This window comes from Dreissena polymorpha, chromosome 4, assembly GCF_020536995.1.
Source record: "Dreissena polymorpha isolate Duluth1 chromosome 4, UMN_Dpol_1.0, whole genome shotgun sequence".
Classification (NCBI taxonomy): Eukaryota; Metazoa; Mollusca; class Bivalvia; order Myida; family Dreissenidae; genus Dreissena; species Dreissena polymorpha.
Window position 1 is genome coordinate 79333308 of NC_068358.1, and position 288358 is coordinate 79621665.

At 35.6% G+C, this 288358-nt stretch overlaps 4 protein-coding genes and 1 non-coding gene across 16 annotated transcripts; 1 reads left to right on the forward strand and 4 right to left on the reverse strand.

Annotated features, from left to right (window-relative positions):
* Window positions 1-47671: 47671 nt before the first annotated feature.
* On the reverse strand, window positions 47672-65827 carry LOC127878978 (zinc finger MYND domain-containing protein 15-like). 3 transcript variants are annotated; one of them, XM_052425556.1, is made up of 10 exons: window positions 65672-65770; window positions 63472-63829; window positions 59487-59562; window positions 58511-58677; window positions 56727-56852; window positions 54076-54276; window positions 52459-52550; window positions 52022-52193; window positions 51501-51559; window positions 47672-48899 (listed from the first exon to the last, which is right to left on the reverse strand). In XM_052425556.1, the coding sequence occupies exons 2-10, from the start codon at window positions 63509-63511 to the stop codon at window positions 48699-48701; spliced, it is 1134 nt and encodes a 377-aa protein (XP_052281516.1). In that variant the 5' UTR covers window positions 63512-63829; window positions 65672-65770; the 3' UTR covers window positions 47672-48698. The 3 variants fall into 3 exon arrangements, with proteins under 3 accessions (XP_052281516.1, XP_052281517.1, XP_052281518.1); XM_052425557.1 differs by having other exon boundaries at window positions 54076-54272; window positions 56723-56852; XM_052425558.1 differs by lacking the exon at window positions 63472-63829 and having other exon boundaries at window positions 65672-65827.
* Window positions 65828-74502: 8675 nt separating this feature from the next.
* On the reverse strand, window positions 74503-94871 carry LOC127876712 (heat shock factor 2-binding protein-like). 2 transcript variants are annotated; one of them, XM_052422128.1, is made up of 9 exons: window positions 94702-94871; window positions 83834-83975; window positions 82481-82584; window positions 80896-81045; window positions 79870-80002; window positions 78544-78667; window positions 77298-77401; window positions 76626-76726; window positions 74503-75743 (listed from the first exon to the last, which is right to left on the reverse strand). In XM_052422128.1, exons 1-9 carry the CDS (start codon window positions 94717-94719, stop codon window positions 75636-75638), a joined length of 984 nt encoding a protein of 327 aa, XP_052278088.1. In that variant the 5' UTR covers window positions 94720-94871; the 3' UTR covers window positions 74503-75635. The 2 variants fall into 2 exon arrangements, with proteins under 2 accessions (XP_052278088.1, XP_052278087.1); XM_052422127.1 differs by lacking the exon at window positions 94702-94871 and adding an exon at window positions 86116-86247.
* Window positions 86234-184968, forward strand: LOC127876711 (S phase cyclin A-associated protein in the endoplasmic reticulum-like). Of its 7 annotated transcripts, XR_008048041.1 has the most exons (30): window positions 86234-86550; window positions 99493-99601; window positions 99856-100076; window positions 100623-100726; window positions 101742-101876; window positions 102755-102930; window positions 104076-104947; window positions 110294-110464; window positions 112058-112130; window positions 113856-113985; window positions 114150-114261; window positions 116635-116775; window positions 118290-118391; window positions 120374-120570; window positions 122953-123034; window positions 126025-126183; window positions 127564-127665; window positions 128468-128598; window positions 129111-129176; window positions 130271-130397; window positions 131241-131353; window positions 131938-132061; window positions 132462-132694; window positions 147174-147320; window positions 157444-157681; window positions 159560-159709; window positions 164034-164225; window positions 180211-180271; window positions 180827-183265; window positions 183588-184968. XR_008048041.1 is itself a non-coding variant. In XM_052422120.1 (29 exons), exons 1-29 carry the CDS (start codon window positions 86407-86409, stop codon window positions 180931-180933), a joined length of 4719 nt encoding a protein of 1572 aa, XP_052278080.1. In that variant the 5' UTR covers window positions 86234-86406; the 3' UTR covers window positions 180934-184968. The 7 variants fall into 7 exon arrangements, 6 of the variants coding, with proteins under 6 accessions (XP_052278080.1, XP_052278082.1, XP_052278086.1 ...); XM_052422120.1 differs by having other exon boundaries at window positions 180827-184968; XM_052422122.1 differs by having other exon boundaries at window positions 113856-113973; window positions 180827-184968.
* On the reverse strand, window positions 172102-172183 carry Trnaf-aaa (transfer RNA phenylalanine (anticodon AAA)). Its single transcript has one exon. It is a non-coding gene; the product is annotated as a tRNA-Phe (tRNA).
* A 48141-nt stretch (window positions 184969-233109) lies between the features above and the next one.
* LOC127879590 (insulin gene enhancer protein isl-1-like) lies at window positions 233110-286914 on the reverse strand. Of its 3 annotated transcripts, none has more exons than XM_052426542.1 (6): window positions 286723-286914; window positions 259386-259575; window positions 257105-257463; window positions 251451-251722; window positions 237053-237235; window positions 233110-234932 (listed from the first exon to the last, which is right to left on the reverse strand). In XM_052426542.1, the coding sequence occupies exons 1-6, from the start codon at window positions 286742-286744 to the stop codon at window positions 234750-234752; spliced, it is 1209 nt and encodes a 402-aa protein (XP_052282502.1). In that variant the 5' UTR covers window positions 286745-286914; the 3' UTR covers window positions 233110-234749. The 3 variants fall into 3 exon arrangements, 2 of the variants coding, with proteins under 2 accessions (XP_052282502.1, XP_052282501.1); XM_052426541.1 differs by lacking the exon at window positions 286723-286914 and adding an exon at window positions 263913-264132; XR_008049164.1 differs by lacking the exon at window positions 286723-286914 and adding an exon at window positions 263913-264132 and having other exon boundaries at window positions 234790-234932; window positions 236926-237235.
* Window positions 286915-288358: the final 1444 nt, after the last annotated feature.

Here is a 288358-nt window from a genome sequence, read left to right on the forward strand (position 1 = left end):
TTTTTACCTAGACATTTTTAGGTATATACATTAATGTCAAGTTATATTGTTTTTTAATCTGTTTTCTTTTAGAAATAAGTATTACAAATGTTTTGCTTTTCAGATACTTGACTAGGCTGTCAAGAACACAATAACAAACGAAAGATGTTTTTCTTTGCTTAAATATCCTGTGATAATTCAACTGAGCTTATCCTGTTGTATGTAAATCAAAGAGATTTAACAGATCTAATTTCAGAGTTATTTACAAATTGTGTGCATTTAAGACTGCAAGAGACGCTTCAGCGTATGTGAAAAATCTACACGCGCGCCACCTTCCGCAACAACCCTATTCCTCACTGTCTGTGCCTGACCAAAATCGTGGGGAAATGTCTGTTCTATGAAATACAACGTTCAAGTGTTAATTTTTTACCTATACATTTTTATGTTTATACATTAATTTCAAGTTATTTTGTTTTTCTATCTGTTTTCTTTTAGACATAAGTGTTACAAATATATTGTCATCTGTCATCTGAACTGTTACAAATTGGTGTTGTCTGTGTTAAAATGTTCATATTGTACACAAATTCGTGCCTCTAGAAATAGATATCGAAATTATTCAAGACTAATTTTGATATATATATATATATATATATATATATATATATATATATATATATATATATATATATATATATATATATATATTTCAGACAAGGAAAACTGACGTTATTATTGGAAATATTGGAGGTCACTATAGATAAAATGTTGGTTATATATTATGCGTTGAAGTATGTCGAATGTCCAATACGTTAACAAATTAAGTTTATTTCTTCGTAATGTGTAATTGTCCAATCTATAATAATCAGCCTCCTGACATCCACCATTTATATCCAACGGGCAGCCAATTTTCTCTCATTGTGAAATGACAAATACGATTTGATCTTTTTGACCTAGTCCATGTCTGTTTTCGCGTTTTGATGAAACACAAATAACAATAAGTTAGTAATACTAGAGAACTCGTATATGGTATTTGCTAAAACAGCGTACTACTTTATATGTCATATATAAAATTGACAGAAAACATTGACATACATTTTGCTTTGATTTTTTTTTATAAAAAATGTATTTGCATAGATGAATAACTAAACGTGTTAATTTTTGATATCATACAAGAACACACATGATAAATTATTTTCCACTATCTCGTTAAAAAGTCAGACGTGTTTGTTACAAATTATTGGCATCATCATTCTGTTGTTTACATAAGTGAAATATTTCGATGAAATGGTGTTGTTTATTTTCATGCATTTATATGAAGTTCACGCGGGTCGATAATTTTGACATTTAAACACCTTATGCTGTCATTATATATTTGAAATCTGTGTCAGAGAATTCGGTGTTTGGCTCGACCAAAAATAATTGTGTTTTCACTAACCACATAATTGTTATTAAAGATCATATTGATACTATATCATGAAAATATTAAAATTTGTTCATTAATATTAAATAAAACTAATGGCATGTGTTAAATTAAAACTGTTCTATTTTACATGCTATGGTTCCAGCCTTTTATTGCAGAATAAATGGAACATGAGGATTGTTACTTTTGATGTGTGATATCAGACTCGATAAAGTCATATGCCAACGTTAATTAAATTAGATATATATTATTTTATATAATTTATTATAAAAAAGAAAAAACTCTGCTGCTCCAGCAGTATTACATTCTTATTATACACAAGTTCGTGGTCCTTCATTTATGGCAAGTGATCAGTTGCTAAAACAGTTCGGCACAATACGAAACAACATACACACATAGTAGACTAAATCTGCGGTCACCGCCTTAGAATGGTCAATGAAAATCACTTGGGGTTTAAACCGGTTTAAGAGCGCTAAACATCTCACTTTGCCCACGATTTTCATGAGACATATAAGTGTAAATAAAATTTAACACCATAGCATTGCACTCAAATTACACAATAATAAAAGTAAAAGTCAAGTTAAAGCATAAGAACCCAAAATACGTATGAGAATGAATCTTCAATGCATTTTTTTAATAAATGGTCAAACATGCTTTTTGAGCGATGCCAATATTCTGTTATGTTCTATCTTAAGTAATAGTGATTGGATAAATAATTTCTCTTGAAAAATGTTAAGATAATCCTCTCCTAGCGTTTACAATTATACCAAAATTAATCTAACTTAAGTATACTTTGTAAATTTATAGAAATTACAAGGTTTTATCGACAAAACATAATGATAAACTGATAAACAGACGGGGATAAACACATATTCCCGTTCATGCAACATCGGTAGGTGACTTACATTATTGTGAACCGACAATTAACAAAACACGCAAGTATCGGGGGAAGACATATAACTCGTAATAATGTCAAATCTGCAATCGGTGTATTGTAGTTAAAAAACACCTTTAATGTTGACTTAACTCACAATTGACATATATTATTATGTCATTTGATATAATTCCGAAATAAAAAAAACTGTTATTTTGCATAAATTGTCCATAATAAGACAGCTTGATTTCGCTGCTAGGTACGCAGCTTTTAAAGCATTGCGTGGTCATAACCATTCCAGCTAAGCCGTCGGCTTGATGTATAAACAAAAACATGCGATCGTGAAACAAATATAAGTAGTCCGATATTCATTACTTGCCAAAGGTCTAAGAACATCGACAATTCTGACAATCAAGTATAGATCGAGCACATCTTAATATTTCTTTAAGAACAATGAGATATGAAATAAAAACACACAGCACACAACAAAACGCATTATCCCAAAACAGCAACAATTGCCAAGTATGATTGTGTTTGGCATAACTGATGTCGTTTTGAGATAAAGCATGTTCCTAGAGGTTGCATTTACGAGCCACTGTTCATTCAAACTTGGAATGTCCGGTAATGTGAGTGCACGTTAAATATAAAATTATGCGATTGACTGCACGTGCATTATCTTAACATGTTTGTTATTATTGCGAAAATCATAGTTGATATATGTGTGCATAAGTTATAAATCATATGCAATTAACATCTTTAAAGTATATCCTAGAAAACGAACTTAATATCTAGATAATACAATACTAAAGAAGACCAAAGTTAAAAAGGAAAACATGTTGTAAATGAATTATTATCGAAATAAGTAATGGCTTTCTAATCATTTACAACTATAATAATTGCATTATAAGAACATGCATTAAGTTAATAATGCAACCTATTTATGTAAGCTAATATATTTAGCAAACGCGTTATGCTTTCTGATACAGTTTGAAACGGATTCCTTGCTTAAGTAAATAGTTGCCTCTGTAATTAAGAAACGATTTTAGATAAAAAAAATACGTTTTTACATTCAAAATACCCCCCCCCCCATACTAATAAACTCGAGACTCGAGAGCGTTTATATAAGCCTATGGCTTTCGATGCAAGCGAGCTAAAATAAATAGGTTTAAACTAAACTAATAAACGATTTTAGCAACGCATATTAAAGAAATAAAAACAACAGGTTTTCTTTACCACATGAAACAGGTTTATATCTCAGCGTATAATGGAATGATTCTTGAAGGCTTATTAAAGAATTACATGTACCCTATTATGCAGATGAAATTGAACACCAAGCAATCCCGTGCCTTATTGTAAAGTCATAATTTCATATTATTTATTCATATTTACTTCCGTGATTTAGATAGCAAATAACGCACTTTATGTAAAGCGAGTATATGAGTGACTTATTATTTTTTTGGTAGATACAATGATTGCTGATTTTTGTGTTTAGGATAAGAGCAGGCTCGTACTTTAGAGACATGGTATTGTCTTTAAGACGTGTAAATATTTTCAGTTTGATGCAATCTGAGACAGTTACAAAAATATACGAACGCGCTGTATTTGTTACAAGGTTCCCTCCTTTCTTTCTTAACTACATTACGCACAACAAGTTATATCAATAATCGCACTGATGCAGCATATTATTCATAATAAATGAAATTGCATTCATGTCTGCATAGAAAACATCTTCACACGTAACGAAAATGAAACTTAACATGCGCTCATTGACGGTTGGAGATAATATAATATCGATTTGCGAATTACGATGAGGGGTTATTTTAACAGGTGCTCGAAAGAATATCTTCTTTAAAAAAAAAATCTTATTGCTTCGCTTTGGATAGGCTATTTCATTATGCCAACTTTGTAAAGCATTGCAAATTAAACACAGTTATCATCATGGACGAATACAATCATGTCAACGGAAATGATACCGCTGTTATGACCATACATTTCAATTCTTTTGAAGCAGATTGCAATCAACTAACATTCGAAGATCAAACACACGGATTTCTAAATAAAATTTATAGCGGTAAATAGTCTTCAAAGCAAAAGCACTTTTTGTTGCAGATACCGTTTATTGTAATTCGATTTTGCTATGTGGCTCTGTTGAACAATACAAATTGTACAGAACGTCATTTAATGCAATAGTATAACCGGTTCTTATCATTATCATTTATAGCGTTCATCAAACGGTCTTTTTTCTCCTCCGGAATACCAGGTACGGGTTTCAATTCAACGAAGTTTGTACGCAATTCCGTATTAGTCCCCTACCGGTTTCACCGGAGGGGACTTTTGGTTTTGTCCCCGTCCGTCCGTCACACTTTTCTGGATCCTGCGATAACTTTAAAAGTTCTTAATATTTTTTCATGAAACTTGGAACATGGATAGATGGCAATATGGACATTATGCTCGTCATTTCATTTCGTTCCTACGTCAAAAATTATGGTTGCTATGGCAACAAATAGACTAGAAATACTGCTGAAAATGGTGGTTTTTCTGGATCCTGCGATAACTTTTAAAGTTCTAAATATTCTTTCATGAAACTTGAAACATGGATAGATGGCAATATGGACATTATGCACGTCATTTCATTTTGTTCCGACGTAAAAATTTCTGGTTGCTATGCAACAAATAGACAAGTCATACTGCTGAAAATGGTGGTTTTCTGATTCCTGCGATAACTTTTAAAGTTCTTAATATTTTTTCATGTAACTTTAAACATGGCAAGATGGCAATATGGACATTATGCACGTCATTTTATTTTGTTCCGACGTCACAAATTCCGGTTGCTATGGCAACAAATAGACTAGAAATACTGCTGAAAATGGGGGTTTTCTGGATCCTGCAATAACTCTTAAAGTTCTTAATATTTTTTCATGAAACTTGAAACATGGATAGATGGCAAAATGAACATTATGCACGTCATTTCATTTTGTTCCTTAATAAAAAAATTGGTTGCTATGGCAACAAATATATATTTAAAAAATCTGGAATTTCTGACAATGGTAGAGCCGGTAGGGTCCTTATATTGATTGACAATAGTCTTGTTTACTCTTGGTTTCTATTTACAAAGTGCAGGGTCCCGTGACTTTGTAGGGTTCTCCCTTTTTACTGTAATGGATTTAAACACGACGGTTGGTGGTGCTTTATTTCAAATAACTGTTTAAAACAAGTTTTCTTAAGAATTTCAACTAGTGCATAAAAGACTGATTTTTATGCACCTTATGACAATGTGAAATACTTCAGAATTACTTTATTTAATAAGCCTGTGTTCATGTTGAATATTCGATTTGTTCTACGATTTGTACACGAAACGGGAAATTTTGTCACCGATTTCACACGTTTTCAAGGATTAAGTCTTATACATTAAGACAGCAACACAAACTGCAAGAAAAACATGTCTTTTATTCACTTAAGATGTTTGCAAATGTATTGCAAAAAAAAAGTTCTAAACGATGAGATTACATTATGTCCAGCCCGTGTGTAAACCCCTGAAAACCCCGTTGATTCTGTACCCTGATTTGAGGAACAGCAATTCCAGTTACAACGATTTTAAGTAATGCGAGACATAATAATGTCCTCTGAATTCAAATACTTCTTACAAAAAGTAGTTCAGTGCCTAAAGTTAAATAGACAAATGCACACGAGTAAGTTGTGCAAATTAGAATAGCTGACTCGGATTGTGATGGTGTGCAATCCTTAAGCATATGGTGCACCATAAGTAGATGGTTTGAATCGGAAAATAAGATGCATTGATTTCAAAACAATAAATATAAAATGGATTTATCTTGCTCTGTTTGTTAGTTTTACAATTCCGGTCGACATAATTTAGCAGAAATACCGGATAAAGAACAGACGAAAACATGTTTTTAAATATATCGTACAGGGAATATCACTTCACAAAATTAATACTTTTGTCGTCTCCATGCAATAGCGATATCGTTTTGTATTTATAGCTGCTAACATGAAATGTCTATTAAGGTTTTGTATAACATTGAAATATCGTCGTTACAAAGATGATTTACGCTAAACAAAACAACTTCATTTCATTTCAAAATTCGTTCTTGATCATTTAATATTCTACAATGAAATTGTTGCCATTTGCAAATATGTTAAAATATACGCAATTATAATCTGAATTTAGACGCACTGATTATTTGTTGAAAGCTTCGGAATTGCAATCTGAAAGCTATCGACCTCGTCTGCAGTAAAATAAACTAAGTCAACTGTTAATGTGTCGCACAATTCCAACGTTTTTTGAGGTTCCCAGGTTCAGACCAATGAAATTACCTTGACAGAGATTTTGCAAAACGGGTAGCATTACAAACAACTCTACAGCGAATACTGTTTCCTCTTGGTGTTGAATACTAGGGGATAACACAAAGCATCTCTTCATCTGAAATAATTATAAACACCTCCACATGAGTATACAATGTATTTGTTTACTATTTTTCAACGAAAAAACATGTTCAATTCAAGTATTGTTCACATTAAAAAATGCTTATATTCAAATTGTTGTAATTTTGTTTTTTATCGATTAAAATGATGCAAATGTGGCCAAATTTCTTGCTTAAGGATAGCTTTGACTTTATAATGTCCCAGCTCTTAGGCCTCGCATTACATAAGTACTCCCTTTGTTGTGGCTGATGCAATATAATAGTAATTTAATGGAATATTTTCCCCGAAATATATTAAAGCTCTTGCAGTGTAATGAATCACATCTTTTATTAACATAATTTTTGCAATCAAGACTTGGCTTTTTCGTACATTGTATTGAGGCCTCAAATTAGATCTGTAACGATTCACTCATCATTCGATTCGATTCGATTTCGATACCAAATGGTCCGATTCGATTATTTTCGATTCGATTCAAATTAAACTATTTGCAGCTTATTTTGCAAACTATTTCATGTTTGGTTTGTCCAGGGCATTAATTAATTTGCTTGGTATTTGTTATTAACTGATAAAGTTATTATGTTGTACATTTAAAGTGTTAAATTTTAAAAACGCACATTGTTTTATAAGTAACACATTTATTGAACAAAACTTCCTGTTGAGTTATTCTTAAATAACATAAAATGCACACTGTATCACATGTGTTTAACAGAAAAACAAAAAACAAAACATGTAAGTATATAAACAACTTCCAGTTGACTTCTTAACAGAATGCACACAGTTAATTAAACAAACCAACTGACTGATTTCAACTTACATCAACGAAGCACGTTTTGCAAGTTGCCTTTGCATTAGAACCTTCGCGAAACCCAAAATGTTCCCATACTTTTGATTTTAATTATGACGTTGCGTCTTTTAGCGTGGTTTAAGAAGCCATTTTACCGGCTGATGTAATGCTCAGCATTGTTTTCAATAATTCATTGGATGCCATATTGGCTACTGGCAAGTCACAAGACGAATTACAAATGACAAGAAAGATAGACGACAGATTTGGAAAGTAAGTTTTAAATTGCGGATCAATCGGGATTGCACTGAATCGAATCGAAATTGGCCGTATTGGTATCGAAATCGAATCGGCGGCGTTGAACCGGTTTTTCGATGCATCGAACCGAATCGTTACAGCTCTACCATAAATACATTGCATAACCATAAATGTACAATAGATGTCCACACCTAAAGTAACGTGAAATGGTGCGATAAAAATTCTAATATCTACACGGAGTTCGAGGACAAAAATAAGCAATGTGTATTTTATAAAGATTTGTCTTATAAAAGAACGGTTAACTTATTGCTGAAGTGTGTGTTGTGAATAGCAAGCTTATCTTTTAAAGTCGTTTGCTCGTTTTAAAGACATGGTACTTTTTTCGGTATAAACAATCTGAGATAAACCGATTTACCTGAATGTGCTTTATTTCTTAAAATTGTATCTACGTTCTAAAAAAATGTAGACAAATTACATTATATATCCAAATATATTACACATATACAGTACGTTATTAAAGTCGATGATGATGCATAATGTTTTTCATGGAATACAACTGTAAACTTTACAGAAAGCAAAACTAATGTGCATGCGTCGACGATCTCAGATAACAGAATGCAGAGAATGCAAATTACGATAGCGAATAATATTAAGCAGCTGGCGATCGAATGGCTTATTCTAAATAAATGACCTGTTGCTTCTTTCTAAAAGGCTTCTGGATTATGCAATATTAAAATACAAGATACCTTAAATAAAGAAGTGTGCTATTGAGATGATTTCAAATCTTTTTGAGTTTTATTAATTAAACTAAATTTTAAAAATTGTGAAAAAATAGAATTCTTTACTTTAAGTAACGCATGTTAAGTACACAAATGTGTATTAACATACTATAAGGGATGTTGATAGACTTTTAAACGTAATCAGCATTATAAACGTGAATAAATCATTGCAAACTAATAAACGGACCAGGGAACTGTTGTACCATATTGATTGTGAGTTTCTATGACGTTCTATATTTTATGTTTCAGTGGTAATCAATAAGATGTTCTGCAAATATTTAGGCACAATACCATAGGTAACTAAAAATACCACTCACAATTATATATGTTTATGCAACGTGGGAATAGGTAACGACTAAGGTCATCCAACAAACACAAAAGGAGCAGTAGTTTGTTACTCGAACATACATGTTTACTTATTGACTTAACAACGTAGGCGTTACTAGTGTACCACACGTAGTATGATATCAAAACCAAACTATCGCTTTAACTAATAGCGACTGTACGACAAAACTTTTCTAATATGTTTACATTAGATATCATCACACGAACATGCAGCGATAAGAAACAATACATGTAACCAAAGTAAGACGTTTTGCCGTTACCTTTCAAGTGTTGATATTTGACTTTAAAGTTTATTCTCTTAGTGCATCGAAGTATGCCAATATCAGGAACGTTTAAAACACAATGTGTATTTACCTTGTAACACTTGACAGGAGTTCGTTTAATCAAATGCAATATAATTAGTCCTTTATAACTTAAATACTAGTAACACGTATTAAAAAATGCGTTTCTTCTAACAATTTACTAAATGAAATGCATTTTAAGCGAGTGTGTAATAACACCCGTTAATAAGCAAACTAGCGGTTGGCATTAAACCACCCACGACGAAATCAACCGATTCCTTTACTATTCAGAGTGTGATAAGTAACTGAAAAGATTGGGGAATGAGACGATTATCTTAACGAAAAAACTAGCGCTGACTCGATACATACTTACACTACGATTCTCTCGAAAATTAACAAACGAAACACGTTCCTACTTAAAACGTACGGAATTTTAAATTAAATATTTACAGGCAATAGTCGGCGAGGCAGACACTGTATATTTAAGTAGGATTTAATTATGTGAACGATATAGCTTTCCTGAACTTCATTAACACGCTTGTAGTTGAGCCCTTTATATACTCGGTTTAGGTCGCCGCAATTTATATCGGTCAGAACCGAGCAAGTTTCAGCAGACAGCTAATTTGCGCTGCTTCCACAACTCTCGCTACAGTTTTCATAGAACCAATTTTATTGTAAATGTTTTCGACTTGCTTGGGTAGGTACATATCATTGTTGGCAGGTATGCTGACTACTAGTATTAAGTATTCAAGCTATGTCATGTCATTAAACTCGAAACAATATTTACAAAACTATGTTTTCAGTACCGACGATTTTACGGACAAATGTATGCAATCATCATGATGGAATTCGAAATACTGATTTCAACCATATACTTCAAGTTTAAATGCATTAAAATCGATCGGTGTAGATAGTTTGGTAGGGTTCGAAAATAGAAATTGAGTAAATCTTAATGGATTTGTTATGTTCGGCTTTGTTCAATGTAATACTACTACTCTATGAAATAAAAATATCCGATATAGAACGGACGAAAACGTGCTTTTTAAACATAGAGTTGTGGGAATATCATTTTAAACAATTGACATTAGTTAACATGAAATAACTATTAAGGTTTCGTATGACATTTAAATGTAATCGCTACAGAAATCATTCGCTCTAGACAAAATAACTCGTTTTCATATGATAATGCCGAAAATACTAAATGATGACACTGTATATGAACATAGAATATGGAACACAACATAAAAAGTAATTCATTACCGCTCCTGTTGCGTTTCTCATGAATTAAAGACATAACCATAACATGCTCGGAATCTTCAACAACATTAAGCCTTGCTTGCCAGTGGCTGGGGAATTCAAATCATCAGTTTAAATTCGAATTGGCCTGACAGCCAAACAAGCTGTTATAAGCATAACCTTATACATATTATGTTTCCGATGTAGAAAACATAAAACAGTTTTCTCGTGGGCACTCCGTATTACTTATGTTACTTACGTACTCTCAATTTATTGCATACCGCGGAAATGTACACATTTATGTCAGTTACAATTATCTGTAACAAGGTATACTACGTGCATAAATACTAACATATATTAGGTTTGAAGGATATGATAACTTGCGACCTTCTGCAGTTTACGCCATATCCACATAATGTTTGACTTATTACAAAAGACAATGTTATAAAATAACCTGCTTCCAATTACTAAAAATCTAAATCTGAAAATGTGAATGAAGTTAAATTTGTATCTCTGTAACCCAGCCAGAAAATTCCCCTACCGCCCTGGGGATCGAACCCGGGACCTCCCGGTTCCAAATCAGGCAGACACTCTACCGCGTCGCTATAAAAGCTAGCTCATATAGCAAGGCAGTATAAGTTCTCCTTATACCGAACCTTGCTACATACACCCCCTCTAATTATGAAATTCTTCCACGAATTTCCTATTGCCATGACATCTGTGGGACGTCTGACACACCTGGTGGGTTTTTTACGTTGGGCGCCAATGTAATCCAGCTAGAAAATTCCCCGACCGCCATGGGGATCGAACCCGGGACCTCCCGGTTCCAAATCAGGCAGACACTCTACCGCGTCGCTATAAAAGCTAGCTCATATAGCAAGGCAGTATAAGTTCTCCTTATACCGAACCTTGCTACATCTCATGAATAGTTATATATCAGGTAAATATCTATGTAACCAACAAAATCATCATTAAAATTTTTATATTGCTCGACATCTGTTTCAATAGCAGGACAAATGTGTCAATTCAAAATATAATACATTACCTACAATAAGAGACTCTTATTTACAATACAACATTAAATATAGAAGTATGGTTAAAATTGGAGCCACTTCTTGGAACGCCTTAATCAGTGCTTGCTTAAAGTTGATGGTCAGTCTTACCTCACACAATCACACAAAACGAAACGTATTTACTTGAATAAAGCCAAGTTGACTTCAAATGTGTTACTCGTGTGAAAATTGTTTAATACCGGTTTACAAGGTTATTTACCCGATAACGCAAATGTAATGGTCCGTTGCACTCAGGCATACACCTGACCAATCTCCACGCAGAGTTGTCGTTCCTTGCCCTTACATACAACTCTGCGAAATGCTCAGCTTGCCATTTTGCCTATAAAATAGGTAAAACCGAACAAACGCATTCAATGTATGTTTGATTGGGTATTTAAGATCGCATGCATTAAATTAAGAAATATGACTTTTAAATGATCGAGAAATCGTGCAAAAACCTGCGAGTTTTAATGCAACTCTTTGGAACTATTTTATTACCCATTTACGCAGATGGAATTATTCCACGCACTTCGCAAATGTAAACAATTGAACATAATTTTTATTGAGTGACGTAAGGAATTGCTTCGACGTGTGTATGTATGTTGGTTTCTTAACATAAAAAACTATCAATTTTATAATCATGAATTAAGACTGATATAAGATATCATGGTATGAGATGGTTTTCTTTAATGCAGTATATGCAATGTAACCGTCGTGAAAGAGATTGTTTAGTATACTGTAACCTCAATGATGAACGCTTAAAATAATCATGACATGAATGAGACGCTTTCATAACAATAGTCCGTTCTGAGCCCAACACAGAGGTGAATGTAATGTAACCGTCGTGCAAGGGATTGACACCTGACATGTATTATGATGTTAATCTGGTTGTAAAACCCCATGATCAAAGTGTCATAAGATATCGAAAACAGGACCAAAATTTGGTAAAATGGCGCTGTAAAATATACTGTCCAAAAACTTAGAGACATTAATTATGGACGAAAACTCGTGTGTCCGAAAATTAAGAGTCACGAAAAATAATTATTTACTTAGAGTGTCCGAAAACATAGAGTAATAACGGTAGTCCCATATTAGCCTCAGTAGTCCGCCTAAACTCGATTTTCGTTAAACAAGCACTTTCTTTAAACGACACGTTCTAGCGGTAAGTGGCACCACTTATTAACCTGTGGTGACTGCACAGGCTGATTTATGACGATATTATATGCGCACGTATAAAACATGGATTTCCAATAGCGCGTCTCAATTTGGTGATCTGTATGTATTGTTATATATCTGAGAAGCAACTGATCACATGTATAACATATTGAAAACATGCATTGGATAATAGTTCAAAGATATACAAAAAGTGTACCTGTCTTATCCAAATATGAAGTTCGAAAAGAAAATACACATCACACTATCATTTCGGCCATCATTAAAATAACTTGGCCACTCTATTAACTGTCAGTTATTTAAACCCAGGTCGTTAAAGCTACTCTGCATAGGCACACAGCCCGATGCCATTGAATCCACGAATATACTTGCACAATGGCAAATACAAAATTTCTTCTTTTAATTATTAATGTTTATATATTCTTAGCTCACATGTTAACGGCAATCCATATTATAGAGAGACATGTATGGGTTTCTTTTTGCATTATAGGGAGACATGTTTGGGTTTCTTCTTGCGGAGAAATTTTGTATAATGATATTTTTTATATGGCATACATTCGGTGTAGAAGACTGTACTTATAAGCATCTTAAGACTTTAGAAGTAACGGCTTAAAGACATGTCGTAGACTAATTGGGCTGAACATATGGCACGTTCATAGTGATCACGGATCCAAACATTTGAGGAAAACAAACAACTTTCGATCAATTATATTTAATTGTTTTTCAAAATACTGGAAAAGCATTTCCGTTAACATGTACAAAGGCAGAAATCGTATGACAAATGAATACGCGATGAACAATATAAAAGCAAGCCGTAGACAGGTATAATATTGGGTTAATAATAGACAAATACAATATTTAAGTTTTAGTATTTTACGCATTCATTTTTATGTATATATATTAATGTAAAGTTATATTGTTTTGTCCGTTTGTTTTCTTTTAGAAATAAGTAATTCAAAGAGATTTAACAGATCTAATGTCAGAGTTATTTAAAAATTGTGTGCATTTCAGACTGCAAGAGGTGCTTCGGCAAAATGAAAAGGGTAAAATCTGAAAACCTCGCCTGAAGTCTTCTGTCCTCAATGCTCTGATGGCTGTCAGTATAGAAGGACCAGATATTGAGGCAGTGGATTCCGGAAGAATGCTGTATGCCTTGCATCAGGAGATGCCACGACGAACAGTTGTATAACTTAACATGGTATATATGTATACTTGTGGTAAAATACGTAGCTTTATTTTTGTGTTGTTAATTTTCAGTTATTGTTTGCGTTCTGTTTGCGTGCCTACTGTTATTTTGCTTGTTATTAAATATTAGAATATCTTACTTTAATGAAATTGACGAAATATAAATAAATAACTTAAGTAAATGTTGTCTTTTAATAGCTTCAAAAGTGTGTAGATTTTGATAAAGAATATTTATATATATATATATGTGTCTTTACATATAATGTGTAAAGATAATATATATATATTATCATATAATCCACCTGAATATACATGTATATGTATATATATATATAACAATCTACACGCGCGCCCCCTTCCGCAACAACCCCCTTCCGCACTGTCTTGCCGCTGTGCCTGACAAAAATACTTGGGAAATGCCTGTACTAGACAAATACAACGTTCACGTTTAGTTTTTTACCTATACATTTTATGTTTATACATTAATTTCAAGTAATATTGTTTTTCCCTCTGTTTTCTTTTAGAAATACGTGTTACAAATGTATTGTCATTTAGACACTCAAAATAAGATTTTCAGTGAAAAATCATGTAAACTTTTTTTTACTTGTCCAATTTAAATGTGCCAATCACTAAATGATATACGGGGACTTGATAAACCGCTACTAAACAATATAATAATATGATATGATACTTTATTAAGGAATGACAAACATGTTCATTGTGTTAAGTGTTTCACAACTTTATACAAATGTTAAATTTCCTGTATCAAAATCTCCAAATCATAACTTAATACCTTTGCAAAATGTACTAAACTGCAACTTTTGTTTTATTAAATGTTTTCCGGTGGTTTATAGAGAAATATCAGTGAATAAAAACTGATAATCTCACTGTTTCAAACAGTGAAAATTATGAGTGAAAATTATCTATAATTTTCACTGTTTTTACTGTGAAATGACGTCATTTTTTTACGAAATGACGTCATTATCTAAGTGAAATTATTTAGTAAAACTCTTTAACAATGTATATAAATTATGAAAAAGCATAAAATAAAAAGAAAATGTGTTAGATTCGGTGTAATATCGATTTTAATTCACTCATGATCATAGAAAATAAATATATTATTATTTTCTATGACCACTCGTGAATAAAAATCGATAATCCACCAAATCCAACAAATATCCTCTATGTATTTGTTTGTTTGTCAGAATAGTTTCACGACATTTGTGTGTCCATAGTGGAACCGTTTTCTATTAACGATTATTTCGAGGAAATAGCTTATCACGTCATACAAGAGAGGACAGCCATTGATTTCCATAGGTTACGTGATTTCATCAGACATCTGAACTGTTACAAATTAGTGCTGTCTGTATTAAAATGTTCATATTGTACACAAATACGTGCCTCTAGAAATAGATATCGATAATATTTAAGATGAATTGTTATATATATATATATATATATATATATATATATATATATATATATATATATATATATATATATATATATATTTCAGAAAAGGAAAACTGACGTTGTTATTGGAAATCAGCCTCCTGACATCCAACATTTATATCCAACGGGCAGCCAATTTTCTCTCATTGTGAAATGACAAATACGATTTGATCTTTTTGACCTAGTCCTTGTCTGTTTTCGCATTTTGATGAAACACAAATAACAATAAGTTAGTAATGATAAAGAACTCGTGTAACAAAATTGACAGAAACTATTGACAGAAATTTTGCTTTCAAATATTTTTAAAAAACAAATTGCATAGATGAATAACTAAAAGTGTTATTTTTATATCATACAAGAACACACATTATTAATTATTTTCCACTATCTCCATAATAATTCAGAAGTGTTTGTTACAAAATATTGCCCTCATCATTCTGGTGTTCACATGAGTCAAATATTTCAATGAAATGGTGATGTTTATTTCATGTACATATAAGAAGTACACGCGCGTCGATAATATTGACATTTAAACACATAATGCAGTCATTACATATTTGAAATCTGTGTCAGAGAATTCGATGTGGTTGGCTCGACCAAAAATGATTGTGTTTTCACTGACCAGTGATCACATACTGTATATTATAGATAATGTTGATACCATATCGTGTAAATATTTAAATTTTTACATTAATATTAGTACAACTGTTATATATATATATATATATATATATATATATATATATATATATATATATTTTTATTTTATTTTTTTTTCAGAAAAGGAAAACTGACGTTGTTATTGGAAATCAGCCTCCTGACATCCAACATTTATATCCAACGGGCAGCCAATTTTCTCTCATTGTGAAATGACAAATACGATTTGATCTTTTTGACCTAGTCCTTGTCTGTTTTCGCATTTTGATGAAACACAAATAACAATAAGTTAGTAATGATAAAGAACTCGTGTAACAAAATTGACAGAAATTATTGACAGAAATTTTGCTTTCAAATATTTTTAAAAAACAAATTGCATAGATGAATAACTAAAAGTGTTATTTTTATATCATACAAGAACACACATTATTAATTATTGTCCACTATCTCCATAATAATTCAGAAGTGTTTGTTACAAAATATTGCCCTCATCATTCTGGTGTTCACATGAGTCAAATATTTCAATGAAATGGTGATGTTTATTTCATGTACATATAAGAAGTACACGCGCGTCGATAATATTGACATTTAAACACATAATGCAGTCATTACATATTTGAAATCTGTGTCAGAGAATTCGATGTGGTTGGCTCGACCAAAAATGATTGTGTTTTCACTGACCAGTGATCACATACTGTATGTTATAGATAATGTTGATACCATATCGTGTAAATATTTAAATTTTTACATTAATATTAGTACATTAATACTAATGGCAGGTTTTTAATTAAAACAGTTTTATTTTACCTGCTATGATTCCAGTTTTCAATAGCAGAATAAATGGAACATGTGGTTGGTTACTTTTGGTGTGTGATATCAGACTAGATAAAGTCATATGCCAACGTTAATCAAACTAGACTTTAATATAATTTAATATAAAAAAGGGAAACTCCAGCTGCTCCATCAGTAATGCATTCTTATTATTTACAAGTTCGTGGTCCTTCATTTATGGCAAGTGACCAGTGGCCATAACAGTTCGGCACAATACGAAACAACATACATACATAGTAGAATTAATCTGGGGTCACCGCCTTGGAACGGTCAATGAAAAGCACTTGGGATTTAAACCGGTTTAAGAGCGCGCAACCTCTCACTTGGTCCTTCAATATTCATGATACATATAAGTGTAAATAAAAAATAACCTCATAGCATTGCAACTCAAATTAAACAATGATAAAAGGACACGTCAAGTTAAAGCATAAGAACCCAAATACGTATGAGAATGAATCTTCATTGCATTTTTAATAAATTTTATAAATAATTTTTTATAAATAATTGTTAATAACATGTTTTTTGAATGATGCCAATATTTAGTTATGTTCTATCTTTAGTACTAGAGATTGGATAAATAATCTCTTTTGAAAAAAATGTCGAGGGTAATTCCTCTCCTAGCGTTTATAGTTATACCAAATTCATCTAAGTATACTAAGTAAATTGCAGGATTTAATCGAAAAAAACATAAAGATAAACTGATAAACAGACGGGGATAAACATATATTTCCTTCCATACAACATCGGTATGTGGCTTAAATGATTGTGAACCGACCATTAACAAAACACGCAAGTATAAGAGGAAGAAATATAACTCGTAGTAATGTCAAATCTGTAATCGGTAAATTGTAGCTACAAAACACTGTAAATGTTGACTTAACTCACATTTGACATATCTTATTATATCATTTGATGTAATTCCGACATAAAATACTCTTATTTTGCATAAATTGTACATAATAAGACAGCTTTATTTCGCTGCTAGGTACGCAGCTTTTAAAGCATTGCGTGGCCACAATTATTCCAGCTAAGCCATCGGCTTGAAGGATAAACAAAAACATGCGATCGTGAAACAAATATATAGAAGTCCGAGACTCATTACTTGACAAAAGATCAAAGAATATCGTCAATTCTGACAATCAAGTAAAGATCGCGTACATCTTAATATTTCTTGAGCACAATTAGATATTAAATAAAGCACACAGCACACAACAAAACGAATTATCCCAAAAGAGCAACAATTGCCAAGTATGATTGTGTTTGGCATAACGGATGTCGTTTTGAGATAAAGCATGTTCCTAGAGGTAACATCTACCAGCCACTGTTCATTCAAACTTGGAATGTCCGATAATGTGAGTGCACGTTAAATATTAAAGTATGCAATTTACTGTATGTGCATTATTCTTACATATTTGTTAGTATTGCGATAATCATAGTTGATATATGTGTGCATAAGCTATAAAAAATAAAAAATTAACATGTTTGAAGTATCTATATCCTAGAAAACGTACTTAATATCTAGATAATAAAATACTAAAGAAGACCAATGTTAAAAGAGGACAATGTTGTAAATACATTATCATCGAAATAAGTAACGCCTTTCTACTCGTTTATAACTATAATAATTGCATTATAAGAACATGCAATACGTTGATAATGCAACCTATTTATGTAAGCTCAGATATGTAGCAAACGCCTTATGCTTTCTGATACAGTTTAAAACGGATTCATTGCTAAAGTAAATAGCTGTAATTAAGAAAAGAGTTTAAAGAAAAAAATACGTTTGCACATTCAAAATACCCCTCCATACTATTAAACGATTTTAGCAACGCATATTACAGCAATAAAAACAACATGTTTTATTTACCAAATGAAACAGGTTTATATCTCAGTGTATAATGGAATGATTCTTGAAGGCTTATTAAAGAATTACATGTACCTTATTATGCAGATGAAATGGAACACCGAGCAATACCGTGCTTCATTGTAAAGTCATAATAACATATTATGTATTTATATTTACTACCGTGATTTAGATAACAAATAACACAATTTATGTAAAGCGAGTATATGAGTGACTTTTTTTACCAGATAAAACGATGAGAAATTAAAAATAAATATAAATTTTCAGACGAAATAGTACCAAACAATTAACCAAATAAATGTATTATTAAATTGCCAAAATAAAAATCGTATGTGCAGAAGAAAACTCCTTCTTGTACCGAAGACATGTAGGGAAATCCCGATCTGTAGTTGCAGTTTTGTTCATAAGACACATAGATATAATTGGGGCTGTATAATAAATAGGAAGAAACGGGCTTTATCTATGGAGCGCCTCGTCTGTCTCCTGTCAATATAAATGTATCGTCTGTTTCATTGAAATGATGTGGGTTTATCGACCTTAACTTGCTCGTTATTAATTTGACTGAAATAAACAATGTTGGATTGATGTTACCATATAAGCAATGCTCATTAATTGTATTTGTCATTCCTTGGTCATTTTTATACGTAGTTTTAAAATTGCGATGATAAAATGTCGACATTTAATGCTTTTATACTAACTTTAAATGTATCTTAGAGATTACTAATAAATCAATGATTACATATTATTGAAGCACGATTTGTCTTGTAGTACAAACGGTTATCATTTGTATGTTTGTGTTCATTCAAACTCTTCTTGTTTTCTTGGGTTAAATTATCTTTCTCATTTCATTATATTTTTCAATTTACGGGCATATGTAGACGTAACACTCCGCAACGTTTATGTAAAAGTATTTTACGACAATCCAGTACAGTTTCGGTGTCAACATCAAGATCGAAGTCTCGTGTACTTTATTTGATTTGTGTTAATTGTATAAATACCATAATGATGTATGAAAATCGGGGACTGAAATTTAAGAATTACTTCATAGTCAGACATCAAAAAAACGAAAACACGTTAATTGTTATGATTTGAGCATGGTCATGAACTGGTGTATTAATTGAAAATAGCACACTTCTAATCATCATTCGGTAAACAAGCGTTTTTATCTGCTATCGACTAAATGTATTGATCTTAGATAAAAAAGGTTATACGATTCGAAACCACTATCATATCAATGGAAGAAATGACACGCTTTCGCATACCGAATTGTATCGTATAGGGTATACATAACTATCTTTTAAGATGACATCGGCTAATGATGTTAAGTCTATGAACGCCGATACCAGCAAGCATTGGACAATTACTGATGAATATTGTCGATAAGAACAGCGTTGCTTAGAAAAAAAGTTTGAGATATAAACCAGCAATAAATTGTCAATTGGGCTATTACAAACGTTGATTGATTATAACCTCACCCATCCTTAACCCTGGTGCCGATCCTCAATTTTATTTTAATTGCAGTTTTAGATTTTGTTCATGTGTTTACATTATATTTATAATATTTGAATTAATATGTAACAAAACATAGGTTGCAAAGTGATAAGTTAGTTGTCTGTAATATGTAACAAAACATAGGTTGCAAAGTGATTGGATAGTTGTCTGTAATCTAACATATTTAATTATTTGAGAATTTATTTATGCAAATGAAACAGATGTTGTCGAAAAGAGTATTGCCAACCTTTTTTCTTTTTGAATGTGTTTCTGGCAAAAAACAACTTTTGTTTTGGCATAATATCAAAGTTGTTTTCCTATCACTTCACGGAATTTCGGCACATTTCACATTTATCAAAATGGCATATTTTAAGTGAGAAGTAAGAGGCTTTTACACATCATTTATACTAAATTATTCAGATAACGTTAAACAATCCAACACCATTTCATAAACAGACAGACATGCAACAAAAAAACAAATCCTTATTTGATTTTTAAATCGTCTTCGACAAAATATTATTTTAACATACAAATACACGAAAGCTATGCTGCAGTATAAACGTTGTCTTGAAATGAAGATCCCATTCATCTTAATAGTACATATGTACATTTGACCTATGAACTTAACCATGAATCATCCAATAACAAATTGAATAAAGCCATAATACCGCCAACTGCCGCGTATGGTTTTATCTCGTACATCGGAAGCCCTCTTCAGGTAGTGCCTGTCACAAGGCATATCATTTTGTGAGACATCACACTGCCAGAAAGACGCCTTACAGTATGCATGCCAGTACCAGCTTCATTAATTTGTGATTTGGTGAAGGCTCGTCTCAGGGAATTTTCTGTGAACATATGTATTTTGAAATCCTTACATCTGTTTCTTTAGAAAAGCGTTGTTGTATTTTTAACACGGCCATTAAGTGAAATGTTCTTCTTTGCCTAGCACGCATGTTTGATTTATCTGATTTGTTGTAGGGGTTTCCCAATTAATGTTCCATAATCATTAGTTTAAAGGCGAATCAGCTGTTTCTTAGAAGATGCGAAGTGATTGTTCGTATAGTAGAATATTATGAGACTTTGTACGCCACGATGGGGGTCATGTTTTGAGGAATCAATATTATTTGATGATGAGAGTTAAACGGACCTGTTCTCCAGGGTCTATGTTTTCAAGCGAATCAAAATTATTTAATAAAGTTTCAATATTTAAAATACTTCTCATGGATTATTATCCCAAGAATGGTTCATTTAAAGCCAGTGAGGCACATATGATCTTGACAGTAAAAGACTTTAGATGACAGCGGAAGTTTACTAAAGAGAAAAGCCCTATTTTGTTAGGCTAACCTAGGTTATTATTTGTGAAAATTCATTTCAAAATCAGATTATGCATTGGAAAATAAAACGAACCACAATTTTATACTTAACCAAATGATCTACTCGGGACTGTGCAATTTAACTTTTTTAGTTAGTTCTTCTTTCGCCATTCTATATAACACTTACATATGTACTATTTATTGTAAAATACTTGTTATAGGGGCTGTAGATTTATATAGTAGTAACAAGGCGGTTGCACAACTTGTACTCGTTTGTATGTTTATAATTGGTATGTATGCAGTGTCTTACATAAGCAGTCGGCTATTATTCTAAACTAAGACTATCGTATCAAAACCATATTTGCTCTCCTCATAATACTTTTTTCTTTTTTAAGCAAACGACCACTTTGTTTGCTTTCTGAAGTAGATGATAGACTTTGATTTTAACATAAACTGATTGCAGTACGTTGTCTATCTATGGGGAATTAAATACGTCCTGAATTATTAATATTGCGTTTAAACTTCACAAGAATACCTGGCTAAACCGCCGTTTGTGATATTCTAAGTAAACATTATTTTTAAGGAAGTTTACCTACAATTATCCCTGTACTTACTCTCGGGACGATTGTAAACATTCTTTGCATAAATCCGAATTGTAAATTATATGTTAACCTGTCCTAAATAATTCATGAAACATGTCATGTAATTAAATAAAGGTTCCATAAAAAATGCATATGCTTCATTCTTAAAGTGGCCTTTTCACAGATTTTGGCATGTGTTGAAGTTTGTCATTTAATGCCTTATATTGATAAATGTAAACATTGGGTCTAAACAGCTCCAGTGAAATAAAAACAAGAATAACATTTTTTTAAAGAAAAAAGGAAACCCTTAACTGGGCTCAAACCACTGACCCCTGGAGTCCTGGACAAAAAGTCTTATCTGGCTCGTCGGAGGATCTTATCGGTGAGCCAAATTCCTCCGACTTATCAGATAACCATTTTCCATCCTCGTCACCAACCTATTATTCTCTATCTTTTTGGTCGCACTTTTTTCAAAATATGATTTCCATAAATAGTTTACCTACACGTATGTTATACATCGAATGAGAATCAGTGAACATGTCAAACTAAAATTACTATACTGAGGAATTAACAAAAGCGTTAAATGAAAACTAATATATTATTTAAATTCAGGACAAAATTAAATAATCTAAATATTGTCTATTATATTCAAACGATGTCAATGCTAGTGAAACAAAACGATCTAAATCATTCTTTTAGCACAAAAACTACATGTACTGTATTCGAAATAATGTTATTTAGATGGCAAGATAAAGTATGCTAAAATGTTTAACGTATCAGACCATCATTATGAAAATATGAGAGCTGACGTCGAGACACAATTACTTAGATTGTCATATTTATTGATGTGGGATCTCGGGAAAAGCAATCTATGTGAATACAGTTGGTGGTTTGAATATGCAATTTGATTTCACTGTTACATATGGAGCTTTGATTTTTATGGCGTGGCGTAAATCGTTTGCTGTTATATCGTGATATAAGATGTCTTTAAACCCAGAGAAACATGCACAAAACAAAAATAGTCCTATACTGATTTCAACATTGTCTATGAAAACGAAAACTTTTCATTATATGAACATAAAAACCCAAGCGCACAATATCAAGCTTACCACATATATGCACGGCCCTCATAACAGTGTATATGTGGTTCCAAAGGACAGAAAAAGTACGGAACAAACTGTTTAATTATAAATAAGAGCAACTGTGACGTGCTATTCCTTTTGGTATAAATATAAACTATTTGGAAATGTATACTATGTATGTATATGCCAGTGGCGCGGGTTTAACAAAAATAATCATGTATTAGTTGTTTATACTCAAAATTGTTTTTTATATATTGTTGTATAATACATTCTGCTAAAAATAATGTCTCTAGTACTGTTGTTCTTTAGTCAATACGTTCAATATTGAAAGGTGTTCACATGCGTAAACGGCATTAAAGCGTCACTCAGGAACCTGCTATTTTTAGACGAAAACATTTTCTGCTGGTGTGACATACGTGTTTTCGCTACGCTGGTTTGACGTACTGTGGTGACCTCTCCAATACAATTACTGCAGTTGATTCTAAATTCTCTTCAAAAATAACTGTATGTGATTTTCTTTTCTCTTTTCAAAGAATTATTCATCAGAATTATAATATTCACTATAATTAAACGTATCAATGGATTTACCAAATGAACATATTTAGAATAGATCCATCAGCAATCAATAATCAAATATCACGAACAACTTGTTGAAGAGTCTCAATGTATTCTGCTGCTTTGCGCGACTTCATAGAGGGAGGTCATATAATTTTATCAATACCAATGAGATCATATTTGACAAAAGAAATTATAGTAAAAGCCTTATGATCATTTTCTAAATATACCTCCTACAAAATCTTGAGACTTCCGCAAACGCCATGATCAAATTTCGAGACTGCTTACACACAATAGAATGATACGAAACACCGGTTTCCATGTGAAAACTTCATACAACGGCTTATTGTTTATGTGGCATTTCAATAAACATTTAAGCGTTTCAAGCCCTAGTTGTCGCAGTGTTAAATGATAACACATAAAGTCAGCATGCATGTCCTGCAACAATAGTAAAGGCTTTACAGCGTACTTTCAGTCTCATCGTAGGTTCTCATCTAAATACTACTCTAGAACAAAAGTGAAATGTACTATAAAATACAGCTATCAACAAATCGAATTATGCCAAAATAATAGCAACTGTCTTGTATGATTTTAGCTGGTTCACCGGACTCAAACTTCAGACGACAGTGTCTGTCACAAAACATTATATCTAATTATCTATCGAGCAGAAATACGATTTTCAGATACAAGTCTACCTACATGTCATCCAACATAGGAATCCCTAAAAGTGTTGAAGGTCATCGTCCACCTACCGCTTTGTCGCAGGCGACAGTTATTTTTCAAACAGTTTTATCGTTTGCGTTTTGATTATAGAACTATGGCACTTTAAACATATGGTAATTTTGAAACACCAAAAATGTATTAATGGATAATGTTTTATTGAAGCCAAGTATTTCCTCCCCATAACAATATCTTTGAATACAACAACAAAACATAAGTAAAGCAGATAAATAAGCCGAAGTAACCTTCTGGGAACGGTCATTACAGGGCATTAGTGATTTAAACCAGTTACAGCGCTTGCCCTAACTCACCGAGGCTAGAGATTATCAATTTGATGAGAAAGTACACAATTCAGTACAAACCAATTACACAACAACAAGTGCATACAATACGTTTATTTTAATTAATTGTAATTAAGTATTCAAATGCAAGTATTCCAATATATTAGACTGGCATGACAAGTCTAATTGATTATAAGGTATTCAATATTATTTGAATTGCTGCCTGTTATCATGAATACATTTTATGACAATATGATTTATTGAGCGGGGGAACAGTTTATCAATTTGCTTTCAACAAAATTAATTTTCTATAATAGATGTTTTCAAATGCGTGTTTTGTGCATCGGTAAAACACATTGCAGTAATAATACAGATTATATTATCATTTACTCCCTTGACGTCTTTGTTTCATTGACATACGCCACGAAACCTTTTAATCAAAACAAGAACAATAAAGATCTCAATTACATGTTTAGCGCATGTTGTTTCATTTTCTTTCTTTATCATCTTTATTGACATTACTGAATCAAGTTTTTCTAAATTTCACACAGAAATGTTTTTAAGACCAAGTGATACAAATATAAAAAAAAGCTTAAATCTTTAACTTATAATTATATGATAAAAATGACAGAGCCGCCATCAAGACAGGATTGCCTTCATTGTCATAAATAATGCATTAATTGAGATCACAAGAAATTGAAATATCGTAATGCTATCTCATTCTTACATGCCAGGTGAGGTGAACGGACTTTAGCACTTTATTGAAAGTGATTTATAATATGAGAATTTGAATATTTTTGCGATGAAATGTTTAGACCAAATAATGCTTAAATGATTACAACCATGTTAAGTAATATCATACTGGGAAAACGTAGGAAGAGGAAAATGAAGAGATCAATATTTCATAATTGAAACTTGAACAGCATACCTTAACAAATAGCATTTTACACAAAACATTTCAAATGATATTTTATTTATATTTATATTTTCTGAAAAAGAAATATGCAAACATTTTATTAACGTAAATTATGCTGAAAAAATGGTGTTTTAATATCATTAAGTCGTATTCTTTTTTTTCTTAATTGCAAATTTATTACTTTTAAAAATAAAAAAATAGTTTATATCCTATTTCAAATATTTTTATCACTCAATGTGTTGCGTTTTTTTCCAGTGTCGGTGAACAACGACCATTCTAGCAAAAAGACATTTTACATATGTGTCCAGACATGTAACAAATCCTTTGTTACTGTGATAAATCATCAACTCTATGTCAAGGCCTGTTGTCAAATAGTGATACTTTGGTGGTTTCTATGTGCAAATGTAAGCTTTATCAAAATGTTTTATTGAACGATGACAAATAAGAGAGATAAAAAGAGGAAAGAAAGAAACAGTAGTGAAAATGAACCAAATAACCGGAAAGTATATAAACAAAGAGGCCCGTCTGGGGAATCTGCGGCAAAGTAAAGAATGGGAACTTTTGTCACGACTTTTTCAGTAGTTGTGAAAGAAAACATAGTCAAGTATTGTAAACTATTTCTTTAACAAATGGTTGATATTGTCACCACTTTTTCAATAGTTATAAAATGAGACATAATAAGTCATGTATTGTCAAATATTTCTTTAGTAAAATTTATATTACAATTAAAAAGATATTGATGGTGACAGATAAAATGTGACGTGTTCAAAAATGCTCATGTTGCTTGTAAACTCTGTACGGTGTGGAGTGGGATGCCCTCAGCCCACACGCATCTGTTCATGAGGAAACTAAACTGTTTTGAACGGGAAAAAAACAGAACGGCGTCTCAAGCTTGCACAGATCATCGTAAAAAAAGTACAGCAATTTTAAATGTACATGAGTCGACATACCTATACAATTTGTATAAATTTTGAAAACTATTAGAATTGTGTGATAATTATATTTGCAAAATAAGACTCTTAATTTGTTAGATTAAGTTAAGTGAATGTTTAAATCTGTTATTGATTGAGAAAAAAGGTATGCTGTTAGAAAGTATATGTATACACTTTCAATTCTGGGACATAATTTATTCTCTCATAACGCAATATACTTTCGGGTAAAAGTGTAAATGCTTAATACAGAAATTAGCTAGACGTATCAATATAGATATGTTTGTATAATTCAACAAAGACACTCATCTTTAATTTCAGTAAGTGCGCACAATTTACATGTTCTTTTATTTCTCGGAATGTGTTTGTGCTTGCCAGTTCCTATAAATAGAACATGAATAGACATATCCATTTGTGCTATTATTCTTCTTAATTTCGGATTTAAAATGTTGTTTTAATATATGGATCTTTCAAAATAAGGTTTCAATTCCTTTTAAAGAAATAGTGATAAAGAGTCATTGACATTAGTTCGCCATTTTGAAATTTAAAAAAAAAAGTGTAATCTATCCCGAAACATTAAAATAAAGCTGTAAACAAAGACACATTCTGGATATAACCACACGTCATTAAAATCTGCTGTTTGCAAACGTTTCCGAAAGTTTGATGCCAATGACTTGAAATGAGGATTATCTCGTGCTTCTTTATATTGTCTTCGAATTATATCGCGCAAAATACAGTTTAGGTGAACAATTTTAGAAATATTTTACTACTCGTAAATATCGACTTATATACATTGGATATCTACTATTTGACATTCAAAGCGTTTGAATGTAAAGTATCTTTTACATTTATTAGCCATCAACTTAATGTGCGCTAGATTCGTTCAAAATGTTCAGTTTAAGTAAATCCCCACACCTCGAAACAACAGGGGCATCAAACAGATTAAACATTATTTTAAACAGGTACATTCAACAATTTCGTAATATTAAATAAAGCGTATATCGCATTAGGCGCTTTTGCTAATAATGTATTTGTGGCTTGAATAAATAATAAAATAATAGCATGCGTTGAAGTACACACAAAACACATATTATTTTAAAGAACAGTTAATCATAATGAACAGGAAATAAACATATTTCTTGAACGTATTTCGTGAGAATGCCACGTGGATGAGGTTAAAACATTGTCATCACACAATGTTATATGTATAGTTTTACCATTCTAGTAATAATTGCATAATTCTGACCTTATTTTTTCTTTGTAAAAAATGTATTATTATTTTACACTACACATATGACATTTTCTCTTATTTTAAAGCATTTTAACTAAACATGGCTACCTTTCTTAATACAGTTTAGTTTGAACTATTAAGTAGTTTAATAAACTTGAACATATTTGGCCGTATTCTATAATAGTTTGAATTATTGCATTCCTAACATCATTATAATATATAGACATTTAAGAAAAAAGTGAAATTCATCCTCGATGTCATTTATGTTGCATAATATACATTTGCGATGATATCTTTCATTGTTCTTGTGTCTGCCCGTTTCTATAGCTAATTTGTGAGAAGACAAACGTTATTTAGCAATAATGTTCCTATGTTTTGTTTTATTTTCAACAATATCAAGATACGATGATCTTTCAAATACTGGTTTTAGTTCCTTATATAGGATCATTGAGCTACAGGACGTCCCACTGACATTCCTGTTAGTGATTTAATGATCTCGTAATCAGTTTTTAAATAATGATATTGACCGTTATTTTCCACAACGCGTTATACTCTAACAAATTGTTTATGGGCGATTCTAATTTCTCAGCGGATTTTGGGATAAATACTGCGTTCTCGGAAAATAAGAGAAAATAAATTGATAATTTATTAATAGTAATGAACGCATTTATATCAGCTTGCAAGTGAAACTCAATGTTATTTAAGAATAATGGAAACATTATTGGCTAACTTTTCTCTCCCTGTGATAAACCGATGTCGGATATAAAGAATGCGGAATAACTGTGTATATGTTTGACACCCAATTAAATCTGATTATACACATTTCGAAAAAACGGACAATCATTTTCCATCGATACCAGAATGAATGAGCTTTAGCCAGAGATGCATGCGAACCGTTTATCCATATGCTTTTAAATAACCGACAAAACGGCAACATATGTGTTTTTTAGTATTGATATAAAAATTTCTGTCAATGATTGAAGCACAAATAATTCGTAGATGTTACTATAACCCGGCTTAACACCGAAAAGTGCGTTATTTAAAATTTCATTAGCAGTAGCCCAATTTTGTAAACGTTCGTTGAGTATACTTATGAATAACTTAGCAAAACAACTCGATAAATTTGGGTAATAAACGGATTGCCTTTTTTATAAAGTGGAATAATCAGACCCGTTGACCAGCTATGAGTGAATATGACGATCTTGAGAATATGATTAAATCATTCCAATTCATGACCTTTTACATGGACACTTTCTGTAAAATGTTCGTATACAAGTTTTTTCTCAAAGGCTTACTTTCTTTCTAATCGTTTCGTAGCCATGACAATGGTACCCGTTGTTATATATCCATTGAGCTCCTGGTAAGATCTTCCAGTGTTATGCTTACTGTTGACAAAAGGCATTGTAAACACATGCTTAGGGATATACGGCAAGTTCGATGTTAAATGCTTCTCACTCCATGGGTAATTTACATGTATTTTAACAACTATAACAAATGTCACTCTTCACTAAACGAAAAGTAGTTAATTCACATAAATAAAGCAGTTGAGCAGATTCATAACGTGACTTTTAAGTTTTGTACATGAGGCTCCAATATATATATGATATATGATCAGATAAATTTATCATCACAGACTGTGTAAATTCTCCATGAAAAATTGACAAATATTAATGGTTCTTGTACTCAGCCCACCTGTAAATATATAACATCATTGTCTACAATTTAAACACAGATCTATATACGCATCCCCCTCTTCAAAAATTAAGATTCTTGAAATAAAGATATCATTCGCAGTGCAATAAAAGTCACGATAAAGTTTTAACCGAATTATTTAAAATGGTGTCATTGTTGTGCACATATTTAAATTCCATTTTATCATGTTATCATCTTTCATATAAATAACAAAACCTTCGCTACTTCTCACTAATTTCGTATAATTCAAACAGTATGCCGTTATTTAAAAATAGTTATTTTTCTAAACAGTGAAAAAGTCTCTCTATATTTCCATGTTTGATTTCGCTATTTAACAATGAAAAAAAGTTTAAGGGGAACAAGTCTAATGCGAATATTTATAGTACGAATAACGAACACTAAAGTAATTTTGATACCGCACTATCATATTCAGTATTATATGAAGTAAGGTGTAGGAAGTTGTTTATACATGCGAGTTGTAATTTTCTTGAGCTTTATTTCATAGTTACATATGAGGATTTTATTGCATCAAAAGGATATGAACGTCCCCGGTAAGAATTTGATAAAAAGATTTTACTGCACGCAAAAATACACGACGAAACAAAGTATTCTGAGATTTATCTGTACAATGCCTTCGAAAACGAATGCGCATGTATATATATCCCAGACAGAAGATAAAGCCCTTAAGACATACTAGTATGTGAACGGCTTGAGGTTAAATGAGGTTTCTTAACTCTTCAGCATGTGTAATGTACTACTATTTAATATTTTTATATTAATCCTGCCTGCGTTTTAAGAATTGCCATGCGTCGTATAATACTCGACGTACCTAACAATGGTTACAAGATTTCCTGGAGTTTAATAATTACTACTTTGAACAGGCTATATTTTCTTGTTGTTTGATATTATTTCAATATGGCTTTTGTTTATATACTTGCACCGAGAACCTAATCGTATTTAACAAAATCGAATATATAGATTCCAACTGTACTTTGTATCCATATGTGTTTATATTTGCAATATGTAAATTAAACTGTCTAAGAACAAACGACCCGTTAGTTCAAATACATTGATCCACATGTTCAAATGACATTAAGCTGCCGATCGAGCTTCTGCTTCTTGTCAAACAAACCTTAACTAACAACAATGCCTTTGTCAAGTCCATGAACTCATTCAGTTAAATAGTGTATGAAATGACACATTGCGAATTATTGTATCAATAAAGACAAGTTATACAAGTTGTTGGCTTAAAATACGTTACCAAGCTTTCTAACAATAGGTAAGTATTTGATCATCTACCTCAATATATTACTACTACTGAGACATGCACATCAATGCACCAGCATTATATATGAGTCGTTTAAATATTATGCATAATAATTCCAAACTGGTTCTACCTGTCGATTTAGCAAATAATTATACTTTCTACTTAACGATGTATGGTTTAAGTGTCCAAACTTTTAATAGATAAATTTTGTAAGTTGCTAACGTTTGCTGAATTTTGCAAATTTTACGTTTGCTTACGTTCGCCAGTGTGTAAAGTGAATTTGTATTAAACAAGACATGCCAAAGGTTCCTTCCTTGAACGACCATTACTCCGAAGGCTATTACGTAAATTGAATGTGCATTAAATGGGAAAGTGCCAAAAGTATGCTCTTTCCTTGACAGAACTGTGCTTCGTGCAATAAAGTTAACTGATATTCGATGCTACCACTGCATCGCGTGACTTAAAGCGTCCAAGTTAAATTGAACAGTGAGGCGACATAACTTGATACGAAATTTAAAAAATGTCTCCCAATGATTCCGATGGCAAATAATTACCAATGTATCGATATATTAAAACTGCATTAATTAATATACACCATTAGCGTACAGTCTATTCGTACATCTGAGAAATACTTTCGAAAAAAAAAGATAAATGAATTTTAACATACAGATCACACCATATGCAATTGAGCCAAAATAACAACCACCGTCTTTCATGAATTTATCTGGATCAACGGGTGCCAACTTCCGACAGTTTCTGTCACAAAGAATCATATCTATCAAGCAAAAAATTAGATTTTAAAATCAAGTCGACGTGCATGTGAACCAATAAAAGTGTCACTTAAAGTGATGAAGGTAATAATCCACCGACCGCTTTGACACATTCGATGTGAGGTTTGGCACTTATTTCTAAATATGCGTAAATTGTTGTGCATTTCTTTTAGCTGGATGACATTTAAGAAATATATGAATAATGGAAAGGTTCTTTAATGGCTGTTTCACCAGTGATGCTTGTTTTGTACATCGGTGAAAAATATTGCAGTAATATTAAAATTTCTTATAAAACTTTCTCCCTATATATACTTTCATTGACATTCGCCGCAATTTTTAAACAATATAAAAATGACAGACATATGTCAAATACTTTTGCACGGGATGTTACATGTATTTCTTGAACATCTTCATTCACGAAACTAAACCCAGTAAGTCCATATTTTGCATAATATTATTTTGATCACGTGATAAAAAAAGAATAAGCTTGAACGCTGAACGTATAATTTCATCATTATGCAAGTGGCACAGCCTCCATCGAGAAACAATTACTTTCATTGTTATATTTATTGATGTGATTGAGATCACAAGAAAGGCAATATTTACCAATGTTCTTTAAAAAGTTGGAATATGCCAGTGTCGTTTCATACTTGTGTGCAATCTTGGGTAAAAGAACTTTGCAAACGCTATTGAAGGTGAATACTAATACATTTCCATCTATTTTTTTGTATTACAAAATGCTACAGTGATTAAAACCATGTAGGTTAAATAATCCTGGAATGCACAAGAAAAACAATAATTTACATAGAAGTATATATGTTTGTAACACAAAATAGAATGCATTCCTGTCTCAATCTATGGTATATTACACAGACGATTTTCACAAGCATGTTTAAACAATGCTTTAACTGAATTAATTGACTTGAGTAAAATGCAGTAAATGTGTTAGAAAGTACACTATGAAAACTTTCCAACAAAATGCGTCAGTCAAAGTCCCTACACTACGACAAATTAGATCAGTAGAGCAAGTGGTAATACATTTATCGTAAGTATTAACATGACCTATAATGTCACAATTATAGTGTGTGATTGTTACATGTATCTTCTAAATAAAAACAATATCACAATTTATTTTATTTCAAATAATCCGTTTATCAAATGTGCCAATGCATTGTAATTTTACCACTTTATTTCCATGTTTTTAAATATCGATGGACACTGACTAGCCGGCAAATAACATTAAACCTTGACCATCTTAAGCCTTTAACATATGAAGAACGGAAGAATGTGCACTCCATACACAAATTTAATTAGACTTTTAAGATCTGAGTACAGTCATGCAGACAATATTCTGTTACCACTGTGTATCAATTGCACTTCAATGCCATTCATTTTTTTTTACATTGACTGAGCGTAGAACATCTTGAAGAGTTGGTCTCACATTTCCTGTACTTGTGGAATATGTTAATACATTTCTACAATTCATGTGTCTCATAGGGTCAATAACATTTAGCTAAATTAAATCAATACCTCTTGTAAAGTAAATAATGAGCGCTTTACAAGGACCAAGATGAAGATTTCACTTTTTGAAATGTTTTAATTAGAACAAAATTGCATTTAACTGCATTCAGATGGCCCTCTGATGAATGCGCACGGGATTCTTAAAGGGCTTATAGCTCTGTCACACATGTGAATCACATGTAATTTACGTGTAATTTACAGTCAGTGAATATATCAAACTCACATTGCGATAATTAGGCATTTTAAAAAACTTAAAAAGAAACCAAATGTAGTATAAAACTTTCTGAAAATAGTAACTGTTTAAACCATTATCTTTAGCTCAATTACTACACATACTTTATTCACAATAATACTATCTAGATCACTAAATATTGTATGCGCAAATGATAAACGTATAAGACAATAATAATGAAAATCAGAGAGCTGACATCGAGACACAATTACATTCATAATAGCATTTATAGTCAAATGTATTGCTGTTATTGAAATTTCGAGAATTACAAAATCAGTTGGTGATTGGGAAATGTCAGTATATTTCACTATTACATATGAGACTTGTATTTCGAATGGCGTGGGGTTTACAGTTAATATGCATTTCCTAATATAAGATTCCATTAAAACCATAGAAACAGACCTAAAATTTAAAAAAACTTCTATTAATATGAATGCCCAGTATTGCATATGACAACGATTACTAAATTTTCCATACTGTCAATGGCAATGATTACTTCTTATTATGTGAATGTTGTCTTTAAAAACGACAACTTCACATTATACGAATGCGCTCAAATTTGTCAATCACAATGATCATTTCTCAGTATATGAGGATTAAATATTATCAGTCACAATGATTACTCCTAATTACATGAATCACGTTTTTATTGCATCGCATGGATATGCATATAACTGGTAAAAGCGTCTTATCAGATGCTATAAAACGCACAAAATGCGAAGAATCAATTAAGTCAGAGATTGATTCCAAGATTGTCTTTGACAAAGAATAATGCTCAATATGTAAATGCATGAAAACAATATAATAAAGGGCATGCAATTTGCATGTTAATATCCCAAACGACTGAAGTTTAAGCACTGAACAGGCTTCGTCGGATTAGTATTTGATATTTGTATAGCCTGAATGACTGCATTTGTTACATGTACCGAATTGTAGTTAATTATCGACTCAATAGGTGTTTTTCACATGTGTTTTAATTTGCAATGTGTTATAAAACTGCTTTAGAACAGACTGTTGGTTCTAATTTTTGATCCACATGTTCAAAGAACATTTAGCTGCCGATCCAGATTCTGCTACTTATGAGACGAGTATCACCTTTAATGATGTGAATGTCTTGTTTGACAATTAATGAACTGGTTCAATAAAATGTTGTATGAAATGACAAGTGAAATATAATATTAATAATGACAAGTAATAAAATAAACACATAGGAAGACAGATATTCAGAAATATTATCAGGAAATACAATTTTGTTATGCTGACGTAGTATATTATTCAAGGCAAGTGACCGATGTCTATATGACAAGCTGGCTAGAACACCTGAGAATTGTATCATCAACCTCAGATTTTATACAACTGATAAGTGCGCATTATTTGAAACTCATTTAAAAGCCCACTATGTTGCTACGTGCAGATTGACCACATAATTAGACAATACTTGCAAATATCACGCATTCTAAGAACAGTATTGGATACTTTCTCCTTCAAAGATCTGTTTTCAGCTGTGCAAATTTTATATGAGATCAATTCTGCCAGTACTGCTGACGTTTGCTCACGTTGGCTTAATTTTGCTGACGTTTGTCATTTTGTTCAATCAATAATTATTAAATGAGACATAACAAAGGTATATTCCTTCATTGAACGATCAACTACTTTACGTAAATTGAATTTGCACTTAATGGAAATGTACCAAATGCATGTTTTTTCCTCGAAAGATCTGAACTACAAAAGATTAAGCTCACAGATATGCCATGCTCTTAGTGCATCACGAGGCTTTCAGCTTTCAGGTTCAAATTAACAATACGCCATCATAATTACATTAAACCAGAAGGCAACATGCATGCAACAAATAAAAGCGTGTCTTCGAATGATTTAGACGTCCTCTAAGACGACAGACAATTACCAATATATCAAAATATGAAAACTACATTAAAGGATATACAGCCTTAGCGTTCATACAGTCTCAGCATAGATTCTGCACATCAACATGTTACTTACGTACAAAGGAAAAAGAAGAACAACATACAGCTCTCAACAAATCGAATAAAACCAAAATAAGAGCAACTGTCTTGCGTGATTCTATCTGGATCAACGGATGCCAACTTTCTACAGTTTATGTAATAAAGCATCATGTCTATTATGCAGAAATTAGATTTTCATATGAAGTGCACGTGATGAAGTCCAACATTATATGTCCCTTTAAATGATGTATGTAATATTCCACCCACCGCTTTGACACACGGGCGAGGCGAGGATTTTTACAAGATAAATATAATTATGTGTCAACTTTTGTGTATATCTTCCAGCGTGATGGCATTTTACAAATATGGGAATAATTAAATACCAGAAACTTCGTCAGGAGTCAGAGAAAGTCATGTTAACGGATCCAACTGACCCATACAGTGCCTAGAATACTACAAAACAACATTAATCATTAAACAAATGAATCAATTTTACACAACACATATATTACGCATCAAGAATAACATTTAATACATTTATTTTAATCCCTTGTACTTTATTATTCAGATGTTAGAAGCCCTTATATTTGACTGGCATTTCGAATCTGATTGAATATAATGTATTTTATAAAATCGGAACTTCTCCCTGATATAATGAATACATTTTATTACACAACTATTGATTTAGCAAAGTAACGGTTTACACAACAGCTCATTCGCTTTTAAAGATAAATTTTCTATAATGGCTGTTTAACCAGTGATGTGTGTTTGTACATCGGTGAAAAATGTTGCAGTTAACGTACAGTTTCAAATATAATGGTGTCCCTATTTACTTTTTTTAACATTCGCCACATAACTTTTTAACAATATCAAAACGAAAACAAGATATATATATTAGTAAAACATTTTTCCATATGATGTTACATTACCTTTCTTGAACAAATGTATTAAGCATACTGAATCCATTACGTCCATATTTTGCACTACTATATTATTTAGATCGCGTGATTAAATAGAAATAAGCTTAAACGCTTATTGTATAAAACCATCATTATGCAAATGGTACAGCCGCAATTGAGACACAATTGCCTGCATTGTCATACTAGTATTTATTGAAGTGATTGAGATAATAAGAAAAAGCAATATTTACCAATTATATTAAGAGCGTTGGAATATAGCACTGTCATTTAACACTTGTATGCAAAGTTTGGTAAACGGCCTTCAAGAAAGTTAATGCAGGTCTATTGTTATAGATTCTAATATAATGTTGTTACATGTTTTCGAATGACGCGGTAAAATATTACAAATATAGAATATGATGGAGAAAATGTTTTAAATAGTAAAATGTGAAAACAGGCCAACCAAATGTATTAGTCTAGTTCTCTTAAAAACAAATTAGAGCAAATTGGCGATAGCGTACGTTTACTACGTATTAACATGGCCTATAACGTAAGTGCAATTTTCCATTTATTTCCATTTTAATACAGACAATCAAATTATGATTTGATTGGGTCATTGTTAAAGTAATATAATTTCACAATTTCTTTTATTCCGAATTCAAATATTAAGTAAGGACGTTTTCAATGAGAGTTGGTCAAATTCCTGTTTTTAACCAAATTTGCAAATGCAGTGTATTTTAACCACTCCATTTCCCTGTTTCCCAATGTCAGTGGAAACTTACTACCCTGCAAATAAAATCAAACTTTGATTTATCATATAAAGCATATGAACTATGTAGACTGGAAGATGTTGTTCTGGCAAGGCAGAATCATAACAAGTACATTAGATGTGACAAGACATTACGAAGCTGTGTCTAGTCACTAAACCACTCCTTTGTTGTCGTTTTGCATTTCTTCAATGACATTTAACCTTCAGACATGTTGCCAACTGAGCGTTTAGCATCTTGACGAGATGGTCTTATATTTATTGTACTAGCGGAAGATGTGTATTACATTTCTACAATATATTTTTCTCCTGGGGTCAATAACCTCTTGGTCGAAATACATAAATGAATATCTCATGTGAAAGCACTTATAAGCACTTAACAAATTATTGAGCTAAGATGAAGATTTAACTTGTGTCGACTGTTTTTTCGAAATGACAGAACTGCAGTTCACGACATACGGATGGCGCTGTGATAAACGCGCATGTAATACATCCCATTGAAATATGTGAATATATCAAAGCGAATACACTAACGGTCTCAATAATATGTTTAATTCAACAACTGCATGTTCTTCATTCATTACAGTATTATTTAGATCACTAGATAGTGTATGCTCAAATACTAAACGTATAAGACTAACATTATGAAAATCAGAGAGCTAACATCGATTACATTCATAATTACATTTATGGTCAAATGTATTGCTGCTGTTGAGATCTCGGGAAAGGCAATTTATACAAAATCAGTTGATGGTTGGAATATGTCAGTAAATTTCACTGTTAAATATGACACTTGTATCGAGTGGCGAAATGTTTACCGTACACGTGCATACCGTGATATCAGATGCCATTACACCCAATGGAAACAGGCACAAACAAATAAAAAAAGTACGATATTGATTTAAGAAATTATCCAAGAAAGACAATATTGCCCAGTGTGTTAATGTTCAATATGTTCTATGACAACGATAACTTCTTATTATAAGACTGTTCAATATTTTCTATCACGACGGTTATATCTCCTGATATGAATGCTCAAAAGTATCTTAGACAACGATTATTTCTCCATATATTGTTGAATATTGTCTATGGCAATAAGTACTTCGCATTATTTGAATGTCCATATTTTCTATGGCATCAATTGCATCTAGCTGTTTGAATATTTAATGTTGTTTATGGCAATGATAGTCTTTAATGATATTAATGTTCAATATATTCTACGACAACAATTGCATAAAAGTATACATGTAAATGCGTGGGGTTAACAAACATAATAAATTAAAAACAAATAAAATTAAAATAAGAATTGTGTATTATGCATTCTTGTGTACAATATATGTCGCTTGAAATAATTTCTCCCATATTAATGTTTCTTAAGTGTCATTAGTCCAATATTGACACAGCTTGTTCAGATTTGTTCGTCTTTCCTTATCAAGTTACTTTTTGTCATTATCTATCCATAGTAAGTTGCGGATTGAAGCAAACACATCTTTCTGCAGGTCAACTCTGTATAAATGTATTTGATATGTGTTGTTTTTTTATAAATTACATCCGAACACATCATTGTATTCACACAAATATTGGATAAACAGATTTAAGTTTGCATATTCAAACAACATTAAAGTGTAAATCGAGATAATGAACCCCTCGTGTTGTCATTTTCTCGGTTTAACTAATTCTGACAAAAACATCCTCTTCTCATGTGACTTACTAGTGAACTCTCCTGGTGTGACATACTTGTGATCTTTCCTGGTGTGACATACTTGTGACCTCTCATACAGTGGCATACTTGTGCCCTACTCCTGGTGTGACATACTTGTGACCTCTTCTTATGTGACATACTTGTGACCTCTCCTTATGTGTCATACTTGTGACCTCTCCTAGTGCGATATACGTGTGACCTCTCCTTATGTGTTACATAGTTGTGACCTCTCCTGATGTGACATACTTGTGACCTCTCATAGTGTGACATATTTGTAACCTCTCCTGGTGCGACATACGTGTGACCTCTCCTGGTGTGACATACTTGTGACCTCACCTGGTGTGACATACTTGTGACCTCTTCTAGTGTGACATACTTGTGATCTCTCCTGATGTGACACACTTGTGATCTCTCCTAGTATGACATACTTGTCATCTCTCCTATTGCGACATACGTGTGACCTCTCCTTATGTGTAACATAGTTGTGACCTCTCCTGGTGTGACATAATTGTGACCACTCCTGGTGTGACATACTTGTGACCTCTCCTGATGTGACATACGTGTGACCTCGCCTGGTGCGACATACTTGTGACCTCTCCTGGTGTGACATACTTGTGACCTCTCCTTGTTCGACATACGTGTGACCTCTCCTGGTGTGTCATACGATTGACCTCTCTGTGTGGAACATAATTATTACCTCTCCTTTTGAGACATACTTGTAACTTCTCCTAGTGTGACACACTTGTGGCATCTTCTTGTTAGACATACTTGTTACGTAGTTAACAGACCAATTATATGTGTGTATGTTTTCCGTATGCTTACATTTGCAATTTGTAAATTAGAATGATTAGAAACACAAACTGATTGTTCACAGATATTCTGCTTCTTGTCAGACCAGTATAACCTTAAATTACGTAAAAGCCTATGTAAGTTTGTTGACTCGTTCAATGAAATATTGTACGAAATGACAAATAGTTTAAGATAATATAACTAAAGTCAAGTATTACAATGTAGGATGAATTAATCTTCGTAGATATTCTCAGGAAAGAATTCTTGTTAATCTAAGTGGCCGATGGCTATATGGCAAGATGGCGAACATTTCATGGGTATTGAATCATAAAGCTCAAGTTAGAGAATAATGATACATGCATATTAATGCACACGGTTGTATATTGTACCACTTGTTGAAGAATCACGCCTAGTAATGCTCATACTGGTGATAGGTGCCGATCGAGCAAATTATTATTCAATACTTATCACATGCAACGTAAACTGAAATATATGGAGTTTTAATATTTCCACAATTCTAAATGAGATCAATTAGGCTGACCTTTATCACTATGTAAATTATATGTGTGCAAACTTACGTTATATTGTTTAACGATCTGTTCTCCATATTTCACGTAGCCATAATGTAAATTCAATGTGCATTGAATGGAAACAAGCAAAATATATGTTCCTTCATTAACGATCTCTACTTCAAAAACAATATTTCATTCAAGTTAAAATGAAAAGTAAGAATTTATAACAAGATAAAGACACTTGGTAACATTCAAGCATCAAACAAATTGTTCTGCAATTATTTTGATATTGTCTTAGACAACAGGCAGTTACCAATTAATCAATATATGAGAATTAGACTAACGATTATACTGCCTTATCGTCATGACAGTCTCAGCGTTGATTCCGTCCATCTAAATCACAGGAGGGAAGCCCATAGTATTATTATTTATTATATTTTATTATATATTTGTTTATTTATTTATTTTTTTATTTATTTATTTTTTTATTTATTTATTTATTTATACATATATATATATATATATATATATATATATATATATATATATATATATATATATATATATATTTATTTATTTATTTATTTATTTATTTATTTATTTATTTATATATATATTTATATATATATATATATATTATAAATGCTATAATTCCATAAATATATAACATAATAATACTATGGGCTTCCCTCCTGTGATCTAAATATTACTGAATAACACACAACAAATGAACGAACACATACACGTCACAACAAATCATATAAAGTTAAAATAACAGCAAATTGTATCCAGACCGTGTCTTTCACAAAACATCATATCTCTCAAGCACAAATGATAATATTTCCATATACAAATCTACTTACATGTGTATCAACATAAGCATCGCTTAATTTAATGAAAGTAAAAATACACCTACCGCTTTTATACAAGCGAAGTTTTTACTCTTATTTCTCACAATTGTAAACCTTTTGTGTAATGCTACTATGGTGATGGCAATTCATAAATATTGGAATAATGTAACCACATAAACTGTGTTACGTAAGAATTTTTTGTTTTAACATATTATTTGTTGTTTATAAAAATTAATCAATTGCAATTACATTACCAGTCAGTTTCACCACTTGTAATTAAATATTCAAATGAAGGTAATCAAATATTTTTTACTGGCATTACGAATGAGATTCAATATCATTGGAATTGCTGCCTGTTTGACTTCATGATTACTTTTTGTAACAGTACAATAACTTTAGCAGAGTAACAGTTTACAGAACAGTTTATTAATTTGCGTACAGAGATAAATTCTCAACAATGATAATGACTCTTTACCGGGGATAAATGTTTTGTATATAGGTGCATAATATTGCTTTTATGATACAGTTTATAATATTAGTTTGCACCTAGATGTCTTTTTATTGACATTCGCCACAAAACGTTTAACGGCATCAAAAGGGGAAAATAAAGATCTCAATTACTTTTTGCACACGACGTTTAATTGTTTTTTGGAACATCTGTATTGACCTAACTGTACTCAGTTTGTCCATATTGAGCACAATAATAGTATTTAGATCGCATGATAAAATATAAATACGATTAAACGCGTAACGCATGACGCCATCATTATGCAAATGGCAGAGCCGCTGCCGAGACACGATTGCCTTTATTGTCATAGGTATTGAAGAGATTCCTCGCTTGGGAGTTTTAATACGGCACCGTCATTTCATACATATACGTATATTGGAGGTGAAATGTAATACATTGTTTTCTTTGACTTTTTTCGATGATTTTGTTTTTAAATATTGTAGAATTATAACAAACTTTTGAATTCATTTTATATGGGACTGGAAAAGAACATATAAACCGATAAGTATATAACGATTGTAACACTTACTTTGTAGTGCATGCCTTTCTCAGTATATGACATGTAACATAAACCTTTTTAATTCATCTTTTTTTAAAACAATTTAATCATGGTATTAATTTGCTTGAGTAAGATGGAGGACATATGTAAAAAGAAAAAGAAACTGACCTCTTAATTCATAAGTCAAATGCCCTTACAGTATGATAAATAAGAGAAAAGTCGTAATAGAGAACAAATAATTATGACTTTTATTTTCTATTTGTATCCATTCTATAACAGCCAAACAAATGATAACTGTTTTGTTTCATTGTAAAATGATAAATTAATATAAACTCACGTTTTTTATTTCAAAAAATCAGTTTGGATTGTTTCTTTAGGATTATGTCCCATTCCTGCCTTTTTGCAAATTTTTCTTAGTCGCTGTATGTTATCAACCTAATACCCTGTTTTTCCCATGTCGATCGACAGTAACCAGTCTGTAAATAACATAAACAGTGAGTTTGGACTTCAAGTCCATATTATTTCAATTGTTATGGATGGTATTAGCCTATCGTTAAACATTTTGAAGAGGTGGTCTAATATTTCCGGTACTTGTGGAGGATCGGTTTTACATTTCTACAAAATATCTGTCTTCTGGGATCAATAACCTCCTTGTGAAAGCACTTAACAAGTTCTTGAGCTATAAGACGAAGATCTCATGTTTCTCAACTGTTTATCAAGCAGATAAGTATTGCATTTCTATACCACTGAAGACCAACTCTCTGGAAACAAATGCGCGCAGTATTTCTGAAAGGGTTGATTGCTGTCTCAGACAAGTGTTTGATTTCCATGCCCACCGCTGTTGCGCGACTGTATTCAAAGATCTTATTTATGCCATTTCAGAGTTTTCCTATATATTCCTAGATACAATGAGTACAATGTAAAGCTAGAAACATATACACACGACCCTGATAACTGCATATATGAAAACGAGAAGAAGCACTAAACAAGCTATTTACGCAAACATAACGGCGATTGTATCGTAGAATTATTTGTAGAACACACATCCATTGTAACTCTTCAAAACTGTTCGAACGTATACACCCATATGCGAGTGACGAGAGTTTAACGAAACTAATCATATAATTGTTTTTCTGCAGGTTTAGAGTTGTGTGTTATGTATTTTATTTATAATACATGATGCTGGAAATAATTTGTTTCGCATTAAGGTTTCTTGAGCTCTATTATTCCAAATGTTTGGATTTTATAATATTTCAGTGTTGAGTTACTTTGAGTCACAATCTTTTCCGGTCATGTGACGTTTTGTCAATAAATTCTTCAGATTCGTTTTGTATTTCTGTATTTGATATACTTATTTTCCAATTAAAACTGTAATCATATCATGGTTTGCACACACAATTTCAGTTAATATATGTCGTTTCACATGTTCAAATGGTATGCAACTGTCAATCCAGATGTGTTTAAAACAAAACTCCTGGTTTAGCGTTCTTGACTGAATGTGTCTGAACTCGTTATTACAACAACATATTGAACAAATAACAAATATTGTCTGATCCTTTCTTAAAAAACAGCAATTTTTCGCATCCGTTGTTAATGACAATATAGGAAACCAGACATACAACTATTTGATCATTTGGAACACAATACACCTTACTGCTAAATACTATTTATGCGTGCTCATTCATGTAAATTGAACGACCCGTTTTAATATTAACATATTGCATCAACTATGTCTTAAATTAGCTATGAGTTCCTAACTAACAAATAACAAGAGCTTTGTCACAGACAAGACAGCAGTCCCCTACTAGTATAAAGTGTTCATAGTAAGAATATGATCTCCATAAGCTTTATTAACCTAGCGCGACTATTACTTATTTATAAAAGATGCAGAATTTATTTTTTAATTATTTTTGTTTACACACATGTATGTTACCATTCCAACCAAACAAAAACGTGAAATAACGCGCATATTCCTCATATAGCCATGTATTCACCTTTTGTTTATCAACCTAGCCTATGTACTTTTGGTTTTCGCAGGATCAAGATTTTTGGGCGGATTAACGGATAGACAAATAAAATCTGATATCAGGTGCACATGTCACGTATTGTCCTCTTTCCACAAACCGAGTTTCATCAACATAACTGAAGCAGAGCGTGAGGGGGGTGCAGCATGCGAATATGTGAGGTTTGACGGTGAGTTTAGTTTGAACTGTCTTCCAAAATAGCGTCGTTTTTTTGCTAAAGAGTAACTTATATTTTCAATCGGTAAGCCTGTTTATATTATATTTCTTAACAATAAATTCTCCCTTTCGGCTTTACGTGGTTGAGCTTCCTTCGTTTTTGTTTTTTTTTTGTTTTAAGATCGTTGATTCAGATGGTCGGGATGTTTTTCATACAGCATTATTATAATCGCTACAGTAAGTAACATGATTAAGAAAACACTAATATTGCACCAACCACATAACATTATTTAAAACCATAATACACATATACACTTTATTAAAGATTGGTAGGTATTTCATGTCAAACCCATTAATAAAGAGAAAAGCTGTTCACTTACAATGGTATAATTCAGGATAAAACGTAGAATACATATATTAAGTTAGCCGATCCTATTATACGGCATACTGATAAAATGGAGATATGTCACAAGGATACCTTTTCCTTGAAATTCTGTTATCAGACAGCTCGAATTAACTGTGACATATGACGCTTTTATTGCATCGCGTGGATATGACTGTTACCGGTAAGAGCGTCATACCAGATGCCATTAAACGAACAACAGCAATGAAACAAAGTAGTCCGAGATTGATGTCAACATCGTCTTAGCAAACAAACAATGCTCCTTACAGGCATGCATAAAAAGCAGCACTGTAAGATGTAACGTGCACGCTATGTGTAAGTAAATATCCCACCTGACAGAAGTTGAAGCACTTAACGAGCTTCGTCGAATTGTTATTTGATATTCTATAATGGCCTGTATTGATGTAATTGTTCCGTGTACCGAATCATTGTTATACAACCGATTCTATGGGTGTACGTTGCTTCCATGTGTTTTCATTTGCAAGTTGACAATTTAAAATGTTTCAGAACAAACGACCCGTTGGTTCACAGATATTGATCCACATGTTCAAATAACATTAAGCTGCCGATCCAGATAGTCTGCTTCTTGTTTGACGAATATACGGTAACCTTAAGTGACATTAATGCCTCTGTCAGGTTTGTGAACTCGTTCAATAAAACATTGGATGAAATGACAAATCATGATAAATTATATCAATAAAGATATAGTTAATACAATATTGGTATATGAAGACCTAAACTTCAGAGATATTATCAGGAAAGACATTCTTTTAAATACCCCGTAGTCTTTAAATTAAAGAAAGTGACCAAATGCTAAATTGCTAACAATACGTAAGTATTGGATCATCAACCTAGAGTTAACTACTACTGAACCATGCACATTAATGCACAAGCACGTATACTGCAAGACGCGTGGGAGTATTGCGCCTAATAATCAAAGTGGTGCTTAGTGCCCATTGATTACTTAATTGGACAATGCATGTACTTGCCAAATATCACGTAAAATGATGGGGTATAGTAAACCTTCCGTTCAAAAGACATGGGATTTTTTAACTACCCACAGTCTTAAGTTAGATCAATAAAGCTGACCTTTGAAATTACGTAAATTGAATGTAAAATAAATAGACACATGCCAAAAAGTCAACGATATGCACTCATAACCGATTATACAAATTGAATGCGCATAGAATGAAACATGCGAAAGTTTGTTCCTTTATGAACGATCTGTAGTCCGAAACCTAGAGTTCAATGATATGGTATGCTTTTACTGCATCGCGTGGCTCAAAACAGTCAAGTTCAACTGAACAGTAAGCGGTCATATAAAGCACGGAGCGTATATTGACGTGAAAAAAGTCAAAATGTAAGCAACAACAACAAAATGCCTTGAAATGATTTCGACATCGTTGTAGACGACAGGCAATATGAAATCTATCTTAAAGCATTATGAAAACTTGTACAGCATTCTTGTTAATATAGTCTAATTGTGCATTTGGTTCATATAAATATTACTGAAAACCGAAGGATGAATGAAGTAAACCATACAGCTCACATAAAAGCAGATTAGGCCAAATGATACCAACCGACTTGAATGGTTTATGTTGTTTAACAGATGCCAACTTTCAGAGAGTGTCTGTCAGAAATAATCATATATATCAAGCAGTAATCAGATACACGTCTGCGTACATATAGACCAACATAAGCCTCACTAACAGTGTTGAAGGAAATACTTCACCTGCATCTTTTACACAGGCGAAGTTTTGACAAATATTTTCAACATTTTTCACGTTTTGTGCATTGCTTCTAGACTGACGGCACTTTAATATAAAAATATTGCAACTACAGGAACTTTTTCATGAGGAAAATACTACCTAGTTGAAATGTGCTCGTTTTTATTTAAGTAAAGTGATCAATTGCTTATACACTACCTAAAACAACTACAACACAGCATAAATCAAAAATCAAATTAACCAGCCGGTGTAACCTTCTTGGAACGGTCTAGGGAAGGTTTAACCCAGTTAATTACCAGCAAGTATCGCCTAGATCGAAAAGTGCGCAATTCACTACAATAAATTGCACAACAAGCATTACATAAAATACATCCATCATAATTCGTCCCTCGTAACTATTTAAAGGGGTTTTGTACATACATTTTTATATAATGATTTTGTACATTTTGGGTTTGTATGTACAAAAGTGACACGTTAATAAACTATTATGTCTGTCTGTCTAATCCATTGTTATTAATTACTCAAATGTTAGTATTTCACTCGTTTTGACTCGCATTACAAATATGATTGCACATAAGGTATTTAAAATCATTTTATAAAAACATAGTCTATCAGTACGATTTCCTCTGCTTGTTCCGAGTTGCACTTTATAAAACATTTTATCAATTCGCTTACAATGATCAATTTTCTATCACGGCATACTAGAGATGCGCGTTTTGTACATTGGTCAAAAATGTTCCGGTTAAAGAACAGTTTCTTATATAATTTTGACCCAATATGTCATTTCCTTGAGAAAACGTTTTAACGATATCAAATCGTGAAATATAAAGATCTCAATTTCATGTGTGTGCAGGATGACACAATGTTACATTTCCTTTCCTGAAAATCTTTATTGGCCTAACTGAACCCAGTCTGTCCATATTTCGGCGAGCAAAATTATTAAGTTCGCGTGATAAAATAAGCAAAGCGCTGAAGGCACTGTAGGTGTTCGCTGTTGTATAAGTTTGGACGCAACTCACTTTTAAAAATTATGTTATACATTTTTATATTGCAAGTTTTAAATGAACACAACCCATTCAAATTTATAAAGAGTGTGTCTTAAAGCACAGGTCCAGATGTGTTTTTTTAAATCATTAATAAAAAATATAATTTAAGCTTCATTTTGGGAAAACAGGGCTTAATGCATATCAATTAATTGTCATCCCAGTACCAGAGACTCTCTTTAAACGAAAAAAATAAAATCAGAAATGTCGTCCTTGATTATCTTGTGCGCATTTCACAGGCTAATCAGTGTGCACAGGCTAATCTTATTTGACATGTATTAAGCCCCGTTTTCCCTGAAAGCAGCCAATATACACAGATTTCAATGATAAACACTAGACTGGCCAATGTCGTCTTACAAGCTGTTAAACACTATTAGTCATATACATCCACTGCAGTGTACCAGTGGTGAACCATAAACAGGCAGATGTGGTGGTTATCTTTCCTAGCAGACGCTCCTAGCATTTGTCGTCTGCATTATTTTACTGCAACCGGCAGTGGTTGTTTTTCCATAGCGTAGTTAAGCAGTTAAGCGCATACTGATTTGCAAACTCTGTAACATTAGTGTAACAAAAATTGCTTAACTCTTAACGAACAATGCCATTTGTATACAAATGGCAGAGCCTCCACTCAGACACAATGGTCTTCATTGTCATATTTATTGAAGTGATTGAGATCACAAGAACGGCAATATTAACAAATCATCAAATGGAAGTTGAAATATGACACTGGCATTTCATACTTACATCCAATTTTAGGTAAACGGCCCCAAGACAGTAATTGAAAATGAATTGTAATTTGAGTATTCTCAACGTTTATGCGATGAAACAAATATCCTGTCTGACATTCTATAAAAACCAGTACAATAATCGTTTCTGGAAAAGGCAAACATTGTACTAATGCACTGGAGTTGGCCTTGAGAAATGGTATTAAAAGTAAAATATGAACACTGGCAAACAATATTCATAACTTAAACTTAAACTCCATAACAATACGATAAGTTAGACTAAAGTAGCGACATGGTGCATATTAACATGACCTATTACGTCACTTGTTTTCCTACCTACAGCCCCAAAAATGATGATTTGATTGGTTGATTGTAAAACTATAAATTAATAAAATCTCACTATTACAATTTTAAATTATCAGTTTTTGTTTGTTTTCTATTAGATTTTGTGAATGCCTGCATTTTGAAACATTTACCCATGCAGTGTATTTCATCACTCTATTCTCCTGTTTTCCACTGTCGATGGACACTGCTCACCTTGTTCATAACATCAAACCTTGAGTAAACATCTTGAGCCTATGAACTATCTTGACTGGCAAATGTTGTTATCCGAATCCAGAAACAGAACATGTTCATGTATATGTATCAAGACGTTTTACATCTGTTTCCAGTCATGAAGCCACTCCTTTGTTGTAGTGGTATATATGTATGTCATCTGGACTTTGAAACCATTCAATGTCAAGCAATAGTTATGTCAACTGAGCGTTCAATATCCACATGAGTTGGTCTAATATTTTCTGATCTTGTGCAAGATGTGAACTACATTTCAACCATTTATTAGTTTTCGATGCTCAATAATCTCCTGGCATAACTAAAACAATATCTCTTCTGAAAGCACTTAACAAGTGATTGAGCTAAGAATCTAAGATGAGGATTTCATGTTTGTCAACTGTTTTTCAGGCAGAACAGTATTGCATTTCGATACCACGGAAGACAGGTGGCACTCTGATAAATGCGCAAAGGACTTCTGAAAGGGTTGATAGCTGGCTCAGACATGTGTTTGAATCCCATGCCTTCTGCTGCTGAGCGACTGTCCTCATATGTCTTGTGACCGTACTCAGTAAAATACGTTGGAATGTTGGCTGACTGCAAAAAATATACTACATTTAAATTATACATTTTTAGAATATGGTTCACTGCGTTATATATAATTCAGTTTAATAATGCGTTTTCATGGGTAATTTTAAAGTTGAGTTACGCAGTCTTTTCGTTATGTTTCGCATCATTATTGAAAGGGACAGTCAACCAGATTGACGAAAAAGAAAAGTTCTCAAATACCATCATTAAATGCTTTATATTGATAAATTTAAACATTGGATCTAAAAATCTCCAGTAAAAATAACGAATAAATTTAAACTAGAGCTTTGTCACTGAGGTGACGAATACCCCCACCACCGCATTGACACAGAATATTTTGCATGTTGTCTTCACAAAAAACAGCGGACACCATGCTCAATGTTTTAAAACGCACTAAGTGACCCTGTGACCTAGTTTTTGACCAGCAATGACCCATTTTAGAACTTGGCCTAGCCATCACCTAGATACAACTTCTGACCAAGTTTGGTGAAGCTCGGATGAAACCTACTTGAAATAGAGAGCAGACACCATGCTCAATGTTTCAAAAGCACTAAGTGACCCCGTGACCTAGTTTTTGATCCGGCATGACCCATATTCGAACTTGACATAGCCATCATCTAGATACAACTTCTGACCAAGTTTGGTGAAGCTCGGATGAAAACTACTTAAATTAGAGAGCGGACACCATGCTCAATGTTTAAAACGCACTTAGTGACCCCGTGACCTAGTTTTTGATCCGGTATGACCCATATTCAAACTTGACCTAGACATCATCTAGAAACAACATCTGACCAAGTTTGGTGAAGATCGGATGAAAACAACTTGAATTAGAGAGCGGACACTGAATACGGACCGACCAACTGACCGACAGACCGACAGACAAGCTCACTCCTATATACCCCCCTAAACTTTGTTTTGTGGGGGTATAAAAATGTAATCCTCAACAGGGCTCGAACCACTGACCCCTGGAGTCCTGGATTAAAAAGTCTCCCATATAGACCACTCCTAAATTACGAACAAAATGTCCCCTTCTGCGCCGCTTTGAAATATTTTTTTGACCTTTGACTTTGAAGGATGACCTTGACCTTGACCTTTCACCACTCAAAATGTGCAGCTCCATGAGATACACATGCATGCCGAATATGAAGTTGCTATCTTCAATATTGCAAAAGTTATGGCAAAATGTTAAAGATTTTCATTTTTTTCTCAAATTCAAGGGGAGATAATTCTGTACTAATATTGCTCATTTTCAATATGGTTTGACTCATCATTCAGATAAAGACACTGTGCAAGTTGGGAAATGATTGGATGAAAACTGTGGACTTTATTTAAGAATTGAATAGCATTTTTCTGCATTACATCAGTGTATGAACTGTCGGGAAAATTACGCCTAATTTGCATAAACGCCGACGGCGTTTATGCATAAGTTAGGTGTATTTTTCCCGAAAGTTCATACACCGATGAAATGCAGAAAAATGCTATTCAATTCTTATAATTACAACACAAAATGATCTTAAAGCTGAAATTCTGTCGTGGTAAGGGTCATAAAAGTCGTTTTTAATCTAGCATATGAATCTATTTTCAGTTTTGGTTTCATCTCCATCAATGGGTATATCGTTGAAGTTCGCGCAAAAATATAACGTCATTTCGCTATTGACCAATAAAAACAACGCCATTAAGTTTTGCGCAAAACATAACGTCATTTTGGCAACTTTTTTATGACCAGAAAGTAGGCCATGAATATTCATGTTGAAATTTGCATACGAAGTGGGTTCATCGAAAAATGAAAAACCGGTCATGTGATCAAATTATCCAATCAGAATGCAGCATTCATATGAAAGTGACAGAAGTTGTAATTATTGCGTAAACAAGCCTTATTTCACAATTTTCTCAAATTCAAGGGGAGATAATTCTGGACTTTTTACTCTGATGGAACCCATTTTCAATAGGGTTAGAGTCCTCATTAATATAAAGACAATGAACAAGTTTGAAAAGAATCGGATGAAAACTGTGGACTTTATCGTGTAAACAAGAAAAAGTCTTACGCACGCACGGATGACAGAAACCACGCCATGACATAAGCTCTTCAGGCCTTCGGCCAGTAGAGCTAAAAATGTACCTGTTAGACATATTCAGTAAAATTTTATTACCGAATATACTGAAAATATGAAAACTTAACAACATTTTTCAATTAATGTAATATACCAGTCTTTATATTTTAATCAATATTAACTAAAAATTGTAAACAAAATACGGTATTTTAGATTTTTTCTTTATTTCGTGATATATAGCAATCTGGTTGACCATCCTTTTAACAACGATATTGCTTTTCATTAAATAAAATATCAAAATAATCTGAACACCTTGGTGATGATTATCAAAATAATTAAGGTTTGTACAGAGCTTAAAATGATCAAGAAATGTTCCTCACTTAAAGTAAAGAATATATTCCGATAACTCCAAGAACCTTTGAATATCAACTTAATTAATGATACAGTATGCTTAGATAACACCATTTGAACAAGAATGTATTTATGTTCAAAGAACAAGGGCTTCAAAACACATGTTGATATAAAAAATCATAAAATATCTTCAAGAAGGGTTGCCTACCTGCAACTTGTCTAGTGTTTTCTTCCACGTCTTGAATACATACAGGCCAACATGAAAAGCTGTTGAGCAAATAATATATTTTCACTGTTAGCTCAAATATGTTTATCATAAAAATGATAACATCTGCATGGATTTAAAATCAAGTAAAGAAACGGACCAGCAATATATACAATATATAGTCAGCATAATAATATTGCATTGTTTCATTGTCATAAATTAAATGAAGGTTTAAAATGTCTACAATACGTAAATAAAATTTGCATCTTAGCATATAAACAAGCTAGGCAATAAATGGTTATGTGTTTACATATAGATCAGTATTTCACTATAATTATTTTTATTTTTACTTAAAAGGATGTATCAATTGTTCAATATGGTCTTTTATTCAAGTAAAAAGGGCTAGAAACATACAATTCGGCTGCAGCTGCTTGTCCTATGTCTATCAATGTTTTTTGAATTTTTTATACAACCAAATCCGGCTAATTTGGTAGCTCTTTTAAATTAGTATAAAATGGTCATACCAATAGCAACAGTAGTTTTCCTGTCATGGGAGACAACCTTGTGGTAAAGTCCACGCACCACCTTGATGGATAGCCTCCCTTGCTTATACACCAACCCATCCCGACACCAAGGCACTTCTGCCCCATACATGTGGATGTCAAACTCACACATGGGAAGCAAAGCTGACAGCTCCTTTAAGCAAAAAACATATATATACTTTAGTGGGAAAATACACACATATGTACATGGACTTTTTTACAGTATTGTACAATAAATACAAGTAAAATTTAATTTTAATTAAATGCAACATGACAATTGTTTTAATCAAAACAAATAGTGTGATAGTACAATTTGCATGTATGTATTGCAGGTACTTCATTTAACACCAAAAATGTATAAGCTTGAAAAAAAATATTTAGGGTTTAAGAGACATAATGTAGGTAAGAAATATCATTACCCTGAACAAAGGCAATAGCTCAGTCTCCAAAGATACACCAATAATGTCCACAACAATGAGCTTCCTTTCTGTAATACTTCCTAGCTCAGGATCTACAAAGCAAGGACACAAATAGAAAGGCTTTAACTGTTCTGCAACCAGGAGTTACCTGTAAAACATGAACATTCTAATCAATTTTTTACTTTGGTGTACTCTGGATCTGAACTTATATTTGAATAATTTATATCTACACATATGTTGTTGTAATTGTTTTTTTATATTGACAGGACACCGACAGATGACAAAATCAAAATAAATAAACATGCTAGATCTCTTTATAATTTGTCAATGGTATTTCTCATTCATTAAATAATAAAACTGCATGCATAGACCTTATAAGAATTTTGAAAAACAAAAGGGCCATGATGGCCCTGAATCGCTCACCTGACTAATCAAATACAATCCCAACCCAGATTTCATCAAGATAAACATTCTGACCAAATTTAATAAAGATTAGATTAAAACTGTGACCTCTATTGTCTACACAAGGTTTTTCTATTATTTGACCTAGTGACCTAGTTTTTGACCCAGGTGACCCAAATACAATCCCAACCCAGATTTCATCAAGATAAACATTCTGATCAAATTTTATAAGGATTGGATGAAAACTGTGACCTCTATTGTCTACACAAGGTTTTTCTATTATTTGACCTTGTGACCTAGTTTTTGACCCCAGATTACCCAAATACAATCCCAACCCAGATTTCATCAAGATAAACATTCTGACCAAATTTCATAAAGATTGGATGAAAACTGCGACCTCTATTGTCTACACAAGGTTTTTCTATTATTTGACCTAGTTTTTGACCTAGTGACCTAGTTTTTGACCCAAGATGACCCAAATACAATCCCAACCCAGATTTTATCAAGATAAACATTCTGACCAAATTTCATAAAGATTGGATGAAAACTGTGACCTCTACTGTCTACACAAGATTTTTCCAATATTTGACCTAGTTTTTGACCTAGTGACCTAGTTTTTGACCCCAGATGACCCTAATACAATCCCAACCCAGATTTCATCAAGATGAACATTCTGACCAAATTTCATAAAGATTGGATGAAAACTGTGACCTCTACTGTCTACACAAGGTTTTTCTATTATTTGACCTAGTTTTTGACCTAGTGACCTAGTTTTTGACCCCAGATGACCCAAATACAGTCCCAACCCAGATTTCATCAAGATAAACATTCTGACCAAATTTCATAAAGATTGGATGAAAACTGCGACCTCTATTGTCTACACAAGGTTTTTCTATTATTTGACCTTTTATGTGACCTAGTTTTTGACCTAGTGACCTAGTTTTTGACCCCAGATGACCCAAATACAATCCCAACACAGATTTCATCAAGATAAACATTCTGACTAAATTTCATAAAGATTGGATGAAAACTGTGCCCTCTACTGTCTACACAAACAAATTGTTGACGGACGCACACACGCACACACAATGGACGCCGGACATCACACGGTCACATAAGCTCACCATGTCACTTCGTGACGGTAGAGCTAAAAAAAGTAACTGTTAACTCAAACGCAGTCTTCAAATCATAGGCAATATAAACCTAAGCACATACAGTCTATATGCACCCTGTGCTGTATGATGTGAAACACAGTGAGTGGCCAGTGAAGTAGAATGGCAATGGGGGAGTCGAGCTGAAATCCTCGCAGGCTGTAATAGTCTGCCCAGGATGATGGGGTGCCCGCTGTCTGTGTGATAGGATCATCAAGGGTAGTGGACTCAACCGGTAACACTATGCAGTCTTCATTGAAACTTCCTGATAAATGGTAAACGGACTTGTGACTAAATTGTATAAATTATAGTCATTATAATTATTATTCATATTACATGGCATTTCTAAGCACAGATTTAAAACTGTTAGCTATTCGTTGAAATCAAAGTCTCAGTGTTGCATAACTAACAAGTCTAAGATCTCAAATTTTGTCTGAGTCTTAAAAACGCACCAAAAATATGTGAAACATTCAACCCTAAATGACTTATTCTTACAACCAAACTGTATTCATAAAGAAAAAGATGAACAAGGGCTGTTTGTAAAACATGCATGCCCCCCATATGGGCTGTCAGTTGTAGTGGCAGCCATTGTGTGAATAAGTTTTTTGTCACTGTGACCTTGACCTTTGAACTTATGTAAGTTATCATCTGGAAACCATTGTACTATTTCGAATCACTGTGACCTTGACCTTTGACCTAGTGACCTGAAAATCAATAGGGGTAATCTGCCAGCCATGATCAAGGAGGGAGTGAGAGGGGGGTATAATGTGGGGTGTGGTAATTTATTAGATGTTTTAAAAAAAAAATTGGGGGGGGGGGGGGCGGGGTTGTAGGGGGGAGTGAGAGGGGGGTATAATGTTGGGTGTGGTAATTTATTAGATGTTAAAAAAAGAAAAAAAAAAATTAGGGGGGGGGGGGGGGCAAGGGGGAAAGAGTAGGGGGGGGGGGGGGTGAGAGGGGGGTATAATGTGGGGTGTGGTAATTAATTAGATTTTTTTTTTTAACATTTTTTTTTTGGGGGGGTGGGGGGGGTAGGGGGGTGGGGGGTGAGAGGGGGATATAATGTGGGGTGTGGTAATTTATAAGATGTTTAAAAAAATATTATTTTTTGTTTGGGGGGGGGTGGGGGGTAGGGGGGGGTGGAGGTGAGAGGGGGTATAATGTGAGGTGTGGTAATTTATTAGATGTTTAAAAAAATGGGTGGGGTGGGGTTGGGGGGGGAGGGGGGGAATGAGAGGGGGGGTTAAAATGTGGTGTGTGGTAATTTATTAGATGTTTAAAAAAAAAAAATTGGGGGGGGATGGGGGATGGGGGGGTAGGGGGGTGGGGGGGTGGGGGGGTGGGGGGGTGAGAGGGGGGTATAATGTGGGGTGTGGTAATTTATAAGATGTTTAAAAAAATTGGGGGTTAGGGGGTAGGGGGGGCAGGGTGTGAGAGGGGGTAATAAGGTGGGGTGTGGCATTTATTAGATGTTTAAAAAATTGGGGGTGGGGGTGGGGGGGGGGTAGGGGGGGGTATGGGGGAGTGAGAGGGGGGTATAATGTGGGGTGGGGTAATTTATTAGATGTTTAAAAAAAATTGGGGGGGTGGGGGTGGGGGGGGGAAAGGGGGTGGGGGGATGAGAGGGGGTATAATGTGGGGTGTGGTAATTTATAAGATGTTTAAAAAAAAATATTTTTTTTTTGGGGGGGGGGGTAGGGGGGGTGAGAGGGGGGTAATAATGTGGGGTGTGGTAATTTATTAGATGTTTTAAAAAAAATGGGGTGGATGGGGGGTAGGGGGGGGTAGGGGGGAGTGAGAGGGTGGTATAATGCTGGGTGGGGTTATTTATTATATGTCTAAAAAAAAATTGGGGGGTAGGGGGGTGGGGGGGGTAAGGGGGGTGAGGGGGGTAAGGGGGGTGGGGGTGCGACAGGGGGTTTAATGTGGGGTGTGGTAATTTATTAGATGATGTTTAAAAAAAAATGGGGGGTGAGGTTGGGGGGGGGGAAGGGATTCTGGTAAGGGGCGTGGGGTATTGTTTGGGTGGAATCCATTGTGGTATTCAGGTAAGTGTTGTTTTGTCAAAGTAATAATAAAATGTGATCATAAAAAATAACAAATGATCTCACACTGACATTATAAATATCCTCTTTTCATTAAAAATGAAATTTAAACTTTGCATTTGTTTCCCATGTATATAAGAAAGATATAATAGTGTATTACCTCCCCTGTCCTGCTTATATTTGTATTAATCAACAAAATTAAACATAACACAATATTTAATATACAAAATATACAAAAAATCTCATATTCTGATAAATTCTTTACTGATCCACTTTATTTTACTCAAAGGAATATGTTTCATTGGACTGATAATTATAGATTTAGGATTACAGACCAGTTGCTTCAGTTATATTGTTCAGAGTTCGCCCTGTTGGCTGCATATGCATTCTTGAGTTATCATCCAAAAACCATTTTACTATTTCGGGTCACCGTGACCTTGACCGTTGACCTAGTGACCTCAAAATCAATAGGGGTCATCTGTGAGTCATGATCAATGTACCTATGAAATTTTTATGATCCTAGGCCCAAGCGTTCTTGAGTTATCATCCGACAACCACCTGGTGGACGGACCGACCGACAGACCGACATACCGACATGAGCAAAGCAATATACCCCCTCTTCTTCGAAGGGGGGCATAATAAGAAATTAACCCAGTACAATATCACTTACCTACTCGTTTAGCTGCTGTGTAGGGGTCCTGCATGATGCCCATTCTTTCTACAACCCAGGCCCCCTGGTTGAGAAGTCCTTGCTTTTGAAGGAACGGGTCCACAAGGAAATCAGACTTAGTGGTCTCTGTTTAAAAATACACTTCGTGAAAATTGTGTACACTAAACATTTTCGATGCAGAAGAAAATAACATCAAATCACCATAAAGAAATACATACCAAATAAATTAATAATACTTAGAGGATAATACACGTCTGAGCCGGGCCAGGCAGTGATAACTGGCCTGCAGGTAGCATAACAACCCGAGGGCTTTAGCCCGAGGGCCGTTTGCGACCTGGGGCCGATTATCACTGCCCGGCCCGGCTCAGCCGTGTATTAACGTCTATAATGTATATCTTACTTTTATACTAATTTATAGATGGGCCAAGGTTTTGAGTCATAAAATCATACTATTTTGGTCCTTCACTAAAATTTATGAAGAACCAGCTTTCCGTACTTATATTTTCTTTGAATTGATTACGCAATTTATGACGTATCTCATGTGACGTAATTTAAATGACGAAACTAGCTAGACGCTATGGATTTAAGGACAACAACAAATCGGACTTGGAGTGTTTTTATTTAACAGTTAAATATTTTTTAAGCATTGAACGATGAGTGTGTGTGTTTACGATGGATTATTATAATATTATGAATGTGAATAACAGTGTTGGGATATAAAACTGGAATGAAACTGGTGTGACAGCATTTTCGATTTCGTTAAAATGTCGAATAAAGCGATGTTTTGTTGAATAATTGATGGATTAAATTTAAGAAAAGTGTAAGTGAATTGTTCTTTAACTGTTTGAATGAATTCGATGTTGAGTCGTTCCTTTGTCAGTCGATCAAAGAATGTCTATCCACAAAGAATTGCCTGCTTACATCCAGTGCTTTAAAATGGAAGAGATGGATTGCGATGAAGAAATGTGTTCAGAATTTTAACTCGTCATGGAAGCAAATTAAACTTTACGAAAATAAACATGGTTATTACACAACTTCGGTGAGTAGAACAATAACCTAGATGTTTTACTTTTTATGGCTAAGATTGGGTGTGAACGCCTTTTTTTATTCCAATTGAACATCACGCGCACACATTCTGAGGGCCGAATATAAATAATCGGCCCTAGGGCCGAATATTTATAAGGACCCCGCAATGGTGATAATGGCATGAACAACTGTACAAATTTGTTACTATATATATTAAGGTATATAGTATACTTATTTTAAATCATTTGGTTCCAATATACATTATATCTTCAAAACGTTACAGACCTCATGCAGAAATAATACCATGATATGTTATTTGAAAAACTGCATGATGAAATTAAAGTCCAGACTAGCTGCTTTATGCATGAATTTGATCTTTGATCTTTCTATACCATTTTGACCTACAAGTTAGGGACAAGGATCTTTCATGCAATACCGGTATGCCGTCTCCATATTGTGAACTTTTCTTTTGAGTTATTTGAAAATTACAAAATAAAAGATACACTCCAGACAAACTCTGATGGAAGATTTCTGAAGCAAACAACCACCCTAACCCTAACTATTGTGACCACCATATTGGATTCAACAAAAAAACATGGACTGATTCTACAGGAATCTGGGTCCTTATCATCCAAGAAAGCAATTTCATTAGGACACTGTCACATTTAGATATATTTAAACAGGTTTTTACTTCTATACAATTCGTTGTTTTCACTTATCCTTCAATTATTTGATATTATAAATCCGATAATGATTACCATTTGCAAAACTAAATGGCAGGTTTGCTAGCTCTCCCTCTAGACCCATGTATGTCTGCAGTCTATGACACAACAGACAATGACTGTGGGCCGCGAGATCTCCCACCCGAATCCAGTCTTCATCACGGCAGGCTCCACTACAGTAATACACAGCGTGGCATGATCCACTGCAATCAGAGAGGGTTACATTCAGAAAACCAATTGCCACACAGAAATTAGAGACATCACATTACTGATTAGTCATGAAATTCATTACAAGTTTGAATGTTGTACATATTTTCAATTTGAAGTGTAGTCATTATTCGCTTGACAAGTTTGTGTCTACATGAAGACCAAGAAGAAAAGGCATCCATGGTGAATACAGTAAACAGATTTCTACTTTGTATCAGGGGGTGTAAAAACATGTTGCTTATAAAGATTGCACGAACAACAAAGTTTGAGTATGTTGTTTTTTAAACAAACAAGACCTTTTCTGGTGAATTTAAAGAGACTTGCATACAGATTGTTGATTTCAGACCTAAAAGAAGACTGTGCACCAGGGAGAAAAATACCACTAATCACATAGACTCATTCTAAAAACACATATTTGTTTATGAATAATTACGATAATTTGCGATAATCATAAAGCTTAATTATTATTACAAGCAAACAATTGAATAATTTGGAGTGTTTCTCTTGTTTGCATTATGGATCCCATGTTATATACAAAGTATAAAATGCTACCTATATTACAACTCTCTTGATATAAGTAGAGAGCTTAATGCCATAGTCTTTAAATCCAAAGGCTAATGATTCAAGCCCTGGTTAAGGGAATTTTCGGTCTTTTCATTTCTTTCTAAAATGCTAATCTTGTTATAACGATGGCCCTCTTTTCTGCTTTTTTAATTTATCAACATAAAACATTTAATGAAAAGCTTCAAAAAGGTACATAATCTTTGAACAAGTCCCTTTAAATCAAACCAAATGTAATTTTTACCATTTATTGCCCTCCACGTCTGCACACTGGGAACCACACACACTGCAACACCTTGATGTCATATGGCTGGCCACATCTGTAAGACAAAAATACAGTAAACTATTAAGTTGGATAAATAATTATGTCTTTCTAAGAAACAGAAATCTGTAGATACCCTAAAAAATCTGCATTTTCCATGTAATTTAACCAGTTTTCATCAACATCATCTAAATCATATTTAGATGACAGATAATATAGACAAAATGTATCAAACTACACTAAACATTTAGGCAGTTTACCAATAAAAGATAGAATCAAGAGTCTATCGAGATTCAACAAAAAATATCTTAATTTATGTTATGGATGCAAACACGATGGGAGCTTAATCATTAAAATATTAATTGAACATAAATAAAAAATTATGCACCTGCACAGGCATTTAGTTTTGATCAGCAATATTCAATGCTTAACATGCATATTTTGCACTTGAAAGTAATGCACAAATCCTGAGCGCTGCTTAGATAATTTGGATAAAGGGCTTGTTAGACAATATAACAATGCATGTAAGAAATGTGTCCATAGCCTATGCATGACTCGGCCTTTCACTTTATGCCTTAAAATTAGTTTCTTAAAAGTTATGTCTGAAACTAGGTGTCTATTGTCTTAGTATGATGTGAGGTGATGAGACTTGTGATACATGTGATCAGTCCCGGCCGGCAAAGGCTGCATGATTATAGGACCTCCTGGCTGGCAATAAATTTTAATTTTAGGAAGGACTGTTAGTGTGATGTGAGGTGATGAGACTTGTGATACATGCGCCACTCAGTCTCCTTATGGTAATAATTTCTGAGAACTTATTTTAATTGCATGATGAGTGACAAAGTTATGGCCTGCACAAGCTGTTTTATGTCCAAACTTGACTTTTGACCTGGTAGCATTATATTCATTGACCTCTAAGGTTTCATGTCACAGGGTGAGAAAATTGTGCGGCCAGTCCAGGACTCAAACCCGTGACACCTCGCTAACAGGGCGAATGCTCTCCCGACTGAGCTAACTGGGCCGCCACAGAACTTCTCCCCTAGGGTGGCCTAGTTCAGACGGTGACATACAACACCACTTGAATATGTATTCCTCCTCAAATACTTGGATTCAGGTTGATATATAATTAACCATGGGCCTCAGTAGGAGTATAACCAGCTAATGTCACTGCAACCTGTGGGTGGCAAATGTCACAGGGTCGGAAAATTGCGCGACCAGTCCAGGACTGGCACCCAGGACACCTCGCTAACAGGGCGAGTGCTCTCCTGACTGAGCTAACCTGACCGCCACACAACTTCTCCCCTAACATGACCAACTTTAGACCATGACATACAGCACCACTTGAATATGTTTGTTCTCGAACACATGGATCCGGGGTGATATATAGTTAACCATGTGCCTCTGTAGGAGTATACCCAGGTAATTTCACGGTCCCATGTTGGGCGCCAAATGTCACAGGGTGAGAAAATTATGTGGCAGGTCCGGGACTTGAACCCAAGACACCTCGCAAGTTTTATATCGGTACATGATGTTAACACAGCACACAAATAATTGTTGAATTTGGGGGTGGGCTATATAAATTAACATATTTTAACATTCTGAGTATCTTGGTGTTTTCCATTGCAAAATATATACATTTTCTGGAACAATTGACATGTTAGAAACCCATTTTTATGATATATAATAATTATTCTGCAAGCTAACAATTTCATGTTAGTTGTTTTAATTTGTTTAAAAAAAAACATGTTTATGATACTTTTGTGTTTACTATTATGACATAAAGCAACAAATGTGGCTCATATAACTGATTAGAAATGCACCTGCATTCCAGACAAAGAGATTACATGAAAATAGCTTTTGTTAGTAGCAATTTATATTTATAAGACGCGCAAAGAATTTATAGATACTTTTTAGAGGAGCTAAATTCTTTTAAGCGTCTTATCGGGGAAAAGTCAATTTTGTGGTGGACACCAGAAAGTTTTCATTTTCACCAATTTGCGTGAAATTGAAAAATAACATTACAAACCCATAAAGTTTTAGTTCAGAAGTCCATTTTTATTTTAAATATCGTCGAATTTAAGTTAGAACGGCAGAAATTATTCAGTTAAACTTCTGCTTAAATGGCAACACTATCACTGACATCTTGCCATATTATGAAACAGATTTAAATATCAACCAATAGGAAGAAGGCATTATGGTGGAACGTGTACGCGTAATTTTATTTAACATGACCTTAAAACCCGACTTTGACCTAGTAGTAGATCTAGTACGCTCATCTTTGTCGATTTAATAAGCATATGTTCAAAACAGATATAGTGCAGTTTCTATTCACTCTTCTTAGTTTTAGCAACTTAATGTGCATGTCTTTTTCACACCTCCGTCTGTGTTGTTATATGTACTTATTCTACGTTACATAGGATGGTACATGTATACTGTATGATCTGTATAACTATTATTTATGTACCGTATACAAAACAAAATATGTTATTAATTTCAGATTTTGCAAATTTGTAATTGTCACTTTAGAAAAAAAATCAAGAATGCTCAATTAAACCAGAAAAGTGTAATAACATCGCTTTACTATATAACTCTCTGCGCTCACAACAGACGAACACAAACTGTATTTTCCGCGGTTTATTCTTCACATTTAAACCAGATGGCTTTACATCGAGGCGTGTTATCGATATATATATTCACAGCGAGCGAATTGAGAGATATTGAAAATTTGAATAGTGGTTGGATTTAAATCGCTCAGGCGTGCAAAATTCAAAGTGTCGTTACATAATTTTTACGGAACATTATCGAGAAATGAATTATCTACACAGGTATGTAAATATTATTGCAATCCGTTGATACTAAATGTCTGATATTGGGGCTTGAATGTTGCGCACAAATTCCTTGCGCAGCAATATAGGCAAAGAAGGAAAACATTCCACCATTGTTTTAATCGTTCCCCTGTTGTATGCTCCAAATATTGCCAATATAAAAAGTAGCTTAGCTGTGAAACCCAGCTCATTGGTTTTTCTTAGGAAGTCTATGACAACCTAGAACAAGGTCAACAAACTGATATTATAGTCATGGACTTCAGCAAAGCCTTTGACAAAGTCGACCATCACAAACTCCTCATGAAACTTCATAGACTAGGGATACACCCCGAGACCATTTGTTGGATAAGGTCATTCCTATACGGTCGCACCCAGCAGGTTGCCGTCGAGGGCCATAACTCTGACAACCTTCCAGTCCTATCTGGCGTCCCCCAAGGCTCGGTCCTCGGACCTTGCCTGTTTCTCTCATACATTAATGACCTCCCTGACAGTGTTAAGAGCAAGGTTAGGCTTTTCGCAGATGATACTATTGTTTATTTCACAGTTAAAGATGCACAAACCCTCCAAAATGATCTCTTAAATCTTGAAAACTAGGAAACCAATTGGTCAATGGAATTCAACCCAGACAAATGTGAAATCCTTAGAATCAGCCGCAAAAAAACATCCTTCCTTATTCCCTACAAACTCCATGGTATAGAACTAAAAGCCACAGAGACTGCAAAATACTTAGGTGTCACCATAAGTAAAGACCTGTCTTGGACCAATCACATAAACAACATAACATCAAAGGTCAGTAATTCACTAGATTTATTAAAAGAAATATCAAAACTTCAAATAAAAAGGTTAAAGAGATTGCCTACAAAACGTATGTTAGGCCCCAGTTAGAATACTGTTCAACTGTTTGGCATCCTTGGCAAAAATATCTCATCTACAAAATTGAACAAGTCCAAAGATCAGCTGCCAGGTATGTTTGTAATGACTTCAACTATACCAGTAGTGTTACCCAAACGCTAAATGATCTCAAATGGCAATCCCTAGAACAGCGTCGTAACATCAGTAATGTCACCCTATTATACAAAATCCAAAATAATCTTGCGTGGGTTGACCATCACCACCTGACACCCACCAGAAACCTGAACTACCTGGTACCATACTCAAGCACACAGTATCACTCGAATTCATTTTTCCCACGTAGTATTCGTCTGTGGAATGGCCTGCCTGTGTCCTTACAAGCTAGTCCCAGTTTAGACATCTTTACTGGGCAGCTGCATCCTTTCCACCAGTTCTAGTCTATTGTGTTTTTAACTTTTTATCTTAGTCTTGTAGCTGCTTTTATCTTTTTATCTGTACCTAGTAAATTGCACTTAAAATATCTTTAACAGCTATTTTCTGACAACGCGCCTGCTTCTGATAATCGTTCAATGATTGTATGGCAGTACCATGTAGATGTAGATGTTAATATTTGAGAGTGTCAACAAGTTGGACTACAACTTCAGCGACCTGGTGTCAGTAGAGCAAAGTCTCCTAATTTCGACATGTCCATTATTTCAACATGCTTTGACATTTTTTATCTAATTCAGCCTAGTGCGGTGCGTTCTAGTCAATTTGAGTTCATTTTTGATGATGTCATATATTACTGCCATCATCAAAATAGTTCATCCATAAAAATTTGCATTTGTTTTTTCCGTAAACCAAGGTTGAATAACACAGATTGTTTTGTGTTTTTACGCGAATTCGGCCCTTATACAAAGCTGTCAGACACGCAGCAACGAACAGTAAGTCTCTTTTCGTTTTCTTGCGGGAATACGTTATAATTTGTATTGAGAACGGAAAAACAAACATGGAAGATCACATTGTTAAACAGTTCATACTAAGCTGTGAGCTTTTTGACGGCAAATGCAGGGGTGTCGAAGTTAGGATAACAAAAAATCGTTTGGACCGTAAATTCGACATAGCGAATAATATAATTAAATAACTATTACGCATTGCCTTATGTAATCTTTTCATTATATATAGAAATATGGGTGTCGGTCAGCTCGTACCTAAGTCAACTCACACGGTAGTCAACTCGCACGTTTTATATAGATCAACATCATTACTGGGTAATTTAATATAACATGAACATACCAGCTCTAGTTTTTCTTGAATTCCCTGAGCTTTTAGGAGTATATACGTACAGCGACCTGGAGGGTAAATAGCTGGAAGTTGGATTATTGCCACTAATACCAGCTCCATCCTTAATATATGAATTTTGCAACCCTGTTGCAAGCCAGATTTAGCAAAACGTGCGTTTGTTCTTTTCATCAAACTCCATCCAGTCAAATGGTTTAACCAAGTCGTCTGAAAAACACGCGACTTCGGTGTTTCATTTGCTTTAATTGTTTGTTTGTTTTCTGATTTTTTAGACTCATTTTCATCTATTACTAATTTCCGTTTCGTCGAAAGTGGAATGCCAAAACCGGCAAGCATACGTTGCACATTCTTAACACGAATGCTTGGTTGTACAAGTTTAATATTTTTGTCAAATTCATATCTACAAGTTAAAAACGGGTTACAATGTTCTTTATTGAAACAATGGAGCTGGCCGACTAACTGTTACAACAATTAACAACTTTTGGCCAAACCGGGTCTCAACTTCTTTGCCGACATTCACACGTTATTGTTATCAAAACATCGTGACAATAAACAAGCACTTACTCCAATTAAGCGCCGTCCGCACCGTGAACAGCGAACGTGTTAACGCCAATCGGATTGAAAAGGAAGCGGAGTTAAGACTTATCGAGACGTGTGCAAAACGCATTGAGTCTTCAGGAAGCAGTGTTGATTGAAGCATTTTAATCATCAGATTACGTCACGGGTTGCTATTTTTGGCGTATGACCATTTTTAGGAAGTACAGTGGACATCATGGGGTTTTGTTATCTGTGGGCATAATATACGGCCGTACGCCACTAAGCGCAAGCCAAAAGAATAATATTAATTACGATTTTTAAATGTTGTGGTAATTTTCTGTTCCATTGAAAGAATAAAAGTTTTGTTTACTTTTTTTTTTAAACTAGGGGTGTCGAAATAAGGGGCACCATGTCGAAATAACGATCTCATACTTCGTTAACATAGTAAGAACGATACGTATCAAGCATCCTTACCGCACAGTATACAATTAAAAAGCACAGGATGCAATAAGTTAAGTTAGTGGTATGTCGAAGTAAGGAGGATACCGATCAAATAAATTGGTATACACATTTTAACCTTAAACTGTCGAAATTAGGGTACTTTGCTCTAGATGAGAGTTTAATTATTGCAAATACATAATAAGTTAATAATTTTAGTCAAAATTGTCTTACTTTCTTTATTTTAAACGGTACTGTAATGACAGATTGTCTATTTCATGTTTTAATATCTACAAATCACATAATGACAAAAATCATTTAAGCTTATTTCTCCCAAAAGAAATCAGCGAACTTTTCACTAAGGGAAGTAACTTATAATCATCAAATAAGAAAGATTAGGTTGCACTAATATATTTGGATAAAATATATTTTCGAAAGATTGCTACAGGTACAGTCAGTTCACCGAAGCATATTACATAACAAGTGTTTCTTGTTAAGCTACAAATGAATTTTTGAAAACATCGTAAATTAATTTAAAAATAGAGCAAACAGGTGGTTTGGTGGTAATAATGCACCATAAACATAATATTTAACAGTAACCTTATCGTTTAAAAACATGACACAACATCTACAGTACTGACTTATTCAAAGTTAAATTCATAACTTTTTTATTGATTTCATTTAATGTATAAATATTCACTATGTGTCGAAAGAACATGCGGCCATAAGACCCAGTGTCGACAGACTTGGAGGCAAGATATTAAGTCCATATGCCACATCAGAAACCTAGATCATTCCATAAAAATGAATTGTACATGGTACATACCATTTATGTGTATGTTATTTTTGTAGTTTTACAGATGGAAATGGGAAATGTTTAATTATCCATTCTTTTTCAGATCGATGAACAGGACCTAAACGATGCACTCAATGAACCGTTCTACAGGGTGACGGTCACGGTAAAGGACCGGAGACAAGTGCGTGATACTAGCGACGGACGCGCAGCTGGAGCTGCTTGCGAAGACAAACCGCTGTATATGGAAGGAACTCTCAAAGTAGTTTACTCGCCGATAACACAACTGTGTTCAATTCATTTCTTCGTGAAGTACGAAGATGTTATAAAACAGCTGCCACGTACTATGCTTCCAACTCAAGACTGGGAGGAAACGAAGGGATTAAAAAAACGGTAAATACAAAGTTTAGTTTACAGATTTCTTATCACCTTACATTATATTTACTTTATCATATATTTTATAACTTATACTAGTATCATAATGCTTTATTTTACTTCTTACTGTTATTATAATTATCTCTTTAGGTGTTGCAGAAAGTGGACTCGCTTCTTAGCGAAACCAAAGTTACAACGTTCGCGGTCGCCTTTGATGCCGGTCTCTGGAAGGCCGCGCGAGAAGTCTGTACGGATCCTGCAATCAAGGGCTGTGCCTTCCACTTCGGCCAGGCATTGTGGCGAAAGTGCCAGGAAATAGGTTACAGGACAGACTACGAGAGTAGAGATCGAGTGTACAAGATGCTGTGGAAGGCATTCGCGCTCCCTCTTCTGCCACCAGCCGACATCCGTCCCTCGTTTGAAAAAAATCAGAGGGAAAGGCCAACGCGACCAATAAGCCCCTTCTTCGCTTATGTCGAAAAACGTGGATGAGCAACAGCTTATGAGTGGTATACGAACGATCAGCTCGAACAAACAATGACGTTGAGGGGTGGCACAACAGCTTAACCGCAGGGCGAAAAATGGTTTTCGGTCCTTCTACTCACCCTGCTATTCGAGGAAGCGAACGAGGTGCCGATGGAGTGTCAGTTCATAAAAGAAAAAGTTAAGGCGCCACCAGAGTAAACAACCCGGTGCCATTCAATGGCGTTTGTGGGCGGCTTGGGACTGTTTGGAGAAGTAAGAGAGAGAGAGAGAGAGATATGTACGAGTGAGTTGTTAAATGAGTGTTGTAGATTGTATGGACCTGTTTGAACGGTTGAGTATAAAGATATATGCCTGTTTGTTTTTTGGCTTGTACGTGTATATAAAAAATGTTTGTTCTTGTACATTCGTTTGTAACTGGATCACTCGAAAATGTTATAAATATAGTTTGAAAGATATTTGTTATATCGTTGTGTTGTTTATTGGTACGTAATAATCTTTGTTCTTGTGCACTCGCTTGTCCACATCTCTTGAAATTGTTAAAAAATAATAATGGAATTTACAAATGTATCAATATTTGTGGCATTAAACGATTAAGAATATAACAATTGCTGTTTATTGCAACGTCATTTTTATATAAAATATTTTATCACAATCTTAGATCTAAATGAACATGAAATACTTATTGATTAAGACATGATCAATATGGTCTTCAAATGTATGATCATTAATGTCATTACAACAACTTTATTTTATTTAATTTATTAATACAATATTGAAGGAAGTGAAACACGAAATGAATATTAATACAGACATGGTCCGCAAATCTGAGCCGTATGGTGCGCAAATCTGGGCCGTATAATTCCGCGAATCTGGGCCGTATATGGTCCACAAATTTGGGCCGTATGGTCCGCAAACCAAGGCCGTATATTCCGCGAATCTGGACCGTATAGTCCGCGAATCTGGGCCGTATAGTCCGCGATTCTGGACCGTATAGTCTGCGAATCTGGGCCGTATAGTCCGCAAATCTTGGCCGTATGGTCCAAAGTCTGGGCCGTATAGTCCGCGAATCTTGGTTGTATAGTCCACGAATCTGGGCCGTATGGTCCGCAAATCTGGGTCGTAAAGTACGCAAATCTGGGCCGTAATCTCCACAAATCTGGGCCGTATAGTCCGCAAATCTGGGCTGTATGGTCTGCGAATCCGGACCGTATAGTCCGCGAATCTGGGCCGTATCATCCGCGAATCTGGGCCGTATGGTCCGCAAATCTGGGCCGTATAGCCCGCGATTCTGGGCCGAATTTGCCACGAATCTGGGCCATATGGTCCGCGAATTTGGGCCGTATAATCCGCGAATCTGGGCCGGACAGTCCGCGATCTGGGCCGTATGGTCCGCAAATCTGGGCCGTATAGTCCGCAAATCTCGGCCGTCTGGTCCGCAAATCTTTGCCTTAAAGTCCGCGAATCTGGGCCGTATGGCCCGCGAATCTGGGCCGTATGGCCCGCAAATCTGGGCCGTATAGTCCGCGAATCTGGACCGTATAGTCCGCGATTCTGGGCCGTATTATCCGCGAATCTGGGCCGCATAATCCGCGAATCTGGGCCGCATAATCCGCGAATCTGGGCCGTATGGTCCGCGAATCTGGGCCGTATAGTCCGCGAATCTCGACCGTATCATCCGCGAATCTGGGCCGTATTGCGCGAATCTGGGCCGTAAAGTCCGCGAATCTGGACCGTATAGTCCGCGAATCTAAGACGTATAGTCCGCGAATCTGGGCCGAATGGTCTGGGCTGTATGGTCCCTTATTCATTTATATCTAGCAGAAAAAAGACCATTTGTCTCATACAAAGCCTAGCATTTTTAAACAGTTACTTCATCAATAATATGAATTATTATTTAATTATTGAAACTTAAGGGAAGTTTTACCGGGGATGGGCACAGAGAATCCCAGCTGAGCCCAAAGCGTACATATTGTATAAATGCGTGTCTTACGTTGGAAATAAAATTAAACAAAATAATTAAAAAAATTGGTGACCACCCCTAGACCCTAGACTCAGAATTGCTTATACATAACATAATCCTAAATAGAGGGTGCTAGTGTGTGTGTGAGAAGGGGTTTGGGAGGAGAGACCGCATGCAGACAATCAATTTGGTGCCCCTAATCGTTTAAAAGGCGCATTTACTGAAGAGTTTTGGGGCACATGGGCCTTACTGGTCCGCATTGTCGTTATCGCTTTAAGAACATTGTCACTTTAATGACAATTGTTTTCTTATCAAAAACGAATGTATGACAAGCTTTATTGCATACATAATACGACTACTGTTAAAAAATCGGTTTGTTTATGGGAACTCATCCAGCAAAATAGGTAGCATAATAGTTTGCAATGCGTTTCATCGATCAATCCGTAATATATGTAAGGCTTACACAATTGATCATACACTATTTTAAAAGACATGCACACTTTTTAATATACTATTTTTCCTTGTGATTATACTGACTTAAAGATATACCAAGCATAGATGTTTAATAATATATTTCTTAATACGAATATGTCGGTATTTGAGCTTGAACGAGTCCCTTTTGAACTCGACGGAATTATCTTTTTTATCAGGCTTGCGGCGATATATCTGAGAAGTCAGATGCATTTTACATCCGCACGGCATTTGTGTATGTGCGTGTGAATTTTTAAGTTCATGAGTTCCTGTCGCGGCTTAGATTACCTTATTTCTGGACCCAGAGTGTCCCTTCACTCCTGGACAAATTTTGAATTATTGCTTCAATTGTTTTTTGTAATGAAAGATATTCTTCATTTTACGGTGGTCTTTGCATGTTGTTTATTTTCTTGGAGGGGAGGGGGCTACCCGGAGGAAACCCTACCTGTCCGATATGGTGACCATTAAACAAACCCAGATGCTTACGGAACGTGAATTTAACCATGTTTGTCTAGGTGAAAGCACACGTACCAACCACTTCCCGAACTGCGAGCGTTTCTTGTAATTTAAAAAAAAAAATATGCATGGTTTTCTATTACATTTGCTATTTATAGTATTGCAGTATTGTATTATCGCGCAAGCGTATTGTCTGTCGCCGGTTCAGGAAAAGCAGACAGGGCATGCATTTTTTGTCACCAATTGCATTACTTTGTTTACATATACGATATAATTATACCCCCATTTACCATTGGTAATGCGGGCTATTTAGGAGTCACTTTGTCGATCGGTCGGTCTGTCCCGAAATTTCATCCGATTTTCACCAAACTTGGTCACAAGTTGTATCTAGATGATGGTCAAGTTTGAATCTGGGTCATGCCGGGTCAAAAACTAGGTCACGGGGTCACTTTGTGTGTTTTAAACCGAAAGTTTGTCCGGGCCATAACATTTGTTCACCATCATTTGACGGTGTGTCGCGCGAAAGAATCACGTCGATATCTCCAAGGTCACACTTTAAGTTCAAAGGTAAAAAATGGCCATAAATGAGCTTGTACCGGCCATAACTAAGTCGTTCATTGCGAGATTTTAAAATCATTTGGCACATTTGTTCACCATCATTGGAAAGTGTGTCGCGCGAAAGAATTACGTCGATTTCTCGAAGGTCAAGGTCACACTTTGAGTTCAAAGGTCAAAAATGGCCATAAATGATCTTGTCCGGGCCATAACTATGTCATTCATTGTGAGATTTTAAAATCGTTTGGTACATTTGTTAACCATCATTGGACGGTGTGTCGCGCGAAAGAATTATGTCTTCAAGTTTAAGGTCACACTGTGAGTTCAAGTCAAAAATGGCCATAAATGATCTTGTCCGGGCCATAACTATGCCATTCATCAGGGTTGCCACCAACCTGATGAAATAAAATTCCCTGACTTTTCACTGACTTTTCCCTGACCAAATTTTGGTTTACACTGACTAATTTCGCGACATATTCGGCCTCCTCCTTCCCATACAGCCGACCAAATCTACCCATTTAATGTTTATTTAATTCTTTAACATAAAATATTTAACAAATAACAAAGCAGTACTACTTGTACACTAAACTATGCATGATGCAAGGCTATATAGTAGAACCAAAGATAAAAAAGTTATGCGTGTACAACCACCACATAATATGATTATGTCTCAAAATCTATACACAAAACATACTTCTATAGGTAGATACATGTAATAAATACATAAATAAGCAAAGTTAGTATAGCTCTTTCATGATGTCATCTCTAATGATCCTGCAAAGCATAAATATAGAATTAATCAGCTCTGGTGGCAAGGGTTGCAAAGCCTTTCAGCCTTCAAGGATACAAACAAGTAATCACAGATAAAACAAGAAACCGTCGGAGACGGGTGATGCTCCCCAAAGGTTTTTTTGTCACAATATTGCACTAAATATTCAGATAAAAGGAAACGTCTTGAAGGCACAGTATTTGGGGGGACAATATTTTTTTATATAAATTTTCAAAGGGCCATAAATCTGTGAAAAATCATCCGACCAGGACCCGCTGGTAATATGCACATCTCCTCTTGGTAGTGAAGCTCCCATAAAGTTTCATTGAATTCCGGCCATTAGTTGCTAAGAAATTGCCCGGACAAGAATTGCACTATATGTACAGTAATGGAACATTTCAAACGGCCATAACTCTGTGAAAAATCATCCGACCAGAACCCACTGATAATATGCACATCTCCTCTTGGTAGTGAAGCTTCCCATAAAGTTTCATTGAATTCCGGTCATTAGTTGCTGAGAAAAAGCCCGGACAAAAATTGTGCACAGACGGACACACGGACGGACGGACAGACAGACGAAGCGGCGACTATATTCTCCCCCAAATTTTTTTGGGGGAGCATAAAAATAGATAAGTTTACATTTTTGAACATGCTTTTCACATGTTAATGTTTTATGTACATATAAATAGTCAAAACATTTCAAATAAAAAATATACTGTTGAATCTACTTAAACAAATGATACTTGATGACTACCATAGCCACTAAATAAATTATGCATCGACCCAAAATTTTATTTTTCCCTGACTTTTCAGAAATTGCATTTTTCACTGACAATTTATAAAAATTCCCTGACTTTTCACTGACCTTGTAAAAAAATCAGATTTCCCTGACCTTTCAAGTTGAGTGGCAACCCTGTTCATTGTGAAATTTAAAAATTACTTTTGTTCACAATCATTGGACAATGTGTCATGCGAAAGAATTACATCGATATCTCAAACGTCAAGGTCACACTTAGAGTTCAAAAGTGAAAAATTGCCATTAATGAGCTTGCCCGGGCCATAACTGTCATTCATTGTGAGATTTTAAAATGACTCTGTACATTAATTTTTTTCACAGTCATTGGATGGCGTGTCATGCGAAATAATTCACGAGTTCAAAATGGCCATAAATGATAATGGCATAATCATCATTAAAAATCGCCATAAATTAGATTCTCTGGTTTTGTGAAGACCGCATGCAAAATATTCCGTGTCAATGCGGAACGTGGGGGTATTCGTCACGTCTGTGACAAAGCTCTAGTTGTTTTTGATATTACAATATGAATCGTTGAAAAATAAAATAAATTACAGTTGCCTTTGAAATATTTTTTTTTAATTGTGATATAAATCGGAGAATGTACATGTATAATAAACTGCGATTTTCTGCACTGTTTTTCTTCAGCTAAAGATAATGTGTCCATATGTGTATTTGTATTAAGTTTTTATATCTTTTGGTCAAATTCAATCTGTTTCTCAACGTATCTGGTCATTGTTTAATGACATATTGCTTGCAAACACGATATAAGTTATTCAAAGAATACCCCCGGTAAGTCGTTGCTGTAGTTGTCTTTACCTAGTAAGTACTTAAAAATTCACGAAAGCTGTGTATAGCGTTTTATCCCATTTTCACCGCGACATTGACGGTATAACACCTTATGGCATATACTAGCCTGTCTCCAACACTGTGGAATATACCTGTCGCGTGCACGGACTACTTTTTAAATTATTCAACCACTGAATGATTTTTCGAAAGAAACCTCTAGAGTCGAAATATTTGGCTTAAAAATTATAAATACAACCTACAACCTTTAGATCTAGTCGTGGGGCATAATTTTTCGCCATCCGTAAAATGAATCAGCTGATTGATTGCGTAATAAAATGACATACTTATTGCGTCATTTGTGTGATGTCATCTTTAGGTGTACACGAAACAAGTATGCGAAATAAAATATTGAAGACTCGCATTTTTTTCGTGTTTATGTATCGATTCGTGGATGTAATTGATGAAAGTGCATATTCTATGGACTACTTACCTCGGATGGAACCGGTGAGACGAAGGATTTAGATCTACATGTAGATCTAGCTTATTCGTGTAATTGATTTTCAGAATAAGCGTGCCTATTTTGATGTGAGTTTGTTTTGCTTTCGGAAGTAAGTAAAAGTAAGGGTATTTTCTTTGATTAATAAACTTTGTCTTTGTGATTTTATCAAAGAAAGTCTATTCAGTAAGAATAACCCATTTGCAACAAGTGTTTCAAAGCTTAATATTTTTTTTACGGATCAGCTTGTTTTTGGATCGCAAACTAAAGGATGTGAAGGCTAGATCAAGACGCCATCAAAATCTGCAGCGTGCATGAACAAATAAGGCGAGTAGTTTTTTATATGTTTAGAACGACTCTGTGTGTAAATCTACATGAACATGTATGTTGGCATCAACATCATTTTGTCAGGAGCAATCGCCGCCATATTTGATTTTGATCATTTTCTTTCGAAAATAAAATGAATAAAATCCTCCTTTCGCGATCGTAATGTATTAAATTGTGCATGCTGTGTAAAATTGAATCGAGGCATATGGTCATGTTTTTTCTCGTTGTGCAGTTGTTGTGTGAATTTTTTAAAGACTATTTTGCGTACCAGAACAAATACATTGTATATCACGCATGGTTGCATTCGTTAGATTTTAAGCACTTTTAAGAATGAATTAAAATTATTGTTAAGGTTATTAGATCTATTTATTTTAAATGTCACGTTGAAAAAAATGGGATAAATAGAATACTAGGTTAGCGTTGAATACAGAAAAGTTTATGTTGCTCGGCTCGAACACCGAAAGCGCTCGCCAAGGCTCGCGCTCCTGGCGTTCTAAGCCTCGCAACATAAACTCTGTATTCAACGCTAACCTAGTATTCTCTATGTTCAGTGGTTGCATGTATTGATGAATTAATGAATGCATGAATGAATGAATGAGTGAACGAACCAACAAACAAACGAAAGTAACAGACATGAAGCTTGTCATAAAATCAATCTATCAAAGTTCAATAAGTGACAATAAAATAAATAGCTGAACACAGTTAAATTACAAAATTTGTTTTGTGTAAAACATTAAGAAGAGTGCCAACATGAATATTCAATGCTTATGAAGAAAACTTACTCGGAAGACATACTTTTATATTTTTAACACAATTTATTAACATTTAAACAAATTATTTTCACCTCAAAGTGCGACATCCTGGCTTTAAAATGACACCACCAACATTAACTTATTTATGAAAAACCAATACAAATTTAAATATTCAGATTTTTAAAGCAACTATAAAAACCCACCAAAAACTGCATATGAAATGAATATAGATATGCCAGAAGTTAATATCATACAGAGAATCTCTAATAGCATAGGCCATTGCGCACTACTTGCTGTTATTTTTATACGTAATGGGTTTTGAAAACAAAAACATTTTGACAATAACAACCAAAAAAACAAACATTTGAATGTGACACATATGCTTATTAACGTATTTCTCCAGTTTCTGCCATCAGAAGCAATAGTTTGGCATAATTTGAATTAGAAAAAGAGATACAAAACGGCTCTAGATCGCTCACTTTGTGATGGGGTGTGGCCCGTTTAAATCCAATGGCATGATTTGAAAAATATTTTTATACAATAATCGGATATTACACACCAAATATAAATTCTATTTAAAATATTAATCTCCAGACACGCAGGCATGGCTTTTTTTGACCACCATGGCATGATAAGAAGAAACTTAGTAGACGAGCAGTAGATGATGTTAAATGCCAAATATAACATCCCTTGGCCATTTTGTTTCAGAAAAAAAATCACAATACATTTATAACAATCATGTAACCCTGTGGCGTAGCCAGTTTTGATCTCAAGGGTATTATTTGAACATACTTTTCAGAGGAAAGATACTATGTTACATACCAATTATAAAAAATCTGAGTGTTGCGGATTCAGATGAGAAGATTTTATAAGAATTTTTTTTCAAAATCAATTTTAGCTGTGCTGAACTATATTCTGAATAGAAGAACAGTATGAACAGCTCTGAAAGCAGTCACCCAAGGATCATTAATGTAAAGTTTTGTGAACATCAGCCTAATGATTTAGGAGATGTTGTTTACAGGCCATGTACAACAAACGAAAGACAAAAGGTGATGCCACAAGCTGACCCCAAGCAAGTTGTGCACAGTTGAGCTAAAAAGACAAGCTATAACTTGAAATCAAAATGGTTTGAAGCCATAACATGATAAGGCATAAGTTATATGCTGAAGGATAATTTCAATCCTCAGTACATATTCTGCTGATATCAGACAGCAGCTCGAGGGCTAGTTCCCGAATGTCAGAGTAACTGTCCTTGGAAAGTGTCTCTAGGGCAGACACTGGGAGCTGTAAATCAATGATTCAACAGTACAGAATAATACTTGATAAGGTTTGCTTCGTTGTAGCCAATATATCTTGCATGTCTGCATTTAAAGATATTCATACATGAATGCATGGCCTAAATATTTACATTTCATTGAATTTAAGTAAAACATGGTATTTTTGCACATCAAAATCCCAATTTCCCCAATTTTATGCAGATTAGGTATTACGATTTGAAATCAATCGAAATTGTATATTGCATAATTATTAAAATAATCATCATAATCATAATTGCAATAAAAGTTAAAATAAAAATTATAATAATTATGATATCCAACCAAACATTCTACATACAAAATAAATATTTGCATTGATTTCTGAAATATAATTGACATATAATTTACGATCATTCTGCAATGGTATCTAATAATATACGCTTGCATCATCCAATCAGATAACTTGAAATCCTTGGACAGACAACCTCAGACAAACTGAAAGGCATATCAAGCTATGATCACCCACTTCTTAACTGTTTACCACTTAGATATGTATTGTGATGCATATGAAGTCCCTTAGAAAGTAAAATGTAGTAAAAGACCTTTCTTTCTAGATTCAAGTTTTAAACGCTTCATTTGCAACCCTTAGATACGGATGAGCAGCAAAAAACATAAAACCTGAACAGACTGCAATTTACTAGCAGGCTGTTCTGGTTTTATGCTGGTTGCAAAAGCTGTTTTCACTTTGCTTCTGGGTGGGAAAGGGTTAATTAATTATATGAAGGCCTTGTCAATATGTCACATATGTGGTCTAATGATGTCAATCAATTCATAACAGTGTTAACATCATATATTTAAGAGGTAGCTTTGTCATGACTTCCAAATATCAATAAAAGCAAAGACTACCCACCACTTCCCGTAACTCCCTGACAAGTGCCGGGTTCTTGTTTTCCCACACCAGGGACTGCACCAGTCGTAGACTGTTGAGACGCAGCTCTGAATTGGACTCCTCTATAAGTGTGACATACATAGCTGAATGAACACGTTTTACATAAAAACATACTTGGAGCCTCATTCTAGGAAAACTAGGCTTTATGCATATGCTTAAAAGGTCATAAGAGATTAGCTTGTGCAGGCTGCACAGGTTAATCAGGGACGAAACTTTCTGCGTTTATGGCATTTTTTGTTAAAAAGAAGTCTCTTCTTCAAAAAATCTAGTTCAGGTGGAAACTGTTGTCCCTGATTAGCACAGGCTAATCTGGGATGACTCTTAATGCACATGGATCAAGCCCAGTTATCCCACGACTGGATTAATTGAGTGATCATTCAATAATTATAGCCTCAAATCATCAAACTATGTTTTATCTTGTACATTTGTAAGATGCATCAAATAAATATAAAAACATTTATTTTGTTTGATGTTGTTTTTGTTTATATATATATATATCATTCCCTTGAAATCAAATTTCAAGAACATACACTTTCGTATTGGGAAAAACATGCAAAATGCGTCATTTGTAATTGATGTAACTTAATATTGCCAGATATGTAAGATTGATTGGCAAAAACAGAACCAGACAACCTTGGAGTAGCCAAGCACAGAGTGAGACCAGTCCAGACTTTCCCTCGAGCAATGCTGCCCCTTTCTGGTTGATGCTCACATTATATAGGCACATCAGCACAAAACTGAAAAAGGAACTATCTGTCAAAAAATGTGTTGAGTCATGCAAAAATGGGTCTTATGCCATATGCGGTAAGGGTATTGGTAGATCAGTCTGCCTAATCAATCACTCTAGTCAGGAGCTACCCTGTCTGCTAATGAGACCAAGAACACTTGGTTGACTTTATGTAGGCGAAAAACAGCAAATATTGAAAAAAAAGGAACTTCTAAGCCAGTATCAAAGCTTCTTGTCCAATGCTCTTAATAATGCTACATTGAGCGAGTCAGTTTAACAACACTGTTTCTTCATAACTTCATAAGCAGTTTTAAAACAGTTCATAAGAAAGACAAGGAAGATATAAGTACATATAGGTTCACATCAATAACTAGTAAAAAAGGACATTTTGCATTTTATTTTATACTTGTCAACATTATAATAGATAGAAACAAGAATATTGACAACCATTTCTATAATTTATATGTTTATGTCAAAGCTTGCACCTCACGATTATAACATACTTCAGTTTGACAAAATCGTCACCTAATGAAACCTTCTGCTTGTTTCAACCAGTTGTAACATCAATTTCTTTTTCATGCCATCTAATAATGAACTGATTTTACCAAGGAGATAAATGCTGATGGTTTGAAACTTCTTTGGAAATACCCCCCATCAACTCACAGACACATACCACATACAATTTCCTCTTCTCTTGAACACTAAAATATCTGCAGATTTTCACCTGTTCATAGCAGACAGCATAGCTACAGACCAGACAGCGTGATTGCCCAAGCTGGCTGGAGCTATTCTAACTGCAATTCGGATAAGACCAATTTTGCCAGGATCTGGTTCAAATGACAAAATAAAACAAAACAATATTTGTTACTGAGGTGAAAAAACCCAAAAAACTCTTATATCCTTACTTATGAACTTGTAACAAAACAATGGCATCCAGTTTAAAGAAAGATAATGTTTAGTTATTAATTATCAGTTTATTTTCGTTTTCCTACTGAAAAATCCATAGAGACATCCCTGCATAAGTTTAATGTACAAAGGCATTGAAACATAATATACCTCGATCAGTCAATACGTTTTTAAATAAACCAATCTAACCCTACTGATAGCAACACAGGTTTTCCAAAAAATCTGAATAAGTAACAGTTTGTATACTTTTTCAATTGTGCACTTTTTCTGCAAGGTGCCTCTGTCAGGACGGTGATGAAGGTGTCGAGGACCTGGCGTCCCATGGTATTGGTGCACAGGACATCCCTACCATACGCTGAAGCTGCGATATCTGAAAGGGTTGACGTCAAAGTACTTTCTATGAGACACAATATCTAGTTTTTTTGTAATTTTTTTAATTGAACTTAGAATTGTTTATCTGTATATTCCATGTTTGGCTAAGAGTGAAAGTACTTTCTACAAGACATAATATCTAATTATTTTTGTAAGTTTTCAAATTTAAGTGTTTTACTAAGAATTGTTTACCTGTAAAAATTTTTTTCGGGTATGTGAATTCAACAATGAAGTTTTTTTAACAGACAAGCAGCACAAATTATGCAGATTGTAACTCAACCACATTTTTTTTAGGAATTTAAATGTGAAATATGTTAAAGAGTTGTGTACGTACTTTGTTTAGTTGTTTTAGTGTATTAACATTTTGATATAAGTTGCTCACATTTGTTCTATCAATACTTTTTTCATAGAGGACATTCTGCAATTGGTTGCTTACAATAACTAAGGGACCACATTTTATAACAATCGTGCCATGGGCACAAAAATATGCTGTCTCTTTGCTGGAGAAAGTTTTTCTCCGGATAGTGTCAAGTACTTATTTCCTAAATTTGACGTTTATCCTTGAAATGTAACCTAGACCTTGACATTTGGAAACTGCCTTTTGTCTGCAAAAATGCCTCTTCATGCAAAACGCTCTTTTACGGGTATTGAAAATACCAAAATTAGTCTTTTGATTTTGAACCTTGACTTAAGTACAAGAAACTTACTTCTTGGGCCAAAATCTCTGTCTTATAATGATGGTTTCTTGATGCAAGTTATATACAAATCTATTTATGGTGATGAAAATATCTAAATTTAAACTTTGGCCTTGAGTTCTGACCTTGACCTTAGACCTTGGGACTTGATTTTTAAGCTGGACACTTTGTCTCATCATGCTAATATTGGCAAGTTCTAGAAAATCTGTCCTGGTTTTGCTCTGGAAAAATATTTCCTGCCACCCATCAACTGAGGCATGCCCAATCTTGTGTTCCATAATGCTGCTTTTTTTTTAAATGAGAGTATAATAATGTTTCTCTCCAGGTGGTGCAGATTAAGTTGTACAATAATAATAAATATGCATATTTTCGGACAGTCTAATGGTCCACAATAATGGAAACATGAGTTTGTTGGCCTCTACTAGTTGATACTGCTGCCTTTCTTTTAATTTAATAACTAAATTTTGACAGACTAAAGATCTATAAGAAACATGCGAGTGTTAACTTGTGATGGTGCCAGTTAGAGCCAGGATGAACTGCGCCTCCTCGGTGCTGTCCTTGGGCCAGTCAGCGCGATACGCCGCCACGTAGCTACCCAGGGTGCTGGATACTAGCGATAGGAACTCATCGACCTTTGTCTAAACAACATAATGACACCTTATAAGAAATATAGTTAAAAAAGTAATGATTACTTATGTTTTTAATGACATGACATGTGTCCATACAGTATAGATGCCTGTCATTTCTATTTTTTACACTTAAAACTCCGCTAACCAGTATGTTCACAATATTGTTTTGCATACCGTTGATACTTACCTCTTTATGTGGTGGTATTGGTGGCAAAGAACAGCTGATAAAAAGGCAAATATTGACTTTGACCAAGACCTAGTTATTTAAAAATTCATTAATATATTGTAATGTTATGGCTGAGACAGGAATTTTCAATCTGTTTTATGGTCAATTTTGAAGTGACCTTGACCTTTAAGGTAGGGACATGTTACACGCAACATGTCATCTTATATGGTAAACACTTATGGCCGTTAATAATTAAAAAAAAATCTATTAATAAATGGCAAACTATATGCTCAGGAAGGAAACTTCACACAGACGGACAGACGGATGTGCATGCCTATAATATTTTATATTTTGTGAAAAAGAACTTAAAAAAGACAATTTAAAGGTAAAGTGAAGAGAAGACTGATTATCTAAAAAAAATCAGAGTATAATCTCACTCCTGGAGGCATGAGCCCTTCAGGGGAATTTTTATGCACAATAACTTATGAGTGGGTAATTTAAGATTTTTTATTTACCTACATAAGGGAAAATCTAGTTATTTTTAATAGATACTTTATTGAAATAAATGGAAACAATATTACAGGGCATTTAAACAATTGATTAACTAAAATAAACATACATTCTTACATTCTCGTTCTTTTCTTCTGTTAGTGGGGACTTTGTTATTCATATTTGAGAAAAATATATCCCTATGTCGGGTGGAAAATTGCTGAAAACATGTTGTTAAAGTACCAACCCCTGCCAGTATGGCCTGAATGCAGTCATCTCGTTTGGAGACTCTCCACAGCAGCGTGCAACAAGAGCTCCCTAGACTGGCACAGTAGTCGGACTGGCGGCTCAGCTGCTCACCCAACTGCTGCACCTCACAGCGCAGACGGAGGCTCTCCTGAACCAGTGAATAACAATATCAAAGTAAGGATTTAGTTCCAATTTTCTGCTTGATTGCATCAAAAGCTTCAGGCTAATGAAGAAACTCTCAAGTCTGTGTCCAATTTAGAACAAGTACTATGCATCTTACCAGAAGATCTTGAGAAATCTCTCATATATATTTATGAATAGTTGTGGCTGAGTTGGGAGATCCTCAGGCAAAGTGAGAACTGAGAAACAACCTATGAAAAGTACAAATAAAGCATATATTTCATTTTTACTGCATTCATTCTACATGATAAAGTTTCATGCAATGTGAATTTGTGTCACCGATTTCAGATGTATGCAAGGATTTATTCTTATACCTTAAGCTATCTGCAAAAACTGCAAGAAAAACTGTCTTTTATGCAATATAGATTTTTGCGAACATATTTCAATACAGTGTGTTTTTTTACAAATAGGGGAATGGTGGCAGGGCCTGTCCAAAGGGGAAAAACGCGTCGTTTTTTAGGAAAAGGGGAAAATAAAAAATTCACTCTTTTATTAGTTATGATATTTATTATATGAATACACATGTATGTATGAATGTAATATTCACAGCTGAATGTCTCTGTCCTTTTTCTTAAATATATATCAATGATTTTTCAACATTAGTTTCAGACAGTTCAGCCTTCATGCACAGTCTCAGTTTTCCTAGCCATTTTGAGTCTAATTGGGATTTTTTAAACGATAAAATGGCAAATTTGAGCATTTGTTATCAATAAAATGGACCAAATTGGAATGTTTTTATCAACAAATATTGACACAATATAGATACATCAGGTCTTTTCCTGGCCATTTTGGGAAAAATGCAATTCATATGAAAAGTCCACAGATGTGGGAAAAACTAATTTAATATAACTCTTTATAATAATTCAAAATCATATTATTTTTTTAAATACTTTGTTAGTTGTTTATGAAATTAATTTGAGATATATTTTTTATCATTAGAGAGTTCTTTGTAATAAAAAAAATAATTTTTTTTTTGGTTCAAACTTCTAGAGGGGATTTTTTTCTACAAAATTGGGGAAAAATATATACTCTTTTTTTAGGGGAATGGGGCCAAATATTGGCCCCGAAACTGCCATAAAAAAAACACAACAATAACTTAAGATATTTGCAAAAATAAAGTTCTTAACGATGTGATTAAACTCTGTCCAGTCTGTGTGTAAATCCCTGAAAACCCCGTTGATTCTGCACCCTGTACTAAGTACCATTTGCCATTTATTGCCCTTCTTAAATCAGAAGAGAAAGAATGGCCATAGACAAGATTTCATTACCAATCTCCACAAAAGTTCTGTGGCCAGGCCAGGAATTCTACCTTCTTTATTATCTGGCACTCAACTAACTGACGTAGCCGGCTGAACCAATTAAATATGAGTATTGTTTGCTATCTATGATAATTGAAAGGGCACCTGTTTCTCAGCCTGTGTGTCGGCCACTGCTGTCTCATATTTGTTTTTCCACTGGTCCTTCTCTGAGGTAAGCTTACTTATTTGCTCCAGAAGATGGTCATTTTCTGGAAAAAAAGAAATTGTTTTCTAAATTCACCTACAGTTTAACCATTTGTGCATCAGTGTTATTTAAGCACACGTAAAAAACAAAATGCACAAAACAAATTGATAAAAAGTCAGAGGATCGATTAACATTAGGAAGGCTTCAAGTGATTTCAGTAGCTACTGCCTTTGGCACAAACTGACACTTCAGGATTCACATATGCACAAAAGGATAAACTTTCAATCAGCATTACCAAACGTCAAAGGTCGCCGTGGAATATTAAATATGGTTTCCACCTAGCGACTGGGTGGTCATGGGTTCTATACCCATAAGGGGAGTGTTCTCTAGATCTCCTCCAAAGACACCATTTACTGATTCTAGGCCCAGGCAACGGACTAGAGAGCGTTTCAATAAGCCTCTGGCTTTACATGCAATCAAGCATGTTTTAAACTAAACATTAACAAGATTCTGTTTTCAACCCAGTTTTTCATAGCAAAACTCTGAAGTGTAAACGATTAAGAATTTCTTGATTCAGGAAGTAATATGATTTTATATGTCAATATGCATCAAGTCAAAAAAGCAATAACCACTTAGAAATGTGCGATATATGTTTTCAGTTAATGCTGATTATTAACAAGTGTGTCAATCAGCACTACTTTGGTAAGCCAGAAAACAAAAGAAGGCGGGGAAACACTGTACAGCAATGAATACTTATGCAAGACTTCGATATAAACACTGCTGATAAGTTGTGAAAAGCGTTATAGGTTCTAAAATTGTTTTTTGAAATAGACATAAATTTGAAATAGAAAATTCAAATAATCATTTTAACAAAAATAGTTCAATAAAGGAGGAAAATATTTGGACCATAAAAGATGGAAATAGGGATAATGCAACTTTACCATATATCAACTATTATATTTGGAATGAAACTGCAATTGGTGCATAAAATGTTTCACTTTTGTTTAACCTTAGGCTTAGTGGGTTCTGGCAAAGTCTGGCATAATTCAAGTCTTTAAAAGAGGCTTAAATAATCACAGGTTCGATCCCCTACTCAACCCTTACCTACTAACTCATCTTTCTCATATGTTTAACCAAGGGGCATTATACAAGGCACTTTACATCAAGCACTAAAAGATTCAGGGTCATCCCAGGAACAGGGCGTCTCCTATATATTGCACTTTCCCACATAACCCAACTAACATACCTCCTGGGGCTGAAGGCTATATGGGAATTTCCTGATGCACTTAAGAAAAGAAAAATGTACTACACACCATCCCGTAGCCCACTCAGCCTAGTTTGGTAGTCTGCTATGCGCTTGCTCAGGACAAGTGGCAAGGTCTGTTTGAGCTGTGTAACCTCTGTAGCAAGCTGGGCAAGGTCATTTTTACTCACCAAAACTTGACTGGAAAACACCTGCAGTAGTGATTGAAATTACTGTTAAACAAATTATTAACGGTAACAATTATTATTATGAACAGTTAATTCTACTGAGCACAAAATCTTCTAATAGATTAGTTTTATAAATGATAGGTTTTAATCAAATTGAGAGCTTCTTTTATAAAGGGCTAACTCTTGCAAATCCGGGATGGAAATTAGTGGTTTCCTGTAGCCCGTGGCAAGTAGATTTGGGCCTGGGCAACTCAATTACGAATTTGGTAGTCCGGCCGGGTAACTTGTTTTTTTTAAAGCTTAAAACAATTCAGTGCAATAAAAATTGAATAACAATTGACCACCATGGATCAATACTAGTTAAATAACATTCATTATATAGGAATAGGAAATGATTCACTTCAGGCTCATAATAATACCTGTACATCATGCATTGAACATGTGTAATGTCAGCAATTTTATTTAATATTCTATTATTTTATTAAAAGAATGTATAATATACACATGTACATATTTCTGGGCTCATTATTCTTTACTGTAAACGTATAGAAATTCGTTGGTATGAAATTTCGTGGTTTAATAAAAAACAACTAATTCGTTGACACGTAATTTCGTGGATATCATTTTTTGGGGGAAGACTGACCGTCATAATAAATTAACTTTTATTAAAACAACAAGAGTAATAACGAAGCATAATCTGCTAATCTGTGTTGACAGCAAGACTTGAGGTTAATGTGCACTGAAGCATGAAAGTGTTGCCGATAATTGTCAATAAGAGCGATAAAGCGGCGCACTTGTTTGTCCCCGCTCGCTAATTGCCATCAATGTTGTTTTGACAATATTTGCAATTCTCAGCGCAATCGATCACCTAGTAGTAACAATTGAGTAATAAGGTCCCCAAAATAACGTGTGAAAACCGTTGTCTCTTTTAATTTTAATTGGCACTAATTGACATATGTGATACATCTGCAAACTTTTAATTTGACGTCACGTAAAAGAGAACAATCGTTGATGTACAGTTTAAATACCGTGCTTGATTTAAAAAGTATTATTACCCAAACACAAGAAAACAACATATGGTATTAACTAGCAAAGCTCAATCAAACAATGTCTCTTTCAAAATGGTTGAAAACGGGAACAGTTCAGACACGTACTCCTATGTGCGGGCAATCAATAGTAAGAAGTTAGTTTCAATCACTGCAAATTTTGCCTTATAAAATGTTGAAAATATAAAGAGTTGATTAATATTCCCGTAGGAATTTAATTGACTTATTATAGATATTCGGTAACGGTCTGCAGTCTATGGTATTAGATTCTTGAATTTCCAATATTAAGCATACAGTACACCTGCATAACTCTGCACACGTAAACTCAACACACGTAAAACTAATTAACGTTATATAGCAAATTTAACAAGGGCTGTTTGTAAAACACGCATGCCCTACAAATGGGCTGTCAGTTTTAGTTGTGTGAATATGTTAGAGTATGTAACCTTGACTTTTGACCTAGTGACCTGAAAATCAATAGGGGTTATCTGCCAGTGATGATTAATGTACTTTTGAAGTTTCATGATCCTAGGCCTAATTGTTCTTGAGTAATCATCCGGAAACCATTTTACTGTTTCGAGTAACTGTGACTTTGACCTAGTGACCTGAAAATCAATAGGGGTCATCTGCCTGTCATGATCAATGCACCTATGAAGTTTCATGATCCTAGGCCTAAGCTTTCTTTAGTAATCATCCAGAAACCATTTTTCGGTTTCGAGTCACTGTTACCTTGACCTTTGACCTAAAAATATATTGGGGTCATCTGCCAGTCATGATCAATGTACCTATGAAGTTTCATGATCTAAGGCCTATGCGTTCTTACTTATCATCGGAAACTATTTTACTATTTTGAGTCACTGCGACCTTGACCTTTGACCCAGTGACCTGAAAATCAAAAGGGGTCATCTGCCAGTCATGATCAATGTACCTTTGAAGTATCATGATCATAGGCCTAAGGCAGATCTACGTCTATGCCTAAGGGTTCTTTAGTATCCTCCGGAAACCATTTGGTGGGCGGACCGACCGACGGACTGACGTGCAAAGCAATATACCCCCTCTTCTTCGAAGGGGGGGGGGGGCATACAAGGCAGTAACGATTAAAAGCATCATTTTATTACACCCGAAATTCGCTTTTCGTTCATGTTCAATTATAAAATGAATAAACGCCAAATTCAGATAATCCCGCCACTGCTTTCTCTTGTAAGGGAGCTAACTCCGATCGATATGAAATATTTTTGTCTCTGAGGACCTAAGCGGCCAAACATCCGGTTCTACCGCGCTTAAACACTTATATTCATCCAAATTTTTGGAATTTTGCGATATTTAAAGAACTCAAAACACTTGCTTATTCAGGTGTCTGCATTATCGCTTGATTGTCTAATCAAACTACACAGACAAGTCGACCGAAGATGAGCGATGCTCGTCGAAAGCGTCACACGGGATCTGCGAAAACGCGTTCTGAAGGCAATGCCAATGGCACCTATCGATCGCAGACCGGTCCCACAGTAAATAACGCTCATCGGGGACGAAATAACAACGCACACAGTAGCAATGTAAGTATTCTATCTTTAACGATCAAAGAAGCAGAGAATTGAACGTTGGTTTTGTTTTCTTTTGTTGGTTACAGCCTTATGAAACCATGACAGTAGACATGTACTGACCTGCCGTTACGCATGACTGGAGACAGATCAAAATAAAACCATGTGTAATTCATTTGCACCATTCTGATGACTTTTATGACATCATTTTGATAATTCTTGATGACAGTTTTTTTGTATGAAGTACATTTTATAATTATCTTTTCGTTCTTTTAGGCAAAACTAGAATCAGACAAATTTATCAAATTGTTGCAGGGTTTTTTTTTAACTAGGAAAGTGACGCCGATATTCGGCGTCTTCCCCTCACAGAATTTTTCCCCTCAAAATACAATTTCCCCACCAAAAATATAATTTTTCACCAAAATATAATATTTTCTCTCAAAGAAATGTTTATTTTTCCTTTGGGCATTCGACAATTATCCAATTTGCACCTTGGACAACGATTTCGCTCGATTAAGACTCCAGACAAACACAAAAAATCTGTGAATCCCAGTTATTCTAAATATAGCTCTTAAATTACGTCATGTAAACTGGACAACTAATCGTAATAATCATGTGACTATTTTACTGGGTACCGGTCTTGCGCGAGAAAGGTGTTTCGTCAATTAAATACCGGAAACCAGTCAAATTTTCATCCGGGCTATATGCAAGCCAAGATATAAACGTGAAAACAGAAAAAAATGTCTCACAATTGGCGTTCTTACACAAACAAAATAAAACATTCGGACTCGGAAGATACTGAACGCATCGAGGCATTTTTTAAGAAAGAATCATCGAAAACCGTTATAACCCAGCAGGATTCTGAGGTAATCAACATCGAACATTGTGAAAGTGAAAGTAGACAATCGGCAGCTGCCGCTCCTTTGACCTTTCCCTTCCAATACTGTAGCAGATCAAGCTCGTCAACCCATTCATCATGAAATTGAAATCACAAAATTGACATCGTCCCCCGGCCCCAGTACAGAAATATAGTTGAAAACATTTCCCATTATTAGATCTAAACCTGCAACTTTATTAAGGACTTTGACTTTAATACGTGTTAAATGTGTTTAAGAACAAAAAGGACAGAGACAAGCCTCTTTTGATGAGTTATAGACATTGAAATGAACAGTTTTTATTTTTTCCCCTAATATGTCTCTTTCGCACTCTTTTTTCCCCTTTCACCCAGCGTCCAGCGTCTTCCCCTTTCTCTAAAAAAAACCCCTGTGTTGTCATGACTTCTTCTTTCAATACAGCAATCCTTCTATACTCAAACCCGGTTAACTTGCGGGTTGGGGCGAGTTGCAGTATTTCATTAGCACCCTCTGGAATTTGTTTATAAACAAACCTTCATGACCTACTTGTCAAATCTTACAGAAAACATCTCTTACTACAGATTGGGATCGATTTTTGGTAATTAAATGTTGTAAAACTCAGACTTTAAAAATATTTTAACTTTTATAGTTCAGTTAATTGTCGTTACAAAAAAATACGGCATTGCCTGAAAATAGCTGTGCTATTTATTTTATTTGATGTCTTAAATTCCATATATTTAAATTGTTATAATACTTTATTGATTGTTACTTTGAAGGCTATGTCAGAGCTTTGATAATTCATGCTTAATTTAAAATTGGTGCTGTTTAACCTATTTACCTCAAATCTACCTGGAGAAAAAATAAACAACAATGGCGAACAGTGGTGTTGGATTTGTTTCTATGGCAGTTAATAAATTATATTGAAGGATTTTCGCCATAAAAAGGAAGTTGTCCAATAAAGTTAAGTTAAATATGACTGTTTTTTTTTCCTTCTATGTGACCCGCCGAAAGTCGGCTCTTTCCCCTCCGTTTTTTGTTCCCCCTTTAGCTGGTAAATTTTCCCCTAGCAGTGTTTTTTATTTATGGCCATTTCGGGGCCGATATTCGGCCCTATTCCCCTCAATAAAGAGTATATATTTTTCCCCCATTTTGTAAAAAAAATCCCCTCCAGAAGTAAAAAAAATAATCATGACAAATATATCTCAAATTTATTTCATAAATAACTAACAAAGTATATAACTATAATTTATATGATTTTTAATTATTATAAAGTGTTTATATTAAATTAGATTAGTTTTTTCCAAATCAGTGTAATTTTCACATGAATTGCATTTGTCTCCCAATATGGCCAGGAAAAGGCCTGATGTATCTATATTGTGTCAATATTTGTTGATAAAAACATTCCAATTTGGTCCATTTTATTGATAAAAAATGCTCAAATTTGCCATTTAATCGATTTAAAAAAAATCAATTCGACTCAAAATGGCTAAGAAAACTGAGACTGTGCATTAAAGCTGAACTGTCTGAAACTAATGTTGAAAAAATCATTGATATATATTTCAGAAAAAGGACAGAGACATTCTGCTGTGAATATTATATTCATACAAACATGTGTATTCAAATAATAAATATCATTACAAATAAAAGAGTGAATTTTTAATTTTCCCCTTTTCCTAAAAAACAACGCTTTTTTTCCCCTTCAGATGGGCCCCGCCACCATTCCCCTATAAGTAAAAAAAACACTGCCTAGATTTCATTTCCCACCCCCCCCCCCCCAAAAAAAAAAAAATATATTTTTTTTTTTTAAACCTTTAAATATATAAGTTAACCTGATCCAGTGTAGAAAATAGAAAAATATTGCATAATTAAATTTTCTGTTTGCTTGAATTTGTTTTAAAAACAGTAAAATATGCTTAATTGATTATTTAAGACTTGCCTTATTTTCCCCCAAAATCTGGCGTTTTGTGTTGTCTTTTCCCCCAAAATCCAGCATTTCGCGCTATTTTTTTCCCCTCAAAAAAGGCCAGGCCCTTTCCCCAAAATCAGATAAAAACTCCTGTAAAACATTTATCTGCTATATGAAGATCGTTTCAAGACGCAAGCGAATATTCCTCAAGACCGCGAGTTTTCACCAAACTTGGTCAGATGTTGTATCAAGATGATGTCTAGGTCAAGTTCGAATATGGGCATGCCGGGTCAAAAACTAGGTCAGGGGGTCATTTAGTACGTTTTAAACATTGAGCATGGTGTCCGCTCTCTAATTCAAGTAGTTTTCTTCCGAGCTTCACCAAACTTAGTCAAAAGTTAATATCTAGATGATATCTAGGCCAAGTTCGAACATGGGTCATGGCAGGTCAAAAACTAGGTCACTGGGTCACTTAGTGCATTTTAAACATTGAGCATGGTGTCCGCTCTCTAATTCAAGTAGTTTTCATCCCATCTTCACCAAACTTGGTCAGAAGTTTGTATCTAGATGATGTCTAGGTCAAGTTAGAATATGGGTCGTGCCGTGTCCAAAAGTAGGTCACAGGGCAGTGTTCTTTTTCATTCAAAATCGGGTCCGGTAACCGGAACCATTCCCAATGGCAAAAAGCATATATTTTTCCCAAAAAGGAGCTAAAAATTCCCATTGGATGGTTTCGAGAATCTTTTTTTTTTTTAATCCCAATATTTTGTTCATCTCCATCCATATAAGACCAACCTTAGTAAATATAATACTGGACACACTTGTATCCTCAATTTTTAAGCATATCTTAGCAAAACAACAACAACACTAATTTCCCAATTTTACTCAAAATGCCGCGAATTTTCTCAATCCAAAGGGACCTGGCCCCATTCCCAAAATGGTGAAAAATAACACTGCAGGGTCACTTAGTGCGTTTTAAACATTCAGCATGTTGTCCGCTCTCTAATTCAAGTAGTTTTTATCCGATCTTCACCAAACTTGGTCAGAAGTTTTATCTAGATGATCTTAAGGCCAAGTTCGAACATGGGCCATGAATGTATTTCACATTGTCAAAAGCCAGTGATGTTTTTCCTTCTTTATAAAGTACCTGTAACAGGTACATTCCAATTGAAGAACAACTACAAAATTCCCAATTGCAGTTTTAAAAATTCCCAAAAGGAAGGAATCCAAAAGTGCATTATCTGCAAGTTAACAATTAAAATTTGCACTGACACTGAACACTTCAAGCCAAAATGAATGTAAATCAATATTTGAGTTGATTTGTGCTATTGATACCAAGTATTAAATTAAAAAGACCTATACTTTCCAACGCGACACGAAATTTCCCAATTTCAGGTTGTTTTTTTTTCAAGAAGTTGATAGGAAAATAAAATTTAAAAAAAAAATCAAAATAATAAGGTAGTGTGTTTTTGCTTGGCGTAAACAATTAAGTATGATTTTTTGGCAGAGGATGAATAGTCGATGAATGTATTGTGTAAATATTGTTATTAGTTATTGGCTAGATTCATAAAAAATGGAAACAGAATTTACCTCTTTAGTATGCATGCAGAGCACAAAAAGTGTTTATATATTAACACATTGAAACTAATGAGTTTAAAAACATATTTGCATTCTAGCTTCAATAAAGTAAATATGGAGTTGTCATGGTGACAATCAAATTTATTATAAATAATAAAATAAATGTTAAAACAAAGTTACTTAAGCGGAAATTAATGATTTAACAATCATCAGTTGATTAACTTATATTATAGACTTTGTTGAACCAATGCTTCACCAAATCCTTTTATTACTGTTTGTGTCAACAAACCTCTCAACATGTTAGTGTTCAGTTTGTATAAATGTTGCAACTATTGAAAAGAAAACTGAGTTGTTTTTTGCCCCACACTTCAGTCTCAATCCAACATTGATGTTCCACCCATAAGAAAGTTACGGTATGAACAAATTGCGCTGTCAACCAGACTTTGGTATTAATAACTTGCAATGTATTTGAAGTTTGTTATAGTGATCAAAATAAAACTAGATTGCAATAGTACTTAATATAATCCATCTGCACTTAATTTTTACATTTTTATTCATATCCATTTTTATCCATATCCCATTTTTAGCTCTGCTGTTTTGGGAGAAAACCCGAGGTATTGTCATAGCCAGCTTGCCGTCGGATGTCCGCGTCGTGCTAAAACCTTTACATTGGCTCATAAATCAAAGTGCTTCCACCTACAACTTTGAAACTTCATATGTAGATGCACCTTGATGAGTTCTACACGCCACACCCATTTGAGGTAACAAAGTCAAAGGTCAAGGTCACTGTGACCTCTAAAAGAAAACAACCTGATAAGCTTTCATTCATTCAAAACTGCACCCGTTATGCGGTGCTCTTGTTATCCTTCTCTGTAGCACAGTCCTCATCATCAGTCGCTGAACATCACTTGCATCATTAACAACAACAACAAAAAAGCAACATTGCCACCATTATGTGTGTTATCACCATCAACATTAACAATAAATTAACCAAACTACCATCACAGCCATTGTCCCCTTGGTCTTTGTCAGCAAAATTTTATAATAATAATCATCTTAACGTTGTCATACTATTATCATGTTATCCCCATTATCATATTATAATACATATTCTACCACAGTCGCACATGCATGCACATTAGAATGAGAAGGGAGCTTACCGTGGGTTATTACACCGATATACAATGGTTGTTTAAAGTGACGTCACTTTGATTGTTCGCCCACTGTTTATAATTGAAGACGATGTCATTTATTTGATTTTTATGCCCCCCTTCGAAGAAGAGGGGGTATATTGTTTTGCACATGTCAGTCCCTCCGTTGGTCCGTCCACCAGATGGTTTCAGAATGATAACTCAAGAACACTTAGGCCTAGGATCATGAAACTTCATATGTACATAGATCATGACTGGCAGATGACCCTATTGATTTTCAGGTCACTAGGTCAAAGGTCAAGGTCACAGTGACTCGAAATAGTAAAATGGTTTCCGGATGATAACTCAAGAATGCTTACGCCTAGGATCATGAAACTTCATAGGTACATTGATCATGACTGGCAGATGACCCCTATTAATTTTCAGGTCACATTGATCATGACTGGCAGATGACCCCTATTGACTTTCAGGTCACTAGATCAAAGGTCAAGGTCACAGTGACAAAAAACGTATTCACACAATGGCTGCCACTACAACTGACAGCCCATATGGGGGGCATGCATGTTTTACAAACATCCCTTGTCATTGTTGTGGTGACGTCACGTTTTCGCGGAAAAGTGGAGGATGTTCGGTTAATATAATTCTCATTTATAACCTTTGAATCGCGGAAAACGTATTAATGAAATCATGTTAGTATACAAATAATTGATGTGTAAGCGTTGATTATTGTGGTAATAACCAACGGTTCATTGTTCTGACGCTTGTTACCAAACCACTCAGGCTACGCCCTCGTGGTTTAATGACTTCGCATCGGAACTCCAAACCGTTGGTTATTACCACAATAACCAATGCTTACACGTCGATTATTTCTTAAATAAATGAACATCATCATTATAAGAGTATAAATATCATATTTCAAAGTAAAAATTTAGAAAGCATGCATGAATATCCCTATATTTCAATGCAAAATTGGAATTGACCAATCATTGCAATATTTTATTCAGCGTGAAGGTAAACGATTTTTTCCCCATTGGAAAAATGGGAAAAATTTGCGCAAAAAACCCTGATATTGGTAAATTTCGTGTCGCGATGTCTTCATATTGGGAATTTGGCGTTGTCAAGTTGTCAATATTATATTTACTTTGATTCAAGCCACAGAGCTACATAGGGAAACTGACTTAATGTTGCATTTTATTTAAAAAAAATGTGGAAACATTCAATTGGGATTTTTTATACAACAATATGAAAATTGGTTGTGTTTTCCTAATTGTAAAAGTGCAGTTTTGCGGTACTTTATAAAGAAGAAAAATTGGTAAAGGTGTATATTTTTAAAATTTGAATAAACAATTAAGACAGAGATTTAATTGCTGGTTTCATTCTTTCTTTTCAGGCTTAGGTGTATTTATCCAATGTGAAAAGAAAGTCTTTTATTTTGTGGATACCTGTAAAATTGTCAATGCTTTCCTCCTAGTCAAACTGTTTATAAACAATGGCTTTATACCAGTGAGTTGACTTTTACAACTTCCATGCTTTTCATGAAAAGTTCTAATCATCATAAGATAATCATGTTTTTTTAAGGGCCATCTTGGACGCATTTTGTTAAGCATTTGAATGTTGAAATATATTATTTATTAAACATGATGGGTAGTAAAATTCCTGTGCTAAGTCCTACCAACTACACAATGTCAGTTTGTGTAGTAACAATAATTATATTATTTTTGATGTCATTATCTATGATTTCTCAATTTGTTATACCTACATTTTTCTTAACATTTTAATTCATGTTGAGGTTTAGTGGGAAACCTGAGAAATAAAATTGTTATGTTCAAAGCAATAACATAACTTAAATGCAAACATCATGCTTGTGATTTACAGTGACTTAATACTTCGGAAACACAGAGACAAACTCATACAATAAATTGTTTTTGTTTTTTTTTCCCTAAAATATGCGTTTTCATTTAGATAGTTCAGTTTCTGTGGTTGATTTTTGTGGTTGGAAAATAAAGTTGCTGATAAAAATTACTTCAATTTTTTTGTGCTTAGATGTAACATTTAAACCATTTAATGTTGTGTACATCATTTGGTAAACACTAGAATTTAATCCTGTCTTCTCTTGTCTATGTACCTACATGCTTGGTTTATACTAGTTCAGTGTTTGCCTATTTGATGTTGAAGAAGAGTTGTATATCTATACATGTATTGCCAAAGGTGGACTTCATGTTTACGCAGTGTTGGATGTTCGTTTTAAAAAGTGAAGTTAACTGGTTGCATTACTGGTAAATTATTATATACTTTATTAAATACAATGCATATATTTCTTACTTATTTAGATGAGTAATTAGAATAGTCTATGTATTAATTTCTTACTAACTTCAATATTCAGTAGAATAGGCTATGCATTTACTTGTTATTTACATCAATAATTCAGTATAATAGTCTATGCATTTATTTCTTATTTACCTGTTTGAGTCATTAGAATACTAAGTCTTATTCTATTGTTAAACTGACCAATGTTTGAAATCTTCATTGACATTCAAGGTAAGATACCTAGCTTATATGCTAATATAGATGCTCAGAAAACAGTAAAAATATACATGGGCGTTTCTGTGGTAAAACTTGCTGATTTCAAAGATTATGATTGTGCTTGCTTTTTGGTAATGGAAAAAAAACAACTTACTGAATGTAACTCCTTCATAAAACACTTTCCAAAGAGTTGCAGGTGAATGGAAATCCGTAATCATTACTCAACTATCAAATGTAAATAACCTGTGAATTGGGTTGTTAACATTATCCATATCCCAGTTATGTGTTTGTTAAGTCACTTGAGATTCTGTTTACACTGTTATTTTTTCAGCAAATGATATGTTTAAATTCCCCGAGTCATAACTGATAACCACATAGTGCACCGTGTTTACATTAGAGATAAGCAGCCTTTAAACAATGAATCTTGCTGGGGTGTGTATTCACATGGATAATAGAAATTAGAATAAATCTCTCAGGTGCTTAGGTTAGTTGCTTTCAGGCAGGGAATGTGTACCTACATGTAAAGTAGTATAAACACATGTCAGTCTATCTTATGTGTGTGTACACTGTTGTGTATATGTGTGCTTTCTTAAGCTTTCACTTCATTCAAAACATAACTGTGCAGTTTGACCTATGTTTTCATGTCATTGAATTTGGATATGGTGGATTCATGGTATTTAGGTTATTATTTTCTATTGGATGTTCTTTAACTTCTGGATATTATTTGTAAAGAGGTATAAAGTAAAGTGCAGTGTTTTATCTATTGTTTCAATGTTTAATTTTGACTTCAGGTTATCAATGATTATTATGTATTGAATATGATACGCTTCATAGGAGAAGTCGTTCAGATATGCTCACTGTAAGGTTATGTTTCCTTATGATTTGATCAATTATTTTTCGTTATAGAAGTAAATCCAATGACATTATGTTCTGAGAAAATGCTTTCAATATTTATAGTGGTCTATATATACTGGTATTTTAAGAAAATGTATATCAGGGTATTCAAGTGTTTAACTGAAAGCAACTTGCAGTATGACAGCATTTGCAATGTCTTACGTGTTTATTTTTAAGACGATTATACAGTGTATTTGTAAATTGTAAAATATTGGACTCAATATTAAATATTGCACTGATATGTTTCATGTCATTTTCACTCTGAATGGTTTTGTTAAAAGACAAACACAGGTAATTGATTATAACCCTGCTGTCCTTGAGAAAGCTATATGAACCTATAAAAAGTGGTTTGAAAGTTTACCTGAAGTAATCTTCACAGGTTGGATAGGGAATATGACTGGAAAATACATTATGTGCAAGCAGGCACACTCTGTACTTGTGGAGCACTTAGTTCATACATCGGGAATATATATTGCTGTTTTCTTCCACAGATAAAAGAACTATTTTGAGTGACTTCTTTTGATAGTTGTTACAATATACATACAATGTAACCTTCAAGTCACCAAATTATAGTGGGGATGATAATTAATGATAATTTGTGTGAATATTTTTATGCCAATAGCATCTTGTTGCAGGAGGCACATGGTTATGGTCCCATGTGTCTGTTTATCTCTGTATGTTATTTGTTACTGTCCAGGTAAACAAGATTTTACCATTTTGCCTTACACACCTTACACAAAGTCACACAAACTCTTCTTCTGACAACTCTCTGTGTTCTGTATTGACCCATTATGAACAAACAGCACTTTGACCTTAACATTATTTAGACTTCAAAATTATTCAAATGGACTTCGGAATGTTAGGCTTTTTAATGGTTATCTAGATAATGCACCAAAACATTTAGCTTAACGTCTTTGTTTCTTAGACAGATTTTGTTTATCACCATCACCTATTCTCCAATATTACCTCACCTTGTTTTCAGCTTGCCCTTGACCTAATTAGATTTTCATACAGCAGCAGTTTATCTTTCTTCATCAATATATTTACACTGTTTGAGTCCCAGTCTGCCCATTGTACCCAACCTCTTACCCTTGACCTGATCACAGTGTTTTTTTTCACAAATAGGGGAATGGTGGCGGGGCCCGTCCAAAGGGGAAAAACGCGTCGTTTTTTAGAAAAAGGGGAAAATAATAAAGAAATCACTCTTTTATATGTTATGATATTTATTATATGAATACACATGTTTATATGAATGTAATATTCACAGCTGAATTTCTCTGTCCTTTTTCTTAAATATATATCAATGATTTTTTCAACAGTAGTTTCAGACATTTCAGCCTTCATGCACAGTCTCAGTTTTCCTAGCCATATTGAGTCTAATCGGGATTTTTTATGTCCCCCACTATAGTGGGGGACATATTGTTTTTGCCCTGTCTGTTGGTCTGTTGGTTGGTCTGTTGGTTGGTTGGTTGGTTGGTTGGTTTGCGCCAACTTTAACATTTGCAATAACTTTTGCAATATTGAAGATAGCAACTTGATATTTGGCATTCAGATGTATCTCGTGGAGCTGCACATTTTGAGTGGTGAAAGGTCAAGGTCAAGGTCATCCTTCAAGGTCAAAGGTCAAATATATGGGTCAAAATCGCTCATTTAATGTACACTTTTGCAGTATTTCAATATTCAAGATAGCAACTTGATATTTGGCATTCATGTGTATCTCATGGAGCTGCACATTTTGAGTGGTGAAAGGTTAAGGTCAAGGTCATACTTCAAGGTCAGATGTCAAATATATGTGGCCAAAATCGCTCATTTTATGAGTACTTTTGCAATATTGAAGATAGCAACTTGATATTTGGCATGCGTGTGTATCTCATGGAGCTGCACATTTTGAGTGGTGAAAGGTCAAGGTCATCCTTCAAGGTCAGAGGTCAAATATATGTGTCCCAAATCGCTTATTTTATGAATACTTTTGCAATATTGAAGATAGCAACTTGATATTTGGCATGCATGTGTATCTCATGGAGCTGCACATTTGGAGTGGTGAAAGGTCAAGGTCATCCTTCAAGGTCAAATATATGGGTCAAAATTGCTCATGTAATGTCACTTCTGCAATATTGAAGCTAGCAATTTATATTTGAAATGCATGTGTATCTCATGGAGCTGCACATTTTGAGTGGTGAAGGGTCAAGGTCAAGGTCATCCTTCAAGGTCAAACATCATATAGGGGTCAAGGTCATCCTTCAAGGTCAAACATCATATAGGGGGACATTGTGTTTCACAAACACATCTTGTTGATAGATAAAATGGCAAATTTGAGCATTTTTTTTCAATAAAATGGACCAAAGTGGAATGTTTTTATCAACAAATATTGACACAATATAGATACACCAGGCCTTTTCCTGACCATTTTGGGAAAAAAAGGCAATTTATATGAAAAGTCCAGTTTTGGGAAAAAATAATTTAACATAACTCTTTATAATAATTCAAAAACATATTAATTTGTTATATACTTTGTTAGTTGCTTATGAAATAAATTTGAGATATATTAATCATTGGAGAGTTCTTTCTAAAAAAAAAAAAAATTTTTTTTTTTTTTAAACTTCTGGAGGGGATTTTTTCTTCAAAATAGGGGAAAAATATATACTCTTTTTTTGAGGGGAATGGGGCCGAATATCGGCCCCGAAATTGCCATAAAAAAACACTGGATCAGTACGTTGAACAGTTGAGATGGGCTGACCAGTACAAAGTTTGAGCCACTCACTTGGTGTCTGTGTGTATATGAAATACTTTAAAGTCTATAACCAAACACATGCTTGATTGTTTTCTTTATATTGGTCATTGTATAAGTTAGATGCACATGCTACATCTGTATATAACTTTTGGTTAAGTTAGATGCATATGCTACACGGATTAGGGACACATGTTAACAAGAGTTTGCAATGTGTCTGATTGTCAATGAACTGTGTGATAAATAAGCACAATTGAATTTTTATTCCCCTGGTAGGGTTGCATATAGCAGTTGAACTGTCCGTCAGTCAGTATGTGTGTATGTCAGTCTGTCCGTCCGTCCGAAAAAAAACTTTAACGTTGGCCATAACTTTTGCATTATTGAAGATAGAAACTTGATATTTGGCATGCATGTGTATCTCATGAAGCTTCACATTTTGAGTGTTGGAAGTTCAAGGTCAAGGTAATCCTTCAAGGTCAAAGGTCAACAAAAAAGAAAAATTTCAAAGCGGCATTCTCATGAAGCTGCACATTTTGAGTGTTGGAAGTTCAAGGTCAAGGTCATCCTTTACGGTCAAAGGTCAAAAAAATAATATTTCAAAGCAGCGCAATAGGAGGCATTGTGTTTCTGACGACCACATCTCTTGTTTATACAGACTTCATATTTATGAATGAAGATAAACTTTAAAATAGAAGCTTGTAAAACTTTAAAATAGAAGTATACAAGCAGGTATATCCTGTCACTGCTTAACTGTATTGAAGATTTATGCTTAAATCACAATTTCATAAGTTTTCACCGGAGCTTTCTGATTCATGTTTTAAGATATGGATGAAATAGAGGATATTTGTTGGACTTGGTGGATTATCGAATTTAATACACGAGTGATCATAGAAAATAATATTTTTACGAGTCAAAATATATATTTTCTATGATCACGAGTGAATAAAAATCGATATTCCACCGAATCCAACAAATTTTCTTTTTATTTTATGCTTTATTTTCACAGTTTATATACATTGTTAAAGAGTTTAACTATAGAATTTCGCTGGGATAATGACGTCATTTCGTCCAAAAAAATGACGTAATTTCACAGTAAAAACAGTTTGAAACAGTGAAATTATCAGTTTTAATTCACTGATATTTCTCTATAAACAACCAGAAAGCATAAAATAAATAATGTTTAACCAACAGTTTTTAAATTCTTATGTTCAAGTGAAGTGAATATTTTGTATGAATCTAATAAAAAGTGTTATTTACCTCTACTGATTTATTTCCATAATCACAACATAACTAAAGTAACTGTTCCTTATTGTGTTGTTTCAGACAAGAATGAATACTTCAGACCGGGTGAAGAAGATAGTACAGGAGGAGGGTCGCACTGCACGCAATCTTGTGATCTACCATGTACCTGTACAGGAGAATAGTCAGCCAGGTAGGGAGCTAATACTGGCAGCAATAGTAGCTACTTTAAGGGACTTGTTCAAAGATTAGCAAAATGACATTAATTGTAGATAATAGTAATGTAACTCATGCATACTATTATGATTTATACAATATAAGTTCTTTGTAATAAAAATATTACAGGTTGGGCTATATATGTATCATTGATGCTTGACTGCTGAAGAACTGCTGAAGCAGAAAACAATTACCTGAACGTCTTTGGATGATAAATTACTTTTTTTCTAGATCGCTCGAGGTATCGACAAATGCGCAAGCCAATCAGCAAGGAGCAGGCTGACCTGAAGACCAATCAAAAAGCAGACTTGCTGAAGTCCCCGAAATCTGACAGTGGTAAGAAGCCAGACCTTCGAGCACGCTACTGGAAGTTCCTGTTTGATAATCTCCAGCGCTCGGTGGATGCCATCTACGAGACATGCGAACAGGATGAGAGTGCACTGGAATGCAAGGTGTTTGTCGTGATAGTTATATGATATTAAGCCACTCTCCCTAGAGTAAGCGCAGGCTATGTTATCTATCTTATGTCAATCATTTTATTTGTTTAATAGTTTTGTCTGTCCAATAATTTGTTTTTGGTCAGCATCAAATTTCATTAACAATATGATTGTAGACAAATATTTAGGCCAAGTTTGATAATCACTTTAATTTCCTGGCCCTGTTGAATGTTTTGTGAGCCTTGAACTACCAAATTGGCCTTTTTAGCATTCCAACAGTTTTCTATAAACATTCCTAACAGCTCCCGTAACAGTTAATTTTGGTTGACTGGTACTAGGGTTTCTTTCAAGTTTCAAGCGGTTAATGTTTAATTTATGTTACTCCTAAAAATTTCAGTCATTTTCTTTCAACTTCAAATAGTTTTTGATGAATAACTCACAGTATTCACACATTTTAAATTTCTGAATTAAGAAAAGTTAGTAGATATTGTTTTAAGAAATTTGGCCCAATGAATGCATTAAACAAGGACCAGTATGACTTGATCTGATGATTCAATCCAGGAGGTCATTATGATGCTACAACAGAGCACGAAGGATTTCCAGTCGCTGATCGAGCGCATGCATGTACAGAAGGTGTATGAAGAGGCTGCTAACCAGGGAGATAGGTAACTTGCCCTCACTGTTGATGGCAATGCATCATTATCATCATCATTTCTGTGATTATCCATATAATGATCATCATCATAATCTTAATTATATAATTATTATTATCATCATCTAGATTTTCAACATCATTATAACCATTATTTTATGTTGCTGTATCACAAATGGTAGAATATTTTAACAGTCTGTTTGCATTCCTTGAAATAAAATGATTAAGTCATTTTAATAGAATTATTATAAACTGCATTACATTGAAAAAAGTATTAACATATTTTTACGAATATATCAAAAATATTTGTCCATTCTCTTAAAAATAAGCACCATTCTTTGATGCTTCTTACCTTGAAGGACTAGTGATGGCAAAGCCTAATATGCCCTTATACAATCTTTACTCGCCCTTACAAAAATATTATGTAAGGAAATCAAAATATGTTTCGTTGGTTTTAGTACATAAATTCAATTTTTTTTTTTTTTCATATTTATTTTAAAGTCATGTTATCTGTAAATGTTCATCAATATCATTCAGTACAAGATACAGAATATTTTAACAAGAAAGTGTATGCATTTATATTTTTAAGAAACTAATGAGTTTTTATCATTCTTTACCTTTACAATGAATAGGAAATGCCTGTTTGAAAACATGAGTAAATGATTATTGTTCTAAAGCAGTTGTGTCAGCAGATAGCTGTAAGTAGATGCTCCTGGTTGGCTTGGAATGAGCACCTTTTTATTTCTGCATGTTACGTCTTTTTTTCTTCCTTTTTTTTTCTTTAAAAAAAATGATCTAAGTTTGAACAATGATATACATTTTTATTTTTTTTAATGGCATTTTACCATTTTACACATGGAAAATGCACCTGCACATTCAGACAAGCATTAGATGAATCAAGCTTGCCATGGTGAGCAGGCCAGAGGAATTTTACATCACTGAGACATGATGCTGGTAAATTGAGTAACATTCATAATATTAATGCATCCTGGTCCTAATACTGCCTATTTCTGAATGTTGTGTTTCAGGCCTACGTCTATAGCATGGGAGGTGAGGAAGATGTCCCCTGGCAAGTCACCCAGCGGTCTGGCTCACAGGACCTCACCCAGTCCTGCACAAAGGGTCCTCAACTTTTCATTCCCGGAACAAAACAAAACACTTGGGTATGTTGTTGTTTTCTTATTTGTCAAATCTGTTCAATAAAAAAATTGTTGAATTGTTCAATAGCAAAAAAAAACAGAAGGCTATTTGTTTTAATAAATTTCATCTTACAATTACTATTTTTAGATTCCACTTCCATATTCTATGACAGAGATGAGCATACCAAAATGGTTCCTTTGTTTATCTCTTCAAACACCATTTTCCTAAGTGGCATATTCGTTTAAATAAAACCGCGCTTAACACATGTTGCATAAGACTCTACAGGCCAATCTGTTACAACTTTTAATGAATATGCATTAAGCTACAATTTCCAAGGGTAAAGCTTATCTTTTTCAAGATGGTTGGAAACAAATAATAGACTATGAAAATTTAACTTGATCCATTAAAAAAATGGCAAGGGGACAGGGCACTGCACTTTATATGGCTCTAGCAAAACTTGTTAACTCTCTGGATGTAACATTTAAGTCCAATCTTCATTACACTATCTCAGAACATTTGTTTTGCTGGTATGTCGACCCAGTGCAATAATGGTGCCTGTCTGTTGAAAAACATGCCTGCCAGGTGGATAGGGGGCCTTATGCACACTGTATGGAAGTCGCATTCTTAGTCAAATTCTTATGAGACTTAATGGGGGCATTTGATCAAGTTATATTTCCAATTCATAAAATGGTTCGGGTAGTATATGAAGCAGATGCACATCTCCTCTGTTCCTGTGATTGCTGTTTAACTTAATTTACCTACTTTACTTTTAACTTTAATTTTTAGTACTGCTCAATTGAGTTCCAGGTTTTATTGTTCATTCAGGTGTAGATGAATAATTAATAAGCTTATTGTAAGTATTATTTAAAACATTTTTTTTAAACAAGAAATATATCACCAGGTCCATGCCAGCAGGCAACAGCTGGGCAGATAGGGTCAAAGGGACAGTATGCATCTCCCCAATCACTTCCCCTGCTGGCAGTGAGCCAACTCCTGGCAAGGGAGACCACCCAGTCCTGCCTGAGCCACCAGTTCTTTCCCCTGTACCATCTTCACTGACTGAGTCAGAAAACATAGGTTTGTATTCAATTTTAGCGGATATATTAAACTAGGTCTGATGGGATTTGGGGTGTAGATATAGTAAAATCCTCTCATTATTCTTAATATCATATATTAGCTTGTACTTAAATGCCATAGTCCTTTGTGACTGTGAAGAGGGGGTATATTGTTTTGCACATGTCGGTCGGTCAGATGGTCGGTCGGTCCGTCCACCAAATGGTTTCCGGATGATAACTCAAGAATGCTTAGGCCTAGGATCATCAAACTTCATAGGTCGATTTATCATGACACGCAGATGACCCCTATTGATTTTCAGGTCACTAGGTCAAAGGTCAAGGTCACAGTGACTCGAAACAGTAAAATGGTTTCCGGATGATAACTCAAGAACGCTTATGCTTAGGATCATGAAACTTAAAAGGAACATTGATCATGACTGGCAGTGGATTCCTATTGATTTTCAGGCCACTAGGTCAAAGGTCAAGGTCACAGTGACTTGAAACAGTAAAATGGTTTCCAGATGATAACTCAAGAACGCTTAGGCCTAGGATCATGAAACTTCATAGGTACATTGACCATGACTTTCAGATGACCCCTATTGATTTTAAGGTCACTAGGTCAAAGTCACAGTGACAAAAGACGGATTCACACAATGGCTGCCACTACAACTGACAGCCCATTTGGTGGGCATGCGTGTTTTACAAACAGCCCTTGTTAAATTATATTGGCTTGGTTTTGGAATAATGTTAATGTCAAAGATATAAATGGAAAGAAAATTTATCATTATGAAGATGATATTGCTGGAAAACATTGTAAGGTGATAATGTTACATGAGTGGTATGGATGAAGAAATACTATCTGTATACAATGTATAGTTCTTTAAGTCTGTAATGAACTTATTTATTCGTAGTTATCATCTTTATGCAATTTGATTTTTACGATTCTTTATAAATTGACTCTGAATTGTGTCTGATATAAATAATTTACAAAAAATGGCAAAACGTTTTTACAGCGGCAAAATTTACTGGAATCAACTTTTTTGCACCAGCGGTAACCCTGCCATTTAACAATAGAAATTTGATACGCGTCATATCAATACAGTTTGTCTTGTATTCTTCGGATCATTCCTAGTATCTGTTGATAATAGTAACTAGTATTGTTAATAGACTCAGCAGAGGAATCTGATGGCTGGGAGACAGTACAGCGAGGTGGTAAGACCAAGCCCTATGGTTCACCTTCACAGCGATCCCTGGAAAACCTTGTTACAATAGGGGTCAAAACTGAGCACCACAAACTCACTCGCTCTGTGTCAGATCCTGATGCAGGGCTGTTCCAGAAACGCCTTCAAAAGTCTGGCACACCTACAGACAAAAATGGTCGGATTGTTTCCTCTAAAGATGTAAATGAACTGAAAGATTCCCAATCAGTAACTAAAGCTGTGTCATTGTCCAATGGAGATATTAGTATATCTGTGCCTAGCACTGATAAAGATAAAAACGGTATAGCTCCAGATGTGAGTCAGTCAGATCTCCTCAAGGAAGTTACTTCAAGTATTACACCAGTGAAATATGACTCTAAAAAATCTACCTCTGTGATATCGTCCCCTGATCTCAATAAGAAATCCACAACCAGTGCCAGAAAGTCTGGTAGTGATTTTTCCATTATAGAAAGCACTAAAAAGTCTGCTTCAAACGCAGACAAATCAGCGAGTACTTTAAAGGTAAAGCCTGTCTCAAACCAGAAAGTGACCCCAAAGAAAACTGAACCGGCAAAATCTGTAAAGAAATCTAGCAGACGATCACCAGTGCCCAGAGACACAAAATCACCACCCAACAAGTCTCCAGTAGATGTGGCAAAAGAGGCGGCAAAGGATGAAAGTAAGATAGAAGAATTCGGAAACGAAACAGAAACTGAAAACAATTCCATGAAAGCTGATGATGTGTGTGCGTTGATCCGAGAAAAATTCCGAGCGTCGATGGAGGATATACAGGAGAATGTGGGCAGTGATGATGAATCTCGGGAGAGGAGGCTGGATGATGTAAGTTGTATTTCTCCTCTGTGCAAATTTTTTGTTTGAAAACATCACCATTCCCAAAGAGATTTGCCTACCAATTTTCAGGATTTGAATTCAAGAGACTACAAAATATTGCAACATTATATACACAAAATTTAGAATATATTGACTTTTTTGTTAATGTATATTTATGATAACAAAAGATTTTCAGGGGGTTTGCTGTCAAACACTATTGTCACCAAATGCAATTCAACAATAAATTCTATTCATGTATATTGAGAGAAATAGTAAGCAACCAACATTTTGCATTATGTCGCCAACCATTATTCTCTCCTGTACAGATGTGTACAGATTAAACTTAACATGTGTGTTTCTCTGGAAATGAAACAGGCAATGACAGTTATAAAGAGGCCATTTTCCAGTGGGTACCAGATAATGTCAACCCTTGTAAAGAATGTTGGTTTTTATTTCATTAACTAATTTACATCCTTTTTTGGCAGTTTTTTGGGACAGTCAGAGCCCTCTCTTGCCGCCAGGGGAAGCCACCCACATCCCTCATGAGGGGGAATTTTTGCGCAGATTACCTATTATGGGGATTTTTTTTTACTGTCTCATTACTTCATTTTTAGCTTGACTATTATATATTTGGTTAAGTTTTGTCTTATTGTCCATTTTCCTCCTGAAGTATCATAGCCATTGCTTTCAGACTTGGAAAACTCGCTAACTATTGTAAGGGTGCTGTACAGGGCAAGTTGCACAACTCAGGTTGGCTTTTTAACGGAATTATGGCCCTTTTTATGCTCCTCCAAAAAAATTGGGGGGAGCATATAGTCGCCGCTTTGTCTGTCCGTCCGTGTGTCCGTCCGTGCACAATTTTTGTCCGGGCTATTTCTCAGCAATTAATGACCGGAATGCAATGAAACTTTATGGGAAGCTTCACTACGAAGAGGAGATGTGCATATTATCAGCCGGTTCTGGTCAGATGATTTTTTTTCACAGAGTTATGGCCCTTTTGAAATTTTCCATGAACGGTACATATAGTGCAATTCTTGCTCGGGCTATTTCTCAGCAACTAATGACCGGAATTCAATGAAACTTTATGTGGAGCTTCACTACCCAAGGGAGATGTGCATATTATTAGCGGGTTCTGGTCGGATGATTTTTCACAGAGTTGTGACCCTTTGAAATTTTCTATAAAATTCTTGTCCCCCCAACTACTGTGCCCTCAAGACGTTTCCTTTTGATCTGAATATATAGTGCAATGTTGTGACAAAAAAAACTTTGGGGAGCATCACCCGTCTCCGACGGTTTCTTGTTTGTCTTAGTAGCTTTGAATATTTTGTTAAATTTTGTGTTTACATGGATCCACTTTACTTCTAAAGTATCAAGGCTATGGCTTTCAAACTTCAAACTTCAAATACTTTCTTACTATCATGATGGTACTGTACCTTGCAAGTTTAATTTGACCTTGACCTTTGAATGACCTTGGCTCTCAAGGTCAAATTAATAAATTTTGCTTACATTGCCATAACTCCTTTAATTATGATCACATTTGATTCATACTTTGACAAAAGAACACTTACCTGACATACCACAATGCACTCCACCCAAAAATAGCTGGAAGCCAGGGGGCCGCAGGGCCCCCGGTGGGTCCAGGGCAAAGCCCTTGTCAGGGATTCAGGGGGCATTTTTCCCCTGAAGGATACCAAATTGGTCAGAAGATAGGAAGCTATCCTGAAATACAAGACCAACCGATTTACGATCAATAACATGAATCTTTTTACCCAACTAAAGGCCAGTAGTGGGCGCAGACGCGATTTTTCTCATTATATTTAAAAACAAATATATATTTGTTTCGGTGAAAACGTTTTTTTACATTTGTTACATAAATTTTTTTATTAAATACAGTTTTGGCAACAGATGGCAAATCCCTTGGTTAGAGGAACTGCGTGTTCCGATCTTGGTAGAGGCAAAAGTGTTGATCAATTTTTCAATGTCCACTACATTTTCCCGGTGGATGTGGAGCACTGCAAGCGCTGTAAGGCGATCCTCGCCCATGGTAGAGAGAATGTACGTCTTAATACGCTTCATGGAGCTGAAGGACGGCTCGCAAGATGCTGATGTTGCAGGCATAGCAAGTAATTCTGTGAGTATCAGCTGAACACGCGGGTAAGCGCTTCCACAAGCATTCAATGCATCAAGCAGGGTTTTGGGCTGTTTGTCTGCATCCATTAGACTCCATCGGACCTTCCATCGATTGACCTCTTGGTCCAGCTGTTGACGCTCACACTGGAGGTCAGCTGCATAGCATTCGTACACGGCTGATATGTCTTTATCTGTGACAGACTGTACCATCGATGGAATGAGTGTCTGAGCCGCGAAAATAAAAATGTAAGATGACAAAACATATTAGACAAACGTTCAAATCTTAACTTAAATCTAATAAATTCTTCCTGTGGGTGTTCTTAAGTTAAATAAACTAGAACAAAGCAATTAAAAAGTTGCGCTTTAATTATAAAAAAAAACAACATTACCAAATAAGTGCAATTGTCTGCCGAACCAAACTTTAATAGCTCTTTCAGTGTACGTTAAACTTAACATGTAGAGAACTTTCTGTACGAAAATACAGTAGTCTGGATAAGTATTAACAATTGCCAGTCCTCATTCTTCAGTATTTGGTCACTTATTTCCTGCACGAGGTGATCTAGGAATTGGTAGAACAGGGATATGCGCCAATATGGCCTAGAATCGGAGGCAGGATGGTTGTCCCTGTGCTGTTCTTTGCTAGTTCTGCAAGGCGTTGATGGCATCACCTTTATTTTAACAAAAATTTCACATTTATACAACTTTTGAAGAAAGATAGCTAGCTGCTGTGAAGTAGTGTTATCGTATACGATTGTTATATAATGATACTGTACTACATAAAATTGTGTTTAAATATTTTTTGACGTAATTACGAAACACACAAACAAATGTAGAGATAATCATGTAAGTGGTTACTTCGTTGCTACACTGTGCAAATCTTCAATTTTTGGTCTTAAATATTTATCTCCTGTATGTTTAAAGATAAATTATCACTATGTAGGCGAGTAAATGGGACATATTTATCATACACACTTTTAAAACAATTGTAGCTAATCAACACTCTTATATGCGTTTAATTGTCATTACATCTGTATGTTCTGCTATTAAAAACTAATTTCCACGGAAGCTGCCAGGTCTACAGCCTCATTGTACAGGGCGTCCCAGACGGCTGGGTCTGCTCCCTCGTTCTTGAGCACCTGAAACACGACCTTGGTCTTGCGTACGGCCTCCAACAAATCCATGCTTTTCTGAAATAAAAAATACTTCTTTGTTATAACTAGGGATGCAAGAGGTTACAAAAATCAGTTACCGGTTAACCTTTTGCCATAACCGGTTATTAACCGGTTAACCGAAACGCATTAGGTAGTTTCAATGTTAGAGTACATAAAAATGTCATACTGCTCGAACCGCTCTATAGAAACGAAAGTAATTTCTAATTTGAGATCGCTTGCGTCATTATTTTATTTTTGATTGGGCCGCTTATATTACGTTCGCGTCATATCGCTCACACAATTGCTAAGTCAATATTTCTGGCATTGTCGTGAACACATGCTTCAACACGTCCCTTCAGACCAAACTCATCCACACAGTCCTTAAGGCGAATAGCAAGGTTTTCGCCGATGTGTCGCTCTGGCATGGCGCGGATCATAAGTATGCGCGACTCCATTGACCAGTCTTCTTTGATGTAGTGTACGGTTACTGTGAGGTATGCTTCTGTGGCATTGGATGTCCAGGAGTCAGTTGTGAGGGCGACTGATGTGCTTCCCTGAAGACTGGACAGCAGAGACTTCTTTGCGTCATCATACTGCTGGTCAATGCGCGCCCTGACGGTTGTTCTAGAAGGCACCTCGTACTGCGGATTCAGAAGTTGCATCAGATGACGAAAACTCTCGTGTTCCATGATTTTCATGGGCACGTATGCCTGGACCACGAAATATGCAAGGGCCTGATTGATCGCCTCGCTCGAAGCAAGACGGGGCCATTAACCTGGTGTAACGTCTGTTGCTTTGCCACATCCGGACTGACCTTGTTGTTATCAACGGACGGTTGCTTAAATTGTATATGATTTCGAAGATTTGAGGTGCCGCCATGCAGTTGAATTGTTGCACTGCATAACAGACAAGATGCAGTGCTCTTGTCTGCTGATTTTCTGAAGTGTTTCCATACCTCGGACGGTAATGGTGGTATCATTGGTGACATAAATTACAATAATGGTAATACTTTCTCAGAAACAAATACGACGTTAACTCGACAAGATTTGAACTACGAATGCATTCCTAATAAAATTGTTTCTTATTAAACACGGTATTTTCGCGAGCAATCAGTGTTGGATATTGGTAAACAAAACATCAAAAAGCCGTGCATTGTCTAAACTGTTTTTTTATCGCGAGTTCGATAAACGTGTCAATTACGTCTTCTCTAATAGCCCCCACTCCCCGCAGTTCGCTAGTTAAATTTTCGCGAGTCAAACAAAACAATGGTGCCCCACCCACCATTTTATGTTATGTTATGTTTTATTTTATGTTTGAAATACCGCCCAACCATCGCACCCAAGAATCCCCCCCCCCCCCCCCTCAATTTTTTTTTTTTTTAATTTTTTTTTCACATTTTTGGAAGATAATGTTATAAATGTCCACGCCCCCACACTTTACACCCCTCTTCACTCCACCCCTCCCTCCTTTGTGATTAAAAATGAGAGTCCCTTCACCTTAAAAAAGAAATAGATGAGCGGTCTGCACCCGCAAGGCGGTGCTCTTGGTTTTTTTTGTTCAAGGGGGAATTTTTTCCACAAAATAGGGGAAAAAAAATGATACTTTTTTCATGGGGGAAGTCGCCGATATTCGGCGGTAAAAAGTGCAAATCAAGGGCCCTGACAGTAATAACATTTCTAACTTGGTCAAGCATAATGCTAGCATGTTACAGCTTCTCTCTTGGACTTCTCTATTGGATTTTCTTTCACATTTTAAGAGGCTTCTAAGTAGTCGTCCACATATGCCAATCATATTTATATACATGTACAACTTCTATTTAATTCAATCATTGCATAGGGACATAATGTGTTGAGCTCTTATACTATGTCATACAAAAGAGCCTGTGAATTGAGTTTGACTTTTCCCCTAATAAAGAGATCTGGTAATGTTGGTGATTTTACATAAATGGATATTGATCCATTAATAATATATCGGGAGGAATTCAAACTTACAAAATCTAATTAAATCCAATATCCTGCAATTTTTTTTGCACTGTTAAATAGCATAATATTAAAGGGGTATATTGTGAAACCAGGCCCTGTTGAGTGCATTGAATGAGGAGAACAGTCTGACAGTGGAGCTGGAGTTGGAACACAAGCAGGCCTTGGAGTCTGCAATGAGAGAGGAGGAGACCTGGCTACAGGAGTTGGCTAGAGAGGAGAACACCAGCATTGATGTGGAGACAGAGACAGAAAGTGATCTGGGGGTATGTACTGAGTGCATTGTACAGTGAGAGGGGTAAATAGAGAAGAAATCCATAATATGGAGTCAGAGTATGTTTGTACTGTTTAGTTTAGTATTGAGTAGTAATTCATTGAGAAATTCCAGTTACAACTATTGGCTACAGTGTTTTATTTTGGTAACTTTTACTGGATTGAATTGCAAAAAAGATTGAGAGAGCTCTGGTTTATTTCGTAGTGTACTGTAGACAGTCTTCAGCAATGTCACATAACCTTTATTTGCTCTGAGGTCTGTCAGTCTTGTAACTTAAACTGGTCTATGTTCCAATGCCTTGAGGGCTCACCTACAAGTTTGAACTTAATGTCGCCTTTGCATAGTATCGGCCTAGAAACTGGGGGGTCCCAGGTTATATCCCCACTGTGGGGATTTAGATCTAACCCAAAGATACCACACTTGGAGACTTTTCTAATGCAACACTTGAATATCTCTGTTATGAGTTAAGATTTTGATTTAAAAAATGCTTAAGCATGTGGGGTATGTATAGTTTCGTCTATTTGCACATGGAAATGGTGAAACACAATATTTTTATAAATTTATTTCCATTTCATCAATTTAAGTGGGTTCTTATACCAGGTAAACATAAAAAATACTTAAAGAAAAAGATTTGCTCATATGAATATTCAGAAGTTTAAGCATGCATTATTGCAAACTGCATGCTTCCCACCCCATGGGATACAGCGTCCGATTGCACAGATGAATGATTTTATTGTTAGCTTGCACCATATGTAGTCAAATGATTACATCTACAATTTTGAATGAAAATCTTTACCTTGAAGAGAGATATAAAGGTTTTAAAAGTGTTGCGTTAAAAAAGTCTTAAATACACTTGCAGGTTACCTGAAATTTGCCAAAATGCGCGGTTGCGCTCTTAAATATTCAAATGAGCCATGCATTTTTACATTATTACTAGTTTTATGTTATCCTGATGTAAGAACCTACCTACAATGATGAAATTGAAATTAATTTAGAATAATATTTCGTTAAACCATTTCCATGTGAAATCAGATGAAACCATACATGCCCCAAGTGCTTTAGCGCCCAAATGTCACTGATGAATGATTTTATCGTAAGGATGTTCAGAATGTAGTCAAATGATCACACATACAAATTTTAATCAAAATCTTAACTAATAACTGAGATCTTCAAGTTTGAAATGTGCTGCGTTAGAAAAGTTTTCTAGTGTAAGTGCTGGGTCTGCTGAGAAAAAGGACTTGAAGTTAGTGTTTCAGTTAAGTCTGACTGGAGATATTTTGTGTATGAGTTTAAGTGTAGGAAGTGTATTTGAAGACTTTACATGCAAAGTTCATTAATTACACCAAAATCTGATTTCTTAACATATTTATATTTATGTTTAACTTAACGTCTTTGAGTAAACATATGCCATATATCTGCTAAATATATGTGACTTTAAATATGTCTATATGTTCAATTTATTATGGGACTGACAGAACCATTATGTTATCAAACAAGATGAAGAATCTAGCATGCTGTCTTGGGACAGCTTTTGTCCTGTATTATATCTCCTAAATGTTATAAGAATGCATGTTTTCTCTTTCAGAATACAATGAGTTCTTTAGAGTTATCAAACCCTTCTAATTTGGACTGGGACACACTGGTTGCTGAATATGATGGTAAACAATTCAATGAATGCTTTCATAATGCCTCTTCTCAAAGAAGGTTAGGTATATTGCTTTGCACTGCATTTGGGCTGGGGGGTTTTTCTGTGAAATGTTTGATCCCCAGCTTGGCCACATAACATACATGAGGATTGGTAATAAAATCCTTTATACAGCCATTATCCCCCTACTTCTGATTCAAGTAGAACAGGTGTCAGTTACTAACATAAGTATGTGCATTTAGTATTAGTACTTGGTATTGGTAACCCAGCTAGCCATGAAAAAGTGTGAGGTGGTAAACTGAAAGTATTGATAAGAACGAAATACTCTTGATGAAAAAACAAATCAAACAAACAAACAAACAAATCGTCTGTAAACACACAATATTTAGAGAATGCTTTGACCTTCATTCATTCAAGTCCTTTTCTGAATACTTGGGAGAAAAGGATTTTGAGGTGAAATGTTGATGTCACAGGGGTCAGGCTTTCTGTTCTATTTTTTGTGAAGCAGCCTTTTGATGTTTAATTTGTGAAAATATAACAAAAAATTTCGAAATTGTAAGAAATCCAATTGCAAACTACTCAAAATTGTTGAGAAAAAGAATCATGAACTTGTTAAACATTTTTAAATTCAGTTTGAAGCCAATGTTGTACCATAATTTATTCAGAAATTAATTTTAAAATGTGTTTTATCTGAAAACTAGAGGTCAGCTTAAAATAATTGGTGTTTAAAATGGGTCCACTAAAAAAAAAACCACTTTCAAATCATGCCCCTGGTCATTGCGTCAATACTGTTAACCTTATTTATTATATAGACTTATATAGTAAGTAACTTAAAAAATAATTCATCTTTGTAATTTCAAGTCCCTGCGGTTTAATATTTAATAGTTAAAATCATCTAGTGTTCATCAACTAAGATCGTTCAAATAATGCCCCTTGGGCCAAAACTGGCCATGCCCCATGTCGCATGATTTATGTAGATCTATATAAATAAATGTGAAAATCTTCTCTAAAACCCGAGGCTCAAAGGTCTAATATTTGATGTGTAACATCATCTAGTGAGTTTCTTCAAAGCTTTGTTATGCCCCCGGATCAAATGATCGGGGGTATATTGTTTTTGGCCTGTCTGTCATTGTATTTGTGTGTCCCAAAACTTTAACCTCGGCCATAACTTTTGCAATATTGAAGATAGCAACTTGATATTTGGCATGCATGTGTATCTCATGGAGCTGCACATTTTGAGCGGTGAAAGGTAAAGGTCATCCTTCAAGTTCAAAGGAAAAAAAAAATAATTAAAAAAGCAAAGCGGCGCATTTTGGGGCATTGTGTTTCTGACAAACACATCTCTTGTTTGTAAATAATTTTTGTGTACACCCTGCTACCTTTTCCGTCAGGACTGGAAAACAAAAAAGTGTGACAATCTATATCATAAAATGTAATCAGATTGGTCCGCCTTTGAGCACCACCATGCACTGTTTGTAAACCTATATAATTTAATTAAGCCTGACACTGGGAAAATGGGGCTTAATGCATATGTGCTAAGTGCCAATCCCTGATAAGCTTGTGCTGTCATGGTATTTTTTCCTTAAAGGAAGTCTGTTAGCGAAAATACATTTAAGGCAAAGTGTCTTTGCTGATAAGCCTCTGTGGACTTCACAGGCTTAACTGAGATGACACTGAACGCTTTAGCATTAAGCCCTGTTTTCTCAGAGCAAGACTCAGACATATGTGCATGTTGCAGCTAAAGAGAAGGCAGGATCCTCACTGAGCTGGGGTGAGATGGTGGAGGAGGCTGACACACGCACGCCTGGATACGCTGTACACATGCATGAGAAGCTCTCGTCGCCATCAAGAAAAAGGTCGCATTTACAGTGAGATATATATCTGGGCTGGTATTCACCCAGCCTCTCTGTGAAATCTTAACTTGAGTTGCTATTGACTGTTGCTATTTTGTATTTCAAGTCTCTATGAGAGTCTGACCTTGACCATATTTGCACTGTGTTTTAGTTCAAGTTGTTACTGTCTGTCGTGTCAGGTCTCCAACTGAGTCTCGTAAGCGACATGAGGAGAAGCAGGCCAAGGCCCAGGAGCTGAGGGACAAACTGATGCAGGAAAAGTCAGAGAGGCTCCGTATACTCAGTCAGAAGGTAGGTCAGTCGGGGGATAGTGGGGGGGGGGGTAGGGTGTAGGGGGGGGGGGGGGGTAGGGTCGGGGGGGATAGGGGGGGGGCTTAGGCTCATGAGCTGAGAGACAACTGATGCAGGAGAAGTCAGATAGAATGCGCATAATAAGTCAGAAAGTAGGTCAGTAGCGGGGGTGGAAGACCCAGGATAACGAGAAACAAGCTAATTAAGGAGAAGTCATAGTGACAACATATAACTAGTCATAAGGCATGATTGCATGTGAGACTCATTGGGTCAAGGTAACTGCTACTCAAGATAGGAAAAAAGTTAGAATAAAGATATTTAGCTGAAAATGTTTGTGAAGGAAACTTACATGTCGAACTTAATCATTATTAACCAGGTTTTCCGAAGGAAAAAACTGGTTATTAGATTGGCGAATACGGGCGGGCTGGCTGGCTGGCTGGCTGGCGGGCGGGCGGGCGGAACAAGCTTGTCCGGGCCATAACTATGTCGTTCATTGTCAGATTTTAAAATCATTTGGCACATTTGTTCACCATCATTGGACGGTGTGTGTCGCGCGAAATAATTACGTCGATATCTCCAAGGTCAAGGTCACACTTTGAGTTCAAAGGTCAAAGATGGCCATAAATGAGCTTGTCCTGGCCATAACTATGTCATTCATTGTGAGATTTTAAAATCATTTGGCACATTTGTTCACCATCATGGGACGGTGTGTCGCACGAAAGAATCACGTCAATATCTCCAATGTCAAGGTCGCCACGACTAAAAATATATTTTTTTAAAATCAAACTTACAAAGGGGGTTAATTTTGTTTGTTCATTTCAAAAGTTCAGTTTGAGTTTTCTCCCTTTATCAGATTTTTTTTCACAATGAAAACCTGGTTTTGTGACAATTTTGTCCCTTGTTTTAATTTTGGGCCAGTCCTTTCAAACTCAAGGGAAAGTTCTTTAATTATAAAATGACACTTTTCTACCTCAATTATTTAATTGGGATGGAGGTTTTGTGGTAAAATTTGGTGCGTATGTAGCTTAAATGAAGACCTATTTTGGGATTACAGAATAAACTAAATTAAAGTTAATTTATGTGCAAAACTTTGAAAACCTGATTTTGCGACATGGTCATCTTCTTTGAATTTTTTACCTCACCTGAGCACAATCACAATATGCTCATTATAAGCTCTTGTGATCACCTTCTGTCTGTCCGGCGTAGTTGATCATCAATATTTACTTTGTGAAAAATCTCGAGGCCACATTTTGTGCCCAATATGTATTAAACTTGTTCATAAATTACTCAAAACATTTATTCTCATGACATTTCTGGCAAGATTAAGAATTGTTCCACTCCATTGAAAAACAAAGCCCTGGGGCAGGACTGTTCTTATATGGCTTTAGTGAAAAATTGTTAACATTTCTAGAAGTCACAGTTTTTTGCAATCTTAATGAAACGTCCTCAGAACAATAGTTTTTGTTTGGTAAACGTTTTGGGATAGTCATAAGGCTAGGAAACAGTAACAGATTTCTTCTGCTGCTTCAAGGCAGAGCAGAATAGTGGCTAGGCTATCACGTTTAAATGATGGCATTTCGTGTTTTGCTTAAAAACGTTTTTAAAAACAGTAAACGTTTAAACGACAGTCAATATCAATAGAATCCATTTTAGTTCATTACATTACGACACTGCAAAGCTTATTAACAGCTGATGAAAAAGACCCGTATTTGTATCACGTGCGCCAGATGGCCCATATTCACAATACTGTAAACATAACAATACACCATGTACGGACTAGACGTCTTGAATATTCAACGCGCTTCGGCATGAAGTGCTTGGGAAAATTTTACAGCTATTTGTTGTGTGATTATGCCCCGAATCATTTGAACATTTGACGCGCGTCAGCAAGAAGTGCATGAGGAAATTTTCCTGCCGTTAATTCATCGGCATTCATTTTTAATTTAATGAACAGATACTCATTTTGATGTACATCTTGTCAAGTAAAACAATAAATTTTACACAGGTGTACTCTTAATGAAGAAATGGGGGTTTGTTATTAATTCGTCTTTGTTACAAAATATTACGACCTGTAAGTAGAAAACGTGTAACCCAATGGTTCGACAACGACGAGAACAGTAGGTTTTAATATGACGTCCTTGCGCGCATGGGTTATGCACTGAATATAACTTGCAGAAATAATCACTACTTTCAGTTTGGAAATGCGATGGCACTGATGCTTTTAAAACGGACAAATGGATACCGTTTAAACGGAAACGTTTCATTTATTTCATTGCGTTTAAACGTTTAGAAAAATCTGTAAACATGATACCCTTATAGTGGACACAGGATTTGTTTTAAAAAGCCTATATTCAAGTTCCAATTTGTGTACAGGTAGAAGAGGTGAGAGCATGGAAGGAAGAATTGATGAGGCAGAAACGTGACATGATAGAGCGTAAGATGGCTCATGCTGAGGAGAAGAGACAGACCATGCTCAAGTCGAAGGCACAGAAAGCTCATGATGAGGAAACAAAGGTAAGATACCTGGAGCTTCCAGTTTGGTGTTGAAGAATATTCAATTCAAATTTTGTTTGTTCTGATTATGTTGAAATCCTCTCAACCTTTGTCAGTTTTTTGGGTTATCAATAAAACATTTTCTGGCAAAACAATTCTTGCTGTGTTGTTTTTAGCTTGCCAGAGTACAACCTGCTCATGGTAAGCTTTTTGATAGCCTATTTTTCTGTTGTCAGTGGGGCTTTTTCGCTTTATATTTAACAGCCTGTGCCTTTTGGATTGGGAAAAAACACGATAGTCCATGCAGTTGGGAAAAATTGAACATTATTAATATGATTATAAATTACAGTTTACTAATTGTTTATAAATGCATGCTTTCTAAAATTTATATAATAAAGTGCTAGGGAATTAAAGTGCTGTATAATAAACTCAATAAACCAAGTATTGAGTTTATTGGAAAAGTTTTGCATATTTTGTGGAGAAATTTTGGTCAGATTTTAGGGGAAAAATGCTAATTTTAGCCATTGGGAAACATCCTTTTTATACTTTTTGCAATTGGGGAAACAGCCTGTAAGAGGCTGTAATTTTGGGGGAAAAAATCACTGGTTGTGTATAGTCTGTCAGTCAACATTTGCCATGTTAAGAAACAGAGGCCATATTATATGTCCAGTTTTTATGAAACTTTGTCATAATATTTGTTCAAATGATATCTTAGCCCAGTTTGTAAGAGGGTCATGAGATATCATAAACTAGGTCAATTTAAAGAAAATTGATATTTTTTGTCCAATCTGCATGACACATCTTTAGAACATTTGTAATTATTGTATCTCAGCTGAGTTGTAAAATGCTTTAGGTCCTTTGAAAAGCATAGGCCGCCAGGTGATTGGGCAGTTCACTGTATAAAGAGAAAGCTTTTCAACACTCTAGGTGTCATATTTTTGGTCTAATTATGATGGAGCTCAGAACATTTGTTCTAATAATACCTGCTGAGTTCCAACATGGTTCCATTCTGTTGAAAGCATGGCTGTCAATTGGCAGTTTAGTTTGTCTTCTATGGCTATATTGAAACCTTGTTTACACTCTAGAAGTCTCATTTGGTTCACTCCGAATAAAACTTGTTTAGAATCAGGAATCCAATCTCTCAAACTGTACCTTGTTTAAGGCATTTCAGCCACCTGCTTAGCAGCAAATATCAATACGCATCTCTGAGTGAACATTGTTGTGCTATTTTTAAAGTCGCATCATTATACTTCTTGATTCACTGGTATCTTGTTGGCAATAATGAACTATGTTTAGGCAATTTTACGGATTCTAGTGTGTATTATGTGGAAAGTTAATTATGTGAATTTCTTTCTTTTTTTTCAGAAAAAAAATCATAAAACTCTTAAGGAACTTAGTCAACTTAAGTTTCCACTTAATTCGTTTCAAGTAGCAATTTCACACAGTCTCACAATAAGTGCGAGCTTCATACAGAGCAGACTGGGTTTCTTTACTACTTGCGTCAACTCTGATGCTGAATGTGTTTCTGTTTTCAGGCCAATGAGATTGCATTCATCAACTCTCTGGAGGCCCAGAACAAGAGACTGGACATCATGTCCAAGCACCAGGAGTCAGAGGCTAGGCTGCAGGACATACAGGTAATCTACGGTAATTCTGGGTAAAATGGGCATAATGCATGTGTGTTTAGTTTCATCCCAGATAAGCATGTGAAGTCCGCATAGAGTAATCTGGGACGACACTTTCCACTCTTATGGAATTTTTGGTTTTAAGGAAGTCTCTTCTTAACAAATATCAAGTTAAGGTGGAAAGTGTCATCCCTGATTAGCCTGTGCAGACTGCACAGGCTTATTTGGGATGATACATTAAGCACATGCATTAAGCCCTTTTTTCCCAGAACAATGCTCAATTTTTTAATTGAAATGAAGCGATTTGAGCATGAAACTATAATATTTAATATTTGATAAAATTTGTGTCAGTCCTTTTTAAATCCATTGAAAGGTTCTTAATGAACCTAAAAGGAATTCCGAATTGTTATATTGTGGAGCTTTGGGTTTATATCCCCACATTACTTTAAAGTACCGTAATCTGATTTTTGATCAAGATTGGGGTAAGGTTAACAGGTGACCATTTATGGGCTACCATTTAAGCAGCTTCTAACAAAAGGTTTTTGGAAAAAGTTTTTGGATTGACCGATCTTAATGAATTTTTTTTTATATAGCGAGCTGTCATGCAGACCTTGCCTCTGATTGTATTTGAGACAAGACTGGTGAATGTAAAGGTCTCTGTTACTCTCTTTAGCTGAGTGCAGACTGGCTGGTGCTACGGGCTTATGAGCTTTGTTTTGGGAAAAGTGAGCTTTATTATGCATGTGCTTAAAGTGTTGTCCCAGATTGGCCTGTGCACAGGCGATACAGGAACGACAGGTGGAAATTGTTGTCCCTGATCAAGAAGGACACTTTATGCACATGCATTTAGCTCTTTTTTTAGCTCGGCTGTTTTCGGAGAAAACCGGAGGCATTGTCATAGCCGGTAGAGCTGTAACGATTCACCCATGATTCGATTTCGATGCAAAATGGTCCGATTCGATTATTTTCGATTTGATTTAAAATAAACTATTGCTGCTTATTTTGCAAAAAATGTTCATGTTTGGTTTGTCCAGAACATGAATTAATATGTTTGGTATTTGTTATTAACTTATTATGTTGTACATTTAAAGTGTTTAATTTTTTAAATAAAATTTAAAAACGCAACATTGTTTTATAAGTAAAAGTAAGTATTGAACAAAACGTCCTGTTGATTTCTTCTTAGATAACATAAAATGCACAATCTATCATATGTATTAACAGAAAAAAACAACAAAAAACATGTAAGTCTATAAACAATTTCCAGTTGACTTCTTAACAGAATGCACACAGTTAAGTAAACAAACCATATGGGTAACCTTACATCAACAAAACACGTTTTGCAAGTTGCCTTTGCATCAGAACCTTCGCAAAACCCGAAATGTTCCCATACTTTTGATTTTAATTTTGATGGTGCGTCTTTCGGCATGGTTGAAGAAGCCATATTACGGGTTGATGTAATGCTTAGAATGTTATTCATTCATTCATTGGATGCCATATTGGCTATTGACCAATCACAAGACGTATTACAAATGACAAGAACGTTTAGACGACGGATTTGGAAGGTAAGGTTTAAAATGCGGATCAATCTGGATTGCAGAGAATCGAATCGAAATTGGCCGTATTGGTATCGAATTCAAATCGGGGGCGTTGAACCGGTTTTTCGATGCATCGAACCGAATCTTTACAGCTCTAATAGCCAGCTGGCCGTCTGCCGTCCGGGGGCGTAGTGCTAAAACTTTGACATTTTGCTCTAAAATCAAAGTGCTTCCACCTACAACTTTGAAACTTTATATGTAGATGCACCTTGATGAGTTCTACATGCCACAACCCATTTTGGGTCACTAGGTCAAAGGTCAAGGTCACTGTGACCTAAAAAAAAATAAAAAATTCTAACAAGCTTTCATTTATTCAAAAATACACCCGCAGCCGAGCGTTGGCACCCGTTATGCGGTGCTCTTGTTTTATGAACACAGATCATGTTATCTCGCACACAGGAGGAGAGGCAGAGGAAGCATGAGGAGAAGATGGCCAAGGAGGCTGCAGTGGAGGAGAGGCGGCGAGTGCTGCACGCTGACAGAATGGCGCGGCTCCAGGAGATCCAGGAGCGCCGTAAGATCAAGGACGCCCGCGTGGAACAGCAGAAGTGTGAGCGCGAGACTGAGAGGCTGGAGGCCGTACGAGCCAAGGAAAAGTAAGCAGCATACTTGGCACATGTTGTAGGAACATCTTATGAATTCTCAGAATAGCTTTAATCTTTAAATGATCATATCTTTTAATTATGCCCCCCTTCGAAGAAGAGGGGGTATATTGCTTTGCTCATGTCGGTAGGTCGGTCGGTCCGTCCACCAGGTGGTTTCCGGATGATAACTCAAGAACATTTGGGGCTAGGATCATGAAACTTCATAGGTACATTGATCATGACCCGCAGATGACCCTTATTGATTTTGAGGTCACTAGGTCAAAGGTCAAGGTCACAGGTGAAGGTCACAGTTACTGGAAATAGATATTTTAAGGTTTTAGCATGGTTCAAACAAGGGAAACAACTACCGTTTATGCATGTTCTTTTTATTACAGCATTTTCCTCCCTTTAATTCATTTAAAATCTCATTTTACAGCAGAGATTCTAAATCTGACCTGTAAATGAGCCCCATATTTACTGCCAGTGCTAGGTTACCTTTTCCCATTTGATCATTCTTAAGTATTCTTAAGTATTGGTATTGTAATGTTGCTGCTACTGCTACTGCTGCTGCTGCTACTGCTACCACCACCACCACCACCACCACCTCCACCACCACCTGGCCGCCATTTTGTCAGACAAACAAAGCGTGTTGTACATATGGAATGGACGTAATTTTTAAGAGTTTACACAGATTTTATATCAAATGCATGATCATTACTGTTTGATCATTATTCAAAATTGTAGGAGCTATACATACTTTATAAAAGGTTAATATTTTATCTTTATTTCTTGAACATATGAACGAGTAATGAGAAAACAAACACAATAAATAGTTAAACCACACCAGGTGTGTGTTCTATAAAACGTGTTATACCGTTTGATGCACAATATTATTAAGCAGTTTGGGCAACATAATAATTGCCACACGTGCTTATTAATCTCAGCGTAATTGTCGATGATTAATAAATAACAGTATGTTGCGTGGATCTCAGAATGAAGGAACATTAAGGCATTGTTGTACTGTACACAAGAAAACTATTTAATTACTTACATGATTTCCAATTATTTATTTATTTTCTGTGGATCATAAACAAGGGAAATCATTATAAATTGTTAACTTAAATATTGGTTTAACTAAAGTAAAAACAACACAAAGGTGATTTCAACGCGGCTTAGCCAGCTTAAAGCGACTTCAAGTGTAAAATGTACGGCTTATAATACAACAACAACATTTCTAATACAACATATATTGATACGGGGAGAAATGTGAAAATTGCAATTAACATATAAGGGCCATCTTGTTATAAATAAGCAAATGCATAATATGCTAAATGTATTCAATTCGAATGTTCGTGAACAGCACCGTAATACCAACATTTCATTTTTTGATAGTGAAATGTAACAGGTTCGCATTAAACATAAATGAAATAAAATGCTTATTAGACTATTTGTTAATGAAACCAAGAAATTAGGCCTGTATTAAATTATGGTTACAATCAAAATTTAATTTATATCCAAATAAAAAAAATCGGTGTCTTTTTAAAAATAACACAATAAAACAAAGATCTTAACATTTTTAATAAACAAAAAACCCATCATGATATGGATATGTCATTTGCATTTAATAAAAATATTTTCAAAATTATATATGAATAGCCACTGTCAGACGGTTGAATACAATTTCAAAATCAATATGAAATAAATGCTCATTTTTACAACGGATTTTTCATCACCTCCCTATATAATATGTATAAGAAACGTTTCTGATAGTCAGTCTGCCGTTAACTCATTTATTTTGATTACGCCATTTCTCTCTAAAGTTTTTATGATTGTATTAACGTTTTACAAAGCAGTTTAGGTTAGTGTGCAGCTTTAATAATTTATTTTATAGAAAAGAGCATAATACATCATTACAAATATAGAATTTCCCTCACGTAATCCGCTATAATTGCGATCTGCTTGTCGGAGTTTTCTAATCACTAGACCACGTGACTATGTGGGCGGAGCGATCGATAATTTGGCGACTGGTCAATTATTGCGGCTAATTAAAATGAAAGCCTGCTTCATCATTTCCAAATTAATATGAGCTAGTCTCTGGAAAAAATCTTTTTAATGCACATGCTGAAAATATCACCCCAGATTAGCCTGTGCATTCTGCATAAGCTAATCGTGACAACATTTTCCACCTTTATGAAATGTATTTATTAAATGAAGTCTCATTAAAACGAAAATCAGGTCTTGGCAGACGGCAGACTGCACAAGGTAAATATCTGCACATAAACCTGGTTTTCTCCGCAACCGGCCCATTCGTAAATAGAACAAAAATAATTGTGGAGTAATGGTTCTTGATTAATCTTGACTTGCTGAACTTCAATCCTGTTATGATGTGTTCAGGGATCGAGAGGAGAGGCTGGCTATATTGAATGCCCAGCACCAGGCTCAGAAACAAGAGCTACAGAAGAAAATACAGCAAAAGGTTGGTTGGCTTTTTCATTCATATACTAACTCAAGTCTTCATTCCACAATATTGAGATGGTTACTTTTATATAAAAAAAAAAACTAGTTTGGTATGCCTGTTCATATTTTTGAAAATAGTGTGATTTTGTGCTTTCTGGTTATATTTTTCAACACAGAACAGCAAAATTAACCTAACTCATAAAAGTGAAAAATGAATACTTTTCTGTTTCTTTAACATCAAATTATGCCTTAAATCCTCAAAATTCATTCAAAAGAAAAATCTTAAAATTTAATATAGTTGGAATAACAAACAAAATATAAAAAAATATGAACTGTTTTCAATTTCACAATATTTCAACATTTTTATATAATCTTATTGACTTATGCATTTATTATAACAAACCCTTAAGTTATGTCACAAGTTTTATTCTACCTTTCCCAAGAGGCTTCTATTTGTTTTTATGTCCCCCTCCACTATAGTGGGGGACATATTGTTTTTGCCCTGTCTGTTGGTTTGTTTGCCCAAACTTTAACATTTTGCCATAACTTTTGCAATATTGAAGATAGCAACTTCATATTTGGCATGAATGTGTATCTCATGGAGCTGCACATTTTGAGTGGTGAAAGGTCAAGGTCATCCTTCAAGGTCAAAGGTCAATAAAAAATATTTAAAAATATCAAAGCGGCGCAGAAGGGGACATAGTGTTTCTGACAAACAAATTTCTTGTTTGAAGTAAAGTTTATTTTAACTTCATTCCTCATTAAATAAAAAAAGAAAGAAGTTTGTATTCTTTCCTATTTGGCTTATTTCTTTCTTCTTTTGAAATTCTATTTTGCTTGTTTCTGTCATGTAATTTTTAGCTCACCTGAGCACAACCTGCTCATGGTGAGCTTTTGTGATTGCCTTATGTCCGTCGTGCATCGTCCTTCGTACGTCGTCAACATTTTGCCTTGTGAACACTCCAGAGGCCACATTGATTTCCAATCTTCATGAAACTTGGTCAGAACGTTTGTCCCATTGAAACATCGACTGAGTTTTGTAACTGGGTCATGCTGGGTCAAAAACTAGGTCACTAGGTAAAAAAAAAGAAAAACCTTGTGAACACTGTAGAAGTCTCATTTGATGCCCAATCTTCATGTAACTTTGTCAAAATGTTTGTCTAAATGATATGTTGGTTGAGTTCAAAAATGGTTCTGGTTCCTTGAAAAACATGGCCGCCAGGGGGCGGGGCAGTATTCCTTATATGGCTATAGAGAAACCTTGTGAACACTTTAGAAGTCACAATTTTTGCCCAATCATCATGAAACTTGGTCAAAACATTGTTTTCATTGATATCTCGGACGAGTTCGAAAATGGTCCAGATCGGTGAAAAAACATGGCTGCCAGGTGGCGGGGCAGTTTTCTCTATATGTATATAGTGAAAACATGTGAACACTCTAGAAGTCACATTTTTTATCCAATCTTCATGAAATTTGGTCAGAACATGTGTTTTCTGGATATGACGGTTGAGTTCGATAATGGTCCAAATCGGTGGAAAAACGCTTTAGTGAAAACATGTTAACAGTCTAGTTGTGATAAGCCATAATGTTAAAGAAAGATAACCTGTACATACTTTCTAATTGTTAACAAATAGTTAACTCCCTTGTATAACCTGGGACTTCTTTCATAAAATGTGGTGTACATAAAGACAGTGCATGCAATTAAATAAACCTATGTTATAAAATAACTGTACATGTACTAATGCACTGTAGACCCTTATCTTTGATCTTTACTGATAAGCCAAGTTAACCTACTGTGTTTTGGTGTATTAAGCAGACTACTGTGCTATAAAACTGTTTCCACGGCAACCTTGTTATTTGGCATTTTCTAAATTAGAAAGACTCTTTTGATTGAAATAACTTTTGTAAATTCTTCTTATTTTTTACATTTTAGTCACTGGAGTTTTCCACTCTCCATAAATTGTGTTCTTTAGATTAAGTTAGACTTATTTTATAAACTAAATTTTTGAAGAACAGTAACTTCTATTTATATCTTTTTTTTTGACAGATTGTGAACTTCTTTTTACATTCATTAAGGTATTTGCTGTATTTGTTCATTTTTAACGATGCATAGATTCTTTAGACTAAAGTTAGTTATTTTCATTAAAGCTGCTTTGGTTTTCACTTATAGATTAATTCTTTGAGTGTATTCATGCATATCTGACTGGACGCCTTTAGTTAATTGAATTACAACCAGCAAGTGTGTTAGAAATAAGTGTTCTTTAATTAGACTCGATAAATATTTCCGTATTACATAAGTGCTCACACAGTTACATAACTTGTAACTGTCCAGTGACCGGTTCACTTGCGTATGTGAACGAGACCGCACTACCACAGTTGTTTATAGTAAAACATTGTGAATACTTTTAGTCACATTTTTAGTTCAATCTGAATGACACTTGCTGATTTTCACACATGGTGACAGTCTTTATGAGCATAATATTTTTTGCTCATGGTGAACTTTTGTGATCACCTTTTGTCAATTGTCTGTCTTCCGTTGTGCGTCATGAATATTTGCCTTGTAAACACTGTAGAGGCCACATTTATTGTTGGATATTCATGAAACTTTGTCAGAGATTTGTCACAATAATATCTTGGAAGAGTTCAAAAATGGTTCCAGTCTGATGAAAAACATTTCTGCCATGGGGCCATTTGTTGTTCATTCTTCATGAAACTTGGTTAGAACATTTGTTCTATTGATATCTTGGGCTACATAGAACAGGTCATTTCTTTTTATCTCAGGTGAGCGTGGGCCTTTCAGGACCTCTTGTTTTAATGAATCCTGCTTTCCTATCAATTCTTATTTGGGATGACTGGAAACCAGCAAAAGATCAGTAACATGTTGCATGAGGGGAAACGATTTAAATTTTACTTACTGCCTTACATGCACATTCCTTTCTGGGTTTAGGTGGGTAAACAACCAATATTTAACTTTCTTTCTAACAATTTCATTCCTCTTTACTCTTAAAGCAAGAAGAGAGTTCCCAGCGTCACATGGAGGCTTTGAAGCAGATCAGAGAGAAGGCATTTGAGATGAGCGTTCTGCGTCACTCCACGGAGGACCACAACGAGGCTCCCACCATCACACCCTACCCCGTCAAGAAGATGTGCACCATCTGTAACGCTCTGGTGAGACCGAGAAACATAATGGACCCTTATTTGAACAGTTTATAAGGAGATATAGGCATCTCATTGAAATTTCAGTTGCCATTATCATATATATATTTGTAAATGATTAAAAAAAGCTATAAGCCAGGTAATCAAATTTAAGTCCTGGTAATGATATTGGAGTTGGTGTGTGGGCTCTGTCCAAGATGTGATAATAATATTTGTTTGAATTAACCAATCTTCATTAAACTTTGGATATGGAAAGCTTGCATGGAGACCTACCTTGATAATGTATTAGGGGTATGCCGGGTCAAGGTCGCTGTTTATAAAAATAGGAAGATCGTTTCTGCTCAATATCTTGAGTTTGGATAGAAGTGTTGCACAGAAATTTTGTCTGTAGGTAGCTTACAAAAAAAGCGCTGATTGGGATTGCATTGGGAATCTGGATCAAGGTCACAATAACTTCACAATAAAACATCATTTTCACAAAATTTTATTTATATAGTTTTTGCTTGAAATTGTTTACGTAGGGAACTTACATTCAGAACCAGCTTGGAATTAAACAATTATTATCCCCAGACAAAGGCGGAGGGATATAGATTTAGCAATGTTCATTCCGCAGTTTCTCTGTCTGTCCGTATGTCACAAACTTTTCAGGGCTATATCTCAGAACGTATATATGATAACAACATGACTTTATGGATGAATTGATATCAATGAAGAGAAGTGCCATGCGCAAGAACCATAACCCAACATTTCTTAAATAAGAGTTACTACTCTTTGTTGTTTTTTGTGTGATGTAACTTTTCAGGGCTATATATCAGATATAATTCAAGGTTTAAACACGAAACTTAATGGGTGTGTAGATATCAATGAGGATAAAGCCAGGCACAACAATAATAAACCTTATTAAATATAAGTTATTGTTCCTTGTTGTTTTTGTGTGATGTAACTTTTAAGGCTGTATCTCAGATACAATACAAGATTTCAAAATTAAAATTTATGGGTGTTCATATATCAATAAGAGATCATTCACTGAGGTCCAATGTTACAAATTTTGATTAAATATTGCCTTATTTTGTTATGATTCTTCCATAATCAAGGGATTTTCACCCATCAATAAACACCATTAATTTGCTGGGGATATCGATTCAACAAATTTGCTTGTTTAATTAACAGTAATAACTAAGACCATAAAAACCTGGTTTCGTGGCATGTTTCTTGTATCTGGTTAATTAAAACTTACTTATGTTTGTGAATTAAATATAAAGGTGTGTTGTTTTTTGTGGCAACTACACAGGCATAGAACATTGTTAAGCAAGGGCACTGAATAATCATTTACTCCATGAAATGCGAATGCATCTGTTGACATTGTATAGTTACTGTGTTATGGTGTTGCAGATCACATCGGAGGTGTACTTGTTGAGTCATCTACGAGGGAAGACCCACCAACAAGCCCTCAAACATAACAACAATGGAATGTCCATGACCAAACAGCAAATTGTAAGTACCAAATGGTCTGATTACATAGTCCTTTAATGTGTCTGATTATCTTATGCCATAGGCCGAGGGCTATTGTTTTGGCGTTTTCCGTCCTTCCGGCCCTTTTGTGTCCGAAGCCATATCTTGGAAGGGCTTTGGCGGATTTCATTGAAATATGGTAATGATTATATATATATGGATATATATGGAGAAGAGGATGATGCATGTCAAATGGCATTGTACGCCATCGAATAATAACGGAGTTATGGCCCTTTGTATTTTGAAAAAATGCTTTTTTTGTGTGTCTGGAGCCATATCTTGGAAGTGCTTTGACGGATTTCATTGAAACTTGGTATGAGTACATATATGGATAAGAGGATGATGCACTGTGGCGTTGTCCATCCGTCCAGAAAACTTTTGTGTCCAGAAGTATATTGGCAGGGGATATCAATTCAACGAATTTGCTTGTTGTTATTCCTTTAAAGTCTACATTTAAGACTCAATCTTGATGAAACATGGTCAAAATGTTAATATTGACACTATGAAGGCCATGTTTGAATTTGGGTCAAGTGTAGTCAAACTCTTTAATATGGCCAAGACTGAGATTGTTGGTGAAACTTGAACTCAAGTGAGTGCTTTATCGTCATTGTAGCAGTCTTGTTTGAATACTTCCAACAGTCATGTTGACTGACCCCACAGAGTGATTTTCAAAACAATTATCCATTGAAGACCTTCCAGATTTCAATATTTCTTGTTTAGGGTTACTCAACACTATTGTGTCAAAGTCTGGTAATAACTGTACTCATGTTTGTGATGTTGTCAGGAAACATTCAACCTTGCCCACATTGTGAATGCCCCAGAGAACAACACCCACCCGAAAATCGTGTCAGAAAAGGAACGAATCAAGGCCCTCAAGAAACGCTGCAAGAAACTCAAACAGCGCATGAACACAAGGTATATGGGCATCTCTTTGGCATTGCTTCACTCAGTAATATTCACAATATGTAATTAAATTTTACAGCAACTGAGTTTGTTTTTCGTGCACAAAAACAGCCAAAATCATATCTATGCCTGTAGTGGCTGCTTTGTCTGTCCTTTTGTCTAAATTATAAATTTGCTGCATTTGTGATTGTGTGTTTTATGCATTTTGTCAATGATCTTTCATACATTATGTCTGTCTAAATATATGTCCACTAGAAGTTTGTTTCTACATAAAATATCAGATTCTACTGGACTAAATTTCTTTTACTATTTATTCAGCACTCCTTTACGTGTGAATAGTCAGGTCATTCTGCTCTATAATAAATGACTAGAAATTGAGGTCATTTGCATTAATATATTTTCTTACATAATATTTTCCTTATTGTTTGCAGTACAAGATTCTAGAATATCTAACAAACTGTATGAAATGTTAAATATATCTGAATACTTCACAGTCTGATATTGATATCATTCTACCTATACAGGGGACTGGAATATGAGAACTCCCTTCAAGGCAAACAGCCGGTGATTGAGTCAGAAAACAAGGCCAAGTAAGTGGAACAATATTATCTTCATGAAAAAAAAACCTGTCCATGTTAATCTTTCTTTAACTGGTTGGATAATTCACGTTCACCAAGTCACTAACCTAATATAGTCTATAACATGCCAAATAAGACATATTCACCTTCAGGATTATTGATAATATCAGACTACATGACATGTAGTGAAAGCTTAAGGGGATTTTTTTTAAATTGCGAATTCCAGTAGTTGAAAGGGCTTGGTTCATATTATCATCAATGGTTCCGCGATTGAAATCCTGATCTAGTTTATAAACTCTTCTTTTTATTCCAATTAGCTTTTATCAGATCTTGAAGTCAGACGTGTTTATCACAGAAATTGGTTGACCTGTTTTAAAAAATCATGTGCGACACATACACAGCCAACACAACAGACTGCGATCCATATTTAATCAAGATCATTATATAAAATTGAATTGTATTGTAACATGGCATTACAAATCTATTCATACTTTCAGATTGTTACCTAATATGATTGTGAACAAGAACAACTTAACATGCTTCTACATTATGTTGCAAACTCAACACCCTCTTGCTGTTTTTATATTATATGGGTCCAAATGCAAATCTTATCGTGGATGCCATGTATAAAATCATGAAATATATCATAACAAGGTGCATCGATTCTTGATACATTAAGGGTAGCATATGATCTCAAACAAGAACATATAAACTCTGGGCACTCAGTTGTGATGATTATTCACACTCATTTACTCCCAGTAGACCACATGTAATCCTATCTTAACTGGAGACCAGTATGGCACTATGTACATACATGCATCATTGTATATATAAGCACGAAATCACACTGACCAGCCTTCCGTAAACATTGTTTTTAATGGTTTTAATCTTCTATAAAGAGAATCAACATCAACTAAGAACGACACACCCCATTCAAAATGTTGATTCTACCAAAAGCATTTGCATTTAAAAGCTGTACTTAGTTATGACAGTAGTAAACATAAGTTAAGAAAAAAAGTTTGATGAATTATGCCTTGTGTTAGTGATTGTTTCACCCTCCAACATATATGTTACAGGTTTCAGACTACTATCTACATATATTGCAGGTTGCAGAAGACCATCCGAGATATCACCAAGTACCTGCAGTCCACAGAGAGCGGTCCCTGGTCTCAGAGTAGGTTGTCTGCCCTTGACAGAGCCCTCGGGGAACTCAACAGGATCTTTGACAAAAAGGTAACAAGACCTGATCAGCATCTTGATGCTTTGCTTCTTTGTATGACACATTATATACAGACCTTATTTCTGATGTGTGAGTCTACCTTCATGACTTATAGATCTAGTTTGAGTTTTGTTCAGTTTCTTTGATCGTTGAGGAAGTTATGGCTCTTGGAATGAACAGTTTTCTCGTAAAAAGCTGCTGTTATGATTAAAAATGCAGTAAGGAGCATGGTCTTTCACAAACACAGTTCTTGTTTTAGTTTGTTTTGTAAAATCAAAAATGTTAATGGTCACCATTTTGAGGATATGACCTGGCCTATACATTTGAAATAGAGAATTTTAGTGTCTTTTAACTTTAAATAAGGAAAAGTATATTGATTTGATAAATAACATTTGGAAAAAAAAAGATAAAAACTCTACATAAAAAATCCTGAAAAAAGAAACAACTCTATTAAATGGTAATAAGTTTCAAATTCACTTCTTCATTTCTATGGGAAAATATGTACCTAAAACAGCTATAAAATCAGCCTAAAAGCCCTGTTATTTGAAGATTTTCATATTAAATTCACTTGTCATATGTTTGTTAAGTTTTTGTGTAATAATTATTTATAATTTTACATTAAAAGATTGCCTCATACATATTGCTGTAAGTTTGGTAAATAATTTCTTCTATTGGAATTAAAAAAGATAATCATTGTTGTGTATGAAAGCAGAAAGTGTAACAATACTTCATGCATATGCATGATGCAATTTTCGAAGAGACGGCCTCACACATATTCTGGAGATATTCCTTTGGATAAATCAAAATGGATTATACTGAACATTTTTTTTAATTTTATTTTATTTCCACGACTACAGGTGTTTGCTGACCAGACCAGTTTCCGTCTGCTAGGAGGGCTGACCATGTTGTGTCGTATCATGCAGCTCGTGGACACAGCCAACATACAGACGGCACCACCTATACCACAAAAGTAAGACAGCACCTTTGGCCTATGAATTATAACTTAAATCATATGAATAATAGGTCTGAAGATGAAAAACCCATTTTGCCACAATAGCCTCCAGAAAGTATTTATTTACCTAAAAATTAAAGCAATTAATAAAGCATATTTTGAAACTATTTCGTTATTTCAAGACAGGCTTTTGCATAATAAAAATGTAAGCTTCTATTTTAGATTTATTACTTTACCATATGTGTCAAATAGTGTGCCTAAGACTTTCCGTTGTGAAGTTGCTCCCATGTGGGCATGTTGCTGACGTGTTATTGACATTGACCAGAAGACTAAATGCTATGCCTATAAGCCTTGTTCTATGAAAATGGGCTTAATGCATGAGCGCAAACTGTTGTCCCAGATTAGCATGTGTAGGTTGGAAAGGATTATCTGGAACAACACTTTCCACTTTTATCATAATCTTTGTTTAAAGTTTCCTCTTAGAGAATATCCATGTTTAGGGGAAAAAGTGGTCCCTGATTAGTATTTGCTGACTTAACAGGCTAATCTGGGATGACACTTTATGCACATCAGTGTCTCCCATGTGTCGCGTGTTGTTTCAGGTCCCTGGTTCTTACCTGTCAGGTGATGCGTCAGGCCTGCAAGGGCCACTATGACAACTGCCACTACATGATGTTCAGCAACAAGATCAGCGTTGTTGTGGACCTCAGCCTGCATCAGCTCACTGTGAGTACCTTTGGCAACGTTGTTTACCATTATCCAAAAATGCATTGCTTTAAGAATTTGTTTTGTCAATAATTTGATTATATGAAATTAACAAGAAAATAATCAAAACAAGAAAAAGAAATGCAGTTATTTGAAAAAGTAGAAATCAGTTTAAAACTTGAATTACAGACAATATTGAAAATCCTCTCATTAAACCTTTTTTAAATGCCAGTGTAAAGAACCATTTTCCTTGATTATGGGAGAAAAATTGCAATTGGATGTGATATTAAATGAAATATCTTTGGGTTAAAATAGTAAAACTGCATGATTTAAAAAATTAATTTTCATGGAAATGAGGCTTAGAAACAACAATGGGAAAATACTCCTTGAAGATTGAGCTTTATGTTATTCCTCCTATCAGCTGATGTTACCGGCAGACTCTAGCAACTCTGCCCCGCCCCTCCTAGATGCCCCACCCCCTGTCCCGCCCAAACTGCCATACAATCTCCTGGGCATCAGCTTGCTCCAGCTGCTCACCATCATGCTGTCCTGCCTGGCCAAGAACAGCCCCTCCACCAAGTCCAGCGAGGCCTCCCTGGAACGCATGTCCAACACAGTGGACGCCTTCACCAGCCGCGGCAATGACATCATTAGGTAGGGGACTGGTTTTGTGTTTCTTGTGTTACCATGACTGTGGATTTCTTGTTTGTGAAACAGTGTTGATGCTGTTACAAGCAATTATAATGACATGATCAGAGTGGTGGTTGTTTTTATCTGGTTTAACCATGACCGTTTGCATACTTTAGTTTGTTGAACACCGTGGACCAGTTTGTTTTGCCATGGCGGCATCTTTATTTTTGGTTGTTCAACTGTGTCCACACATTGTCCAGCTATGGAAATCACATAAGCTGGTCAGTTGTGAAGCATAGAAAATGGACTTTCAAAGCGTTTTTTTTTTGCATGATGTATTTCAGTACCTTGGAATTAAAAATAAATCACAACCATGGTAGACAATATCTGACTTGTTACTTGTGCAGTCCATGCTCTCATAAAAGCTAAGCATTTCAATGCATGTGTATCCAAACCCCCAAACTTCACAAAAATTAATAAAAATATCATATGTTTTAAAAAATATCATCTGATATTATCACATTTTCATGTTATTTAGTTCAAAATGTATACATTTTTATGATTTTATGTATGCCAAGTTAACTTAAAAGTTATGCCATGTTTATGGGGAGGGGGGGGGCAAGATAATGGTAAAATGAAAATCTATGTCAGTAAAATAACAATCCAATCAACTTCATTGTTTACTTTTTATGACAACTATGCATTTAATAGTTTTAATTAATTGAATAATCCAGGTGTAAGTGAAGTTAAAAATATCATTACCTTGCAGTTTAATAACAGTAAGCATCCAATAAAATATTCCTTCCAATATAGCCTATAAATTTTGACTATAAAAGTGTTAGAGAATTATTACTAATAGGTACATCAAGAAAGTAAATTGTAACAACTTGGCCTTTCTTTGAAAAGCCGATAAATTTACTCAGCCGTTTCAAGAAAGACCAAGTAGATAACAATAAACAAATGGGACTGAATATGGGTCAATCATTTTGCAACATTGGTTGAGATGATATTGAGTCTTTGTGTACAATTTGCAATTAGAAAACACAACTGCTGATATGCCAGTTCTGAATAAAATTTTCAAACAAATCTAAATTTGCAAACTGTGCTTATATATATTCTTAAGTAGAATATCATAAGACGACAGTTTGTTTAATAAAGCATAAAGTATAAACTACAAAAAAGACAACAATAAACAATCCTTATGAAAAAAATCCATCTTCTTGGAAATTTCTTCATTGTTTACATGAATCTCCTCGATAGTTGAGAGTAGAATTTTGATTGATTTTTAAAGATGAAAAATCATGAACTTTGAATGAGTATTTACAATAATACTTACGTATGAAAGACATGTTTAATAATTGTAATTAATTGTTATTAAGTTTTAAAGGAAGAAATCTAAACTTTTGACTGATTGTTTTAATACAAGAGAGTTAACTGTGTATTTTGAACTGTTTCAATTGGCTTATTTCCCTTGCGCTAGTTCTTGTAAATATTGATGATGACATTTTTTACCAACATTTCTTTATGATCTTTTGGTGATATTGCATATTCAATATTCATTTTAATCATGTACATTCAAAAACAATTGTTACATTTATCTCACATTTTAATTGCTTATATTATATATTTAAATAATAATTATAGAATAATCATTTTATGTTTATTTCAGGCTTTATCTTTTCCATAAGATAACATAATATCCGATATATTTTAACCAAGTACTCAATGGATTTCACCATTTACAAATATTGCTCTTATAGTACATATACTGCCTGGAATATTGCCTTAAAATTACAACAATTCTGTGTGACTATAAATGTGTGTCATATGTATACAATTTTATGCTTTGTGGAAAAAAAAATCATATGCATATCCATAATGTATAATACCTACTGCTTTTTAAGAAATGTGTTCCCAAATTATCATTCTTTTGAAAAATGGATATAAATGATATTTATTCTAACAAAATTGATATTTTTAATAATCTAAAATAATTCATTTATCAAAAAAACAATTAAGACAAGCAAATCTGTTGGCCCCATCTGAATTGGAATCTGGCTCCTTATTAAATATTATTGTGATACACTGTTACTCCAATATAATGCGGTCTGTTATAACGCTGTGTCCAATATAACGCGGGGGGTGCTTGGATCCCGTTTTTTCTCCAACCTACCATTTCTGATTCAAATCCATGTTATGCAACTTCATGTATTTTCAGAAAATTCAAAGAAGCCAGCGATCACAGCTTGATTGCTTTATCCGTCTGTTTTTCTGATTTTAATCGATTAGAGGTTAAACGACACTCGACACCTAATTGGTGTTAATCTGTTGTGTTATGTCAATAAAGGTGTGAAAACCCTCGAGTCTGTGTTTATTACATGTATTTCCTATCAGAGCGGTTCGGTGCGCTAATTTCAATAAGGTAAGTGCAAGCGGAATAATGATCAAATTAAAGTTATTTAAAACGATTACCTGTTTATGTTTTGTATTCATCGTGTATTGTATTTCATTGAATAAACTATGGCTGTGTCAGTGTGTTATTGTTTATTATATGCTATACATGCTTGATAAATACAAAGATCTTTGTTTATTTTTAATGTTTCAGTACGTATACGAAAAATAAAAAAAAGATTTATTTTTTTTAATATAATTTTATTAGTCTGTGAACAGGTCAATTAAAGAAAACCTGAGACGTCATGATCGCTTGAAAATTGTTATAGAACTTCCTGGCTTCAGTTTGGAAGTTTTCTCATAAATTGTAAATTTTACAGTGAAATATGTGTTGTATAATTAGAAAATAGGTGTTATGTCATATTTGGCTAGTATAGCTAAAGACCAGCCTGCACAATAACACATATGCTCAGATGCTAGTCTGTTCTCAAATGAGACCTCAAAACCTTGCATGAACTAATGACAGACAGGAAAGCTTCTGACCAGACAGCATATTTCAAGCTCTGCAATTGCTTCATTGGCTGCATATGGCATAAGACCAATTTTTGCATGAAATTGGTCATATATATCATACTATATGCTTGATATAAAAATACAGTAAAGGAATAATTATGATGTTCTTACATCTGACTAACAAAGACATTTGGATTTTTGTACGATGTTGGAGACAGAAAAAATTGTCTCATCCATATTTTCCTTACACTCACAGCATTATTTGTATGTGCAATCTTCAAGAAACTTTCCATATATGTATTTATGCCCCCATTACCATTGGTAATTATACCCCCATTACCATTGGTAATGGGGGTTATATAGGAGTCACTTTGTCGGTCCGTCGGTCCGTCGGTCGGTCTGTCTGTCGGTCTGTCCCGAAATTCCACCCGATCTTCACCAAACTTAGAAGTTGTATCTAGATGATGTCTAGGTCAAGTTTGAATATGGGTCATGCCAGGTCAAAAACTAGGTCACAGGGTCACTTAGTGTGTTTTTAACTGAAAGTTTGTCTGGACCATTACTATGTCATTTATCGTTAGATTTTAAAAGGACTTGGTAAATTTGTTCACCATCATGGGGCGGTGTGTCGTGTGAAAAAAGTACGTCGATATCTCAAAAGTCAAGGTCACACTTGGAGTTCAAAGGTCAAATTCTTGTCCAGGCCATAACTTTGTCATTTATTGTAAGATTTTAAAATCATTCGGCAAATTTGTTCACAATCATTGGAGGGTGTGTTGCGCTAAAGAATTACATCGATATCTCCAAGGTCAAGGTCGCACTTTGAGTTCAACGATCATAAATGAGCTTGTCTGGGCCATAACTATGTCATTCATTGTAAGATTTTAAAATCATTTGGCACATTTGTTCACCATCATTGGACGGTGTGTTGCGCGAAAGAATTATGTCAATATCTCCAAGGTCAAGGTCACACTTAAAGTTCAAAGGTAAAAAATTGCCTTAAATGAGCTTGTTCGGGCGATAACTATGTTGTTCATTGTGAGAATTTAAAATCATTTGGCACATTTGTTCACCATCATTGGACGGTGTGTCGCGCGAACAAATTACGTCGATATCTCCAAGGTCAAGGTCACACTTTTAGTTCAAAGGTCAAAAATGGCAATAAATGATCTTGTCTCGGCCAAAACTTTGTCATTCATTGTGAGATTTTAAAATGATAATGGCATAATAATTCTTAAAAATAGCCATACATTAGATTCTCTTGTTTTGTGAAGACAGCATGCAAAATAGTCTGTGTCAATGCGACACGTGAGGGTATACGTCACGTCTGTAACAAAGCTCTAGTTATTGTGAGTTTGTAAATGACTGTTGGTTGTAAACAAAATCATTTTTCCAAGCTGTTGGGACAGTTTTTCAGGTGAGAGCCTCAGGGTCTTTAGCCATCTTGTTTTGAGTTTTCCGTGCTTTATTAAATAATTTAACAAGCCAATTTGTTCAATTGATATCATCTCAGAATAAAGTTTGTTTATGGATGCTTACAAATCCCTTTATATTTGGTATAATCCTTAAAAATTTAAATTTAAGCATAGGGTAATTTTTTGTAGGCATTGCAATCATCATTGATATCTATACGCCCATGCAGTTTCACATTGAAATCATGAAGCGTATCTGATGTATAGCCCTGCAAAGTTACTCAATACAAAAACAACAAAGGGCAATAACTCTTATTTAAGATAGTGAAGGGCTATAGCCTATAGTTCTTTTGCCTGGAACTTCTCCTCATTGATATCAATACTCATGATGAAGACTTGTATGGTATCCCTGAAAAATTACATCATACAAGAAAACAAAGGGCAATAACTCTTATTTAAGAAAGAGTAGGGTTATGGTTCATGTGTATGTCACTTCTTTTCATTGATATCTATACCTCCAAGAAGTTTGATGTTGATACCTTTTATAGTTTCTGAGATATAGACATACAAAGTTTTGTGACAGACGGGCGGACAGACAATGCCAATTCTATATCCCTCCGCCTTTGTTGGGGGATAATAACTCTAATGTATAGCATTAATGTATAATGAATGTCCCTAATTTTTGTCTGATGATTGCCTCTCTTGGATTCAAATAAAGTAAAGACTATTTTATTCTTTAATGTTGCATTTGAGTATAAAATTGAAACCAAATTAAAGAAATATGATTTATTACCAAACAATGAGATAGATAAAATTTCACTGTCGGGAATAAATCAACTTTTCAAGGCCATAATTTCGTTTGCAGATTGATATTCAAGTTATTTAATGCAAAATTAAATGTAGCAGTTGGTGATTAATCATCACTTATGACAACATTAAATTCTCATAACTCAAGAATTGCATATTGAAAAATGTTGTCATTGATGTATTTTTGTCCTATACTGTTGAAAAAATGTTTAATGCCATCGCTGCCAAAGCACCATAAGGTGTGTGGAAATCAATTAGAGAACAATGATAATCTCGGTTCCCGTATTCATAAGCAACGTGATTGATACAGCATTGATTGTGAAGTCTCCTATTTCTGGGGCACATTGTCCTATCTGTTCTGTCAGTCCTGATAAACGGCTATCTTCTGCCAATACGTAACCTTGTATAGATGGGAAATGGGATAACATTCATGAAAATGAAAAATCTATCAAACAATAATAATTTCTTTTAATCTTTATATTTCTTTTTTTCTCTTCCTAAACCAGTGAATGATATGTTGTTGTGTTATTATGACAGGATACTAATGTTATTTTGGGGGAAAAAAAACTTTCGGAAATTATTCTTTTGGCTTACAGGGTTCTCAATAAGTTTTGAGCCAACAGGCCAAAATGTGAAACCAACAGGCCTTATAGGGGGGTCCGTATGCATGCTCCCCCGAAAAGAAAAAAAAATGAGCACTTGATTTCCACCATTTTTGGCCATTTTATGGCTATTTTAATGGTCAACCAGGCACTTAAATTTGAGCATTTTTGTGCAATTTATGAATTTTACCTTTTTATTATGTCCCCCACTACTATAGTGGGGGACATATTGTTTTTGCCCTGTCTGTCTGTTGGTCTGTTGGTCTGTCTGTCTGTTTGCGCCAACTTTAACATTTTGCAATAACTTTTGCTATATTGAAGATAGCAACTTCATATTTGGCATGCATGTGTATCTCATGAAGCTGCACATTTTGAGTGGTGAAAGGTCAAGGTCAAGGTCATCCTTCAAGGTCAGAGGTCAAATATATGTGGCCAAAATCGCTCATTTTATGAATACTTTTGCAATATTGAAGATAGCAACTTGATATTTGGCATGCATGTGTATCTCATGGAGCTGCACATTTTGAGTGGTGAAAGGTCAAGGTCATCCTTCAAGGTCAGAGGTAAATTATATGTGACCAAAATCGCTCATTTTATGAATACTTTTGCAATATTGAAGATAGCAACTTGATATTTGGCATGCATGTGCATCTCATGGAGCTGCTCATTTTGAGTGGTGAAAGGTCAAGGTCATCCTTCAAGGTCAGAGGTCAAATATATGTGGCCCAAATCGCTTATTTTATGAATACTTTTGCAATATTGAAGATAGCAACTTGATATTTGGCATGCATGTGTATCTCATGGAGCTGCACATTTTGAGTGGTGAAAGGTCAAGGTCATCCTTCACAAGGTCAAGGTCATCCTACAATGTCAAACATCATATAGGGGGACATTGTGTTTCACAAACACATCTTGTTTAACTAACAAAAGATAAATGAAAAAAAACTATTACTTACGTAATTGCACTCGATTTTTAGGGTCAAATTTTACGATTTTGACCAATGATGGATTTTTTTGCACAAGGTTCCAATTGGGACATTTTATTCTGATAAGGAAAAAACTTCGATTTTGGATTGAGAATGGGGCCGAAATTCGGCCATACAGGAATGAGTGGAAAAGGCCTGATTGTCGGTCTACCATGCACATTTTGTGTGACACTTCTTGTTTGAAACGTAACTGAATTAAAACAAACTTTCACAACAACAAAAACTTTGCATTAACACAAAAAACGCAAGCAATCAGGAACAAAAACTCACCATGTGATGAAAAGAACATCAAAATAATTGACTGCTTTCTGACCGATTCCAATTTGCGCCTTTTCATTGTTGCTGTTGTTCTAATGCGTTAATGGAGATAACCAAGCGACGTCTTTGCTTAATAGCAAAAAGGAGCAAACTTACCGAAAAGACATGCACATTTCGAAAAGTCAATTGCCGATTTTCCGAATCTGAGCGATATTCATTCTGCCAAAATCTGATTTCAAACGACCGATTTGGCCGTCGGCCGGCTCTTATTGATGAACCCTGGGCTTATGCTATATTTGTCAGTGTAAATAACAAATGAGGAACATCATGCACGTGCATGAAATTCAACTCATTTGGAGTCAAACAAATTTAGTCATCTCAGAGACACATGTTACTTGAAATAAATTGCTGTTTCTCATGACTCGTGTAATGTTCAAGCACGCAGATCATAGGGGTTTATGAAAATGATCCTTCACTGCACCATAACTAATTGAAATTTCAGAAATGCCATTGGTCCTGCAGACAGATAGCATATTACTAATCAATATTCATATTTCATTGCATTTTCATAGATTTCAACAAGATGCATGACTTCTATGTGTGAAAAATGAACCCAGAAATGTTTCAAGATAATCTCAGAATCACAAGGGCAATTGTCAGATAAGAGACAATAAAGTAATACCCTTCCAAGATCAGATAAATTAATATTCATGATGCCGATTGGAGACCCACATGAGTTTATCACATCTCTATTTACCCTTGTACAAAGCTGGTTATTTGGAGTCGGAAACTGGCTTGAGATTCATGGACAAGCATTTCCTGTTTGAGTTAGGATTGATGCAGATATGGCCTGACATGCCGATGTTACCCCACATTTAACCCTGGTTGCCATTAATGGCTACTGTCCATACTGTTGTAGTGACCGTTTCAGGAACTTTTAATGACTGCTGTCCACTGACTCGTGATGACATTGTCAGAAATCAGTATCTGTGAGGAGAATGCCTAATGGAATGAAATGTCCCCTGTCTTTTTAAATATGTCTTGAAAAGTTTAAAGCTACAACTGTAGCAACATAAAATGTACTTTTATGAGTGTTTTCAAAAAAGGACACGTGAAAAATACTTAAATAAAATTTATCAAAATGAAGTATGGGTGTTAGTGCGTTGCATACAATTCAATTTTCTTCAAAATTTGTATCATAATGTCAATTATGCCCTTCAACCAGGCTCCTAAAAATTGAATGGTTAAAGTTGTGGACACTTGCATGTTTAATTTATGGTTTATCACTCTGTTTCATACATATGAGCCGCATCCTTGAAAAACCAGGATTATTACATGGGCGTACAGTGTCGTCCAAGATAAGCCTGTGCTAAGTGTTTTTTGTCAATACTGACATATCTCAACAACTGTAGCCCTGTATCCGATGGGCTACAAATTTTTTATTAGCATTCAAATTTAATGCCCGGCCATGCTTTCCCCGAGGAATAATGACATGATGTACATGAATTCTTATTTTCGCATGCTTTACACAAAATGCATGTGGACTGCTGATCTGTTGCTTGAAAATTTCAAAATTGTCAGAAAAATATTAGTGCTACTTAACTCATGTTCCTAATCATAATGCTGCTTCCTCGTTTGAATGCATTTTTAAGCTTTCCAATGACCTGGATTAAATGATTGCGCAGTATTAAAAATTGGGGCCATTTTCGGTCCTATTTCAGGTTTTTTGGTCTATAATTATTTTTTCCTCCATTTTAGCTTTAAAAAATTACACACGTGTTATACATGAGAGCACAATATACATAGTTAGTTTTGCCTCAAAACAGCATTTATTATTAAATGTTAAAAAATAGCTTTGTGCTTAGCATTTGAGGTACAAGGTTATTGTAGATAAATGCATTACACAAAGCAAAATAACTATTTGAAGCAATCTGCACATGAAGGAATATAAGAAATTGATTCATTACCTTTGTTGTCCATATGAAAACTTATTAATAATTATATCTAAACAATCTAGGCTTTTTTTCTCAAGTGACATGAAGAATTCATTGCATGGATTTAAAACTCGTGCCATGCATTTTCAGGTATAGTGTTTTGCTGCTTTGTCTGTTCACCCTTGATTTATCAAACAACATCTATATGGTGCCTATGAGGTTATACCGTTGTTAAACTTTAATCATTTAGTGAGTCTGTGAACTATTTGTAATGAATTTCTGTTCCTATTCAGATGATATTGCTGGTGCCAAGACTAGCATCAGAGAAGGCAATTTTGTTAGTTCAGTATGAATTTTAAATGAGGTGTTTAGTAATACAATAGATGTATGGTTCCAGCATTCTTCTCCCATGACAATATTTTGTGCATAAACTTGCCCATTCAAGCATAAAAAGTAGAAGTACAGCCTGTTGGAATCCACTTTGTTCTTTGGTGAAGTTTCAGTTACTAAATCAGCAGCAAATCGTCAAATAATTTGGAGAATGCTCATTATCACTTCTTTTGTTTGATTAGGAGAAACCATGATCAGAGTTACTGCCCTTGCATTATATGGCAGCTGCAGTAAACACTACTTGGTTTGGCGCGACTTCAGTTACGCAAGCAGATGAGCTGTTTATGATGCAAAACTTTATTTGCCACCATTTCTGGAACTTTCAGGCAATTTTACTAGCAATGATTTATAGAGATTGACTTGATTTCTTCCCTTTTGCCTGCTTTGTGCGTGTATTTTGCCAATAAGAACAGATCGTTTTCCTTGCTAATGTGAATTTTACACCTTAAATGGGAAGTCAGAAAACTATTTATTGGCTACCACCATGGATGTTGTTGTCATTAAATCCTGGTTTCCTCATCGTTTTATGAGTCCAAATCCATTAAGCAAAAAAATGTGTTTCGGTTATGAGTTATTTTTACGACTGTTACTTCATAAATTTATTTTAATAATGCTACAATTAGAATATTTATTTTTTTCAATAAGAAAGATGATATTGAAACAAACAAGGCATGTTCATTTTGGTAAATTTTAAAGAATTTAAATCGCTTTTTTCAATGAAAATTTGGATGTCATTTTCTATCACTTTAATATTTCACTGGGGTTTCATCTAGGTTTGAAGATAATTCGATGATAAAAATAAATATATATATATTTATTTATTTTTCATCATTCGAAGACGACATGTTGAATGCAACAACTATGCTGCGGACTAAAAGGTCAATGTCACATATGACCAGCGTCGTATGAATATCATGCTGGTGAGGATCTACCCTGTATGCTAATGACACCACAAAACCTTGAGTGACTTTATGGTAGACATGGTAGCTCCTGATAACCTGTATGCTAATGACATCACGAAACCTTGAGTGACTTTATGGTAGACATGGTAGCTCCTGATAACCTGTGTGCTAATGACATCACGAAACCTTGAGTGACTTTATGGTAGACATGGTAGCTCCTGATAACCTGTATGCTAATGACATCACGAAACCTTGAGTGACTTTATGGTAGACATGGTAGCTCCTGATAACCTGTATGCTAATGACATCACGAAACCTTGAGTGACTTTATGGTAGACATGGTAGCTCCTGATAACCTGTATGCTAATGACATCACGAAAGCATGAGTGACTTTATGGTAGACATGGTAGCTCCTGATAACCTGTATGCTAATGACATCACGAAACCTTGAGTGACTTTATGGTAGACATGGTAGCTCCTGATAACCTGTATGCTAATGACATCACGAAACCTTGAGTGACTTTATGGTAGACATGGTAGCTCCTGATAACCTGTATGCTAATGACATCACGAAACCATGAGTGACTTTATGGTAGACATGGTAGCTCCTGATAACCTGTATGCTAATGACATCACGAAACCTTGAGTGACTTTATGGTAGACATGGTAGCTCCTGACCTGACCGGCAGTTGTGCAGGCAGGTCTCAGGAGCCACTTGGCCGCATGAGCATAAGACCCAATTTTGAATGAGACTTCTATTACGTGACATTGGCTTTATGTGTAGCAATACTTGCAAAATACTGGTACATACATACTGTTATAACTTACCACATTGTGCGTGTCAAAGAACAGTCGAATCTGTTTCTAGTGAAATATAGCAGGGGGGTATGTTTCCTTAGGACTTATTTCTAGTTTATAATTTGTTTTCTGCATAATATTAGATATGATGTGATCTTGTCTCAATCATCAAGAGTTTTTTATTTGTTTGCATTTGAAGTTTCCAAACATTCAGACCACACAATTTATTAGTAATATTCTAAGCTTTTTGCAACACAATAAACGTGGGTTTCCACATTAAAAAGACATTTAAATTATGGTTATAGTAATTTTTTTCAATTATTTGTAATTATTATGGCAATATTAGTGTTATTATGAGTATTGTATGTTGATTTTAGCAATATGTGTATTACAGATTGTAAGAAGATGCGCATAAAATCCTGAAAATAAAGCAAAATTTATTGACTGTATCAGTTTCATTAGATGTTTGTGTATAATTGATGATTTATGCAGAACTTATTACAGCCATCTTAGATTTATTAGAGATAATTATTTTGTTTGCAGTTACCCAATTGCTTACAAAATTAATAAAGTCTTAGTCAATATCAGTCTATGTTGTTTTCTACTCTAGAACATGTTCAAGAGCATCCTCTCAATTAATTTTCAAAGTATTATAAGGGCATTATATTAAAAAATGCAATTTCGTTATGTGGGGCATTGAAATTATTTTCCCTTTTTTTTTTATTCAGTTTGAACATGCTATCATTGATCAATAGTCCATTGTAAACACATTAAAAGTGAAAACCCATAACAGTGTAACATAATTATTATAACTATATACTATTGAATTGAAATATAAGACATGTGGGAGCAGTGTTCTAATGGTAGGACGCTAGCTTAGAGATCGAGAGGTCCCTGGTTCGAATCCCGCCCTGACCACTGGAATTTTCCTGAGCAAGAAATTTATCCCACATTTGCTCCTCTCCACCCAGGTGTATAAATGGGTACCTGTGAGGGGAATAAGCCAATGAGCTGTGGCTGCATACTGCACCTAATGTTAACGGACGACATATGACCCAGTGATCAGGGGGTTATTGTGAAGTCGATTGAAGATCTACATGAGAATCAAAATCAGACTATAAACACACCTTTACCTTTTTTATGCCCCAGAAGAAGGGCATATAGTGTTCGCACTGTCCGTCTGTCTGTCCGTCACACTTTGCGTTTAGGTTGTGAAAAATGCTCATAACTTCTATGTCGCTTCATGTGTAACCGTCATATTTGGCATGTATGCGTATATATGGACAAGGCCTTTCCATAGGCACACAAATTTTGACCCCCTTGACCTTAAACTTAGGGTCCGCGTTTAGGTTTTAAAATCTGTATTTAGGTTTTGAAAAATGCTCATAACTTCTATCAAAGCGTTTTTCAGGGGCATATGTTATCCTATGGAGACAGCTCTTGTTTTTACCTTTATTGGTTAAGATCAAAACGTTTCAGTGGAAATGCTGAGCCTAATAAAATATGTAATGGGAAATTATCTCTCTTTCAGGTAATCCTCATAATTTATAGGAAAGTAAATATTGTTACCATAAATGGTGATATCAAACCCTGCTTATTGTGACAGAAATAATATTTTTGACACAAAAATAGGAAGCTTGGTTATTAATGCATGAACAATGTTTCTAGTTCAACATGAAATGCATCATTCCTGCTCACAGAGTGGGAGGCATTGCGCTCATTCATCCATACCTACATCTCAAAGCTTGCGTTAGAACTTTTTTTAGCTCACCTGAGCACAATTTGCTCATAGTGAGCTTTTGTGATCGCCTTTTGTCGGTCGTGCGGCGTCAACATTTGCCTTGTTAACATTCAAGAGGCCACATTTATTATTCAATCTTCATGAAATTTGGTTAGAAGATTGGTCTCAATGATATCTTGGATGAGTTTGAAAATGTTTACGTTAGCTTGAAAAACATGGCTGCCAAGGGGCGGGGCATTTTTCCTTATATGGCTATAATAAAACCTTGTTAACACTCTAGTTTAATACTTTGTAGATCTCACTCAGACATTCCCAGTTGAATGAACTTAATGTGTAGATGATTGTAAACTATTAACTTTTGGCTGTGATGAGTTTTCTAAAAAATATGGCCTTTTGTCTTTTTTTCCTTTATAAAGTATACACTCTCAGTCTCCCCAAACTAGTCAAATTTTTACAGGGCAGTAGGTCCTGTAAACTTTGAATAAACACAGGACCTCCTATTTTTTTACAGGATGTACCTAGTACACAATATTATAGTAAAATAATCTGATTTCATTGCTGTAAACAAGGTCATGACAGTGCGATTGACAGTGTCCGAAAACTTAGTGTCAGAAAATTATGTTAACTGTATAGTGACAAACATACTTAAGCGAAATATGCGCACAAATCTGATTATACACAGATAAACTAATAATAAATCAAACCATGTTTGTCTTTCATTTTTCATTTTGTTACATGTATTTTTCTTCCGAGTTCTTGAGTAGACTCCAATTTACAAACCTTGGTTCTATGACACTTGAAACAAATTTCAAAGTAAAAATTATTTTTTGTATCCAATACGTATTCTCCTTTGTTGAATGACAAACGATTTTCATTAATCAATCTTTATTAGCTTGGCGTTTTCGGAGAAAACCCGAGGTATTGTCATAGCCAGCTCGTCGTCTGACGTCCGCGTCATGCTAAAACCTTAACATTGGCTCTAAAATCAAAGTGCTTCCACCTACAACATTGAAACTAAATATGTAGATGCACCTTTATGAGTTCTACACGCCACACCCATTTTGGGGTCACTAGATCAAAGGTCAAGGTCACTGTGACATCTAAAAAAAAAAAAATCTAACAAGCTTTCATTTATTCAAAACTGCACCTGTAGCCGAGCGTGGCACCCGTAATGCGGTTCTCTTGTTATATGATTGCCGCTGTTAATTTGTTAATCTTTTGTAATTTACAAAGAGCAACATAACTTTTTGTTTATTGTCCGCCATATTGAAATCACATTTGCAACAGGTGTGAAATGCAAAGTAAAATCAGGTGCCCTCCGAAAATTGCATCAGCAGAAAGACCGTTTGTATGGAAATACACATGTATAAAGACATGATCACTATTTTTACAACGCGTCAAACTTTTAGAGCCATAAACAAATGTCAACAAACCAGCAAATTTGTTCTCAAATTTTTAACAGAATGATGATAGGTCCTGTTAATAAGATTGACAGGCCCGACCTTACACAATTTAACTGGACATGTTTGTCGCTGCGGCCAAGTTTGGCGGAGACTGCACTCTTTAAAGTGTTTGTGTTAAACTTTTCAACTACTGGGTGGATCTTGCATATACTAGTTGATGAAACCTAAATAAGTAGATGATCTTTTGGAGAAAACAAGCACTCTTAATTTTTTCTGTACTTTTTGTTTCAACCATTCTGGAAGGCCTGCCATTCAATAATTTATTACTAAAACATCACAGTTTTGTTGTGTTCTGTGTACTTGCAGCTACATCGTCAGTGTAGGAATTGTGGACCGGGTGACCCAATACCTACGGATGGTTCAGGGCCCCATAGACAGCGACAAGGATGCGGCAGACTTCATACAGAACAGCATCGGTCTACTGGTCTCACTTACCAAGTTCCTCTCCATCCGGTGAGTGTCTGAAGAAGGGTTATAGACCGAGTGGTGATCTTGATAGGGGGATGTGTGACCGAGGAAGGGGTGATTGGGGTTGTGGTTGAATAACTGAGGAAGGAGAGATTGGGGTTGTTGATGAATTACTGAGGGCGGAGTGATTGGCGTTGTTGATGAATAACTGAGGAAGGAGTGATTGGGGTTGTTGATGAATTTCTGAGGGAGGAGTGATTGGGGTTGTTGATGAATTTCTGAGGGAGAAGTGATTGGGGTTGTTGATGAATTTCTGAGGGAGGAGTGATTGGGGTTGTTGATGAATTTCTGAGGGAGGAGTGATTTGGGTTGTTGATTAATTACTGGGGGAGGTGTGATTGGTGTTGTTGATAAATTACTTTGGGGGAGTTATTGGGGTTGTTGATGAATTACTGAGGGAGGAGTGTCTGGGGTTGTTGATGAATTTCTGAGGAAGAAGTGATTGGGGTTGGGGATAAATTACTGAGGGAGGGGTGATTGGGGTTGGGGTTGAATTACTGAGGGAGGTGTGATTGGGGTTGGGGATGAATTACTGAGGGAGGGGTGATTGGGGTTGGGGATGAATTACTGAGGGAGGTGTGATTGGGGTTGGGGATGAATTACTGTGGTAGGGGTGATTGGGGTTCGGGATTAATTACTGAGGTAGTGGTGATTGGGGTTTGGGATGAATTACTGAGGGAGGTGTGATTGGGGTTTGGGATGAATTACTGAGGGAGGTGTGATTGGGGTTGGGGATGAATTACTGTGGTAGGGGTGATTGGGGTTGGAGATTAATTACTGAGGGAGGGGTAATTGGGGTTGGGGATGAATTCCTACGGGAGGGTGATTGTAGTTGGGGATGAATTACTGAGGGAGGAGTGATTTGGGTTGGGGATGAATTACTGAGGTAGGGGTGATTGGGGTTGGAGATTAATTACTGAGGGAGGGGTAATTGGGGTTGGAGATTAATTTCTGAGGGAGGGGTAATTGGGGTTGGGGATGAATTCCTACGGGAGGGTGATTGTAGTTGGGGATGAATTACTGAGGGAGGAGTGATTTGGGTTGAGAATGAATTACTGAGGGAGGGGTTATTGGGAATGGGGATGAATTACTGAAGAAGGTTTGATTGGGTTTTGGAATAAATTACTAAAGGAGGGATGATTGTGGTTTGGGGTATAGTGGGACTGATGACTGATCTGTAAATAAAAAATACTTAGTATAGAGTATGTTTCATTCTTGTATATATATATGTAGATCTGCATGGTTCTTGGTCACATAGTTGTGGTAGCAAATGTATTGATAGTCTCCCCTAGAATGCAACAGAACAGTTCCCTGGCATTTTAGACATCCAATATCTATTGCGCAATCAGTTTTGATGAATATAATGACTCAATCGACATATGGCAGTCCTTTTTTCTTTGTGTTAAAAAAAATATCATAATGCACAATCAATCAAGTGTTATCTCTGCCCCCATGTGCCTTAGTGAGATACAAAGTATTATCAGCAGTTAAAAATATGTTGCTTCTTATGTCAGTTTTAATTTTAAATAGTTTTATTCTTATGCCACATTGTATATAAAAGATAAAATCTTATAAGTGGTAAATTGTGAGGGTTCAGTGTGAAACTGTTTTATCTTGTTAATAATACAGTGTAAGATAATAATACATTTGAAAACTGATGGCTTAAACTCATTGGGACTGACAAGCAAAGTTCAGCCATCCGAAATTTGATTCAAACAACTTCTAATATAATGTATTTACCTTGATTAGTTTGCAACAGATTTGCATCCCCAGTGGAAGAGTATTTATGTTGCTTAAACTCCCTTATACTTTTTGCTTATGAACTATTAAGAATAAAATATTTATTTAATATTTGTTATGCCCCAGGTAGGGTGGCATATAGCATTTGAACTGTCTGTCCGTCCGTCCGTCCGTCTGAAAACTTTAACATTGGCCATAACTTTTGCAATATTGAAGATAGCAACTTGATATTTGGCATGCATAAGTATCTCATGGAGCTGCACATTTTGAGTGGTGAAAGGTCAAGGTCATCCTTCAAGGTCAAAAGTCAAAAAATATAATCCAAGGGAAGTAATAAGCTTTAAAATGGAGATAATTTCTAAACCTGCCAAATGATCTATTGAAATTTTATTTCAAAGCGGCGCAAGAGGGGGCATTGTGTTTCTGACAAACGCAACTCTTGTTTTAATAAATATTATGAAGCACGTTTAAATGTACATATAAGAAACAGCACTAAGGTACAAAACGTTAATAGGCAGTAAAACAAAACGTTAATAGGCAGTAAATGCACATCACAGAAATATTACACAACATTAATTATTTATCGGTTATTGTTTTTATATGACATGTATATGACATGATTTCAGTTTTTGTGGTGTTGACGAATTGTCATCCACTTGTCTGTGTAGATTTTGTGAGTCTTCACACATTTCTAGAAATTTCAAGACTATATGAATTGCTCTGATTGCTGACTTCAGGGAAATATTTTGTTTTAGGTTTGATGCGTTGTGTACTTTTGACAATGTGGCAGTATCTTCCCCTTTTAGAGAAAAGGGAAAATTTAGTGGTTATGGACAATTAATCTCTTGCAGACAATTTTTTATTATTATTATGTACTGAAGTATTTCCCTTTTTTTAATGTTCCAAGCATGAAGATTTAAGGGAATTAAATAAGACTTCATGTACTGATAGACGATATTGATTGTAAGTTTATTGGGAACATATTCTAAAACTCTTTCTAAAGTAATTTTTTAGTTGTTGCTTATTGTTAATGGTTTTGGGCTGTTGGTGTTCAACGCATAACTTGGAAAATATGTAATGAGTTTAAATGAAACTTCATATGGTTACAGAGCTATTGCCTTTAGTTAATGTTCTTGTTTACTCGATACTCCCATTGCAATCAAAGACAAAAAATAGATGAGCTAATAATAAGATTAAACTGTATAAATCTAAATAGCGCATTGTCATTTAGTCCAGAGTTTAAAAAAAAAATTCAAAGTGTAATGAGTATATATGAATTTGATTGTAACGCAAATTCATGAAGATGTCGAATACTTTGAGAATTATGAGCTTCAATAAATAAATAAAACAAGTTTTAACCCAAATTTTGAAATTCAAGATCTCACTTTTGGGTCAAATAGTGCTTTGGTGGCATTTGGCATATTCAGTGACACAAGTTGTTGAAAATGAATATTCTGTCTTACTTTTTGCTTGTAAATTCTTCTTTCTAAGGTACTGTTAAACTTGTTGAATCCATACTTTTTGCTGCAAATGTGTTCTTCAGCTTTGCACAAAAGTCATTTTAACTCAGTATTTGTAAAAAAAAACAACAAACAAAATCGATTTGAGACAGTTCACTAATAATTTATGTCATTCATCCAAGTGATGGGACATTATAGGATAAAATAATGAAATTTTAATTAACTCACGTGTTAGATCTAAAGTAACTATACATAAATGTAATATACTAACATTTAGGCTTAAATTGACAGCTGTTATATTGAACTTCAAATAATTATTATTTAATGATTTAATAATATGTTGTTATTAAGCTATTTTAGTAGACAGAAATTAATAAATTCCCCCCCCCCCCAAAATTGCTGAAAGGAAATATTAATTATAAACCAGTTTTGTAATGGCCTCCCACCAAGTGTGAAAATGTAAAGTTTATATGATGTAAGATTGAACAATTAAATGTAATATTATAACCATTTAATATTTTAGGAATATATCAAATTGCTATTACAATTTGTTCGATGTAAGATTGAACAATTAAATGTAATATTATAACCATTTAATATTTTAGGAATATATCAAATTGCTATTACAATTTGTTCAATATGATTTATTGTGTTTTCTACAAATTGGTTTATTGCATTTTTCCTAAAAAGTGTTTGTTTGTTTTTTTTTCATTTGATTTGACATTCATTGTTTGTTTGTTGTTTTGTCACCTAATGGTTTCACCGGAGGGAACTTATGGTTTGTGCTCTGTGTGTCTGTCTGTCTGTGTGTCTGTCTGTCTGTGTGTGTGTCTGTCTGTCTGTGTGTCTGTCTGTCTGTCTGTCTGTCTGTCTGTCTGTCTGTCTGTCTGTCTGTCTGTCTGTCTGTCTGTCTGTCTGTCTGTCTGTCTGTCTGTCTGTCTGTCTGTCTGTCTGTCTGTCTGCCTGCCTGCCTGCCTGCCTGCCTGCCTGCCTGCCTGCCTGCCTGCCTGCCTGCCTGCCTGCCTGCCTGCCTGCCTGTCTGTCTGTCTGTCTGTCTGTCTGTCTGTCACACTTTTCAGGATCCCATGAAACTTGAAAAAATGGATAGATGGCAATATGGACATTATGCAGGTCATTTCATTTTCTTCCTACATCAAAAATTCTGGTTGCTATGGCAACAATTTTAAAAAACATTCTGACAATGGTGGAGCTGGTAGGGGACATATGTTGCTTGGCACTAGTCTTGTTTTCATTTGATTTGACATTCATTTTGTTCCTTTATGAACTAAACAAACTTCATATTTGAAAAAAAATCTATGTTATGTTCTAACAAATAATATATGACAGTTGATGTGCGTTGATGTTTTTACTGCACTATATACTTGCATCTTATATGTTTCATAATAGTTACAAACCATATCACTAATATCGCAATTTTCAGATTTTAAGATTTCTATCAGTTTATAGTGTATAATTCACTTGTAATAATGTCTACACGAAACAGAAAATGTATTTCATAAATGTATGATCTCATCTGCCACCCCTTACTTGGCCATATATCAGATGCAAACTCTCGTCATAAATTATCTGACTGCATTAGAGTGGCCGTGTGGTGTTGCCTTCCCCACCTCGCAGTTTCCTTCCATTAGCACCCTGGGCCGCTGTCACCCTGGGGCATGCATTATACAGCCCACTTTTTACACCTTCCCTAAGCTTCACACTGCCATGATAGGGCACATTATTAGATTTTTTAAGAGCAGACATTGGTTTTTGTTAGTTTCTACTATATTTTTGGCGACAGATATAAATTTAATATAAAATTATTTTGACTGTTGTTTTATATCAGTCAATAAGTAATTATTTTTTGTGTGATTCCATTCATGAAGCTCTGTATCAGAATGGCTAATGGCTTGTTTATTGGCCAATACACCATAATAATGTGAATCTTCATTTGCAATAGATATTTCTGGTAAATACTGTGTGTTTATAATTGATGTAGTAAGATACAAAGTTATATTTAAAAATGTATGTTATATTTTGAATAATAAGTTTTATTCGTATTGTGTTTAAAAAACAGTATATTGGCATGATTTATAATATGAGGAACTTATATTAGCATACTCTGTCCCATTCTGCATTATGAGATGTGAGATATCACAGTGTGGCAGGGGGGGGGGGGCAGTTTCAGGTTGCAAACTTTGTGGAACAACAAAAAGCTACACAATAGGGTAGAACATTTGGCAATCACACTGTCAGAACAAAATCACATTCTGGACCATATATGACATGGTCTTTAGGGATTCTAGCCTCTGAGGGATTAATAAAATCAGTGTTCCAAGTGTTGATTGTGGAGAAAAAAAGATAATATTACAGTATCTGTTCAATATTTATTTATTTTTATGACATTATTGTATCTGGTCTTGCATTAGAAATCCTTCTGAATTGTTCATAGTTAACTTTGAAAACAACAGCTTTTCATGCGAAACAAACTTGAACTACATATTAATTGTAAATAAAAGAGATCGATTGTGTTATTATTGATAGGTAAGTACAAATATTATATAAAATAGTTACATCTTTAATTCAGGGCAAATTATTGATAAAGCAATAATGATACAAATATGTAATTCACTTGTGTCCAAATCTCAACAGCTAATAAGGCCAGCAGTAAAATTATCCCCAATAGGACCAGTAGAATTGTGCGGGTATGGGTCCTGTGTATCCACACATTATCTTCGCATTTAATTAGCCTCGCCGGGCTGGGGTTAAAGGTCCCCTTATAATATTTTCATTCCTTTTGTGGGACCCGGTGATTTATTAGAGGTTGCCCGTGTCCACTATTGTTATATTTATGACCAAACAATGACAGCAAATAATATAATCATGCTTGATTATAAGAAACCAATTTGCTGATTGCAGTTTCTGTGGTGTTTGTATTTTTCCTCAAACAAACTACCAGGGGCCTAGAGAGCTTTTTGTCTGGAGACCTCAGAAACTGTGCACACCCTTACTAAAAGCTGTAATCAAATTGGCAGTAGAAAGGCCTTACAGGGTTTCACTAATTCACTTATGACTGGAGAAAACCACTGAGAGAAATTCTGCAAAAAAAAGTGTCATATTTTTACGGGTCCTATTGGAAACTCTTCAAATATCCATGTTAACTCAATAAAGCTTGCTTCTATGATTTCGGCAAATTTCTCGACTGTCAGCGCTAATCTGTGATGTTGAAAATTGTAAATGACAAATAAGTTAATGGATTGATGGGAGTTGAAAGACAAAAGCAGCCATTGTTTGTAAATCTCATCTGTGGTGATGGAAGACAGGGTCACTTTTGCCCAAGGCTTGTATGTCTCCATGAAACATGCTGGGGAGAATTTGTATCCATATGGTTCAGTAATTTCAGAAATTGGTCAATTGATTGGAGTGTTGGCCAGTTATTGGACACAGGAACCTTTAATAAAAAATATTTATGTAAGTGCAGTTATGGGATAGTTCAGCTTACATAGGTTTTGATTACTTTACAGGGCCGTACCCAGGGGGGGGGGGGGGGGGGGCAAACGGGGAAGGTGTGGGAGGGGTTGCCCCTCCCTAATAGATTTTTAGCTCATCTATTTTTTGGAAAAAAAATATGAGCTATTGTCATCACCTTGGCGTTGGCGTCGGCGTCCGGTTAAGTTTTGCATTTAGGTCCACTTTTCTCAGAAAGTATCAATGCTATTGCATTTAAACTTGGTACACTTACTTACTGTCATGAGGGGACTGGGCAGGCAAAGTTAAATAACTCTGGCGTGCATTTTGACAGAATTATGTGCCCTTTTTATACTTAGAAAATTGAAAATTTTGGTTAAGTTTTGCGTTTAGGTCCACTTTTCTCAGAAAGTATCAATGCTATTGCATTCAAACTTGGTACACTTACTTACTATCATGAGGGGACTGGGCAGGCAAAGTTCGATAACTCTAACGTGCATTTTGACACAATTATGTGCCCTTTTTATACTTAGAAAATTGAAAATTTTGGTTAAGTTTTGTGTTTAGGTCCATTTTATTCCTTAAGTATCAAAGCTATTGCTTTCATACTTGCAACACTTACTAACTATCATAAGGGGACTGTGCAGGCAAAATTATGTAACTCTGACTGGCATTTTGACAGAATTATGTGCCCTTTTTATACTTAGAAAATTGAAAATTTGGTTAAGTTTTGTGTTTAGGTCCACTTTATTTCTACAGTATCAAAGCTATTGCTTTCATACTTGCAACACTTATTAACTTTCATAAGTTGACTGTGCACGCAAAGTTATGTAACTCTGACTGGCATTTGGACAGAATTATGGGCCCTTTATACTTAGAAAATTGAAATTTTGGTGAAGTTTTGTGCTTTGGTCCACTTTACCCCTAAAGTATCATAGATATTGCTTTCATACTTGGAACACTCGCAAACTATCATAAGGGTACAGTAAAAGGACAAGTTGCATAACTCTGGTTGTCATTTTTACGGAATTATGGCCCTTTTTTGACTTAGTAACTTTGAATATATGGTTAAATTTTGTGTTTCGATCCACTTTACTTAAGTATCAAGGCTATTGCTTTCAAACTTCAAATACTTTCATGCTATCATGAGGTTACTGTACCTGGCAAGTTGAATTTTACCTTGACCTTTGAATGACCTTGACTCTCAAGGTCAAATTATTAAATTTTGCTAAAATTGCCATACCTTCTTTACTTATGATTAGATTTGATTGATACTTTGACAAAACTACTCTTACCTGACATACCACAATAGACTCCACCCAAACCATCCCCCGTGCCCTCCCAAACAATCAACAAAAACCAAACAAAAACAATCAATTTTAAAGCCACAGTACTATATTGAACCAAATGTTAATTATGCTTATGTTGATGTGTGTTCTGTTAATAAAAAATCTTTTTGTTCCCTTACCTCACAACTGACCACTTAACAAGAAACAAAAACATGACAAGCTTTGAAATTTGAATAAATAGTATTGTGATCATTAGTTCAGAGTTTGGTATTAAACAGTAATATAATGATAGTGAAGTTAGGCAGAAAATTGGTGTGAAAATTACTAATATTTGAATATTTACAGAAAATTTACCAAGGTATGAATAATACTGATATGTGACTATTTTCAGACAAGTATCCATAATTATTAGTGTGAAAGCATCTTAGGTGTAAGCAATGTGAAAGCATCTTAGGTGTAAGCAATGTGAAAGCATCTTAGGTGTAAGCAATGTGAAAGCATCTTAGGTGTAAGCAATGCTTATACAGTCCAACCCCTACTTCCGGTCACCCCTCATCGCCGGTCACCCCGTGTAGGCGGCCGGTCTGTGCCGCGACCGTTGATAAGCACTATATAATGCACCCCTCTTAAGCGGTAACCCTGTTTCTCCGGCCAGCGGCCAGCAATTTTGCATCCCAAATGTTAAATTTCCCCCATATGAGTGGTCTCACGCGAGTAAGTCAGTCATGTACATGGCAAAATTACACCGACGCAATGGCGATAAAATCGATACTTACTTCCAGTCTGCGGTTTAGACTCTGTAGTACTGAAGCGTGATGTGTGATAAACATTTTGACAGCCAGTTTGCAAATTGCAATCAATTAGCGGCTGATTATCAGGTTGTTATCGGGTTAAAGCGACCGTTTAATCTGTTTGTTTCTGCATGTGCGAATATCACCTATTATTACTGGAAAAGAGATTATTAATTTATAATTTATTATTTTCAGTTGTTGAATCATACTATTTCAATCACACATAATGACAATTATCGGCCAATTAAAAGTTAAAAAGAACAACGAAACTTTTAGCAGAAATCAACTGATCTACATGTTCTCTGTGCTACAAAGTTTTTATCCAAAAATCAATACACGCACGCTTTTCACATGACATTGTACATTGGTGCATAATTTTCGCGCGCTTTTGTCGGGACAAAGGAAATACATGAGGACTTTTTTGATGCTAGAATTTGTAAACGTCTTGTTAACATAAAACAATCGGGAGTGTGTTTCGGATTACAAATTATTACAGTATTATCATTTGGGAATTAAACAAAGCATTTATATTTGTTTTATATTTACAATGATTTCAATATATTAACTTTGATAAAACCCTTTACGCGGCGAAAAAATGTTTTTATAATTTATGCATGAAAAGCAAGATTGCCAGGAGGATTACACCTGGTTGCAATTACCAGTCTCTTAAGTAACTGGTCACGATTTTATCGTGGTGGAGATCACTGTCGGGACCAATTCGTGCTGTAGGTATTACAAAGCCATAAAACTGCAATAAACCAATTAAATTACTGATTGATAGTGACACGGGAGTTATTCACGCATAACTGATTTACAACTGTTCCTATCTTAAGTGCATTGGGGCCATACAACGCGCATTGTAAACAATGAATCATGAGAATGAATCTTTTTCATTGACTTGATTCTGATGATGATGATATTGATGATGATAAGAAAGATGAATATTATTTATTTTTTTTTTAATGAAAATTTTGATTGATAGCTGATTTTAGGAAGGAAGAAATAAAATTATTTTAAATCTATACATTGTTTGGAATATGTACACATATTTACCATTTTGTTTATACAAAAATTGAACCAATGGGCCATGCACTCATCAACTCCAGACTCCCTATGACCCAACCCCCTCTTAAGAGGCCACCCCGCTTTAGCAGCCAATTTGGCCGTTTCCCTTGACTGGCTGCTTAAGAGTGGTTGGACTGTATTTTAGCCTTGCTCTGAGATTACAGGGCTCCATGCATGTGGGCAAACTATCATCCCAGATTAGCCTGTGCAGTCTGCACAGGCTCATATGGGACAACACTATGCGAATGCAATAAGCCCTATTTTCACAGAGCGTGGCTCAATTAAATATTTTCAGAAAAGCGTCCATTTTTGAAAAGAAGAAGCTTGAGGAGCCTACTCAGCTGATCTCCACGTTTGAGGTCACTGAGCTGGTCGGGATTGTGTCTCTGCTGTATGGCATGCTGCTGCACTCCGGTACTCCAGGTCACGGTGACACGCCACCCCCGGAGGTCCCCCAGCACACACTGGGCGTTGCCACTGCTGGTCTGAGAATGCTCAACTACATGGCCACCCTGGACCTGGAAATGATGCAGGTCAGGGCGCAGTAAATTAAACATTTGTCTTTTAAGAGCCAAAATCAACCTAAGTTCTGTTGTTGTTTTTAAAGCTAAAACGCCAAGAGGAACCTAAATTAACATTTTTGTATGCCCCCGGTAGGGTGGCATTTAGCAGTTGAACTGTCCGTCCATCAGTCTGTCCGTTCGTCCAAAAACTTTAAAGTTGGCCATAACTTTTGCAATATGGAAGATAGCAACTTGATATTTGGCATGCATGTGTATCTCATGGAGCTGCACATTTTGAGTGGTAAAAGGTCAAGGTCATCCTTCAAGGTCAAAGGTAAAAAGAACGAATCCAAGGGAAGTAATAAGCTTTAAAGGGAGATAATTTATATTTACCGTTTGGCAGGTACAGATCATTTTTACAAGGGTAGTAATATTTTTATTATATCCCTTTAAAATATATTACTTCCCTTGTAACAATTATCTGAACCCCGCCAAATGATTTTTTTTTAATAATAAATCAAAGTGGCGCAGTAGGGGGCATAGTGTTTCTGACAAACACAATTCTTGTTTCTGTTAAAAAGCTTAATGAAACCTATAACAATTATGGAGGCTTGAAGGGCAAAAAAAAAAGTCCGTTTCCGGTCTCCTTGGAACAAAAAAACAGGGTCGGTAGGTAGGGAATTTGTATGCTCCCCATATATATATATGGGGAGCATATAGTTGCCAGTTTGTAGTTCCTTCCGTCACACTTTTTTTGACAGTTTCTCATAGCACCTTCATTTCTTTACCGATCTCTCTCATATTTGGCATGTACGTACCTTGCATGGACCTCTACCTTTTGATGAGGTTTGAGGTCACTGGGGTCAAGGTCACCGAGGCTTATAATAGATTTTTCCATCACACTTGTTTGACCGTTTCTCATAGCACCTTCAATACTTTACTGATCTCTTTCATATTTGGCATGTACATACCTTGCATAGACCTCTACCTTTTGATGAGGTTTGAGGTCACTGGGGTCAAGTTCAAGGTCATCGCGGCTAATAATAGATTTTTTCAAGATCACACTTTGGTTACAGTTTCTCATAGCACCTTCAATATTTGACTGATCTCTGATATATTTGGGATGTAGGTACCTTGCATGGACCTCTACCTTTTTGATGAGGTATGAGGTCACTGGGGTCAAGGTCAAGTTCACCGATGCTAATAATAGATTTTCTCAAGGTCATACTTTTTTTCCACACAATTAAACCATATATCGACAAAGCATCATTGGAGAGCATCCATCAGTTTTACTGATATCCTTGTTTTATTTTTCTTTTGGGTACTAGAATAGAAGGCTGCTAAAGCTTATAATAAGAAAAAAATATATATATATGCTTTGTTTGCTTGATATTACATCTCATATGAACGATTATTTTTTTTGGCGACCCCAATAAAAAGTTGAGGGTTGGCGCTGATTCGGGAGACACGGTTGGGTGACCGGAAACAGACCTATTTTTTGGGGGCCTTGATGCTTTTTACCTTTAAATAGACAATATTTTCCTCCCTGTAAAGTCATATTATCATGTTAGCCTAAATCCTGACACTACTTAGTGAAACCTGCTGACTTACAGAGTTTTCTTTCCTTAAAAAATGAATGTTTTGTTAAGGATGCGCGAAATCAGACAAGGAGACATTTGAGTAAAAGGGAAATAACTGTGATTCAAGCAATAGTTTGCAAAAACAGTAATGATAATAGTATAGTAAACTTAAACATTTAAGTGCCAATATTCATTTTGTCCATGAGTGCTTACCGAGCATGTCGAGGAAATGACTTCTGACAAAACGATTGGTTCATAAATTTAGTTGGAAATATGCTTGTTACCTTGAGTTTCCCATCATCATAATGTTTTATTTGTTCCATGGTAGGAGACACTGGGTGCTGAAGGGACCTCCCTGGAGTTCCGACATATTGCCAGTTACCTGATCTGGTACTGCTCCCATCACCAGGCAGAGGAACTGCTCCATGAAGTCATTCTGTGTGTGGGATACTTCACCGTCTATAACACCGATAACCAGGTTAGGTCCTAGTTGTTGTGTGTTTAGCTGGGTATGGTTTGTAGGATCCATTCCTTATTCTAAAAAAAAGTTTGATTTTTAGCTCACCTGTCACGAAGTGACATGGTGAGCTTATGTGACAGTGTGATGTCCAGCATCCGTATGTGCGTGCGTGTGTGCATGTGTGCGTCCGTCAACAATTTGCTTGTGTAGACAGTAGAGGTCACAGTTTTCATCCAATCTTTATGAAATTTGGTCAGAATGTTAATCTGGATGAAATCTAGGTTGGGATTGTATTTGGGTCATATGGGGTCAAAAACTAGGTCACTAGGTCAAAAACTAGGTCAAATAATTGAAAAACCTTGTTTAGACTATAGAGGTCGCAGTTTTCATCCAATCTTTATCAAATTTGGTCAGAATGTTTATCTTGAAGAAATCTCGGTTGAGATTGTATTTGGGTCATCTGAGGTCAAAAACTAGGTCACTAGGTCAAAAACTAGGTCAAATAATAGAAAATCTTTGTGTAGACAATAGAGGTCGAAGTTTTCATCCAATCTTTATGAAATTTGGTCAGAATGTTTATTTTGATGGGATCTGGGTTGGGATTGTATTTGGGTCATCTGGGGTCAAAAACTAGGTCACTAGGTCAAAAACTAGGTCAAATAATAGAAAAACCTTGAATAGACAATAGAGGTCGCAGTTTTCATCCAATCTTTATGAAATTTGGTCAGAATCTTTATCTTGATAAAATCTGGGTTGGGATTGAATTTGGGTCATCTGAGGTCAAAAACAAGGTCACTAGGTCAAAAACTAGGTCAACTAATAGAAAAACCTTGTGTTGACAATAGAGGTCACAGTTTTCATCCAATCTTTATGAAATTTGGTCAGATTGTTTATCCTGATGAAATCTGGGTTTGGATTGTATTTGGGTCATCTGAGGTCAAAAACTAGGTCACTAGGTCAAATAATAGAAAAACCGTCAACAATTTGTTTGTGTAGACAGTAGAGGTCACAGTTTTCATCCAATCTTTATGAAATTTGGTCAGAATGTTTATCTTGATAAAAACTGGGTTGGGATTGTATTTGGGTCATCTGGGGTCAAAAACTCGGTCACTAGGTAAAAAATTAGGTCACTAGGTCAAAGAATAGAAAAACCTTGTATAGACAATAGAGGTCGCAGTTTTCATCCAATCTTTATGAAATTTGGTCAGAATGTTTATCTTGATAAAATCTGGGTTGGGATTGTATTTGGGTCATCTTGGGTCAAAAACTAGGTCACTAGGTCAAATAATAGAAACACCTTATGTAGACAGTAGAGGTCACAGTTTTCATCCAATCTTCATGAAATTTGGTCAGAATGTTTGTCTTGAAGAAATCTGGGTTGGGATTGTTTTGGGGTCATCTGGGGTCAAAAACTAGGTCACTAGATTAAATATAAAAAAAAACTTGTGTAGGCAATAGAGGTCACAGTTTTTATCCAATCTTTATAAAATTTGATCAGAATGTTTATCTTGGTGAAATCTGAGTTGGGATTGTATTTGGGTCACCTGGGGTCAAAAACTAGGTCAATAGGTCAAATATTAGAAAAACCTTGTGTAGACAATAGAGGTCACAGTTTTCATCCAATCTTTATGAAATTTGGTCAGAATGTTTATCTTGATGAAATCTGGGTTGGGATTGTATTCGGTTTGTCAGGTGAGCGATTCAAGGCCATCATGGCCCTCTTGTTTCAAATTACTGCAATGAAATTCACAACTGAAGCATTAAAATCTTGATTGAATAAAGGGTGGGTGGCTGTCAAGCTAGCGCAGTGGTTGGTTCACTCGTTTCTGAACTATGCGACCCCGATTCAATTCTTGCTCACTTTAGCATGTGAGTTTGGTTGGTGGTCACCATTCTCGACAGGTGGGGTGGGTACTCTGGCTTCCTACTACAACACAAGACCACACCAAAATAGAAAAATTATTTCAGAAAAAAAAGCTGGAAATTGCACTTAAATTCAAAATATGTCCCCACTTTCATGAGTCTAGTGAGTTAATAGGGTCATATTGCAGGGACAGGCTCTGGTTCCTCACATAATGCAGCCTCTGGCTTGGAAAGGACTTTATAAACTTTGAAATACACAAACAAGGGTGGTTGGGATGAAGGTCAATGTGGCTATACAGATTTTTGGATTAAGGTTAAGGTGGCTAGAGGGATTTTGGGATTGAGTTCTAGGTGGCCAGGGGGATTTTGGATTGAGGTCTATATGGCGACAGGGATTTTAGGATAAAGGTCAAGGTTGCTTCAGGGAATTAGGGATTAAGGTCAATATGGCTACAGGGATTATTGGAATACAATCAATATTGCTACATGGGATTTTGGGATAAAGGTCAAGGTGGCTACAATAAATTTTGGGATTAAGGTCAATGTGGCTATATCTATTATAACTGTTGTTAATTTGCTTCTACTAAACCAACAGTGAGCTTTAGAAAACAAAAAACTAGAAACATAAACAAGTGCAGGGATAGTTGAGCAGACTTTTCTTTGACAGCTCTTTCTTTGGATTCAAACCTGTCTGTCACATTAAGAGCCCCTTATGAATAGGACCCCTTTCAACATTATCTGATTGTTAAAGCATTTACTCAATAAACTTGAGATTGATTAAAAGAGAGATTCAGTGAGCCTCACCCATCATATTTATTTTTAGCGCATTTTTCTTTAGGTTAATTTTTATTGATCTAATCCCATCACGATTGGAAATTTAATTTACATGCCTGTCAAGAGTATTCACTTTCTTCCGTCCTTTGAAGAGCTTTTTCTTTCCTCCATTGGAGAGAGTTCATTTATAATTGTAACTCTCCTGCAATATTAAATGAAGTGGAAACAAGTCCCCAGTTTTAATTGTTTGTAACAGATGCAACAAATGCTGGTATAGTCTTGTGCAGTTTTCACTTGGACAAATATTGTGAAATTTTCTAATTAACTTCATCAGCACTATGAGATATTATTAACAAAATGCTTATATGTATTAATTTTGCATGAACCGTTTTAAAAGCTTGTTCTGCACTGGGGCATATGACTTATTTCAGTGGTTTAAAGTGAGGAGCATTCAATTCTTATGGGAAATCTGTGTTGATGTCTGATTTTTTCCAATATCAATTATTCAATAATTGCTACAGTACAGGTTATTTTGCCTTATTGCTATGTGTATATCCATGGTTTTTTGTTAAAAAAATTGTAGATCCAGCAAGTTATGATTTTAAAGTGAGATAGAGGTGTGTATCTCAAATAGTGTTGATCCAGATTTTTTTTTATAACTGAACAGGTCAAACGAACAAATAATTATCTAACATAATTGCACTACTAGACTAAATGTACATTTGCAAATGTCAAAAATAAAAAATGTTTTTGTTCATAAAATAATATCCTTACAGCAAAAAAAAAACAAAGTTCTTGCTCTGACATATTAACATAATAACAATTATCTTGCTCATCATGGTGTTTAATGTATGCCTGCCTCCAATAGAGCCACTTCATGCAAAAATGGGTTTAAAGCTATGTGTCCAGCACAGCTGCAGGCAAGGGTTTACAATCGCTGTTATTATTACTGCTAAAAGATTTGTTTATGCCCCCAGATCGATTGATCGGGGGTTTATTGTTTTTGGCCTGCATGTGTATCTCATGGAGCTACACATTTTGAGTGGTGAAAGGTCAAGGTCATCCTTCAAGGTCATAGGTTAAAATATATGGCTTCAAAGCGGCGCAGTAGGGGGCATTGTGTTTCACAAACACAGCTCTTGTTTCTAAAATTCAAGGAATTAAAAAAAAACTGATACTTACAGTTCAGGGGTTTGATTTTTCTGCTTTCCCGGAAATGTCCTGTCAATATGCTTTACAAATAGTTCTTTTTATGCCCGAAGGAGGGCATATAGTGATCGAACTGTCCGTCACACTTTGCGTTTAGGTTTTGAAAAGTGCTTATCACTTCTATGTCACTTCAGATGTAACATTCATAATTGGTATGCATGTGTATATGGACAAGGCCTATCCTTATGCACACAAATTTTGACTACTTTGACCTTGACCTTAGGGTACGTGTTTAAGTTTCGAAAAATGTGTTTAGGTTTCAAAATTCACAATTTCTATCAAAGCGTTTATCGTCTCATGTAATCCTATGGAGACAGCTCTTGTTAATACTTTATTGGATCAGTTAAACAATACAATTTTGGTGAATTCAGAAAGAGGTAGGATTTTTTTGTCCCCTGAGGTGTTGTGAAATCATTCCATTAAATAAGACATCTAGATGTTAACCAATCCTTGCAAAATGCCACCGTTTACAACCAATCATACATCTTTTTACCAGATGGTGATCCAGTCTGGCCAGCCTCCCACTGTGCTGCAGCAGTTGTGTGCCCTGCCATTCCAGTACTTCTCAGACCCACGCCTCGTCAACATCCTGTTCCCCACCCTTGTCTCCTGTTGCTATAACAACCAACCCAACACAGAGATTCTGGAGCAGGAACTTAGCGGCAGTCTACTGGCTAACTTCCTCGAGGTTTGACATGTTTTATCATTATACAATGGAAATTATATGTGGGCCCTTTAGGCTCTTAAATTTGTTTTGGGTCCCTAGATTTTATGAGGAAACTTATTATTCCTCTGTACAAATAAGATTAACAGACCTATAGTTGAGCTGTGTCTTTCGAAAACCATGTATATTTTGAAAACTTAAAAACAAAATGTGTTCTGAAACTATAAGAACCAGAGGTTTGCTACTTTTTATGAATCATCTCATAGTGGTTCTCCTTCCATGTTTGTTCTTATCATGCCCCTGGTTTCAACATTATTCGCCCTGTGGATAAATTGATTTCTTGAAATGTATTATAGTGAAAATTAAGAAGATAAATTTTCCTTAAAAATCCCAAGGCCCATGAAATTTGGTTTTTGTTATGTAACATTGTATAGCTGTGCTCTTCCAGTTTTTCTATGCCCCCGATAGGGTGGCATATAGCAGTTGAACTGTCCATCAGTATGTCATTCTGTCCGTCCGTCCGAAAATTTTAATGGTCATAACTTTCAATATTTAACATAGCAACTTGATATTTGTCATGCATGTGTATCTAATGGAGCTGCACATTTTGAGTGGTGAAAGGTGAAGGTGAAGGTCATCCTTCAAGGTCAAATGTCAAATATATGGCGTCTGTCCGTCCAAAAACTTTAACATTGGCCATAACTTTTTCAATATTGAAGATAGCAACTTCATATTTGGCATGCATGTCATGATGTGCATTTCACGGAGCTGCACATTTTGAGTGGTAAAAGGTGAAGGTCAAATGTCAAATATATGGCGTCTGTCCGTCCGTCCGAAAACTTTAACTTTGGCCATAACTTTTTCAATATTGAAGATTGCGACTTGATATTTGGCATGCATGAGTATCTCATGGAGCTGAACATTTTGAGTGGTGAAAGGTGAAGGTCAAGGTTATCCTTCAAGGTCAAATGTCAAATATCTGGCGTCTGTCTGTCCGAAAACTTAAACATTTGCCATAACTGTTTCAATATTGAAGATAGCAACTTGATATTTGGCATGCATGTGCATCTCATGGAGCTGCACATTTTGAGTGGTGAAAGTTGAAGGTCAAGGTCATCCTTCAAGGTCAAAGATCAAATTTTGCAATATTGAAGATAGCAACTTGATATTTGGCATGCATGTGTATGTGATGGAGCTGAACATTTTGAATGGTAAAAGGTGAAGGTCAAGGTCATCCTTCAAGGTCAAATGTCAAATATATGGCGTCTGTCCGTCCGAAAACTTAAACATTAGCCATAACTTTTTCAATATTGAAGATAGCAACTTGATATTTGGCATGCATGTGCATCTCATGGAGCTGCACATTTTGAGTGGTGAAAGGTGATGGTCAAGGTCATCCTTTAAGGTCAAAGGTCAAATTTTGCAATATTGAAGATAGCAACTCTATATTTGGCATTCATGCATATCTCATGGAGCTGCACATTTTGAGTGGTGAAAGGTCAAGGTTATCCTTCAAGGTCAAAGGTCAAATTTTGAAATATTGAAGATAGCAACTCAATATTTGGCATGCACGCGTATCTCATGGAGCTGCACATTTTGAAAGGTGAAATGTCAAGGTCATCCTTCAAGGTCAAAGGTCAAATATATGGCTTCAAAGCAGCGCAGTAGGGGGCATTCAGTTTTTCATGCCACGGGTCCGACATTCAGCTCTTGTTAATTGAGCTTTTTTTTCAAACTGGCCTGATCTGGGTAGTAGATTTTTTTATCTGTTGCCTTGAATTTAGAACTGTAAAATATGTAATGATCTTTCGACTTTCACCTCAAAAGTTCCCGCGATTTTTTGGCCATTTTTAATTCAGATGAAAAACCTGCACTAATCACACATGTTCAAAATTTTGTATTTTAATAATGATCAAAATGTTGTTATTCCCAGAACGTTCTTTCCTGTTTTTAATTTACATGCGATAATTTTTCCCAATTGAGCCAATTTTGCGATTAAAAATGGGGGTTTTCACGACGCGAAATTCCCAAAATTCCAGTGTGGCGTTTTCCCAAAATGGAGCGGAAAAAGCCTGGCATTGTGTTTCATGAACACAGCTCTTGTTAAGTTGAGCTTTTGGGTCAAACTGGCTCTGCCCTGGGGTAATTTTTTTACGTATTTAGTCAAAACGTAACAATCTTTCGACTTACACCATAAGTCCCAGAGGTTTTGCATTTATAATGTCCCCTTTCAAAGAAAAGGGGGCATATAGTGATCAGACTGTCCGTCTGTCTGTCTGTCCGTCTTTCTGTCACACTTTGCATTTAGGCTTCGAAAAATGCTCATAACTTCTATGTCCCTTGTGATATAACCTTCATATTTGGTATGCATGTGTATATGGACAAGGCCTTTCCATACGCACAAAAATTGTTACCCCTGTGACCTTGACCTTGAACTTAGGGTCCGCGTTTAGGTTTTGAAATCTGCGTTTAGGTTTCGAAAAATGCTCATAACTTCTATGCCCTTGAGATATAACCTTCATATTTTGTATGCATGTGTATATGGACAAGGCCTTTCCATACGCACAAAAAAATTTACCCCTGTGACCTTGACCTTGAACTTAGGGTCCACGTTTAGGTTTCGAAATCTGCGTTTAGGTTTCGAAAAATGCTCATAACTTCTATGTCCCTTGAGATATAACCTTCATATTTGGTATGCATGTGTATATGGACAAGGCCTTTCCATACGCACAACAATGTTTACCCATGCGACCTTGACCTTGAACTTAGGGTCCGCGTTTAGATTTCGAAATCTGCGTTTAGGTTTTTGAAAAATGCTCATAACTTTTTTGTCCCTTGAGATATAACCTTCATATTTAATATGTATGTGTATATGGACAAGGCCTTTCCATACACACAAAATTATGTACCCCTGTGACCTTGACCTTGAACTTAGGGTCCGCGTTTAGGTTTTGAAATCTGCGTTTAGGTTTCGAGAAATGCTCATAACTTCTATGTCCCTTGAGATATAACCTTCATATTTGGTATGCATGTGTTTATGGACAAGGCCTTGACAAACGCACAAAAAAATTTACCCCTGTGACCTTGACCTTGAACTAAGGGTCCGCGTTTAGGTTTCAAAATCTGCGTTTAGGTTTCGAAAAAAGCTCATAACTTCTATCAAGGGTTTATAGGGGGCATAAGTCATCCTATGGTGACATCTCTTGTTTTTTATCTACCATTGTATTGGTGCCCACTTTGAAGTTTCTTCAAGTTATGCCCCTTGGGTTTGCTGTGGGGGAAATTTGTTTTTCTTATGTGTACATAATAAAAAAAACTTAAAAAGTCTTAATTAAAACTGCAACTCCCAGAGGTTTGGTAATTGATATGTAACATTGTATAGAGGTCATTAATCACGTTTGTTTAAATCATGTTCCTGGGTCATAATTATACCCCATTACCATTGGTAATGGGGTCTATATAGGAGTCACTTTGTCTGTCCCAAAAATTTCATCTGATCTTCACCAAACTTGGTCAGAAGTTGTATCTAGATGATGTCTAGGTCAAGTTTGAATATGGGTCATGCCTGGTCAAAAACTAGGTCACAGGTCACTTAGTGCGTTTTAAATCAAAAGTTTGTCTGGACCATAACTATGTCATTTATTGTTAGATTTTAAAATGACTTGGTACATTTGTTCACCATCATGGGATGGTGTGTCATGTGAAAGAAATACGTTGATATCTCCAAGGTCAAGGTCACACTTGGAGTTGCCCATAAATGAGCTTGTCCGGGCCATAACTTTGTCATTTATTGTGAGACTTTTTTGTTCACCATCAGTGGACGGTGTGTCTTGCAAATGAATTACGTCGATATTTCCAAGGTCAAGGTCACAATTTTAGTTCAAAGGTCAAAAATGGCCATAAATGAGCTTGTCCGGGCCATAACTATGTTGTTCATTGTGAGATTTAAAATCATTTGGCACATTTGTTCACCATCATTGGACAGTGTGTCATGCGAAAGAATTACATTGATATCTCAAAGGTCAAGGTCACACTTTGAGTTCAAAGGTATAAAATGGTCATAAATGAGCTTGTCCTAGCCATAACTATGTTGTTCATCATGAGATTTTAAAATCATTTGGCACATTTGTTTGCCATCATTGGACGGTGTGTCATGCGAAAGAATTACGTCGATATCTGCAACGTCAAGGTCACACTTTGAGTTCAAAGGTAAAAAATTGCCATAAATGATCTTGTCCAGGCCATAACTATGTCGTTCATTGTTAGATTTTAAAATTTCTCTGTACATTTGTTTACAATCATTTAACAGTGTGTCATGCAAAAGAATTACGTCGCAATCTCCAAGGTCAAGGTCAGTCTTTGAGTTCAAAGGTGAAAAATGGCCATAAATGATCTTGTGCGGGCATAACTATGTCATTCATTTTAAAATTACTCAGGACATTTGTTCACAATAATTGGACGGTGTGTCATGCGGAAGAATCACGTTGATACATGTATCTCCTGCTAGCTGAAGTTCAAGGTCACACTTGGAGTTCAAAAGTCAAAAATGGCCATAAATGAGCTTGTCCGGGCCATAACTATGTCATTTATTGTAAGATTTTAAAATGACTCTGTCCATTAATTTTGTTTACAGTCATTGGACGGTGTGTCATGCGAAATAATTTAAGAGTCAGGGCTATAGATAATTTTTGGGGTAAATGGGTTTTTCACCCCCTGTTTTGACAACAATAGGGGTTTTGTAAATTCAATAGAGTTTGAGCAAAATGTTTTACCCCCTACTTTTGAGCTTAATTGGGTATTTCACCCCCGGTTTTTTAACTTAATTGGGTAATTTAGGGATTGACATATATAATATAATAAAAATCTACTAAGATTACTATATTATTATGTGCATGTGAAAAATAAATCAACATTTGTTGCAACATTAGTTAGTTTTAATTTACTGTTCATGTTTGTGCATAATGTACATTTCATAACTCCACTTTCCATTTCCATCACCAGCCACGGGTGTTTGTTTCGCCACTCTATTAATAAAGTTTGTTCACTTACACTCCCCATAATGTGTTTTTTGGGTTTAACAACCTTGTTCAAAATCTCTGATAATAACGGGCGAACTAAATTCTCGGGAGAAATGATCACATCTTGCAACAGATCGTTCAGCAAAGCAGCACAAAAGCTTTCGGTTTCCCCAATATTCTGGCGTAAATACCTGTCTAAAGTGTTTGTTTGTGTGAGGATTCTCTTTCTACGGCCACGAGTGGCCATTTTGATATTTGAAGAAATTGAAAGTAGAAATCGGACTGGTCTACGAATAATTACAGTAATTTACCCCAAAGATTGATAACCACTGGAAAGACTGCCTTCTTTTCTTCATAGGACGGCATATAAACTATTCGGTACATTTTTGTACGGGAACTAACCAGTCCAAAAAAATACACCCGGTGTTTGTGAGAATTGCATTTCGTGACGCAAGGTTTTTTACGGGAATTATGTTCTTAAATTTATATTTGCGTTTTTGTACGCTTTAAAAAAAATTTAATTACGTTTTTGGTTATTTTAATTGCGTAATAACGCACATACACTCTTTATCTAAAGCCCTGAGAGTTCAAATGTTAAAATGGCCATAAATGACTATGGCATAATAATTCTTAAAAAATCGCAATAAATTAGCTTCTCTTGTTTTGTGAAGTCAGCATGCTAAATATTCTATGTCAATGCAGCATTTGGGGGTAACGTCACGTCTGTGACAAAGCTCTAATTGTTCCCCTCGGGGCTACTTGTTTCTCTTGTATACATATAATGTATGAAGTGAAAATTTAAAAAACATCTCCTTAACTGCAAGCTCATTGGCTATTTAACATCATGTATTGGTCCTCTGCTAAGTTTGTTAAAACAATGCCCCTTGTGTCAAAATTTTGTCAACATAGGAGTTTATTTGTATAGACTTACATATTAAGATATGTTCACATTATGCACCTATCATCATAAGCCCCAAAACCAGGGACTCGAGTGTTATACAACTTATCTACAGTTTCTCAAGTTAGCGTTCTAGAATCCATAGGGTTGTCTTATTTTGCTTAAATGTATACAGTAAAACATCTACTCTGAAACCACAAGGCTCAGAGGTTTGGTATTTTACCTGTAACAAGGTATTGTGGTCATCTACTTTTTCTAAGTTTGTTCAGATGATGCCTTTTGGTTTAAAATGAGACCTGCTCTGTGGGTTTTCTTGTGTTCTTTTTTATGCTCCCCGAAAATTTTCAGGGAGCATATAGTTGCCAGTTTGAAGTTCCTTCCGTACTTCCTTCCTTCCGTCACACTTTTGTTACAGTTTCTCATAGCGCCTTCAATATTTTACCGATCTCTTACATACTGTAGGTTTCCACGTATAGCGTGCAGTGTTTTACCTCCAAAATTCAAATTAAAAAGCTGGTGCGCTGTATGCATTGATACAACGCTATCCCGGCTGCTAAATTGGTAAAAAAAATGTTGTTGCCGTAAATAATCAAAATGGCCGCCATGTTTTTATCCAGAAAACTACCACCCTATAATCGTACAGACTGAGGGGCCATTGTCAAAACAACAAGAAGTCGCTACTGGTAGATATGAACGCGGTAGAAGAAGTTTTGGTAAAAAATAAATTTGTTTAAATAAACTTGCGGACATTTCTTTGTTTGTGTTTTTACACTTCTTTATTGATGAATTCCGATGGGGATTGTTGTCGACATTCCGGAGAGCAGGCAAGGGTAGGTGCGAACGAGGTGTTTTTTGCGGGTAACGGTAGGTGTGAAAGGGGGTCATTTTGCACTTCGTCATTGGCAGATGTTATTGAGTAATATGTGCCACGACTTGTTAAGACGCTAATTGACATTTGAGACACTAATTGCCACTTGAGAACGTGAAGATATGCAATTGCATTTTGTGTGTATAAATTTTAAACGTTTAACAGTGGTGTACCACAACATCTGTATCCCTGTCTTCCATGCGACATTCAAATTTACCAGTAATGCCCTTTCCTTCATGAGGAAAAATCACACAATGTACACTAATTCTTATTTTCTCACGTTTTTCACGAAATGCACGTGGACTGTTAATCTTTTGCTAGAAAATTACAAAATTGTTAGAAAAGTATAGTGCTATGCAACCCATGCTCCTAATCATAATGACGTTTCCTATTTTGAATGCTTAATTAAGGTAGCGCACCTCTAATGGGCACATATCCAAATATAATTTAATTAATTATTTTCCTAATCAGCATCATTTCACTGAACTACATGCAAATTTGTAGGTAGGCTTTCCATGCTTTTTAAATAAATATACCGATTTTTTCAAAACCACCCTCACGCTCGGCTTTTGTCCAGTTTATTTTCACCCCTGGGTATATAAAAGTTCCATAATTCATTCAAATTTCCAAATATGGGCATGCAGTTGGTGTGTACAGATGCAGTAAAGGTGTTTAAAGTTTAAACAAGATGAAATAAGTATTATTTTACAGACATTTATTTTTTTTAATTTTAATCTATGGAATAACGCCATGAAATGTAAGTGATTTCAGCCAAGTAAAAATTGGGTCGGTTAAAAACAAAGTGTTATAAAATTCAAATTAGTATCATTTAAGTTATATTTTAAACTTAGTTTTTATAGAAACACTATATATAGCAAAAATACCAAAAAAATAGACAGATTTACCGTTTACTTTTTGAAATAAAAATAAAAATGCAACATGCATCATTCGTATTTTCAGCAGTAAAATAATCAATTTAGCCATAACGTTAGTTTTAATTTTAAAATTGAAGGATGTGCATACAATTTTCAACATATTTAACAATAAACATAGCTTATGTGCTCTATTAAATCAAATTACGTTAGAAAAGAAATAAAACGCGTCGCAAAAAGTATGTGATGTCGGCAGGAATCGAACCTGCCCGGGAAGATCCCAAAAGATTTTTAGTCCATCGCCTTAACCACTCGGCCACGACAACTTCACATCAGTGCAATTTTAAATTAGATATCCATAAGTAAACAGGTAAAAAGGCTCGCTCGATCTTTGAAGAAATCGCGAAATCTTATTTTTCAGATGATAATTGGATCAAAGTCAATATTTATAGTGAAAATAATGTATTCTAAATGAATAAGTTAAACATATATCAAAATTTGAAGTTTGAAAAAAATAAAATGCATCACTCGGAAATAAGCGATCATTGAAGATCGGCAATGATCGTAAAATAAATCGCGGGAAATCATTAGAGGTGCGCTACCTTAAGCTTTCCAATGCCCCGGATTATTGGATTGTGCAAAAGTAAAATGGCAGCCTTTTTCGGTCCGATTTGGTGGTTTTATTGTCTTTAAATATTTTTTTCTCCATTTTTATGTCCCCCACTATAGTAGTGGGGGACATATTGTTTTTGTCTGTTGGTCTGTCTGTCTGTTGGTCTGTCTGCGCCAACTTTAACATTTTGCAATAACTTTTGCTATATTAAAGATAGCAACTTCATATTTGGCATGCATGTGTATCTCATGAAGCTGCACATTTTGAGTGGTGAAAGGTCAAGGTCAAGGTCATCCTTCAAGGTCAGAGGTCAAATATATATATGGCCAAAATCGCTCATTTTATGAATACTTTTGCAATATTGAAGATAGCAACTTGATATTTGGCATGCATGTGTATCTCATGGAGCTGTACATTTTGAGTGGTGAAAGGTCAAGGTCATCCTTCAAGGTCAGAGGTCAAATATATGTGGCCCAAATCGCTTATTTTATAAATACTTTTGCAATATTGAAGATAGCAACTTGATATTTGGCATGCATGTGCATCTTATGGAGCTGCACATTTTGAGTGGTGAAAGGTCAAGGTCATCCTTCAAGGTCAGAGGTCAAATATATGTGGCCCAAATCGCTTATTTTATTAATACTTTTGCAATATTGAATATAGCAACTTGATATTTGGCATGCATGTGTATCTCATGGAGCTGCACATTTTGAGTGGTGAAAGGTCAAGATCAAGGTCATCCTTCACAAGGTCAGGGTCATCCTTCAAAGTCAAACGTCATATAGGGGGACATTGTGTTTCACAAACGCATCTTGTTGAATTTAAAAAACAGCCTGCGCGCTATACACAGGAGCGCGCTATACGTGGAAACCTACGGTATTTGGCATGTAGGTACCTTGCATGGACCTCTACCTTTTCATGAGGTTTGAGGTCACTGGGGTCAAGGTCACCGAGGCTAAAAATAGATATTTCCTTCACACTTTTGTTACAGTTTCTCATAGCACCTTCAATATTTTTCCGATTTCTTACATATTTTGCATGTAGGTACCTTGCATGGACCTCTACCTTTTGATGAAGTTTGAGGTCGCTGGGGTCAAGGTCACCGAAGCTAATAATAGATATTTCCATCACACTTTTGTTACAGTTTCTCATAGTGCCTTCAATATTTTACCGATCTCTTTCATATTTGGCATGTGGGTACCTTGCATAGCCTCTACCTTTCAATGAGGTTTGAGGTCACTGGGGTCAAGGTCACCGAGGCTAATAATAGATTTTTTAAGGTGGTTATTAACATATAGATTGACAAAGCGCATCATCGGGGAGCATCCATCAGTTTCACTGATATTCTTGTTTTTATATGTATAAATTATTATTATAGTAAAAAATATTTATTAAAAAATCTCTGACACTGCAATTCCCTGATGTTAGGTATTAGGCATGTACTTTATTGTACTGTATGATTGTCCAAAGTTTGTTCAAGACCTGTCCCAGGGGTGGAAACTGATTTATTTGGCATTATTTATCAAAATATCTTTTAACAAAAATCTTTTACTGGTATGTGCCATCAGATAGTGGTACTCTACAAATCTTGTTCAAAATCCTTCACCTTGGTTCTAAACTTAACAAGCTCCAGTATTCTCATACTTGTTATTTAGGTTTATAGTAAAAAAAATCCCTGACAATGGTCCGGGGTTTATTATTATGTTATTATTTTAAATCTACAACGGTTGCTCAAATTATGCCCTTCCACTCAAAAAAGGTCATGCCCCAGGACTCTCACATTTTACAACGTTTAAGTAAATTCTTCTCTGGAACAAGGCCAAGAGGTGTAGTATGCCCCTAGGGTCAAAACTGGCCCTGCCTTGGGGTTTAGCCATTAAATATTTAAAATTCAATTTTATAGCAACAAAAAACTATTTAAAATTCTGAAACCACAAAGTACTCAGTCTTTATATTCGGGATTGAAAACAAAAGGTTGTCCTTTACAAAGATTGTTCAAAAGATGCCCCTGGGTTCAAAACTGGACATGCTCCATCAAATAGATTACTGGTAGTTAGATAGGGCAATCTTGGACCTCTTTTAAAAAAAACGTTTTAATATGTCCAATATAAAATGTGAATCACTGGCTAGTTAAGTTTTTTTTTTAAAGAGATTTTTCAAATTCTGAAAAGATATATTTTCAGCATATTTGAGCAATTAAAAACCAATTACTTGCATCTAGTGTGGGGTCTTACAACACATCATATTACCAGTGTTGAGTCAGTTCTACTGACCAGATGTTAAAGATACATTTACTAGATATGTTAACCTTGTATACTTGGATGATTATTGATTTTTAGTAGACTAAAAAAATATTTTTCTAAAGAAAAATAATAGATTACCACATTCATTTATCATAAGATTATTATGGGGATGAAAACTGCAGAAACAGATTTTTTTACTCTTTATTTTTTTTCTGTGAAATGAATTATGATCATTCATTGACATCTATCTACGCCTTTGATATAATTGATGTAGTTATTTGTTAATTGCCCTAAAAAGAATCTGGTCTTTATTGAAATTGTTATCTGTAATCCCCAACAACAGTGAAATAAAATAGCTGAGACTATGGCAATAAAGCTATACATATAATTAAAAACCGCCATGTTTATTTCACATTGAAGTATTTTTAATGTCGCCATAAAAAACTAGAGTCTTCATGTGGGGCTATTAAGAATCACACAATCTCGAGAGGAGGGTCACACAATTCATTGGGATGATTGCCTGGTGACTCTTGTCATGCGCTTGAATTACCGAGTTTTATGTCTCCTCATTTGTTCTACAAGTGATGAAAATACAATCCAGGCAATACAATCAATTTGTTCTCAACTTTGTGACTATAAATCATGGCCCGAGAGTTAATATTGACATTCTGTTTTGAGTCTCAAATTTCATGATGCCTATTGCACAGAATGGTCCGTTATCTCTTTTTTTGCAATTGAGGACCTGAATTCAAGTTGACAAATATTCAAATAAAATAATTCCCCGTTGGTTTGATGGGTATCTGATGGTAGCATCTCTATGGCTATTGGGTTCGCTGAATCTCAAAGTCACCCATTGTCTTCACAATCATACGCCAGTGAATGTATTCTCCACAGGGAACCAGTCGATTAACCGCTATTTATTTACTCTGATTTATGGGCCTAATGCTTGATGAACCACAACAAAAGGTTCAGCTGGTAAATAAATATTTGTTTGTACTGTGAGCCATCTCTGTGGCACTGTCCCATTATTTTCATGTAATTGCGCGGAAAGTATGGCAGGCAGCATTACCGGATTGTCTAAGGAGTACCGGTAGTAATGTTTACCTTGATAATGTTGTATAAAGTTTCCACTATGACTTTATATTGATATGGTGAATCAAGGACAGTTAAGGTCATGTGGGTGTTAACTGGATGATTTTCAGGACATCTTCAGGGCTTGAAATAGAAGGAACAAAATTTACTTTGGGACACATGGTTTGTTTTCATCTTTCACCTGAGCATGAATTGCTGAAAGTGAGCTATTGGGATCACCCTGTCTTCAGCCTCGATGGTCATGTTGTATGCATCATCAACTTATAGCTCATTACTATTTGCTTCATTTGTTATCAAATGTTGATGCAACTTGGTCAAAATGTCTACCAATATCTTGACAATATCCATGCTGAATTTGAATCAGGTCACTGGCTTACAAAAACTAGGTCACCACGTTGAAGTTTTCAACACATGAATGACCCTATTGATATGAAACTTGATCAGAATGTTTATCTTTGCAATGTCCAGTGTTGGCACAAACCTTGAATACTGCTTGAAAACGGTCTAGGATGCTGAAAAATCCTTTTATTTTTAACCAGAACCTTGACAGTGCTTAGAAAGTAATTTGATTTGAACCATACGTTTTTGAAAATTAAAAATGTAGATAACACAATTCTGGATGCGCTATACCTTTTCCAGATCAATATAAATCCAAGTAGTTTGTTAAAGGCAGGTATCTGGCGAATCCTGGATTAAAGGAAACAGGTTGTGAATGATAATTGCTTGATTCCAGTTTTAAGGAGTTATGCGTGTTACGGACACATTGTTAATGAGTTAGTGTAAGTTTGAATTTTTAATAAGAATGATATTTTTCTATGATACAAACCAATCAGACATCATGTTTTCTGTGATGAGGGGCCAGTGTTACATGATTTGTTATTTTTTCCTTACAGCTTTGTTTCTTACGGGTATATATCTCAGCAGTGCTCCAGCTAGGATTTGAAAAGGGCAGGGGGGGGGGGGCCTATTTTGTCAAAAGGGCACTTTAGAGCGTGCAGTTCTTTGTCAAAAGAGCACTTTCGAACGTGCAGTAGTATCCAGAAATTTAGCTTCCTGTTGCATAATAAATTTATATTATTAATAATTGTTAGAATATATTATTTCTATTTTATTATTAAAATTATTATTAAACCATTTAAATAAAATGTATACAATAAGTTATAGATTAATATCAATTTTATACGAGATTTATAAATTACAATGTCTCCCAAAAAATAAAATAATATTTTTTTAGCTCACCTGATTGCTCAGGTGAGCTTTTGTGACCGGTTTTTGTCCGTCGTTCGTCTGTCCGTCCACATTTGTTCGTAAACACTCTAGAGGCCACATTTATTGTCCGATCTTCATGAAACTTGGTCAGAAGATTTGTCACAATAAAATCTCGATCGAGTTTGAAACTGGGTCATGTTGGGTCAAAAACTAGGTCACTAGGTAAAAAAAAAAGCTTGTAAACACTGTAGAAGTCACATTTAATGCCCAATCTTCATGTAACTTACTCTTTACGTCTGTGTGAATGATATGTTGGTTGAGTTCAAAAGTGGTTCCAGTCCATTGGAAAACATGTCCGCCAGTAAGCGGGGCAGTTTTCCTTATATGGCTATAGTGAAACCTTGTAAACACTCTAGAAGTCACAATTTTTGCCCAATCATCATGAAAGTTGGTCAAAACATTGGTTTTATTGATATGTCGGACGAGTTTGAAAATGGTCCAGATCGGTGAAAAAACATGGCCGCCAGTGGGCGGGGCATTTTTCTCTATATGTATATAGCGAAAACATGTGAACACTCTAAAAGTCACATTTTTTGCCCAATTTTCATGACATTTGGTCAGAACATTTGTTTGCTTGATACGAGAGTTGAGTTGGAAAATAGTTCCATTCAGTTGAATAACATGGCTGCCGGGGGGGGGGGGGGGGGGGGGCAGTTTTCTTATATTTATATAGTAAAAAAAAAATTGTGAACACTCTAGAAGTCACATTTTTTTCCTTATCATCATGGAACTTGGTGAATAGATTTGTTTTAAATATATCTCAGATGAGTATGCAAATGGTCAGATGGGTCAATAAACATGGCTGCCAGGGGGGGGGGGGGGGGGGGGGGGCGGGGCAGTTTTCCTTATGTGACTATATTGAGAGAAACCTTGTGATCGAACACTTTAGAAGTCACATTTTTTGCCTAATCATCGTGAAACTTAGTCAATACATTGGTTTTATTGATTTCTTGGACAAGTTGGAAAATGGCTCTGATCGGTGAAACACACTTTTTAGCTCACCTGATTGCTCAGGTGTGGTTTTAGGATTGGTCTTTGTCCGCTGTCCGTCCGTCCACATTTGGTTTGTAAACACTAGCATTCACATTTCTCAAGAATTCTTTATCAAAGTTGCTGAAAGATCTCAGTCAAGTTTGATGATGAGCAAAATCACATTATTAATACCATAGTTATTGCCCTTAGATTGTCCAAATTTTCATTATATTATACAAAATGCTTGTAAGCAAAGTTTGATATTTGGGGGGTCAACTCAAAATAAAGGTCACCATTTCAAAACTTACAAAAACAAAAGAACTCCCTACGCCAGAGTTTTGGGTCAATAATGATGAAACTTGACCAGGATGTTTGTCTGGTCAATATCTAGGTCATGTTTGACATTAGGTAAAGATTGAATGAACCGACTCCTCTCAGGTGAGCGAACTAGGGCCATCTTGGCCTTCTTGTTTAAATCAAAGGGCAGGGCGGGCGGGCTTTGGAAGGGCAGGCCAGGGCGCCCTTCCATTTAGGCCTAGCTGGAGCACTGTCACAGTTAAAATACTTCAATATTAAGAATGAACGTTTTTCCAAAACCCACTGCATGTACTATGCAAAAGATGACCAAAAAAAAAATATATATATATATATAAATATATATATATATATATATATATAACTTTTTAATATATATTTAAAAAAAATATATATATATAAAGCAAAGTTATACTTTGTTCATTGATGCAAATTCTTTAGGATAGTTTATTGGTGATAAAAATATTTTTTTTAACTTCATAGAGATGTGATTTTTTTTCTCTTATTTGAGAAACTGGGTATAATAAATTTTATCAAATTATGTTCCGAAGTTATTTCTCTCCCTGACACCCAATAACTTATTAAAACGATAGCCATCAAGAGTTATGTGCATCTTTTATCATTTTAAATCATACTTTGAATGCACATTTAAGTGCTACAGATAAATAAATTATCTTTATTCATAATAAGCATGCAATAAAACTAAAAGTTTTATCACTGAATACATTATTCGCCCTATTAAGTTGTTAGTTTTGTCTAGAAACAGCAGTAATATTCAAAATTCAAACTGCTATTAGGTAAACTGATGGGTAATTTTACTGGATTACAATACATTTTTAAAACATTTGATAGTTGTGTGTTCATAGTCCGTTCATAATGTGCTTTTTTTATGCATGTAAACCTTCCAAAATATTATTTGAGCAGCATCTTACAAAGATGGGTTTTATGCCATAAATGATATGGGGCCATTATAAGACAAGCTTTCACAAGCACATAGTCTGGTCAGGAGCTGGGGTGTCTGCGTATGACATCACAAAACTTTGTGTGACTAGTGAACAGGATAGCGCCTTAGTTTAACCCTTTCACTGCTGGAACCGAATTTTAAAGTCCTTTGCAAACAGTTTGGATCCAGATGAGACGCCACAGAATGTATTGTCTCATCAGGATCCAAACTGTTTGCTATTCTGATAGTATTCTTTGAAAAAATCGAAGAAAATGCTAATTTTAGAAATTCAGCAGACAACATTTTAGCAGACGACAAATTTCCCAGCATGCAAAGGGTTAAGTTGCCCAGGGTGATCTGGAGCTATGCTGGCCGCCTATTGCTTAAGACTCGTGTTGGGATGATGCCTCTCATTTTGCAACTTCAGTATGGCCATTAAATATATTGTTTTAGGCCATGTAAGTTTTTCTTTCATATGTGAAGATGATCACTTGAGACATTTTTTCAAATCCATATGAAACTCTAGGGCAGTGTTAGAAGAAGGCCAACATAATTGTTTAGTGTTTGTGATTTCCCCACTGTTCAGGTTATTTTATGACAAAAAATTTAAAGATATTGTGGAATATTTCATTTTCCTTCATTGAGCTTTTACCAAAAAGTACACCCCAGTGATGAGTTTAGGTTCATCTCTTTTGAACAAGTCTTTTAAAAATCATCGTTAAGTATTTTAATCAATTTTGCACTCTCAAAATTTAAATATACCCAATAACCCTCCTACAAGACTTTACTTTTTGACAAGTTGAAGTTTGAAATTAGTATGTGAAAACACTTCAAAACAATATGTCACAGGTCCCTAGTCTCACTTTGTACCATTATTTACCCAGTTGTGTGTTTGTCTGCTTGAAGGAGAAGACGTTGGAGTTGCAACAGATGGCTGCCCAGCCAGTCTCAGCCAGCAAGAAACCAGGTGAGACTGAACACAGTGTCAGAACTTGTACTCTATGTTACCATATATGAAATATTGTTTAGCACATACTTCATATACTCAAGACTCAAGTCTTGCAATGACTTGTCCATATTTGAACAATATTAGAAACAACACTGATTGTGATGGTGGACATTGAGAATGGTTGTGATGATTCTTGGTGTTCATGGCAATCATGATAATGATGACAAATATATTTATGCAGGTGATGATAGATAACCATAATGATCATCAGAAAGATGGGATAATGATGACGCTGTTGAATTCATTGATAATGATGATAGATATTCATACATGATGATTATCATAATTATGAGAAAATCATGATGGTGTTGCAGCTGATGATGATGATTATAATAAAACAGTGATGATTATGGTGAATCAGATGATTATGATGATGATGATGATGATGATGATGATGATGATGATGATGATGATGATGATGATGATGATGGCAATGGAAATGATGATGGCAATGGAGATGACGATGATGATGACGAAGATGATGATGGTGGTGATAATGACATCTAATTTTAGACAAAGAGAAGCGAGACAATCGTGAGGGTGAGCTGCGGATGATGTTGTCCAACCGTATCCCACTGGACCAGTGGACCGTGGTACAGCAGTACTTCCAGGTCAGCTAGTGGAGAAGTGGCTGTCATGGCTACTTGGCAACATCACAGTCTATGGTAATGGATCATCAGTGCTGTTGGAAATACTCGTTTTATCTGCCATTCTTAGAGAATTGGTCTGGGAAAACCGGGCATTATACATGTTAGTAAAGTGTCGTCCCAGATAAGCCTGTCCAGTCTGCAAAAGCTAATCATGGGCACATAAACCCTAAATTGACTTCACTAAGAAGAGGCTTAATTTGAATGAAAAATACTGTAAACGTTGAAAGTGTTATGCATCTGCACAGGCTAGTTTGGGACAACATTTTAAGGGCATAAAATGTTTTCCCAGAACAAAGCATATTATGTTCATGTGGCATTCAAGTAAGCTCAAGGTGACTTTGGTGCAATGCGGGACCACAGGCCCTGTCATCAAGAGAGGAACATACAGTGCCTTGTAGCATGGTGCATTATCTTGATGAAGAAATGAGGTCTCAAGGATGTCAGGGATCCACATTTGAAACAAAAATCATACCATTTGTGTCATTTTGTTCATATTTTATTCCAGTCTCATGAATTGGATATTATGATCTGATCTATCCATTGAATCAAGGCACAAGTGGAAAAGTGTTGTATATGTTTTAAATCTCTTTCTTTTTGATACAGTGATTTCACACTTATGAAGTGGTTAGTGAATGACTGAATATAGTGTATACATTAGCATTGTTTTGAAGTTGGAATACATCTGTTTGGCACATTATTATCAAAGATGTTTTGATTGTGAAAAAAAATCAGCTTTTGATTTTAATAAGGGGCGCCTTTTGAAAGATAACGAGGACCAAACGTGCTTTTTGAATTATACAAAAATAAAATATCACTGAAAATTGTTAACTGTTTCTATTGTTACTTGAGGATTAAAACATCTTTTTATTCATGTATGCCATATTTGGAGGATTTTCTTATATGTGTTAGAAGTGTTTTGTGTTCTTTAATTTATCTTAGTGTGTATATGTTGATTTATTTTATAAATGTGTTTGTTTAGTACCACAATTAGATTTTATATTTGAATGGATGTGTTGAATGGATGAATACTGTATATGAAACATGAAAGTTTATTCACATGGTAGTATGGCTGTTCATAATATTTTTAATATATGAATGTGTGTATTTAATGATGTATGGTTTTGTTTGTTGTTTTTGTAACTGAGGATTCTTGCACATCCATTATATTTTAATGTATATTGATGGTTGTAATGTTTATTTCACTGATGTTGACGATATCCGAGCCATTCATGTCCATTCAGTGTTCTCTGTGATACTATTTTATCATTCCATTCATTCTTGTGGACACATCCTGGTGGGTATGTATTCAGTGTTCATATATTTATTTCAAATCACATTCATTCTCATACGATAGGTTCTATTTATTATTTAATGGTTAATATTTGACAATTATAAGTTAATGCATTTTGCATACAGAAAATTGTCAGTGAACAAAGAAGACACATTCTTGATTACATCACATTACATTTTGTCAGTATTCATTGTCTCATTTGCTCAATACAAAATATGTGAGGGATTTTCATAAGGAAATACCATGGCATTGCTATTTCCACTACAGTTACCATTCTTTTGCTATGGGAAACATTACTTGCATCTTCCCTGGATATATGATCCAAGTCATACGAAAATGGGTCTTATTTCATACCCGGCCAGCGTATCTGCGCAGTCTGGTTATGAGCTACTCTGTAGGCTATAGTCACACAAGATCTGTTATACCCCCATTACCATTGGCTAAATTTCATCCTATCTTCACCAAATTTGGTCAAAAGTTGTATCTAGATGTCTAGGTCAAGTTTGAATATGGGTCATGCCAGGTCAAAAACTAGGTCAAGGGGGTCACTTAGTGTGTTTTAAAGTGAAAGATTGTCCGGATTATAACTATGTCATTTATCGTTAGATTTTAAAATGACTTGGTACATTTGTTCACCATCATGGGGCGGTGTGTTATATGAAAAAAGTACGTCAATATCTCAAAGGTCAAGGTCACACTTGGAGTTCAAAGGTCAAATGCTTGTCCGGGCCATAACTTTGTCATTTATTGTGAGATTTTAAAATCATTTGGCAAATTTGTTTACCATCATTGGATGGTGTGTCACGGAAAAGAATTTTGTCGATATCACCAAGATCAAGGTCACACTTTGAGTTCAACGATCATAAATGAGCTTGTCCAGGCCATAACCATGTCATTCATTGTAAGATTTTAAAATCATTTGGCACATTTGTTCACCATCATTGGACGGTGTGTTGTGCAAAAGAATTACGTCAATATCTCCAAGGTCAAGGTTACACTTTGAGTTCAAAGGTCAAAAATGGCCATAATTGAGCTTGTCCGGGCCATAACTATGTTGTTCATTGTGAGAATTTAAAATCATTTGGCACATTTGTTCACCATCATTGGACAGTGTCACGCGAATGAATTACTTCGATATCTCCAAGGTCAAGGTCACACTTTGAGTTCAAAGGTCAAAAATGGCCATAAATGAGCTTGTCCGGGCCATAACTATGTTGTTCATTGTGAGATTTAAAAATCATTTGACAAATATGTTCACCATCATTGGACGGTGTGTCGCGCAAAAATACTACGTCAATATCTCCAAGGTCAAGGTCACACTTTAAGTTCAAAGGTCAAAAATGGCCATAAATGAGCTTGTCCGGGCAATAACTATGTTGTTCATCGTGAGATTTTAAAATGAATCTGTACATTAATTTTGTTTAACAGTTATTGGACAGCGTGTCAAACAAATTGTGAAAGAATTCAAGAGTTCAAAGGTCAAAATGGCTATAAATGATAATGGCATAATAATTCTTAAAAATCGCCATAAATTAGATTCTCTTGTTTTGTGAAGACAGCATGCAAAATAGTCTGTGCCAATGCGGCACGTGGGGGTATACATCACGTCTGTGACAAAACTGTAGTTGGTCTCGTTAGCAGGGATGGTAGTTGCTGACCAGACTGCGCAATTCACAGACTGGTCAGGAACTGTGCTGGACACATGGCATCAGGTCCATTTTTGCAGGAAGGGTCTCTTTCAGTGCTTGTTTACAATAAACCTGAACTGTCCTAGGCTTGATTAGTGTGTGAAGTATATTGAAATTAACTTGGTGACTTGTGAACATTCACATTTGAAGAAGTAATCTAAACAATTATGTTGATCAATATATAATAATAGTTGCATTGTTTCATTATCTATGACGTTTTTCTAGATTGATAATAGATTTCAATAAACATGTTCCAAAATACAATTGAAACAGAACATTTTTATTTGAGAAACCTGTTGTGTATAGTTAAGATTGTTAAAGAGTATTTTATAGCATTAAGCTCTTCCAGAATAAAACACCTGGGAAGAATCTTACAAGTGCTAAAGTTTTAGATGATCTGATTATTCTGACAATTAATTCAAACAAACTGTTTTAATTTCCCAATCCCATTACCAAGTGTTTATTCTATTCTGACAATGATATTTCTGTTTGTTGCTGAAATGAGAATGTCAGTCAGAAGCACTGTTTAAATGTGAATGATGTATATTTTCTGAGTTAGAACGTTTGTCTGTAGTTTTAAGGTTTTGAGTTTAATACTGTCCTCATTATAATGAATGTCAAAAATAATTAGCAGAGCTGCATTTTAATAGTTAAAAAATAGGTTGATTACATGGAAATTGCTTTAAATATGAAGGTGATGTAAAGTTGTTGGCAAATATGATCTGATATGCTTAAGTCTTCTGTCAGAGGTGTATAGAGTATGCACATTTGTACCTTCCTCTCCAGTAGAGGCTGTATTGTTTTTCAGTAGCATTACTTATTGAGAATGTGAACTCCCAATAGTTTAACAATCTTATCCTAAGTTACTAGAAATGATATAGCATTTACAAATTATTGGCCATTGATTTTGACTGCTTTGAATCATTTGTCTCTTGCTTATTGCATCAAATATTGGCTGTTGAAAGTTTCTGTTCACTTTCTGTTGTGGATCTGATGAACTACAATAAAATGTTATTGTTTGCACAACTTTTTTGTTATAATTGTTTCCTATTGTTGACAAGGAACGCATGTGTGTTATGGTTATATGTAGGGATGTTTTGTAATAGTATGCCTTGGTATTCTCGACCCTGTGTCCTATGACCAACACTAACAAGTTAGCAAAAGACCTGCCAGTGGAATGACGGGAACAAGAGTCATTACAAAAGGTGACCTCTGAGGTCCTTCCAGGGCTGAGGCTGCATCATTTGTCCCCTTGAGTGTCTTAGCACTCCTTTCTTATGAACTCACCTACGCTCAATGTGCTCATGGTGAGCTTTTGTAATTTTGTTTGTCCGTCATGCAGAGCCAACATTTGCCTTGTTAACACTCTTGAGGACACTATTTTCTGATCTTCATGAAAGTTGGTCAGAAGATTTGTCCAAATGTTATATTGTATGAGTTTCTAAATGGATCTGTTTGGTTGAAAAACATTGTCACATGGGGGCAGGGCATTTTTCCTTATATGGCTATTGTAAAACATTGTTAACACTAGAGGCCACATTTATTGTCCGATCTTCGTGAAACTTTGTCAGAAGATTTATCCCAATGATATCTTGGACAAGTTCGTAAATGGTTCTGGTTGTTTGAAAAACATGGCTCTCAGGAGGTGGGGCATTTTTATGCTCCTGGTAGGGTGGCATAAAGCCGTTGAACTGTCAGTCTGTGCGTCCGTCCGGAAACTAACATCGGCCATTACTTTTGCAATGTTGAAGATAGCAACTTGATATTTGTCATGCATGTGTATCTCATGGAGCTGCACATTTTGAGTTGTGATAGGTCAAGGTTATCCTTAAAGGTCAAAGGTCAAATATATGGCTTCAAAGTGGCACAATAGGACGCATTGTGAATCTGTCAAACACATCACTTGTTCCTTATATGGCTTAAGAAAAACCTTGTTAACACTCTCGAGTCTGCATTAATTGTCCTTTCATCATGAAACTGGGTCAGAAGATTTGTCCCAATTATAACTTTAATAATAATTGAATAATTTGAAAATGGTTCCAGTTGGTTGGAAACATGGCCACCAGGGGTTGGGCATTTTTATGCCCCGGTAGGGTGGCATATAGTAGTTGAACTGTCTGTCAGTATGGCAGTCTGTCCGTCCGTCTGAAAACTTTAATGGTCATAACTTTTTCAATAATTAACATAGCAACTTACTATTTGGCATGCATGTGCATCTCATGGAGCTGCACATTTTGAGTGGTGAAAGGTCAAGGTCATCCTTCAAGGTCAAATGTCTAATATATGGCGTCTGTCCGTCCGTCGTTCCAAAAAGTTTAACATTGCCCATAACTTCTACTATTGAAGATAGCAACTTGATATTTGGCATGCATGTGTATCTCCTGGAGCTGAAAATTTTGAGTGGTGAAATGTGAAGGTCAAGGTCATCCTTCAAGGTCAAATGTCAAATATTCCGTCCGTTCAAAAAACTTTAAAATTGGCCATAACTTTTTAAATATTGAAGATAGCAACTTGATATTTGGCAAGCATGTGTATCTCCTGGAGCTGAACATTTTGAGTGGTGAAAGGTGAAGGTCAAGGTCATTCTTCAAGGTCAAATGTCAAATATTCTGTCCGTCCGAAAACTTTAACATTGGCCATTACTTTTTAAATATTGAAGATAGCAACTTGATATTTGGCATGCATGTGTATTTCATGGAGCTTCACATTTTGAGTGGTGAAAGGTGAACTTCAAGGTCATCCTTCAAGGTCAAATGTCAAATATATGGCGTCTGTCCGTCCAAAAACTTTAACATTGGCCATCACTTTTTAAATATTGAAGATAGCAACTTGATATTTGGCATGCCTGTGTATTTCATGGAGCTTCACATTTTGAGTGGTTAAAGGTCAAGGTCAAGTTCATCCTTAAAGGTCAAAGGTCAAAGTTTTCAATATTGAAGATAGCAACTTGATATTTTGCATGCATGTGTATCTCATGGAGCTACACATTTTGAGTAGTGAAAGGTCAAGTTCATCCTTCAAGGTCAAAGTTTTCAATATTGAAGATAGCAACTTGATATTTTGCATGCATGTGTATCTCATGGAGCTGCAGATTTTCAGTGGTGAAACGTCAAGGTCAAGTTCATCCTCAAGGTCAATGTCAAAGGTCAAATTTTGCAATATTGAAGAGAGCAACTTGATATTTGGCATGCATGTGTATCTCATGGAGCTGCACATTTTGAGTGGTGAAAGGTCAAGGTCAAGTTCATCCTCCAGGTAAAGGTCAAAGGTCTTTTATATAAATAAATCAAAGCGGTGCAGGAGGGGACATTGTGTTTCTGACAAACACATCTCTCGTTCCTTATATTTCTATAGTTAAACCTTGTTAACACTATAGAGGCCACATTTAATGTCCGATCTTCATGAAACTTGTTCAGAAGATTTGTCCCAAAGATATCTTGGACAAGTAGGAAATTGGTTCCGGTTGGTTGAAAAACATGGCCGCCAGAGGGCGGGGCATTTTTATGCCCCCGGTAGGGTGGCATATAGCAGTTGAACTGTCCGTCAGTCAGTATGTCAGTCTGTCCGTCCGTCCGAAAAAAACATTGGCCATAACTTTTTCAATATTCAAGATAGCAACTTGATATTTGGCATGCATGTGCATCTCATGAAGCTGCACATTTTGAGTGGTGGAAGTTCAAGGTCATCCTTCAAGGTAAAAGGTCAAAAAAAATCAAAGCGGCGCAATAGGGGGCATTGTGTTTCTGACGAACACATCTCTTGTTTACCGTATATTTCTATAGTAAAACCTTATTAACACTTTAGAGGCCACATTTATTGTCCAATCTAAATGAAATTTGGTAAGAAGATATGTTCCAATGATATCTTGGATAAGTTTGAAAATGGTTCTGGTTGGTTGAAAAACATGGCCACCAGAGGGTGGGGCATTTTCCTCATATGGCTATTATAAAACCTTGTTTACACTAGAGGCCACATTCATTGTCCGACCTTCATGAAACTTGGTCAGAAGATTTGACCAAATGATATCTTGGATGAGTTTGAAAATGGTTTTTGCTGTTTTTTCCTTATATGGCTATAGAAGAGACCTTAACAGTCTTGATGCCACATTTATAGTCCAGTCTTCATGAAACTTGGTCAGAAGATTTGTCCAAATGATATCATGGATGTGTTCGAAAATGGTTCTGGTCTGTTGAAAAACGTGGCCGCCAGGAAGCAGGGAATTTATCCTTATATGGCTATAGTAAAACCTTGTTAGAAGTCTAAAAGTTACATTTATTAATCACTCTTCATGAAAGTTGACGTTTTGGGCCCACTTGTTCCATATATTGCTATAGTAAAACATTCTTAACACTTTGGATGCCACATTTATTTTCCGATCTTCATGATATCATGGGCGAGTTGGAAAATGGTTCCTGTTGGTTGAAAAACATGGCCACCGGGGGGGGGGGGGGGCTTTAATAAAAACTTGTTAACGCTGTTTAAGTCACATTTATTGTCCAATCTTCATGAAAATTGGCAAGAATATTTGTTTTAATGATATATTGGACGAGTTTGAAAACGGTTCTGGTCAGTCGAACAGAAAGGCCGCCAGGGGAGGGGAATTTATCCTTATATGGCTATTGTAAAACCTTGTTAGCACTCTAAAAGCTAGATTTATAGTTCACTCTTCATGAAACTTGGTCAGAGCATTTGTTCTAATGATATCATGGGCTGCACAGAATAGGTCACTTCCTTTGTATTTCTGGCGAGCGACTTTTGGCCTTTCAGAACGTCTTATTAATTTACTAGACTCACAAACGTGGATGCGAATTTGTAGTCATAGCTAAGCTGCATTTTTCAGCTATTAAATTGTTAACATATTTAAAATTTTGGTGTTGTCATATGTTGGGGGGGGGGGTAAGCCGGGGGGGGGGGACCCTACCTGTCCGGTATAGTGTCCACCAACAAAATTCACATGCTTTCTGGAACGAGGATTGAACTCCGGTCGCCAAGGTGAGAAGCGCGAGTACCGGTACCATCCACTGCGCAAACCGGACAGCCTCTTTATTCTATAACCTCGTGTGAAATTCCAAGTATCGGATTCCATCACATGCGACGGAAAGGAAATAATGTAAGTTTGAGATGGGCCTTATTTCTGCACCACTGGGTTGAAAGACCTAGATATAACTTCATCACTGCTTATCGACTGTCCTTGGATAGATCAGAGAAACATATATACCTGAAGTCGGTCGCTGTGAAAAGAACAAATGCCAGCTGAGTTACTTGTCAAATGATAAATTATATTTTGATGTGAGGGTAACATGTCGACATACCACCGAGCCCCTAATGATCTCTCATAACCTTTGTTCATTTAAGTGCTTAGAACATTTCTTTCCACTTAATCAATGGGACATGCCGCCTCACCGCACGTGGCTATAATCTGAACGTTCAAGGCATTTTAATAATAGAAGTGAACCTCCATTTTAACAAAAAATAACTCTGGGAGTCATTAAGAATTTCTTACTTTTTAAAAATAAAAAACTTATGCCAGATAAATAGTTTCTACTGCAAGAATGCACCTAACGACCAGACCACGCCCCACGTGATCCCGCAACGCACGAGAATCTAGCGGCATCCGCGTGTTTATCAGGAGGGTCCTCTCTCGACCTCTGGCAAATCCCGCCCAGTGTTTTAGGAGACAATAAAGGCCACATTGCACTAAATTCCACAGTGTAACATCAACGTTTTATCACTTAGGTACCGCTCACGTTGCATGATGCCCTAAAATAATCAAACACATGCGTAGCTATGATGTCGATTTAAGAATGAATGTGCTTCAAAATACGTTCCTGCTCATTTGTCATGAAATGTATTTTCAGTTGGTCAAATATACACTTGCGCTGTTGGTCGGTGTGCAGTTGGCCTAAATTAGCAGATGTTCATGGTCGCAAGTGAATAATACAATTCACGTTAAGGTATTACGAATTTCAACTTATGTTAAACAGAGTGTATTTCTTGCTGATAGCCCAGTTTCATATATGCTTTTCTGTGCCAAATTGCAAAAAAAGTCGCATATTTACCTTGGCAATCGTCTTATATATTATTCAAAGGGAATCACATTCTATAGAATCTAGTAGAGCGTATGTTGAAATTCAATGTTTTCAGTAAATAAACTACTTGCATATTGTGTTTGCAAGAAGAAACAAACATGGACGAACGAAAGAAATAGTCCCCGTCGTATGTTGTCTCTATCCAGGGCCGTACCCAGGAAATTTTTACTGGGGGTGGCCCAAACGGGGAGGGTGCCCCTCCCGAATAGATTTTTTTTATTAGGCACTGGTCAATGTGAATTTTAATGCGTATAAAAACCTTATTTAGTGCTGTAAATTTCTGGTATATAACAAGTAAATCAGCACCTCTCTGAAGTCTAAAGCTTTAACCATTGGTGTAAAATTCACACACATGTTTAAAGCTTCAGATTTCAGAAATGCATGATGTTTTATGTAAAAGGAAAAGCAACATTTGAAACTCAAAAACCTTTATTAATAAATGTAACATAATATATGACTCTAGAGGAGGTTTGATTTCAAAGAGAAGATACTACTATGATTATATATCAGTAACTGACATATAACCTACAAGTATTTTCTCTTTGAAATCAAACCTTCTCTAAAGTTTCAAAGTAAATTCATAATAAAATGTTTATTATCTACAACACAGTTTTCACAGAAATGTATCATAAAGTATGACTCTAGAGGATGTTTAAATTCAAAGAGAAAATACTATTATCGTTCAGACCTACGACCTTCTCTATCAGTTCCATCCATTCGCTGTTTCGCTTTCCTTGGCCAATCAAAAGACATGTTGCACCAACCATCGATAGATGATGCATTGAATACAACGGGTAATTGTCAGATCGGGGATGTGTGTACAACGTGATAAGAAAACATAGCCTAGGGGCTTATTTCCACCGGCAAGTAAATTAGCGCTAATCCCCTTGTGTATCAGGGGGCAATAAAACACATCGGCGAATTTGTATTGCAGCGAAGTGCACTGTGGGCACTTTCATGCTAGTAAAATTTGTAGTAGGCCCATTATTAAAAAATCATATCTCGACAGCCAGCTGGGGGCGGGTGGGAGGCCCGGTTCCCTGGGCCCAGTGCCTGGGTACGGGCTTGCTATCCGTCTTACAACCCCTATCAGAATACAACACATTGCGCCGCATTTCAACGAATTCAGCGTACATTACTTAAAAAAGCTTCGCCATGACCCTAATGTACCTTTTGTCCGTCAATTAGCGGACCGTCGGTTCGTTATGCACGGTATTTAGACAATGCCATGTTACCAGGCATGGAATCTCGTGCCGCAATGTCAACAATTCGAAGTAGAGCGCAGCCAATATTGCCGAACGGAAGCGTTTTTTACCTCTGGTTCCTTTCATATTTTAATGGGTATTATTATGACATTTGTTCCAAATTGAAGGTGCCAGTTATGTGCCCCGGGTATGCAGCTTGGCAAAAAAAAGAAGTTCGCCCATTTTTGACAGCAACCAGAAGCGCGTCATATTTATATTTCATTCGGCATAATGCTTTCCTCGTGTAAGTATTTGCAGTATTTGCAGTTAAAATGTTGATTGTTTAAACCATGGATGTCTTTAACAATTACCAATATATGCGGTTTGTACCGCAATAACATAATTGGTTACAAAATGAAAAACAATCAAAATTACATGTAGCGGTATACCCCAAATGCTCTTTTAAATGCTCTTTAATAGTTTGTTTTTTAAACTTTTGGTACGAAAGAGCTTTGAATTTCAAATGACCCATCACTATGGGTTTTCGATGTTCCGGAAATGTGATTGACTCGATTTTGATGCTTCGTAATATAAGTGTAGATAAGTCGTGTTGACATACGAACATTTGAGACAAAGATGCCAATTTAACTTTATTATGTCAGTGATGAACTTTCAATACTTGTTTTTGGTGATGATTATGAAATTCATGCCATAGCAACAAGATACTTACATCATATCGAGTGTTTTACTTTAACTAATAAATAAGTTAGTCAGTAAAATTTCTAAATTGTTTGCCATTTTGTAATTTTTTAGCAATATAAGCAACGATACAATACTCTTAAGATAAGTATCATGAACTTTTGCTTTACATCAATCTTAGTATATTTTAAAGAATGTGCAATGGCATAACTAAAAGTTAATATGGAAAGCAGGGTTTCGACATTTATGCACAAATCGTGCTTGATGCTCTACATAAGGACTATCAGCATAATAGCACTATGGCATACGTAGCACTATGGAATACGTAGAACTATGGCATATGTAGCACTATGGCATACGTAGCACTATCAGCATAATAGCACTATGGCATACGTAGCACTAGTCGATCAGCATAATAGCACTATGGCATACGTAACACTATCAGCATAATAGCACTATGGCATACGTAGCACTAGTCGATCAGCATAATAGCACTATGGCATACGTAGCACTATCAGCATAATAGCACTATGGCATACGTAGCACTAGTCGATTTGACTAAACATCCTTTAAAGGGACCTTTTCACGTTTTGGTAAATTGACAATTTAAAAAAAAGATGTTTCAGATTCGCAAATTTTCGTTTCAGTTATGATATTTGTGAGGAAACAGTAATACTCAGCATTTACCATGCTGTAAAATAGCTATTATATGTATCTTTTCACGATTTAAAAACCTGAAAATTATCAAGCGTTGCAACGCGAAACGATTGAATAATTTTGAGATTTCTGTTGTTGTCGTTATATTTTGTAAAACTACGATGATTGCTTATATCAAGTATAAAATACGTCATTTATTCTATGAGCACGGATTGCCGAGTGGTCTAAGTAGCAGACTTTTACTCCAGGACTCCAGGGGTCAGTGGTTCGAGCCATGTTGATAATTACTTTTTATTTATTCTTCATGTTCTACTATAGCTTTTTAGATCCAGTGTTTACATTATCAATCTAAAGCATTTAATGACAAACTTCATTACAGCCAAAATCTGTGAAAAGGCCTCTTTAACGGGTGATTTAGGGGGAAATGTGAGTTACAACAGTCAAATAAGTTTTCCGTCCAGCTTTAAAAATAATTAACCTAACATATTTTAATATTGATGCCCAAATTTAACAATTTCTCGGTAGATTTTGTGATGGTAAATATGTTCGAAATCCGATTTACTATACATATTTTAGTATATTTTTTATTGAATGGATATTGTCAATGCTCACAATCTACTGAAGCTGTGTTAATCGATATGATTATGCAACAATATCAATATAAAAGTTACTATAAAATGTAATGTGAACTTAAGGAAACGGGCAACTGCTACATTTTCAAGATGTAAACCATCTAGTTATTTTTATAATGTCTTCTTTGTATTCAGCGAGTATTACAATATGTATTTCAGTACATTGCAATATATGGCAAAACGGGTTTCCCCGTATTGTTTATATCCCTAATACATTCTTTTCAAACAAACATACATGCATATGAAAATAATGAATTTTTGCAAATTTCCTTGACATATGCAATTCATCCTTTTGCAACAATAATTATATAGATCTTTGTGCAGGTAAACGTATTTGCGTTGTTTCCCTTTATTGCTTTCCGAATGAATTCAGGTGAATTACTTATAGAAGAGACGTTTTGCTGTGTCGTGCGTAGTTTTTATTAAAAAAATGAATAAATAAAACATGGTAAATGAATTATTGAAGGAGTTTTACAACCGTAATAAAAGTATATTTTTGTAAAATAATACTTTGCATACAATCCTGTTTTTGCTTTTAAAGGGGCCTTTTCACAGATTTTGGCATTTTTTAAACTTATTCATTAAATGCTTTATATTGATAAATGTAAACATTGGATCGTAAAAGCTCCAGTAAAAAATCAAGAAAAAATTAAAAAAAAAAAAGGAAAAGAACATTGCCCGGAGCAGGTTTCGAACCAGTGACCCCTGGAGTCCTGCCAGAGTCCTGAAGTAAAAACGCTTTAGCCTACTGAGCTATTCCGCCGAGTACACATTCTTGACGTATTTTATATCTTATATAAGCAATCTTCGTAGTTTCACAAAATTTAACGACAAAAACAGAACTGTCCAAATTATTCAATCGTTTCGCGTTGCAACGCTTTATAATTTTTAGGCTTTAAAATCGTCAAAAGATGCATATAATGGCTATATAAGAGCATGGTTAATGTTCAGTATTACTGTTTCCTCACAAATATCATAACTAAAACGAAAACTTACGAATCTGAAACAACTTTTTTCAATTTTGTCAATTTACCAAACCGTGAAAAGATCCCTTTAACGTGTATCGAATTTGTTTATCGAAGTTTCAAACTCAATAAACGATATGGTTTTATGGTTTTGGTACGACGTTGAGATAAGATGCTGGAAAAATCATTACTATTAGAATAAAGGTTACGACATTTACATTAAGATTTATGTTATTGTTATTTATATTAACAATTGTGTTTTCTTTATATATATGACGGCACTATTAAATAAGTAAATGCGTTAAAATATATATGAAACATGTATCACACTAATTTGCGTCTGAATCTTGTTTTCCCACCGAAAACTGTTATTTCGTTCAATTCACATCCTCGGCGTTTGCGACTTTGGCTTGAGATAACAAAAGCGGACAGAACTTCTTTTACTTCAACGTAAAGAAAGCATATTTCTACTTCCGTTAAGCGCGAAAAAACTGTGTACGTTGCAGTTATAGTGGCATACACAAGGATAATTTTATTTGAACCAATGAAAGCGAAATGCTCGATGGCTACAAATAAATATCAGTTTATATTAGAAACGTTCAATGAACTTGCGATCTGATAGCGCCAAGACCGTCGGCAAGAAGATCACGTGATGGCGTTCGACGGCGTTCCGTTAGATGAAACGTCGGCATGCGCCGTCGGCAATGATTAATGAAATAGATTGCATGTCCTTCGTCGGCTATCCAACACGAGTAAAGCGCGCAATCACTGTAACATCTGTGTTTTCTTGATTTAATATAAAAACGATAATGATTGAAACGAGGTAATTTGCAATAGATACAGCTCGTTTAATGGTAGTTTTTATACCGTAATTGTGATCTATTTTATTTCGCCTTTTTCATAAATAAAAACTCTATTGTGTTTCTTGTCAATTTTATGTCAATATCAATAAAACTGTCGGCATGCGATCGCGTAATTACTTATTTAAGTATGAGGACCCAACGTTGGCCACGTGACCCCTACAAATCTAGCACATGCGTTTCCGGTTAATAGGGCTGTTGTCGTCTGCAATAATAGAGACGCCTCAATGCCGGTGTTTTTATAACAGGTTACTTGCGAAGTCATTTCCTTTTAAATCTGTCGTAAATTTTCCCATCACCTCCTTTTTACCAATAATTTTTATCCTAAATTGTCTGTTTTGATCACAAAATATAATAAACAAATGAAAAGTCTTTTTGACAAATCGCTACTGATTGTGCCTGTGGTTTTGAATTCGGTGACTTATTTGATATAATTTCTTTTAAAATGGCAATTATTAATGTTTCTGGTGTTATTTCTTTACAAGACATTTTGCCGTTGCTGCATATGCTTATATCAATACTAATATAACTTCACACTGTCACCATTTACACAATCATCGCTTTTTCAAGCTGAAAGTAGATCTGTAAATGATGTGACTTACAGTTATCTGGTACATTGTTTAAATGTCATTGTCGCTCTCTTGATTTGGTATGTATGTCCATATGATTTGTATGTATTTAAATTGAAAACATGGTTCATACATTACATACCGGTATTTAATTAGAATTTTACCTAATAGATAGTTAAAGTCATGTGTTGAACTAGAGCTGTACCTTTCCTAAGAAAAGCATTACTATTCTCTAATGTATTATGTGTATAATATATGCTTAAACTACGATAATTTCAGAACAGAATATACACTTCATTTAAACATTTTAGTAATTTCCTGACAGGCTTACTCTCGTGAGAAATCAACTACCGGTATATTCCTCAAGCTTCTATAATACGATATAATTGCCAAAAAAAAACGGTTTTATTTACACGAATCTATACAGTATTTTTGTATTTAGATCCATATAATGTGCATTCAGCATTATTTTTTTCCCAATTTTTAGTTTATATAAAGAAGATGTACAATCGAATGTTCACATCGCCAGTGTTTCAAGTCGTCTGCGATATCAGATCACCGAGCTGTGAAACATTCGAGTAACTACTTTAACGGGTCCGCGAACGGCAGCTCTCCATCAAAAAGCCCATATTGACCATAAAATCTGATTAAACCGGCTCCTTTTACATACAATCACAAAATCCTCAAATTAATGATCCTCGTGTCACAAGCGTTGATTTAAACAAACAGCGTTTAATTCCATTCTTCCGCAGACTAAAGCACGATGCACAAGCTTCATTGAATTTCAATTTTCTACCAAAGGGTCAATTGGGAAATTAATCAATTTAATATTTCGAGATCCCTGAGCCCATGGGACTCTGTTAATGTCATCTGAAATTCCATTCCACGATCAGAGCGGGTCGAGTAAGGCGGTGTTTGCCCTGGGGTGGTGGTGGGACGGTCCCGGGGTTAATCGCGCCCCTGATGCGATAGGCAGGGGATTTCACTATTAAGTCGTGTTTCAGTCAAACATCATCAACATTCATCCATCACTCTGTCCGACCTAAATATCGTCTAGTTGTATGTCGATACTCTCTTTGAGAGTTTTGTGTAACTGTTAAACTCTATCCAAGTTGTTAAATTATTATGTAATGCATTATTGCCGGTTGAACATGTATTTTTACGCCGTTTAAACTGACTAAGCTCGTAGCCTCTTATATGTAACGTAACCTCTTCTTTTTATCGTAGCATGTCCTATGTATCGTATCATCTCATATGTATCGAAGCCTCTTATATGTATCGTACCCTCTCCTATATATCGTCCTCTTCTATGTATCGTAGCCTCTGATACGTAGCGTAGACTCTGTTATGTACCTTAGCCTGCACTTAAATATTCCGTAAATATCATCGTACCCTCTCATATGTATCGTCGCCTCTTCTATGTATCGTAGCCTCTTTTATGTATCGTAGCCTTTTCTTTGTATCGTAGTCTCTTCTATATATCGTATCCTCCTCTTTGTATCGAGGGTGAGAGGGAGAGGGAGGGAGAGAGAGAGAGAGAGAGAGAGAGAGAGAGAGAGAGAGAGAGAGAGAGAGAGAGAGAGAGAGAGAGAGAGAGAGAGAGAGACAGACAGACAGACAGAGACAGACAGACAGACAGACAGACAGACAACCAAACAGACAGACAGACAGACAGACAGACAGACATACAGACAGACAGACAGACAGACAGACAGACAGACAGACAGACAGACAGACAGACGGACAGAGACAGACAGACAGACAGACAGACAGACAGAGAGAGACAGACAGAGACAGAGAGACAGCGAGAGAGACATTGAGAGATGGAGCGGAAGCGGAAGAAGGGTGGGAGAATCGTCACCATAAAACAGCCTCTACCAAAAGTGACAAAACCCGGGTTTATTTTCAAAACGCGGGTGTTAACCATGCCATTGTCATTATTCAACTGATATGTTTTCACATGGCACAAGTATTCAATGACAAAATGACATATTTTCCAAAGAACGTCGGTTCTTCTAAATGAAGGAAAGTACAAAATGAAACGACGTCTGCCTCACGTGCATGCACGTGCGCATGTCGCGCAGAAATAGCACTTGTATTCCGCCGACGCACAATAGGAACATAAAACATAATTAACAAATGAAAAACACAACGGAAAAAGCAAATCAATGCACGTGGCCGAGAATTAAACGCAGACGATTTTTTATCATTTTAAAAATAAGTAAACAACCTGACATCGGCCTATTTTGCCAAGTAATTGTATTTTACGGTTTTGACTGACACTAGTTGTGTCGGCTTGTTTGATCAAGGTTGTAAAAAAATATTAGATGTTTTTCATGCGCGTGCTGGTAGCCCGCGCGCACAAATTGCGGACATGTCCGCCTGAAAAAAAGGCGATTTCGAGCTGAAAACGCAGTAAGATTCCGTCCTGCAAAATATTTCTGCAAAATTATATACTAGTAAAAAACAAAACAAATGATAATATATTGCTTTAAGCATTCTTTTTAGTTCCATTAGCTTTTCCCCATATCATTCATATTTCTAATGCAAACATCGTATTTTCTTCCAATACAGAAGTAATTTTTTGTGTAAAATCATTAAAACTTTTGTGCGGAATATTGCTGTCTTGCTTGTCTGTGTGTATTTTTGTGGACAAAAACTTGACATACTGAAAGACGAACAGTCCGATTATTTTGATTTCAAGTACCATGCACACACGCAAGACAGCCTTGTTAACCCATTTATGCCCAGTGGACTCTCCCATCCTTCTAAATTGGATCAATTTATTTCCAAAATTAGGGATGTCTAGTATATTTATTTCTTTATTTAGAATATTTCTTACATAAATTCATTTAAGCAAACAGCGCAAATCATGCGGCGTCTCATCTGGGTCTACGCTGTTTGCCAAGGCCTTTTTTCTAGACGCTATGCATAAATGGGTTAAACTTACTCTAAAAAATACGAATTGTGTGCGAATTGGTTTTAATATTAACGTAATTATCGTAATCTTGTAAAATGCATTTACCAGTATATTAACTTGTCAGGCATAGTCTTAATTAAAGGTCAAGTCATTTAATATTATTTTTATAAACTTTTTTCCAAGTGGCTATTACTTAAATTTGATTTTCTACGTTTCGTAAAACAATTGATAACTGCGTGTCACAGGATGGTGTCTAACGGGAAACTACCGGTGCTGTTTATTTATTTAGTTAGTTATTTAGTTAGTAAGACAATTAGTTATTTATTTAGCAAGCTAGTTGTTTAATTAGTTAGCTAGTTAATTAGAAAGTAATTTATTAATTACTTAGTTAGTTAGTTGATAGATTACTCAGTTAATTAGTGTGTAAGTTAGTTAGTTAGTCAGTTAGTTAGTTACATAGTTAGTTAATAGTTAAATAGTTAGTTAGTTAGTAAGTTAGTTGGTTAGTTATGTATTTAATGCAATTAATTTTATGTAATTAATTCATTACATCATTCATTCATAAATAATTCATTAATTTATATTTTATTTATTCATTTATTACTTCGTTCGTTCATTCATTCATTCAACATTCATTCATTTATCATTTCATTCATTCATTCGTTCATGTTTTTATTTATTTATTTTCGCATTGGTTGATTTATGTATTTATATTTTCGTTTTCGTGTGGGTAGTCGCGCAATTATTTACTTGGTTTAGTGAAATTAGCGCTTTTTGTGTTCTGTCATCGTTTAAATAGAAATATTATGCTGCTCATGCCATAATAAATTAATGCGTTGTTCGATGAATATTTTCCAAAATATTGGAGCCATATAACGAAATGAAACAAAGTCTTATTTCATTTCCGAGTTATCAGAAAGCGTAGAAGAATATATAGTTTGTCTGAACAATCTCTTAATACAGCTTTTGTCATTGACGGTTGTTTGTGATTGTTAAAAAAAGTTAACAGTCTTTCTCGTAAAAAACATATACTATTATAGGTCTTGTATAGAATAAAGCTTAATTAATGTTTACTATTTTATATACGTATTTCGGGATGCTGGTGCAGTTCCATCATTTTATCCAATTGTGTTACTGTTTTTGGAGTTAATCAATTGTTAAAGGACACAGCGTTCAGCGACTTAAACATACTAGTATATCATGTTCGAATTTCGATTCGACTTGAAATATTGACGGACGGACGAGAACGATTTCTATTTCTATTTAGAGCTTCGCTTTCCCTAGTGTAAATGCTTTTAAGGGTAGGAATGCGCTTACAAATTATCGTAGTTATGTAGCTGGGCGTAGGTATACGACAATGTTCTGTCCGTGAGTTCGTAGAACATGTTAAAGAAGGCGCTAACAATACTTAACACTCATAATAAGTCAATGTTTCTTTAAGATAAAATGGATGTAGTGTCCGCCTTGCGATCGGTAGATTTTTACCTCGACCCCCATTCACTAGCGCTCAAATAACCTTCATCAAACGACACCAGATATTGCTTTTCCAAAGGAACGACCTCGATAATTACTTCAAGTGATGCAATAATTTTCAATTTATTTTGTGACTATGTAATTATAATAACGATTTAAAAAACGCGTTTCTGTTTCACATGGTATATGTTATAACCGACGTGAAAAAATACTACTATCGGTGATTCCATCTACGGGTATTTAATTCCAGTGATGACATAAACATGTTCGCGTAATTACCTAAAGACCTGGGTGTCCGTCAACATACGAGTGCTGTAGAGGAGTATTTACACAAACGAGCAAATGAAGACTGCGTATTTGTGAAACACTTGTGAATTTGTAAACTGCCGGAGCCACATCGTCGCCGAGTGCTCAGGGAGGTGTTGTATTCACCGCATCGGCCCGGAGAAAGGCCCGGGTCAATCGGTGTCTGATCCGAGCATTGCACATCATGTTTTGAATTTCGGTTGTTGTTGTTTTACTAGGTTTGTACATCGTTGTTTACTTTTTGTCACCAAATTATGTAATTATCAATAGTAGATTTCGAGAAGGAGTGTGTTGAACTAAAAAATGTTTTAAAATATGTCACAGATGTTGACTTCGGTTGAACCCATTCTTTTAAGTTTTTACTTGTAACTATTTTAATAATTTCCTATTCAGTGTTAGCTCATTGTTTTAACGGTGGGCTGATTAAAGAATTCAGGACAAACAAATACAGTTTTAATAATCAGGCATTTGTGAAAGAGACGAGTTCATATATTTTATTCGAACCTCGCTCTCAGAAAACCGGGTTAAATGCAAGTGCGTAAAATATCGTCCCATATTAGCCTGTGCAGAAAGGCTAATCAGGGGCAAACTTTTCTGCATTTATGGAAGTTTTAGTTTACGGACATCTCTTCTTAATTAAAATCCCGTCAAGGCGGAAAGTTTCATCCAGATAAGCCTGTGCGGACTTCACATGCTAATCTGGGACCACACTTTACGCACATGCATTAACCCCCTTTTTCACAGAGCAGGTTTCATATTTTTAAGTTCGAGGTTTGATGGTAAGATCGGACAGACTAAAGGACATTGACACAACTGTTCAAATATAATTAAGGCTCATCAACTTGCTCTCACCGTTAACCGAATAAGGTCCCGGGATCAAAAATCATTCGGTTATGCCGGTGTGTACCTGTTCGGCTGCAGTAGTAATAAGGTCCCGGGATCAAAAATCATTCGGTTATGCCGGTGTGTGCCTGTTCGGCTGCAGTAGTAATAAGGTCCCGGGATCAAAAATCATTCGGTTATGCCGGTGTGTACCTGTTCGACTGCAGTAGTAATAAGGTCCCGGGATCAAAAATCATTCGGTTATGCCGGTGTGTGCCTGTTCGACTGCAGTAGTTATAAGGTCCCGATTCAAAAATCATTCGGTTATGCCGGTGTGTGCCTGTTCGACTGCAGTAGTAATAAGGTCCCGGGATCAAAAATCATTCGGTTATGCCGGTGTGTACCTGTTCGACTGCAGTAGTAATAAGGTCCCGGGATCAAAAATCATTCGGTTATGCCGGTGTGTTCCTGTTCGGCTGCAGTAGTATTTTTTTGTCGGAGAACCATGCATCAACGTCCTTATTTCTCACGTACACACTCCATATTTTCGACTTACAACGTCTCTTTTATATTAAAAGCTCATGATTACTGAATAACACACCCGGTCAAGAAACTCTATTCAAAGATCTTTAAGAACTTGTGTAGTGATAGATCTTTGATAATTATCTTTGTCCGTAGTGTTCTTTCACTCGTAATAATTCATTATTCTTTTTTAAAACTCTGAAAACATTTGAATAAATGTTAATTTGACAATATGTGTAGTGATTAATTTAAATACCATGGCGTTGTTATATAAAACATAATATTCTATGATAAAAATACTTGTCAGCAATGACAATTACGCGGCAAGTGAAAAAGTAGATTGCATACGGTATTCATTTAATAGCTTTTCCGACATTAGCTCGAATTCCATCGACATAATGTATATCAAAACAATATATGTGTATGCATATATTTTTTCACGAGTCCATCAAAGTGTTGCTACTTATGAATATAATCGATAGCATAGCGTTTGTTTTCCTGATTTGCGTTTTTATATTTGTACGAAATGCTGTTGAAATTTCCATTTAAGCATCATATTCACAATTCGGTATTATGCATTGTAAACATGTTTAGTGACAACCTTAGTCGCCTTGAAATAAAAGTTTATTACTGGATAGTGTATACTGTATAAAAATACAATGAAGCTATATGCGTTAAAAGGTATCCGATGTTCATAACTTTGTTTAACAAAAAAAAATCCAGAGAGTTTTCATTTAAAATTTAAAAACTCTTCGCAGTGCAACCTAATTGAAAACGAACCCTGCGTGTTACGAATGACAGCCTATTATTTTAATCGCGACAAGAACACTTGTAGTCGGTTTTGACACGCGCTTTGCTCAGCCAATATTCATTAGAGCGCCGCACGAAGCTAAGATGTTACCTGGGGGTACTCGGGCGCTGGTATGCGTTACAGTGCAGGTCCGATAGAGAAGATGCGGTGTTAGAGGGGAAGGCAACCAGATATACACTACACACATATAGTAATATTAAGCAATTATTTTCGATTTATCATTGTGTATCGAGCAATAAACAATGCCTTCAAATAGGTATGAAACGCCTGCGCGGTTTAAAGGGTCATTAATTTCATTTAGTGGGATATTTTCCCCTAATTCAAATATCAAAACAATTCAAATACGCTTTACTTGCCGAGAAGTTATAATAAACCCCAAATGTATTTTAATCATTTACAACTCTATATGCTATGCCAGTAACATGACTTTTATTCCGTTGTTTGTTGTTTAACTAATATGCGATACTAATAAGGTTTATGGTTGAAGGTGTTGGAGTCTATAGTCTCATACCAGTGGAGCATCTTCAGTCGGCTTTGGCATTTACGCCGCATACACTTAGTAAGAAGTCTTCCATTGACACTTGGCGGAACATGCAGTCACGGCACGTTTATACACAGTGGAGCAAGCGTGTATATTTTGCTCATACAAAATCATGTGGTCTCATAGACCAGCGTATTGCTACTGAACCGCTGTTCCCAGTATTTTTGTTCTGTGTAATTGGAAATTCATAGATTCATCATGTTATTCATGAATCGAATATATAACATTTCACTGTGAACGTGTTAAGGGGGTGTTGGGCGTATACCGCTTAACATACGCCCATGCTGCCTCGGGATTCCGTTGTTCGGCCGTTATAGGGAAAGTCAGAGAGATTTACCTACTACATATCTCATTACTTTCTGAGTACTGTGCTCTTGAAAAATGCTTGAAATCGACTTGAGATTTACTGGTTTTCCCGCGCTAATAGAGCTTAAATGTGACGTGACACACTGAGAATGAAATGAATGTTCTAGCATAGCTTATATATTAAATCAAAGATTGCCAAATGAAATGTTCACGACCCAACTGACGTGAGGCAGAATCGGCCATTGAAAACATTTCAACAACCCATTAAAGTATGTTCGTGTTTTAACAGTTATTGCAATTGAAGAAATTACACTTACTTATAACTTAATTACTGCGAAAATTAATATCCGGTTGGGAAGATTTTACCTGTCTAAGCAGGTTACACAAAAGTTCGAAGGTTGAAGTCTGTTAGAACGTTAGCTTTCCGATATCTGTATTTGTGTGGCATTTCATTGATGCATCTACGAAGAATAAATTTTTGAACTGCAATTTTATGTTATATTAAAGCGGGCCTGCACGCTTTTTTATGTGTTAACTTGTAATATATTGATAAAAATATGTTATAATAACACACAATAGGCCAGACAAATTATACATTGAAGACGAATTTCATAAAATGCAGAAAATACAAATTAGCGCCCCGAGCCGAATTTTACGAAGATATTTCGTACATATTTTCCTACAATAATCGAAGCATTCGTCTTTTTATTTGGATCGGACTTAGTGTTCGTGTGTCGTATGAATAGATATCGTTGCAGGAAATTAAAATGATCCGTAAAACTAAATTTAGATTCACTCGTACATGCATGATATACATGCTGGAGAATTCGACTGTACAGACATTTTAGAATTAAATATCTGGCTTATTTCGCATTTTTCGACACATGTTCTTCTTAACTTTTATTTTAATTTATACTGAAATATATGTATAATAAGTTTTTTAACACATTTTATATAAATTCATTAATATTACTTTGACAAAATCGTGCAGTCCCGCTTTCAGATATTTTTGCTGAGATTCTCTGAAAAGAATTATGACAAATGTGTGTTTTTTTTTTACATTTATCGGTTTCTATGGATAAAGACCTAAGTCGACGAAAGATTGATAGTCTTAAAAAATGAAAATTTATCAAACGGACATGGTTGAATAATTATCTATTCTTTGTATTTATCGCGTCTGTGGCTGTAGCATCGTCATGCGGAAATGAGTATTATGCCCAATGTGGCAATTTAGATTCAGACCAGCCCGCGCCTTCTCGCAGTCCGGACAGAGGCTTCCCTTTCCGTTTATAAGAAAACCTTGAATGACTTTAAAGCGAACATGGTACCTCCTGAACAGACTGCGCGGATGCGCAAGCAGGGTTGAAACTACGCTGGCCGCATATTTCATAAGACACATTTTCGCATGACGCGGCTCATATCAATCTTTCATCGGAGCAATGCGCCCACACATTTCACAAAACGATTCACTAAAGTGCTGTGTTCGGTCGCTCGCAGTATCATTCAATATGCTTTATCAAACGTACGAGTAGTTTAAACCTGGATTATGACGTATGATTTATGATCAAATGAAAGTAAAAATGTAAACACTACTTGTAAAAAATTGAATTTTAAATGGGCTTTGAAAGATGTGTATAATTATTTTCTACAATTATAAACAAATATGTCATGCAGTTGGAGCTTTTTGTTTTGGAATACGGAGCTTTGTTAAACCATGCTGAGGAACTAAATCGAGAGATAATATGATTGATTATAAATAAACCCCACGGAGTTAAATTTTGGATTGTCTATAATCCGTTCAATCATTGAAATTCGAAAACGAAGCCGCCACGCGCGGATTATTTTCTAGAGTGTTATCACGAGAAATGAAAATGCAGTTTTGGATCAAATGTATCACAGATTCATGATAAAATTAAACTTATTTGATGCTTTCCATAAACATACATTTAATAACATTTCGGGGCGCCCAACGAGGAATTAAATTTTCCGGAATGGTATAAATACAAAAATAATCATTTGTAAGCATAAAATAAACAGAAAATGTGTAGGATTTGGTGGAATATCGACTTAAATTCACTCGTGATCATATTAAAAACATATTGTATCATGTTCTATGATCACATGTGAAGTGAATTAAAATCGATATTCCACCAAATCCAACAAATATCCTCTCTATGTATGGTATCTTATACATGTATTATCTTACCATATAAAGTGATGTGCCAAGGTTGATCATACGTAACGATAACATATACAAGCCACAATGTTAAATTATAATTTTTATTTTATGCTTTCTGGTGGTTTATAGAAAAATATCTGTGAAATAAAACTGGTATTTCACTGTTTTAAACAGTTAAAAATAACAGTGAAAAATATCGTCATGTGAAATGACGTCATTTTTTCGACGAAATGACGTCATAAATCCAGCGAAATTATCCATCTAAACTCTTTTACAATGTAAATTAACGGTGAAAAAAAAGCATAAAATTTAAAGAAAATTTGTTGGATTCAATGGAATATCGATTTTAATTCACTCGTCATCATAAAAAAATACTCGTGAAAAATATTATTTTATATGATCACTCGTGAAATAAAATCGATATTCCATAAAGTATTTAGAAGTACCATTATAAGAAAAAAGAAAGTAAAGTGAAATGACAGAGCTAAGCTGAAGTTAATAAGATGTTAACAACATGTCATCATGATTTCATTTTAACTTGTAGGTTAAAAAAATATTTAACTTAATTGGCAATTTATATAAATCACATGATATTTATAGATTTCAAAGAAATTATCAAAAACCGTAGTGGTATTATTTTTTTAGGTACAGTGAGATCGAAAGTCTTCAAGATCTGTAATGTTTAATTGAATCCCGATATGAGAATGTGTTTGGAAAACAATAAAAAAGTAAAAGGACACTACATCATACGTTCAACCAATATCCCGTTTTGCACGCATGCTGCGCGCGCCTAATTTGCGGACCCCAGTTCCCGTGCCGGATTCAAGAGTATAACAGCACGGGATAACAGATTGAAGGACCGATACGGGTTGTGGGCTGACAGGTCTGGACTTGCGGCTCCAGATAGACTGGAAGCAGAGACCTTTAGCGTACCGTTTTGAAATAAAATGCCACCGAAATGCCAATTTTATATTTTAGCAAAATTATAAACTTTAATTTCTCACACACAAATATACCAAAGACAGGTACAAGTAACACTAAATCGCTTCTGACAAAAAATAAAACCATAAAACCCGTTAATGTAAAACAAAAATAATGTGTCGAATTAAATAAAGAAAAATGTGAAAAGGGAATAAAAGAACTCGCGCATAAAATATAATGAAAGGACAAATGAACAAACGATCGAGCGAACGCACGGGCACTAACGAATGGATACGAAACAATCAATTAATATAATAAATAAGTATTCAAGTAATATAACATATTATTACGAGTTGTACGTCCATTATGTGCACATTGCTAGAATAGTTCCAGAAATTAAAGTATCTTTCAATGAACTATTTTCACAAAATATAATGTTGGCACATATTAAAAGAAAGAAATGAATTCACACAGATTGCTCTTTGCTGATATTATATATAGAGATTTTATGCGACTTTGTACCTTTCTCCTGTCTTTCGTTGATCCTTATAATTGTAAGTAAAATTCCGAGAATGTTGTACAAGCACATGTGAGTACGGAATGCCCTTGTGTGCTGGTATGATTTGAGGTGATTCGTCGACAGTTTAACAACCAAATTTACAACAATTTTCATCTACAAAACATTAAACTCGGAAACGTGATATCATTTCTCGAACATAAATCCACAATAAGACATTCTTGCAGTTGACAACTTTATTCCAACCGGTAGCGCAGTGGCCGTTCCCGCCAAATCCACACATCATAATCTCGCCGGAACGAGATCTTATCGGAACACAAGAAAGCGCTGCTCTAAATGGTTAACATCAGTATAAGTGTTTCCCTGTCAAACGCAGGAGCGATAAAAGAAAAGATGGTGAGTGATACAGCGCTTAATTTCGTACTAGGAACTATTACTCGAGCGATAAGCATCAGAAACACCGTGAGATGTCGTCTGCAATAAATCTCTTCTGCTCTTTTGGGGGCCCCAAAATGGACTCTCGGACTGTCCGCTAGGATGGGAACAGTCAAAATCGATGACTCCGATAACGACGTCAGAAATCATAAACTAAATTATTTATGCATTAAACCGGAAGACGCGTGTCCAAAACGATTGGTATCCAAAGTCCGATGAATGTAAATCATATGAAAATTGTATGCAAATAATTATTTTTTCTGTCGTGACAATTATACTAATATCTTGTGTGTATCTACGATATAGATTGTATATCAGGCAGTTTCCGTTGTATGTCGTTTTATGGAGTTTTAACAAGATATGAATAACCACTGAATCCCCTTATTTCCCTTTCATTTCGCTGCCAGATCAAAGAGTTTGGAAGTATTTAGAGGTTTCATCTTTCGTTCGAACAGACGATGGAAGGTCGTGTGCCTGTCAAAAACAATACAACCAATTACCCCGAAGAGCAAAAACAAACACCCGTCGCTAATGCCGGGAGTTGTTCGCTAGATAAAACCAACACCGCTAGACCTGCGCACATTTGGTCTCTCTCTCGGATGCTGTTGCAACAACACAGAACACTATGACACGCAGCACGTGGCGAGGTCACGTGACACTAATTATCACGTGCCTCGGGTTATCAGCAATAACGGTCAACGAGAAGATAATTTGGTCGAATATGAAGATGGGGAAAGGGCAGAGTTTATTGATACACAAAACAATGGATTGTTATTCGCTGATTGACGTTGATAGGGTTGGCACGTTTGTATATTTTTCTAAGCTACTCGCAGAAACCGATGTTGCCGACCGTTTGATACCACGTGACGACAACGTTGTAAAACGGCAAGAGTTTCTTAGGAATGCGCACGAATCTTATATACGTTTCGAGAACAAAACACTAGAACATGAAGTATGTCGCTCAACGCCTTGGTTAAAAAATACAAGTATGGTAAACGGTAAAAAGTAAACCTTCCAAATGCATTAAATAACATGACTAATTAAATGAATTATGTGAAACATTACTCTCCCTAATTATTTTTGTTATAATTGTTAACCGAGTTTAAATTTACTTTTTCACAGAAATATTTTAACTTAATTTAATATTTACAAAAATTAACGTTATTGTTTTGTTTGAGTACTACCATTCATATTAATACAGAAATTATATTGCATTTAAATGGAAGTGCTTTTTAAACAAAGTGGTATGGTGACAAGAGCATCTCGAAACGAAATGAGGGTAAGTCACTCGTTCACCATCTGAGCAAAAAAAACAAACAACAAGCAGTTGTAAGATGACCAAATAAACGTTGCTCAGTGCCGTTGCATGATGAGCGTTCTACATGAAAAAGACAGAGGGCATGTCGGTGAATTAATTTCGCTAATGGACTCGTACCAATATCTCCCGTACACAAGCAGACGTTACTCGCGATTGTATGCGAGCACGTGCCCGTCAATATGCCCGAGACGATGCGGAATCCCAGAGGGAACGTCGCGGGAGCGCGCCAGGGGGTAATTACGTGCGGACACGCCACAGAGGCGACTGATGCGCTCGCAGAGGTTTCCGGTCACGACATGTCTCTCGCAACGTCCACCAGGGCACTTCCGGCACTCATATTTATATGTCGCTTCTGTTTTTCGAACACCGAAGACATGTACATAACTTAAACGTCGATACCTTCAGAATAGAATATCAATAATTCAGATTCCCAGAATTAATACAGAAAAACATTATCGGTCGAATTTTGAAATCATGGCGGTTTGAAGCAGACCACCGGAATCGAGCTTACTGTGAGCTCGGATCTCGCACCAATAACGCGCGTTCATTTTTAAACCTGGGTCCTGTACCATATAAGATTTTACGATAAGTTTAAGCTAAGTATGAATTTTGGATTGATATTAATATGCATACAACGTCTTTAACGTGATAGGTACCTATAATAAGAATGCAATCCGCGAACATGGATATTCAGTATTTATGTTTCAAACTTGTATCTCGGATTATGCTGTCCGATATATTTAAATGGAATGCAACCTGACCCATGAACTCATCTAAGGACACATATACTCAGTAGGCTTAGTATTTTAAATTGCGTTGCCGGTCTCGTGTTTTATTTCATGTTAAATATCTATTTCAATTTCCAATAAAAAAATTCCTATCAAGATATTTAATAACACATTGCGTTATATTAGAAGTAATTTATAGCTACATTTTTACAAATTACTTCATATATTGATAAATATTATTGTTGACATTTATTATATTTTTAAGTATATAAGCCCTTTTCAGCTACCAAATATGATCCTATGATTAATTTCACTTGAGAATTGTCAAAACACTCGCACGGCTTATTTCAATTGCCAATTAGGCATCTCGGTCGACACTAAACGATTACATAAGCAATAAACATTTTAATTTACCGATACCTCCACTGCGTCCCCATAAATTATGCGCGATTTAAAAGGTCATGATGAATGTCATGTTAAACAAGAACGCGTCAAACAGTTACCGCATATCCGCACATTAGACGCGGCGTAGGTTATACATCACTCTAAGTTCGAACAAGGTTCTTAGCCACAATTCTATGTAGGCTGTCCCGTACGCCAGACAAATAACGCGTGTCACAATTTACGATTTTGATAGGTCGTATATCACCGAGTTAAGATTTTTTTTAATTAACGAATTTCTTCTCTCGCAAATGTGAAATGCTACATCCATTATAATTTAGTTTTTTTGCGTGTATATAAGTCATATAAAGTACAAGTTATTTAAGTTGTGTGTGTGTTATGTTTGCTATAATATAAGAATTTGTTTTACTGGTTTCAAATGCGTTCGATGAAATCTACATAATTTTGTCTTCTTATCTTAAAGGTTTTAAAGCGCTTAATTAAATGGCTGTTTAAAACGTTATATAATCTACATAGAACACGCACTGTTCAAAAAGGTAAATAATTATGTTATTGATGCACCTTATGCTATCAATATCCAGGTACGCAAATTTGTCGTCGACCCAGTTGCATTTGAGTAATATATTATCACAGCAAATATTGGATGTTATGTTGACTTGTTCCACTAATGTTTTTCTTATTATATCGAGGGGGTTGTCGCGTGAATGTGCAGTGTATCATTCGCTGTCCATTCAGATCTGAATTCAGAGCTGTCTCTGTATTATATGGAAGACCTGTTTCACTTCGCTTGTCTCATTATAACGAGTTGATGTCGCTATAATATGGTTTATATCATAGGTTGTAAATGCAGACCTGAGTTCAGAGATGACTTCGTACGATTTTATTTAAGTTGTGTATGATCTTTTGACAGCACGTGCATGACGCGTGAATGTACTGTGCTGCACTGCTTGTAATGCAGAACTGAATTCAGAGTCAGCTCTGTCTTCGAGGGGTGAATCTGTTTTACTCCATGCTTGTGTTATTACAACGATGCAGAGCCACTTCGATTTTGTTGAAATGTTAATTTATATTGTTTTTACAGCATATGTATGTAGTGGTAACGAATGCAGAGTTGAAATCTATGCGTAAATCAGAACCAGGTCAGTTTGCGATGGTGGGTATGTTTCATATAATGTTTTTTTTAGTATAGCGAGCGTTTTTTCGGGAGTATTATTAAGATCCAGTTCATATTATTATGGTGTGTAAGTTGTGCTTTGATGTTGTTCTTTTGATATCATGTGTATTAAGCGGTTTCATGAAGCCTCTCCGAATCTTTGCAGAGTTGAAATCAGAACTGTATCAAGAGCTCTTTATTATTAGTACATTGTGTGTGTGTGTGTGTGTGTGTGCACGTCATGTCGTGTTTAGCACAGCGAGCAAGAATGTCGTGTCTATCAAAGGCTGTCCATGGAGAGCTGAATTCTGAGCCAGGGGTGTATTCGATGTATTGTTCACTTCTTTTTATTTTGTCTATTAGGTAGCTGGTTTCGGGGTAATCGGGTGTCTGCCATAGGCTTCCAATACAGTGCTGAATTCAGAGCTGACTACCGAGCCAGGATGTATTCGCGCCTCAGAGGCAATGGTGCACATGTGTATTCACAGCCAGCACTACACCATTTACCCCTTTAAACATACATGTATTTATATAGCTGAATGCCGATCTCAGAGCTACATCTGCGATAATCTTATTCAGAGCTGAATGTAGACGTCAAGTCACATGGCCAACTTAACAGACCTAATTTCGCGCGAGTTTGTTCCACAGTTTTCCAATAATTTAAATGACAAAAAAGTTACATTTTTAAATTTCCTTACCGTACTAAATCATCGCAAATCAAATATAAAAAACAACAACAGTAAAGGGCAAAAAGCAACACATGTTCAAAATTAATCATTTTTATTGACATGTGCTAAAAGCTTTCATGTATAATTAAATAATATCTCATGATGTTTATATGTCGCAACGGATCCGCCCTCTCAACGCCCCCAAAATAAGGAAAACAATCCGTTGCCTATTTTTTATTCCAATTATGACCATTTCCCTACGGCGAAGACTGGTAAAGGTGTTAACTCTTGACGCTTTTTTCCGAATGAAAATTATCTCTCGCCGTAAAACTTGCTTAGGTGCGATAACTTAAATTCCCATGTGATTAATATTGCTGGATTAATATAATAACGAAGATACAGAGTATTATTAAGATGTATAAATTACTCGAATTACACGTTTTCAATGCATGTTGTTATTATTAAATAAACTCCTGACGATATTAACGCGGCGTTGATACCCCGTAAATAAACCCGAGTCGCATCGACAAAGGGTCACCACAGGGGTCCCGGGCCCTATTCCCTTCCCTTGTCACCTTGCTTGGCGACCGGTGTCGCTTTCTGCCGTTATGGGGCGGGGTTTCTCAGACCCCGGGGCCACTAGAAAACTCATTAGGACGTAGTATCACCGCTTCCACCATCTGTTATGGCAATTCGTTTGTGCGGCTCTCGGTCGTTTTTTTCCACAAATTTGATTAATTTTGATTTTTATTTGATTTCTAATGTTTATATGGCAACGGAACGACTCTTTGAAATGTGGGAAATTATTGTCTCTAAAATACGTCAATATGGCAAATCGCCGTTATCTGATGGAAAAGCGTGCAGTTTTCTTTGAACGCAATTGATTTATTGGATGAATGGTACTTAAAAACAAAATTATGGAGAAAAATAACAGCGTGGTCATATATGCACGCTTTTTAAATTCGTTTCGTTTAATAATTACTACAAATGTCTATTGTTTATTTATTTATTTATTTATTTATTTATTTATTTATTTATTTATTTATTTATTTATTTATTTATTTATTTATCTTTGTATTTATTTATTTTGTTGATTGATTGCTTGACTGATTCATCGATTCATTATTTCATACATGGATGCATTCATTCATTCAGTTAGTCATTCATTCATTCGTTTATACTGTTTTATCAAATTAATCCTGTTCTAGGTTGATACTTCCTAAATAATATTTACTGTTTGAAATGTTATGCAAATCTTCCATCTTCCAACAGCAATATTTGTGAAAAGTAAACAACAAATAGATAAAAAACAAAAACAACACTGATTTTCGCTCAACTAATTTGGGTACTTCTCCCGCCATGCCCTAATCCCCGACCTAATCGCCCCCAGTTTTTGCACAGGCTCTTCTTGCCTCGAGTCCAATCAAGGGCTCTCCAACGCTACGTTATAAATGACAATGTTTATGTTTTGTTGCTTATAAGGACACTTCGTCGCTCTTGAAATTTCAAAAAGGGAAAAATCCACTCTCGATTAAGCGGTTGAACGAAGCCCAAATGAGTTACGGCGGGCCTACTTTGACAGTTTTGTATGTAAATGGCCGTGTAGCTGTCAACGATCTTGTCGTGTCAAAGTCGAACATGTATTCTTGTGGATTCACGCGCGGTCCGCACGTATATTTGGGCATAAATCCATGTCAGAGAATTTGCGACACATAGGAAGCGGATTCCTGCTTCGGATAAACGAAGATATTTCACAGGGTTGGCGCTTGTTAAGGTTGATAATACTAGCACAAGTACACGCATATTAATTATACAAATTGAAATAATTGTAACTCCCTTGTGATTCCAATGATAGGTCTACTCTAAACATACGTTAGATGATATTATATTGGAATGCCGAGAGATTATTGCGATACACGCATTATCGGCATGGTCGCATGTTCTAGGTGCGTCAATGGCCAATAATTTAGTTTTTAGTTTATATTCAATTTTCTCTTTAAAATCCAGCTCAGATTGATTTGCATTAAAAAAAACTCACGGTGGCTAATACTGTATTTTATTAAAAACTATAACTTTAGTTTAGAAGTATTATATGATGATTGCCTAACACGTAGGTCTTGTTCCTATACACGCCGTGCAGAATATTTATTTTCCTAATTGTTTAAAGATGTCCCTGAAACACTTTCCACTGGCGCGTGGAAAATCAGTTGCATAAGTAAAATCGCTTATAATGAAGTTCCTGTACACGCATGCGTACTGTTGTGTTGAAAATTCCTAAAGTCTCGAGCCCCATTTAACGATTGTATCACAGATTTTATTATTCATTATGTATACTTTTTCTATATATAACATTTTCATCGATGTATCATCTATATATTTGTGTTGCTTTGAAAAAATATGTGTAAAAGTCGTAATATGCATTATTTTTTAAACGTTATTTAGGTTTTGTGTAATTGTCGTCGATATGTAAATGACGCACATGACATAAAATACATTTTTTTAAGAAAAATCTGTGAACATGACCCTTTAACGTCGAGTGACATTCGACCTGACGTACAGATACCAGATCCCTGGATTCACTAAACAATGATAGATCGACTTCTCATCATTGTAAATGACTTCTCGCACCGTTGTGCCCGTGATAATTCATCTTAAGCCCGTCTTTCGAGTAAAATTAGATCCTTTAAGGAGAAAATATGAGTTCTAATCCCGTTTAATCCCGTAAAATCGCGCGTAATATTATTCTACGATGTTTGAAGCGTTCCTAGGAGACCGCCGTATGTGCGTAACTACGAGATAATGCGAGACTTTACAACAGATTCGGATTACTTCTGTTACCATCAAATAATAAGACCTAAGCTGGTTGAGGACACCTCCTTAGAGAGAGATGAAATAAAAGAAATTTCGGACGAATTCGCTGTAAGAAAAGGAATTATTTCCATGTTTGATCCACTAAAACAACTATTGAGTCGTCCGATGATAAATTCTTAGTTTGTTAGAAAACATGCTGGCTTTTGTTTAACAGAAATAACTTCTGCATGAATAATGGTCAACCTCAAAATGATGTCAGAAAAATAATCATATTTTACATTCGCTAGAAGCAATTAATTTAATGTAGAAACGCCACGCATCTTTCAATAGAGGTAAATTTAGAATGGAATTTGGTCTTTTTTAAAATGAACGAAAAAAGTAGATGCACATTGTATGCACGCTTTTCTCCCATATTTATCAGACGAACATAAAAAAGCGGATGAACGAAACATGTATTAGACCTTTTGAATCACTAAAATATAATTGTCATGCAACATAAAGCGAATTTAAAGTTAGCGTCTCTGAGATGCATGAATTCGAGCGATGTTCTGTATAATAAAAAGCCGTTGAGCAACCAAAAACTTATACACGTTAAAGCCCCAGTCCCATATAGATGCCGGATCAACACGGATCATATCCGGCACGATCCGGCATGTGAACCGCGTTTCCGTCGTGTAGCTCAGTGTCCTTCCTTGTTGGTCCAAGAGCATACGGGAATGTCCTTTGGGCGGGGAGACAAACATGGCAGTTTTGGGAAGTTCAAAACTGACGTTTGGATCCGTGACCTTCCGGGACAACATAATCCGAGAGGCTGTTGTATAGGGTCCGGGGGCAGCCGTATTTATGTCTTTGTTGTTCTTGTGCGTCATAGACGATCCGGAAACACTTTTCAGTGAAACACGTTGTCATAATACATGTATCATATTATTATATGCATACTAGTAATAGGTGTGTTAGTGTGTTGAATGGGGAAAGTTTATAGTGCAGGGCGTAGGAATTTTATACGGTGAGCCGAGCGTGATAAATTGTCCCCATCCAAGACACCATTTATTCTGCTTATCCTGATGCTTCAATTTTGTGATTTTTATTCATTATTTCAAGCTTTTCTTGTCATCGATAAAATTTACAACGTCGCTTAATTCAATAGCAACCGTAATTAGGTAATACCGGCATGTTATAAAGGCAATACACAAGTCACGTGGCAACTAACCGTATATCACATTGTAAATCCCATACCCCTTTATCCGACAATAATTATGGCAATTTACAGGATAAAAAAAATACAACCTGTAATAAAAATGACAAAACAACAGCACATGATAAATATAGATTTATAATCACACGTTATGCTGACCTGCCCGTCCCTTTCGCTATGGGAGACGACATTAACACAAAGTTTTGCATCAGGAAGTTTAGCCTATCAGCCATGTCTAATGTTGCCGAGCCTCACTTCTTACCTTACAGTCCTGACTTTCCGGTACAAGGTCTCCAACAAAGACCCGGCCTTCTGATTAAGCTCTGCTGCGTGTTAATTCCATGGGACTCCTGATTAAGCTCTGCTGCGTGTGAACTCCAGAAGACTCCTGATTAAGCTCTGCTGCGCGTGAACTCCAGAAGACTCCTGATTAAGCTGTGCTGCGTGTGAACTCCAGAAGACTCCTGATTAAGCTCTGCTGCGTGTGAACTCCAGAAGACTCCTGATTAAGCTCTGCTGCGTGTGAACTCCAGAAGACTCCTGATTAAGCTCTGCTGCGTGTGAACTCCAGAAGACTCCTGATTAAGCTCTGCTGCGTGTGAACTCCAGAAGACTCCTGATTAAGCTCTGCTGCGTGTAAACTCCAGAAGACTCCAGATTAAGCTCTGCTGCGTGTGGATTCAGAAGACTCCTGATTAAGCTCTGCTGCGTGTGAACTCCAGAAGACTCCTGATTAAGCTCTGCTGTGAGTGGATTCCAGAGGACTCCTGATTAAGCTGTGCTGTGTGTGAATTCCAGAGGACTCCTGATTAAGCTCTGCTGAGTGTGAATTCCAGAGGACTCCTGATTAAGCTCTACTGCGTGTGAATTCCAGAGGACTCCTGATAAAGCTCTGCAGAGTGTGAATTCCAGAGGACTCTTGATTAAGCTCTGCTGCGTGTGAATTCCAGAAGACTCCTGATTAAGCTCTGCTGCGTGTGAATTCCAGAGGACCGTTTTCTTTGTCGTGTTCTGTATTTCTTCTTGCTCTTCGTGTACACATGGTTCTCATTGAGCCAATCGACCATGTTCCTCTGAAACGAAGGAACAAGTAAAAAAAATCAACATGTTTTTATAAATAAGTGTCGCTTCGGTGCAATTCGTGTTCACCGTATCGCTGACGTGTTAATCCGTGTCGTTCTCGTGTAGGTCCGGGGGGGGGGGGAGCATGTAGGTAACGTGTTGGTACGTCTTTATCCGGGGCTATTATGTCTCTGCCGTGTTGGTCCGTGTGGGAGCCGTGTTGATTGCGTGTTGCTTCCGGGATTGTCCGTGTTGGTCCGAGGGGATACCATCTTGTTGTCACCGGGATGATGTTCTTTGGAAGACCGATACACTGACAAAATGAGAAAGTCCACGGATCCGGGAGGGGGGGGGGGCGGGACCTTCCGGGACTGCCGTGCTTATATGGGACTGGGGCTTAAACAATAATTATTTAACTGATTGTACAATTATATTATGTTCTACATTGTTATAGTTATTTGTTGTTTTGACATATTTTACTTGCAAACATTTAAAGGTCATACATTCGACATTTTATGAAATCAAACATAAAGATTTACGTTATTTTAAGACAGTGAGCCATATAAAACCGCATATGCCCGTCGCCGCACGGTGCGCATAGGCGTGAACAAATGCATTCATACATGCAAAATTTACTAAATATTGAACTAAAATGCATACTTGCGTCGTATAAACGATGGGAATATAACGTTCTGATTTAAAAAATAGGCCGTCTCGGTTTTTGTTCGTCCGTGGGTCCGTTCTTCACATGTATATTCGCCTCTGCGTGCATATGCGGCATTACAATGCAATAAAATAATGCATTTTTTGTTTGTTTATATAATCTGTGAAATGACAGAGTGAGTTAAAGAACTGATTGACAAACACCCGTTAATGAGATAATTTTTAACATTCAACAAGCACTGGTTTTAAGACGTGCTTCGTAGAGAATAATATTTCAAACAAGACTGTTAATTAAAACGTTTCCTGACCAGCTTTTCATTCTTGTTTAACACGATACCTAATGAGCGTCTATTGACGCTGCTTTTTCTTGACACAGACTATCCAAGCGTCCGATACGACTTCCTGTCGCAAGAGCAAATGTCATCAATTCTAAGATGCTGTCTGTTCTGGTTTGTTTTAGCATTGACAAATTCAAGCAGACGACAGAGAAAAATAACGCCTATTTCGTGACATTTGCAAATTACGCCCTTGTGTCAAAACCCATGCTCGGGAACAGTACTTCCGGTAATCTCGAGGTTGCTATGGAAACGTGAAAATTCAAACGAGTTGTCTATTTGATGGCCGCTCTAAAACCAGAAATAAACGATTTTGGAGAAATTTCGAGGTAATTTGCAAACAAGATTTTGAAAGAATACGACTGTTCCGTTTCCGGGTAGGAGTCACATAAACAAAATGGCGGCCGACCTGTATTGACAGCGAGCGCGGTGCGCATCGTAGAATCGGGGATTCTTGTCGACAATTTGGTGTTACGTTACATGCTGCGAAGATGCTGTACCGGATGTAACGGACGTTGTTTATTTTATTAAGTTCTCTCACGAACAAGAACGCGTTCAATGAAAAGAGAAGCATTATTCTGATCCTTTTCTATTTTTGTACTGGTAGAGACTGACTTTTATCTGTAGAGATGAAACCACCACAACAAATACCACCACCGCTTCCACCACTTCCACCACACAACCACTACCTCCATCAGCACCTCTACCACCGCTACCAACACCCGCACAACTATCACCATCACTAACACCACAACAACTACCACTTCCACCACACCACTTATATAATCGACACTATGAACCAGAACCGGTTTCACCGCCTTTACCACCACAGCAACACTACCACCATTACCACCGCAACAACAACAACAACCACTACCACCGCAACACAACCACCACCACCACCACAGAATCACCACGAACACAGGCCACCACCACCGCCTCTACCTTCACTACCACCACTTTTACTACCACCACTAACAAAACCACCAACACCACCAACGCCACCGCCACCATCACAACCACCACCACCACCACCACCACTACACACATTCCCTCCAACAACACTACCACCACCTGCAGCAACAATATTATGTTTCTATATTAAGAGTTGATTAATTTCGTGCAATAGCAGCACATGTTTTTCTATTTTTTTGCACAAGTTGCATTGAATTGTATGTAAAATATTGGAAGATTTTTTATTGTCAAAGATGTGTAATATTTCTAGTTTAAGCATTATTATATATCACACGCAAGCCTGATGCAGTCGTTTCCATAGTTGATGTAGTCTATCATCATAATTATATAAACAATAATGTATTTTGAGCTTTCTCAAGACAGAATAATGATAGATACCTTATAACTTGGCATATAACTTGGTTAGATAGAAAAAAGGTAAAAGTGTGGAGCATCTTTCTTGGTGAAAACGTATGTGCGTCAGTGATGACACTTTCCACTTGTATTGTATTTTTGTTTGATGGAAGTATTTTTATTCGAAAATCCAGTTTATATGGAAAGTATCATCCTTGGATAGCATGTGCTGATTGTTAATGCTAATCTGGGACGGCACTTTACGCACATGCCTAAAACCCAATTTTCTCAGAGCGAAACTTATTTGTCTTCCTCTAAATTTCTAAGTATTTAGCATCTTTTTCAAGGACTAAAATAAGCCTACGCACCAGCCTGTCACGCACGCAATGCACTGTAAAAACATGACGTGAACGTTTAGACTATGACCCAAGTGCCATGGTTCATGACTCTCCGATCTTTTGGACACAGCGTTGTGGGCCGTCGTCCGTAATCATTGACTGGACATAACATGGGTCATCCGCAAATTGCTTTTCTTGTAAGGGGTGACGTCATAGCGCGGATTTGTAAACTGAACCCTGTGGTCAGTAGTTTATTCATCAATTAACTCATAACAACGAGACAGCTCATTGTCAAATATCATTGTTGAAGTATTTTGAGTCTGCATACGAAATGCAGCAAGGCGCCATTGTGAACTATAGCACACGTAGATGTTTATTTGCTTTGAATTAAAATCTCAATTACTATTTACGTAATACAAAAAGGGACGTTCTGATTCATCTGGTTTTTAGTTGGTCGCGTTAGCGGCCAGCTAAATTAACAAGCATATTTTGCAAATCAGTATGTGCTAAGAAGCCTTAAGTACGGGTAGAACCACAACTCACTCTGCAAGGGACGATTACCGCTGCCTGTCTGCAGCAGACGACAAATGATTCTGCTCTAGCAGTGAGTGTATATACCCTCTATCAGTGAGTTTATATACCAGCTTGTAAGTCGACATTGGTCAGTCTAGTGTTTATCATTGAAATCTGTACATATTGGCTTAAACGGGGCTTAATGCAATTAAGATTAGCCTGTGTACACTGATTAGCCTGTGCAATGCGCAAAGCTAATCAAGGGCGACAACAGCGAACAACTTCCGTGTCTTCAGCGCTTTGATTTTGTTAACGCAACTGTATAAATAATAATAATCAATAAATGCTAGTAACGTTATCATGCAAACAACTGTCAGTTTGTCAATTAATCAATTTGCAGGAAATTATAATCCATATTTTAATGTATTTAGATGGAAATATTACAAATCTTTTAATTTAAATATTACAATAATTATTTTAGCGACAAGCATTTTCGATTGGGTGTAAACAGAGCCACTAAAAAAAACGACATTAAAGGGGCCTTTTCACAGATTTTGGCATGTTTTGAAGTTTGTTATTAAATGTTTTATATTGATAAATGTAAACATTAAATTTTAAAAGTTCCAGTAAAAAATCAAAATTAAAATTTTAAAAAGGAAAAAAAAAGTAGCCCGCAGCAGGTCTCGAACCAGTGACCCCCGGAATCCTGCAGTAAAAACGCATTAGTCAACTGAGCTATCCTGCCAAGCATACATAAGATGCGTATTTTATACGTTATATAAGCAATCTTCGTAGTTTCACAAATTTAAACGACAACAAAAGAACTCTCCAAAGTATTCAATCGTTTCGCGTTGCAACGCTTTATAATTTTTAGGTTTTTAAATCGTCAAAAGATGCATATAATGGCTATATAAGACCATGGCAAATGTTCAGTTATACTGTTTCCTCACAAATATCATTACTAAACCGAAAATTTGCGAATCGGAAACATTTTTTTTCAATTTTGTCAATTTACCAAACCGTGAAAAGATCCCTTTAATTTTCCCCTTTTCTTTTAAAAATTCAAACGTGTTTCTACTGTTGTAATGCAAAACGTCGTTTATAATCATTTACACATCTGGCTTAATTTGCAGCATATATATTTTGTTCGTTTTTGCATTATGTATAGGTGATACTGTGGGTATTCATGAGGCTTCAATAAACATATAAACATTTTAAATCAGACGGGATGGAAAAAACGTTGATGTACTAATTTCGTGCAGCATTGATTGTCGAAACTCCGACTATATCCTTAATCAGTATGTCGTCATAGTGTGAAACTGACCTAACGCTATCTTAACTTCGATCACCTATCCGAAATCTCCGTCCCGAAGGCCCAAGGCCGATTTTCGTCTTTGAGAAGTTAATTTAATTAAACCAAAACCACCGAAATAACGGTATTAAACTGTATTTATCATTCTTTTGTCGTATTAGAGCACAGGTTCAGAATTTCGAACTCTTCTGGAATGTGAATTCTGCACTTGGTGTAGACATCTAGACGGCATATTGAAGTTGTTCGTATAGGGAAAAGACAATTTTGGATACGTTTGAATTATATTACTGGTAGGTCATTGTGTTATTAGCAAAAGCGTTAGATCTGTACGTTATAAGGTACTAGTCATTAGATTGACGAAACGACAATTTCAAACTTTGGGCGAAAGATACAAAGCATAAAAGAACGCTGTACACCAGGGTGAAAATTAACAAACAAGAAGTAGAAAAAAACGTGTATGCATCATTTGATATTAATAAAATTATGAAGCGTTATTCACAGGCAAATATGCAATAATTTGAAGTGAAGCTTCTTTTTTTCGTTACATTTTTTGACAAACAACCACTGGATTCTTATATATGTTTATATGCCCCCCCCCCCCCCCCGACTGAGGTGACCAGGCAATCACACAACTTCTGTCCTTATGTAAACGAGCTCGTTCCCTTGCGCCTAAATGCGGTAGCCTTTTAATTCGGAGGACTCCGTTTTTTTCTATCTCTAATTATTTTTAGTATTATTATCATAATTGAGCTTTCAGTTTTGATGCTCAAATCTATCAAGTTCAATCGGTTAAGAAACACTTCAAAAAACGCCAAAACATGTGGACTTGTCCCTTTAAAGTACAAAGTACTTGCAATTCAGATTTAAACACTTGTTAACATTCGGTCCGCCTTGTTGCCTACCATTCGGATGACAACAAAGTAAGTGTAAACCGGACAATTGTGGGAAATGTTATGTCGAAGGGATACATGGACTCTAAATAGTTTCAATAAACAATGGATTATGCATACGGACATTATCAAACGATCAATAAATCATAGAGTGTTGACAATTGGAGGTCATGTTGGCCGGCTATACTAAACACAACTACATTGAAGACATGTGTATTATAAAGTCTACTTGTACAAACCATATTTTTATCTCTCGACATTAAGAAAATTGTCTATACACGTCTTTTGTAGGTCCCGGATAATTTTTCAGATACCCATAGTATTATGGTTCACTCATACGTCATTTATCTTGATGTAAAATGCTTTTTGCTGCAAATAGTTGCATGTCAACAGTAATGTATCGCGATTATCACGAAACAAATATTTACGTCCCATAACGTATACGTGTATATCCGAAGCGTACGCTCGATGGCCGGAGGGGTTACTGAGACATTATTAATTCAAGTCGCATAATGGAACAGGTTGAGTAGCGTCCGAAGCGATCATTGCACGTTCATATAACACGTCAGGACGTCAACATAGGGCTGCCAATCATTCCTCTTGACATCCAGCCGCAGCGACGTCGAAATGTACCCAACACTGTCAGCGTACCTTTTACGGACCTTTGGTAACACGGTCATTGGGATCAGTATATAATTTATTAAGGAAAACTTTCTTCTGTCCAAACAGTAGATTACACACTACAGTCTATAAGTCACTATCCAAAGTAGGAGAATAGCAGACTTCATATACTACAGTGAACACCGGACCAGAGAGTTATTCCAAACACAGGTGAAAAACAATATTGAAAAGTATCATTTTCATAAAGGACGCTGTGATTTATTAAATAATTATAATAGCATGTATGACCATTATAATCCATTATTTAACAAAAACGAATCCTAAACTAAGACATGGATTACATTTCAAATTGGGTACACAGATTTCGAAATGTCGTTTTTGAAGTACGGTATTTCATGCTTAGACTAATTTTAGTCCCTGAAAATAAACTGCTTAAATCATATAGAAATTATAAAGGTCGACAGATTGCGTTCAGTTTTCTTAGCTACGATTGCTAAGGTTGGCGAGATTTTCAGGTTGGTTTTTAGAAAAGGCTCAGTATGACAAGCACTGTACAGGATGTAATGAACGATCAAAGGAATACATGTACACACACACATAGTTAGGATGAATGTGTTTTGTTCTCAGAAACAAATTGATCAGTCTATAAGGTACACAGCAACTAAACCGTGCTTCATTAAATAATGTAACTGTCTTGATAAATCGTGGTGAAAATAATTAAGCTGTTTTGTATGATTCATTGAATTCGATTGAATGTATTAATCGATTGGATGTATATTGTCGTTTGCTGAATAAACACAAGCGTTGTGTCAAATAACGAATTGCGGCTGGTGTCTCGACAAGCAGAGCGTCAATTCTCACTTGTCATTGTTCAACTTTACAAACCTCCGAGCAAGAGAACGTCAGGTCTGAAAATCGATTACTACAATTCCATCTTGCGGAATGACACGAAAACCGGAAGCAGTTATTTGTACGGAACAACGGTCACGTGAACACATACGCGCCCTTTAGTACGTAAAAATCGATCCGAGTTCGGATTAGCCTTTTTCACAAGAAACTAATTTGAATGCGCTTCCGTTTCCACTGGTTAATAAAAGAATATATCAACAAAGGTGTTTGAATTAGTTTCCGTGCGTCTTTGGTTTGTATTGATGGACGATTGTAAGTGAAGCGTGTTCGGACATCCTTTGTTTCGTACTAATTTAAAAGTCCGGACAATTTAGGATTGGTGTAGAAACGAAGGTTTTGAACTTTGTTCTCACTTTAATATAAATCGATGGTATAATCAATACGTCGATACATCACCATATTACGTTGATTTTGAGATAGTGTATGTTCTTTCATTTTGGAAAAAATGACGTTTAGTATGAGATTATAAAGTGAATAAAGAACTGCCGGGGTAGTGCGAAATATCGTTTTTAAAATGGTTGACTGGGGCGTCTTCTTAAAAACTATGTTTAATGTTCCGACCCCGCCCCTTCAAAAAAAAACTTAAATAAAAACGATTTGTTATGCTATTGAATGAGGTGCACTTTAACCGCTCTTTTTGTTTTATATGTCTTTTCTTCATGTTTTGTTCAACAATCGCATTCAAACGCAGTCTATGCATAGGAGTGTGACGTCAGTGCGTTCGTATGCAGAATTTGATAACTCACGTCTAATCTGGCTTTATGTTCATAAACTAATATATGGTCCGTGGAAGATGGACGTACATTCTGAACAACCATTCTTTCATATTTTTAGTAAAGCTATGTTAAAACCGGATAGCTGTACGCATTATATTAACTTCAAACACTCAAAACGTTGTTTTATATGTCTGTGTAAAAGTGCGCGCACTAACGTTGTCATGTAATTTCTACTTTCATTTCTCAATCCGTATACAAGTATACAATATTCTGTATTGTCACCAAAAAAGTTTTTATTGTTTTAAGGCCAAAATGATAAGATATTCATACCGTTGTAATTAAAACATTACAGCTAAGAGCAATACCAGTTTACGGTCTTTTCTAATGAAATGGGTATTTTACAGAATTTTATTTTATTACTAAAATTTAACTCGGGAATAGGAATTTATCTATTAACCGCCCAATTTATAAAAATGGCATGGGTGTGAACATGGAGAAACAGAAAATACAGATAGCGATTTGTGTTGTTATTTTATAACTTTATTTTTTAATAACTTTATCCAGATCAATTCCATAGAATATATTGGCATAATCAACATTTATTTTCAAAGAAATACAAGTGAAGAAATAAATTACAGTACAATTTATATATTTCTATTGCGTTATAGTTTATCAATAGACTTATCTTGATAGTATAACTTCCGCTGTTTTTCTACAATTAAAAAAAGCATGCATGCGCTCTTCGTTTTTCAACCGAACAAGTAAGCGCACGTCGTTGGAAGCAACCGTTCTTTTATTCTTGCTCAGTGATAAATAGCATACTGCCAGGTAGGAAAACAATATGTCAAAACTGACATCAATTGATTTCATGGCAAAATTATCAATATTCCCGATATATATTATTCTAGCAAACCCTCAACATTTGATAACGGAAGATGTCTCATCGATTACTCTGCAAACGAGATTCAGGGTAAACAATGGCCGACTATCTTCTTCCGTTACATAGATATTTCTTTTATTTGACCGGATGTACACGATGTTGAGATTCTGTCGCTCAATCATTGTCAGTTGTCGATGGAACAACAATTGCCAATGCAATAACAACATTGGACGTCTGGTTGGTGTGTTGGTACAATATTTGCGAAATACTGTACTTAACGTGTACAATAGATCTTCTTCTAACGTTGACTTTGTAGCAAAGTTGGTATCAATTTAATTCTAAACATATTCTTATTTGGATTGATTCCTGGGCAAAAATAAGACTTACTTAAAAGATGTCTGTTTGAAAAAAAAGTATGTCCGAGTTTTCTTGTCTAAATTATTTTTCGAACGCCCCTTTGTGGGGCCGCCATGCCCAGTAGATATTGCATTCAACCTGGCGGTCTGGCTGCTTTCTCAATATCTTCTCTTAAGATGCCTAGTACTGGGTCTACCAAGGAAAGTGACTCGGGCGTGTCTGAATCAGGCTAAGGCTTCCAATGCAAACAAATAATGAGGTGTACACTTTTTTTTTGCATGTAAATGACATTTGTAATCGTTTTATGACAGTTACAAGCAAGTCATGTGAGAAAATAAGGAAATTAAATGGTAATTAAGGCTCATACCTTGTCCTGACCTTAAATTCTCTGTTTAAGATGACCTCACAAACTAGTGTATACTGGCGCATTGATAAATGCAAGTGGCGCATTTTTCCGAGACATCTCGTGAGTTCCGGGATTACCACATGATGTTACCCATGCACATAGACGCTTGACAGAGAGATTATCCTCTTCTGTTACAAGCGCCTTAGTGACGTCGTTATCATCGCGCGTGAAAATCTGAAAGCGTCTGATGACCGAAAACCTGATAAGCCGGAAGCAGAAGTCGGACGTTATCTGGTGGGTGGGGTATGGGGAATGTCAAGCGGAGTAGCTAACGGTGAACTAATCAATAGCTACTCGCAGACGACACGGAAATCACGACTTTTGCTTTTGCCGAAGTTCCAAGAAATGATATATAAGTTGATATATTGTCTGGCCGAGACTTGCTTCGGCACTGTGTCATTGTATAGAACGTTAGATTTATATATTCTGCGGGAAATCGGTTTAAAGAATGCAAACACGTTTATGCGTTAAGAAGATTCTCTGCTCTGAACTATATAAAGTGTAAGTAAGCGAACGTGATTGTCCTTTGTCGTGAAATATTAAAAAATGACGAAACAAATAATATTTAAACTAGTCAGGCGATAATAAACGGGCTTACATCATCAGGAAGGAAAATTGAAACCTTTCGTCCCTTTTGTACTTAATCGAAATATAAATTTAAAGTAAATTGTATATTACTGTCATGTTCATACATTTGTTACAAATTAAAAATAGTCAACATAATAATGTCTTAGATATTTTCTCTGTTACTTCGATTAAGTGGAAATACCCGGATTGTTTATGTATAGACTGTATATATATGCTATTACGCCTCTTATAATACAGTTGTTTGTTGCAACATATCTTGTGTTTATCTATAAATATAAAATCACCATTAAACGCCTTAAAGTGTTTCTCAATTAACATAAATATCTTACGATGCAGATAAGTCGAACGTTTGATCGTGTTTGGAAGATAATCCTCCAATGTATGGCACACACTGAGCCGTGCAGATTCTGCACAAAGATGGGGATCCGAAAAGATCAGAGAGACCGACACTGGCTTTAATGCGATCTTGATTAAATGCATACATAATGCGCTGATACGAGGAAATAGATACAAAAATGTATAAATCATCGAGGTTAAGGCGGGACAAGAATGGATCGCCGAATTCGGATCGAGTCCTTTCAACTCGACGCCTTTTTGTTTTGTCGTAGCGTTACTTGTAACGGTCCTGCTGATAACTTCCGATAAAACGAGTTAATGCCGTTAATTGTTCACAAATCTGCGGATAACAGGCAGGATCTTGTTAGGAATTCGATCTGTCTTCCTCGATGCAGCCTGATTGATTGATCCTCACTTTCTCTTTGATACACCTGGATTGACTCATGCAATGTCGACCTCAATGAAACAGGCAGACGACAGTGTTTGTGCTCGTTCCGAAGAATTCGCTGCGGTTTGTATGTCACAAAAGGAAATGTCAAGGCACCTTTACCATTTAGTTTGAATGGAATTTTCTCTTGCTGTTTTACAGTCCGTATCATTGTTAAAGATCGATGGCAAGCCAATTTGTACGGATATTTTTAACATATTCCCAATTTTTTTTACGTAATGACATTATTATATTTTAAATAGTTTGTATTACCAAAAAATTTTATACTCAGCTTTCGTATATAAGATTATTTTATTTTCAGCTTTCACAAGTTTTTGTTTTGCTAAAACTTCATCACCGCTGCCAAATTGAACATGGCCTTCTAATTTATTCGATGCCGTACCGGGCTTTATCCTATCAGAACACATGTGCAACAGGCCAGTGTTGTTCCCTTTTCATTGAGGTCTAAATTTGTCAATTAGCCATTAACCACTAATTCAATAGTAATGTAACCAAATTGATAATTCGAATCAATAATACAGTAAGTGAATTAAATACGCCAACGAAATGTTAAAAGTGTGTGACATGTGTGAATACACAATGCATGGCATTGAAACCGTGATTCTCTAGGTTACTGAACACGGAATCATGTGTATGTACACTACTAACAGCACAATCCAAGCCAACTAGTCTCGAACTCAAAACAAACGTATTAACTCTTTGAAACATGATGATGTAGCAATACGTTAACCCAATAATGTGGTAAAACGCATGGGGAAGCTCCGGAAGTGACCTTATCACGTTTTGTGGTAGTACCGTTTACGTGATACAATGTACATGTCCTTTATATAGTCAGACGTAAGCGTCAACAAAAATATTATTTTACTATCTTACCTAAAATAACCCCTCAGACGACTGGAAAATGTTAAATCGCATTTTATTTGTGCTTGGCGATGGGGGAGATTGCGTCTAGGAAAGATTAACATGTTGAAAGTGTACTCTAGCCTATTGAACATATTACAACCTAAATGCTGATCAAGTGCGCCCTATTAGCTCTCGCCGATGGTGGCTTATGTCGGATCAAAACATCGCTTATACGGCTATTAAAATATCGACACCGCTTTATTATAACGAACAAACTTTCTAACAATACTGTCAATAAGACGAACGTATCATTAGGAATGTTTATTTTAAGACTAAAACTGAATTAAAATATTTGTGGAACTATTTAGAGAAGTATTCGGTGTCTCTTTTTTGGTCGAATTGAACGCGGCGCTCAGGTAACATATCAAAGCGTGAGAATGCGTGCAAATAATAAATTTAATCACACAAACAATACAGAGAGATTTAATAATCATGACTTATGTTTTTAATCAAATTAAGTACATTGTGTATACTTATTTTAAATTGGAACTCCTGTCTTTTTGTGTGTATTATGTAGGTATTTATACACCATAAGGAAACCTTAAATCAATTCACATGTAAACTTTCATAGCACACTTTTACTTTAAATAACAAAGCAAAAACTTATGTTTGGTTATTCAAACACGGGAAATCATCAAGTTAAATAAATAACGACAACATATTTATGTTACACAGTCATTAATGATGAGACTTTCTTTTTTGCCGTTTAGCAATGAAATAAACAAAACTGTTTATTTAACACTTGTACACATACAGCGTCCCAAAAACATTAACATTCTAGTAAATCAAAATAATGTTTATCGAAGTTTTATACAAAGAAGATACATTCATTGTAATTGATGCTCATTTTTAAAGTAGGCAATTAAGTACCTGGAATAAAACCCGAATTTTAGACAACAATATTCAAGAAAAATAATCATTTTTGATGAATATTTCAAACGAACGCAATGAAAGAAATAAGAAGAAGAACCGAATGATAATAATTTAACCCATTTATGCCTTGTGGACTCTCCCATCCTTCTAAATTGGATGAATTTATTTTAAAAATTAGGCATGTCTAGTATATGTATTTCTATATTTAGAATATTTCTTACAGAAATTCATTTAAGCAAACAGCGCAGACCCTGATGAGACGCCGCATCATGCGGCGTCTCATCTGGGTCTACGCTGTTTGCCAAGGCCTTTTTTCTAGACGCTAGTCATAAATGGGTGAAAGGTAAATCTTGCATAATATTAGTGGTAACTTCTTCAGAAAATATAGATTATTGTCGATGGTGGAGAAACCATTCGAGAGGAGGCACTCAAGATACCGACACCGGCGGGTTGGTTACGAACTTGGCAGTTTCACCAACCACCTGTGTTGACAAATAGACTTACCTGTGGCTGACCACCACGACATAATCCATGGTCAAGCAAGAGTCGAGCTCCAGCCGATCGGACAATAGGCCCTGTCAATACTTGACCAGATGTTTACAGTAAAAGACAATACGCAGAGACCGTTAATTCAAATATTGGTATCATTTGGCGGAGAGTTTGTACTTCGTGTATGGAATATTTTCCCAGATTATCCAAACATTGGTCAGTGAGATCAAATTACATTAATCTGCAGTCTCTATTAGAACTTGTGAATATATTGTAGAAAATCGTAGAGTTTAGCACGATTTCGTTCTGTTTTGATTTGCGGATTCTACGACTGAAATGGCCACTGTGTTTGGTCTGCAGATTAATTGATACCGCCGGTATGTTTTGATTCCTCAGCTGTCAGTGGATCTAATTGATGCGGGTGATGATACCTAATTGTGAACGGGCATTAGAAGAAACGATGTCTTAAGTCATATAATAAGCAACAGAAGCTTCATCATTATCACCCTCACCATCATTACCATCATCGTTATCATCAGCAGCAGCACCACTACCGCCACCAGCAGCGGAAGAAAAGCAGTTTTAGCTGTTGTTGTTTTTATTGAAGCGGCAGCTGTAGAAGTAATCGTAGTAATGTTTGACTTATTATCTGTAAGAAGCGGCAGTATCAACACAAACAGTGCAGTAATGGTCTCTTTTTAGTTTTTAGAGCTTCGTTTGCGACGTCAGTATTAAAGCTATCCATAATGACACACCTGATCAGTAATGGCATGATGCCTTTAGCCGGATAGATATATGCTCTGTGAAAAGGGGTTTTAATGCATGTGCTTAAGTGCAGACTCAGATAACCCTGTGCAGACTGCACAGGCTAACCTATGACGACACTCTACGCACATGCAATAAACACCCTTTTCACTGAGCACGGCTCATAGTACAAATGTGTCATAACGGACAGATGGGACACTAGTGCCGTGTTTGAACATTGTATTACGTAGTGCATAATACAGTCGGTTCTTTATTTAATTGTTCAACTATCAAGAAGATCTATTCAGCTTAATATATGGAAATTAAATCAACGTTTAAGTTTATAGATAATCATAAGCTGACGCGAAACTCTTAAACTTCAGTTTTTCTTTCCGTTTATTTTGTGAAAAAAAATTCATTACTGTCAAGTTTTGTTTAATTGGTTTCTTGAACAACAAATTTGTAAAACAAAAGGCGCCGTTTACGTGAAATGACTTCACTTTGTTCTCCAGCATAAAGGATTTTTTTGGCACACCCGTCGAGTGGGACGATTATCTGTTATTGCCACACACGATATTACGAAGTCGAATTCAACATCATAACGTCCGATTTTCAACGAAAATATGTTACTATTACTAATACTATAAGCGACCCCAAACGCATTAGTTTCGTTTGCGTTCTTGCTGGCAACACATGATCAGAAACGTACATTGCAGTAATATTCGAAATAGCTGATGAAATCTCGGTGGTAGTATGTATTCGAGAAAAGTTCTTAAGAAAACACAGTGTCACCTCAGCTTATTTATTTAACCTTTTGTATGCTCGATATAGCGATAACAACTTCGCTTCTTGTAAGTTTATATAACGAATTACTGCAATTATATGGCAGCCCGATCAGCTGGGGACTATAGATTAAAGTATCTAGGCGAAGATTAAACTATGAAAATACTAGATAGTATCACAATAAGAGATATATGCAACAAAAACACAAGTCAAATATTATTGAATTGAGACTGGTCTAAGATGGTCATTGCGCGTCGGTAATGAAAGGATGTGGTTTTAAATGTTTTGCGAATGGCATTTCCGTTTCCGTTGTAATGCTTGGGTCTATATACACAATTGATAGAGATCACATGGCGATGACACGCGATTAGCGTATATTTTTGATGATTTTAGTTGTTTGTTTATTTAAGTATACTAACATCGATTGAAATGTTTCATAAGAACAAGAAAATATCCCCTTGACATAATCATAACGACACAATCGGGACGACGCGTGCAGGGCGATCAGTCTGTCTGTCATACATTAGAGCCAGTTTTGGAATGAGATGTCGTGCAAAATTAAGTATGATACTGATTTCCTGAATGACTCAGATCGAAACAAACAATTTTAATATTGACCATTCATGAACGGTATGTGTAGCAATTGTAATCAGATTGTATCATTAACCGATGTAGCTCTTTTTTTCGATTGGTAAACGCTCAATATTTTTTTAAATATTGACCTTTTTAACAAATAACTAATTTCGGTACAACCCAGATCAGTTTGAGATCAATTTAAATATATATTAAAAATAGTGTAAGATTTATTGTTGCGTATCGATCAATAAACAATTCTGAGGCGTATGCATAAACAATATTGCTTTTATCCCGATGCCATTAGTCACAAACCCATTCTTAGACGTAAGAATAAAAAATAGACTTGAAACCATGAACAATACGTTCAGTCTTTTAATATATACATGATACAAATGTTGAATGTGTCATAAACAAATAGTTCTATATGAAGACTTTTTTACTGGCATTAGAAGTGTGTGCCATATCGGACATCATTATACCATTATAAACACAACAGTTTCAATAATACTCTTCATTGTCAGACTTACGTCTAAAAATAGTTGATGAATGCGGGCTCTAGTCAATAAGAAGTCTCTTAACAAAATGACAAAAGCTTGTTTAAAGGCCAAGAAAAAACGATGATGACAGAATTATTTTGATCCAAACATTTTTAATATTTTGACAGTTACTAGATCTATTTGTTTATCGGCGGCTGAAATGAATGCTATATTTTGCTCTGCTGCTCTCAGATTCGCGACTTCATTTTGCGTTGTTTATAACAGTTTAAAAAATATAATTTAGTTCCGTGTCTGTGATGGAAGTTTAATGAGATGTACGTCAGATTTATCAAGACAACGAGCAAGCAGTTTGTTATCTTATTACGAATTAATATTTTCATATTGCACTGATTGAATAACTAATAGCATTTATACAAATACATTGTGTGTAGAACTATTCTGCGCCACTAGCGTTTTAAACATATGTACACAATCAATCGTCGGTCAAGTCTTTTTACATATAAATTGTATTTACAACATTAATATCATTCTTATTATTTTGCAATAAGTTCATTTTTATTACAAATGTTCTCGGCGTTGGTCTTGAAACAGCACTCAAATATTGATACACGACGCTTTATGAATCATTGTATGCATCTCGAATGACCGTAACGTATATGGACCACTGCCCTCATAACTGACCAGCGGCCTCTAACAGACTCATGGGGAACATATTCCCACTAATTATACCACGAATTATGCCAATTTGCCAGTAACTGGACGCCGTGTTTTCATTTTTGCTACATAAATAAGACGGTCAGATATAGCGCTTACGCAATTGGAAGGTAAATATTTAGTATTCCGCGTTCATCATTGATCTGTACAATGTGCAGATTCTGGTTCCTTCTAATGGGGACAATACGTCCGTTGTGTTGAAACGGAAATCAGAACAAGCACAATCCGTATTCATTTATTCAAATAAACTGATAAATAAATAATAAATAATTTGTAGAATACATGTATTTTTTAATTTTACATTATGATAAAAAACACACTTTCAGTAAGAATAATTCCTGAAAACAGAATGCACGACACTAACCAATGACAAAACAGATAACAACGTGAAATGTAAAATACAGGTAACATATATACCACCAGCGTGTGAAAATGACATGAAGAAAATGTGTACTTTCTGCAAAGTTACATATCTGACAAGTATTTTACGAGTAATTGTCCACTTCCGTATGTGGAGTTTACATACTGACGCATGTTTCAGTTTACTTATTTTGCGTTAACTTCAGCCAGTTATACTATAAAAAAAAAGCACTACAAATAGACGAAAATACACAAACATTATAAACTAGTATTAAATGAAAAAGGAAATTAAATAAAGTTTTTACTTTTTAAAATAATATAGATCTCAATGTTTCTAAGCATTTCACTAAATAAAGAACGATGTCTTGTTTGGATGGACCTTAATATTTTAGGTTTTTAAATACAACATGTGCACGTTATTTTGACCCGCCTAAAGGTTACATTCGAAATTATACAACGCACTTTTTAATCTCATGCAAAAACAATGTTCGCACTTAATATTATTGAATTGTTATACGTTACATAAAATGTATACAAACATTTACAATTTACATGCACTGCTGTGACGTAATGTGCAGAGCGTCTAATGACGTCACAAAAGCCGGCAGTATCAAGTAAACTTAAAAACAAATGTAGAAATACATGCGACGTGTGTTTCCATCTTTACGATCTGAGATTCTGTCATTGTATCCGCATGGACGATGAGGTTACAAAAACGAAGACACGTGTATCGTAGCAACAGGTCACGTGGACCACTTTCTAATAATGGTTCATGTTGGTCCATATTTTCTCACAGGTTGCCCCGTTATCTCATAGCACGTTTGTGTCACGTATTTGATTCAGAGCACTCAATGCACAAATAACGTCAAATGGTCACGTGTCTTGGTATAAATATTTCAATGCTCGTGAAACACGTGTTTCTAAGACTTGTCAATGGATGCAAGTATCGAAACCACGCGTGTGATTGTGAATCCGTGCGCCTGGTCACACATACGCCATTTCCAGTGCAGGGAAGAACCACTAACCATCGAATATCACAAAAACTGTAAATTCGCCACACAGGTGGTTAGCTATGATATTAATTAGTGAAAACATCATTTTGAATGATAAATAATCCATATTATAACGAAAAATTAACTTTGCTGAAAAAAAAATTACTATCAAATATATATATAACAAGGTATGCAACTCAAAATCACCCCAAAACGGGGTGCATCGCTTTGAACAGCCATATCTTCATCAATTGTGCAGCGATTTTCACGGTCTCGGTCTTCTTCAACGCAGAAATGAATTTACTTTCTGGAAATGTATATGTCTTACAATATTTGACAAATGCTGGGTCATATAAGTTAATTTTTCGTTATAATATGATTATTTATCATTCAAAATGATGTTTTCACTCATATATATCATAGCCACACGCTAACCACCTGTGATTCGCCATAGCGTTCAGTGTATAGTCCGACGTTTCTCGGCGCTGTCTAAATAATGTCGTCGGCGAAGTCACTGACTCATTGGGCTAGACATATCCGACGGGGTCCCGCCATAGTCCGATTGGACAGAACCCGGACCGTGGCCGTATTCGTCGTGCTCCACCCATCCGTAGCGACCGTCCAATTCAGCGCTGTGATAGGTGTCCACGTGACCGTCGTTATAGTCGGAGTCCATGTGGTCAAAAGAGTGCATCTGAAAATGTCAACAAGTTGATGGTTACACACGGGAAACAATATGCACGACTGGAATGGAAAGCAACATGACATCAAAAAAAAATTTGCCACCTCTGAAACCTATCTGAGCAGAAAATATACCAAAATATGTAAACACATTTAATAGATATCAGTGTGTATTATTATTATTATCAGTCATTATTATTATTATTATTATTATTATTATTATTATTATTATTATTATTGACGGTATAATTATTATTAATAATAAGGCACATTTAACTGCTTTATTATTTATTTAATTATTTATTTATTTAAAACATAATAATAATAATAATAATAATAATAATAATAATAATAATAATAATACAAATAATAATAATAATAATAATAATAATAATAATAATAATAATAATAATAATAATGCCACCATGCTTTAAATTAAAGAAATTTAAAATAAATTAAATATCAGAATGTTTGTTAATATTTGTAAACATATTATATTAATTCTATTAGAATATGCCATTTACTATTATAATGTAAGAAACGAATCGATTCCAATAAAATAAAATGCGGCTATATGGGTGGTAGAAGATCAGACAACATGCAAATTTATAAAAGTAAACATTGTATACAATACATGTGACTATGTATCTACAATCTGGTAGTCAAGCATGCACAAAACATGTGCACAAAGCAGTACATTTAACGGTAATTCGAAGAATTGAAAAGATTAACAATTGTAATTTTTGTTTCGAAAATAGCATAAAATAGAAACAAAAGGGTTATATATGGGTATCATGCCAAAGTTTTCATATAAAATAATATGAAATGACAATATGCAATTTCAATAATACCTAAAACATGTTACATGAAGTATTTAACTATTAATATAATTATTTATCCCCAATTCTTCGACTTTTGCTTTCTATGTAGACACCTGCAGGACATGTATATAACCTAATGGTTACATGTTATAAATAAGACTTTATTGTATCTTCATATTATTTTTTTTTTTTGCATTTTTAATAAAAAATCATCAATTTTTGGACCCGGGGTTATAATATTTATAGCCCAATATTATATTGGAAATGATTTGTATACATTACGTGAATATCGATAAAAAAACAGGACAATGTTCGGCTTCGTTAGACAATAATTGAGACACGCCATTCGAAAATGGTTCGTTTGCCATACGCACAATCGCACAATCTGGTCAGGAGATACCCTGTTTGCTAATGAGACCGCGAAATCTTCAGTGACTGTACAGCGGACAGAGTTGCTCCTAAACAGAATGCGCGAATTCGCAGGTTGGTCTGGAGCTACGCTAGCTGCATAAAGCATAAGACCCATTTTCGCACGACGCGACTCATGCAAAACATTCACCGATCAGCTGAGCATTTAGTCGAATAATTGATATTGATACAGCTCTTTTAATGCATGTTCGGAAAGTGTCATCCCAGATTAGCCTGTGCAGCCCGCACAGGCTAATCAGGGACGACACTTTCCGCCTAAACTTGATGTTCGGTGAGGAGGGACTTCCTTTAAACTAAAAATACCATAAAAGCGGAAAGTGTCGTCCCTGATTAGCCTGTGCAGACTGCACAGGCTAATCTGGGGTGACACTTTACGCACATGCATTAAGCCCAGTTTTCTCAGGATCAAATAATAAAATGAACAGAAATGCAAAAATGGAACTAAACGTCTAGCAGGCAGGTGCTACTGGATGAGAAAGCATGTCATAACGTCATTTTGCCTTCCGTGACGGATTGAGCTCTTTACGTGCAAATTTGTCCATATAAAAGTTATAAATGATTGCTAAATGATCGTTAAAATATTTAAAACATGTGTCGCATTATGTAAATTTGTTTAGGAATGGTTGTATTACTTACTAAAGGGATAGTTGAAATTTACTTAAAAAAACACGATTTAAATATCAAGATTCCATATCAATAAATCATCGTGGAGCTGTTATGCCGTCACTCGGACAATAAAAATGACGTCATTTTTACCGTTCAATGTTTCACTGTTTGCGTTGAACGACAATACGAGACGGACGGCAACGGTCTATCTCGAATCGTCGTAGCAGACGATCATGTCGTCATCTTCGTCGTCCGGAAGGTCACAAAAGGCGCTCACCAGTTGCTGGAAGGGCGGGTGGTGATCGAGCTCCGACTGCATGGCGAAGTCACTGAGAGCCTTCCAGGGAGGCTGGTACGCCTGCACCTCCACGGCGTTCGCCTGCATGGGACTCTCGTGCCGCACGGGGCTCGACGCGACCATTGGAACGCCCTGCATCGAGGCATGCATCCGCCCGCCATTCTGTAAAAAATGAATAAGGCGCACATGTAATTACTTTTTTTATTTAACTGCATCACTGGATCCAAGAGCGATTTAAAGCGATTAAAACATCTTCTTTTTCTTTTTTGGAAGCGTCAACATGACCAAGAATTCAAAAAATATTTAAATGTCGTAAATTAAAACATAGCGACACATGTCCCTATTCCATTTTCTTCGAAGACAACGACGAAGCATATGTGACAAGAACACTGTGACAGAAATTACACAGAGGTTATGGAAAGCCGGTATAACTGCACTTAAAAGGTAAGTATTGTACACGCGGGCAACCCGGATCTAGAGGGTATATCCGTCATCTTGTAGCTCGTAGCCCGCACACAAACATGACCGGGAGTTGTGTCGCGGGATCACGATGTCTAATTAAGAACATCAGACAGGAAAGCGCTCTTGCGTTATTGCGACGTAAGCGGCCGATTTTTTAATTGTCACTTTTTTATTTGAAAGACGTTATGTTTTAAAAGCGCTTGAAACTTAAAAGGCCGTGTAATGTAGTTGACTTGGTGATCCTTATAGTTCGAACTATTATTTCGTACCTAATTTAATCCATATAAACTCAGCCCATTTTGTTTTTCCACGACAAAAAAATACTGCAACAACGAACATAATAAAATGGTAAAAGCACACACGCTAAACATTAAAATTTCTATGAATTACTTTAAACATTATAAGTTCAAACTACTGTTCTGTTTCGATCACAGCTCACTAAATAATTCAACTAAAACACCTAAATTTCGGATATTCATACAAGTGAAGGAAACAAAAGATCAAGTTAATCACGCATTTATCCCCATGTTCAAGAACTCGTCTATCAGCGATACAAATTGACTGTCTGTACGGATGGCTTATCATCGCCCGGTAGATCGTTCCCAGATCGAGGCTGCTTCCTGACAATTAAAAGGCTTCCAGCGCGACACCTCGATAATCTCGTGCCGGGCGGGATTCGCACGAGATCGAGTGCGCGTGCACTGATTGCGATACTCGTAGTAATATTATTGAATACTAGTACTGGGCTAGCAAAAGTGTTCGGGCTTTTAATTATAAATTCCCTCTATTAATGCTCGTTTCATTAAACATGTACATATAAATTTTGAATTTCAATGCTTGTCATTATAGGTTTTTTATTACTATGTACGCATCACCGAAGCGGACACATATAAATTTTATAGACGCAATCAAGGCTGGTCGTCAACCATTTGCCAGACGGGTACCCCGGCGTACACGCAATAACTACCGATACGAGTTCGAGATTATCAACAGACCCGCAATACACCAGCATGGCGCCCGAATGTATCCGTCAAAACATATGATTAATGCGTTCGTCACTCGCGGGCCCGTATCTCGGAACATTACCCCACCCACTTCTTAATCTCTCGGATTTCTCGCCTGTACGACTCCCCCCAATCGTTTCACGATCACCGCTTCTACATCATATAAACACCACCGATTCCGAGCTAGACGGCTTTTTTCAACATCTCTATCAAACACAAGCTTGCCACCCATCAAGAAATTGAGCATTTCGAATTCCATCTATAATTTGCTTTGGGTTATGAGCTGATATGAATTTTGCATTGAAGATTAGATTACGCAAGCGTGGTTCTGCGATATATCACGGGATGCGATGTTCCCTTCGCGTCGTCTGCGTTTTTCGAAGCAGACGAGTTGTTTATTCCACGTGCCGCCAAAAGCCCACCGAAGCACCGAGGTTTTCCGGAAGTCAGGACCAAATTATATCCAGATTTATCATTATTGCAAAATATAAGATATATTGCTTATGATACCGAAAGGGTCATTGAAATTGAGTTACTATGAGTCTAGGCAATTGAGTTTTAGGTTTATTATTATTAAGATTACATTATTTAAACGGTCAAAAATACTTAGATATGCATCACTGGTTTCATAATAAATACAAAACCGATTCCATTGTTTATTTAGGTAGCGTTTTTGCGAACACTGTATTCGTGGTCTTACTAATTAGGAAAACAAACAGTGAAAGACGAACTTGTGAAAGGACGAACAAAGTGCCAGCCAACCCACATTGTTTATAATCGATTCAAACCAGTGTTACAAATTACATTATCAATATGATCAATATGATATTCAGTCAATCACGCGAAGCATCCCTTATCGATGATAGCATCTGAAATCATTTAATGAAATATGAAATCGCTTCGTTTATTTTCCGTGGTGCAGTCGTTCTATTTCACGTCAGTTAGTCATATTAGTCCGTCCGCGTTGTTTAGTGCGCCGTTTGCGTTGGCTCGCATTTCGAGATCACGTGAGATCAGATAGCATCTCCGCCGGCCGGCCGTGTCACCGGAAGTTTGATTGAGTTAGAAGATTGGGGATGCGACATCAAAAGGCCACACTATGGGATGTCTTGTTTAAACTCATGCTATTGATTGAAACAAACTATCAGTCACAGCTCTTCAATTATTATTTCTCTACCAGAGGTCGATGTTTGCTTGTGTTTGGATTGGATTCGAAGGATAAAACAAATTATACATTTAAGTGTAGTAGTAGTAGTAGTAGTAGTAGTAGTAGTAGTAGTAGTAGTAGTAGTAGTAGTAGTAGTAGTAGTAGTAGTAGTTGTAGTAGTAGTTGTAGTAGTAGTAGTAGTAGTTGTTGTTGTTGTTGTAGTATGATTATTAGTAGTAGTAGTAGTAGTAGAAGTAGTAGTAGTAGTAGTAGTAGTAGTAGTAGTAGTAGTAGTAGTAGTAGTAGTAGTAGTAGTAGTAGTAGTAGTAGTAGTAGTAGTAGAAGTAGTAGTAGTAGTAGAAGTAGTAGTAGTAGTACTAGTAGTAGTAGTAGTAGTAGTAGTAGTAGTAGTAGTAGTAGTAGTAGTAGTAGTAGTAGTGGAGTGGTAGTAGTAGTAGTAGTAGTAGTAGTAGTAGTAGTAGTAGTAGTAGTAGTAGTAGTAGTAGTAGTAGTGGAGTGGTAGTAGTAGTAGTAGTAGTAGTAGTAGTAGTAGTAGTAGTAGTAGTAGTAGTAGTAGTAGTAGTAGTAGTAGTAGTAGTAGTAGTAGTAGTAGTAGCAGTAGTAGTAGTAGTAGTAGTACACTCGTGTACACTCTTGCTGGCATAAATACTAAGACATTAATATTCTATTACTTTTAGTTAAATGCATTCAAAGAAAAAGAAATTCTATACGGAGAATTGTCAGTAACTGCTGAAAATGGATCCAAATCCGCTTTCGGAAATCTTATTTAGACCAATGTCAATGTGTTTGACGTGGCTCTACCGTCTTATGCACAGAGCGCTTTGCAGCTTAAATACTCGCAGACTCTCAAGAAACTTTCTCCGCCCAAACAATGTGTTTGCTCAAGAGTGAAACTCGCCATTTTACTCTGACATCAGATCTGGGCAATACATCTCTTTTGATCCCCGGCTTTACTGATCTTAAATCGAAAGTAATTGAGACAGTAGTTTATAAATTGGCTGTCCAATCAGGACGCGCAACGGAGCAGAAACAAGCTTGTAATTCACACAGATTTAATCCCCAGTCACCGGGACGATTTCTAACATAATTGGGAGTTAATATCGACAATCAATTCAAAATGATGCTACGGTAGAGATACGCGCGAGCACGCGGCATAGCAATGTTGTTGAGACACGAGATTCCCGTGAATGCTCGACACCCACCGAACCCGACGACGAGACCGGGATTTAGACAGGCGATCCTAGGTAGCCGGGCAGATAAGTCGGGGTTCTGACGAGGTAAAGGGGGATTCTGACGCTGGAGCGGCTGGCGCGGGCCGCCGTCGTCATGGTGAGATTGGCCAAGAGGAGGTGCTCGTGACAAATAAGAGAGAGAAAGCGTGCACGGGTCGCGGGTGACCTGAGAACGGCAAACAGAAGAAGAATGTCGCACAGCTACGGGACTGTTTGATCGCATAGTTCTCCGTCACGCTAAACAATTAATATAAACATCTAAGGAACGATTACCCCTGGACGAGCAGCTCTGCATATTACTGTAACGTAAAGTCATAACGGCTATAAGTTAGGCAGGTTGTTGCGTTCTGTGCGATGAACAAGTTTATATTGGAATTACAAGATAACGTATCGGTTACTTTGTTAAGCCTTTTAAAGACAAAAACAACAATCAAGCCTTATAAAGGTAAGCTTATACTAGTTAACCACAATCATGGATGCATTTTTGTTGACGTCAGAAGACCTCAATGTCCTCTCCTGATTATTAATAATAAACGCGCACTTACTTAGACACTCCTAACCCATTTATGCCTAGGCGTCCAGAAAAAGGGCCTTGGCAAACAGCGTAGACCCAGATGAGACGACGCATGATGCGGCGTCTCATCAGGGTCTGTGCTGTTTGCTTTAAAGGAATTTCTGTAAGAAATATTCTTAACATAGAAATAAATATACTAGACATCCCTAATTTTAAAGCGTTTGTATTCACCACCTTAACCCCCAATACGCTTGTGAGCATATATGTTCGAATATATTTGCTCCATTTTGTCACATATTTGCTCAATCCACCTATATTAATACGTTTTTTGGGGAAACATTAAAAGAGAGAGCTGAGTGATGACTACCTAGACGCGATAAAAAAAACGGCAAAAATAGCATATAAATCATAATTTATGTAAGAGAAAGTTTACGTGTATATTCACATGAAATACTTGGCAAGTCTGACAAGCAAAAACATAGTCAATAAGGCGCCTGCATTCTACCATTACAATAGTTGTTCAGCAGTAAAAATGTGCTATCGCTGCCAACATCATTCGCGCATGTTTTCCGGTTGTTCATCTATTACGGTGTCAATACAGAAAATCAATAAACGATGTCGTAAATTATTGCGGTTTGCGATAATCGCGCCGCTAAAATCAGACGTACCGGTCGACAACCGAGCCCGCACCAAAAGCGCGGTCGGCAATATAAACTGAACACTAATGTTTAAATAAAAGATTAATTGTATTGATAAATGTTGCAATAATGTTTCCTCATGATTCAGAATACGCAGTTTATAAAACATTATTGGGCGATGTTGAATATTATGTGCGTGTTTTTATCAAGTAAATCCCCTATATATTTTAAACTGCTGAAAATGTCTAAAGAAATAGTTCTTGACCATATGCATGTTAACCCATGTATGCCTAGCGTCTAGAAAAAAAGCCTTGGCAAACAGCGTAGACCCAGATGAGACACGGCATCATGCGGCGTCTCATCAGGGTCTGCGCTGTTTGCTTAAAGAAAATTTCTGTAAAAAATATTCTAAATATAGAAATAAATATACTAGACATTCCCTAATTTTGGAAATAAATTTATCTAATTTAGAAGGATGGGAGAGTCCACTAGGCATAAATGGGTTAATCAGTATGAGGTTATTATATATGGGCATAGTGCGATATGCCTCGGTCAACCAGAGTGCGATATGCCTCGGTCAACCAGAGTGCGATATGCCTCAGTCAACCAGAGTGCGATATGCCTCGGTCAACCAGAGTGCGATATGCCTCGGTCAACCAGAGTGCGATATGCCTCGGTCAACCAGAGTGCGATATGCCTCGGTCAACCAGAGTGCGATATGCCTCGGTCAACCAGAGTGCGATATGCCTCGGTCAACCAGTATACACCGTTTACTAAAATTTTAAACAATATATCGATATAATAATAATGAAATAAATTTTCAGAATGTAAATGCGTACATTATTACCAAAAATTGACTTGACTCTGTAATCGAACGTTTAATCTTCACGTCAGGCTAACGACTTGCGTAAACAAGGAATAGATTGACAGATAATGATGCTTATTCTATTTCGATACACATCGGTATCAATCGGCTCCGTTCCCAAGACCGCGACTGACTAATGCCTTCATTTTCCTGGCTACCATATGGCCCTGCTCATTGATGTACGCTCGGCCTTGTTAATTACGCTAACTGATTAGTCCGCCGTGTTTATACTTGTTGTTATTTCTAACCCATGGCATATGCGATGTTTCGTTTGCGAACTATCGCCAAATCACTCTTCATCGGGACAAGTATCATCGCAATCGTGGTTTATTCTTTAGTATGATGATAAAGTTTTGTTCTTTGTGGTATCATGTTGTTTTTTGTTGCCCCGGGTATATACGGGCATCGTTTTTCGTATCGAATAAATTAATCTGCCATGCCCACGGGCTTATGGTAATGAAATCGTTTGGGAGTTAATATAAATGCATCCGTCTCTGCAGCGTAAATACATGTATACACATGAACGACACCGCTGGGTTGTGTTATCGTTTGCCATATATTTTTTTAGTTGAAATGTATTTAAGAAAATATATTTGTTAAGTCTAATCAAACATTATATCAGTAATACTTCTTTGTCCCTTCGCCTGAGACGTATAAAAAGACCAACCATTCACGCCGACAACATTTAATGGGTTTTCCATATACTTAAGTCACCGCCCATATTTCAATAAGCAATCATGTCAGCCAATCATGTCAGCCAATCATCAAATCACGCTGTGTATACTAATGTGAGCCGCGCTCTGACAAAACCGGGCATGATGCATGTGCGTAAAGTGTCGTCCAAGATTAGCCTGTGCAATCCGCACAGGCTTATCAGGGACGACACTTTCCGCTTGTATGCTATTTTTCGTTTAAATGAAGTCTCTTCTTAGCAAAAATCCAATTTAGGCGGAAAGTGTCGTCCCTGATTAGCCTGTGCGGACTGCACAGGCTATTCTGGGACGACACTTTACGCACATGCATTATGCCCAGTTTTCTCAGAACACGACTCATATTATAGTCGGATGGTATCATTACAGCGAAAAATAAACGGGCATCAACGTTTAGTATATGAGAGCGTTCAGAGCTCTGTTAAAGGTAAGCCATCATAAGTCATAACATCAATACACATCAATACAATCTTGAACACTCAAACGTTGATGAGCGAGTCAGCGTTACCCGCCGAATAGCCCGCACCATATGACGAGATATTTGCATTTAAGAACATTTCAAACTGTGTCAATCTTCATAATTTCATTAATTAACAGGTGTCCGCTACGCGGCTTCGCAGCGTACAAACAGATTGCACAGTTTCACGTTGGAAGCGCGTTCTCGGCTCGTGCGCGCTTTCAATGAAATCTTCGATCGCAGCCGAGGTCTCCGAGTGTCATCGCGTGAGGCCGAAGAGTGGACGTTTGTGGTCAGTACTTTGGACAATAGACTGACCAGAGGTCAATTATTGGATTGCAGTCTAAGAGTTTTATTAGAAAATAATGACACTTCGGCGTCATGGATAGCCTAATAGTGCCAATTTAGTCACGAGAACGTCGACAGAATTATGAGAAACAGTCAACTCGTCCGATAGTCCGAAAAAAGTGCGTGCTCTTATTCTGCGAGTTTAAAAAGACCCAAAATTATTTAATTAATTTAAAGTTAAGTCTCATGATAAATTCATAACATTTTATAAAACAATGTATTCCCTTTATAATTCCAGTGTTACATTATAGAGGGTTAATAAATTCCGAACAATCGAACTATTGAGGAAACTTAAGTTTGGTGAATTTAATCCTTTTGGCTGCACTCGATTGAAAACATAGTTTATTTTCTGGAATCCAGCAGACATTCGTCAACAAATGTGAAATCAAGCATTCTGTCACTGACCGATTCAAACCGCGCAAACAAGACACTCTACACGCGAAATATGAATCAAACTCAAACAAAAACGCCGTATAATTGCTCATTGTGGAGCGCACAAAGAACGGCCGTTCGCCCGAGATGTTATCGCGTCACATCCGGGGACCTGCAGCGGAGAGGCGCTCGAGAGCCCTCGAAAGTGTGCGCCACATAGCGGCCATCTGGCGCTACATAGCACGCGCGCAGAAAGTGACGGTAGCAGCATTCTTGTTTCACGTACACATGCTTGATTTTCTAGTTTAAATTTAATGCATTTTTAAATCGTGCTTAACAATATTAGAATACTAAAAGGCCTAGAAACATACAATACAATTCAAAACGCAGGATTTAAAAATGAATAAATAACCGTATTTACGATTATGACAACGCATTGTGATGCGTATATAATCGTTACGTTGTGCTTTCAAGAACACAACTCGGCGAATGTCTTAAGGTTGCACGTGAAAATCCGTACATGTCAATCGTGTGTTTGTATTATGTGGATCTGCATAAATGAATATTCACGATTTATCAACCTCCATTCTTGGAGAAAAACTTGATTAAGATGTAAAACGTGATGTCCCCGTTGATAGACCACACATAGACTATAAACTACTGAATGTCGATGTATATTTGAACGGAGATTATTTTATTGTTAAAAGTTAATTCGCAAATTAAATATCAAAACCGAGAAGCGTAGTTCATTGAAAAAGTACGGTGCTTCAAAATTAAATGAGAAAAATATTAAACTTTATGATAAGGTTTGAACTTAATTATAGCATATTGTGTTTCTTTTGTGTTGAAACGAGGTTGAAGTGCTAATGGGGAGTTTATAGCCCCCGCCCCCGGGTTTTATTACCTACGCATCGGGGTGGGTCCGGTGCGCTATAGACAATTATTAATTTTCTTGTCATAATATTTTTCTACAAATTAAAGCATTTCACAATTAAAAATGTCAATATTTGTGGCCAGGAACTAAAATGTGTGGCATGATTTTATAATAAAATAATCAAAACCTTGCGACTGGATGTCTACACTAATTGTGTCACCCTGAAGTACGTCGGGTGAGGAAAATTACAACTGAATGGACAAATCTACAGCTGAAAAGATAACACAAAGTCACACTATTCTGCGATATTCAGAAAAGTATTGGTTTTACCTAATTAAAATAACTTTTCAAATCATTGATCTAATACATTAAAAAATAAATTTGACTTATAAGATGTAAACTAGGTTTCAATAAGTGATTTCATTTTTACGCCAGTGGTTATGAAAACTAAAGATTTTACCCGATGTTCATGGATGAAGTTAATTAATGATCGCCGGTGAGCGAAGCTACCCGGCCGCGGTGCTTAATTTCCGGTTTAACGAACCTGCGTGCCAAGCGCGCGACGTAGCGGCGAACCGGAAATTAAATTTGACTTGTCGTCGGCTACAATCACAGGCGGTCGGAGGAGTCCACGGACCGTGGGAAAGACGGTGCCCTAGGAGCGGACTAATTATGCCCGGCGATCTGATCTCATATATCAATAAAGAATGCAAGATCGATCCGCGAAAATACGTGCATTCAAAGATATAATTAATATGAATTGATATAATTTGTGTCCGTTTACGTGTCAAGAGTGTTGAGGGTTTGTTATCACTTTGTACAACGAGTGTAATTGTAGTGGCATTGAAATATATTTTCATGTGTGATTTTTAACCATATTTTATGAGTTGCCCCAAATAGTATTCGCGATTTCATACTATATGAGGGCTACTAAATTGTATATATAACCATCTTATGAACGCTGGTTGACAAATGAATAATTCATATGCATAAACATCATTTCTTTATCGCATCATCAGCGTCACCGGTGGTATCACTCTATTCTATCTGGAGCGAAAACACCACTTCGCACGCTCCGGTCGGGCCCGAAACCGCGGTCGCGAACAACTGGCGTCGGATCGAAAAATAACTTAATTAATAGACTTATCATGCACAAATTTATTGCTTTCACTGTAACGTGTCCTTATAAATCATCTTAACAAGTTTGAAACGACATGTCTGGTTAAGATTTCACAAGTCAACATAAGCCCAATTTAACAAAAGATCGGCAACAGCGGGTAGCAGTTAATCTGACCACAAAAGGTTGGTCAACGAATCTTGAGGGCTTAACATAGACTCTTAATTTACCTTCTTTGGGGAAGATACATAAAGTTACGCCACGGTCACTAGGTTTATTGATTGTGATATTTAGAGTTAACCGAGCGGATAATTAACAAGCAAACATACCCTGTTCAGAATGTTCGTAAGTCGTTTTCTGGTATCAAAGAGGCCGAGTAAAAAATGAAAATAAATTAAGTTATGAAATGAAATGAAGAGGTGCATAGCTATAGAAGCGACACTAGTATATGCAGAAAATGCGATCCCTCATACAACAAATATGGTTTAAACAATAGTTTTATACAAATAAAGATCGGTGTTGAAAACACTAAGAGTGTTCAGGCGTATTGATTGCTCAACATTCGGATAATGTATTTCTTGTATTGCAAATATTTTAATAAACTAAATGCACGTTCCGAATCGATGCTGGAAAATACCGCTGATACTGTTGACACAGAAGTAAATACCGCTGATACTGTTGACACAGAAGTAAATACTTCTGAATAGCCGAACTTTATCACATTTACAATATGAATAAAGGGTTTAAATTACGATCCTAATTTTCCAGAAAATCGGATCGCCTGACGAATACCTCAATAAATCCTGTTATGACTAAACATTGAGCAGTAATCACCATGCTGGGGTCTTGTTTATATCGCAAATTTGCCGTTTTATCTCACGCGACCGTTACTAATTCCTTCACAAAGCGATAGTTAAGGCCGGGTTAGTATTTCATTAAAGTTGCAAACTCCATAATTAGTCCGTGTTTGTTGGAAAATCTCGTGCATGTCACGCGAGATCGCTCGCACGCGATATGATCGACGATGGCGTTCATGAATATCGGAATTTCATAGAAAAATGAAGTTCTCCGAAATTGCGTGCTGCCTTCCTTATAATGAAATTAATGCTGCTTCATTCACAAATGATACACACGATATAGTATCGAAAAATTAAGCCGAAACTTTAAGTTAGAAATCAAAATAGAACAATTGGCGGTAATCTCTCGTGTTGACCAACAAAAATGATACTATATTTTGCTTACTGTTAAAAAATGCCAATTAAAATCATTTCTGGAATTTAATTCGCCAATTACTAGCTTAAGACAATATTTAATTAATCAGCTATTTTTTCAGAATAATTTAATATCAGATCATTGTTACAAAGAACCGAAGAAGTTGTAAATAATAATCCCGAAATTACCATAAGTGCCACCTAGCCTCTATACTGACAGATTAATTCCAGTTAAATTGTTCAAAATTCGATCACAATTACCAAGATTACAACGATTGAATGTTAATTTTCGTAGCGTGTAATTTAGCGGATCCTGACCCGTAATCTTGCGGTTCATCTCGGGGCTGTCTGCTAAGAAAATTCTGTGCCTTTGAGCATTAAGCTTTGCAACGCCGTCTTATATGGACTCATAATTATAACCGTGTGATCATTACATGGAATTATAGCTAATTATTTCACGTCGCGCGTCTTGCGGATTTACGCGACGTCTTTGGATCATTTTATGCTATTTTATTTGCTGAGCCAATTGAGCGTAGTTATTCGGGTAATATATAGAGTACATAATCGTTTCTTTGAATTTTTCTTTGGAACAAATTCAGCATGTTCTCAAAGATTTATAGATTAGCTTTGCAAATTGATACATCATTTATACGTAAACGAAATACATGTGCATGTATACACACTTTTATACATCACGCACAACGGTTCGGCGTTCGTCAACTTGCTAAAAAAAGTTGTACACCGTTTGCACGGTGCCTAACTGACTTTTTATTTGTTTTTAATATTGTTTGGTTCAATAGTTGAAACGAATACATACGTTAACTTGTGAGTTTATTTTCTTTTTGTAAGTCCTTCGTTCTGTATTTGACTTTATTTGGTACGTCATATTTACAATAATTACAACAAAACCGCAAAATAAAAACAGCTGTATCTCCGTGCTAATTTTACTCTTTGTTGTGACTTATGTTCCAAAAGACAGAAGGTAGGTGGAAATTCTTGTCTGTCGCCTTACGTAGCTGACGAACTATTTCAAAACAAAATTCCTGCGCCGCTTTACGTTACAAACATATGCACCCAGTTCGGAAGAGCCGGCAAAACGGAACATGTTTCCTATAAACACAACATGCAAACAGGAGATCGGTGATAAACTAGAATACGAGATTCACCAAGAGTTGATAAAATGAGCTTAGCGGAATTCCAGTCCAATGTGTTAAGAGGAGTTTGATATTAACTATTTTCTTACATGGTTCATGGCATTTAAAAGAGAAACGCGTTTTCCTTTTTCATCTTCGGAAGTTCATTCCTTACTAAAGTGTTCGCTTACTGTCAAGAGAAAGATCAAAATGATATGCATCGCGTACACGAGGCTGAGTAACACATATATGTAATTTGAGAATGTCTGACATAAACGATGGCATAAGTCTTAAGCGCAAAATATAGCAACTATTGACTTGGAATTCAATAAAAAAACACCTAAGTTTTGAAAAAAAATGCTCGTCACCATCACAGCATTGGGCGTACAGCGAGACACAGTTGTATATGAGTTATATGTCTGTCATATTTCTATAGAAGGTGTCAAAGTTTCAAGCCAATGTTTTTGATATTTTCAGTCCGGAAGAAACATTTAGACTTCATCTTAAATAATTTTAGTTATAATATTTGAAAATCGGCCGTTTGCGCCAACCGTAACACATGAGCAGCTTGCACATTTGAACAGTCTTGTCAGGAGCTACCATTTTCGCTATAAAGTCACGAAAGGTTTCGTGTTCCCATTAGCGGACATGGTAACGCCTGACCGGATTTCCCGAATATGGCAAAGTACCCATTTTCGCGTGACGTGGGTCCGTTCATCATCAAAACCGGAATGCACAACGATATGAAAGACCGTGTTCGAACATTCGACCTCTAAATACTGAATGTCTGACCTTACCCAAATAGAACAGGGACGAGAATCAACAAATAACGTGTAACTGAACTTACAGTGCATACCAAGTACGCAATTCCACCTTCTAACAAGTCGTATATTAAAACGCATAATTCGAACCCCAGTGAGACGCGAAATAAATCATATTGTAAATACATATAGCTCCTTTTGAGTTTTAAAAAGTATTACATTCTATATTGCAACGTTTTATGAAATTTTGAAACGTTTTATGATATTTTGCATAATGAAAACGAAAGTTTAAAACACGAGAATCAATTACCCTATTTTCCCCGACGTGATTTATAGGACAACGGGTACTTGAAGATTGCCGTATGAATACACGATGTACCGGTAAGTAGTACCAGTCATTCGCAGAGGCAACAATGTCAATAGCAAATAGCAGAATTACTGTTTTACTGCCATTCAGGGATACCAGGTTCCATATTTATTGTTTGAGTTTATTTCGTGCCGAATTTCTACTTGTCAAAACAAGTGATTCTGGTTTTTGTCATATATATTATGATGCCAGGTCGGTAAAAAAATGAACAAAGCGCAACTGTCTCTCGCCATATAACATCTGGGACTAATACCAATGAAATATTTATCGTTTAGCTGTCAGCGCTGAGTTTAACAAGATAGGTAAAATGCGGCAATAGCTATGCAGACCCTATATGTTTGATATTCTATAAATAAACAGAAACGGGTGCACCCCGCTTGTTTATTGTACTATCTGCGAGCATCCCATATCATATATGTATTTTCAACGTTGGGGGTAGTTAGTTCATAATATTTGGACAAATTCTTCATATTGATTTCTTCGGAGTTGCCCAGTATCGTAAATGCGGGATGATGTCGTCAATAAAAAGCATCTCTTTACAATACATTTCAGAAGCAAATCATGCGGTAACGCATAGCGCATAATGGATATGAACACACACGCTTCTTATTTAAGGTTAGTAAATACGCTTTGTCATTATTGACCCCATTATACACATGATAAGATTGATTAACTAACAAACCTATACAAATGCTGAACCACGCATTATTTATTGAGACCAAGATATAATTTATTTGCAAAATATGTTTTTGCGTACATAATAGACTAAGTTATTAATCACATGATTTATAGAGTTGAGTTATATTAGCGAAACTCATTCATATTTCTTACAATCAGCCGTATACATGTATGAAGCCTTAGCTGTTGCAATATCACCAAATCATGTACAAAACTAGATTTAAATAAAAAGTAATCGGTCACTCTCCGCCATAACATGTTTCTGACGTAAAATTATCCGAAACGGACACATATGAAGCATTTCAGTTTCTTGGACATATAAAACCATTTGTGTACAATAAATTGCGTGCATATACATTATACAAAGGTGATGTCATAAGAGATAAACTTACTATTTGGAATGCTTATGTTACAGTTTTCATAGCAAAGATCAACAAAAATATTCCAAAACAAGGCTACAACCTACCTTCTCCTGTGCTTGTTGCTGCATCTGCTTCATCAAAATGCTTCTTTTCTTATCCTTGCAACGCTTGTTCTGAAACCACACCCGAATCACGCGCGGACTTAAATTGGTCATTTCCACTAACTGCTCTTTCATGAGCGCATCCGGTCGTGGATTTGCGTTATAACACGTGCGTAACGTGTGAAGTTGTTTTTCATTTAAAACGGTCCGAACCCGTGTTGGCTTGTGGTCTTTTTTTACACCGTTTTTTCCTGGTCCCAGATGTTCGCGCCTTTCTGAAAAAGTAGGTGTATATTCTATTCAATAAAAATCAGCAAAAGGTCATTTTTTGGAAAGCTTCAAATTGTAACAAAATATATTTAGATTTACAATCTTAAATAGAACCAATCAACTAGTGACATCACAATAAATGGCCCCTTATAAATTTCCGGTAGGGACATTTTCCCAGGCCGAATTTTCCGCCAGAGGGTGTTCACAGGTACTTGGGCCCACTGTGCAAATGTATCGAAGAAAATCCTATTTTTCCAACTATCTAATATTCTGAGCATATTGTAATATGATTATGCGCGATTATAATTAAGTAATTGTTAAATATTTGCTCTTCGTTCATCTGGCACAGTGCGACTGAAGTTGTTGAATCCCTTGCATGCACACATTCGGTTTCCTTTTGAGAGACCAAATATTGACAGAAAAGATCAAGCAAGCTTCGACGGTGATCAAATAGACAGGGAAAAAATAAACTCCGAAATATTTGAGCGGTGCTCTGTGAAAAGGGGGTTTAATGCATTTTCGTAAAGTGTCGTCCCAGATTAGCTAATGCAGTCCGAACAGGCTAATCAGGGAACGACTCTTTCCGCCTAAACTGGATTTTATAAGAAGAGGCTATCTTTAAACAAAATTAAAATAAAAGCTGAAAGTATCGTCCTTGATTAACCTGTACGGACTGCATATGCTAATCTGGGACGACACTTTAAGCAAATGCATTAAACCCCATTTTCACAGATCACGGTCTATTTACAATCAGTTACAATACAATAATTGTAGGTTTGCGGTTGGTAGGGCGATGCGGAAAGTGTGTGTGGGGGGGAGGGGGGGGGGGGAAGGGTGATGACTTTTCCCGCTGCCGTGTTTTGCTCATCTTTCGATCACGCGTTAAATTTTATTTCAGTAATTACGAATATATCAGTCATAAATGTCAAGTCCTTATCAGTCTTAATATTTATAAATTCCGCGAATTTGTTTAATCGTGAATTGTCTGACGAATTATATTTTATAGGTGGCCGCACATCGTCAAAAGCCGTTTCAGCATCAATGAATATGAACTTAACCCACTATACATGCTGCCGTTTTAATAGTGTTATTTATACAGGTAAAGTTATTTCCCGACCACTGAAAATAATAACGATCAATTATATATTCAAACTAAGCATTCGACAATTTAATTTAGAATATTTAACATCTTTTTGCACCAATTCTGCATAATGTCATTTTAAATATGAAGTCATTATTCTGGATAATTTGGTGATTCATTTATTGTGAAAAGTACAGAAAAAGCGCTTCCGGGAGCATTGCAAGTTCTTATACGTTCATGCTCGGAATTCCCCGTACGAGCTCGGACCCACAAGTCTTTCGAGGCTTCGCGATGCGTTTATTTTAATCATCATTATTAATAATGCATATTTGACCTTTATGTGATATTCTCATCACCCGTGCACGTTGATAAAATGCCAACGCCCCTCCCCCCTCGATAGTCAGACATACACTAGCCAGAGGCTAAAACGTGGAAATTGTGGTTCATCGATTATTAGTTCCAAGCTAAAGATCGGAATATTTAAATCGGTAATAAGTTAATAACTAGTGTAAGATCTTTTGAAAGTTTTAACGTAGTGTCATATTTTACCAATTAACAACGATGACGTCGCTCTTGAATGTTTTTTGAGTGTTGTTTTATATTGAAAACAAAAGTGCTGGTGACGTTCTGATTTTTAATTGGCTGAAAGGCGTAAAATGCTTGGTAAAGTTAGCGTTACCACTAACCGTATCAAATCGTTTTACGGTACGTTTTTGAAATCAATAAACTATGAGTAGTCAACATATAGGCGGTGTGGATCTTGCACGTTTTTTGTGTGTTTATTTCTCAAACTCGGGGACATCTGAAAAAAATCCTTCAGCAAGAGACTTAAATGCTAGTGTTAAGGTAGTGTAGTGGCAGTATGATGGTAGTGTAGTGGTTGTGTAGCGGTAGTGTTATGGTAGTGTAGTGCCAGTATGATGGTAGTGTAGTGGTTGTGTAGCGGTAGTGTTATGGTAGTGCAATTGCGCTGTAATGGTAGTGCTATGGTAATGTCAAGGCAGTGTATTCAACATTACGTGTTTGAATCTTTAAAAAAAAATGTGAAAAATAAAATCATAGTAATCAGGAAATGAATAAAACATATTTAATGGATCTTGTAGGTTTGTTATTCCTTTCACAAAGGCAACACTGAACAATCAGGAATGTACCCAAAAGGGAAGCTTTTCAAGGACAATGTCAGCGTCGCTTTATTACATAGCGACTTTTTCGGCAAGGTATTTGCTCAAGAAAAAGCAAGAAGATTTCGCCGGCATGACATGAGCAATAATAAAAACAAGAAGGTTGCGTTCGTAAGGCATGTGCAAAGAAGAAAAAAGATTTCGTTCGCTAGGCATGTGCAAAGAGACACATATGCCTCTCTGGTTAATAATAGTCAAATAGATTGTTTCAATGTCCTACAATATGAAAACATAGAGCGGATAGAAGTACAGACTGTCATGGAAGAACGTATCAATTTGAAACTCATCGGGAATATGAAACTTTCATTAGCGTCGATGGACCACTTTGAGAGGCCGAGTCAATTGCGAGCGAAGACATGCGAATACACACTACTGGGTAGAAGTTAAACATACTGGATAGGAGTCAAGGGGCACAAGTGGCCGCTTCAGAGGGTACTGTCAATTACATTCAATTACAACGCGCTATTTAGGGTCGGGGGTCTTTCAGCAGTTTGTGTAAGTGTGTATGGGAGTGGGTCGGGTATGTTACTTCATAGTAAGATGAAAGAGTTTTGAATGAATCAAAATGGTTTAAATCTTCACAGCGCCAAACATTTACAACGTTGTGTACTTGTATGTAGTCAGATCACGCTTTATGTGTACATCATAATAGGAAGTGTTACGAGAAAATAAAATCTGTTCTTCAGGTTCAGCTATGTTGTTCGCCTGAAGTTGTTTAGCTGAACCTTCTTTATTACGAAATTAGTTTTAACATCAGTAAAACGTAGATATAAATGAAGAACATTTAAAGCGTACTGAATCAGCGCCTTGGTGCGTAAACCTCCGATGTGATTTATAATTTTTTGTCAGTTTTAAGACATGATGTATGTTCGTACGTGGGAATTAAACAAATTTATGATGGGGACATATTCATTCAGCGGAAACAAACCATGTGTCAAAATATAGACGACAGTGTGTTAAATCATAAAGCTGATAAGTAATATTGTATTTGTAATGTAGATATACAGAGCAAAACAGCTTCCGAGGAAAACGCCTCAATAAATCCGCAACTTTAAGTATCGAGTATGCTAAATCATACACCTTGTTTGTGAAGATAAAAGAATATGATAAATCTTCTGCTCAGTAAAAGGACAGACCAAATTTGATATTTAGTAAAAGATACACATGTTACGATTACATATAGTTTGTAGAGTAAATCTTCTGGTGGAATTGTCCGAAGAAATCCGACATTTTAAAACGACGCGGGTTTAATTGGTAACGTGAGAATCTGTTGACCGGTCAGGAAAAGAACAGCCGAAGACTTTTGCGTTGACAGACGACAGTTAGCCAACTACGAGCGCGCGCCAATCTGTCACGCGTTAAATGTTTTCGGCAGACGACATTTATCAAAATGACTAGATATAAGTAGAATCGTGTTCAAGCATCAATCACTGGCGAAATATTAACAAATTGTGTTATGTTTCCGATGCTTTTATAGGACGTATACAAAAGCAAGTCCAACGAAACTTTCGTTTTAATATATATGGTTCGCGAAGTATTAACACGTCCATCAAATGCTTATCTCATGCAAAAACGCTGTTAACTCGAGAAAAGAGACCGGTTTTCTTGTCATCTCGATTTATTTTGCGGCCGATGCGTCAGACGACCGCGGAAACGATGCCAAAATGTTGTTAAACTGTCTGGCGTTGATTTATGTCTAATATTTAGGTATTAAGCCCATAAACAACATACGAGCTGATTAAAAGCCCGTGAAACGCTCGTGCAATCAAACCGGATTCAATTTACGGCAGAAATGCAGATAATTTAGTCATATTACAACACGATCAAGGCTGCATTTCTACATAGGAAGCGTGAAAATGCTGAACAGGAAATGAACAAAACATTACACTTCCGGAAAATGGCAAAAGGCATTATGCAATTGGTATTATTGTAACAGACTCGCATATATAAACTAATCATTTCGGGGACAAATGGTTTATGACTAAAAAATAACAGCACGTTGGTTTTTGAAATCTGCAAGTGCCAAAATTCACCACTCACTATGCTACCCGCTGCGTTTCAAATGTGACACGCTCTAAGCATCCACCGCGCAAAATGAAAAACATCCCCGTTAGAAGTGCATCCACTTGGTAAATGGAATATGGCAGGCTGTTTTTGCTGTTTGCATGTTTGGATACTGACTATGCTCCCATCAATCTTGCTTTTCAGCGATGGCAATTATCAACACGTCAGCCTTTATTTCGACATGTTGCCATTTTTTAAAATCGAATTATAGTTACCTACATCGCACTAAAAGAACGTATTATTCATTAGATTGATTTTAAAAGTCAATTAAAAGTGCGTTTTGTTGTTTGTTGTGCCTAATTTTCATCAAGAGGATCGTTTTCGAACGAAATTGTAAACAAGACCCACATTGTGAACAGATTTGTCCGAATTATATTTATATTTGCCATCAATTTCGATTATTTGTGAACAATCGCTTTCATCCCGATGTTTGACCACGATTGAGTCATTGTTTACCCCGTGTTTATCAATTGCCACCATGACAGGTCGCTAATTATTACGCGGATTTTTTAACAAAGTCCCATTACTGTCCGGGTTGCACACTGTATCTACGAAAATATCTACCCGGGTCTTGACAAGGGCCTCGTCGACGAGACGAGAGGGAAAACACGGGCTACGGGTTCACAAACATGTGGATTAGAGATAACTGTGTCATAATAGAGTTTAAATAGGCGATTGTCGCTTATTAGTCGAGACTGATAAAGAACGTTATGGTGAAAAGAGAGTGGACGATGGAATGTGAAATGATGTATGTCTATACAAGCAAATCTTGAAATGCAGTTTTATTCACCTAAACCCAACACGCTTCAAACTTTAATTATTTTAAATTTGTGAAAAAAATTAACAACTTTTGATACCTTTTGAATCCTTATATACTACATATAATGTTATTGTAGTCGAACCAAACATGTATTTAAGGAATAAGTGAAGAAAGTGTCGGTTGTCGTGAAGAATAATAACCAGGGGTTATGTTTTCCGATCAATGGCCCAATCACAGAGAATTAATGATTGAAACGTCATACAAATGTGCTACAAAGTAATTGTTTAACTATGCAACTTACCACTATTTAATCCCTTTTCACTTTTGATATTGCCGTTCAATAGATTTTTCGATTTTTCTATATTGTTGTTGTTCGTGTTTTTGTTGTTATTATTGTTCACACTACTTGTACTTTTCGTTGACGGACTACTTTCACAGTCACTATTTTCGTCTTTGATTGACGCTCTTTCCACTACGTCGTGGTCCGCTTTACAAAATAGTCCGTCATCACGGAGGGCGAATTCGTCGCCGGGTATCAACTGTCGGCTGCAAGCTACGCACCGGAAGCAGTCTATGTGATATGCATTTTCGCGAGCACGCATAACTAAGTCGTTTTTAAGAAAACTGTGGTCACATTTCGCACAGCGTTGTCCAAATAACCTGAAATGTAATAATAATAATAATAATAATAATAATAATAATAATAATAATAATAACAAAAATAATTAAAAAAGATGAAAAAAATAATTTTAATAATAATAATAATAATAATAATAATAATAATAATAATAACAAAAATAATTAAAAAAAGATAAAAAAATAATTTTAATAATAATAATAATAATAATAATAATAATAATAATAATAATAATAATGAGTTTTATCTAAATAAATGATTCGATAATGCGACTAATTATAAAAGATATATAATTTAATGTACACGGAATTAATTTTGAACTAATAATTAACTCCTTTGATTGTTGCGTAAATATATACCTTGACTCGTAATCTAATAAGCATATTTACACTGATAAATATTTATTTGCAATAAAAGAAGCGCAATAGCATGAATGGTGATGTAAGTGGCAGAAAAAACGGTTACAATGGACCCCATAGTATTTGACAAATCCTTTCTATTTTAATATGACATTAAATAACATAAGTTTGCATTGAATATGTTCTGTTGACACTGATGAAATTGACTAATAAAGTTCAGCGAAATAATTGAGGGGACTGAGAATAGAGAATAAAAGCCTGATCTCTGAAATGTACTTACATAGGCTTAATAGTCGATGCTAAATTGTCAAGTTATAAGCCCATTAGGCTTTCCAACTGCTTTCATGGGAATATTTTAATTGCCAAGAATCTGTTACAAGATGAGATTTACATGATGGAATCAATAATTTCATTCTGAAGTTTAATCAACACCTCCATTCCTGCTGTGATCTTTGATCACAACCAGCGGCTCTTTGATCTGGCGACTATTATCAAAGTATTCAATTGACGTATGATTAATCCAATTAAAGTAAGCCGACGAATTTTTGTAGTTTATTTACGAGAACAAAATAGATTAGACGTATTATTTTGAAAAATCTAATTTCACTAATTCTATTGCTTCAGCAAACTCAGGTTGTCGGATTAAGGGTAAAATAATATATAAAAAATAATCGCGTATGAAACTTCGTTTTGAGGATAGTCTCCACAAAATACAAAAAAAAAACGATACAAAAATAATTATCTAGCAAACGTATCTACCAAATCATTACAGATCAGTTAGCGTGTTTTATGAGTTATTTATTGCATTGATTGCTTTTGGGATTTAAATTTTAAACTATATTTTTGTGGGGTGTATACTATTTTAAGGTTGCGTTAGTATATGAGGAAGAAAACGCAAGTTTCTCAGAATAAGTAACGAAGGAATGAAAATAATTAAGTTAACTCATATTAGGTGAAAACTCCGCTTTAATTATATTATAATAAAAGACAATAGAACGCGCTACGTTTGACCCAGACAAAAAACAAGTGTCTATACTTGTATCTATACTTGTATCTATACTTGTATCTATACTTGTATCTATACTTGTATTTTTTATTTGCTTAATTGACAGTTAAACGCACGAATGCCCTCGCTCATGCGTACAGTAAATACTTACGATAAAACTAAAAATAAATTAAAATGTATTCGATTTCACACACATATTTTTCGACTTTTTGATTTCAAAATTTACATTTCTATAATCTTGCGCTAAACTATGCGATCGACCTTGTTAAATTTCAAATCTGAGTAATAATTAACTGAACTAAAAGGAAACTATTTTAAAATGTCTCGTTTTAATGATATCAAGATATTGTTCCAAACTAAAATTATCCTTCATGCGGCAATATGTATTTTGTCGTTCACAACAAGTGTTGTCTGTAACGATCAAGTAATCGGTGTTTGATAAGATTGTAAGTGAATGGTTGTTCTGAATTTTCTGTAAAGGTTTCTTATTTGGTTCATACACAAATTTCCAAAGTTTCTTAAGTATTGTGTTGACTTGATAGAACCCTCATTCTTTCAAGTGAAATACCAGAAAACCTACCTGGAATAGTCCCGTTTGCAATAGGTCTTCCCATCGCGAACGAAGCAGGTTCGAGTCTCGTCAAGATACTCGTTACACTCGGCGCACTTGAGACAAGAAGCGTGCCACTCCAGGTCCGGGGCCACCCGCAGGATGAACGGGTCGAGAATCTGGGAGCCACATCCGACACACATCGGTAAGCGTCGACGTTCTGGAAACATTGAGAGAGGGGTTTCCTGTATCTCAAGTGATAATGATGATGATGATGATGATGATGATGATGATGATGATGATGATGATGATGATGATGATGATGATAATGATGATGATGATGATGATGATCATCATCATCATCATCATGATGATGATCATGATGATGATGATGGTGATGATGATGATGATGATGATGATGATGATGATGATGATGATGATGATGATGATGATGATGATGATGATGATGATAGTTGTTGGGAAAACGGTGGAGGTGTTTATGATGGAGATTATCATTAAGAAAACGGGTATGTGGATGACTTTAATGGTGGCATTTGTGATGAAGAGAACCATAAGGAGGGTGTGGGTGGTGAGTTTGTTATGATGGTACGGATGATGATAAAGATGATGATGGCGATGCATCATCGCAATCATAAATTATATTATAAGTGATGATGGCGATGCATCATCGCAATCATAAATTATATTATAATAATAATTATAATAACAATAATAATAATAATAATAATAATAATAATAATAATAATAATAATAATTATTATTATTATTATTATTATAATAATTATTATTATTATTATTATTATTATCATTATCATTTTAAGCTCAATAATTATCTTAGTTATCTTGTACATTCCATCTATTTCGTAGCAGCCTATGAAATTCTTTAAAATCGATTGCACGGAGTTGTCATCCAGCAAGGGGTTATATTAATTGAATGTACATATTTGCATGCAGCGCTGGGTTTAAAATGTACAAATTAATTGTTTGAAATAACAGCGCTGCAGTATTATGAACTAGTACAACCGTCGAGAAAATCATCGTCCCCGAGTATCAATGACACTGGCAATTGATTTCTGATTGAAAATCGATCTTTGCCTTCAAAACGCCGTGAGAACTTGTTAATCTATTCGGCAGAGAATGGAACTCCAGCGCCATCAGCAATTATAACAAAATCGCACACTATCTGATCGAATCAGGTGAATACTCATGAAAATCAGTACAGCTGAAACACACGTAATGAGGTCTTTCGTGTAGTCATGTGTGATGACATGCTGATTGACTGCAGAAAGGTACACTGTCTTGGCGACATTTTTTAATTTGAGTTTATTTTCGAATATTAGCGGTTTGTTTGCAGATACGCAACGTGATTGCGAAATCATACTTCGTTTAGAGCATGGCATGTCACAACGCACGGTAAAAAAATATGGAAACATTTATTTATCAATTTCTGTTTTAATAGTAAAACACACTTAATTTGTAACTTTGTCTACAGAAACATACTTTCTTAAAATATGTAAATTTACGATATAGTTTCTGAGTGAATTATTTACAAAATTACACATTATTAAACCGCTCAAATAGACACGAAACTTGAATGGAAATTAAATACAAACGAATAAAACAAATAATAATAATAATAATAAATAATAATAATAACACTATAACGTCAACGACCGTTATCATACTGAATGATGCGTATCAGTAAGATGATCCCTCCTTATTACAGTGGATTTCTGTTTAGAAACTCCTTCAATGAAACAACAACAACAACACATACCATACACAGGGATACAAAAATACTATACATTACAAAATGTTCACTATCATGTCAACAAAAATTTATAAATATTTCGACTGAAGTTCGCTAACATTTCTACTTAACTACCAAAATTTGAAGTTTACATTCAAACTTTGCATTCGCAGTCACCACCATGTACGATTTGAATCGTTTGGATTATCAGATATATCAGTAATTTTGACTGCTGGAATGTTGAGCTTGAGAGATGCATGATTGCTTTTGATATTTCTGTCATAAAGTTTTGTTCGAAGTTTAAACAGTTTTTTTTTCTGTGGGGGAAAAGTGGGAAACGGAACGCTGTCACGCTGGGGTGTTGCGAGGGGGCAGTATGATTATCCTTTGCTCTGGATTTAAAGTTGAATTTTATTTCAAATTGTGTTAAAGATTATGGCATGGTAAAATACAGCAACAACAAAAAGGGTATAACATCTGATTTATGTTTTTTTAATACGCAAGTAACAGTCTGAGTCAATATAACATTTTTGAAATAAAAAATTTGAAACAATTAATGTTACAATATACGTATTATGTTATTTATCATGTAAACGGTGTATTTGACATCTTGCTTTATTCCGATATTCACATTTTGCATTTGAGCAAACGCGTTAAGTGTCTCGAGACCCCTTTCTGGGAAGTACCGGCTTCTTTTATATGGGTCGTGCTCTGTGAAAAAGGGTTTAATGCATGTGCGTTTAGTGTCGTCCCAGATTAGCCCGTGCAATCCCCACAGGCTAATCAGGGACGACACTTTCCGCTTTTATGATATTCTTCGTTTGAAAAAAGTATCTTCTTAGCAAAAAACAAATTTAGACGGAAAGTGTCGTCCCTGATTAGCATGTGCGGACTGCACATGCTAATCTGGGACGACACTTTACGCACATGCATTTGACCCTATTTTCACAGAGCGTGGTCCATATAATATTCATTCGCTTTATTTGAACAAAACAACGATAAATGGAAGCAAATAGGTAAACGTTGATGATGAAACTGATTCAGTGAAAATGGCCTTACGGCGATTAACTTGTTATCTCAATTATTAAAATGTAATGCTCCGTAGACGAGGTCAGATGCGCCGGTAGAAAGTTCATACACAAGGTACTTCTGTATGAAACAATCGTATGGAGGAGACTCCGGAGGTTGGCGAAGTATTTAATCTGACCATAAAATATTAACAGTTATCTGTCAGTGCGATTTCACGCGCGGTCGGTCGCCTGCTTTGAGGTTCACAGACGACATTTAGAAATATGAATTATGGAAGCGATCTGGGGATTCGAGGGATTCCAGATTGTTTTCCCCATTGACTGTATAAGTCGACATTTTTTCCATAATAGCTCATAGAAACCATATAGTATTTTGCCTCGCAAAAAGTGACAGAGAATAACTGGGTACTATATTAATACAAGCAAACATGAAAACATATTTTAGATTTCGAAAGAAAAACGATACAGATGGCGTAAGAAAAAATTGATAACATAAGTATTGAAATTTTAACGCCCATAAAATGCGATATATAAGGTAAAAACTTAACATTAATTAACCTCCCCCTTTCTTAATAAGTTATTGAATTAATAATATAATCGAAGAACGCAATCCAGAAAATACGTGATCACCAATATGAACATATAATATGCTTCTTTTTATATCACTAGAGAACTTATTTGCATGAATATTGCTTAATAATATACATAGATGCATGGCGACATGTAATTTAATAATACATGCAACTCTCCAACATGTCAATGTTCAAGAACTAGTTGAAGTACCGACGTGGGTGCATGTATATCTCGTTTAACGATCAAGATTCGTGCGTTGTAGTACCATCCTTTTCGAGGGACGCCAACAGAGCACCCAGTCATCGGTGTCTGCGGTTTCAAGAACGGAGACAGCACATACTTCGGGTCAGTGTTTACTTTTTGAACGATGTGCAAATAAAAACTGTGTGCATATGCAATTATTTGGTTAACAAAAACTTATTTTGAGGGTTTTCGTCAACATTTGACGGAATTCGATGCTATTAATATGCAATCAAATAGCAATACTTCGATTGAAATATTTTTATCCAGACGGGTTTAATTTTAAGTTTAAAATGTACACGAGTTGCAGAGAGAACTTTAACTCTTGTTTCCATTCATAATAAAATTAAAAATTAATTGTACTTGTTGATCTTTATTAGATGGTGTACATACATTTATTCCGGTGAGTTTAGTTTCTATTCAAGTAAAAATACGCCTTAAATATAAACAAAGCTCTTATCAGGGTATGTTGAATTGTGTTTACAATATCATTTTTATTGTCGAACGTTTTGATAAGACAATTGTTTTTATGCATGTTATTTTATTAGAAATTAGAATATTAAAATTGTTCAAAAGACAGGTTTTTTAAATTGTATGTGTCGCCGTAAGTACGTATAGTCAAATGTAATTTAGTGTTACTAATACTATGCACTAGGGTTAACTTAAAACAAATTTACGAAGAAAGCTTAAAAACATTAACAACCACACACACAAATTCACTTTTCATTTGTTTTAAATATGAATATTGAGTAATTTAAAAAATAATAGAAGTTAATTATTTAATATACATACATGTGGGACACAATTCGGTCGTTACCACACAATCAATCAGCATGATTGCTCAATCGAGTTGTTACAGTAAACCAATGTGTTTTCTTGTTATCTAGTTTCACTATAAATCATAATGCTACATTTCGAAAGCAAATCAATAAAATAAAAACTCACTGGTCGGCGTCGGCGGGAGTTGAGTATCCGCCGTCATATCGTCGGATACCGGCGGAGCTATTTTGGCACGTGATTAAAACCAATGTAGACAAATCAACAACTGCCACAAAGAGTACAAAATGCAAAATACTAATATTACTAATAACGATATTAATATAATAAACACATGAAATGTATTCCAGTTCGGAGCACTACGCTATTTTATTCGTGTTAAGTCAAATATCACAATGCATAGCAATCATCTCCGTTATTAACGTCTCTCAGAATACGGTAAAGTTATTGTAACGCTTGTCATTGGTCCAGCTTATGTAAATATATTGTAAACCACGCCCCTCGTAGGCGGAGTTACGAGCGCTCTACAGTCGCGCTAGATCGGGATTCGATTCTAGATAGGATAAAAGTTTTATAGCTCTAGAAAAAGGCGAGCGTTTCTTTTGACCTTAAACCAGTCGGAATTTTGACATGCGGCTACTATTTTTGGTGTTATGAAAATATCGATATCATCGCATTTATCGAATTTTGCAAAATTCTTATTGACACTGATTTGTTTGTTTTATTTTTCGTATTTGTTATTGTAATGATCGTTGAGGTTTGTGTTTAGTTATGTTAACATACATGTAAATTCCTTTCGTCAGATAAAAAAACGTGAAAAATGTTCGATCTTTTTGATAGAATGTATATGATATTTATGTAATATATGGTATAGTGTTAATGTAATTATGGCAATCGAAGATGATCAGATAGTCTGTGTGATTAATATAGAATATCTTTGCATGCACATACATAGTGAGAAATAGTTTTTTTGTTTTTTTGTTAATTAATATGAATAACAATGTCTAAACAACACTTATTTTTTACACTTCATCCAATAAGTAAGAATGTATGTAAAAGAACATGTTTATTTTAAAGAGCAGAACCCTTATTGAACAAATCAAATTTTCGAGCGTGCTAAGCAAAACAAAAAATAAGAAACATCCCCAACCCATTTGTATTTTACCGAAAGCTTTTATCGTCCCCGACATTTTGTTTCTGTGGTGTCGTTCACATACGTTGACCAGAATTGTTTGTAGCATTTTAAAGTATTGATATGGAAAAGAAGAAAATAGTTTGTTAGTTATAATCACTAGGTATTTAAGAAGGCTTGAATACAAAACAATCTATTAAGAGAAAGAATTTCTTCATTTTTAATGGATCTTTCTAGTTCCATTAAATTAATAACTTAACTTACGTTCAACAGAAATACTCGATAAAGTTCACGTGAGCTATGCTACAATTTAACCTTACTATGGCCGTATGGGGCATTTAACGACATTTAAATATTACGAAAAAAGGAGAAGCCCCACAAGAGACTACCAAGGCTACATATAACTATGAAGTATGTGGATGGAGTTTTGGGCCACTTGCAGTTATTTATCATCTACAATTTCTATGCAACCTTTAATATTCAAGTCACCATTAAGTATTCAAGTGATGGTTTATTCATTCATTCAGCCCAGCTAAAAGAACAGTTGCTCTGCCACATGGTAAAAACTAAAATATCGAGTTTTACTTTTATTTAAAAAGTATTTATATATAATGTAAACGCAGGGACGGGATTGGTGTATCTGATATTTCACACTGAAACGGCATAATCCTCGAGTTCAAAGCTAACAAAACATGAATTTTAATCCCTAACCAAAATATTGACAAGAAAAATTTTCCGTGGCCCGATTTGAGCACAGTCAAAGGCACCTTCGGATTCTGATCGATAAAACAAACAAAGCAAAATTTTGACTGAATCTTAAAATTTATTTAAACACTTATAAATACTAATTTTAACAAAAGAAAAGTTTGTATCATTTTGTTCATATCAGACATACATCTTGTACCAAGCCCATAAAACCCGTGTAAAATAAAACATCAAAGGCCCCGATCCGCGCGGTCAAGCTTTGCAGCAAGTCGATCAAATTCGATAAACCTGCGTTTTGTTCATTTTTTTTTCATCAGCATTTGAATTCAACTTTCCCCTGACAAAAATCGGACCCCAAGGCCATGTTATAAGGAATGCGTACAATATGAGTGATAACTTTATCAAAAACATTTCATTTCTGTTTTATTGATTTTATCAGCGGATTGTTAGTGTATTTCCCCAGCGTGGCAGCGCTCTTCACTCTCATCCCCTCCCCACCTCGGGCCATTCACCGGTGAGTCTATATTGGAGGGATAAGTATGGTGATTGCATGTAATTGATTTTATTAACAACAGATAACGGGTATTGGATGCGTGAATAGAACATAGCCCGAAGATGAGAGGAATTGAATTTTATAAACGTTAAATGTTCGAACTAATGGAAACCAAAACTATAGTTCATTATGATATTGGAAATATTTTGTTCCTATTTTCATTTTACTACATTGTAAGTCTTTAAAGACTCGTGAGAAAAATACAGAGAATCGATATCTGGATGATTGAAAGCAACACTGAACTATTTTACTACTTTGATGGCTGGGAGAATGCTGAACATATGTAAATGAATGTAACAATAAACGAAAAAACGAACGAACAAACGAACAAACGAACGAACGAACACACGAACAGACGAAAAAACGAACAAACAAACACACGAACACACGAACAAACGAACGAACAAACGAACGAACGCACATACGAACGAACGGACGAACAAACGAACGAATCAATTAATTTTAATTCAATGATAGAGTGATGGATGAATGGATGATTGTGGATGAATGGATGGATGGCTGGCTGACTGACTGACTGACTGACTGACTGCCTGACTGACTGACTGACTGACTGACTGAATGGATGAATAAATGAATGAATGAATAAATGAATGAATGAATGTATGAATGAATGCATGAATGAATGAATGAATGAATGAATGAATAAATGAATGAATGAATGAATGAATGAATGAATGAATGAATGAATGAATGAATGAACGAACGAATGAATAATCACACGTTTGAAAGAATATAAGTGAGTGAATAAATAAATAGATAGATAGATAGATAGATAGATAGATAGATAGATAGATAGATAGATAGATAGATAGATAGATAGATAGATAGATAGATAGATAGATAGATAGATAGATAGATAGATAGATAGATAGATAGATAAATAAATAAATAAATAAATAAATAAATAAATAAATAAATAAATAAATAAAGCTAAGACAGACTAGATCTTGCATTACCTAATTAATTCCAAATATTATTTTTCTTTGAATGAAATGACGCTCGTTTATTTTTCCAAGTTATTGCAAGTCAGGGTGGTGTCTTGATTAAATATGTTTTGATGTTGCATACTTGCTTAGTGTCGTACATGGGTCGATATTGTAAATGTAGATACTATCGGACGATAGTTTTTGTTACTTTGATGTTTGTATGCGGATTTTTCGGTGTCAAGAGGTTTGAGAACAAACTATGTAATATGTCTCTGGATATATCTGATGCCTTGTACTACATGAGTTGGGGATTAGTCGCTTTAATCGCAATGAAATGCAGTAAGGTAGTGAAAATATGTGATTGTAGTTACAGCGTCAATAGAAATCTGTGTAAACCAGACTCGAAAGTCTGACATCTTTCATCCACTGGGCTTGGGAGATTTAAGGGGAATGAATACACCATAAATTGTGACCCAGAATACCACTCAGCGAGTTCGAAAGTACAAAACGATGAGTGTTTTCATAGGCGACAGTGTTGATAGTCAATGTTTGTTGATGGCATTAAATCGGACATATTGCAACCTTTTGAAAACCGGATTAATCCCTTTAACGGGAAATGGGATTATCGCGTTTGCTTGTTGGTCGATGCGGTTTGTTGAACACGAACGAATGGCGTCTAGTAAAAAAATATGTATTATAACATCAGCATATTGCTTTATGCCGGTCTCTGGGAAAACCTGGGGCCCGTCTTATCAAACATCGTACGACATTCTTACCGTACGATGCAATTTTCGAAGCGCCATATATACGTAGCCGTCACATTCATTATTACTTTTGTTGAACAATTCCATTCATTTCCAAAGAAGCTGTCAAATATACATTATATTTGAAACATGCAGATCATAATCACGTTTATTTTAAAATTACAAAATGCAATCGTAAATAAACAATGTCGTTCGATCTTTGATAAGACGGACCCCTGGTTAATACATGAGCGTAAAGTATCGTCCTAGATAAGCCTTTTCAGTCCGCCCAAGTTACTCAGGGACGACACTTAACGCTTTAATGATGTCTCTTCTAGACGAATAACCAGTTTAGGCGGAGAGTGTCATCCTAACATTAAGTAGTAGAAGAAGCATCAGCAGCATCAGCAACACCATCTATAGCAGCAATAACTGTATTAAACTCTGGGATTTTTTTTTTTATAGAATTCAGTTGAAGGGTTGGACACACCTTTTTCCAGATAAAACACGATTATCTAATTTCATCTTAAAGATCTCATTTAATGCATATTAAAGCACGATTTTTGCCATTGTATTGCCTTATAAACTTAGAAGAGAAACTGTCGACGCGCTTGTTCGGTTTCAACGGCCCTAATTTATAATCACCGGGATCGCAGCGAGGGTTCATTAAATTCCACTCGGGACCCGTGTAACTGTTGCTTTCTAGCCCTCATTGTGGTACACTCTCTCATGTTCAAGGACTTTGCTCGACTTGCCGGCGACTTTAACTGTCTTTTTTCTGTCTGTCTGAGTCGACTATCATTTATTTATAGTAAAATACTTTCGTTACTAGGCTACAGAACCTTATAAGTGGTATGAGCCGTGGACTCATTCGGTAACGCTCGATTGTTTTGATAGACCCCGTATTATACTTTCAATCGTCATCTCGTTCTTATAAATACTGATTCGTTGTCGATAAACTCGCGATATGAAGGCAAGTTTACGTAAAACAATGGTAGGAATCAGTGATTATCTCACGAGGTCGACACGAGAATGAAGTGTCATTTTTGCAATACAAGATAAATTGACAGTGGTCAATCGTTATTCGGTCTGCGTGCTGCGATTACTCGACGCGATAACGTTCCACCAATTAGTTGGAATACAAACGCGACAAATTGCGAGAGTTCGGAACAACGACGAGATAAGATACACGCGATTGTGGAACTATTTTATAAGCCTCTTGTTTGTCTACGCAATCCGGTGTTTAGCCGAGGATTATAGAGCTGCGGAACTACTTTCCCGCCTTGCTATGATGTGAAGGGCTTTCGAATTTCTTTAAGAGGAACGTTGATTCCACGGATACCCGAATGTGGCTTTGTAAATAACCCCAGAAGGTCGCGCAGACTTTCGGTTATCAGAATTGCCGTGTATATGGCGACACGCGGTGTGGCTACATAGAAGCTCCAAACTAAATGGCTGACGATTGTTTTGTACAATCTGTCAATCAAAGAGTTCCTGTCAGTCTGTAGGAGTAGATAAGCCTTTCACGATCCTTCATAATTCACAGGACGATGTATTCATGTTCGACGAATTTTTTACGAATCACAGAGAAGTTTCTTGGAGTTCCGGTTATTAACATTAAATAAAGGATGCTTATGCATTAAATGTCACATGTGACAGGATTTTTTTTGTGTGTTTCATAAATATTTGTTAAGATTTTTTAACGGCTTGCCAATAAATAATCCACGCACCACATTATTTTTACCATCGTATTAACAAATATTTGAACAAACGAGATAACTTTTAATTTATTTAATTTTGCTTTTTAACAATGTTCGAAGGTATGCACTCACGGACCGGTTAAACCACTGTATTTTTATTGTATTTGCATGGCAACTTTCGACAAAATTGTAAAGAAATTGGGCATCGCATGTATCAGATATGTCACAGCGGTTGTTTATTCTGTCTGATTTACTCAATCATCTAAACTTGGACTTTTGCCATTCTTTAACATCAGTAAAATGCGAATCGCTACACTATTATTCTAAAATTAGCACAATGATCGGTTATAAAACTAAAAGAAAACTCTAGTTTTAAATTATAAACTATTAAGTATAGATTAAATATCATAGTCGATCGAAAAATGTTTTGTTGTTATGACTAGAGTTCTAGCTATTAGATCGAGCTGCAATACGATTGAGTATCCTCCTCAATTTTAGTCGTTTTCACATATTTGTTATCACCGGCTCCTGACACTACGAGAATGGTAAAGGCACAACAGAAAATCGCTTAACAACAGCAACGTGCGATGTGTAAGTTGAACCGATTTGAATATTGTGTTTCAATTGGTTTCGACTCATTATGAAAACAACAACAACATCAATATAAGTGGGATACAAAGTCGCACCTAGTGCAACCGATCACTACATCCCTCGTCCCATTGGTGCAAAAAGGTACTAAGTTTCATGGTCTCATGGTACCTTTTTTACCAATAAGGGCGATTTATTTCATAACGAATTAACTACTTCTACTTCGTTTACAGCGCTCGCGGAAACTGTTTGAGTGAAATCTTTCTCTCATGAGAATTTATTAACGTTTAAGCAAGCATTTAACACGTGGTCATTTAAATATAATCTTATTTTTGGTATATTTATAACAGTTGATAAAGTCCTTCACGCACACACTTCTGCGATGCGCAACCCCGACTACAACACTCACGCTATCCATTAAAGTGTGTAAGCATGATTTTGTCAAATATTAATGAATTTATATAAAATGAGTAAAAAACTTATTATACATATATTTCCATATAAATTAAAATTAAAGTTCAGAAGAACGTGTGTCGAAAAATGCGAAATAAGCGAGATATTTCATTCTGAAATCGAAAATGTCTGTACAGTCGAATTTGCCAGCATGCACGTACGATGTGAATCTAAATTTAGTTTAAGTGCAGATTCGTTCATACGACACAAAGGCACACTTTTGTTTTACAGATCATTTTAATTTCTTGCAACGATATCTGCATTGTGTCACACCGGTCTTACTGACCTAATTAAGACTAATTAAAACAGAATTGGACTTTCCTTGCAAAGTATTTATTATTAATAATAAAATAAGCTAATGTAATCAAAACATATTGATATTTTAATAATTTAACTCAATGATATTAATAATATTTAAATTTGCCCCAAAAAACTAGGGCAGGTAGATAGGAAGGATTTTTTTTGAAAACCAACAGTGTTGTCAGTGTAAAATATTTGTAAAGCTTCTTCAATTTCAGTTTTACATTTTATGACCTGCAACACATTCTATGCTGCTTTATTTTACTATGGTAAGTCATTAAAATGTTATTTATTTTTCAACTATATAATGTGCTAATCTCATATAATGAATTACTACCCCATTTAAAGATGACACCTAATCTAAATTCATTAATACAATAGTTATAATTGTTTTATTGTAACATACTATTCCACTAAAAAATGACCATCATAGAACATCAATGCTGTGCTTTTACTAAAATTTTCATTGATCTCGTTTATTTAAAGAAAAAAATATCTCAGGCACTTTAAAAAAAATATATAATTAGGGTGTCAAAATTTCGAGGGGTGAACGGAAGACTGTTGTAACTCATATTAAATAAAGAAGGAGATACTGCAGTTTTCCGTTAAGCCCTCGATTTAACAAACTGAACAAGTCAATTTGAACTTCTCTTGCAATGCAAATGGAGCCACTTGAAATACCAAATTGTTCCCATACTAGTCGCCAATATAGCTTTGACATTGTGTCTTTTCAAAACATGCTTCAGACACACCTTCTGAAACTTTTTAAGCGGTTTTGAAAACGCTATTTTATTGCAAACTTTCGTCAATAAAGGACACATGTTGTTATACAACCGAAAGTGAAAGTACAGTTTATAAAAATGAATAAAGAGCGAAATTGTTGAAAACTTACGAAAATTTTAATTGCTTCTAACATAAGACCGTAAGACTGAACAAAATTATACTTAAATTTTAAATCATAACATGAAAGTTTACTTATAAAGCAAATTCTTCATTCATCCGCGGACTTCTTTGTGTCGCAGTCATAAATGCCTCCAAATGGAGGTGCGTGATGCGTCTAAGTATAGAGGTGACAATAACGTAGTGACGTCACCATTTATGTATAGAATGACGATATCTGTTCATACGACATACGAACACTAATACAAAGACGAATGCTTCTGTTATTGTAGGAAAATATGTACAAAATATCTTCGTCACAATCGGCTCGGGGCGCTTTTTGTCTTTGCTGCATTTGAAGAAACTCTTCTTCAATGTATACTTTTTCTTGCCTTTTTTGTGTTAATGTAACTTATTTTTATCTTTATATTACAATTTAACAAATATGAAAACCGTGCATACACACTTGAAGTTGAAACCAGCTCATCCCTACTGGTTAACTCATTATCAATTAAAGGGAAGTAACCTGCGCCAGACGTTGCGCTATGTAACTATGTTTACTTACACGAACCGTTACATACAGGACGAAAGTTTACGATCATTTTCCATTTGTGGTGCTATAAGTCACAACTATTGTTATTTAATTTTCATGAGAAAATCAAATTTAAGTCTGCGTTTAGTTTTTTTTTATTGGGACCACGTAATACACATATATTTCATGGTCTTTTGAAAACGGTCGAATTCCCTTCCTTAAAGAGACCTTTTCACAGATTTTGGCAGATATTGAAGTTTGTCATTAAATGCTTTATATTGATAAATGTAAACATTTAATCTAAAATGCGCCAGTAAAAAAAATAAAGAAAGAAATAAGTAACCCTCAACTGGGCTCGAACCACTGACCCCTGGAATAAAACAGTCTAACACTTATGCCATCCGTGCACGGCTGTCCGGCTAGCGCAGTGGTTAGCACGCTCGCTTCTCACCTAGGCGAACCGGGTTCGATTCCCGTTCCCGGCGCATGTGAGTCTGGTTGGTGGTCACCATACCGGACAGGTGGGTTTCCTCCGGGTACTCCGGTTTCCCCCCACAGCACAAGACCACGCCTAAATTAAAAATCTTTCAGTAAAAACAATAAATAGCTGGAAATTGCAGCTATCATTCAAAATTCGTCCCAACTTTCGTGAGTCTAAAATCTGATTAGGAAGGAGTGCATGGGACACACTCCGGGTCCTCACCTAATGCAGCCTCTGGCGCGGAGGGACCTCATAAACATGGAAATACACACACGCCATCCGTGCTCATACAATGAGTGATGTATTTTATACTTTATATAAGCATTTCTTGTAGTGTCACAAAATATAACGACAACAACAGACCTCTCCAAATTATTCAATCGTTTCGAGCTGCAACGCGTTATTATTTTCAGATTTTTAAATCGTCAAGAGATGCATTAATGGATATTTTAGAGTATGGTAAATGTTCAGTATTACTGTTTCCTCACAAATATCATAACTACAACGCAACTTTGCGAATCTGAAACATTATTTTTTTCCTGGTCAATTTAAAGGTCTCTTTAAGTCTAGATCGGTGGCAACATGTTAACGGCCTCGTTGCAACCGTACACACGTTACCAATATAATTAAGGAAAAGGTTCAAAAATACCCAAAGTCTCATGGTATATTGGGGGTTATTCAACGGCATAATTAGCCATATGTATATGTAACCGACGTTTTCTTATTAACGCGACCTCTTTCGCAGTGCTGCTTATAAAAACAGATTTTTTGTTCGTCAGGAAGAGACAATAACATGCGTCCGTTCGATCGTCATCCGATCCTTTATATTACAAGCAATTTAAGTTACCCCACTCCACTGATTAGCGAGTCAGGGGCGTGGAAAGCGCACGGAACTACACGCGAGGTCACGCCACTTTCGCTTTGAAGCGCTGGCGGGAAATGACACACAAGCAGACGACAAGAGCAATTGTCTTCTGCCTCAGTAGACACCAAAGCCTGTCGTCGATTTACGATGTTTTCACTTAATTTGATTAAAGCAGTTATTGGAGTACTGCATGTCCTCATGGAATGAACGAAAGCAACGATTTGAAGTAAAGGTTTTGTGAAGCACTGTCTTTTTACTCATTTGCATGACTTTTGATTCAACGTGCATTTATTTTATATTACAATAACAGCGGACAGTGTACTAGCCAAATAGCAATACGAACCGCAAATTTAAAGCGCAGAAACAATTCATTTTCACTTTTAAGTATTGCCCTTACACACTGCAGGTGATTTTTTGCGTATTATTTAAAAATCAATATTACGGAATGACTGTCCGTATGTATATAATCATAGTTAACAATTCCATCTCATTTTCTTATTAACACATAAGTACACACATTAAAAGTGGATGCGTTCAAAACTATAATATAGTTAAACAAGAAGGAACAGTGATGTTGAAATAAATTGTTCTAATGCACCTTTTCTATCCCCATTTAAACTTGCTCTGTCCCCATTTAACGCCATCGTCCGTTTTCTAGGCACGCGGTTGACGCGATTCACATAAAGTCAATTTTCTTCGGTAAGTGCATATCATACCAATTTCCATCTAGAAAGCTGAAAATTAGCATTAGAAAAATAGAATGATGTAAATTTTTCACAGTGCTGTAACAAAACATTACATATCGTATATTTAACGGATATTCCACTTAAATTTAAAAAATCAACCATAAATTTCCGTTTTTTTACTTTCGTTGTGTAAAAAGGAAGTAACATTATTTTTAAATTATTTTTGTGAGACTTGATCGATAGATTATTTTAGCCATATGTTTAATTATGATTTGATTCGTGGTTATCACATGTTCGTTTTCTACACCAAAAAAACCCACAAAATACACCAAAAGAAAACATAACGGTCGTCATGATTATTTTCTTATTTTCCTCGTTTTGATAAACACCCTGTCGAATGCCGCCATTTTGCGATACCAAAGTCGTCTGCTGACACGTTACGGGCAGACGAGATATATGAGATTCACAGAAAATGACAGAACATATGGGAGAAACACTAGTAAACCCATATCGTAAATGTCTCATAATTTTAAAATGTCTTTTGGGATTTCACGTTTTAAATTATCGTCTGCGAAACATGAATCCTGCCACGCGCGATTGCTGATCACGTGATTACGACCCCTTTTTTAAATCAACGGCGTCAATTTTATGCTATCTAGGTAGCAGCACAACGCCAAAAGCGTTAGATAAGAGCACGTGACCATGTACAAGGCAAAAAATGATTCGCAAAGGCACAATGAAGGCATGGTTCTTGATTGGAACTTATCAAGATTCGTGTGTTGGAGATAAGTGTAAAGTGTGCCATTGTCGTCTATGTTGTAAACGATGTTCTCGGTGTCTAGATTGAGTCGGGAAGACCATGTTTTGTGATTGATGAGGGTTCTAACTACAATGCTGCTGTAATCAATATCGAAGATAAAAGCAAATCACGGAATGTGTAAACCGAGCTTGTTCACGTTTGGGAACAATTACATAAACGATACCGTAACAAAGATAACTTTATTGTACTTTACCGCTGTTATGAAAATGTCATACATGATGCCCGTTAAACAAATCTAAGACATTCACATCATATATAAGTAAAAGATTATCATAGAAACGATAAGAATAGTTTTCATATAACTAAACAACTTTTTTAAACAAATCACAACATTCGCACAATATTACATGAATAACAACACCAAGTAAGCAATTTAAAAAGCAGCACCATGCCGCATACCGAGCATGGCGCTTCAAAGTGGCCTTTTCACGTTTTGGTAAATTGACAAAATAAAAAAAAGTTTTAGATTCGCAAATTTTCAGTGTAGTTATGATATTTGTCAGGAAACAGTAATACAGAACATATATCATGCTATAAAATATCCATTATGTTGCGTATGATCGTATAGTGTTAATAAACTACGGAATCGTGCGTTAGGTTCGACCTTTTAATAAACGTTAATATGAACTTGTATATATACAACATAAGAAGTGACGTCGATAGTATAAATAACGTCGCGTGCATGTTAGCGGATAAACGTCAACGTTATGAATTCCCCACATATTCCGGGCCTCGAAATGATATAATTTCTAACAACAGTAAAATATAACATGAAATAATGTGTAAATAATAATTTAACAAGTATTATTAAATTAACGTCAGTCTCTGCTTATCACAATATTCACATAAAGTCTCTATTATCACATTATTTAAACAGTCTCTAGATATTGTCTTCACATTCTTCAATTGGTTTAAGTTTCACAATTGGTCGATGAGTGAGTCCAATTTTTGTTTGAATTTTCGCCGAACATCATACAGTAACATTATGTCGTCATTTCCCTGCACGAGTTCCTCCACAACAGCCTAGCGCCACTGCGTCCTCGGGCAGTCATCTTGAATCTGTACGACGTCGCCTACGGATATCGTCTGGTTGTTATTTCCCCGTACTTGACCTCTTTCTCCGAGTGCCGTCAGGTATTCACGTCGCCATCTTTCTGTATGAGTTGCACTCGTCGAGCACCTTGCTTCACAAGCGACGAACGATTGATGCGATAATCTGCTGGCAATGTCGCAGGCTCGACAGGAAATGATGTTACTATAGTATTCGTCTTCCATATAGAAGATGGACAGGCTTCAGTGTTTCCAGCTCGCCGGAAGTGACGTAAGTAAGGGGTCTGTCGTTGATAACGGCTTCTTGTTGGTCTACTTTCTCAATGACACCTCCTTTTAGCTGATCGGCGATTATCTCTCCATACGTCTTTAACACTTCCGGTTCTTGAGATAATCGGCGTATGGTAGCCTCTGTCCGTCTCTTGCATAAATCATAGTTGGGTGGTAGAGTTGGGTGGTAATCTCTCCATGGTAATTTTGCCACATACCGACCATCTTCGAATGAAATGACGTTGCTCATGTATTCTTGAAGGTTACCGGAAGAACTTCCAGTTTTATCAAATCCCTCGTCTCGCTTTTCAGGTAAATCTCGCTTGTAGGTATGGACCGAACCCCTTGTGACATTCCACCAAACGAAGCCAGAGAAATTGTATCATGTCTGGTAACAGGGAGATGTAGAACCCTCGCGAGGTCCTCTGTAATAAAGGATCGCTGTGCAGCCTCGTTAAGTAAAATATTGGCGGAAGAACTATGACTTTGAGATAGAACTTCGGCTACAGCAGTCTTCAATAAAACGTTTGTTCTATCATGGGAGGCAGTGTGTAAGATTGCACTGTTGGTCGTAGCCGACTTGAAGGGAATGGCTTCCGAGTTCATGGACGAAGCGGGTGTCGTCTTCTTTGCTGCTGTGGTGTTTACTTTTACAATGACGACATCGAAATTTAGATTTGCATAACGACACTATATGGTGGTTCAGGCAATTGAAACACAAGCGTTTGCTTTTCACAATGTCAATTCTCTGGTTAATGTCTATAACCTTGTTGCACACCTGGGGTTGATGATATTCATTACAAAATGGACATATCAACGGTTTGACGTTACTTTTCATGGGACAGTTTACCTCTCTTTTTGATGCTGTGAGGAATGAGGCAGTGGGGAGATGAAAGTCTTGCTCGTTGCATTAGCCGGCGTCCATGATTCTGATTTCCCGCCCAATGGCCACACGTAGCTTCTGAAGCTGCCACTTGTCATCTCCGTGGTTCCTGATAAGGTTGCGTCGCACATCCGGTGGGAGCTTTTTCATAATTATTGGAACAAGTAGATCTCCGAACGAATGTTGTGACTGTCCCAGTGACTCTAGACCCCGTATATAGGTTTCCATTTTGTCATGAAATTCACGAAGACTATGTACGGAATTGCGGGCAGGCGAAAGTTCTAATAATAATGTCATGAAGTTATCAATGATTTTGTGCGTCTGACCGTAGCGTTCCCGCAATAGTTCGATCGCATTGTGGTAGTTTCTGCCTGTCAACGGAAATCCACCGATCGCCATAGCTGTGCTCCCTTCAATAAAAGATCGAAGATACGAAAACTTCTGTACATCCGTGAGTATTGGGTTCTGATGCACCGCTGAGTCAAATGAGTTCCAAAATGTTTGCCACTCGCTTATGTTACCACTGAAAGTAGGCAATGTCAGTTTCGGGAGTTTCGTAGACGCAGTAACGTAATTCGCTCTATTAGATGTTTGGGTTGGAACACGTTCTAGAGACGATTCCTCTTCCGGTTGCGTTGAATGCCGTACTTCGCCCGTCGTGAAATGATTTTGATTTTCATCTCGTTCTTCAACTGCTGTCTCACTTAATGTCTTGATGTTTTCATGATATCTGTGTGTCCTCATTTCAAGTTCAATGGAATACTCCTCACTGTCGAATAGTTCAGTTTCTATATCTTCGAGGTCTGCATGGTTGATGATCTTTTCATTCAATCCTCTGATCGTATGTGTTTTCTCTTGAATGATGTCCAGTAGTTTCTGCGACTCGCAGAGTTTCTCAAATTGTTTTTCTATTACTAGTATTCGACGCTGAGCTGCACGCAACGAAATGAGTTTGTTATGTTGCATTTTGCTTTTTGTCACGGCACCAAAATGTTGCGTATGATCGTATAGTGTTAATAAACTACGGAATCGTGCGTTAGGTTTGACCTTTTAATAAACGTTAATATGAACTTGTATAGCCTTCTTTCCTATCTATTTGTTCAGACCTATCTATTCGTAAACAATCTTCACGCGAAATTTGCCGCAATCCGAACGGTCGCGCGCGCCCGGTTTCTATACAAGTTTTGACAGGAGATATTTTGCTCCCCAGATATGTGAAAAATGCGAACTAAAAACGTAAGTAATCTATTCAATTTAACTATTTTTCAAAATATAAACCAACCTTTCGCCCAAAACAGTAATCCTTTTAATGAAATATGCATATAATTCACATTTTTTCTCCGTGTTTACATTTGTCTTTCCGTCTGCAAGGCTGTTTGGATTGCCCGGATCAATTGACCTAATTTTATCAAGTCACACAGACGCTTAAGCTAAAAAATTGAGGCCCGCAATGGGGTTACTGCGATGTCTGTAGTCAATTAATTTTCAATAAACGTTATGGCGTTTATCTTTTTGCAAATTCTACAATTGTTGAGCCCGATAATTCTTATCATTTCTTTCGTTCAAAAGCCCACTCCATCCAGATATCATGGCAAGTATAGAAACTACTAGTATACAAAAGATAAAATTCTAAAGGCTTACTATGATGTAAAGAAACATAGATCGTCTCTGCGCAAGGCGGCGAGGGAATATGGTGTCCCCTACCAGACATTGAGGGACAGAGTCTCTGGCAAGGTTGATCCTGAAGATTTTGCGAGGGAAACCGTACTTGAGACAGAAGAGGAACTGGGGCTGGTAGAACATGCGGAACAATGTGCAAGATTGGGAAACGGGTATTCAAATATGGAAATGAAAAAACTTGCCGGCGAACTGGCGTTCAAGCTTGGAAGAAGGAAAAGAGACAAACCCCTAAGTAACTGCTGGCTTTATGGTTTCTTGGGACGTTGGAGAGAAAGGCTTTCAACACTAAAGCCATCTGCTCTGGATTCCAACAGAGCGAAAAATACTACCCCAGAGGCCGTTCAGACATACTTTCACAATCTTAAGAATACCATTGACACCCTACATCTTGAAAACAGGCCAGACCTGATATTTAATATGGACGAGACTGGCATAAGTCCAGAGCACAGACCGCCAAATATTATTGCCCCTTCCAATGAAAAACCACATTCAGTAACGTCCCCACGATCAGCAACGACGACCCTCATAGCATGTGCCAACGCAGCTGGAAGCAACATACCTCCCTACTTTTTTTAAAGGTGAGGTATAAAAAGAATATCGAATATCTATGCCATTAACCATAGTTTATACAATTTTACGTTAGACAATTTTTAATTACGAACATGACTTTATAAGTAAAAAGACACTGTAAAAGAAAGAGAAACTCAATATGTATCTCATTTAAAACGATAAATTGATAGTGACCAAATGATATCACGTTTTTTTCGATCAATACTACCGATATGTTTCGGACTTAAATCTAAATAATATGTTATAATTTAACAGGTAAAAGATTCAACGAAGACTTAATGAAAGGTGCATCTGCTGGGGCCGGTTATGCTATGTCCGATTCCGGGTGGTCAACAACCACAGTTTTTCAGGATTACCTAAAAATCCATTTTCAAAAACATGTAAAACGGGACCACGAGAACCAACCCGTCCTTCTTATACTTGATGGACATACAACTCATACATCATCCGAGTTGATCCGATGGGCGCTTTCCAACAACATACACATATTTGTATTGCCGGCGCACACTTCACATGTTTTACAACCTCTTGATGTCGCAGTGTTCGGGCCATTCAAGCGGTTTTATTACAGCGAATGTGCTGCGTACATGAAAACCAACATGGGTAAAATCGTAACTAAGTACGATATAGCTGCCATCGCCTGTCAAGCGTATCTTAAGGCTATGCGTCCGTGGAACATTGTGTCTGCCTTTAAGAAAACAGGCATATACCCACTTGACAAGACAGCAATTTCACAGAACCAATTATACCCGTGTGAATAATTTAGAGACGAGACACCGCTTCAAAAGATAAATGCACTTTGTTCAGGAAAAGAGGCAATCGATGCTTACCTACAAAAAAAGTCAGAAGCAGAAAATAATAAAACAACTGTGCAAACAAATAAGAATAAATGTAACTGCATGAACAAGAAACAAAAACTTTCTAAACCAAACCCTGGTGGTAAGGAAATCACGAGCGAGCAGTACATTGAAGAAATAGACTTGTATTCTTCCCTAAAGGATTACGTGACCCCAGCGTTTCCGCCGCTCACAAAAGTCCACAGCCCTCTACAAGTGGGTTAAATGTCATTCACATAAATGACATTCACATAAATGACATCGACAACGAAACGGATTCAGAAGGGGAAAGCGAGGTTTGCTGCGTATGAAGACTTTTTTATCCACGCAGAGCTGACGAAAATTCGTTTATTAAAATTGTCAACTGGGCACAGTGTGATGAAGGCGGACATTGGTTTCACCTTGCTTTCTGTGACAAGAAAAGAGTCTTGAGGAGGGGAGATGCTTTTCGGTGCATGCACTGCATAATTTAAACTTCGAAAGACACACTTTATCTTTTTTTGTTGTTAATATTTCAAAGTTTATTGTTGTTTAGATGTGTATCTTATTTCTACAGTTGTTATTTGTGTTTATTTTATGATTAATGACAGGACATATAATTTCGGACGGCATATGTAATATATTCTCGTGGCGAAAGGGCTCATCTTTTATGTCTCAGTCATAGTGCAATTCACCGATCTGTGTTTCCCTTTCCGAGGCCTCAAATTGTGTGCGCGTGACGTCATCGAATGATGTGAACGAATACATAGGAAACGTTTGGATGATTCTGATTTGTCGACAGCAACCTTTTCGTAAGTAAATAAGTTGTGTTACCGAAGTTATCGACATGTTTTTGTTGTTTAAACTTATAGATAAGATATTGCTTGAACTTTGTGTAATAGTTTCATTCATCCATATCAACATGTAAGGCGCATGCGCGCGTTCAACCTCTTAGGTGGACGAATAGACAGGAAAACAGGCTATATACAACATAAGAAGTGACGTCGATAGTATACATAACGTCGCGTGCATGTTAGCGGATAAACGTCAACGTTATGAATTCCCGACACATTATATGCATCTTTTGACGATTTAAAAACCTGAACATTATAAAGCGTTGCAGCGCGAAACGATTGAATAATTTGGAGAGTTCTGTTGTTGTCGTTATATTTTGTGATACTACGATGATTGCTTATATAGAGTATAAAATTAATCACAAATAGTATGAGCACGGATGACCGAGTGGTCTAAGCGGTAGACTTTTACTCCAGGGGTCAGTGGTTCGAGCCCAGTTGAGGACTACTTTTTTCTTTCTTTAATTTTATTCTAGTTTTTTTACTGGAGCTTTTTAGATCCAGTGTTTACATTTATCAATATAAAGCATTTAATGAAAAACTTCAATACATGCCAAAATCTGTGAAAAGGTCCCTTTAAAGCGTTTATGAACTGTTCCCATATACGTTATGATAGGATGTTCGATGGCCAATCTTATTTTGTATTGAGTTTCAATGTCTAGAAGTTATTACATGCATGCGCTCAAATACCGTTGATGTTCAACAGATAAGTTATTATACTTCTTGCTGAGAAATATATATATATATGTATAATGTATATATTGTATATAATACAAACTTAAATAATTCAACAACTTAATTGATTATCAGAAACGGACGTAAGGTTTTATTATTATGCAGACTGTTCAAACATGTCAGAAGTACTTTTCGAAGAGTGCTACGCGCAAACTTAAAGTGAAACACATCACATAGCCATACCACGACCATCCTTCAAATCATATTGAACTGCGATTCTAATAAAAACTATCGTATTTAAAATATTGAAGTTACTCCAGTATTTGTTTTAAAACAATTTTTTGAGGTTTGAGTGGAGGTTTTAAATCCAAATTAAATTTTATTTTACACTCTTCACAAAAATATACATGTGATAAGAGGCAAATGAAACAGCATGCGAAATGTATACGGATTCACGGCATAAGAATGGTATGCATAAAAACTATTTCCATGCTGTAAACGTCCTCGTTTACTTATAACTTTAAGGTCACTTATAAAATTGGTCTTTTCCATTAACATCTAAACTATTTTTTATGTCGGTCGGCCAATCCTTTATTCTATACTCGAGTTATATAAAACTTTTGCATATGAATATTCAATGACATAACTCTTCCAAATGTATTTGCGACATATATTTCTTTCTATGTAAAAGAGTTTATGGTCGTCCCCCAAAATTGAGGTCTAAACCAACGGGACATGCATATTGCGGTACGTCTAATATAACATATCAATTTCAAGGTTTCATACACATAAATCCCATTTTTCTGTTCCTAAATTAATCTTGAAAGTCATGTCAATTGATTTATTATTATTTTTCATTTTTAACGGATGATACTTGTTTATTTAATGTCTCGACCAGATCAGCATACATTTATTTTACAATTATTAGCATGTTATTAAGTGATGTTTTTTTCAATACAATCAAGGATTTTTTCAAGACCAGTTTGATCTTTTCATTTCAGTCCGTCATTATATTGTCTCAAAATTATAAACGTAATTGAATCCAAACACTCCAGTATGTTGCATTTAAACGTTCAACGCTTGAAATTGCATTATTACGTATAAATATGCTAGCCTTTGTCCAAAATGTGATTATATATTTAATGCAAATCTGTTTGTATCGCGACTTAAAAAAACAAAAATACACTTGTTTATAGGTGCGTGAAGTTGGCACTGACATCGACAATCGACACTCGAATATCGAGCTAGGTCGAATGTCGAGCAATCTCTGACATCGACATTCGGCAGTAGTCTCAAATATCGAGCTGGAAAGAATGTCGAGCCAGCTCTGACATCGACAATCGGCAAACGTCCCAAACATCGAGCTGGGACGAATGTCGAGCCATCTCTGACATCGACATTTGGCATAAGTTCCGAATATGGAGCTGAGACGAATGTCGAGCCAGCTCTGACACCGACATTTGGCACTAGTCCCGAGTATCGATCTGGGACGAATGTCGAGCCAGCTCTGACATCGACATTCGGAAAAAGTCCCAAATATCGAGCTGGGATCAATGTCGATCCAGCTCTTACATCGACATTTGGCACAAGTCCCGAATATCAAGCTGGAGTGAATGTCGAGCCAAATCTGACATCGGCTCCAGCTCGATATTCGGGACTTTTGCCGAATGTCGATGTCAGAGCTTGCTCGACATTCGTCCCAGCTCGATATTCGGGAATTTTGCCGAATGTCGATGTCAGAGCTGACTCGACATTTGCCCCAGCTCGATATTCGGCTTAGTGCCGAATGTCGATGTAAGAGGTGGCTCGACATTCACTCCAGCTCGATATTCGGGACTAATGCCGAATGACGATGTTAGACCTGACCCGACATTCACTCAAGCTCGCTGTTCGGGACTAATGCCGATTGACGATGTAAGAGCTGGCTCCACATTCGGCCCAGCTCGATATTCGGGATTTATGCCGAATGTCGATGACAGAGCTGGCTAGACATTCGCCCCAGCTCGATATTTGGGACTAGTGCCGAATGTCGATGTCAGAGCTGGCTCGACATTCGCCCCAGCTCGATATTCGGGACTATTGCCGAATTTCGATGTCAGCACTGGCTCGACATTCGTCCCAGCACGATATTCGGGAATTTTGCCGAATGTCGATGTAAGAGCTGGCTCGACATTCGCCCCAGCTACATTCGGTACTAATGTCGAATGTCGATGTTAGAGCGGGCTCGACATTCGTCCCAGCTCGATATTCGGAACTAGTGCCGAATTTCGATGTAAGAGCTGAATCGACATCCACCCCAGCTCGATATTCTGGACCTTTGCCGTAAATCGATGTCTGAGCTGGCTCGAAATTCGTCACAGCTCAATATTCGGGACTTTTGCCGAATGTCGGTGTCAGAGCTGACTCGACATTCGCGCGAGCTCGATATTCGGGACTTTTGCCGAATGTGGATGTCAGAGCTGGCTCCACATTCGTCCCAGCTCGATATTCGAATGTCGAATGTCGATTGTCGATGTCAGTGCCAACTTCATGCACCTTTTGTTTATGCCGAATTTTGCAAAAGAGTGCGTATACATTCACGGATGCTAAATACTAAATTTTACACTCTTACATTTTTGTTTGCCATGTTCATTTCATTTAAAACAAAATGATGCAGAAAATACACTTTTGTATATGTTGTAGACCATTGTAAAAGCATTTTAAATATGTAGCCATAGTCCTTTACGTTTATATACAGCATTTACAATGTGCACATGCCAATGTCCTGGAACTTGGTAGCAATGCCGCTGTAGTGTACACTGTTATTTAATGAGTGCACTTACTGAGTTAACACTGTGCAGTCCTGTGTGGCATAGTTTTTTGTCATTTCATATGTATATGTTGTTTCGTATTGTGCTGTTTCGTACTGTTTTGGAAATTGGTCACTTGCCTTAAATAAAGAACCAACTAATTGTATATAATGAGAATGCAATACTGCTCCTCCAGCAGCTGGAGTTTCACTTCTTTATATTTATTGTGCCTCAAACATGATAGATCATCCAATAATAGTATATGTGTGATTCCATTTGACATTCGAAATAAAAAATATCATCTGAAGAAACGTTATCATATATGATAATTCATCATTAAACGTTTTTGTTTATCAATTTACACCACTTATTTCATAATCAAAGAAATATATTTATTTTATTTCATCTTATTAGAAATTCCTGCCCCTTCTAATGATAGCTTGGTTACATCACCCATATCACTGCTATGTTATCCATGACGCATGAAAATCACACCTACTTCAAACACATAAACATGTTAAAGTATTAGGGTCTTATCAAAGATAAACAAATATTTAAAAAAAAACACCTTTTTATAATGGGTACGTATATTTATTTCTATATTTAATTGATAGAGAAATGTCGTTTTGACTTGTTATGACCAAAATATTGTTTAAAGTTGCCATCGCCGTGTAAACATGCTTATCTTATACTAGTGCGAATCTTCATTTGAAAACATGAAGTATTGTCTTATTAAAGTTTCCTGGGCCAAAGTCGTGTAGAACAAAACAAACAAATAAAAATACATGCATCATTTCAGACATCAACCATAACAACATCTGATTTGAAAAAGGAAGACATGTTTGCACTGCTATTGAACAACTCCATCTACCATGTTCTGTTCCTATTTTCAAAACAGATATTCTCCTCCATAACGCTGCTTGAAATACTTTACGATCCCTCTCCTCTCCTGAATTCTATTGATATATATGCGTTTTAAGCGTAGAAATGTATAGAAAATATCTCCTACGGCCCAATACGACTCGTCAGTGGTCCAATTTAAGAGGCAAAATGCATTAGTAGTCATAGTAACGGTTTTATATCCCGGTGACTCGAGCTTGGCAATCGATTTTTACTAAAAGCAACAAATGTCAGTGTATATAATCCACGAAGTCGGTTCTCTGGAGCTGTGAGAGTGTCGTGAAAAGAAATATCACATTTCCAGAATCGAGCACTCATGTTGCCAAGTATGGAAGTGTTGCTAAGGGGTGGAGCGAGGGACGTTGCCATTGGTAATTTCTCTGACCAATCATAGTGCGATATGGTTTAATGGCATACCAGGAGTTCTTGTATTCCTTGACGGGAGCACGGATGATTTCAAATTTAAGTTGCAAGCAGCGTGCAAACATTAAAATTGGTATAGGCGCATTTTAAAACGACCGTGTGAATTAAGAATAAGCATTCAATTTATTTTGAATGGTTAGTGTTACATGAATAAACTTTTTTTCTCAATCGAATAACTTAATCCTACCACTATAAGGTGTTAGTTTTTCGTCAACGTTGGCGATAATCGAACATACATTATGCACAAATACGTATTTTCTTCAAAAGATGATTATGATGCTAAACGTTAAAAAGGAGAATATTAACCATACAAAAGATATTCATATTTATTTTTAAATGATTGTTTCCTTCGTATTTAGTTATTCGTCCAGTAAACGTTTTATGCATTGTTACTGCAGATACTTAAAAAGCTTTTGCAAGTACAATACTAGCCCATTGTGATCGAAATCATAGCTCTGGATGACAAAAGATGGCTATGAAATTATTATCACCCAAATAAAGTTTAAGTTTAAGCAATGCTTTATCTTAAATAACGATATCTACTAGGAACGAATATTCATACTTGTTTAATATATCTAGTTATGCCAATTCATTTTGATCGGCATTAAATCAACAAGTTTTCTTTCTGTTTATGCCATACTTTATTTAAACACAAATTGAAATCAACAACAATAACGCGGCTTACTTTTGTCTGATGTAATATCCATTCACAATGTCGTCTGTCATGAAGTGGTCTGCCGCGCGAGCGCTCGGAACCTTTTCTCGCTCGACCGGAAGTAGCGTCATTATCCATTTTTTTCACAGTATTTAGATTCCACAGAAATTAGTTTGTAATCTTCCGTACGCAGAAACAGACGACAGCAAAATGCACTTGTTAATATATTATTTGTTTTAGAATGCTATTTTTCATTGAAATGTAACTGATTTAGCAATAGTCTGTAAGGATATTTGTTTATTTTTTGCAATTATTATTGTTTGTTTAATAGTCTTTGATTCCGAAATAAAAGTGGTTATATCATATATTGGTATTTATCATTTAATTATCATCAACACTATAAATATATATTTTAAGATAAAACCTCGGTGATAATAATTCAATATGTACATTGTACTTGCGATATGAACATTTTACAAGTGATTAAGTTTCTTTGTTTTATTAGAAAAAAAACTATAAAATAAAGACATACTTATCTTATTGGATTTTTGCTCACAAAATAATTAAACTAAACTGATGTGTTTGTTGACTTTGTGTGCTTCTAAATAAAATACTTAAATAATATATTTAAAAAAAAATGAAAATTGCAACAATAAGGAAACAATTGCACCCAATATGCGTTTTAAAAAGTATGAATACACAGAAAACTCACTTCACTTATTATAGCTTATACAATTTATGCATTAACCCAAAATTCAATTTCGAAATAATTATAAATATTTAATCGGTATAAACTCGCATTAAAACAAACATAAAAACTTTTTGAATAACACTATTCACGTATGCTGTGTTGTATTTTTCAAATTAACAAAACTGATAATAAAATTATTAGAGCATTTTAACAACACAAATTACAAAATCCAGAGTTGAAAACTAAACATCTGCAAACTATCTAAAACAACAGACTGTTATATCCACAACCTAACGAACATTGTTTATGAAAAGCGAAATCGACAATGAGAATGCTTTCCAACCTCTGCCAACATTTAAAACAATTTTGCGTTTTCCATCTATATATGAGCGCCATTTAGCATTTAACACGATTTTGCTGTTATTTTAACACAACACCGTTTGTATTTTACCAAGAAAAAAGATCAGAAATCGATTTAACTCGATCATCTAAAAGGGCCGATAATGGACGATGAGTTAAAGTAATTGAAAATTGTAATTTTGCTTAATGCATAAATGGAGATCAACTTCTCTCCGAAGATGCGAGAGCGGTATGCGAATTTGTGTCGGCCATTATCGTCCATTATGAAAATTACGCGCGCTCTAATGGTTCCGTTTTTGGGCTAGGTCATTTTACTGACTTTCTGTACATTTTATGCTGAAATCATTGCAATTTATCTCTGCAGTAGTAAATATATTCAAGCAAACATAGGTACGAGCAGTTAAAAAAAGATGTTTTAAATGTTCATCATACGTTATTTGTCATCTTTCAATAAAGGAACATAACGGAACATAAATAGATTGGGTGGCGTACAGACTCGTCGAGGCATGGGTTTGTATTTTTGTAAACAATTTGCTATCAGAAGATCTCATTTCCATCGCTATTAATGGACGCTCTACCTTATATATATCTTTTATAATGTTGTTAACTTTATTA

What these genes read in the sequence shown, in the direction of transcription:
- LOC127878978 (XM_052425556.1), bottom strand. Translation starts at nt 63,511, where the DNA reads ATGAATTCGAGTGATACTGTGTGCTTGAGTATGGTACCAG. An exon ending in GTGCTTGAGTATGGTACCAG is followed by an intron (nt 59,563 to 63,471) that starts GTAGTTCAGGTT and finishes TTTGTCTTACAG; the next exon opens with ATGTGGCCAGCCATATGACA. An exon ending in CACAGCAGCTAAACGAGTAG is followed by an intron (nt 54,277 to 56,726) that starts GTAAGTGATATT and finishes ACCATTTATCAG; the next exon opens with GAAGTTTCAATGAAGACTGC.
- LOC127879590 (XM_052426541.1), bottom strand. Translation starts at nt 263,949, where the DNA reads ATGACGGCGGATACTCAACTCCCGCCGACGCCGACCA. An exon ending in ACTCCCGCCGACGCCGACCA is followed by an intron (nt 259,576 to 263,912) that starts GTGAGTTTTTAT and finishes CAATGTTTCCAG; the next exon opens with AACGTCGACGCTTACCGATG. An exon ending in TGAAAAGGGATTAAATAGTG is followed by an intron (nt 251,723 to 257,104) that starts GTAAGTTGCATA and finishes CTACTTTTTCAG; the next exon opens with AAAGGCGCGAACATCTGGGA.
- LOC127876711 (XM_052422120.1), top strand. Translation starts at nt 86,407, where the DNA reads ATGAGCGATGCTCGTCGAAAGCGTCACACGGGATCTGCGAAAACGCGT. An exon ending in GCTGCTAACCAGGGAGATAG is followed by an intron (nt 100,727 to 101,741) that starts GTAACTTGCCCT and finishes GTTGTGTTTCAG; the next exon opens with GCCTACGTCTATAGCATGGG. An exon ending in TCAGCCTGCATCAGCTCACT is followed by an intron (nt 132,062 to 132,461) that starts GTGAGTACCTTT and finishes TCCTCCTATCAG; the next exon opens with CTGATGTTACCGGCAGACTC.
- LOC127876712 (XM_052422127.1), bottom strand. Translation starts at nt 86,139, where the DNA reads ATGAACGAAAAGCGAATTTCGGGT. An exon ending in GCTGAGTGGGCTACGGGATG is followed by an intron (nt 82,585 to 83,833) that starts GTGTGTAGTACA and finishes CTTTTTTTCCAG; the next exon opens with AAAATGACCATCTTCTGGAG. An exon ending in CTGTGCTTGGCTACTCCAAG is followed by an intron (nt 76,727 to 77,297) that starts GTTGTCTGGTTC and finishes TCACACTTATAG; the next exon opens with AGGAGTCCAATTCAGAGCTG.